General features: G+C 55.6%; 5 protein-coding genes across 13 annotated transcripts; 1 reads left to right on the forward strand and 4 right to left on the reverse strand.

Moving 5' to 3' along the window:
- Positions 1 to 3,831: 3,831 nt before the first annotated feature.
- Positions 3,832 to 22,300, reverse strand: PDCD6 (programmed cell death 6). Of its 2 annotated transcripts, none has more exons than XM_082723455.1 (6): positions 22,126 to 22,300; positions 21,388 to 21,449; positions 13,364 to 13,408; positions 12,073 to 12,225; positions 7,201 to 7,310; positions 3,832 to 4,407 (listed from the first exon to the last, which is right to left on the reverse strand). In XM_082723455.1, exons 1-6 carry the CDS (start codon positions 22,218 to 22,220, stop codon positions 4,309 to 4,311), a joined length of 564 nt encoding a protein of 187 aa, XP_082579581.1. In that variant the 5' UTR covers positions 22,221 to 22,300; the 3' UTR covers positions 3,832 to 4,308. The 2 variants fall into 2 exon arrangements, with proteins under 2 accessions (XP_082579581.1, XP_082579580.1); XM_082723454.1 differs by having other exon boundaries at positions 12,067 to 12,225; positions 22,126 to 22,297.
- A 6,089-nt stretch (positions 22,301 to 28,389) lies between these two features.
- On the reverse strand, positions 28,390 to 63,410 carry SDHA (succinate dehydrogenase complex flavoprotein subunit A). 2 transcript variants are annotated; one of them, XM_082724609.1, is made up of 15 exons: positions 63,260 to 63,410; positions 50,346 to 50,435; positions 48,812 to 48,973; positions 46,788 to 46,931; positions 46,342 to 46,506; positions 45,307 to 45,455; positions 44,533 to 44,657; positions 42,554 to 42,722; positions 41,592 to 41,787; positions 40,658 to 40,829; positions 37,442 to 37,560; positions 32,578 to 32,689; positions 32,276 to 32,406; positions 30,026 to 30,139; positions 28,390 to 28,734 (listed from the first exon to the last, which is right to left on the reverse strand). In XM_082724609.1, the coding sequence occupies exons 1-15, from the start codon at positions 63,320 to 63,322 to the stop codon at positions 28,648 to 28,650; spliced, it is 1,998 nt and encodes a 665-aa protein (XP_082580735.1). In that variant the 5' UTR covers positions 63,323 to 63,410; the 3' UTR covers positions 28,390 to 28,647. The 2 variants fall into 2 exon arrangements, with proteins under 2 accessions (XP_082580735.1, XP_082580736.1); XM_082724610.1 differs by having other exon boundaries at positions 50,346 to 50,432; positions 63,260 to 63,383.
- A 29-nt stretch (positions 63,411 to 63,439) lies between these two features.
- Positions 63,440 to 72,197, forward strand: CCDC127 (coiled-coil domain containing 127). 3 transcript variants are annotated; one of them, XM_082724613.1, is made up of 3 exons: positions 63,440 to 63,521; positions 65,096 to 65,227; positions 70,929 to 72,197. In XM_082724613.1, the coding sequence occupies exons 2-3, from the start codon at positions 65,107 to 65,109 to the stop codon at positions 71,621 to 71,623; spliced, it is 816 nt and encodes a 271-aa protein (XP_082580739.1). In that variant the 5' UTR covers positions 63,440 to 63,521; positions 65,096 to 65,106; the 3' UTR covers positions 71,624 to 72,197. The 3 variants fall into 3 exon arrangements, with proteins under 3 accessions (XP_082580739.1, XP_082580738.1, XP_082580737.1); XM_082724612.1 differs by lacking the exon at positions 63,440 to 63,521 and adding an exon at positions 63,558 to 63,647 and having other exon boundaries at positions 65,097 to 65,227; XM_082724611.1 differs by lacking the exon at positions 63,440 to 63,521 and adding an exon at positions 64,180 to 64,639 and having other exon boundaries at positions 65,097 to 65,227.
- A 1,203-nt stretch (positions 72,198 to 73,400) lies between these two features.
- Positions 73,401 to 76,706, reverse strand: LRRC14B (leucine rich repeat containing 14B). The gene is made up of 2 exons (XM_082724619.1): positions 75,694 to 76,706; positions 73,401 to 74,669 (listed from the first exon to the last, which is right to left on the reverse strand). Exons 1-2 carry the CDS (start codon positions 76,581 to 76,583, stop codon positions 74,024 to 74,026), a joined length of 1,536 nt encoding a protein of 511 aa, XP_082580745.1. The 5' UTR covers positions 76,584 to 76,706; the 3' UTR covers positions 73,401 to 74,023.
- Positions 76,707 to 77,105: 399 nt separating this feature from the next.
- PLEKHG4B (pleckstrin homology and RhoGEF domain containing G4B) lies at positions 77,106 to 160,098 on the reverse strand. Of its 5 annotated transcripts, XM_082724615.1 has the most exons (22): positions 160,020 to 160,098; positions 159,598 to 159,658; positions 140,913 to 141,110; positions 124,596 to 125,769; positions 120,475 to 120,669; positions 119,809 to 119,932; positions 115,976 to 116,069; positions 110,705 to 110,791; positions 96,213 to 96,329; positions 95,865 to 95,963; positions 95,121 to 95,263; positions 94,528 to 94,666; positions 91,054 to 91,814; positions 88,443 to 88,695; positions 87,315 to 87,404; positions 87,010 to 87,240; positions 85,163 to 85,333; positions 84,374 to 84,554; positions 82,833 to 82,940; positions 82,355 to 82,597; positions 79,224 to 79,336; positions 77,106 to 77,947 (listed from the first exon to the last, which is right to left on the reverse strand). In XM_082724615.1, exons 2-22 carry the CDS (start codon positions 159,634 to 159,636, stop codon positions 77,942 to 77,944), a joined length of 4,566 nt encoding a protein of 1,521 aa, XP_082580741.1. In that variant the 5' UTR covers positions 159,637 to 159,658; positions 160,020 to 160,098; the 3' UTR covers positions 77,106 to 77,941. The 5 variants fall into 5 exon arrangements, with proteins under 5 accessions (XP_082580741.1, XP_082580742.1, XP_082580740.1 ...); XM_082724616.1 differs by lacking the exon at positions 160,020 to 160,098 and having other exon boundaries at positions 88,443 to 88,692; positions 159,598 to 159,809; XM_082724614.1 differs by lacking the exon at positions 160,020 to 160,098 and having other exon boundaries at positions 159,598 to 159,809.
- Between the last annotated feature and the right edge of the window lie 117,818 nt (positions 160,099 to 277,916).

The following is a 277,916-nucleotide window of genomic DNA, read 5'->3' on the forward strand; positions in this document are numbered from 1 at the left end:
CTTCCCTTGAGTTTTCTCTGTTCTTTAGCTTTTCTCCCATCTAGATATTCTGTTTTTAATTTCCAAGAATTGTTTCTTATTCTGGATTCTTACAGAATTGGGTCTTTTTTAAACAGATGCAGTACTTTTGGTGGCCTCTGAGTTACTGGCTGGAAGTCGTTCGGGCTCTAAGACGTTTTTCTGGTTCCTGAGTCGCTATTTCACAACCGTGACGTGAGCTTAGCTGCACCCACCCTAGAATGAGGCACTGCCCTCAATGGACCTGTTCTCGGGGGGTGGGTTTCTCTGGCTTCCTGCCCGGGAGGTGGGGGGCCTGCCTACAGGAAGCCCTCCCTTACCCCCTGTCCATGTCCTCCTGCACCACCCTGCACTCTGGCAGCTTCTCCCTGGAACCTGGGGCCAGGTGTCTCCTGAGCCACGTGACCCTGAAGCTTTGTTTCCCTCTCTGGTTCTTTTTATCATTTGAAGGCAATTTCAAGAGGAACTTTGCTCTCTGAATTGTGAGCAGCGAGTTTGATCCTTTTTTAAACAAGGTGAGGCCCAGTCGGCCTGGCCTAGAGCATCACCCAGTGGGAAGGCTGGATGGGTCAGATGTGCCCTCTGGGCTCCCTTGCTCCTGCATGAACGGGGTGAGGTCCAGGGTGCCCTGTGTCCGAACTGAAGCCCAACCACCACTGATCATGCAACCTTGGCCAAATTATGGGCCCTCTATAGGTCTTCATTTTCTTACCCAGAAAACAGAGAACTACAGACAAATGGAACAGAGAGCCCAGAAATTAACCCTCAGCTATGTTATGTAACAATATATATAAGTCATAAAACAGCCTCGTGGCTAACGATGTCTGACAAAGGTGCCAAGACCATTCCATGCGGGAAAGACAGTCTTGCCAGCAAAAGGTGGTGGGAAAAACGGATACGCACATGCAGGAGAAGAACGCTGAACCTAACACCATGCGCAAAAATTAAATGATCACAGACTGGAAATGAGAGAGAACGCTGAGAACACCACACAGGGGAAAAGCCTCGGGACACTGACATTTTTCCGAGGACGACAAGCGAATGAATGGTCAGTAGCATCTGAAAAGGGGCTTCATGTCATCAGGGATATGGAAGCCAAAGCCACGGTGAGATCCCACCTCGCGCCCAGGATGATTACGCCCCAGACAGTGGCTTCTGGCACGGACGTGGGGCAGACGTGCTGTGGTGAGGAACGGCACGCGGGGACAGGGCACGAGGGACCAGGTACTGTGGGCTGCCAGGGCAGCCGGCCTGCCTTCCCTCACGAGGCCAGCTTCCCGAGGTGCTCTGCCTGCTCCATCCCAAAAGCCTGTGTCTAAGCGGACCCAGGGCTCGGCTTGAGCAAGTGACCAACGGAGAGCCGCCCAAGTCAGCCTTCGCTCCTTTCCTGCCCTCAGACTGTAGGCTGCCTGCTCTGGTTTCTCTCTGTACCTGTAACACACGCCTGAGTGCACCGTGTCCGTTCCATACCGGTGTGCCCCTGGAGTCAGGCGCTGGGGGAGGCACCCAGGGCAGGTGTCCCTCCACGGTGTGACTGCACTGCCCCCTAGTGGCCGAACGAAGGCTCGCGGGGCTGCATGTGGCTCCCAGAGCAGACATCCAGGTGGGAAGGTTTTCTCCCAAACTTCAAGTGGCCTGGCTCCCCACTGGAGCCCCCAGACCTCTTAAGCCCACCTGCCTCCCGGGCCTTCCAGAAACACAGCCACATGCCCACCACCGCAAGACACCACAGCCGTGACTTGCCGCCCAGGTTCCCCACTGACCACCACCTCCCAAACTACCCACTCCTCACGGTACCTCCACTGACCAGACCCTTGGCTCCCACGGGGAGAGCTGGTGCCACAGACCTGAGTGCACCTGTACCACACGAGTGTATCTGTACCACACCTGAGTGCACCTATATAACACACCCGAGTACACCCGTGACACACACGGACTGCACCCGAACCACACACCTGAGTGTGTCTACACCACACACGTGGGGCACCTGGGTGGCGCAGCTGGTTAGGATCCAGATGTGATCTCAGGGTTATGGGATTAAGCCCTGCTCCAGTGGTGCTGAGCGTGAGGCTGCATAAGCCTCTCTCCCTCTGCCCCTCCCCCCGTGTTCTCTTTCTCCCATAATCTAATATGTAAATACTACAAATGGATACTGATAAACCCTAATAAAATAACTCTAAATATTTAGAATTCTAATAAAATATATTGCAGTAAGATGTATCTTAAAAAGTACATACACACACACATACACGTCCCACACCTGAGCACCTGTGCCCGCAGCACACACCTGAGTGCATCCTGGTCACAAACCTGAGCGTGTCTGTACTGCACACCAGAGAATGTCAGTAGTGTACCTGACTGTCTACACCACGTGCCTGAGCGCACCTACCGTGCACTTGGGTTTCTCTTCCCCATGCTGTGAGGTACTAAGAAGCCCACACTTTCTTTAGAGGAACAGCCCCTCCTTCCTAACCAGAGAACATGAGACCCTTACCCATCCCTACTCACACCATTTCTTTGCTAAAATTCTGCTTTTCCTTCCCTGCCCGGACCCAGGAGCGCAGGGCTCATCACACATTTACACAGTTCCCTCTCCGTGGCTGACACAGCGAGGGAAGAGGTCTCTCGGAGTCCACTGTGCGGCCTCCATGGAGCTTAAACACAGCCGTGCAATGGGGGCAGGTGCCTCGCCAAGGCCGAGAGCTGCTCTACGGCCAGCCTGAGACGGGGTCTGGGTGCAGAGAGAAAGGAGGGGCTCCCGCGTGCACAGGGTGGAACTCGGCAAGACTGATGGAAGGCCCTACAGGCCGTCCTCACTCCAAGCCTGAGGTCTTTGCAGGCCTGGGTCAAGGGAAAAAGGAGTGCAGCATCTTCCAAAGGCACCTCTTGTAGTCACGACGTAGGGAAAGGGAGTGGGCGGGCAGCGGAGGGATGCATGTCTCGGGGATGAGGACATTAGCTGGGAGACACTGAGCCCAAGATGTCTAGGGGAACCCAGAGAGAAGCCACCTGAGCGCCTGAATGTGTGCACCTTGGGTCTGACAGCCTCTTGGGAGTCAGCATTTGGGATGTGGTGTCAGATGGTGTTCACTGAAGTGGAGCTTGGGGTCACATGCTGGTGCTGTGGCAGGAGCACGCTGATGCCTGGAGACGCACCAAATGGAGGCAGAAATCCCCAAAGACACCTCCCCGTGGGCCATCCCCCGCTGAGCTCGAAAAGCTGCCCACGAGCCTCACAGATTCAGAGTCTTTACCCCCACCCTACATACTGTCGTCAGTGGTGTCCTGACCTCTCTAATCAGATCCCAGGTAAACCCAAACGTGGCCGCCTCCTAACCAGCACAGGCCCCCAACGAGACCCCTGTGGGCCAATGATTTCAGATGTCCCAGACCCACTTATAATCCCTCAACACCCATCCGAATGTCTTCACAACTGCTGCCCCCAATTCTGGTTTAGGGAAGCACACTTAGGAGAGGGAAGAGGCAGAAAACAGCTGAAAGTGATGCCCATGAGGGAGAGGGTGAAGCGGCTGGCTGTGTGCGACAGGCGAAGCGGAGGACCCCTCCAGCTGCCCGCACCCCACCTTCACGCTGGGAAACCACAACTGACAGGTCATCGCAGGACAGGCCTCAATCATCGTAAATGGCAGAAACCCACCTACTTCCAAACCTAATCTGGGTTTCTACGTTCAAAGAAGTCTTCATGAAATTTAATCTAACTCCTGTGACAAAGGACACAGTACCCTTGGGTTTCCCTTCAGAGGAGTCAGGTGGGCACCTAGAGGACTCCCACGTGTGCGCGTCTGAGACAGATTGGGACAGGAGTGCATCTGCTTTATTGCTTATGCTGCATATTCAAACAAATACAATAAACCCCGTCTTAAAAATGTAAGGCACATGAAAGCCTTTGTGCAATTCCGGATTAGTTTTAAATCCCTATTGGCTAATGACAGTATTTCCCCTATAGACCTGGAGCCATCTGGAAATGACCGTGATGAAGTTTTCGCATGCAGAATACCTGAAACATGATCGCATCTTACCTCATGGCACAGCTGAACAGCCTCAAATCAAATGTCTGTATGTGAATAATGATTACAACCATGGTTACATTTGCAAAAACCTTCCCAGCTTATCCACATATGTACAGTTGGGTCCCCAAATGTTAATTATATAAAATCTAAAGGAAGAAGAACAGTATCTTGCTGCATCTGTGTCCTGTTTCCTTCAAGGGAGATTTGGCATTTTTAGTCTTCCTTCCACAAGTCCCGCCGCTATCTGCAAAGGCCAGTGTTATACGATGCTGAAGACCATGGACAGATACTGCTCATAGGACACCTGAATCCAGCCGTCCTGATCCGTATCGTAGCGCCGGAATATATCGGTCAGCCTCTGGGAGAGAGACGACAGGCAGTTAGACCGCGATATGTATGAAACAGAACGAATGAAATGCACCTAGCAAGAAGATGTTTAGGAACGAAAGTCACCCATGTCTCCCAACCCCCCAAGCCCCGATGGAGAGCTGGGCAGGGAGACACGAGTGGGTAACCCTGAGCACCCTCAGGCCTGTCCATCACGGAGGGCGCTGCGACCTGGTGGGACAGCAGGGGAGGGAGGATGAACGTGGGAAGCTGGGTAAGAGGTCAGGGGGTGGGCTGTAGCCCCACCTCAATGATACGCCACAGCCCCAGTCCTGTCTCCCAAGTGGTCCAGGGCTGAGCCGCGGTCCTCCCTTCCTCCTCTAAGACCAAGCTCATGGGGGCTCTTCCTCGAATGCTCACCACCGCTCTGGCCACTTGCCACCGAGGACACAGGGAAACCAGCCCGGACTTGGGCCCCTCCCTTACACGCAGCAGGTAGAGGCCCAGACACAGACCGTGGGAGGTGGGTCTCCTAGTACCGGCCTCAGGGTCCGTCCTGGCCACCCCACCCATCCAGAAGGCTCTGCTTTAGTCTGTTCACAAGCTCCATCCCCCCACAGCAGGTCAGGGGCAGAGGGAAGAACCCTGCACCCAGCAGCAGGGACAGCCAGTTGAGGGCCGCCCCAGGTGAGGGGCACCAGACAAGCACAGCAGGCCTGAGACTCCTCGCGACAAAAGGCAGCAGAATACAATTCCTCAGGACAGGAGCGGAAAACAGTGCCCAGTTCACGGTGAGAGCAGGCTGGAGCCCGGCCCTCCGGCAGGTAAGACAGGGTACCTGACCCAGCCGACTGTTTGCTTGGGCGTTAGCTGGGCCCCCCCAGCGCACATGAGATACTCCAGCTGCACCAACTACAAAAACACCGGCGGCAGGGAACTCCCCGGCGGTGGCAGCGGCAGGGAACTCTGGCTGAAAGAGCGTCGGGCAATTCTTCTTCGCACTTTAGTTGTATTTTCTACAGATTTTCATGTTCTTTTGCAAAAAATCATTTCTTTTTGTAGAAAAAGACAGATGAAGGAAAATATTTTGGGGGGTGTTTTATTGTGGCCTGCAGCTTTTCTCTGTCCTGTGTTGAGGGTCACTCGGGAAGGGTGGGTGGACCAGGGACCGGCAGGCAGGCCTCCGGCTCAGCACGGAACCCCACGGCCGTGGCTGCTGCCTGACAGACACCCGCCTGGAGGGGCCGATCCCCAGCCTTGAGGTGTGCGCAGGCACCAGGCAAACTTCTCCTGGGACTCGGATCGCCTTACCTCGGTTACCGAAAGTCTACACTCCATGACCTCGGCTGGAGAAGAAATGTAAGGATCAGGTGTTTCCTCACGGGACACAACCTCAAATGAAAACTCTAACCCAAGAGCACCTCCGACGCAGGCAACGCGACCTCCATACTGCAGCGCTCCGCAAGTGTTCAGACACCACTGCCAGTGGGGTGGGGTGGGGTGGGACGGGCAAGGCTCTCCCCATTTCGGGAGCCGAAGCTCGGATGTCAACAGAGCTGGCTCTCTGGCGAGGCCTCAACAGCAGGGCTGGGCCGATCCCAGACTCACAGTACTTAGCCGGCCACAGAAAGTTCACTTTCACTCTCATGGGAAAAAAATCCCGAGGAAGTTTCTCAGAATTCCAAATTATATTAAAAAATCTCAGGCTATTCACATTTCTCTGGGACTCGAAAGCTGACAAGATGGAATCTGTGGGACAGTAAGGGCCTGGGGTGTTCGGGTCACAGAGGGAGGACATCAAACTGTCTGCCGGCACGTAGCTGCGGAGTCTGAGGGACGGGCACACCAGTCCGTCCTACTTCAGTCTGTTTTTTAAAAAATCTGTCACAATGAAAATCTGTCATAATAAAAACTTGGAAAGCCAGCTAAGAGCTTATCAGTTCACTGCATTTCTAAGCCTAACTCTGTGGAACCCGGATCCCGACCTCGACACAGGAGCGGGGGCCTGCGTGGGCCCAGCGGCGCAGGTTCTATCACCCTGCCCTCGACTCTGGAGGGCACTCGTGCCAGCAAGTGCACCAAGCTCCCGCAGGTACAGAAGCAAGACTGCGGGAGGGAAATGGTGGTGCTGGGGTCCCTGGGACCTGCGACCTCCCGTCCTTGGAGCTCCCCTCACACAAAAAGGCAGGGCACAGTCAACATCGCGACGGAAAACTGACCCATTTCCTCGGAATGAAAACACAGCAAAGATAGCAGAGTATACATGCAAGTAACCCACTCGATTTAGAAAATGTGACCTCATTGGAAGGGACCTTGGACCCAGGGATGGGAGATGATCCCTGAGCAGTTGAGACCCACGTAACTACTAACAGCTTTCCGCTGACTGGGAGCCTTACCAATAATGGACTAACAGTCAATTAACACTTGTTTTGTACGTTATGTGTATTATGCACGTATTCTCACAATAAAGTAAGCTAGAGAAAAGAAAATGTTATTCAGAAAATTGTAAGGAAAACACATTTTCGGCACTATGCCATACTTATCAGAGAAAGTCTGCCTATGAACGAATGTGTGCCTGGGCCGTACGTCGTTCAAGGGTCAGCGGCACTTCCACCGGGAGGAAGAACACGACTGGCCACAGCCCCCTGAACAGACTAACAGCTCCTCGGCCGCCAAGACTAACCTGCATACCCTCGGGCAGCAGACACCAGTCCCTCCAACTGCTGACTGCAGAGCGGCACTCTGCCCCCTCCCTCTGCTTCCGCAGCTGTGCCCGCCTGCTGCACTGGCCAGCGCACAGTGAGCCCCCACGGAGCCCCGTTACCTGCAAGACGATGCAGCCCTGGATGAAGTCGTCGAAGGCGATCTGCCCCCGTCCTTGTCTGTCAAACTTTCGAATGAGGATGTCGTGAAACTGGTCGGACAGCCGGTACCCTTGAAGAGGAGGAGGAGGATGAATGGAGGGCCAGGAGAGGGGCCGCTCCCATCAGCCCCCACGTCCTCCTTCCGACAGGCCCCACAGCCTCTGACATCAGCAGACGACAAACGACAGAGGCAGGGGTGGGAGACGCGAGGCGCAAACTCGTTCACATGCCCTCTGGGACCACACCCCCATCCGCAGTCCCATGAGCGGCCGGCGCGAAGACACCCCCTCTTCCTGCAAGGGGAGTGCTCCCTGGGGGCCGGCGCTCGCAGGCACCGCAGGTCACAGCTGGGAGCTCACTCGTTTGCATCACGTACACTCACCCCACAGCGCTGCACCCCAAAAACCATCCCGCAGGGCAGCGCGGTTTCCTTGCGAAGTTTTCGTTTTACAGATAGTTTCATTTTACATGGGAAAGAATGTATCACTGGAGGCTTCCAAATAAACACAATGTAAACTCAGGGAAGGAGCTGACCCACTGGCCCACACGCCCCTCTGGGCATCAGCAGGGACATCCAGGAGGGAAATACCAGGAGCCAGGCAGCCTCCCGGAGTTCACAACCACTCAAGGGCCATCGAACGTTATGACAAAGTCACTGATTCCACCTTCAACTTACTGAGTGTCTTGAAAAGGTCTCCAGCAGGGAGGTGGTTCTGAAGACACAGGGACACAGTGGCCACTCGCCTGTGGGACACCCCTCGAGGCCACTCTAAATAAGGACACCTACTTCCTTCCCTCCTAATCCCACTACCTGTGTGACTGTGGTGTCCTTACTATTCAGGAGACAAGATCCAGGGGCCAAAATATTTTTACTGCTTTTCCATCCTGTTGGAATCTTTGCGAGGACACATGTACACCTATTATCTGAGTGAATTACACAGTTAATGATTGCAGAAATACTTACTTTTCTAAGAAAGACTCAAACATGCACACACAGGACAGTCCCTTCCGGAGTGGTCAGCATACCCTGTGCATCTGTGACTTAAATCCATCCCCCCTGCCAGTGAGAAGACAGGATCCCTGACTCAAAAAAAAGAAAGGCAGCAGGTCTGGGACAGGGGTCCCCTGTGGACAGGTGAGGAAGCGGCCCAGGCTGGTAAGAGCGGAGCTCATCCAGGTGGAGAGAGCAGACACCAGCCATCGCTGTGGCGTTTCCGGCCCAGACCTAACCCTACAGGACGGACCTCCACAATTCCTGCAGACCACGGAAGCAACTTCTATCATCCCTGGGATCAGCTTCCGAGTCCCCTGGTCCTCAGCGTCACTGCAGCGAGAACCAGACCAACACAAGTCAGACTAGAAAAGTGAAAGAGGAAGAGAGACATTTACATGAGAAGCAAAATCTTCTCTACGAGTTTCCATCAGTGAAAGTGAAACATCAGCCTCATCAATTAAGAGGAGGTGCCCTCTGGAAATGTACATCAGAGCCCTGAGAAGGTGGCTCACACGTGTCGGAATGGTTGTGATCGGAAAGGCTGAAACCCCACATGCTGGCCAGAGTGTGGAGAAGAGAGAGCCCCAGGCCCGGTGGGAACCCAGATGGGCACAGCCACCCCGGGACACAGTATGGGCACTCTTCAGAAAGCTAGCAACAGAGCCAGCACGTGATCCAGTAATCCCGCTACTGGGATTTACCCCAAGAAAACGAACACACTGATTCGAAAAGGCATCTGCGCCCCTCGTTCACCGCAGCACTGCCTCCAGCAGCCAGGGCACAGAAGCAGCCCGCGGGACGACGGACTGAGGGACTGAGACCTTGCCGCTGGCAGCAGTGTGGACGGACCTGAGTGCATTAGCTCAATGAAATAAGAGAGACAAATACCAGATGATCTCACTTCTGTGTGGAATCTAAAAATAAACCGAGCACACGAAACAGAACCAGACTCCTAAGTGCAGAGAACAGGCGGTGGCCAGAGAGGAGGGCTGGGGCAGGTGAAGCAGCTGAAGGGGACTGAGAAGTGCCAGTTTCAGATTGTGAAATAAGTCCGGAAGTAAAGCACAGCACAGGGGACACACGTGTAACACTGTGGGAGCACTGTACCGTGACAGGCGGCACCTGCACAAGCCGCAGCCAGGGCTGAGACTAACTAACTTACGTCAACTGCGCTTCAGTTAAATGCAAAAAAAAAAAAAAAAAAACGCAGTGCCCCTGTACGCTGCTCCCCCAGCCTGTGACCCCGGTTGGGACTGGCCCTGTCAGCCTGGACATGCAGGCACAGGGCCACACCCTGAGCTTAGAAGAGCAAGGTTCTCTCCTGACAACTAACAAGCACAGGAAGGGGAGACATCAGAGCCGCCCGGATGATCCCACGAGTCACCCACCACCTGCTCCCAGCACCCCGAAATGACAACACACCTTCCCAAGCCTAGATGCTAACCAGTGACCTCTCTGCAGGGCACAGAGACTGCAGCAAGGGGCAGACCTGGAACGGGGCATCAGCCCACGTCTATAACCAGCCGATGGCATGAAAAGGCTGGGGGCTGCCCGTGGACCTGCTGGGACCCTGGTGCAAACGGACTGCTCATTTTTAAGGTGGGTCCGAGGCATTGATGTGGTGAGCAAACGACCACACACGGCAGGGACGCGAGTAAAGCGTGTTGGGGGGACACCACACGGGCGTCGCACTCCTTGGCCCGCGACGGAGGACAAAGCAAATGTAGCACCGAGCCGCTAACGGCTGCGAGGCGGGGCGACTGGAGGGAGGGCCATCCACTCTGGTAACGTTTCCATCAGAACACACCGAGCTGGCCTGGCGAGGGGGGCTGCCCGTGCCTCACCTTCCCTACAGCAGGGACTGTGCTGCGTGGGGGCAAACTCCTCACGCGCTTCCTTCCTTCGGCTCTCTGCACCTGGCGCACGGTGCCTCCGCGCCCCGAGTTTAGAGAAGGGATACGGGAGCTCCCGCAGCCGCGTGTGGCCTGGGAGAGTCACCCGGTGCGGCCAGGGTTGAGCAGGAATCTTCACTTCAGTTCCTACTGAAAATCTGCTCCCATTACTAACATGGAAAGGGTAACAATGTCCCTTCTTGGTCTCAGAGACCAAGAACCAGTCCCAGGAAGAAACTGGTTAGAACGGGTGGAATGCGATAGCAGAGTATTTACTTTCTCCAGAAAACATCTGGAAGTCAGGGAAGAGCCCGCGTCAACCAGTCCAGGGAGGCTGGCCATCTCCTGACCACAAGGGACTGACCCATGACCTCCACGACCCTGAAGCCGCAGCAGGGACTCAGGAAGCCAGAGAGGCCGGGGCACTGCCCACCTCACAGCTCCCGCCATGAGCTCTAAGGACCCAGAGGGCCACTGGCACAAAGGAAAGAGAGGCCTCTGGGCCTGACAACGCTAGTGCTATCCGTGTTCCCTGAAACCTGAGGTCACTTATCTGGTGTAATTCACAGGACCCAGGTTCCTCCCAAGCTGTCCTCAGCCCGGCCAGGCCTCCAGCTCCTTCCGGCCCTTCGGTACAGCCTATTGTCCCCCAGCCTAAGGGCAGAGCAAAGTCAGCTGTGTTCCCAGTCCCAGCGCAGAGAACCTGAGGTCAAGTCCTGCCCTAACCCTGACCCCCAGCTAGTGTGTGATGTGGGAACACAAGCTTCCTATGGAGCGCCAGAGCGGCTCCCTGAACACCAGAGGATTCCTGAGGCAGGAAAGGAAGAGAAAGAGAGTGCGTGCCCCACGGAGAAATGGGAGAAGGGCAGAAGTTACAACGCATTAACAGAAGAACCAAGACGTACTTCGTATTATTAAAACTCAAAATACCTAGAAGTTCATTAGTACATTATAATAACAATGTAGTATGTTATAGAAAAAAATAGGACCCTATAAACTAATTTGCCTGGTTTTTTCTAAAAGGTATTCCTAAGCAGTCTTTAAACAAAATGTAGCAGGAGTTTTGTAACAGGGCCCCGGTAAAGGGGGCTGAGTGAGATCATCCCAAACATGCCAGAATTGGGGTGTAATTCCCACGAGCCTTGGACAAGTCCTCCAAGTCCGCTTCCTCTCCACACAGAGAACCCCAGCCTCCTCTCAGACCCCTGCACCAGCATCAGAGGCCAGCTGACACACTCAGGAAAGGCTGTGCAGACACTGCTGGTGACACGGCACACGCGGGGGCACACGCACTTGAGAACGGGAGCTGGCACGCCCATCAACGCCCGAGGCAGCAGCTGGCACTGCGGCTTACAGAAGCATGTCTCACACGTACAGACGGTCTTGCCGTGTCTCGTGACGTGTCACAAATAAGCTGCCTGAGTTCACTGTCACTTATTAACGTGAAACTGTGTCCAAAGCCACCGCATTCTCAATGTACGTGTCCCATCACACCACTGCACAAGCGACAGATGATTGCATAGCCCGTATCTCATTTTGGATGGGGAAAAAGCACATACGGTCTCCATGTCAAATATAAGCCTTCATGATAAAAACAATATCAAAGTATAAATCTGAATGTCAACAAAAATTTCCTAGTTAAAAAAACCAGTAAATCAAGGGGTGCCTGGGTGGCTCAGTGGGTTGAGCATCCGACTCTGGATTTCAGCTCTGGTCAGGATCTCAGGGTGGTGGGCCGGATCCCCGGGTGGTGGGCCGGATCCCCAAGTCAGTCTCCGCACTGGGCATGGAGCCTGCATTAGAGTTTCTTTCTCCCTCGCCCTCTGCCCCCGCCCCACTTTAAAAAAAAAATCAGTAAACTGAACAAGGTACAAAACCAGTAATGGCACCAAGTGACCTCCAAAATGAAATCTGCTACACAATCAAGATAAGTGAATTACCAAAACCTGAGAGCGCTTGCTTGAGCTCGTTCTTGTCGATCATCCCGGAGTTGTCCCTGTCATAGGTGCGGAAGACGTTCTGCCAATCTGTGATGTACTTCCAGACGCCCGTGAACTCAGTGAAGTTCACGCCGGCCTTGTTCTCCCGGTCAAACATGGCTGAGACAGAAAGGAACGTGAGTGGTTCGCAGCAGCCGGCCTCTCCAGGTTGGTGGGCAGGGGCTCAGTGCCCACACGGCCTCCCCCGCGCTTCCGTGGAGCCAGCCCGTGCTCAGCCAGCGGATGCCCGCGTGCTGCTCAGAACACTCCCCGGCCCAACGGGAGGGCTGGGCCTCCTCTGCCAGGTGGTTATCCAGCCGCAGCCCCAGCTCGCGTCGCATAGCGGCGAGGCAGACGGTCAAGAGGAACATAGTGGAGGAGCCCCGAGACACCAAATGCTGGACAGGGAAGTAGCCTCCCCCGACACGCGATGCGGAGGGCGCTCTTGCTTTGTCAGAGGGACTGGAGGTCCGGAGCCAAGCGGGAGGCTCTGCCCTCCCAGCATCTTGCTCAGCTCCTTCCCTCTCCAAGAGGACCTACCACCGCCCGTGCAGGCCCACGCCACCGAGAAAAAGACTCCACTGGCTTTACATTCTTGGTTTTTTTCAGTAGGACCCCCTTTTCATTAAAAAGATCACCCTAGGGGCGCCTGGACGGCTCAGTCGGTTAAGCCTCTGACTCCAGACTTCAGGCCGGGTCACGATCTCAGGGCCGTGGGATCCGGCCGTGCTGGGCTCCGCGCCTGGCAGGGAGTCTCCGTCTCTCCTTCTCACTCTCTCCCAAACACATACACGTACACGTACACGTACAGAAATAAAAACATTTTGAAAAATAAAAAAAAAAATGAGCCTAAACCAGGTCCAAATATGAAAGAACCCGTAGCGGCATTGACATATAATGGCAAAATGGCTTAAACATATGTAAAAATTCCATCCGTACTCCTGTGACCAAGAAAATGACAAATCACTTGGTCTCTCTGCACACGTGGGGAGCAGAAGAACGAAACAGGAGTGGCTCGGCTGCTCAGAAGCACACCGTGACTCAGCGGAGGCTCACATAAGGGAAAGCTCCGGTCGGAAACTGAGCACCGCTGTTTCCGCCAGTCAACCACCGTGCCAGACAGGGACAGCGTGTGACGTGCGCTGATGCTGCGTGAACACGGACCCTTCAGACCCGGGAGCTCCAGCTCAAGTGCTCTGCTGGGAGGGCAGGACAAGGGGCCATGGCAGGACAGGGGTCTGCCTGCACCTTTACTTACAGATGATTGACCGGACAGTCACAGGGTTAAACGGAGTCCACGTGCCTGAAAATAAATGACAGGAAAGACAGTCAGCGAAAACCGTTTTCCCAGCAATCTCTAAGATCCCCATCTGGAACAGCAGCAGCTACCGACAGTCACCCGCTACTCAGGGAGACCTGGGCACCACGGTTCTCAGCAGGGACACTGTCCCACGGGACGTTTCTGGTCGCTGTGACCACTGGGGGCTGTGAGCATGTTGTCGCCGGCGTCCCGTCCGGCGCTGTGCAGGTGTGCCTCAGGCCCCAGCAGACGTACACGCAGCGCTGCTGGTAAGGCTGTGAGGCCAGAGGCTCGCTCTTGTTCGCTACATAAACAAGACCCGGTTGTACAGTATTTTTTTTTTCCAGCGTGGATCCCAACAAGGGGCCTGAACTCGCGGCCCTGAAGATCAAGACTGGAGCTGAGCTCAAGCGTCGGACACAACCGACCGAGCCCCCCAGGCGCCCCGGTTTTACTGCACTTGAACACGCGCTCTGTCTTCCAGGACCGCGACCGGCAGGTAGGTGAGCAGCTTTCTCAAAACCTCACCATAAAACAAGGCCTTAAAAACGGTCTCCTGAACTACAGCCCGAGCACGTGGCATCCGCCGACAGTGGGACAGCGGAGACGTCGCCGGGTGCCTGTTGCGAGGGGCCTGCTGCGTCTGACAGGACCGCGTGCCGACGGACGATGAAATGTTCAGCAGATGCCTTTATGCCCCCAAACCTGTTTTCTGAGCGATTCATACCATCAATTTCCAGACCCACAAGAAACAAAGTACAGAAGTATTTTTAACGTGGAGGGCAAGCAGCGTCTCTCCCCACACCCACCCGTGGACGCTCCTGTTTCCTTCTACGTCTGACCCGTCTTCACGCGCCCTCCCCGCGCCCCGACACAGACGCATCCCCTGGCCGCACGGAGTCCGGCCTCCCCGGGAGCAGGCGGGCGGGTCTGTGGGGCGCCCCGGGCTGAGCCCGCTCCCCTCAGGGCTTCTCTGCTCCTCGAATGTGCCTCCCGGAGCGCGCGCACCCCTCGGCTCCCCGCCAGCTGCAGGAGCGCCGTGGCCCCCGGACCTTCCCCGAGCGCCCCCGCTGAATCCGGCGGCTCTGCCGGTGCCGGAGACACAGGCACCTAGTGAGGACGGCTGTCCCCGAGGGCAGGGCCAGCCCCGCGCCGCGCCCGGCACACCCTCAGGGAGCAGCAGCGTCCGCAGGCTCACGCGGGCTGTGCAGCTCGCGGGGGCGCCGGCCCGCATGTGAGGCTCCGGGGACAGCCGCCACCATGACACAACCCGACGGGCAGGAAATGTGGAGCACGGAGGGGCCCCTTCTTCGCCGTTGTTTGCTCCTTCGCACCGGGCCCTGCGAGCACCGAACCCGGACTCCGCAGGACACAGCCCGGGGCACCCGCTGGAGGCTCTCCCTGGCCCTGCACCCCGGTCTCCCCTCCGCCCGACACAGGCTGCCGAGCCCTCCGCGAGGGGAAGTGAGGGACGCCCCGCAGCCCGCCCGACCGCGAGCAGAGGCCTCCGGGGCCGTGTCTGCGAACGCCGTGGCCAGACACGTTTGAAACAAAAGTGACACAAGCGCCCCAGTCCAGTACCGCGCAGACCTGAGTGCGTGGTGCTGAGGGCCCGGTGCCACCTCCACAGCCTGCGGGAGCGCCCAGAGAGGGGGCGTCCCTGAGGTGACCCAGGGCAGCCGGCGCCCGCGCCGGAGGATTCCGAGGACGGCAGGGGTCCCGGGCTCAGGAGAGCAGCAGGTCATCCCGCGCCGCGTCAGGACGCCGAGAGGCTGCCCACAGGTGTGCTGCAGGGCTGCCGGGTGAGGCTCGTGGAGGCCGGCTCCTCCGCGCACCCTTCCTGTCACCCACCAGGGCTGGACTCTCCAGGGAAACCAGGGGGTGACAAGAGCCAACAGTTAAGGACTGGCTATCACGCGCAGGTCCTGCGGCCCGTTCTCATGGGAGCCCGACGACTCGCAGTGACGCGGAAGTACCGCAGCGTGGGGACATGTCGTGTCCCGTGCAGTGCGCCTCAGACGCGCCTGAGTCAGCCGGGGAACCCGAGTCGTTGGGAGAAGAGTCTTCTGGAAGAAAGCACGGCTCCCTGAGAACAGGGCACACTACACAGGGAGACGTTCTCCACGATCCCGACACCCCCAGTGACCCTCCAGCCTGGGTTTTCTGGACCACCCTTGGTTTCAAACATTCCTGTCTGCTCTTCCCTGACACAAACATGGCTGGATGTCAGAACCGCTCGTTTGGAGAAGGTTCTCGTCAGATTTCTACTCAGCAATACGTGATCGCTGTACCTACAAGTCCTGCTTTAATTTCATCTCAGAGAGCTAAAGCAAACAGGCCTGACTGTCCGTGGAAACCTCGTGCACGGTTTTCGCCCACGCCCTGAGAACGGTGCCGCGGCTCTCCGGGGCGACCCTAAGCGAATGGCGACCGCCGGGGGAACCACCCGTAGCTGCTGAGGAGGAGACCGTCCCCACAGAGAGCACGACCGCTTCCCCTCTTAACCCTCAAGCACACAAACGACTCCGGACTCCCCACTCTCCAGGGAAAAGCCCATTCCGCTCTGTGATGACGCAGTCTTTCCACCCTCCAAAGAGCTTTTCTTGAAATTATGTCCTGTTAACCACAAGCGTAAACAGTGGGTTCCGTGAGTGGCTGAGGGTTACGACTCCTGACACCCAACATTTCCACAACCGAGATACTGAACTACGTGAAATCTTTCGAGACAAATAAATAAGCAAGTAAGTAAATAAAATTTTAAAATAAATAAAAAATAAAGATCAGACTTTTTTAAAACGTCATCACTGGTGATGTCTTTCCACTTCACTTCATCAGACCAGGAACTCCCAGCCTTGCTGGGCTTTTCTGCCAAGAGCTGAGGCAAGGGCTGCAGGCTTGGGCACTGGCACTGGCACTTGGTGCACAGAATCTGCAAGACTCTGGTTCAGCAAAACTCCACACTTCTCCAGTTTTCTTCAACTACAGCTTCAAAGAGCACAACCAGAAATACGGCCTTTCCGAAAAGCAATCTAAATCCTGACCATCAGCATTAAAGATGCCCATACCCTTGATACGATACACGTTAGCTCTAGAAACTGGCTCTATGAAATCTGGGGTCAAATCACTCCAGTATTTACATTAATGAAAACGAGACACAATCTAAGGGACGATTAGTGAAACACCGTAAGCTCAGTCCGGGCGGACACACTGCCTCCCGGTTCTGTACCAGGCAGATGCGGGATCCGGTGGACTGGAGCTTGGCTCAAGGGGGAAAAGGATCTAGACTTCCAGTCTTCCGGTCTTTACACCCAAAGAAACTGGGGCCAGAAGTGCAATGCACCCAAGGTTACAGAGTAACCTGTCAGCAAAGCCAAGTCCACCAAATCCTAACTCTCTTTGTTTCCATCTAGAAGTCCGGCAGGGCGTGTTTCCGGAGACAGCAGACAGGTCAGGCTGTCCTCGGCGTCGAGAACGCCCTCAGCTCCATGACTCACGAAGACTTCAGTGCTCAGGCTGCCACAGAGAAAGGACAGTCAACCCCACAGGGAAAAGGCACCAGGAGTCCCGTGGTCACCAGTGCTGTCCAGGATGTGCTTCCTCTGCCAGCTCCGAGTTTTAAGGACAAACACCCAGTCACGGCCACCAGAGAAGCTCCCGCGTCTGTGGAGTCCAGGCTCTCTCATGGGAGTCTCTCGTGGAAGCTCCAGAGACCCAGAGGGAAAGCAGGTGTTTGCCGTGAGTCAGACTGTCAGTCCCGACTCCCGGGCAAGTGGCTGTCTGTCGCACAGCTCCAGGCCGCGGGTGGACAGAACACGCTTCTCAGCCTGCGTGTCCAGCACGCAGCCAGCCCTCCCAGTGCCTCCTGGGGAGCAGCAGGCTGTGAACAACGGGGGCCTGCTGAGCGGCCCTTCCCCACGCGCAGGCAGAAGGGAGCTGAGCGGGCATCCTTAACCACCCCAGCAGCACGCGCAGCAGCGAACACCCTCGGCCGCAACACCGGGCTTGTGGGGCGGGAGCGGTGACGGGACCGGAAGGCCGGTCTGCCGGGAACCGTCGGCTTATATGGTCTGATTTCCCTTCATTTCTTAATACAGAATCCCCAGGACAGCTGGAACTCTATTCTGATAAAAATATCTTAACAACAATATATGAACTATTATCTTTTAAAGTACAGGTATAAAAAATGTCTCCACAAAAGTACCTACATAGGTTATATGAGGGCAAACCTGCAGAAGGACAAAAAAAGAAGCTTTAGCAAAATTAAATTCCTGCAATTCCAAAAAAGAGCATGCAAGGTTTAAAAACAAAAAAAAGGACCAAACTGAGATAGTTTATGTCCTTCCAACAGAAGGCAAGAGAACAGTCTTCTTCTGTCTTTCTTCATACCCGTTAACCACACACCCCCGAGAGCAGTTTCAGAAGCTTTCCTATGAAACAAGTCTTATAAAGGACTCCGTGTATGGGACCCACAAGGACCCTTTCGGAGCGGTTTCACCTACATTTCAGCAGAGAGCACACAAGCACAGACTTAATTCAAGTGAGAAACCATGCAAGTCTGAACTTCAGTTTTGCCACCAGTAACACGCTAAGTAAAGCAACGTCCTGGAATAGCCTAGTATTCCAGGGCTAATACGAAAACAGAAGCCCATTCCTGGGAGAAAAATCCGAAGTCAAAATACCGTCAGCTGCATCAGCCCCCAGCGTGAAGAGGACAAAGACGGGCCCACCTGGCGGCCGGCTGGTTTCTGCGCACAGACCACGCCTGCACACAGGACCCCGGCCTGGCCTTCCATCAGGAAGCGGACAGGCTAGTGGCCAGAGGCAGCTACAGCGGTGGCCGCACGGAGCAGACCGCAGAGTGTCAAGGACAAGGCACAATGCCGCAGCGGTTCAGCAGCAGGGGCAGGCACATGCCTCCGGGCAGAAAATCTGGAACTCAGGACAGACACGGCTCCAGTTCACAGCAACAAAAGGCAGGCCCTCTGCGCGGAGGGAGTACAGAACCCACGCAAGGGGTAGACACCCCATGGACACAGGTGGGAAGACACTGGGGCTCAGCGCGCTCAGAGCCTGGGAGAAGCCAGCCCCAGCCCGACGCGAGCGGAAGGGCCGAGGGTGCCAGCAACACACGTCTGCGTCTAGATCTCGAGAGCCAGAAGGGGTAACGGGGCCAACAACACTACCACCTGCTCCGCGAATCGGCAGCACTGGTAACTCGCTTTACTGCAGAAAGAACATGATGAAATTTATAAAGTAGAGCGAAATGAAGGAAACTGTAATTACGCTGGACGGGGAGAGAGAAGGAGGAGGGTAAGAAGCGAAGAGCTCCAAGACCAGGTCGGTAAAACTGACCTCTCAAACCTCTACACAGTGGCAAGCCACCAGTTTCAGTTTTTCAGCAGCTAATCTGAAGAGGAAAATGTAATTGGTTAAAGGACTCAGGGTCGGTAAGATATAGAAACAAAACACGTCAAAACGGCCACCATGATGCCTGGAACAGGAGAGGCCTCTGCTCCCCGGCAGAAGCGAGACGGCGGCGTCCCGGGCAGAGGGCGTGCTGGCTGCGGTGCGGCCTCCCGCTCAGGTTAGCGCGGCCACCTGCTTCCGGCCAGCTCTCACACGCCTCCAGCAACAGCCGAGGGAGTCCCACCGGGCCCCTCGACACAGGCGTCTGCAGAGCCCACTGAGACAGTCCGACCCACTTGCCGGTGGCGTTAACCAGGCGCTGCCTGCCAAGTATCTCAGCACCGGTGAACGAAACATCCTCTTGGCAACTGTTACCATTCCCTCCTTCAAACAGGTTCCTGGTGGATATTTAGTAGGAGCCGAGCTCAAGATGACGTTCTGATGGTGATCCATCCGCTTTCTCCACCAGCTGAAGAACTAAGGGCAGCACCGACACGCTCGAGTGAAAACCCAGGAACCTGACCCGACAGGTCAGACTCCACACCCCAGGGCTCCAACAGCAATGCTGACCCGAGACGAGGTCTGTCCAGTGCCCAGCAAAGGGCCCACCTCAATGGGCGCTTAGTAAGTGGAACTACCGTCACCACCACCCCTGGAGCTGGCTTCCTGCGGTCACAGGCCAGTCAGTACTGCATGCTTAGCTGACCACACTGAACCCTGCTACGTGCCAGGCGCTGTACCAAGGGCTCTGCGCGCGTTTTCTCCATCCCCCACCCAGAAAGGTCAAGTCCTTGCCCAAGGTCATATTCCTAGAACTGGCAGAGCCAGGACTGAAATCCAGACAGGAACCCCCGGGGTGGACACATCAGGCCAATGAGGTCAGAGTGTGACCATCACCCCAGTGGAGGTTTCACACAACCCCAAAGCCGGTGGTGCTCTCAGAACTTCAAGGGGACAGACAAAAGAATGTCCAAATGGGTCATGGAGAAGAACTCAGTGACGCATGACCCTGAGGGCACTCTCAGTGCAGGGTCCGCCCTCTGTAATGTAGGACGTGAAGACATCCGTTTGGTCAACGATTCGAGTATTTTTTTGTTTTCTGAGAGAGAAAGAGAGAGCGCGCACACTTGTGGGGGTGGGGGGGCTCGACCTCACCGCTCTGAGATCATGACCTCCGCCGAAATCAAGAGTCAGACATTTAGCCGACTGACACACCCAGGCACCCACACTTAGAAAATTTTTATTTTTAAGATTTTATTTATTTACTTGACAAGGAGCGAGCGAGAGAGAAACACACACACACATACACACACACACGAACAGAAGCAGGGGGAATGGGAGAGAGAGAAGCAGGTTCCCACAGAGCAGGGAGCCCCACGCAAGGGCTCGATCGCAGGACCCTGGGATCCTGACCTGAGCCAAGGGCAGACGCTCAACGACTGAGCCACGGAGGCGCCCCAACACTTAGAAAGTTTTAAGCCACATTTGCCAGGTCGTAGCCTGCTGGGTTCCAGCTTGTTTTGACATCTTTCTAGTAACCCTGCCTTCTACTCCTCTGAGTGTAGCTGAAGCCCTGGAGACACAAAGATGGAGACTAGAGAAGGCAGTCATCAAAGCAAGAGTGAAGAGATTTCTCAGCTTCCTGAGCGCGGCTACATAAACATGTGTGAAGTCACACGCCAGGTACCTGCGGCCGCGGGTGAGACCCCGGGAGCGGAAGGCAGGAGCACCCGCCACTCTTCACCCTTAGGAACCTGCGGATGCAAATCCTGCACTTCCCGCAAATCGCGAGGCAACAGAGGCCGAGCCCAGGGGCCCGGAGTGGGCCTGCAACGGTGTGTGTCCTCCTTGAGCCCCGTGTCCAGCACCGGGAGGCCCCGCCGGCGTGCTCACTCTCCCTACAACATCCACCTGCCTCCCGCTCGCAGAAATGACTCTTACCGACACCTCAGAACCAATCCCCTTTCTACCCTCAACGGCCTCTGGAACGACAAGCTACAAATCCAGGACCCAGAAAAGACAGTGGCACCGGAGGGATCAAGAAGGGCACCCCGCGGGTATCGGATGAAGTCCAAGTTCTCAGACAGGGCCTGCGGGGCAACCGGGGAAGCCAGCGCCCACCACGGGACCCCAGAGCTACGGTCGGGATCCCCGTCTGGACACCTCGTTTCCCCCAGGGAGGAGACCAGCTTCCCACCATCCCACTGCCAGCGCCACGCCTCCAGCGACCCATGTCTTCCCCATGGTGCCCCAGCAGCCTGATGAGCCTCTCCAGAGGGGTCACGAAGACGGACCGCTGAGAACCACCACGAAGACGGACCGCTGAGAACCGCCGGGGTCTTCCAGGCACCAGAGGTGGGTCCGCGGTACAGAGCCGAGCGCCGTCCTTGCCTGAAACCCGCGCCCGAAGTGCTTCCCGCACGAGTCCCAGCGCAGCAAAGCAGCTGGACGCGGAGGCGCCGGGGGCACAGGCCGGAATCACTGCCCGCACTCGGAGAAGAAGGGACTCGCTCGGGCGCTCAGGCCCGCGCTCAGGCCCCGCGCTCGGCAGAAGCCCGGCCCGCGGCCCCACTCACCGTTGGAGAGCGCCTGCTGCAGCTCGCTGTCCGAGATGACCCCGCTCCGGTCCTTGTCGACCCTGCAAAGCCGAGGCCGGTTAGCCGGGGGCCGAGGGCGCAGGGCCGGCGCCCGCACTCAACCGCGTCAACCCCGCTCGGCCGAGGCAGCTCCTTCCCGCGGACCGTGCCCCGGGCTCACCCCCGCCTTCTGCTGGGGAACCACGGAAGGTCGGGCGCCTGCTCCGTCCCGGGCCGTCCGCGGCCACGGGTGTCCCGGCCACGGGTGTCCCGGCCACGGTGTCCCGGCCACGGTGCCCCGGCCCCGGCCCCGCGTCTCCCCAGGGGAACCATCGTCTCCTCCTCACACTTCCGGGCCTCGCTCCTCGGGGGTCCGCGGCGGCCCGGCGTCCGCCCACGCCGGCTTCTCTCCCGCCCCCGACGAGCCCTCCCCGGCCGCGAGTCGACCCCGGACGAAGGCGCCGCCGAACCCGTCTCCGCCCGCCTCCCGCCTCCCGCCGGCGTCCCCGAGACCCTCCCGGAGCCGCCGCTCAGCCGCGGGCTCCTGGCTGCGAGGGGCGGGGGGCGGAGGCCGCGACCCCCGCGCGACGGAGGCGCCTCCGCAGGCCCCGGCGGGAGGGAGGCGCGGGGGTGGGCGCGGGAGGCCGGGAGAGGTCCCCGGGGGCCGGGAAGGAGGCCGGGGGAGGCCGGGGACGGACGCGCGCAGGCCCGGGAGCCCCGTAAGCGCCCGGGCCTCACCTCTGGAAGACGTTCCACAGGAAGCTCTGGTCCGGCAGCGCCGCGCCCGCAGGCGGGCCGGCCCCGGGGCCCGCGCGGTAGGAGTAGGCGGCCATGCAGCCAGGCGCTCCGCTGGGCTGAGGCTCCCCGCGCGCGCAGGCAGGCCCGGGGCGGCTCCACTTCCGCCTCCGCGGGGCGGGGCCCGGCGCTTGCGTCACTTCCGGGGGCACCGGAAGGCGGTGTCTCCCCACGGGCGCCTCCGGCCGGTTGCTCGGCGACGCCGGGGCCGCGGCTGTGCGCGTGCGCGCGGCGGCCGCCTCCCGACTCGCGGACTCCCGGGCCTGAGTGCCGAGGGCGCTGCCCTCCGCCGGGTTTAGTTCTTGCACCGGGAAGCCCTGGGGGCGAGCGTGGCCGGAGGGAAGGACGCGCGGCCCCTCACCGGCGGCCCGGCCCTCTGGGGAGCCCCTGCGGCGTCCGAGCGGCCCTCGGGGCCGGGGTACGGCGGCGGAGGGTCCCGCGGGGGGCGCCCCCGAGCACGCGCCGGCCGCCCGCTGGCCGCCGTCGGGGAGACGAGGGCCCCAGGCCCGCGAGGACTCGGGGTGTTTCGGAGTCCCTCCTCCGCAAGGAGTCCCCGAGCAGTGTCTCTGGAACTTTCCGCAGCTGCGCTGGGGGCCTCCGGGCCCGTCCGCGGACCGTCTCCCGCCCCCGGCCCCGCCGCTGCCCCGGCCCCGCCGCTGCCCCGGCCCCGCCGCTGCCCCGGCCCCGCCGCTGCCCCGGCCCCGCGGCACCAACAGGCGCTCGCGACGCTGCTTGCAGGGACAAGACTCGTCCCCGGCCGCGCGCTCCCGCCGCTGTGCCCCCTGGACGGTGCCCCTGGACGGTCACGGCCACCCGCGCGGCCCAGGAGCAGCTGCCGGCCCGGGGCGCCGGGCGTGCCCGCGGGGGGCACGGGGTGTGACCGCGCGTGGTCTCAGGCCGGGCTCGCGGCCGGCTGCAGAGGTCACGGCTTCCTGATGGGCGAGCTGGGCGCCCGAGGCCACACGGGCCGGGACGCGCCGGCCCAGGCCGACCTGGACTGCCCTTCCCTTCAGACTCCTCGAAGGAACCGTGTCGCGCGGAAACACGGGCTGGAGAAGGTCCTGCCCCTCCCCCGGCAGCGTCTGTCCGCGGACGTGCGGACCGTCCAGACGGCTCCGCCGGCCACTCGGGCCGGGGCCGGCCCTCCCTCCCCCCCGGCCCTCCTTTCTGGCGGTCCGGCGGGAGCGCGGCAGGTGGGTCCCAGCCCCCGCGCCTCTGCGTCAGGGCAGGACTGAGCCTTGGAGGCCGGCCCGGAGCCGCTGCCAGGGGAGGGGAGGGGAGGCCAGTCGCCTGGACGGCCTGGACAGCCTCCGGGGAGACCGCCTGCTTCCACCGGAAAGAGGCAGATCGCGCCTGCCGAGTTCTGCGGCCTCGGTCGCTGGCCGCTGTCCCCTCGCCTGCCTTGGGACTCAGCTCCCTCTCCCCAGGTCTGTCGCTCCAGGCGGATGGCGCGCCCGGCCGGGAGGCGAACGACAGCGCTGCGCTCTTCCTGCCGTGAATATGGGCACGGGATGTGTCTGGTGTCGGGCCAGGTGGAAGATGCCTTTTATTACCCGTAGGATGGCTCTAGACGGTGGCTCTTCCTGGGCGCTGGTATCCGCGCACTTCGCAGCCCACCCTCTTGTTCATCTCGTCTTTGGCATTTGGGAAACCCGCAGTAATCGTCAGATGGACGACCGGCGGAAGTTCTGTGTCCACACACACACACACACACACACACCCCTTGTATGTACCCACACTAACAGCTTTCCCTCTGAAGCCACTTGGATTCGGTATTTGTGCCTTGGGTTGTCATCAGGACCACCAGTGGCTTGCACTGGGACACTACATGCTCGACACCTTCACTGTCACTTTCCCTCCTATGCACTCGGGTGCAGAGGTCGAGGAGACAGACCCAGCTGTGCCCAGGCCTTCCCCTCCTTTCCAACCATTGTTTTGTCAGACTTCAGTAGGAAAAAGAATGACTTGCCACTTTTTATTTAACTCAGGTGTCCTTTGAGTACTGCCCAACTTACCCTATGTGCTGCTTAATAGGATACCAGCGAGGGTCTTCACTGGTGTCAGCCAACCAAATTTCTGCAACGATGCAACTGCTCTGCTGTCTAGTGTGAGAGCCGCTTGCCACATGTGCCCACTGAGCACATGAAATGGATCAAGATGACTGGGGAGTGTAATCTTGAGCTTTATGTGATTTTAGTGAACTTGAATAGCTATGTGGTTATGGCTAATGCCAGGGACTGTTTTAAGAATATTGTACTGTATCTTTTCTGGTCCATATTAAAAATCATCCACATTTCTCTGGTCAGTATCCTAGTTTTTTACCTTGATGCACATTAAAAAAAAAAATTACCTGGTCTGTCAATTATTCTAATACATGGGTTCTCTTAGAAACCTTGAACATTGTATACAAATTTCCAGTATGAAATACTCTGTCCCATAGAAACTTGCATCTCCAGACCACCTACTCCCCAGTGGTTTTCTTGGTTTCAGCATGTTCATGAACAGGTCTGCAGGTTGATTTTTGAGACGTAGCAGACGTAAGGCCACTGCCCTCAGTTACTTCTTTGAAACCAGTCAGCCCCTCTGTCATCTTACATGCTTCACATACCTGCCTTTGCCAGCTTTTCATTCATTGTCCTAACACTTAAGTGATGCTCTAATGCCCGTATTTATCCTCCCACTTCTGTAACATTCTTTGGCCAACCTTTGTTTCATCTGCTGGTCCGGATGGAGGTCTGAGGTTGTCATCTGTCCGCAGCCTGTTATTTTCTTCTGGAAATCCTCTCCTTCAGGTTTGTTGAACCACAGCATCCCCTGCAGGTGGTTTTCCAACGGTGGTCCCTGAACACACTACAAATGCAGATTCTCAGGACCGCTCCCAGGACCTACTGAACCGGAAGTCCTGGGTGGGGTCAGGAATTATTCAACAATCCCTCCAGGTGACACTGATCCACATGCAAGTTCCAGAACTGCCGCTTCCAGTCGCTTCCAGTCGGCGACAGGAGAGGAATTAGGCACAAACAAGTCAGAGGCAGAAGACTGGGAGCAGCCGACAACAGTCGAAGAGGACGGCTGCCCCGAGCAACTCCACAGTCTCCCTTTTATTGGATAGAAAACAGTAGCCAACAGAAGGACCGATGAAGGTCACACGTGAGTCACGTCTTGCAGGCCAGCAAGGAGCAGGATCAAGTTTACAGTTAAACAAGCACATGCAAAGGACTCATCTAACAACGGGCGATTCTGGGAAGGGAAAGGAGCGAGAACGGAAAAGGGAAGCAGGCGGTTTTCTTTCCACCCTGAGCTGACCGGGCCTTCCCGGCTTCTGTGAAGGGGCGGCCTTCGGCCCTGAGCGAGCCGGGCATCCCCAGCTGCCCAGCTTCACAGTGGTATATCGTCCTCCCCCATGACCTGTTGCCAGCATATGTATTTAAGGCCGTATCTAAATGTGCTTGGTAACTAGTAAAATCCTCCAGGGGTTACAGTGTAAGTAACACATTGTTCCGAGGGGCAGCAGCACAGAACCACCTTAGGGAGAGCAAAAAGGGGGTCTCTAAATTCTGTCATTCCTTAGTCATTTATCTGAAGGGATTCCTCTGTGAAATTTTCTCCAACCACTGAAGTTACCCTGAATTACAATTTGTGGATAAAGGGGAGGGTAACCATTTCATTCTCCTTTAATTATGCATTTTCAATGTTAGTAGTTAGTACCCTCGTTACTTCCAAGAATGACTGCCCATGTTTTTGTTCAGTGTTGGCTGAGTTTTAACTATCATTCTAAATTAACGTACTGACGTTTTTAAGAGTGAATCCATGGCTATCATGGCTGGGGGGAGGGGAGTGGTAAGCAGACACCACAATCCAGGTGCTTAGAACCTACTGGTATTGGGACAGAGCTGGAAAATGTGTGTGTGTGTATGTGTCCCCTAAAGAAAAAAGAAAAGGGGTGCTTGGGAGGCTCAGTCGGTGTGGTTAAGTGTGGCTAAGTCTCTGCCTTTGGCTCAGGTCATGCTCCCAGGGTCCTTGGCTAGAGCCCCAAGTCAAGCTCCCAGCTCAGCGGAGAATCTGCTTCCCCCTCTCCTAGCTATTCCTCCTGCTAGTGCTGACAAATAAATGAGTAAACCTTAAAAAAGAACAAAGGGGTGCCTCTGGGTGGCTTAGTTGGTTGGTCATCTGCTTTCGCTCAGGTCACAATCTCAGGGTTCTGGGGCCAAGCCGCTGCTTGGGGGGGAGTCTGCTTCTCCCTCTCCCTCTGCCCCTCTCTCCCTCCACTCATGATCTCTTTTTCTCAAATATATAAATAAAATCTTTTAAAAATGATTTTAAAAAGAACAAAGAAAAGAATTTACACTTACATTTCTATTCCAAATTTAGTATTGCAGGATTACTTCTATTTCTCTTTCTCAGAAAAAATCTGTTTTAGCATTGACATAATCAGTTACTAGCTTTAACTAGTTTAATACTACACAATTTTGAAGTGTGAACACCAATATTCCCATTAACAGGGGTTAATGGGATGCTGATGAAGCACAGGGTTTCTTAGTGGGTCCATTTATCCTTAAAGTTCACTGAAACTGTAAACTCCAAAGTTCTATGTTCTGATGCCACTTGAAATGACACTTTGCTCTTAGGACAGTCATAGCAGCTGGACAGTCATTTGCAGTCGGTTGCAGACACTCCATGCTGTGTGGCCCCGCACCTCCCCAGGACCCACCAGACCTGCAGCTTCTTGCCTCAAGCACCTGCGACTCGGCCTGGGGTCTTTCTCTGGTGGTACTAGTGTGGCAGGGAATGGGGCCAGGAGCTGATACTTGGATGTAGCCCTCAAGCCACGAAACACATCCGTCCCCTTGCTTGTGCAGCAGTGTGAACGAACCACAAGTCATGGTGCTGACTAAGAGAAACCCAATAAAAAGAGTGCATCTGTATGGTCCCATTCGTATGTAGTTCTGGAGCATGCAAGCCCATCTCTTGGGACGGCACCACTGGAGATAAGGGGGGGGGATTACCAAGGGGCAAGAAGAAACCTGGGCTGGTGAACGTTTATTGACTTCTGCCAATCATACCTCAAAAGAACTGTTAAAAATGCTAACCCCCCCAGGGTGCCTGGGTGGCTCAGTGGGTTAAAGCCTCTGCCTTCGGCTTAGATCATGATCTCAGGGTCCTGGGATCGAGCCCCGCATCAGGCTCTTTGCTCAGCAGGGAGCCTGCTTCCGGGTCTCTCTGTCTACTTGTGATTCCTCTCTCTCCGTCAAATAATAATAATAATTATTAATAATCAGTAAATAAATAAAAACGCTAACCCCCACCAAAGAAAGAAAGAAAAAGAAAAATGCTATATTTAAGGTAAAACTTCTCATTATATGATTGCCAAACATCTCCAAACACTTGCTATCATTCTTTTTTTGCAAAGCTATAGGGACTCTTTTCACAGAGAATTTGGGGAAGAGAATCTGAGATCATCTAAAAGAACATGTGCATTTACCCTTGGACCCAGAATTCTACTTCTAGGATTCCACCTCAAAGAAAAGAACTTCACACATGAAGCTACTCACGGTGGCACCCGTGATACTGGAAAGAACACAGACGTCTACCACTGGAGGGTAAGGTACATTCATGCAGCCGAAAGAAGGAAGACTCGCTGATGACAAGAATGATCTCCAGATATGCAGACAAGGTGTGCACAATAATGCAAATACAGGGTTGCTTTCTTTTTCTCTTAAAACACTAAGAAGAGAACTGAAGTGGCTGCTGTGGGGGAGACAGGGAGAGGATTTGGGGACAACTGAGGTCAGCTCTGAAAACGCGAATGTTTTACGGAATTCCCAGACAATCCGTACAACTGAGAATCAGTGAAATCAATGACGCTGACTGTCTTGGCCCGATCGTAAGGAAGCCGGCCCCGCACAAGCACGAAGGAGCAAAGGACCCTGACCGGCACCTGAAAGCAAGCCAGGCAGGAAGAAGCCCACTGACTTCTGTTTCCTTTAGTATCTGGCTACTGAATACCTCAGGACACATGGCCACCCATTAAAGAATTTGCTTACGAAGAACAAGAAGGAAATGAAATGTTTGTTTTCTTCATGTGCTGTCAACACCAAAATTCATTTTTACTTAATATATATAAGATTTCTGGATTTCGGTATTTTAGGTCAACAAACATGCCTCAAATTAAACAGTATAAGCTTTAAATGGACGTGGAGATAGAAGTTTGCAATTTATTTATGATTTATTGAAGAATCAGGCCCAGTTTTATTATTTCACAAGAATGAAGCAAAGGAGAAAGGCAGGCTTCACTCACACTTCTGGCTGCTGATTCCCGGAAAGTTTCCGGCCACCGGGGAGATGATCCCTAGTCCAACGGCATTCCTTACTCGCTTGAGTACGGATTTTAAAAAGGTGATCAGGAAATGAGGACAGGCCCGAGCTATTATACATAATTACAAAAGCTGGTCAACTCTGGTCTCGTCAGTAGGAGCGAATGGCTGGAGGGACCGTGGCACAGTCAGCCTCGTTTAAAGTTCTGTCGATCACTGGTCTGTATTCCAATGAAACCTTAAAAAGAAGAATCGACAATAAAACAAAAACCATACAAATAGCATTCTCTTGTGCCTTTTTTGAAAAATCAGCTATAAAAGTTATTTGCAGACATATTTCAGGAACTTAAAAACACAAGGACTCACTGGAGTATTTTTCAGTAACAAAGTAAAAAATGATCTAAATGCACAACAGGGGACCAGCCCCATAACTTATGGTAAATCCATGTAATGAGCAATTAAAACAAATGTATTAAATTCTTGATGCTTTACACAAATGGACAAGAAGTGAAACCCTGCTTACAACTATCATTCTTTAATTATGTTTAAACTATGTATTTACAAATCGTTTTTCCTACTTGTATTTATATACATACACGTAAGGAAACGCGTACGCACATACATGCAAAACCTGCAGGAAATATTTCAGAACGGCAGTGAAGGCTACCTCTGACTGGGCAGCTTACAAAAATTAATTCTATTTTTGTACTTTCTATACTTCCTTTGGTAACTGTGAAAAGCCTTGAACATTACTAAAAACAGGACTGTCCCGAGAGGGAAGTCTGATTTCTTTCTCTAACACTGTCAGAAAAGAGCCTTCATGCAAAGTTAAGGAAGTCACTGCCTACCTGAAAACAACGGACACCTGAGGCTCTCCGTATTAAGTGATGGCAAGAGAGCACAACATTGTTTCTGCAGACTCACATAAACGATCAAGACTATCCCTTCCAAGTCGGAAGGGCACGAAGGTAAACACTTTATGTCTTATTTCTGATTCTTAATGCCCAGCAGAAATGCCAAATGGGTGAACTATGCTTTGCTGCAGTAAGACTAGGAGCCTCCACTGTACTGACACTGGCTGTTCCTAGGACTCTGCCCACCTCACCCCCTCTTCTGCCTGCTCTGCGCCCAGGCCAATGCTACCGGCTGCACAGAATACCCCCGGGCGACCGGAGGCTGCTCCCAGGTGGTCCGGCCAATGGGAAAAAAGGAGTCTTTTCCTGTCCCACTCCTATCCCCTGTCCTCACTCAAGGGGCTCCAGAATCATCATCACTTCCCTTCACACCAAGGCTTGGGTGCTCACTCCCTGCTGGGGGCTAAAGCTGTGGAAGGCCAGCCCTTAAACCACCCCTACACCGGATTCTGTTTCCAGGCAGAAGCCCGAGTGTCCTTTCCAGGAGTGTCTCAATTCTGTCACTCGTCAACTAAAACCCCATTGGTTCTCCCAGCCCATCGTATGCTGAACTGCAGCACGTGTGGGACTGCACACGATCAGTGCACACGTGAGCACAACACGCCCCCCTCATACCTTCCCAGTCTTGACATCAACGTAGGAAAGGGTGTGCTTCCTCCAGTGCGCCTCAAACGGCTTCTTCTGCTGCCCCTGGATGGGCTTGGAGTAGTCATACTCGTCAATCCGCTCCTGAGGCCCAAGAAAGGAACTTGATTTCAGCAAACGCCCGTAACAATTACACTTCAAATTTCTTAGTTCTCTAACAGGGCAATATAAGTGGAAACCAGGGCAAACTCATTAAAATGATACACGGGAGACTGGTCTGATATGAATCCCCCTAGATCCCACTCAACAAGGAGGTATCCACTGTCCCAAGCAGACCTGGGTCACAGAGAGCAGGACATCCCCAGCCCATCTTTCAACCCATGCCCCTTCCCTTCTACGATTCCTAGTGAAAACCCATTTTGCGTGTACCTGACCGAGAAGAACACAGAGTATGAAAGAAGTGCAATTAAGTCCCAACTCCAAGTGGGACGGAGAGAGACGACTGTCACACGTTTGCCGGCGGCCAGCCTCCCGGAGCACCCGTCTATCCCGCAGCGTGCGGGCAAACCGTTCGCTCACCCCAGTGCCTCCTCAGCACAAATTAGCCTGACGTTTCATGCAATTAAAAGTTCACCAAATACTTTGTTTTTTTGCTCATATACAATTTCTTCTTTTAGCTTTTTTCATTTAAATGTTTCACTTTAAGCAATTACATTAAAATTTTATTCAAAAACTCTTAAAAAGAAGCTGAATACTATTAAGGGATAGCCTACACATGGTAATGGAGAAGACATACAAGAGCTGCTTTAAATAAAAACCAGGGGCACCGCTGACCCAGCCAATGGAGCACGGGTTGTGAGTTTCAGCGCCGTGCTGGGGTACAGATTACTTAAAAGTAAGATTTAGAAATTGTACCGAACTGAGGGCTGACAGGGGAGGTGGGTGGGGGATGGGGATCAGGAGGACGTCTGCTGTGATGAGCCCTGAGTGTGGTATAGAAGTGAGGAGTCAGTGAGTTCTAATCCAGAAACCAACACCGCACGTGTGTCAACTACCTAAAATTCAAATTTAAAAAAAGTCAAGAGAATAAAAATTAAAACACAGAAGTGTACCAAAAGCAGCTTTCTATAAAAATAAACGAATGAATAAAACACAAACCCGGGAGCAAGCGGGGCTGCAGCACCCTCCCTTCTTTCTAAACACACAGCAGGGGTGAGTTCTCCGGGGCCAGCAGCCTCCACCTGCCCGACTGCTGTGACTGAACAGAAACTCGTTCACCGCGGCCACACGAACTGCCAACAGACCCACAGCTGGGGAGGCGTCTACTTCTCAGTACAGGTGACGAATGTGCCTAATCAGGCTGAATCTAATCCAGCTGCAGTGGCTGGCAGGTAAATTAGTAAAATTTCACAGTGACTCAGAATGTCAGCCTCTTGCTGGGGCCAATCTTCCCACTCGCCTGTGCCCAGCTGACTGGTGTGGCTGCTCCCAGCTCCACCACACTGTCCCGGACCAAAGCCTATCTGTCTGGAAGGCGGTGTCTGCCCTCAAATGCCCATGTCCTCAATGTTTTCCCATCATATGCTGAGCGCTCTGTCTGGAAGAATCTGAACTGCACTCTGCATAAAGATCAGGTCATTCAGGGGCATCTGGGTGTCTCAGCTGGTTAAGCATCCCCCTCTGGCTCAGGTCATGGTCTCAACGCTCCGAGTCTCCGGGCTCCAGCCCCGCACCGGGCTCCAGCCCCGCACCGGGCTCCAGCCCCGCACCGGGCTCCAGCCCCGCACCGGGCTCCAGCCCCGCCTCGGGCTCCCTGCTTGGCAAGGAGTCTGCTTCTCTCTCTCACTCTTCCCCTCACCCCCCGCCCGCCTGCTTCTGTTCGTGCGTGTGCACTCTCTCTCCAATAAATAAAATCCAAAAAAAAAAAAGAAAAAGAAATCAGACCAAGATGAGGTCAGGCCTCAGTCATTTACTCATTGTTAACATTTTCTGGCCGCAGTACACAGACTGCAGGCTAATCTCGGACCTAGGAAAAGTCGGGTAGGCTCCCAGCAACGCCACTGCCAGGAGCAGAGGCCGATCTGAGGCAAGAAAAAGTCATGCTGGTACCAGACACAGTGACACTGAAGTATGAGAGTTATCAGAGGGGCAAAAAAAGCATTTTTTCAATTTACTTTTGGGAACATGGAGTGAAATGTACAGAAGTGCACGGTGAGGGACTGAGCAGTGCCAGCGGACAAAGGACATGACGTGCCCCTGGGATGTGCTGTGAGGACCCACCTTGTAATCTTCCCGGGCGTGAGCGCCCCGCGACTCCTTGCGGGCCTCTGCTCCATAAATGGTCTGAAGCGCACAGAGCATCAGGTTCTGTAGCTCCAGGGTCTCCACCAGGTCGGTGTTCCAGACCATTCCTGGGGACACACAAGGCACCCACTAGAGACAGCATCCAGTCACATGTGTCCTCAGGGCTGCCGCTACGGGCTTGCCCGCATCCCCTCACACAGCAGGGACACACAGGACTCTGAGGCAGCCTCGCAGATACCCGCGCCCCAAGTACACCCAGGGCCCCACGAATGGCTCACCTCGGTCAAAGGTCTTCAGATGTTTCAGGTCTCCATAGAGCTGGCTGATCTTCTCACAGCCTTCCTGTAGCACACTTCCCACACGGAACACTGCAGCGTGATTCTGCATCGACTGTAACACAAAATATCATCTGTAAATCTTCAGTTGGTGTGCAGCCAGGTCTAAACCCTTCAGACTTTTTCTTGTGCGTTTCATTTTCACTTTTAAAGATTTTATTTTGAAATACTCTCTAAACCCAATGTGGGACTCAAACTCACAACCCCATATGCGTACATGCATACACAGCACATACACACCCATCTTAGTAACCATCAGACACCGCTTTTCTTGGCTATTGTAAACAACACTGAAATAGACATGGGGCACAGACATCTTCTGGAATCGTGTTTTCATTCCCTCTGAATACATACAGAGCTAGGATTGCTGGATCACACAGTTCTATTTTTAACTGGGGGGGGGGGCATCCACACTGCTCTCCACAGCGGCTGCACCAGCCTGCATTCCCACCAACAGCGCATGAGGGCTCCCCTCTCTCCGAATCCTCGCCAACATTCCTGTTTCTGGTCTTTCTGATACTAACCATTTCTGACAGGTGTGATGAAATGTGATTCTGATTAGCATTTCCCCCACGATGAGTGATGCTGAGCATCTTTTCATGTCTGTTTGCCAACTGCATGTTTTCTTTGGAAAACTGTCTGTTCCGATCCTCTGCCCATTTCTTAGGTTGTTTTTATTCTACCGTGTTTAGGAGTACTTTGTGTGTTTTGGGATAGGAGTCCCTTATCAGATACATGACTTGCAAGTATTTCCTCCCATTCTACAGGCTGCCTTTTCCTTTTGTTGGTCTCCTCTGCTGTGCTGAAGCTTAAGTCTGCTGTGGTCCCAACAGTTTATTTTTACTTTTCTTGCCTCTGCTCTTGATGTCAAATCCAAAAATTCACCACCAAGACCGCCATTCAGAAGCTTAATGCTTGTGTTTTCTTCTAGGAGTTTTATGGTCTCGGGTCTTACATTCAAGCCTTTAATCTTTAATCCATTTTGAGTCCTTTTTTTGCACGTGGCTGTTCAGTTTTTCCAGCACCATTAAAGAGACCGTTCTTTTCCCAGTGGATATTCTTGGCTCTTCTGTTGTAAATTATTAGCCATATACACTGGTTTATTAATGAGCCTGCTTCTATTCCATTGATCTACAGAGGTCTGTTTTTAGGCCAATACCTTACTGTTTTGATTACTATTCCTTTGTAACATAGTTTGAAATCCGGGAGAGATATGCCTCCAGCTTTTTTTTCTCTGATTGCTTTGGCTATTCAGGCTCTTTTGTGGCTCCATATACATTTTAGGTTTGTTCTATTTTTGTAAAAAATGCCATTGGAATTCTAATAAGACTGTACCAAGTCTGTGAACAGCTTTGGGTAATACGGAAATTTTATAATATTACTTCTTCCAGTCCATGAGACAGAAATCTTCCCACTTATTTATGTCCTCAACTATATTCATTAATACTTTATACAATTTTCAGTGTACAGATTTTTCCCCGTCCTTGGTCAAAATCATTCTTTCTGATGCAACTGTAAACAGAATTATTTCCTTAATTTCTCTTTCTGAATGTTCATTATTTGTTTAACAGAAACAACAGATTTTTATGTATTGATTTTGTATCTGTCAACTTTATTGAATTGACTTACTAGTTCTAAGTTTTTTGGTAGAGTCTGTGTCATGTGATCTGATATGCCTGTAAACAGGCACTTTTACTTCCTCCTTTCCATTTTAGATGCCTTGGTTTCTTTCCTGCCTGACTTCTCCAGCCAGGACTTCCAGGGCTGTGCTGAATCAAGTGGTGACAGTGAACCTCTCTGTCGTGTCTCCAGGATGAGAAAAGCTTTCGGCTTTTCACCCCTGAGTCTGACACTAGCTGTGGACTCGTCATACACGGCCTTTGCTACACTGGGGTACACTCCCTCTATACTTGCCTCATTGACAGTTTTATCATAAATTGAAGTTAAAATGCAGTTTTGATGAAAGCTTTTAAAAAATGCTTCTACGTTCCCATTAAGTATATGTCTTTAAATCCACATACATTAAAGCCGAACAGTTTGCATTTCGGGGAGGTAGTCTGTGGACTCGGCCAGGATCTGTGATCGCAAGCAGACGGACTTCGGAGGCACACGGCACTGAAGGGTGGCACAAAGGCATAAGGGCTCTACCTTCAAAGTCCCGAGGAGACACTATCTCCACTCTCGAGATCTGGTGGCAGCTGTTCTAGGAGCCAGCAGACGGCCCGTTGGAGACACAAACTAAGGAGTGCTGAGGCTGAGGTGGTCAGCAGAGAGCATGGGGTGGGCGGTCATGAAGAAGAGTGGGAAGTCAGAGCCTTGGGGATCCTCCTGCCCATCTTCTGGTTCATCTTGCAGAAAACCACTCATGTATCAAATTCTTGTATGGCTTTATGGCTTATGCTCTTAAGAAATATGACATGAAATAAACCTGACATTTATTTTTGGATCTACCCTTGTTTCCGATCACCTAATCAATGGCCTTTCATCACTCTTGAAAAACCCCTTTACCCCGTGCTCAATCACAGTGTGCCTGGGCCCACTTCTAGACTCCACTTTGTGCACTCACCTCTACCACAAGCTAATAAAGCTTGCTGATTTAGTTCTATTTAACAGGCATGTCATCTCTTTCTTTAGAATGACACATATTTTTATTTTTATTTTTATTTTTTTTTTAATTTTATTGAGAGACCAAGACCACAAGTGAGGGCGAAGAACCGCATACCTGCCGCGGGGCTCGATCCCAGGACCCTGAGGTTGTGACCCGAGCCCAAGTCAGATGCTTAACTCACTGAGCCCCTCAGAAGCCCCAGAACAATACATCATTTCAAAATTTTAACGCCCACCATCAAATGTCCTGGCTTCTCGGGACAAGCAAATGGAGAAAACTATCTTAGAATCTAGCAGGTGTTAGTTAAAACATTCTTTTATGTCCTTCAGTGCTCACATTTTCATCCTCTTCAGGGTTAGGACGTTGTAAACTTCTGGTTGTGCTGTGAACGGGGTAATTTTCAAGTGGATTATTGCAAGCATCCTTGAAAGCTACTGACATCTTAGTTCATTCTTGTTTTTACTAGTCTTTTTACTTATTGTCTTGAGATTTTTAGCTGTATCTGTAAATGACGATACTTTCATCTGCTCCTTTTCAATATACACCTTGCTTCTTTTCTCTTACTGTAATCAGCTGAACTCAGCAGAACAATCAGTCCTCCAACGCAAGTGTGCACTCCAAGGGAGGATTTTGTTCAGACAACTGGAGCCTGGCCCAGCAGGTAACAATTCCAAAGGTCCCTAACCCATGACGGCTTGACTTCCTGTTCCTCACCCTCACAGCGGTGCAGAAGCGGTCTGCATTCACAGAAACCGTAGTCTGGAGCCTCTTCTTTGCCCAGGCTAGCCACGTGCCTTCGGCGTCCCTGGGCACTGGCTGCAGCTGCAGCCCCCACTCGGCCCCATGACCCCGAGGGTGAACAACCGTCCACACACATACAGCCGTTTTTCCACTTTCAGTATTCAGTAAGTTACACGAGGCAGTCGACAACACTATGAAACAGGCTTTGTGGCAGATGAGTTTTCCCTACTGCCGGCTCACAACTGAGGTCGGTAAAGCAGAAGTTCAGTAAGTTAGAGGTGTTTTAAATGCATTTATGACTTAGAACCTTTTCAACTGTCACAGGCACGTAACACCATCGCAAGTCAAAGATCTGTATGTGTCTTATTTGGTGGGAATGCCCCCAGGACTTCCTATTTCAAAATACCTTATGAATTTACCACTTCCACCCCCAAGCAGAGGTTCCTAAGACCCAGGGCAATGGTTACATCTGCCGTAGCTGGCCTCCAACTCCTGGGTCAGTACCCTGTGGAAGTCCTGCACAGCACCTCTTGTCTGCTTTTCCTCAACATCCTTCTGTCCTTCACTGACGCCATCTGCCTCACCTTCCCTGGAAGCCTCCCTGGAGCCCAGCCTCCCCACACACAGAACCACAGTCCTATAAAAGTAGCAGTATGCAACATTTTTCTTTTGATAGTGACCCCAAAAGACCCCTCAGCATATGACTAAAAGCAAGGGGCTTCTTTTCAAAATGCACCTCCACAAAGAAACCCTTGAACATGATTTTAAGTGGACAGAGATCCCATTCATGGACCAGGAATCCCTGTATTTGAAGACTCTGGTGGACGTCTAGCAGTCTTATGGGCTGTGTTTATCTAACCCCACATTATCCAATGCAGCAGCCACAAGTAGTGCTTTAGGGTAAACTGAAGCTGAATAAAATTAGGATTCAGTTCTTTAGTCAGACAACAGGCTCCAAGGTCACAGGGGGAACCCAGAGAAGATCCCATCAGACTTGCTGATCTAGAAGGTAAATGCCCTGACGACCACCAGTGTGCAGATCAGATCACCGCCCCCCCAGCCTGAAGTCCGCTCTCCTCCTGCTGTTATTTAGCGGCTTCATGGGCCCAGTTCAGAGACTCTCGCAGAGCTGCTGGAGGCTGGGTGTGACGGGGCATTAACCTCTTGGCAATGAGACGTGTAGGGCTTTAAGGAGCTCCCAGCTGGGAACGGAGCTCCTCAGACCTTGCACTGCCCCTCCCCTTTAGGCTCTGACACATCCGACAGCAGAGAGGGTCTGAGGAGGGGACAGCCACATGCGAGCAGCTGGGGCGCACGACAGGACTGCGTCTCTGCCCTGCGCGGCTATCTCCAGCCTTCAGGGTGGAACGTGTCCCTTTGCTGTTGGCCCCAAGCCTGGCACAGGGCTGTGGGCACACAGTCTGCCCCTGGAGCGTGTGGAGTGTGTGTGGCACTCACCTTCTGCATGCTCAGCCGCAGTTCTGACGTTCTTATGCTTCCGTCAGCGAACCTCAGCTTGTCAAGATTCATGACAGACTCTTCCCCGGCATTGGGTTTGATCGGGGGAACTTTATCTCCTAAGGAACACAGACAAAATGCTAGAATTTAATGGAGTTTGGAAGATGTACACATAATCTGAGCTGATATTCCGCCTGGACCACCGGAGACCTAAGGCACCACATACTGACCTGGAGCCAAAGGGTAAACATAGAGTCAAAGCTCTGGCAAGGAGTAGGTATCCAGTAAGAAATCTCTGAACAAAACAGACACCATTCCTAAGTTTAAAAATTAGATTTACACATTATCACTCTATTGAATGGAAAACTGGCACCTTCACAATAGCAAGCACCTTCCGAAAATTCTGCCAACGTGCCCCACCCCCACCAATGACAGTCCTCACTCAGGGCTGAGGGCGGGCCTGGCCAGGCATGTTTAAAAAACTCTCCTGCTGGGACACCTGGGTGGCTCAGTTGGTTAAGCCGCTGCCTTCGGCTCAGGTCACGATCCCGGGGTCATGGGATCAAGTCCCACATCGGGCTCCTTGCTAGGCAGGGAGCCTGCTTCTCTCGCTGCCTCTGCCTGCCACTCTGTCTGCTTGTGTGTACTCTCTCTCTCTGACAAATAAATAAAATCTTAAAAAAAACCCAAAACAATTCTCCTGCTGATTCGGACCTTTGCATCTGCTTACCTAAACCTCACGATATGTTTCTCTGACTTTTCTAAAAAGATAAATGTTTTGAAAATGTAAAATATTTTAAAGATTTTTTTTTTTTCTTGACACAGAGAGAGAGAGTTCAAGTGGACAGAGAGGCAGGCAGAAGGAGAGAGAGAAGCAGGCTTCCCACCGAGCAGGGAGCCCTATGTGGGGCTCGATCTCAGGACCCTGGAATCATGCCCTGAGCTGAAGGCAGCCGCTCAACCGACTGAGCCACCCAGGTGCCCCCGAAAATTTAAAATATTTAAAAATTTTTAAAAGCTTTTTCTTCTTTAAATGACATTTGGAAATGTTATTTTCTTCAGTGGGTAATATGGGAGAGGGTATGAAATGAGGAAGCAAAGTCTGCGGGTGCAGCAGGGTTGCTCACAGCGACGCTCCGCAAGGGGCAGCAGTCTCTCGAGTGACCCGCCCCAGCTCTTCCAGGCCAACTGCGGTCTCCACTTTGGTTTGTAATGTTTTTTTTTAAAAAGGTGATCATCTGGGGCTCCAGGTGGCTCAGACAGTTAAGCACCTGACTCTTGGTCTCAGCTCAGGTCTGATCTCAGGGTTGTGAGTTCAAGCCCTGTGCTGGGTTCCACAGTGGCCATGGAGCCCACTTAAAAATAAATATATTAAAAAATTAAAATTAAAAAAAAAAATTGAAAAGTGATCATTTACCAAAGTTACTTTTCTCTAAGTGCACAATTCTACAAATTTCGACACAGGTATGGGTTCCCGTAACCATCACAATTCAGGTACCGAATAGGATACATAATTAGGGTACAGAATGTTTAAAATTCTCATGTTTGGGAGGATGTAGCAACGTTTTTCCTTCCCTTTCTGGTTTTAAAAGTTGTAAAGTATGGGGCGCCTGGCTGGCTCAGCTGCTGGGCGTCTGCCTTTGGCTCAGGTCGTGATCCCAGGATACTGGGAAGGAGCCCCGCGTCAGGCTCCCTGCTTAGCAAGAAGCCTGCTTCTCCCTCTCCCACTCCCCTGGTTGTGTTCTCTCTCTCCATGTCTGTCAAATAAATGAAATCTTAAAAAAAAAAAAAAAGTGTAATTAAGGTGCAGGATCATTTTTGGTGTGGTTTTGCGTATTTTGCCAAACAGAGCTGCGCAAGGCCCACCGGGATTAGAACGGCAGCCACTGAACCATCTTATTCCCAATTTTGTCTCTTCCATTATGTTACACAAGTATAACCTGATGTGTGCAGCCTCGTGAGCCCGCATCATATGACCCAATACGTCTGGGGTCCCTTTGTGCTACTGCACGGATGAGCACCGTACTCCATTTTTAATCACTAACTTAAAAAACTTTTTTTGAAGTGTGTATCGATCCTTCAGATATTAAAGTACAAGATATTTTAATAAAACTTCCTTTTTGTCATTTTCAAACAAAGGGAAGCTCAAACTTTCTGCTTTGCTCGGAGATCGGATTTCAGGCCTCACCGCTGCAGTGCAGTGGGCTGTGGATTCTCTACCAGACTACGGGATCTGACTCTTGCCTTTACAGCAAAGACAGGGACAGGGCCCCACCTCTGCCCATCAGCGACTTGGTCGGAAAGGGAGATGGCGTCTGAAAGTGTAACCGTCTGTCACACATACCTGCTAACTGCAGGCAGGAAGGCGAGTGTGGCCCGTGATGTTGGGGGCTGTGTTCAACTAGCAGGACAGTAAGACTTTCCCCAACTTGATTTCGTAAAGAGCTTTTGTTCCATAGAAACGGCAGAACTGAGACTGCACGGGCACCACCAGTGAAGCCTACTGGGCAGAGCAGAGCCCAGGGATCCCACCGTCCCACCCTCGGGAACAGTGTCTTCATGTCACCCGCAGTCCTGAGCGAACGGGCCACGGGAACCTGCACGGAGACCTCTGGGAGCTCACTGGGACAGCACATGTCCTGCCCCCCGCGGGACTCACGCTTTCAGCACGGGGCGCTATTCCCTCAGGTTATTAAGTGACCAGAGGAACACAGTCACGGACTGAAAACCGCTGTGACGCCACAGGGACACCTGTGCCCGATCCTTTGTGTGCATTACGTTGTGCTTTAACAGATCATTTACCTTTTTTTTCTTTTTTTTAGAAAAACCAAAGTTACTTTTCCGTAAGTACTGAGAACTTACATATAGTCACATGTACTGTCTGAAATATTTCCTTGCTAGTCGTGATTGGTAACAAGCAAGCAACATGTGGCACACTTCCTCTCGAAACAACTCCCTCACAGGGACTTTTCTAAAGAGAACATTAACGACCACAAAACAAGATCTGACCAAAACCAGGTTATCCTCTAAATTGTTAAGACACCCAGCCTGTGTCCAGTCTCGTCTGTCACAATATAAATCTCTGAATCACGGTCCCTTCACTTAAGGCAGAAAACCAGACCACCCCCCATGATCACTCCGCAGATTTCCAACAAATCAAGACACGGTAACCTATCACTTCCCGAAACAGCCGGAGTCCCTGAGGAAAACACGTACCGGGTCTGCAGGACTCTGCGATACTCAGGGCACACGCCCTGCCGAAGACAACCAGGTCCAAGAGTGAGTTCGCCCCGAGGCGGTTGGCACCGTGCACGGAGGCGCAGGCGGCCTCCCCACAGGCATACAGGCCGGGCACGATCTGATCCTGGCCGTTCACATGCCTGAGGACCTGTGGAAGGAAGACTTCAGGCTTCAGGAGCCCGGTCTGCACAGCCCTCCTTCCCAGGACGGGGGCGTCTGCCTGCAGGCCCGGAGGAGGGACAGCAGGTAAGGACCCGACCTGCTGTTGTCGACAGGGAGCCCCGAGTCTGCACCCGGACGCTCAGCCACCCCAGGCAGACTCAGGTCGAAGGACCCCCCTGGCAACACCTGTCACTTCACTCCCACATCTACTGCTCATTCCAAACCTCCTTCCCCACCCGACTACCCCCCCCCCAACCCACTCCAGCTCTGGATTCCAAGGAAGGGAAGGGAGTATGGCGCATGGCTTGTCTGCAAAGTGTGGAGGAGCGCCCCAGCCACCTCATCTGAGGAGAGGCAAAAAAAGGTCACAAACCAAAAAGCCCTGGGTGGTCTGCAAGCCACCACAAGTATGTGCTGTGAGGAGATATGATTTACAAGGTCCCAGTAAAAGTAACAGGAGGTCATCCGGGAAAATAAACTATAAACTGGGAAAAGCTGCAAATGATACTGTGTCCATAACCGTGTGCTCTGGAGGGGTCGCTGTCACCGGTGACTGCTGGGGGTCCTTGCAGAGCGAGGGTGAACGCTAGCGTGTGCCCGGGCCCTGCTCTGCCCTCCAGCGGCGACTGTGCTGAGGGAAACATCTGTGTTTCTGTGTTCTCTGGGTCCAGAGGGACAACTGTGAGGATGGGCCTGTCGTTCCTGCCCTGCTCCACCCCCCCCCGTGGAAGGGTCCCGGCTTGGTCACCTGCCCCTTGTAGTTGGTGGGAATGCCACCCATGTTATAATGCACAGTGGGAAGGACGGGGATCGGCTCCTTAGTGACATCCACGCCCGCGAAGATCATGGCCGTCTCCGAGATGCCGGGCAGACGTATGGCCAGCTGCTCCGGGGGCAGGTGATGCAGCTGCAGGTACACGTGGTCCTTCTCCGGGCCGCAGCCTCTGGCGGAGGAGGACGTCATGGGGGAGAGAGAAGAGAGGATGTGAGACCGCAAAGTCACTGAAGCACATCAGGTCGCACTTTTCTCAGGCTGTACGGAATGTCCCCTCACTTGTGGTCATCCATTCTTCACGTCTTTTCCGAGCACCTACCCTGGCCGGGGGGAACTCCACGTGCTGGGACACAGCCAGAACGTGGACAGACACTCGGCCCTCACCGGCTCACACTCCGGTCTTGGGAAGTCACAGTGTGTTTTCCTTGATAAATGAGTCCTTCTAATGCAAATACTGCAAATATAACGTGTCTAGAGGCCATAACCCCTGAACTTTGACAAGAAGCACCGCAGTAAGGCAGTGCGGACACTGAAGAGCCGACGCTCCCTCAGGGAACGCCACGGGCTCGTGCTCAGCAGGTCCCCGAGCCGCACCCGCGGCCCACATGCTAACTTCAGACTGCCAGCTTGTCTGTCTCTGTCACAACACTCACTCACACGCATACAGACGATGTTGCACAGACTTGAGATTTAGGTCAGACCAGCCCAACTCCCCAGAAGCTGGTCTCTAGGGCGACATGACAGTGACAGTCAGTCAGAGGGCAGCAGGCAGCTGCACGCAACCTACCCAGTTGGGAGGAGGTGCCGAAACTCATACACAGTCACACCAGCTCATGTTAAGATGCAGACACAAACAGCAGCCACCAAAAGAGAAAGCAGGGGTGTGCGTGTGCGTGTGCGTGCGCTCAGACACCTTTGCAGATAAGCACACAGACCTTCCTTCCCGAATTTCCAGGGTCATGGACCGAGATACAACGTCTCTGGACGCCAAATCCTTTGCCACCGGGGCATAGCGCTCCATGAACCTCTCGCCTTGACTGTTAATGAGAATGCCTCCCTCTCCACGACACCCTTCCGTAATGAGACAACCAGCGCCATAGATACCTGCAAAAAACCCAATTAATTAGCTCTAACCGAACAACTGCTAGGTCTAGATTTCAAACGCATTTTTTTTTCCCCAAGATATTTTTGGGGAAAGGAAAAGGGCACGCAAAGGGCATTGTGCCCTCAGGAGAGTAAGACAAAAGAAAGATTAGGAAGAGTAGATAAGATTCTAGTAGATACAGTAGATAAGATGAAGTCCCCATGAGGAAAAGCACAAAGCCGCACAACTGCTCTGCCAACTCAGAATTCCCGTGACAACTGCTGAAACTTTCAACACAAGCAAGCGCACGTTAAATTCATGTTTTCTGTTCTTTTTTTTTTTTTCTAAGATCTTATTTATTTACTTGACAGAGACGTACTAAGAGAGAAAACACCAACAGAGGGACTGGGAGAGGGAGAAGCAGGCTCCCCGAGCAGGGAGCCCGATGTGAGGCTCGATCCCAGGGCCCGGGAGCATGACCCAAGCAGAAGGCAGAGGCTGAACAACTGAGCCACCCAGGTGCCCCTGTTTTCATTTTAGAGCTTCTCCTTGTGCCACGGAATTGTGACAAGGTAGGACAAACCAGCTCGGAAAGTTCCTATCTAAAGTCACTGGTAACGGGGCGCTTCATGCTTACAAGTGGAATTCAGAATCTTCAGACATTTTTTGAGTTAAAAACAGTAATTAAAAAAACTACCTCAAGTGGCTCAGTTGGCTGACGTCTGAGTGTTGGTAGAGCCCCCACTCTTGCTCTGTGCGCTCATCGAGGAGAGGGCTTGAGAGTCTCCCTCCTCCTCAGCCCCTCCCCCCACTCGTGCACTCTGTCACCCTCAGATAAATAAATAAATCTTAAACAAAACAAAACAAAACAAAACCAAGCCTCAGAGGCTCAGCAAGTTAAGCCTCTGCCTTCAGCTCAGGTCAGGATCTCAGGGTTGGGATCGGGCCTGCCTCAGGCTCTCTGCCTGGCGGGGAGCCTGCTTCCCCCCTGCCTGCCTCTCTGCCTGCTTGTGATCTCTCTGTCAAATAAATAAATAAAATCTTTAAAATAAATAAATAAATAAATAAATATTTTTAAAAATTTTAAAAACAAAACTAAACTACCTGAAACATTTTATTTTTCATCCCTGCCAGGGATCGGAAAAAACAGAGCAAAGAGAAAAACACCAGATCAGGTTCTTTAGCAAGGTGGGGAGCTACATGTCGTGCCCCCTCAACTGACAGGCTAGAAAAGCAACAAGAAACCAAGTCCAGAATGAGACTCGTCTCTCTCAAGAGGCGGTCACTTCTGGGTAAGGGGCTCTCTCAAGCCTGCAGCCCCTGCACAGACCTCCCTTCTGAACCCCACATTCACACACTCAACTGTCTGAGGACCCGAGACGGCTCAGTCTGCCAGGACTGGGCAGTCTGTCCCCACCACCTCAGGGGTCCCGTCTGCCACAGCTCGTCCCGACTTGACACTCCTGCTGTGACAGCTGTTCTCCTACAACCCTGAAATCTGCCCACGCCACAACTCTGGTCACCAGCGTCCCCCCTGGCTATCAGGACACCCACTCAGTAAACACTGCCAAGGTCCTACTGTGTGCCAGGCACCTGCCCAGGCCTTTACGGCTTTAGGACTGAAGCAGGTACCATCAAGGCAAGAGTCAGAGTTAATCAAGCTGGTGCCCTAAACTGCCTTGGGGGAAGCAGGAAAAAACCTCCTTGAGCAAAGGACGAGCTGTGCTCTGGGAACCTGTCCACGCAGGGCACTGCAGAGGAGCAGCAAGAGGCGTGGGGGGCTCAGAAGACACGAAGCGCCTGGGCCGCACTGACGTGGCCCCGTCCTACCTGTGGGGTGGAACTGCACGAACTCCAAGTCCTGGCAGGGAAGGCCTGCCCTGGTGACCATGGCTGTGCCGTCACCGGTGCTGGTGTGGGCAGACGTGCAGCTGAAGTAGGTGCGGCCGTAGCCTCTGGGAAACAGACGGGCAGCAGAGAGAGAACTGTGATGCACAGGGAACCTTCGGGTCTGCCCTTCTCCCTTCTGATGGCGCCAGAGTGGCCCAGCAGCAGCTGCAGGTGCTGTGGTCTGTGCCCCGCTGGGCAACCGAGCGACAGGGAAGGCACTCTCATTTGTACCTCAGCGCTCTTTGGTGCCGAGCGACTTCCTGATAAGCACGTGCTACGTTAACACTAAAATGTTTAATGTCTACGGATCCACACTTTTAAAGGTTTAAAATAACAAACTGATGGTGTATGAAATGGAATTAACTTATTTTCCTCATGTGAACAAACTACCCCAGAAAATCAGTACAAACACAGCACCCACGAAAGAAAAAGTAGTTAGTCCAGAAGATGTCATGTGCCTCCCCGGACGGGTTTCTTCAAGGGTCCTCCCAGGTGTGAATGGAGGATACGTCCCTGCCCACCTGAGGCAGCTGCCGTGACTGTCCCCTTCAAAGATACAGACCGGAGGCTGGCGAAGCTTACTGTGCTGCTGGGTTAGGTCACTACCTGTGATACCGATGATTAAACCACTATTCCATAGTGCCTCCATCTTTATTTGAAGAAACTGAGACCCAACTTCCCTCCAGAGAAGTTAAATACAAGTCAGACTCCTACCCGGTAGCCACAACAGTGTTCTTGGCTCTTATGCGATGGATGGACCCATCTTCTATGCACAGCGCAATAACACCACGACATTCCCCATTCTCCATCAGGAGATCCAAGGCAAAGTACTCTACAAAATAGCTGGTATCATATCGCAGAGACTAAAAAACACGAGAGAAAAACAAGGTTCCCACAGTTTCAATTGCATTTACGCCGCTGACATTTCAGCAATACTGCTCACGTGAACAGGTCCGAGGCCCTGATCCGGTGTGTACCGAGTGGACAGCGTAAACTCTAGGAGAGCACCGGGTCGCGTCACATCAACCACAGCACGGATGCTGTTGTGTAACCACCCACAGGTAGCCTGCTCTCAGCTGTATGACCAGCACGTAAGGACACACGTGTCACGCACACCACAGACCACGCAGCTGCTCCGTGAGAGGGCCCTCACGAAACTGTCGGCTCCCCCGTGTGACCCACAATTCCGCCGGACGGGCAGATCTGGTCACACATCTGTCAGTGCGCTCCGCCAGAGAAGCCACTGCTGCCCTAACATTTGTGTCAATACTCTGTCCCCATCTGGAAGCAACACTTCAGAAAACGGATTCTTCTCAGTGTTCTGATACTTCAGAATGCTGATCATCTGGCTATGCCAAAGTAGGCCCCGATTATCCAGTAACTACGGCCCCCAAATCTTTGTCCAGTCTGAGAAGGTAAGTATGCAAACACCCAGTTCAGGAACTCAGAGGTGCTGAGGCAGAAAGTACTCACTTGCTTCCTACAGCTCAAGTGTGGCAGGCCGCAGGCCGCCAGTTCAAACCCAGCAGGTAACAATGAACAGTCCCGTTTTCTGAAGCAGAAACCTCATTAACCACCACACAATTACTACACACATGGGCCATGCTCCTCTGATGTTCAGGAAGTAACCCCGGGCCTGACACTCTGACAAACGACCTGTCCCCAGAGTGGCCTGTTTCCGGCTCATCCCCACACGCCCGGCCTAACTAGACTGTATCCCGTCAACCCGCGCACCCAAGGCAGCCTCACCCTCCCATACAACGTGTGCAGCAGGGAGTGGCCCGTGCGGTCAGCCACGCAGCAGCACCGGTGGGCCTGCCCGCCTTTCCCAAACTTGAGGCTCTGTCCGCCAAAAGCGCGCTGATAAATCCTCCCGTCTTCAGTTCTGCTAAACGGCATGCCGTAGTTCTCCAGCTGGAAAACATAAAACAGACACCTCGTACCTTGTAGGAATCAGGACCTTCACGGCTACTTTACACTGAACAATTGCAACATAAACCTGCCAACCCCCAACCAATACATTCTATGAAAGCTTCAACAGTTTGGAAAAGAGAAAAACTTCGTTATAAAATGAACTGAATGGTTGACGACAGGGAAGATTTCCCTAGTTCATCCACTCGTTACCCTTCTTTGGGCGGACCCCATCGGCCTCAAATTCTCTTCTGTATTAGGAACAGACCCCGTGAGGACACTACCTCTACCACAGAAGCAGGGGCCTGCTCTGTCATGTAGTGGATGGCGTCCTGGTCCCCCAGCCAGTCGGAGCCCTTCACAGTGTCATAGAAGTGCCACCTCCAGTTGTCCTCCTCCATGTTCCCCAGGGCAGCATTGATCCCTCCCTGCAAACAGAGAGCACTCTTACAAGCTACAAGAAGGAGCGCCGGTGGCATTTTCCAGGCTCGTCCTTTGCCTCCTGCTCCAGATCTGGGTTCAGAGAAAGCCACCCGCTTTGGCTTAACAGCCTGTAAGGGTCCTGAGTGCAGTCCGGTCACAGGACCTCCCTCCGCCTCAGTCTCCTCACTTACAGGCTGTGTGGAGGGTCAAGTGAGGCTCCGTGTGCGACTCACCACTTCCCAACCTGGCACACAGAAGGTACTCAACGAATCTATCTGGGGTAATTTTATGACGAAATGTTCGCAGTGGTGTTGATGGGCGTACGGTAAAGGAGTGTTTACCGTCAGGTCCGAGTCCGAGAAAACGGCAGCGCAGCACAAACCTCACGCTTGCACTTTCCCTCTCCAACTGGAAACTGCAGTACCCCTCTCTTTCACAACAAAGACACAAAGAACCTCCCCCTGTTTCCCAACTGTTCCTCAGTCCAGGCTTCTGAGTCAAGCAACCCATGCTTGAACCCTTTCCCCACTTGGCGCTACTGGGCCTTGATTTCCCATTACGTTTAGTTCCCAGGAAAACAGTCCCGAGCACAGACCCAGAAATCCTGTAAGACATGCCGCACAAGTTACTCCATTACTTCCTCCTCCTCCTCCACCCCCTTCAATAACGGTTAGAAATGTGAAGTACCAGAGTAGCAGAACGGAGAAAACCTAGTTCAAAATAACACAGAAGTACTCGGCCCGGTGCACGCACAGAGGCTGTCATTTTACGGCTACTACGAGGAACAATCAGGGCCACAGACAGCTAGTCTTCCTGGAATCCCAGCTGCACAATTTTGTTTTCTTAACGTGGGGCTCAAAGTCTCAAGTCCAGCACCAGGAGCTGTGCACTCCGGCCAAAGCCACCCAGGCGCCCTGCGGGAGTGCACTCCAGACTCTCCAGGCCACCGACCTCACTCTAACCCCAGTTACACCTACTTTCTCCAGAACCACTATCCAAGGTATCCGCTTCTTACTCTTTTTATTATATTAATATTGCATTATCAGAACCCCCTATTATTTTGCATTATTTATGTTTACATCCATTTTTCCCTTTTAGGTAATATATTCTCCAAAGCTGTATGTTATTTATTTTTCAGTTTATAAAACATCACTTCAGGACAAAGTTACTTGAGCAGTTAAGGGCCTGAAGAATGTTGCTGGACACTGGATACAGGCTACAACAGTACTTAGGGCAGCTTTTATTGGCTCCTGGGAAGTCACTATATACTCTGCTATCTCTATAAGGAAATGTGTTTCAAATACTGGAAAAAACAGTCCAGTATGATTTTGGAACACTCAACTGGGATACTACCCAGTGTGCCAAGAAAGAAAATGAAATTACACAATCAATGTGTAACAGTTCACCTTGCTTTTATCCTCCGCCCTAAATTCCGAGCATTTAAAGGCCAATGCTCTTCCGCCCTACGCATCTGTGCCATCCCCAGAGCTCCTCACCATCGTATTTAACGGGGCCTGCACCAAGGCTGCGGCAATAAACACAAGACTCAGGGCCAACGGCAGCAAGACTGGAGACGAGCTCATTTCAGATGGAGAGTGCAGTGAAGACAAACCGTGATGTGGGGAGGGGTCCAGGCGGGTGCTCGAAGGAGACCTGAGTGTAACTGGAGCAGGAAAGAGTGCAAGAGGCCCCAGAAGCAGCTCCGGCCAGAGGTGAAGGCAGTGTGAGCAGTGTGAGCACAGACCCTCGGAGGTGAGTGAGCCAGATGGGTGCAGGGAGCAGGGAGAGACCAACGGGGCCGGAGCGTGGCAGGAAGGAGGGCTGTGGCCGGAGACTGTGCTTGGCTGTGGGTGCCCCAACCGTGAATGGAACCCCCTCCTCTTACCTGGGCTGCCACGGTGTGTGATCTAGTAGGAAAAAGCTTTGTGACGCAGGCCGTGTTAAACCCAGCCTCGGAAAGGCCAAACGCAGCTCGCAAGCCTGCCCCTCCAGCACCAACCACCACTGCATCAAATTCATGGTCCACCACTGGATACTGCGTAGAAATCTGGGAAGGAACAATTCACCTATCAACCAAGGACCATGGGTGCAGCACAAGAGCTTGGAGAAAACAGAACGAGCAATGAGAACAGCTTCGGCGAAGAGGGACCTCCACCCTGTGGGGCCGGACAGAGTGTGTGACGGGAGCGGCCCAAGCAACAGGGCCGACACACAGAGTTGCCAAAAGGACAGCGCTCATCCCAGCTCCCGGGAAGCTTAGAGGGACAGCCTCAGGGCGCCTGGCGGCTCAGTGGGTTCAAGCCTCTGCTTTCTGCTCAGGTCATGATCTCAGGGTCCTGGGATCGAGCCTCGAATTGGGCTCTCTGCTCAGCGGGGAGCCTGCTTCCCCCTCTCTCTGCCTGCCTCTCGGCCTACTTGAGATCTCTGTCAAATAAACAAATAAAATTAAAAAAAAAAAAAAAAAAAGGGACAGCCTCAGCAAGGAACTGTAGATACAAAGAACACCACAAATCAAAGTATTAGTTCTAAATATGGCTTTTCTTTTCTTTTTTTTTTAAATATTTACTTATTTATTTGACAAACAGATCACAAGCAGGCAGAGAGGCAGGCAGAGGGAGGGAAGAAGGCTCCCCACTGAGCAGAGAGCCCGATGTGGGACTCGATCCCAGGACCCCGAGATCATGACCTGAGCCGAAGGCAGAGGCCTAACCCACTGAGCCACCCAGGCGCCCCTAAATATGGCTTTTCTATTCAATTATCTTTTCATGTTTGTAGCAAGATATACACACGTATGTTTATGTGACTCTAAGCTCACAGTGCAGTGTAGACCATGATTTCCCACCTGCAATCAGCAAGATTCCCGTGAGAATGTGAATATGGTGTTTCCCTTAGGTAAGCACACTTCCAGTCCATCTGCGCAACTGCCTCAGCACTGCGGACCAGAACCCTGTCTCAGGACCATGCTTGTGCTTGCTTGAGAAGGTGCCCACTAGCAGTCAGTAACTACTGGGAGCTAATGAGAAAAGACCTGTGAACAAAATGTGTCCTCAGCAGAGAACGAACAGGACCAGTAAACTCAAAGAGGCTGCATGCAAGTGGCTTCACGGTCCTGTGTCAACTGTCACAGTAAAAAGGGCTCATCTATTATTTGTATTTTATTACTCTGCTGCTGTGACTTAAGTTTTACTCTGGCTTACAGATGCCTATGAGCATCTATAGCAGAAAGTGTCGGGGACTGTTCCTACATCTGTACCACAACTAGGTACTGTACACTAACAATAATTTGAGCACCACTGCAATGAGAATATTTTCCTTTAAACAGAACTGTGTATTATTTCAATATACTGAAAACTGGTACAGATCGTCACTGTTCCAAACCAAGGATGTCATTTTTAAGGGAACAAAAGTTGTAAACTTACTGAATCGGAAACCTTAGCAGAAGACCTTTTATTCCCGTCAACAGTGAAGTGAAAACCGCGGGTGTCCGTCCGCCATGTCGCCGGCCACTGCTGAGACACAGATGGAGAGCATTCAGGGTCTTCAACAAGAAGGATCAGCCATCAAAATCTCCCCTGAAGTCATTAACTCTTTCAGCACCCAGGTGCTCCCTCTTCACCGAGACAGCTTAGCTGGGGTCCTCTACTTAATTAACGCTGATGGGTAAGGAAGGACTAAGGACCCAGGGCAGGCCTACCTAACTGGCACGGACTTGGCACCCCAGGAAAAGCCCTCCTAAATGAAGTTTGTTTCCAAAGAGGACACTCACAGACTCAGAGAGGAAAAGGAACAACTTCACGTTAATTTCTTAATTTAGGGTTCTCACAGAGAATGGGAAAGGTATCTATTTTTGCTCAAGTGGCAGTTTGCAAACAGTGAAGCACTTTTACTAGATGCATCGGTGACTCTCTTCACCCGAGAGCACTGCACAGCTGCAAGGCCACGCAGCTCACCGGCACAGGCGCTGGACAGCTGTGGGAAGCGCCTTTTCTAGAAGACGATGTCCGGTTGTGCGACACCTGGGCACCAGTGGGATCAGCCCTTCACTGTTAACGCCAGGACCCCACGCCTAGAGACGCTCACAGTCTTGCTTCCCCACTCACCACACCCGTGCTGGGCTCGAGGGACGTCCCCTCCTGTCTGTCCCAACTCCATGGTGGTATCCCTCTGTCTTCGACACGTGTCTCTGGCCTTTCCCTGGGTAAACCCTACAACTCTCCAAGTTTGGGCTTAAAGCCCCACCCTATAAACACTCACTCAAGAAAAGTGGTATGAATGAAATCAAAACCCAGCACGAGGCCCTGTTCCACATACATGAACCAATTTATGAGTCATAATGAAAGACCCCTCCCCTGGAAGATAGATAGGATAACTAACCGCTTGTTTGCTTTTCTGTGAACCGCTGGCTTTTAGGCGTAGATTGGGTTATTAATTGCGTGATTAATTGCTCTTTTGCCCTTCTGTAACTGTTTGGCTTATAGAAATAATAGAAGACGCCATGATGGCATTCCTACCTTCCCCCTTCTTGTTCCCCCTCCCTGCCTCTCTCCTCCCGCGCACAGGCCCTCAGAACCAATCAGCTTGTTCCCCCTTCCCGCCTCTCTCTTCCGCGCGAGTGGGTCCCCAAAGCCAATCAGCAAACTCCACGAATGCCTTTTTCAAAAGTTCAAACTGTCCACCAACCAGTTGCGTCCCACCCAAAACTTGTTTGTACCTGTCTATAAAAATCCTGCACCACCCCAGCCAGGTGTGCTCAGCTAGCAGGAGCTGCTGACCACCCGCAGGCGCGCGCTGACCACCCGCAGGCGCCTGCGTAACAATAAAGAACCTCTTGCTGATTGCATCCAGTGGCAGTGTTGGATTCTTGGGTAAGGGGATCCGCGGGTCTTTCATTTGGAGGTTCCACCGAGATCATCGGACTCCTGCCCAAGGATCCAACCGACTCCCACTGGGAGGTAAGCTGGCCAGCATTTAAATTTTAATAACTATGTGTTTTTTGTCTCCTGTCTCGTGCTCTTGTTTGTCTCTCGTCTTGTGAGGCCTCTGTTCTGCCTGTTCTGCGGGTAGCAGAATAGGACTGTACAACAGCGCGCGTTGTTGCTCTGTATTCTGTAGGCAGCTTGAGAAGGAGTTGACGAACTCGGACTTCTCCCCTGCCACCCTGGGGGACGCCCCAGGGATCTGTCCGCCGCAGAGGAGCCTTTTGGTTCCCCTGGGCTGGTTCTGTCCGCCACAGAGGAGCCTTTTGGTTCCCCTGGGCTGGTTCTGTCCGCCACAGAGGAGCCTTTTGGTTCCCCTGGGCTGGTTCTGTCCGCCGCAGAGGAGCCTTTTGGTTCCCCTGGGCTGGTTCTGTCCGCCGCAGAGGAGCCTTTTGGTTCCCCTGGGCTGGTTCTGTCCGCCACAGAGGAGACCTCGTGGTTCCCCTGGGCCGGTTGAATTTGTAATTGTTTTGTGTGTCTTGCTTATTGTCCTTGGTGTTTTCTTTGACTCCGAATGGAGGCCAACAATGTATGTCTTCATGCATGTCTCCATGTTATGTCTTTAAATGTGGATATATGTTCCTTGTACTGGTCATGAAGGTTACATTCTGTTTAAGGGGACTCTGGCTTTATTTCTCTCTGTTTCTCCTAATAGATGTGGGGGGCTTCTCCCTCACTCACTTCCCATGTAAATGGCTATTACTGGAGCCAACTGGGGTTGGTCTAACTCGAGACAGAGACTATAAGGAATATTCCCAAGCAGCTGCCGAAACTCTTTTTGTTTCGGGGAAGTTTCCTTGTGTTCTCTGGCCTGACTTGGACTGCCTAACCCCTCCCCCCTTGCTGGTGGGAAAGCATGGCCTCTGCTCCTCTGTTGGGGCTTATGAGCTCTGAAACCGGGAATCTTTTCTCTGCCTCCTGGCAGCACTTTGTTTCCTCTGTTTTCCCCTTCTCTTTCTGTACCGTACCAACGTGTGTGCAGCCTGCATGACTGGCCTCTAGATCATGCACCACGGCTCCTTCTCTTTTCACTGTCAAGGAGCAAGAAGAGCCCCCCCCTGGACCTAACACCCCCACTCCAGATCTTCCCACGCATGTCTCAGGTAAACATTCAAAGTGGAGTGGGCCCAGGTGGAACGTAAATCACTATTGGAACTAAGTTAAGTTTGTTGGTTTAATTAAGACCTGTCTTTTAAGTTAGCAGTAAATGTGAAACTTCAAAATTTACTGAAGGTCAAATAAGCTCAGGTTATTTATTAAAATTTGTTAGCAAAGAAATGACTAAACTGATGGTTAATTGTCTATCTCAAAGTTCTAATGGGTAATTGCTGAAGTAGCTTTCAAAGTCTTTGGTAACCTGAAAGTTTTAAAGTTTTGCTTGAAGGGAAACAAATGGAATTAAATTGTGGACATCTAGGTCTTAACCAAACAGGATAAAATGCTAAGTCATAAATTACTGGATGTAGGTTTGTGCTTTTGACTTCTTACTGCAAAGAAACTAAGAGTATTTAAATCTGCTGGTAAACTTGTTTTCCACTTAACTGATTCATAAATTTGCCACCTGAAGAATTCTGTTGTAACAGTTCACAATTGGTTAATAACTAAAGGTGTTTCTAAGAATACAAAGTTCTGCTTAGTGTAACTAAGATTCATGGAAATAAAAGGAAACTCTGTATGTAGGAAAATAGGAGATATGTAGGAAAGATTTAAGGAATGGGAATACATTTTGTTGAAGGTAAAGAAAGATAATTTTGTCCTAAATGAAATGGTTGTTTAGAAGGAAGTGGCTTGGGACAAAACCTGAATGCAAAGGAAAGTTGTAGAAGGTTTGTGAAGGGAAATCTTCAGAAAAGGAATTTTATCTATGGTCAAGAATGGATTAAGATTGAAATGAATGGGTTTTAAAGGTACATTGGTACAAGACTGAAATTCTCTGTTCAAAAGGACAATGTTTTCTTAGATCAATCTATCTGCTGTTAAGAAAATGTAAATGGTTTTTTCTTTGCCTGCCCAGAAAAACGAGTTTCTATGTTCAGTTTTATCAGGTGTTTAACATCCCTAATTATATTTAGGCATGTGCTTTAAAACTTTCTAAGATTTTAGCAAATGTTGACAAGATTTAAATCGTAAATCTATTTAACTCAGGCTTTTCCTTGGTATGTGAAGTTGCTCATGAAGTACTACTGAACCAATGATAAACCTTGGGTTACATTTGGGAAAATGCTATAACTATTCTAGAGATTCTACGCACTTCCTAAAGTTTAACGTTTTGAGAGATCATCGCTTGATACTGTAATTATGGAAATGCTATGTATCACAGAAATAACCTGATTTCCTTGCAGCTAAATTGTAAACTCCTGTGTCTCTTTAGCTCTAACCATATCCATTCTGAGTTTTCGTCATTTATAATTGTTTTAATTCTCTGGTAAAATGAGTTTTATCTTCAAGGAGATTCCTATAAAGGACTTCTACAGATATTTGATAGCTTGAAAATCCTAAAACTGAAATGGGTAAGAATTTCCAAAACTGACTAAAGCCGCATTCACCAGATTTAGTAACATGGGACTAAATGAACTAAAAGATGATAATGTTATGTCTCTTACTGTTTTATCTTTGAACATTGCTGGTTCTCTCTACTGTTTGCTCTTACAGACTAGGGATACTCCCTCCTAGTTATCTGTAACTTATAGAGATGTAAAAGTGCTCATTTGTAAAAGTGTTCAAGGCATTCAAATTTTCTCTCTATCTGAACCCTCTGAAACCAAAAGGTCTCAGTAAGTATTCTTTCTTTCATGACAATCAGTCATTTGCATAAGTTCAATAAGAATCTGTTCTCCTTGTAACAGGAAGAATTGGAAACTGGTTATTTTACCAAGGCTTTGACTGGGATGTCATATTTGAAAAGACTCAGATATGACCAGACAGCTTTAAGGAACTAAGGTTGACTTTATGAAACCTGGAGCCATAAAGCCCCTCGGGACTGTTGGCCTGATACCTTGCTTAAGAGTTCCCAGCAGCCCCACCAGGTGAGTAAAGAATGTCACTCCTTGGTAGGTGCAGTCTCGGGAAGAGGAATTCGCCCAAAGGCATTGCAGGCATGCCTCATGGCAAGTACAGGGCTTGGCTTCTGGCCTGGAGAGGCTACTAAAAGTTCAACCTAGAGATTCCTTATACAAAGTTCCAGCAAAGCAGATTCTAAAAGATCTATTGATCACAGTCACTGTTCTTGCTGAGCTTATGTAAATAATTAGGCCAAGTTTGTTAAAACTGGACTTGTTTCACAAGTGAATTAGTCCTGATTTGGCTATCTCTGGAAATGAGGGTTATTTTAGAGAGAAAAATTGTTTTAGTAACACACCTTTATGAATGTTAAATTCTAGATTTGATTGTCTTTAAATGTTTACCTAAGCTAAACAATTTGAGATAAACTTCAGAGAAGTTGCACAATAGCTTCTTTAGTCGATCTTATTATTTTGTGGGGATATTAGCAGACCCCACGGCACATGATTAAACAACTGGAAAATGGGATTGACTCCCCTACAATTGTATAACTTAACTAACACCTTATGTGTGGCTGAGATAATGAAATTGTCTAAAAGCCAGCATACCGCCCTCCATAGGATTAACTATGGACTTGTGGAAATAATGGATGACCCCACTTTCTTTATGAATGGATTGAATGCTCCATGAGGGACTCCCCTTATCTTTTGACAAGTTTTCTCACTTGCCAGTGATCCTCTGTAATCAGGATATTGTTAAGGCTGGACCACTCAAAGGTCGTCTTATTGGTTTCATCCCTTAGTCATATTTATCTTAGAAGTCACCTCTGTTGAGGTGCAATTGCAAACAGATGCTTTAGCTAAGCATGGAACAGCCCTCCTCATAAAAAGAGCCTCAAAGCTCACTATAAAACAGTCCCTGACTGTAATGACTTCACATCAGGTCCAGATTTGTCTTAGAAGCCAAAGGCCACCAATGGATGATGGAGGCCGACATTAAATATTGGACTATACTTATAGATATGCCATAAATAATACTTAAAACTTGTCAGACTTTAAACCTAGTTACCTGTATGCCTGAACCTGACCACTGTACTTCTTTCTCTATAGAGCAAAAATGTTCAAAAGTTATTGATCTTGCTTACTCTATTTGTCCAGATTTAAGATGCCCCTGTTAAAAATACGAATGACAGTTGGTTTTCTGATGACAGTAGTTTTCATAGAAAAAAATAAGAAAAGCTAGGTGTGCCATAGTGCTCACTAGCACTTTGCAATTGCCAAAGCCTAAGAATTAACATTTATACTGACTCCAAATATGCTTTCCTGGTACTACATGCCCATGGAGCTATTTGGAAAGAAAGGGGATTGCTATCAAGCCATAACTCCCCAATCCAATAGGGGCCTAAGTTCCAAAACCCTCCTCATCGCTATACTAAGGATGGCATATATCAAATCTGGGATACACATCTGTGTCTTACACCCATGATTGGACAGCTCAGTCAGAAGGCAGTTTTATGCTGGGAACAAGAATCATATGAGTGGTACTTGGGCAAATAACACATGATGTCTAGGATGGCTCACTAGAAATGTGTTCCCAAGTAATAGTACTCCAGGCTACTAACCGGTTTGCTACTGATTGGGCAAGGTGACCTGGCATCAGATGGCCAGCTCCAAACGGAACCCACTGGATATGTGGAACCAACCTGCGGCCCTGGCTTCCTCCCGGGTGGATAGGTCGCTGTACTTTAGGATTTGCCTGGATTCATGGGCGCATTACTAAAACCATCACAACTCCAGCTAATCTCCCCAACTTGAAACAAAGATAGACACAATCTGTTTTTAAATGGTGTGATCACTTAGCATCCATCTTTGTTCCATCTGCGGGACTAGGGAATGTCATGTGGCATGTAGAAGCCCTTAATAAATATACTACAGAGGCACTCAGTGATTCACTAAATGGCATCTCCCTACTTAATACTGAAGTGTCACAGACACGCAGGGAAGTCCTACAAAATAGGATGGCTTTAGATGTCCTTACAGCAGCCCAGGGTGGCACATGTGCAATCATCAAAACAGAATGTTGCGTATACATCCCAGACTATCACAAAAATGTCACAGGAATAATAAAGGATATGAACACCCAGATTAAGGCCCTACAAGATCCTTCTCTCTCAGTAAATGGTTAAGTTCCTAATTTGAAGGAGGACTATGGCCGAATCTCTTTTTCGGGCTTTTCATTCTTATCGCCTTATTAATCTTAATATGTTGCTTTGTTCCATGTTTCTCTACTTGGAGACTCCATTGCTACAATGACTTTGCCACGACAGACGATCCTTGTCGCGCAAGGACGCCTCTCCACTGTCAGCGCTGGATTCAGCTGCCTCCACCTTTGTAACTCCCTTATACGTTCCTTCCCTGATCAATATTGACCCGAGCAGGTAGGGACAGCTCTACGCCCCTATTCAGCATGAAGAAGTTATAGAAGATGAGACCTTCCACCTTCAACCCCCTTAAAGATTTCAGGGTCAAGATTGTTCAGGGGGAAATGAAGGAGCAGGAGGCTGGCTGAGGAGAAAACAGAAGCTGGCGCCTTGCACCCCACTTAGAGCAGGAACAAGACGAATGGATAGAAGATTCTATCCATGATAAAGAAAAAGGGGGGAATGAAAGACCCCTCCCCTGGAAGATAGATAGGATAACTAACCGCTTGTTTGCTTTTCTGTGAACCGCTGGCTTTTAGGCGTAGATTGGGTTATTAATTGCGTGATTAATTGCTCTTTTGCCCTTCTGTAACTGTTTGGCTTATAGAAATAATAGAAGACGCCATGATGGCATTCCTACCTTCCCCCTTCTTGTTCCCCCTCCCTGCCTCTCTCCTCCCGCGCACAGGCCCTCAGAACCAATCAGCTTGTTCCCCCTTCCCGCCTCTCTCTTCCGCGCGAGTGGGTCCCCAAAGCCAATCAGCAAACTCCACGAATGCCTTTTTCAAAAGTTCAAACTGTCCACCAACCAGTTGCGTCCCACCCAAAACTTGTTTGTACCTGTCTATAAAAATCCTGCACCACCCCAGCCAGGTGTGCTCAGCTAGCAGGAGCTGCTGACCACCCGCAGGCGCGCGCTGACCACCCGCAGGCGCCTGCGTAACAATAAAGAACCTCTTGCTGATTGCATCCAGTGGCAGTGTTGGATTCTTGGGTAAGGGGATCCGCGGGTCTTTCACATGTCTTTCCACTCTGCTGACTGCATCTTAGAAAACTACGAATAAACTAAAATTTTAGCAATCTCATAAAGAACAGTTTTAGGAATTAAGTACATTTAACAGCGACAGAAGGGATGAGAGAGATGTTTTAAGTATTCTGCCATTTGGAAGAGATGGTATTTATTCTGTGGGGTAAAAAAAATATAATAAAAATTATTCCATAGGACAAACACGTGGGGAATACATGGAGGAGAACACGGCAGAATGCAAAACGAACCCTAACTGAGCAGTTTTGAACTCAAAGCCTTCCTTCCGAGATGAAGGGACTGAGGCCAAGGCTGGAGGGCTGGGCCACGTGCAAAGTGCGGGTGCCTCCAACCTCTAGGCTTCTTCCAGCTCTGAGCAAAATGACTGACACAAATAGCTGACTTAATGCTAGCACTCCATTACAAAGAATCTGTTGGATTTCTAAATAGATCTGAACGGATAGAAGCAGTATTCTTGAATTCCCCAATTTCAACTTTAAATACATTTGCTTTTATTGACATAAGCCAATTTTTTCTTTCAGAAAATTTAAAAAGTAAAAAGAATATTCTTGTTTTAGAATAATTTTAAAATTGGTAAAATCACATCTTATAGAAGTCAAAGAATTTTAATACAAATGTTCTTGAAAATTTTTTTCAAGTACAATATAAAGGTAACAGTTCCAGAAAGAACAGTACCTTTTGCAATACCAAACTAAAATTAAAACAGAAACAGTGAGCACCCCCCACTAGCTGAGGGGGAGGTGAGGCCATGAACGCGGCACACCTGTCCCCCCTCATCTTCTTCAGGAGACCCACCGGCTCTAACCCCAAGTAATGAAGACAACTTGAAACTGTCTGGGAACTGCAACGATCCCAACGATCCGAATGGCCACGGGCACAAGAACAAAGCCGCAACGGTCCCGGGAGAGACCGATCCTGCTACAGGAATGATCACGAATCTGGCCAGTCTCCAAGTGTGTATGGCGGAGGCAATTATGAGGACCTATGGTCATAAGAATCTGCACGTGGACAGGCCATAGTTCGCAGCTGTTGTAAGCACAGCGGAAAACGTAGCCGTATGTATCTGGGAAAACCGCCAGAAATTTCTTCCTCTGGGCGTTCTTTATCCGGTAAAAGTATACAAAACTAACAATAATACGGTCACCTATAAAAGAGAATAGCTTTTAGGGGTTAATACTGTAGAAAGAGTATTTTCTTTCCATATTTGAAAAAGGTTGGTGGGTGGGTAGGTAGGTTGGTTTATTTACTTATTTATTTTAGAGAGGGAGAGAGTGTGCACGAGTGCGGAGCCTCATGGGGGGCTTGATCCCAGGACCCTGAGACCAGGACCCAAGCTGAAACCAAGAGTCAGAGGCTTAACTGACTAAGCCACCCAGGCGCCCCTTGAAAAAGGTCTTTTATCCTCTTGGACTATCAAGAAGTCTTCATGTAACTTCCACACTGTATTCCGGAGTGCCTGATGGATTGAAATCACTGTACGTAAGTCCTGTTGTGAGTTCAAATCTATAAAACCAAACCTGTGAAACATCCTGAGCGTCATTTAGAGTCTTTTATCAACAGATTAAAAATCATTTCATTTCCAGTAAAATGTAGTACGGAATTTAAAGGCAAAATAAATCAATTTTTGTCCTTCCATTCTCTCATTTGTAGTATTATGTTTTTCTTGGTACAATATGAAAAGCAAACACGTTTGTGAGACTTACAACAGATAAAACTTAAATACATATACACGTGATGACACAGTCTGGAGACAAGGACAACATTCACTTCTTCCTTGATGATGTTTCAAGGATTCACTCGGGGAAACACGAGACACACCAATCGCCCAGGCCATGTGCTGGAGGCGGATGGACAAGGACTAAGGGACACAGCACTCCTGGGCACATCGCTCGGTGCACTTCTGCACAGCCTGCTAGTCAGGAACAGCACAATCACTGAACCCGTACCATCTTAATTCCGAAAACTGAAGAATACGCGTATGTATCAAATCCCATGACGATAACCAGCACGGAAGGATGTGTTATCCTGTAAAGCATCTCTTACATACAGGTTTTCCTAATCGACCCCATTTTGGTCTACCATTAAACTTCCCTGCTTCAGCTGAACTATAAAATAAACAGCAACGGTGAGATTCTCTAAGGATTTCTTCTTTCTAGAAGGTTCACGCTGAGTAAGGACAGACATACACACACACGTGGCTAGCTGAAACACTGGCAGTTACTACAATGAAATCTTTAACAAATTATCATACCATCTCTCTGTGGAAAACAGAGTACTAGCTTTTCATCTGAATCAGATTTGAGGAGCAATTTTACAATTTCGAGAGTGCAATATTAACCCAATTTGTCTTTAAACTTTTTCTGTGCCACTTATTAACATTTTTTGAAGTAAAACTATCAGACAGGACAACACAGGGACGAGTAAGAACTGTCCCTCAGGGGTAGAAAAGCAGGAAAGCACAGGTGAATCAATGAGACAGTGAGGGAAGAAAAAAGTGAAAAGTGTGGAGTCCAGCAAAGTGGGGTGTCGTCACCTAGTAGCATACACCTGCAATCACGAACAAGAAACTCATCTCTACAGTCAGAAAAGCAGCCCGTAAAGGGCCTGAAAGTGGTTGCTTGACCACACTGGAAGGACGGAGAATGTGGGAAGCTGGTTTGTGTGACCTGAATCCTCATTTTAGGTACAGTGTGTCTTACGTCTAGGACATAAGTCTATGTCCGAAATGGATAAAAGTACACCTGCGTGTTTGCTAGAACAAATGGAGGTAAACACCAGGAGCCACTAACAAATAATTCAGAGCTGCCTCCACCGGGGAACAAGTCTGCGGAAGGTGACGGGTCTTACTCCTTTAGCCTTCTGGACTCCTTCTCGACTCCCCCCGACACGCACACAACTAAGTGTAATTCTTTTTATCAAAAAAAATAAAAGTCTCTAAAACAGGGACGCTTAAAACACAGTTCCCAAGATGAGCACGCACTGGCTGCCGGCTGCAGGCTGGGGCTCGGAAGGGCATCACACGAGGGTTTCACGGGTCATCTCACAGAATCCTCCAAGCCCACAGGAAAGGGAGTCTGTCTCCCCGGCGGGCACCGGGGTTGTACATCCCCCAGATAAGGAGCCTTTGGAAAAATCCCTGCGACTCCAAAATCAGATGCATAACCTGATCCCGTATCAACACCACGCCACGATTTTTCAAGCAAACCAGGAAAAACTCACAGAATGCGAACGGACCGCCACTGCAGTATAATTACCCAGAAGCAAAATGAAGGCTACGACCAAGGCCTAAATATGTAATTCTAGACACAATTCAAGCGAAGTCAGAACAGTACGTTCAAAGAAAAGAAACGGACTCACTCTGGACCCGCCCTCTGGATTTCCAGAGCCCGAGAAATCTCCCCCGCAGCAGCGGTTAACCAGCTGCGCTTCTCCCCTGCGCGGGCTGCACCGGTCTGCCCTGGGGCAACCACAAGTCCAAGGAAGGCAAAGCAGCTCTGCAAAGGCGGCCGCGGGCAAGCGACGTGGAAACGAGACTTGAACTAAATGAGATGAGGAAAAACCCCCGTGGATTTTGTTCAAACTGTCTTCAGCGAGTCCTGCCCGGCACGGCGGTCCGTCGGCGGTCCGTCGGCGGTCCGCCCGCGGTCTCTCTTCTGCCCATCCTAACGGCCACGGAGCGGACCGGCTGGGCCGGGAAAACCTCTCCGCACCACGAGGAAGACTTTCGCGGCGCCCGGGAGGCCCAGCGGGTTAAGCCTCTGCCTTCGGCTCAGGTCAGGATCCCGGGGTCCCGCATCGAGCCCCGCGTCGCCCTGCCCACCCCCCGCCTCTCTGCCGACTCGCGATCTGTCAGATAAATACATAAGTGAACTTTAAACAATTTAAGAAAGATAAAGACTTTCGACGCCCGAGACCGGCTTCCAGCAGGCCCCGGGGGCTCCGTCCTGCGGTCGGTCTTGCCCTCAGGGGCACACGTCCCCCCGCCAAGGGCTGCGGCGCAGATGCGGGCACTGGCCGGGAAGGGAGCGGCCGCAGCGAACGGCGGCCCGAGCCCACGGGAAGGGCGACGACCCGGGGCGACGAGCCGGGCGGGCGACGACTCGGGCTGCAGCCAGGCCGGGCGGCTCGACTGCACCGCGCCCGGCAGGCGCCGCTCGGAGCAGGGAGCCCCGCGGCCTCACGGCCCGCCCGCCGGCGCCCTCCGCGCGATCCCGCGAGCACGACGGGCCGACCCCCGCTCAGGGCGCAGCCGGCACAGCCCCGCGCACCCGCAGCAGCCCGGCCCGCAGCGCCGGCGGCCTCCGCCCCGCACCCCCCGAGACCAAGCGCTCCGCGTCCCCCTGCGCTGCCGCAGCCCCGCGGGGCGGGCTCTGAGCGCGTGACCCGGGCCCCAGCCCCGGAGGGCGCGGTCCCCAGCGCGCCCCGCGGTCCCCAGCGCACCCGCGTCCTCAGCTCCCCCCGCGGTCCCCAGCGCGCCCCCCGTGCCCCAGCGCGCCCCCCGTGCCCCAGCGCCCCCCGCGTCCCCCGCGGTCGCCAGCGCACCCGCGGCCCCAGCGCGCCCCCCGTGCCCCAGCGCACCCGCGCGAAGCCGGCTCCCCGCGCGCTCGCCCCGGCGCGGCCCCGCCACAGCCCGAGCCGGGCCCCGTCCGCGCCGTCCACGCGCCCCCCGAGCCGCCGCCTCCGCCGACAGCCCCGCCGCGGGGACCACGCGCCGCCCGCCGACCCGCCCCAGGTCCGAGGGCGCTTCCGGAGCCCGAGGCCCGGGCACCCGCGGCCGCTGCGCGTCCCAGTGACCTTGACCTACAGGCCTCCCCGCGCGCGGAAGGCTCGGGCGGGCGACGCCAACCCCGGAGCCCCCGGACCTCAGGCGGGGGAAGCGGCCCCGGGGCGGCAGGCGGGGTCGCGACCTTCACGGCGACGCAGCCCCGCGGGCCTCCGAAAACGTCCGGCCGCCCTCGGGGCGGGCCCCACCCGCCGACCTCCGCGCCGGCCCGCAGACCCGCCTCAGGCCGTGCCGGGGCCCGGGGCACTCGGCGACCGCTCCGGCCCTCGGGCTCCGTCCGGCCCCGGGCACCTCGGCCCCGCGCCCGCCGCCCCGCGGCGCTAACTCACCGCCCTGCACAGTGCCAGGCGCCGGGCGCCCAGCAGCCGAGACACCGCCCGGGCCCCCGACATGTCCGTCCTGCAGCGCGCGCTCCCACCGGCCCCCGCGCCGACTGCGCCTGCGCATCTAGCCGCGCCCGGGCCGGGACGAGGGGACACTGCGCCTGCGCACCACGCCGCGACCGCGGGCCGGAAGGCGGGCGGGGGCATTGCGCCTGCGCACAGGACCCGCGGACGGTGGCGCTGAGCGGGTCGGGCGCTCCCCGCCCGGGGGTAGGTGGCGGGCCGGGCGGTGCTCGGGAGGGGCCGGGGGTGGGTCTGGGGGCCCGGCGTAGGTCGGCGGCCCAGGGAGAAGTCGGGGGCAGTGGGTGCCGTTCGGGGTCGGGAGAGCCCCGGGGTGGGTCGGGGGGCGGAGCAGGTCAGGGCGCCGGGCCGTGTTGAGGGGCTCCGGGGGTGGGCGGGGGCCGCGGGGGCTGCGGGTGGCTCTGGGAGAGGTCGGGCGGGGGCCGGGGGCCGGGGTGGGGGCGCGCGCCCGGCCTCCGCCGTGGGGCCGGGTGGGAGGTGGACCGTCCTCCGGCCCGTGTTTGGCTCTGCGTCGCGAGGACCCTGCACGGCGGGGCCCGTGCGCTCCTGCTTCCCCGGCTTCTCCCGGATCCGACGGAAGGAGCGCCGCGGGGGCGCGGGGGCGGCCCGCGCGGGACCGGGTCGTGACCTGAGCTGAGGGCCGAGCTTGCCCGCCGAGCCCTCCAGGCGCCCCCTTTCCCTTTCATTCCCTTTTAGGTTGTGTCCAGGCTCTCCGTCTTACTCAGGGTCCGGTTGCTTTCGCCAGACTCCGCGTTCGCTCAGGCCCTGGGCCCCGAAGGCGGACCTGTGGGCCCGCAGGGAACGAGGCCGAGCCTGCGTGGACCGGGTGGGGGGTGCGCGCTGTGTCCTGCCCGACATCGGGTTCCGTGCAGAGTTGCCGGATTTGGCATTTCTTTACTGCCAGGTAGAGTTTTATCTTGTCGGGTGTTAAGTCTTTGTTGAAAACCCTCTTAGGGGCGTCTGGTGGCTCAGGGGGTTACAGCCTCTGCCTTCGGCTCAGGTCCTGATCCCGGGGTCCTGGCAGCGGGGAGCCTGCTCCCTCCTCTCTCTCTCTCTGCCTGCCTCTCTGCCTGCTTGTGATCTCTGTCAAATAAGTAAATATATAAATAAAAAATCTTAGAGGAAAAAAAAGAAAACTCTCCAAATTTTCCAGGATGGAATTGGGTTCCTTTTTTGTTACATAAGCCTCCATCGTGTCTTTCCTAATCTGTGTGTTGTTCGTCGCGGTCACGTAGGAGTGAGTCGAACGTCTCCTCGCTCTGTTTTGCGGGAGTGTCCGACCTAGTGTGGGTTCTTAGTCGGTAAGTCCGTGTTAGCCTGAGACCCCAGCCCGGTTACTGAGAGGCAGCAGAGCTTCAAGCAGAAACATCGGTCCTTACGGTGAAAAATGCCCCCCGAGCCAGGAGGCATGAGAGCCTTCCCAGCACTGTCCCCACCCCGGCCACACACCTCTCCGTGGCCTCGTGGCCATCACTTTCTGAAGCGGCCACTGTCTGCTTTCACACCTTCCTGCTGACGTGTCCTGGGCACAGCCGCGCTGCGAAGCTCTGTGTCGCAGAGAGCTTCCCTCACGGGCCTCGTGGTTCACTTGAGACCTCTCCCGCCTCTGTACCCCGGTACTGTCCAAGGCCTTGTGTTTTCCTCTTTCATCCTGGAAGGCTCAGTGCTACGCAGCTTGTGGGCGGACCTGAGCCAAGTACATGGTTGTGACAGATGTGTCCTACCGTGTTATGTGGTTAATGGTCTTATTATTTACTTCAAGGTACATCTCCATGAATAACTTAAATGACCCCCCAAATTGGAATATCCGACCTAATTCCAGGGCTGACGGGGGCGATGGAAGCAGATGGAATTATGCCCTGTTGGTTCCAATGCTGGGATTGGCTGCTTTTCGTAAGTCATGGTTTTCCTTACATTTGCATTTGGAGGGGGGGCTGGAGCTGTGGATCCCAAAGACCTTGGGCTTTGGACCCTGACAGATGCAAGTGTACGTCCTAGTGTTATCCCGTGTGGTGAGTCTGAAGCAAATTACTTAATCCCCTGAGCCTCAGTGTCCTCGTCCACTGAAGCACTGTGAGTGCTAAACAAAACCAGGGGCTTGCTGGGGTGGGCTTTCGTGACTGGCCCCGGCTCCATTCCAGACTTCCCACTCGGGAGGGGGCTCGGTTCCGTCGTCCTCATCGGGACCGACAAGGAAGAATAAAATAGGTGTCAACAAACCAGTTTGGTCCTCTGTTTCACGTGCAGGGAGTCTGTCTTAAAACCTCTGCTCAGCCTGGCCAGCTTCTCTCCGGTCTGCAGACCACTGTGGGGGCGTCACCCGTTTCGGGTCAGTTACAGTTATTCCAGCCCTGAGCTTTCATTGTCCACTTCCTGATAGTTTTCTGACGTCCGGGAATTGGTTTTATGTTTTGTCTTCTCCCAGTTTTGGGTGCCCCAAAGAGTGTGAGAAACTGAGTAAGTGAATGGAAGAAAAGCCCAGCTGCCCTCAGTTTGCAGCGATACTTTTATGGAGACTTTTCATGTGCTTGGATTTCTCAGGTCAGCAGACTGCCCGGAGAGGCGGTGAACGCTGGGGAGGAGAGCGTTTATCAGCTGTTGGTTTATCCGCGTTTACTGGCGGCTGGGCCGGGAGGCTGGCTTACACCCATGTTTGGCACTATAATTTCTGTTTGTTTATTTACTTATTTACTGGAGGGGTGACATGTGGGGAGGGGCTGAGGGAGAGAGAGAATCTCAAGCAGACTGGCCAGTGAGTGCGGAGCCTGAGGCAGGGCTCGATCTCACAACTTCAGGATCATGACCCGAGCCAAAGCCAAGAGCCATCCAGGTGCCACTTGGCAATGTAATTTCTAAACTGTGTAGTAAAACGTTTTTGGAGAATCCTTACAAGAACGCAAGGATTCAAGTTTCTGTGATCATGCTAGCTAAGCAAGACAACCAAGAGGACGATACAAAATATTCACTGATTCTTCTCAGGGACAGAAAGCCACATTTTAGAAGTCCAAGAAGGCAAGAACTTCAAAAGTCAAGGTTGTGAGGAAAGGCTATAAAAGATAGTCTGGAAACAAATGGAACGTGGGAGTCGCCCCAGGGCCTATCCCAGCCTCGCGACTAATTAGTCATTGTTAGTCCTGTTAAGCCTCCCAGTTCCCCACCCTGGCCACAGGCCTCGGGGCAGCCGAGGGTAGGGCTGCTGAGCTCCTAGGTGGCTGGACCCGTGCAGCTGGGTTTGCATCTGCCCCGTCTCTGACTTAGGAGCAGGCACCGTGCACATCACGGAATCGTGAAAAGCACCCGCTCTTCTCAGCCTCCATGGGAGTCGGCGTTTAGCTTCGTTAAGAACGGGCCAAAACGCTTTCCCAAGTGCTGGGACCCTTTTGCAGCCTCGTCCGCTCCGCGCGAGCTCGCTGTATTCTCGGAATTAGGCCCATTCTGGTTTCTGTTCCGTTTCCCTGAGCGCGGCTGGCGTAGACCGTCTTCCACGTTCCCGTTTGCTGTTGGTACCGCCTCCTCCACGGCGGGTCTGTGCCTGTCTTCCGGCCATTGCCTAACTGCTTTGTGGTTTTGGGTTGAGTTTTGAGAGAATTTTATTAGATTCTAGTAATTTTTTGGCTATCTAGTTTGCCAGTATCTTTTTCCACTCTGTAGATTGTTTTTTGTTCGTTTTGTTGTGTTTTGTTTTGTTCTCTAAATGGAGGCTTTCACAGAGCAAAGGTTTTAATTTTGATGAAGTCCAGTCTTGGTTTTTTCTTTCATGGGTCATGCTTTTCCTCCTGAGAGCGTTTGGCCTCGCCCTAGACCCTGAACGTTCTGTCCCACATTGTTTCTTGAAGTTGAGTTTTATGTTTTACACGTAAGTCCATGATCCATTTTGAGGTTTTTGGTTTTCGGCTTTTTTTTTTCTTAATGTAACATGGGACTTGGGTTTTCTTTATTCCTTTCCGGGCTGTTTGCCTTCTATTTCCTCTTCCGTTACTTGTACCGGCTCCCGCCTCCAGGCCTCCACTGAGAAGTTCCCGTCAGATGGAGGAACATTCTGTTTTCACCATTAAGGGTGGTGGTAGCCGTGGGTTTTCATAGCTGTTCTTTGAAGGCACGGAAGCTCACCTCCGTGTTATTATATTTTTTTGAGTTTTTTCCCCTGTGGGTGCTGAATTTTATCACACATTTTTCTGTATCCGTTGACGGGATTGTGTCATTTTTCTTCTTCAGACTATACATATGTCGATTGATTTTTGACTGTTGAACCAGTCTTACGTTTTTGGAATAATCTCCACTTTGTGGGGGTGGGGAGCTTAGGTCGTGCATGATCTCATGGGTTGTGGGGTCCTGCCCCATCTTTGGCTTTGCGCTCAGCAAGGAGTCTCCTGGGAGATTGTCACCCTCTGCCCCTCTCCCGCTCCCATGCGCTTGGTCTCGCTCCTTTCTCTCTAATATAAATAAATCTTTAAAACAAATCTTCAGGAGCGCCTGGGTGGCTCAGCGGGTTAAGCCTCTGCCTTAGGCTCAGATCTTGATCTCAGGGTCCTGGGATTGAGGCCCATATTGGGCTCTCTGCTCCGCGGGGAGCCTGCTTCCTCCTCTCTCTGCCTGCCTCTCTGCCTGCCTGTGATCTCTCTCTCTCTGTCAAATGAATAAATTAAAAAAAAACTTAATAAAAAAATAAAAATAAAATCTGATCTCCATGGCATATAACCCTTGTTCCATGTTGTGGAACTCCTGAGCCCGTCGCCCGCCCAGGGGGTTAGGTCTGCTCGCGTGGGGTTGTTACTCCAGCCCTTCCGCAGGGTTCGCTCATCTCCACACTAACCTCGGCATCACCTTTTCTACGTCAGTCACTGTATTTTTCAGCTCGACCTTCATTTGCTTGTTCTTGTATCTCCTCCTCCTGTGCTCAGGCTTTGTGTTATCACGTCTGCTCTTCACTCCTTGCCGGGCGCCTGGGTGGACGGCTGCCCTTGGCTCCGGTCATGATCCTGGGGTCACGCCTGCTCTTCACTCCTTGCCGGGCGCCTGGGTGGACGGCTGCCCTTGGCTCCGGTCATGATCCTGGGGTCACGTCTGCTTTTCACTCCTTGCCGGGCACCTGGGTGGACGGCTGCCCTTGGCTCCGGTCATGATCCTGGAGTCACGTCTGCTCTTCACTCCTTGCCGGGCGCCTGGGTGGACGGCTGCCCTTGGCTCCGGTCATGATCCTGGGGTCACGCCTGCTCTTCACTCCTTGCCGGGCGCCTGGGTGGACGGCTGCCCTTGGCTCCGGTCATGATCCTGGGGTCACGTCTGCTTTTCACTCCTTGCCGGGCACCTGGGTGGACGGCTGCCCTTGGCTCCGGTCATGATCCTGGAGTCACGTCTGCTTTTCACTCCTTGCCGGGCGCCTGGGTGGACGGCTGCCCTTGGCTCCGGTCATGATCCTGGGGTCACGTCTGCTTTTCACTCCTTGCCGGGCGCCTGGGTGGACGGCTGCCCTTGGCTCCGGTCATGATCCTGGAGTCACGTCTGCTTTTCACTCCTTGCCGGGCACCTGGGTGGACGGCTGCCCTTGGCTCCGGTCATGATCCTGGAGTCACGTCTGCTTTTCACTCCTTGCCGGGCGCCTGGGTGGACGGCTGCCCTTGGCTCCGGTCATGATCCTGGGGTCACGTCTGCTTTTCACTCCTTGCCGGGCGCCTGGGTGGACGGCTGCCCTTGGCTCCGGTCATGATCCTGGAGTCACGCCTGCTCTTCACTCCTTGCCGGGCGCCTGGGTGGACGGCTGCCCTTGGCTCCGGTCATGATCCTGCGGTCCTGAGTCTGCTCAGCGGAGAGTCTGCTGCTCCCTCTGACCCTCCCCGCCTCACTCTCTCTCTCTCCTCCTCTCTCTCAAATAATAAAATCTTTAAGGAAAAAAAAATAAACTCTTTGTTAGGTAACACTAACATCTCTGTTCCCTCAGTATTGGCATCTACTGATTATCTTTTTAACTTCTGTTTGTGATCTTTCTATGACGAGTGATCTTCGACTGAAGTCTCTGTGTTTGGGGCATTATGTTATGAGACTGACCTTTATTGGGACATTCTGCAACTAGCTTCGTGGCTGGGGCTCTGGCAGGGAAGGGTGGTGTTGAGGCCTCACTCCCAGGTGGGGATGGAAGCCCAGGCCCCCCAGTCAGCCTCTGGTCCCCAGACACCAAGAGGAAGGGTCCCGTGGTAATCTCCCCTGTGTGTGTCCCACCTCTTCCTGGAGGCCTTCCTGATTCGGTGGACTTCCCGTAAACACAGCCTGGGCTGTGTGGTCTGGCGTGCAGCTCTTTGTGTCCTGTATCGGTCGCCACGTGTTCCGTGTGTCGGCGTGGCACCTCCTTTAGATCATCCCTGGGGTACAGTGGGAGTGGCCTCCTCTGCCCCTGCCGGCCCCTGCCCCCAACCTCTGACTGTCCACTTCCTCCCAGAGCCGATGAGGACTTCTGCTGTTCCGCACCGGCTCACTTCCAGGATGTGCCCCCGCTGCTCGCTGGAAGCCCTGCGCCGAGTCCAGGAAGCAGTCTACTCAGGACACATGATGTCCACTCCTGTCCCTGTTCCTTCTGCCAGGAGGGACCTTTCCTACCAGCTGCTGCTTGTTTTGCCGGACTGGTTCCCATTTCCCTCTTTCGGGAACCCCCACCGACCGCACCCAGACCGAATTCGTTCTTCTCTCCTCCGCTTCTCACAGACCTCTCTGTGCTTAGCAAGTGCTAGTGCGACAGCTGCCCGCGTGGCCCGTTCCCCTGTCTGTGCGCTTCGGTGAGGGAAGGAGTTGGAGACGCTTTCGAGTCACCATTACCCGTAGGACTAGATGCTGTTTTCCGTTGCCGAAGGGATGCGTTTGTCTTAGCTTACGGAGTTGGGGCGGTCCCGGCACGCAAGTGGGAAGGACCTTCAGGCACACGCAGATCCGCCTCGGAGGGCGGCTCCCGGGGCCGGGGAGCCCGGATGGCTAGGACTCCACCTGGAGCGTTGGGGCGGGAAAAGGAGCCTCCCCGGCACTGGACTTCTCCGTGTAGCAGAGGACAGAGGCGCAGCTGCTCCTCAGTCCGTCCCACGTTTCCGAGACTCGGGTGTCCCTGGTTTGGGGATCGGGAGCCTGACCGTGTCTGGAGCTCGAACATCTCCTCCCCGGATTTTATGTGCCCTTGTCAGACTGGAAGCGGGAGGAGCCGGCAGGTCGACATGCGCTTTGCAATCACTCAGTTCTGTAATCACCAGCCGACTGCCAGAAGCACGGCAGGTGGCCCTTTAGACCTTGACCCAAGGACGTGGGCACTGTGGCCAGAGCAGGTGAGTTTGAGAGCAGAAGAAAGCGGTGCTGGATTATTTCAGCCGTAGAAGAAGAGTCTGGAAGGGGAAATGCCAGCAGCCCTGCTGTCCTCTGGGAGCGCTTATCTGGTTTTCAGCTAAGAAATTTGTTTAATACATGGTTTCCTACAAAATGTTATCCGTACCTTTCAGGGCTTAAGATTTTATTGAAATGCTGTTCTTAGCTGCTTTATATTTTTTCAAAATCAGGATTAAAAACCTCACCTCTGACTTTCCCATTAAGTGTGTTTTCTTCCCCGATTTATTCCTGTCAGGTTGGATTTGGTCCAGGGAGTCCCAGAAAGAAATAGAAAAAGAAAGAGAAGCGTACCGTCAGAGAACAGCCGCTTTCCAGCGGGATCTCGAAGCCAAGTACCACGCCGTGATCTCAGAAAACCGGCGCGCCGTGGCTCACTTGTCTTTGGAACTCGAGAAGGAACAAAACAGAACGACTAGTTACCGAGAAGCCCTTATCTCTCAGGGGCGCAAGTTGGTAGAAGAAAGGAAGCTTCTGGAACAAGAGCGGGCTCAGGTCATGCAAGAAAAGAGACAGTTGCAGCCTCTGAGAAGTGCGTATCTGAGCTTCCTGGAGAAGGAGGGCGACTGGCAGAGGAGGGCCAGGCTTGTGCTGAAGGAGTTCGAGGACGCTCTCACGGAAAGACAGAACATCTACTGCAGCCTGGTCCTCCCCCGCGGCAGGCGGCTGGAAATCGAGAAGAACTTACTGGTCCGAGCGTCCACGGACCCGGTCGCCGCAGAGCTGCAGGTGGCGGCCGGCCTGACTGACATATTCCAGCACGACACCCACTGTGGCGCTGTCTGGAACACCAGCCGGCGTCGGAACGGCAGACTCATGTGGCTGTATCTCAGGTACTGGGAGCTGAGCGCCGAGCTGAGGAAGCGTCAGCGGGTTGAGGCCGCCATCCTGGGGGACTGGCCGGAGCCCCATGCGCCATCGGCGACGCCCTGAGGCCCCCGGAGCTGCCGCGCTGCCTCCTCCTGGCACGGGCGCCTGCGGCCGCCTTGGCACAGGAACTGCGTCCTCTCTTGCCCTGTCTGCGCGGGGCGCCGGGTCTCCTCCTTGGCCCTCTTCAGCCACTGAGGATGCAGGTTCCCGGAGGACTTTTTTGAAGCTGTGCCGTTGTATGAGGCTGAACAGAATCGCACACCCTCCTGCCTTTGCTGTAGGTACGACTATTGGAGAAAGTCAGATACAGTATCGACCCTCCCTGTAAGCAGTTTCCGGTCTGTTTTTGTCACTCCCTAAATAAATTCTGTTTTCTCCTCCAGTGACTTCTCTCTCTCCTAGAATTATAAATAGACGTCAGGTAGTGGCTGCAACTGCCTAAGGACACAGAAAATAGAAACATTATCAAGGTTTCCTGCGGGCGTGAGCATCTCTCCCACCCGCGGCCGAGAAAGTGCTGCTGGTAGCCTGTCGGCACCTGGGACATGTTTGGGATTTGGCTTGTGTCTGTATTTAGTCAACATATACTATTTATCAGCAATGATCTGTAATAAAAAATTCCTGAATTTAAAAGCAATAGTGCCACCTCTGTGTGCAATTTACTTTACTCTTTATAAAATGTTTTTACTTAGATTATCTCCATTTTAGCCCAAACTGATCAAAGGTAGGCACTTGCCCATTTTTTACAAAGCCGAGGTGAATCAGCCTCTCACATATCACCCCTGCAGGCCCCGTGGGGAGAATGTGCAGCAAAATCAGCAGAGAACGGGACACCTGGGTGGCTCTGACTTTGGTTCAGTTCATGATCTCAGGGTCCTGGGATCGAGCCCCCTGGGGAGCTCTGCTCTTGGCAGAAAGTCTTGTTCCTCTGCCCCTGTTATGCTCGCTCGCTCCCAAATAAATCAGTAAAATCTTCAAAGGGAAAATCAGCGGAGGGAAAGGCATGCGGGACCGAGAGAGGACCCTGTGCATCTTCCAGAATCCTCTCGCAGGGGTCGTGGGACTGGAGTGCTCCCTCCCACCGACGTGCCCACCTGCTGCCCCAGTCCCTGCAGCGTCCCCAGCCCTTCGCCACGGCTGCCCGGCTCAGCCACGCACCCGTTAGGGGCCCACCCTGCTGGGCACAGACGTGAGCAGTTGAAATGACTCCACTCTAGAGTTAGATCCAAATCATCGCAAAACTTTGCCCTGTGCCCACTCTACTCTCTTGTCAGAGCTTCTCGCAAACTCCACGTGCCTGTAATAGGGTTCAGAGACTTTGCCAGCAGGACGGCAGAGGGCAAGAGCGCAGTCCGAGGGGTGGCCCGGAAAGCAGATCTGAGGGGCACAGAGACAAAGTCATCTCTTTCCCCGTCCACTTTCTGGGAATCCTTTCCTGAGACGTAGGAGGAACGTTGCTGCCTTCAGTGAGGCAAGCAGACTCCTGTCACTCTGCCACTGCGGGAGCCTGTGCCTTGGGCAACCCCACTTGGTTGTGGGAAGAAAGGCATGGGACATACCTGTCAGGGGCAGCGTGGGGTTACCTGGGTGGGGACTTGCCTAGAGCAGGGCCCGGAGCCGGACGGAGGGCGGGGCCTGCTCACACAGGTTTCAAAACCACATCAAGAACTTGGGGGTTCTAGTGTGAGGAGGTTGGGCCCCTCAAGCACTAGCCTCTGTCTTAAGAAAATGTTTCACTTTCATACTCTTGGGTACTTTAAAAATCCGGAACTGCATTGAAATGAAAGCCACATGTGAAGAAGGCACACCACTGTTTTATTGGTATCTAATGATCCTAACACTGGGCCCTTTGCAGGAATCAGATCCAGGTAGAAACCAGGTCCAAATGTTGTCAGTAAACCCTTACACGCCTGGATTCAGCTGCACAGAGGAGTTCTCTTCCGCCTGAGCAGAGGGTCTTCTGGGGTCAGGGTCCAAAGGGAGGCAGGAAACAGGGGTAGGGATGTGTCATCACCGGTGGGGCTTTCTTGCAGAGGCCTTCCGGGAAGCCTTCTATGTCCTCAGGCTCAAGCACGTAACAACAAATCGCATATTCCACGCCAGGCAGGGGTCTGTGAGTGCACAAGCCCGAGTCAGCACGGCAGAGAACCCGGACGCGGCACAGGGAGTGCTGAGTTCTGTGACAGTTCCCACGTTCTTTTGGCCCTGGCCGGACGTCTGGCCTCCCCTTCCTCCCTCCTGTGCAGTCCAGAACCAACCTCCGGTCCGTCACCAACATGGCCTCGTCCACTCTTCTGGAGCCAGGGCACCGGCCCATGCAGCGCCTAACTGATGCCACGTGCGGGTGTCCCTCAGAGATGCTTCAGCTGGAGGTGGCCAGGGGCGTGGATGCCCAAGCCTGCTGACTCAGGACGTCCAGGCTCCTGTCCGGTCGAACCACACCCCCCTGGTCTGCTCGAGGGCCTACTGCATTTGCTCCAGGGCTCTGGAGAAGTTTTCTAGAGCAGCTTTGAAAGCTCGCAGCAAAAAAGCTCCAAGCTCGTTGCTTGTCTCTTGGATGTCTGGGTCGAAACTTCCGAAGAGAGGCGTGCAGACCTGGACGTCACCCCGGCCGGCCCTAAGCAGCACCGCACGGAGATCCTCGGCGATTGCATCATACTTCTGCTGGTCGAACTTGGACATGGCCAGCTCGTCCTGGGGGTAGGCCGTGCCCTCGGGGTAGCAGTCTTTGGGCACCGGGAACTCGACAGTCCGGAGCCTGCCCAGCTCGCAGAGAGCCACGAAGAGGCGCCTCAGGGCCCGGGCCGACAGCGGGTTCCCCAGGAAGCGGAGCTCACGGAGCCCGTGGCAAGGGCTCAGGGCCAGGATCAGCATGCCCACGTGCCGGTCTTCGATGCCGCACTCCTCCACGGTGAGCACCCTCAGCGTCCGGGCCGCCCGGTTCAGCAGCCTGGAGAAGGTGGAAGGGAACAGGCTGAACAGGTTGTGGCCGCTGAGGTCCAGCACCTCCAGGCATGTGGCATGGGCACAGTCTGCCAAGAAGGCCATGTCTGTGTGGTTCAGGGAGCAGTTGGCCAGGTCCAGAGTCCTCAGGGGCGTCCGCAGGGGCCTAGAGCAGGGCAGAAAACAGCACCAGTGAGGGGCGGTCGCGGCGAGGACCTCTGGGAGGAACTGAGATGAATTCTCTCCCAAGGGCCGGCCGACTGCCGCCCCACGGCCGAATCCATGGCTGCTTGGTCTGACGCAGCCTTGACAGTGAAATGGTTTTTACATCTTTAAACAGTAGAACAATCAAAAGAAGGATGATACTTGTGGCATGTGGAAATAACACGAAATTCCATTTTTTAGTGTCCAGTGAGAATCAGGCTCACTCCTTTGCCTGTGGCCGCTTCGGGGCTGTGACGTCAGAGCGGGGTCAGCCTTCCCTGGTCCCCCAGCCCTCCTCGGCCCCCTGGTCCCGCTGGTGCTCCCACCCCTGTGTGGGGTCCTCCCCTCACGCGGGTGAACCCGCTGACTGGCTGCACACCGACACGGTCCACAGAAGCAGGTCAGGTCCGTCTCAAGAGCAGGCTGGGGCTTCTACCCTGGGGTCTCTGGTTTTCGGCTCAGCTGTGAGAACGCCCTACCCGCCAACGGCCACACGCTGAACTTGGAAGCTGATTGCCTCCCCCTCGCAGCCCACCCAGCCCTCAGGGAGCCCACCGCCAGCAGACCAAGCTGAGCCCGCTCTCGTCGGGCTTGTCGCTGTGCGCCCAGCGTCAGGAGGATCTGTCGCAAGAACACGATTAGTCACTCCCACACCGTCTGCTTCACTAATTAGCAGTGCTCCCATCTGTTCACCAACAGAAACCAGTCCTCCTCGAGCTCCCCACTGGGCTCCCCACAGCCCCGCTGCCTGGGGCCTCCTGCTGCCCTAGGCCCTCCCGGGGTGAAGGCAGAGGATACTGGGGACCCCGTGGCCTTGTAGGCAGCCGGGTCCCCCCCCCCCCCATGATCCCTCACGTGTCTTCGGCTTGGCCCCTGGGGGCCCCCTGTCGGCAGACCTGCGCCACGAGGCTGGGAGACGGCCCCCCCCCCTCCCCTCCACCCTTGCCCTGGCCCGGCCCGGCCCTCTGGGCCATCGTGCGACCTACCCGAGCAGTTTCGGGATCTTCCCAGTCAGCGTGGAGAAGGCCACGCTCAGCTCCGTGAGCTGGCTCATCTGGCTGAGCTCCCAGGCGATGGAGGAAAGGAGGGGGTCCTCGCCGTGGGGGCTGCGGGTGCCGGCGGGGGGCGCATCGAAGGCCCTGGCCGGCAGGGTGAGCGAGGCCAGCTGGGGGAAGCGCACCTCGGCCAGCAGCTCCTGCACGTGGCCGGCGTGTAACCGCACGTTGTGCACCACCTCCAGCCGGCGCAACTCCCCCGGCCCGGCCAGACGCAGCACCTGCAAGAGCTGGCTGGGGCCCAGGCTGTCCGCCCGGAAGGACACGCAGTGCACACGCAGTGGGGCAGGGCCCTCTGGCCTCAGGGCCTGAACCACCACCTCGAAGTTTCCATCGGTGACAAAGAGATCGGCGACGACCCGGATGGGGCGCTGGGCCGCGGGGGCCTCCCCCTGCAGCTGGCAGCATGTCCTGGCCAGCAGCTCGGTGCGGCCCCACCTGCCCAGCGCCGTCCCACACGGGCACCGCTGCACCTGCACGTCTCGGACGCCTGTGAGGTCAGCCACGCGCAGGCGCCGGGGCCCCCCAGCCCGGAGCACGTGGTCTGCGAGGCCTTGCACACAGGCCTCCAGGCAGGCCCTGCAGGTGCGGTCCCGCAGGTCCTCCGCGGCTTCCGAGCCCGGCCCCAGCAGCGCACTCAGCCGGAACTCCTCCAGGGGCCAGCGCTCCAGCAGGACGCGGATCAGCGCCGCCTGCTCCAGCAAGTAGCTGGCTTTGAAGAGGAGAGGGTAGAGGTTGTGGGCCACACCGTCCAGGCTCTGCTGGGCCACCTGGGGGTGAGACACCAGGGCCTTGGCAGAAATGAAGCGGAGCGATCTCATTGTGCCGGCCCGTGGGGGCCCAGAAGCGAGGCCGAGCTCTCCCCTTGGGGTTCTCCCGAAGATGGAAGCCCTTCCTGCTTATTTTTAGCTGCAGCTGCTGTGAGCGCTTTGCCTTTGGGCAGAAGGCGGTAAGCAGGCCCTCTGGTCACCTGATGGCTATTTTGGTCGTGGGTGCTTCTTGGGCTCTGGCCGTGGAGGCGTGGACAGTGGCCAGCCTGTCCTTGTGCTTAACTGCTGAAAACAGAGCTGTCCGAGGGCACGGCTCAGGGCCCCTAGGCCCCTGACAAGGGCCGCTCCCGCCCACTGCAGGGACGGCCTGTGGTTGGGAGTTGCCGTGGGCTGCACGGGCCTGAGCACGTGGGAGACCCCCGATGAAGGCCTGAGCACGTGGGAGACCCCAGATGAAGGCCCCTCTGACCAGGGCCGCGTCGCCTCAAAGTCACGGGAGTCAGGCTCCCTGGGTGAGGCCTGCCGGTGACATCCCCAGATACGACAGAACCAAGTAAGAGAATCGAGACCATGTCTTAGAAAGACATTTATTTATGTTCTTAAAGTTTGGAACGAGGCAGCACTGGAGCAGAGAAACAAAGAAACCGGCTTACAGCAGCTGGAAATCACCAAGGCTGCCACCTGGGGGACAGGTTCGTGGGGAAGACCTCCCGGCAGGAGCCTCACTCAGGGCCTGGCGTGTACCTGGGCTTTCCCTGCATGTCACCACTCTGTACCTCCATTTGGCGAGGGGTGGTCCTCTTGGGGCACTGTCCACACCCCAGACCTCAGGCCCGGCAGCTGTACCCTTGCCCCAACCGGGGTCCCGGCCCACAGGTGGTGACCGGTTCCCACTATCTACACAGGCCTTGTTAAAAACAAAAAACCCCAGAGATTCCCTCAGAGGCACCCCTGCACCTGGGACATACCACAGCGGGTGCCGCTCTGGGGGAACCACTGACCATGGGCCTGCGTTGCCTGGAAGGACCGTGAGACGTGTTCCCCGAGGGTTCGCCCTGCTCTGAGACACCCCGAGTCTGCCTGGACCACCCCCGGGAGCCAGGGTTCCACCCCAATCTCACTGCAGCCTTCAGAGCACGGGGAAGCTCCGGGTGTGGAGGTTGGAGCCGCCCGGGCCTCTGGGCCCCAGAGCTGGGGTGGAGGAGCTGTGTAGACGGCTGGAGGTGGCGCCCGGGCAGGCGGGGCCCGTGGCGCGCTGCCTGTGTGGCCGGCGGCTGGAGTAGGGGTACGTCAGGAGCCCCCAGCAGGAGTGCCTCCTTTCCAGACCGCGGGCACAGGTCCGGGTGGAGGCTCCTGTGGTCCCTGTGCCGGAGATTCTCCCTGGAGGGGCTGAGCCTCTTCCCCACACGTCAGAGCTGTGAAAGGAATGAGGTCGTTACTCACGGACACCCGGCGCCCTGGGCGTGCACAGCACAGGGTCCTTGTCTGGGAGGCCCTGGGAAGGCCTCGCTCCCTGCAAGGTGCCCTCGGACTCATGGACACGCAGGTTTGCAAGAAGCACTTGGGGCCAGTGCAGACAAGGTCAGGGCAGCAGAGACCAGAGTGTTCTCCGCAAGGCTGGGGGCTCTCAAGGCGGGCCTGCCCCCGGCTCTAGGCCCAGAGGAGCCTGCAGCATGGCCCCCTGGCCTGGTATCCCAGTACTTCTGGGGGTAAAAAACATTCTGGCCCCGAAGTGATCGGTTCTGTGTTTGCCGTTCTGATCCTAGAACACAAGTGCGCACGCACCTCCCAGCAACTCTGGTGGGGCCCAGGGAGTGGGCTAGGAGTCCGTGTCGGGGAGGTCCCTGTTCTCAGGACAGGTGGAGGTGGTCCCCACTGGCTCCTGTGGCCAGGCCTCTGGGGAGTGACTATACCACGGGCCAAGGGCCCCCTCGTGTTGCGGGAAAACCCGAGCTCTCAGAAATCACTGCACACCACTTTCTTGGATGTGCAGTTTCCGGGGGGTTTAGGCAGCAAGATCCAGGGGAGGTTGATCTGGGCACTGGAGAACAGGGGACAGCCTTGCTGGCCAGGGTGCCCCTCCTGGGGGGGCTGTTCACGTCTAGCCGCGTGACTGTGCGTGGGAAGCATCGGCCCGCACGCCCAGCACCTTAGGGTGGCAGTGGATATGAGAACCCTCCTGTTATTTCAGGGGAGCAGGGACGGCCTTCCAGGCAGACCACTGTCCAGAAGCCTTTGCTCTGGCAGAAGGAGAGGAGATCCCTGATTGGAGACCATGTCACTGGTCTTCGTCCGTGACGGACTGAAGACCTGTCCCGCACACTGGACGCTCAGCATGCCCTCAGACCCAGCCCTTCCCTCTGATGCATCCCAGAAGATGGACGTGAGTGTCTGCCTGGAACTGGGGGGAATGGGGGTGCCTCCCCACAGCCAGGACTGTGTTTGCCAAAGCGGATACGGGTGTGACCCGAGGCTGGGGGCTTCCTCCTCGGGGGCCCCTTTTCCTGGTCGCCCCATCCCTCCGTTGGGGAGGACATGTCTGTGTGTACATGCAAGGTTGTGTGGGGCTCTCTCCTGCGGACTGTGGACAGGGAACGGCCGGTTTTCAGGTAGGAAGACCCGCCAGGATCCTTGAGCGGGTCCCGAGCCTCTCTTGGGATGGCGAGGGGTGTCTCAGGAGTGGGGACTCACCATCGTGGTGTGCTGGCTGAGCGTGGGCACCTGTGCGCCCCTCCTGGGGCCCTCCTCAGAGAACAGCTCTGGGAGCCCAAGGCCACTGTCCCCTGATGGCGTGCCCTCGGTCACTGCAAAGAGGGGCTGGGTCAGGGCTGGCCATCCCGCCATCTCCGTGCTCAGCACTCAAGGCCCCCCGAAGCGTGTAAGCAGAGAACAAGGCGTGTCCCACGCATGCAGACTTGTCGCAGGACAACTGTGAGGCTGGGTCTACGCAGGCGACGCTGCTGGGGGCCAGGCACCCTTAGGAGCAAGTGTCTCCAGATGCGGCTTTTCTGGAATCAGAGGATGGGGGACGGGGCTCTCTCCTCCCGCGGGATGCCTCGGGCTCACGCCTGGCAACTCCAAGGGAAACACGGAAAATGAGGCCAAAGAAAGGCTGCGTGGCTTCAAGGCCGAGCGGGAAGGGAGGGGGACGAGGTCTCAGCCCCAAGGGCTGCGGGGGGCCTGTTCGCGTCCCCACAGGCGAAGCTGTACATTGCCACACGTTCTGCACATACAGCCCGTGGCCCTGTGGCGTGGGCATGACCTCCTGGTGGCCGTGGGGGCTTTGCCGCAAGCTTCTGTGCGGGGATCACGATGCTGGGATCACCGGGCAGTTTCTGCGCGGGGCTGAGCCAGGCTGAGCAGAGCCCTCCCGCAGGGAGCCTCGCCCTCCATGGGAGAAGGGGCAGCCGCACTGGCAGACTCAGGGCGCGGGGGGCTGCTCTGGCCCACGTGGGGTCTTGGGAGGCCGCCGGGAAGGGGGGTGGACCGGCAGCCACGCCCCCCGCGTGGGCTGGCACAGGACAAGCCCAACTGAGGCGCCCTGCTCTGGGCACCCAGGCACCCCAGCAGGGCTCCGGCGCGACGCCTCCATCTGCGCAGAGATGCGCTTGTGGTCGGAGGTGCCCTCCGAGCCGCTGTCCTGTCACGGCAGCGGAGGAACATGGGGGCTTGGAAGGACGTGGGTCCCTCGGGCAGTGCTGCCCTGAGCAGGGGCCCCCCTAGGGCTGTGGTACCGTGGGAGGACTTGTTCTGGGAACCCAGAGGCCTGTGGGGCCCCCCAGGCAGGAGGCGGAGGAAACCAACGACCGGGGTGCTGCCGCACACCTGTTGCCTCGGTGCGGAGCCGAGGGCAGACCGGCACGGGGTCTGGCCCTGCCCGGTCGTTGGTGTGTGGCTGGCTAGGGTGTAGGTAGAGCCTGGCCGCGGGCCCTGGCCCAGGGACTCAGTCCACACGGGCACACACGGGTCGCGCAGGAAGGGCTCCTCCTCCTCCCTGCGGTCACTGTGTGCTCAGCCTTCGCCTCGTTAGTCCTTCTGCCTTCTCTAGACTGAGCTGTTCCTACACTCCCTTCTAGCTCCCCTGCTGGCGTATTAGCTCTAAGTGCTTTGTTATTTGAGGGGTCGTTTGGGGTTTAAAATATCTAATGAATCAGGTGCCTCCCGTGATACTATACACCTTGGCCATGGCACAGAATGGCCACATTTCCAGACGTCCTGCACATGCACGTCCCATCAGCCTCAAGGATGTTCTGCCGTGTTCCCTTTCCTCTGTGCTGTCCTCACAGATATTTCTCTAGAGTCTTCATTCTGCTTCTCCGAGCGTCCCTGCCCTTCTCCCCGCAGACCATCCTTGGATGCTTCGGGTCTGTCTGCTGGTGAGCCGTCTCGGCTCCCGCAGGCATGAACTCGTCCTGGTCTCACCGTTTCTGAAAGGCGTATCTGTCACACTGAACTTTAGTTTCATGGTTTTCTCTTTCAGAGTGTTTGGATGGTCCCTCCCTTGTGCTGTCTTCAGTGAGAACCCTGCCGCCACCGACCCTGTCCCCGGCGCAGCGCAGGCCACTCTCCAGCTACTCTCAGGGTGTCCATGTGTCCCTGGCTTCCCCGCGGACGACGTGCGCTCACAGGTGCTGGGGCTCATTGGGCTTCCTACCTGCGGGTTCACACCTTCACCAAATCAGGGAGATATCCGTTCCTTCAAAGTTTTGTTGTCCCTCCATTTTGGGGCTTTTAGGTGTTTATGAAGCCTCTTGAAGTTGTCCCACAAGTCATCGATGTTCTGCCTTGATTCTCTGTGTGTCATTTGGGACAGTGTCTACCGATTTGTCTCCACTAAGTGGTGCTTTCTGTTACCCCACCTGGGGACACGTCCACCCTAAGTACTGTGGCCCGTGTTCGGGCCAAGTTTAGTCCATCCTATCTTCCCGGTTGTGACCCAGCATTTTGGACATCGGGGACATGGAGCGCTGGTGTGAGTGCCAGGACTGGGAATTCTAGCGACCACCTCGGTTCTGCCTAATTGGCCACGGCCCTTGTTCTGGTCTGTTTCCTGCCTCCCTGCATGCCTGGTACCAGCCAGTGTACCTACACTGTTGGCTGCTGGGGATTTTTGTGACTCCATAAATCTCCTTAAACTTTGCTCCAGGACATGGCTGGATTCCCTGCAAATGCCCTGTGTTCACGACATGGTGGCAGGTCAGCAGGGACACTCAGTCCAATACCCTCCTCCCCCCTTGCAGGCCCTGCTCAGGACCCATCACCTCCCTGGGGACGGGATACGGCCATCAGCTGCTGGGAACAGGTGTGTGTGTGTGGAGGATACTCTCTCATGGTCCAGGGATCTGGCCTGGACAGCCTTCCCGGGTGCGGTGCTCTCTGCTGCACCCAGACCCTGGAGGCCTGTCCCAGTGTGGTACTCCCCCCGCTCGGTCCTCCACCGGGGGTCTGCAGGCTCTCTGGCCCACACCTGGGGGCTCTCAAGGCAGAAATCAGAGCAGTCACCGAGCCCCCATCACAGTCCTGTCTCTCACGGCACTACCTTTGGAGCTGGACATCCTAGGTTTTGAAACTGCCTTTCACGTATTTCATCTGTTCATGTTTGCTTGTGCCTGGTTCTGGTTGTTTTAAACCTATTCCCTGTTCTCTCGTCTTAGGTGGAAGTGACCGTTTCTGTTGTTTTCTTAAAGAAAAACTGTAATGTGTTTGAAGACTCTTGGAAGTCTGTAAGAGCAAGTGAGTTAGAAGACCGAGCGAAGCCCCCCACCCCTGGAACCAGCTGTTGCAGGCTGGAGTGGGCACGGTCCGTGCCTGGGTGCACTCACGCAGGGAAGGCGGGCTGCCGGGCTCCTGTTCCAGCTCCTCCTCCTCCTGGAAGCAGGCCTGCAAGTCAGCCGGCCAGGGGCAGTGGGTGGAGCTCAGCAGGGCTGGGCTCAGTGGCCCCAGGGCTGAGGATGACTGGCTGCCCGAGGAGGAGGTACTGCTGTCCGAGATGGTGGAGTGTGGTCTCTTAAAGGAAGCGGCATGGTCACAGAGGGGCACAGCCACGGATGCTCGGGTTCGTAACTCTGGAACGGGACAGAAAGCAGGTCAGCTTGGCACTTGCTCTCCAAGTGCTGCCCAGATCCGAAAATGGAGTAGCCATCTAGGAAACCGACCAGGTCCCTCCCCTCAGTCCTGTCAGGCGTGGCGTGACCACCCCTCAGCCAGCCTGCTGTGCTGCCTCTTGGGGTCCAAAGTGAGTACCAGGGGCCTGAGTCTGAGTCCGTGGACAGAACAGGGGGAGGGCTGAAGCCACATTACCTGCTCCCTTCTTGACAGACCGGTCACTTATGGCCGCATCGCTGGGCTGGATGTCCGTGAACGGCTTGTTGCCTAACCCCATGGACACCATTTCTTGCATTCTGAGTTCTAAAACAGAGTAATGCAGGACAATTCTCCAAGCAACTGCTTGGCTTTGATACCACTGCTGATGATGCTCTGTACCCAACCATCCAGACCAGAAGCCCGTAGGGGCCTGGCCCAGCACCCTCCCCGAGTGTTGCAGGGCCCCCGAGGGGCTGGGGCTCCCGTGCTGGTACGTGCTTCTGGTCTGGCCTCACAGTGGCCTTTCTCGGGGAGCTCAAGGAGCAAACCAGAAAAAGGGGGACACGGGACTCAGGGACTGGTGTCTGACTAGGCAGAGAAGTGAGGGGTCCCCTCTCAGCATAAAGGACAGTGGGTCACTCGGCAAGCCAAGCCTGCAGGGGGGCACATGGCTATAAGACAGACAAGCTGACAGACATTTACATGGCTTTGACTACAGAGCATAGCGTGAAGGTCTGAGAATGAGTTACTCCTTGGTAAAACCAAGCAAAGAAAACCAAAGATATTATTCCAGTTGGGGGCAATGGAGGGGGAGGGGCGGGAAGAGAGGGGACTGCGGAGGCCAGTGGGGGTCAGGCCGGGGGGGTTCCCGCTCCGTGGAAGGGCCAGGTCTACTCTATGGGGACTGGGAGCCAGTGAGTGTCTGAGCAGAGTTGCAGGGCACACGTACGTATGTGCGAGTGTGGACGTGCGTGTGTGCGCGTGTGCATGGGGCGCTCTGCCCTCTGGAGGAAGCTGCTGGGGGAGGCCGTGCTGCGTCTCTGATGAAGGTCAGGACACTGGCCAGGTGGCCGCCGAGAAAGGGTCAGGAGGTCGTGCTTCCATGTTAGGACACTAGGGCCCTTAGGGTTTCTCCCGCCTGGGGAGTCGGAGCAGACAAAGGGCCGGCTTGGAGGGGCGACCATGCAGACGGCATCTGTAGCAGCCGGCCCGGGTGAAACGCCGCCCGGCGGGTGTGAACAGGAGGGGCTCCAGGGATGAAATCGGGGGGGCAGAGGAGAAGACCAACCAAGGGGACCAACTTCCAGGAGCAGGAAACCTAGGTAAGTCCTGGCCCAAGGAGCATGGCACCTGATGGAGATGGCCCTCTCCTCCAGGGAGGCCACAAGCGGACCATCAGCTCCATGTCCAGAGGGGCAGGACACTTTGATGAAGGGTGGGGCAGAGAGCAGTAGGCCTAAGCTGTCCGGAGCAGATTATGACAACGCCTCTGGAGTGGCCTGTGGGGATGGAGGTCTTGTAAAGGGTAGGTTTATCTGTGCAGTGATGGCAGGGTCACCATTTCCACATGGATACAGGAGCTCTCCAAGGGCCACCTGCCCCGTACTGGCCCCAAACACCTACCCAGGTCCAAGCCCCCCACCCCTGACCCCAACCCCCTGCCCTGAACTCAGCCCCTCACCCCTGGCCCTAAATCTCTACCCCGAGGCTGGCCCCCTAAACACAGAGCTGGCCCTGGGTGGCCCTCTTCCGCCCACCTCTGTTCCGCAGAGCCTGCCGCCATAGGATCTGCCCTATCACATGGGTCCAGGCCGACTTGACCTCTGCAGAGCTGGCCTGGAGAATGTAGGTGTCTTGGGACTTTCGCCGCCTGCGGAACCAGATCTCAAACCTCAAGCCGCTGTCTCCAACGTTCTCCGTCATCCCAATCTCCGCCGTCTGCACCAGAAGCCGCGAGGGCAGCAGCGTCAGCAAACACCGATCCGACTTGAGCCCACAACCCCTCCAGCAGACAGCTGACCGCAGCACCTCAGGGATGGAGCTCCTTCACCCGACCCTGAACGGTGCGGGGTGATCGGGGGTCCCGCCCATGTGCACTGGCTCCGTCTTGGAGCCGCAGTGTCCCCACTGGAGAAAGGGAGGCGGGACTGGCGGGCTCTATGGTGCTCTGAGGTTGTGGCACGGGACGGGGCCACAGGACCCCTCTGGTGTTTTCCTCTGCGTTGGCAGGTAAGGGGTTACAGGGGTGGGCTCCTCCTGGGGGCTCAGGAGCTCAGAACCTCCAGAGGGTGGGGGCCACACTTGGCCCAGGGGAAGGCCATCTCCAGCGTCTGCCTTCACCAAAATCGGAAATTAAGTTACCAGTTGAGACACTGAGATTTTCAGCCACTGAAACAGCCCCGGGAACCGCAAAGGACAAATGTCTCCCTGCAGCTTTCAGAGCTCAGACACAGAAGCCCAGAAAATAAGTGTCACCCATCCCTGCTCGTGCCCAGAGGACCAGGACCTGACACCCCACCGCATCAGGTGTGAGGCAGCCACGTTACCTTGAAGGACTGCTTGTACGTGTAGGTGTCGTAACCCCCTTCCACCTTCCTGGTCTTGCTAAACAGGATGAGGTCTTCGAAGAGGAACACGTGCCTCAGGTGCTTCCTCCTCCCACAGCTCACGATGAACTCGTCCTGGCATCTCAGCGGCCCCTGCTCCTTCAGACTCACCTGCACACGGAGCAAGCCTCCCTCAGGGACACTTGGACCTGCCCTGACCCCACCCTGAGCCCCACGGAGAGGCCAGGGCCTGGGGGTAAACTGACCGCCAATGGCTGGTGCCTCCCCCAGTGATGCCCGTGTAAGGAACCTCCGTCAGACCCAAAGGACACAGCTCAGGAGCTTCTGGGATGAACGAGTGTGGCTTCCTGGGGCGAGGCACGGTCCTCTCCCCACACCGGGCTCTGTGCCTCTATTCCGGCTGCCTGTTCCGAGAAAGGCCCCTTACAACAAGCCAGGGATGCTGGAACTCAGCTGTTTCTCTGGGCTGTGGTTGTCACGACGTACGGGTATGGTGTGTCGGGGGCGTCTCGTAGGATGGAGCCCCTCCCCGGGGGGTCTTGCCCTATGTCTAGGCAGATGGTAGCAGGATTGAGCTGAGTTATCGGAAGCCCAGCTGGTGCTGAGAAGTGCTCGGAGGTACGGGGACAGCCCCACACATTGGAAATGGGGCCGAAGCCAGAGGCCAGGAAGGGCTGCGCTCGTCTGCACGACAGTCGCAGCTCAGTTTTACCGCACCTTCCACTCAAAAGCCCTGGTGTCCATTGGAACGGAAGCCCCGTTGCTGACACGGAGCTAGTCTCTCTCGTTACCATGTAAACACCCTACAGGGACCCCGTCACGAATTCCGTACCCGAGTGACCCAGACGCCCCCCGAGCTGCAGTCCGGGTTGGTGGCTGTGTGGGAAGACGTGGGCTCCACACCCCGGCGAAGCCGCCGCTCCCTTTGTGCTGTGCTTTTCAAACCACAGAAACCCCTGCAAGCTCTCTTGTGACCTCCCAGCCCTGGGCAACCCTGTCCCCAGTAGCTGGCTGGGCCTGCTGAATGAAGGGGTCCTGGGGGTGACCACACTTGGGGTGCCCTGCGTCCTCCATGGCCGTTCACGGAGAACTACACTCCATGCTGGACTCTACCTGTGGCAGCTGCCGCAGCCACGGCTCTACCTTTCCTAGCTGGTGCCGGGGGTCCCCCGTCCAGCCCGGGTGGGGTCAGAGGCCAGGGTGTCAGCACAGCTCCAACCATACCCACACATCGGCCAGTCCTCCTTGTAAGGCTCACAGGGTCGGTCAGCAGGAGGACAGTCCACGTGGGGCAGTGGCCCGGAAGCCGGGCCGCATCACGGCAACCAGAGCCTGCGCTCAGACCTGCTGCTCATGAAACTCTTACTGTTTGCAGCGGGGCACACGCAGTTTCATTTTGTGCTGGGAATTCTGTGACTGTCCCTCCAGCTGTCCGAGGCACGGGGCTCTGCTGGAGAAAGGGCTCTTCTTCTGTCTATGCCAGTCCCGTCATGCCACCGTGTGGGGGGCACAGGCGCCGGGCCTCGGCACCCCAGCAGAGAGGCTGACGGCATGGGGTGAGCCGACGCTGGTTGGCCCCAAGCCTGACGGCCAGCTCATCTTTTCACGCATCGCATTGTTCTGAAGTTGCCCCAACAAGCGGACGGTTAGCCATTTAGAGCCAGGCGCAGTTGCCCGGACACGAAAGCCATCCCTACCGCCCTGGTCTGCTGGACCCTCGGGAGGCCTCAAGCTTCAGGAGACCCCCAGAGGAGAGCACGTGCTCTGACCCCAGGCCTCATCTTTCCCGATCTCAGGAGAGCCCGTCTGGGCCTCGGGGCACTTACATCACAGCCTCGGACGGCGTCCATGGCCAGCAGGTCGTTGCCGTGACGCAGCTGGAAACGGACCATGTCTGCGGCAGCCTGGAGCTCGCGCAGCTCCTGCTCCCCGGCGGGGCAGCCGCCAGCCTCCCGCACCAGGTCCTGCAGCAGCAGCAAGTACTTGCCCATACGCTGCACGGGCTTCAGCAAGTAGGAGGCCAAGTCCATCTTGTCACCCAGCTGCTGCTGCTTGTCCTGCAAGGGCCGGGGCGAGAGGGTCAGCCTGGGCCAGGACGGGGGCAGCGCGGCTTGCGGGGTAGGGAGGTGACCTTGAAGAAGGCGTTGCCGTGGCTGCAGAGCAGGGCGTCCGACTGGGGCTTGTTCTTGCTGTAGAGCGCGTACATGCCGAACTCTTCCTCCTGCAACAGGGGAGGGCGCCGTGCACCTGAGCTGGGGCCGGGGCAGTGTCTGTGCCTCTGCCCCACCTCTGTGTGCAGAGCCCCATGGGCACGCGACGAGGAGCTCTAGGCTGCATTAAAACCCTCTGGGCTTCCCAGCATGTGGGGGCAACTTGGGTGGATGCCAGAGTTCCAGAATCTATCTTTACAATACAGGGTTTGGGGAAGAGGCGGAGGCTGGCCTGGGAAGAAGCATGGGGAGGGTTTGCCCCTTCACAACCAAAGTTTAAAATTCTCACCATTATTATCAATGTAAAGCAACACAGAGTTTGCCTTATGGCTAAAAGCACCTTCTTAGAAATAGCTGAAAAGACGCAACATGGGCTTTCTTTGACATGTCTGTTGCAGTAAACTATATTTCATAACGCTGGGCCCAGAGCCGCGTCTGCCCGCAGCCCAGAGGCCACTGCGTCCCCACTGCCTGAGCACAGACTTGGTGAGAGCACGGTCTCTGCAAACTGAATTCAGAATTTCGTGAAGACCCAGGAGGGAGAGGCTCATGTCCGCAGCTGAGAAGACACTCACTCACCAAGGAGAGAGCAGCCCTCGAGCTGGTGCATCCTCCATGAGCCTCCGTCGAGACCCCGACGGGGCTGCACGCCAAAGGACTGTGGAGGGCACCAGGTGGGCTCCCAGAGACAGGGAGCAAACTGAATTGGGGAGCTGCTTTGGGCCGATTACCTCGAGTGGTGAGGAGAGAGATGTGGGGCTGTGCAGTGAACCCCAGGGGAAGGCGGCTCTGGGGAGCCAAGGGTGCCTTCGGCCGGCACCGAGTGACACGGCCAGGGTGATAAGACCCACCGGCTTCTCGTCTATTTTGGTGTCTGTTGATTGACCAGTCTTGCGTCCTGTTAGGGACACATCTCCTAGGCCTGGTCTTCAGTGATCCAAATTCCCTGCCAGAGCCAGCCTCTCCGAGGGCACCCTGGGCTGATGTCCCCTCAGCGGACCACAGAGCCAGCTGCCATGCAGCCCAGCGCCCAGGAGGGAGGGACTCACGTGTCTCAGGAACCCGCGGCCCGCTGCCAGTGGGCAGGCCTGGCAGTGCTCCAGCTCTGCCAGGAAACGCTGGCCGTGGAAGTCATAGAGCTTCTCCAGGTTCCCAAAAACAACGCTGCGCTTCCCTCGGAGGGCCTGGGGCAGGTCTGTTCTTTCCATTTCTGGAAAGTAGTTGTCGATGACGTACCCTAGGGACCTCACATACTCCCTCTCCGTGGAGACCATCTCGGCCAGTATGTGCTGCCGGCGGCTGCTGGAAGACAGAGGGGCGGGTGGACCCTGAGGCGGCTGCGGGCCTGGCCTCACTCCGGGCCTCGGAGACCCTCGGCCAGCGTCATTCCTGCCTCACACGGAGACGAGATGCTCTGCAGGCCTGGGGAGTGCGTGTGATTAGACGTGGGCCTCAGGGGCACAGAACGTAAGAAATTCCTACGGGATCTGTCAGCGGCAAATGCCGTCACGTGGGGTCCTTTGCATAAAGGAGTAAGAAGAGAAATACGGGGAGGAAGGCGTCGTAGAAAGAAACTGGTTATGTGAAATGTCTCTATCCTATTGGTCGCAGCTGTTCAGGGTAAAAGATTCTTCCGGAAAGCGAGCAAGAGAGACTCCCAGGACCCCGAACTTGAACCCGGGCCCTGCGGTCTCATCTCCAGATGGCTTGATGCCGGCACCCTCCGCAGGGCCGGCTCTGGCAGTGGCAAGATTTAAACACAGCAAAGAAGCCTGTGCTGGGGACGTACAGGGAGAGGCTTTCCGACGCGCGTGGACAGCTGACCTATGGGAAGGCGCTTCTGGAAACCCAGCTTTCCGCGGCCGAGACGTCCGACCTGGAGACTGAGGAGCAGCAGCCGGGGCTGAAGCGGCAGAGCGGGGCCTCGGGGCCCAGGACGGAGCCGACGTGGGGAGCAGGGGGGGGAGGCAGCTCCTTCCTGCCACGCAGAGGGCTCCCTGGGCCCCTGCTGGTGTGGCGTCCAGGCCGGGATGAGTCTGCGGCAGAAGGCACTTCTGGAGGCACCGAGGAGAGCCCAACCTGCTCGCTGGGGGCGCATCCCCTCCCGTGGGACAGCGCTCGGCCAGCAACACTCCAAATTAATCCGGAGCACAGCGGGGCTCGCGGACATTTTCCTGCCATTCCTTGTGTTTGCCTTGCTCAGCCCGAAAGCGGTCAGAAGCGACCAGTGACAGGAAGTACACTTGTGGCCAGAAAGGCCGCTGCCCACTTACAGCCGGAGAGCTGGTTCCTTTCCGCACTACCACAGCAGACTTAACAAATACCTGTGGCTCCTGTGGCGGCAGCGCTCCCGGCAGTGCTGGCACAGGAGGCCTGGACATTCCCCCAGTAAACCCGGGGTCCCCCTCCTATCAACAGTTGCTGAAAGCAGGCAGCCTTAAATATTTAAAAACAAAACTAGGATGGTCTGGCCATTGGGAAATGGACACTTGACATAATGGCTAGAAATGTGTGTGGCAACGGCTGCTGGCCGAGTGACAGGGACTCTCTCCGGGCAACCGGCAGAAGGCCTGGGTTTTCACGGAAGACCGGGTTAGTTTAACGCTCTTGACTCCGGGCTCCGGCACCTGAGCAGGACGTGCTCCCTCTCTGGTGTGCTGTGGGGTCCCACTACCAGACCCTGGGTTGACAGGTCCCCGGGGACAAAGGCAGGTCGCCTTCCCACACCTGCTTGCTCCAGACTGCGGACGCCCACGGTGGAGCACTAGGGGCTCCCGGCAAGCAGAGGGTCCCCATCCCTGTGGTCCGTGCCTCTGAAACTTTCCGGAGGAGCTTGGGGGGCTGGGAGAGTGGTTCCTTCCAGAGCCTCCCGAGGAATTCCAAACCCCAGGAAAAGCCACCCAGGGACTCCCCAATGAACCCTTCCTGTTCCACCTCAGGGTTCCACCCCAAACAAGCTACACCATAACTGCCTAGAACCCGAAACATGAAGGTGTGTTTCAGGGGAGTATGGTCTCTGTATGAGGAGGAAACGTGTCCACCACCAAATGAGCAAAGAAAGCTAGGACGACGCCCTGCCGGCAGCCGGCCCAGCTCACTCTACAGATGGCCCAACGGCCCACAGGCCAGGCGGGGCTCCAGCTGCCTGCGCTCCCTCTCGTTAGGGCTGGGCACAGTTCCTGCCCACTTTTCACCCCAACAGTCTATAAAATATATCTTCTTACACGTATCTTCTTACAGATTAAGCAAATTCATACGGATATCTCCATTCGGGAAACACACACACTTCTCACCTCAGGGCTGAGAGACTTTTTTTTTAAAGTAATTTTTAAATTACTTTAAATTACTTCTTCATATCCTAGGTGTGACTTGCTTATTGTGAACGTCTATAAATGGGCCTCAAACGAGAGCTGGTTGTTCAGCCGCAGAGCGGGTGAGCCAGGTGCCCCCAAGCCATGGGAAAGGAAGCAGTTTGCAGGGAGCCTGCCGAACGCGGGAGGCCGGCAGCTTCTCGCCTGAGCTCACACGAGAGTGTGCTGCCTGGACCGGACACCGTGGAGCTGGAGGGAAGTTTGTGGGTTTTCTACTGGGTGCAAGGCTTTGACTCTCTGGCACCACAGGGACCACCAGGCCCAAGGGCTGGAGGGGGGCGCACCTCACCTTCCTGCTCGCCTCCTTCCGTCCTCCTCGGAGAGGTGGGTCTTGGAGCGAGAGGACAGACTCTGGTTCCGAGTGACCAGGGGGCTCTCAGCATGTGGCCTCGGTGGGGGCTTCTTCTCAGAGGCCATGGTGCTGGTCACCTCTAGGCCCCTGATGAAGACCCCGGTGTGGCCTGGCCAGGGGGCGTCCCTGGGCCCACTGTCAAGCTGTGCGATCTCAAAGCTTCGTGTTTTCCTCATCATTTTCTTCAGGGGCTGTTTCCTGGGGTGGGTGGTGGGTGTCTGGATGCGCTCAGGGAAGCAGGGGGTGCTGTCCTGTGGGGAAGGCACAGCTGGGGCCAGGGGCTCAGTCTCCTGCCTGCACGGAGGGGCTCGTCTAGGGAGGCCAGGTAGCAGCTGGGCCTGCTTCCCAGTGCGACCCTCCGGGTCAGTGGGTGGGGCCCAGGACAGCTCACGTTGCCTCCTCTCGGCTCCAGGGGCCAGCTCAGGCTCCAGGGCTCTCTGGTCTAGAGGCGGAGTGCCAGGGTCTGGGCCAACCCCAGACAGGGCCTCTTGGAAGCAGGGTTGGGTCTGCAGCTCTAAGGGGTGCTGCTGCCGCAGCACCCGTGGGCCACCCAGGGCCACTGTCGCCGTGCTGGCCTCGGGGAAGCTCTGCACCATCAGCTCTGTGGCCTCCTGCGGACAGCTCTGCACACATTCCATGCCCGGCTCTGGGCCCCGGAGCTCCAGGCACTCATGGCTCCGCTGCCTCCACCCATCCACCTGCATGGCAAAGGACGGTGCCCGTCAGGGCCGTGGAGGGCTGTCACGGCCACCACGGCCTTGGCACCCCATCCCACCTCAAGAAGTCACACCGCAGCTCAAGTAAACTGGGTCATGTTCCTCCTGCTCTCTAGGTGCCCTGCATCAAGGACCAGGGTGAGCCAGGTGGCCAGAGCCAGAGGAGGACTCCTCTGCCCACAGGGGCAGCAGCCAGCCAGACTTGCACTGAGGGCAGTGAGATGAGGTTGCGCCTGAGCCCCGTGAGGTCTGACTCCTCCACGGCCCCCAAGAACAGGACGTGGGGCTGTCCCAGGGCCGTGGGATGGATGCCAGGCTGTTAGGACAGGTCCCACCCCTGCCCTGGTCTTCCCCGACCCCCTGGGTCCCATCAGGAGGAGCTGTGCTGCTGGGGGCTCTGGGGCACAGACAATTCTGGGATGCTGGTGAGTTCGCATGTGCCATAGTGACTGTCCTGGGGTCTGACCACAAGCGGACTCAGAGCTGAGCTGGTAAAAAACAGGAAAGTTCATGTGTTCCTTTTGCTTGTCCATTTAGGACAATGAGTACCTTCCTTACACGGTGGCTGGGGGGCCCAGGGCGTGGTGTCGGGGGTGCTGGCCAGCTGTCCCAGGGCTCAGCTCTCTCGGGCCCATGGGGACTGGGCTCCCTAAATGTCCACAGCACATGAAGGTCTCTGGAGGCCATTCCACGGGGTTTCTCACTGCCTCATGGAAGTCAGACGGCTGAGGCCCCTGGCCAGCGCCCCCTCCCTCCACTCAGCTTGGCGGCCATGGTGCTCAGGCACCGTATAAAGTCCCAGACCGTGTCCTCGGGACCCTCGGAGCTGCTCTCCTCCGTCAGCTGAGGAGATGCTGCAGTCCAAGGAGCAAAGGGCTGGTACAAGCCTGGCGCCTGCTCTGTTTCTCTGTGTGAGTCTGCCCGTGTGGACACGTCGTGGAAGGTCCGGGACCCTGCTGTTGCTACCGCATGTTCTCAAGACACAGCAGCTCCAGGGGGCCAGGAACTTCTCTTTCCAACCACAACATGATCTACGTCGGAAAGGAAGGCTTTATTTTCAAACGTGTCAAGGAGTCTGGTTCTATGCTCGTGGGGACAAAGGAAGCCGCAGACACTGCTGAGGGGCCGGCTCAGCTGGTTGCAACCGTCTGCACAGCTGCCCGAGCCCAGCAAGCTGCGGCTGGCAAACACCCTGACGGCCACACCGCCTAGAGGTTTTAACCGCCGTCTCCACCATCAGGCCCCTTTCAGCCTGTGGCATCTCCAGGCCTCAAGTGCGCACGTGGACAGGCTGTTCACAGAACTTTCCATTTTGAAACTTGTTACTAAGCTGAAAGTACCCAGACGTCTTCTCTGGAGGAGACACTAGGGTACTTGGGGGCTGTCTGGGAGAGCGGGAGGGGCCGGCGGCAGCCCCCGCCTGCACCACATGGGGGACAGCAGTCCTTCACAGCGCACGCATCGGGGGTCAGGACGTCACGTCCGCACGTGTTCCCGTGGGCTAGCGATGCCAGCGACGCTGGTTGTGAGGGGCCCAGGGAGAGGTTTCCAGCAGTGCGGCGATGGGCCTGGAGCTACGGCCGCAGAGCTGTGCTGGGTGGCCCCGCGCTCAGACAGAGGGGAGCTGAGCACGCGCTCTCCGTGGACGGGGCCATGGAGGAGAATGTCACGTCTGGGTTTTCACAAACACCAGCAGCCTGAGAGCAGAAGAGCAGGAGCCAGTTAAGGAGCAGAGACCCTCAGACGTGCAGCTTCACTGCCAACCTCCTGGAGAAGTCCTGGTTGGCTTCAAGAGTGAATGGAACAATCCTGACCGTACAAGCCTTAGGACGGACTACGTCAGTTGTTCTGAAACCTTCAGGTAGGAAAGGTCATTTCCATCATAGCAAAGGATGGTGACACACTGGGGCAAGTATCTGTCGCATGACCAGAGTGTCCGCGTGAGTCGTGCCCGTAAGTGTGAAGCTTCGAGCTGGGGAAGCGGCTGCTGGGTTTTTGTAGAGAAGAAAATCACCCACAGAGAGAGGAAGATCGATCGACTATGGCATAAGGGATGAGGGCCTGTTTCCCCATCGGTGAGGAAGGGATGCTGCCAAGGCAGCTGAACCAGGCAGGCTGCCTGCAGGCCCATTTGGCAAACGTGTCAAAACCTGGAAGACAGCAGGCCTCACCCCGGCCACCGCAAGCCTAGGCGCCCGTTCAAAGCAAACAATCAGAGAGTGTGAACGATGCAGGTGCAGTGACGTGTACGGGGCGGGGTGGGGGGGGACGGGAGAGCCAGGGACCTGGGCTGGAACCGAACAAGCGCACGAAGGTCCAGGCTTCCACCCGGCCCTGCGCGTGCTGGCCATCCTGGGGACTCAGCCTTGGGATGCCCTGGCTGTGGCCATCCTCCACCCTGACTGCCCCAATGGACACATAGGCCTCCAGAGAAGCCCTCCAGCCACACTTGACCTTGCTCTACAATGACTGCTGGGTGTGCCGGGGCTCCTGCTTCACTCACTCTCACGGGAATAGTGATTGATAAAAGCATAAGGATTTAACTAGAAATACGTGCAAGCTTTTGAAAAGCTCTTCCATGCATACGTTCCCGGAGGAAAGTGGATGATAATGTAGTACATGGTGACAGCCGTTATTTCAGGAGCAGAGTCTCAAAATGTTTTCCTCTTCCGGCTTCTTTGACCGGAGCGCTTACCTGGCCTTGTCGCTCCTGGAGCGCCCTCACTCCCTGTAGCCTCTCCAGCTCCTGCAGACACCTGTTGGAGGCGAGGACAAGCCGATGTACCTCTTCATCCACTTGGTCGTACAGCCTGGAGGCAGCCTCGATGGCATCCCTGGGAAAGAAAGGGTTAGAAAGCCAAGTTGTTCAGAGACATATGCTTTTGGCGACAACCTAGCGAAGAAAGCACAGCTGGGCTCTTGGCCTCCCTTCCGTCGGACACAGATGGAACGCTCCAAGGAGGTCCACAGCCAGAGCTGGAACAGGACGTGCTGGGAGTGACAGGTGCAGGGGTGTGGGCATGTGAGTGGGCGGGCATGGCTCCCCAGGACAGAAATAGACAAAGAAGCTTTCCACCGGGACCTTTGCTGAATTCCGTGGTGATGAGTTTTGCCTTCTACTTGAGCAGTCCCAGGAAGCTGCTCCTTTTGTTTGGAAGATACAAATGTCCATAGGCTCCGGTCCAAAGTGTGCCCGTTAGCAAGAGCAGAGGTTTGGACCCCTGGGCGATGCTGCAGGTGACAGGAATGGACATTATTCTGGATGGGCGGCCCCAGCATGGCACTCACCGGCAGTCTTGGCTGGTGCCCAGCTGCTCTGTCCTCAGCCGTGCCAGCACAGCACCACCCTCTAGTCGGAGGGCCACCAGGAGGGCATCTTCTAGCACACACTTCATCATTGCTTTGTGCTTGCCAATTAGGTCTGTGACCTCCTACATGGGGTGGGAGAAGTGTGCCTAGAACCCTGTCCTCCACGGGGAGTGCCAGGTGTGTTCCTGTGCTTGTCAACAAGCTGAAAGTTGGGTGGGGTGGTGGGACGCACACTCGACCCCCACCCCAGCAGGGAGGCCGTGAGTCCCAGAGGTGCTCACCCGAGGGGCAGGCGAGACTAAGGAGAGGAGAAAGGAGGGAAGTGGGACACTTGGCAGCAGGAGGAGAGCCTGGCATTTGGTGGTCTGTGTGGACCTGCCCACAGACCCTGTACCCTGAGGTGCCTCCATCCCGGGTCTCTAGGCTGCTGATTTTCCTCCAGCCAGTCTGCCTCCGTGTCCCAGTGGTACGTACTCAGGCCTCAGTGGCACACCAGCACACGAGGTGGCTGAGTGGGTATTTCTTGTCTGGGCATGGGGGGATTTTTTTTTTTTTTTTTTTGGTGACGGGAAAAAGTGGTCTTTTGGAAGTCCTTTGCAAATTGAAAGGAATTTACAAGTTTAAAAAGGCTTGAAAATCCCTGCTCTGGATAATAGATTTGGCTAAATCTTGATGGTCCCACCCACCTGCCTGTGAAATAAAATAAAATCCAGGAGAACTTACCTGTACTGTGCTCAGGGTCCGGGGGGTATTCAGGGAGAGGACTGAATTCTGTAGGAAAACAATGGCATCCTTGCAATTTGTGGTGAAGGGCTCCAGCTTCTATTCTCCAGGTGGGAGAGGCAGGAGAGGACAGACACAGTGTTAGCGTCCACAGAAGCACTGGGGGTAACACCCTCCCTGCCCAGTGCGGGACTTCCAAGCCCCCCACCGCGTGGCTCTCCACAGCCCGTGAGTGCAGCGTGGTGGGCACAACACCTGGGGTGGGGCCACCTGTTTCAGGTGTGAGTGAAAACATCTGCATGAGGAGAAGTCCCAGGACACTTGCAGGTGCTGTGGCTGTGACCTTACCCTACGGAAGCAGATCCAGGCACTGTGGCTGTAGGGAAAGGAGCCATCAAGGTCTGCGGTCAGCTGCGAGCTGTCAACCAGCTTGTGCAAGGCCTTCAGGGAGCCCACTACCTCACACTGCCAAGGAGAAGCAGTCACTGGTTATGGCCACAGATGCATTCATGAAGGACCACTATGATAGCTCACTCCGGGGAAGACTACCACCAACAGGGTTGGGAGGCAGGTTTAGGGTCCAGTGACCCTGCTTTGCTGGTGGCATTAATGGGCTGAATGTAGTTGGGTCCAGGAATGAAGGTGCAGAGGGGTGAAAGGAAAAGGTAGCAAAGAGAAATGACAGAAAGATTCCAAATAAGACCAAAGGAAAAAAAAAAAAGGAAAACTTGAAAAGTAAGAGAAGGCAAGAAGGCAAGATGATGGGGGAAGGGAAGGAGAAGAATGAACGAAGCGATTCTGAGACGGCAGAGCTGGTCCTTCTCAGACAACCTGAGATGCTGCGGAGCGGCAAACAAGGTCCGGCTCACTGAGGGGGGCTGCTGAGAGATGGAGGAAGGGGGCGGCGGGGTGAGCTCTCCATTTGCATGGCTTTGGCTCGAAGGCAGGATGCCAACATGGGGCACTGGATTGACTGAGGCTCTGACAGAAACAGGCATCTTTCTGGCCTGAAGAACCAGAAAACAGAGCTGGGTTGGAATGCAGACATTAAATCCTACAAGGGAGAAAGGGAGCTCAAGTTGTGTGTAAACTGTGCCCAGGACTCCCACTGACCGTGAACCATGTATTCACGGGAAGACTCTGGGTAGCTAAAGGCAAAAAGAACTGAACTAGACCTACACAGGGGACAGTTTTCAGTTTGAGTCCAACCAAGTTACATGCATTTCAAAACAGTCCGCCATGGACGCCTGTGACAGAATCCACAGTCAGCAAGTTCAACATTATTTGACAGAATGTTCACATGTCCAGAATACAATCCAAAATTACCAGGCATGTGAGGAATCAGGAACATGTGATGCATTCTCAAGGGACATGACAGTCAACAGAGGTCAACCCAGAAAAGACCCGGATGTTGCAATTATTAGACAAGGACTTTAAAGTAGTGGTCATAACTATGCTCGATGATGTAAAGGAAAAATGCTTGCAATTATTGACAGAACAGGAAATCTTAGCAGAGACAGAGAAAATATGTTTAAACCTACTGGATGTTTATAGCCAAAAAATATAATGTCTGAACTAAACAATGTCACTAGAAGGGCTTCAAAGCTTAATGGAGGGGCGCCTGGGTGGCTCAGTGGGTTAAGCCGCTGCCTTCGGCTCAGGTCATGATCTCAAGGTCCTGGGATCGAGTCCCACATCGGGCTCTCTGCTCAGCGGGGAGCCTGCTTCCTCCTCTCTCTCTCTCTGCCTACTTGTGATCTCTGTCTGTCAAATAAATAAATAAAATCTTTAAAAAAAAAAAAAAAAAAAAAAAAAAAAAAAAGCTTAATGGAAAGGAATCGAGTATGGAGTCAGTAACCTTGAAGGTAGAGTGCTAGAAACAATCCGATCTGAAGAAGAGGGAGAAAATAAGTAGGAAAAAAAGTGCTTCTCAAAGACCTCTGGGGCAAGATCACTTGGGGAGGAGTTAAGATGGTGAAGGAATGGGATGACCTTATGCTTACCTCATCCCTCGAACACAGCTAGATAATTATCAAATCATTTTGAAAACCCAGGATATCAACCTGAGGACTGAGAGAACAAACCACACAACTAGCAGGACAGACCGTACTATGTAAAATGCAGAAATAAAGAAGGAAAGAACCCTGAGAGCAGCAAGAGAAAAGAAGTCCCTAAGTTACAAGGGAAGACAAATCATGTTAGCAGCAGGTCTATCCAAAGAAACTTGGCAGGACAGGAAAAAAGTGGCATGAGGTATATCACACGCTGAATGGGAAAATTATGCAGCCAAGAGTACTTTATCCAGCAAGGCTGTCATTCAGAATAGAAGGAGAGAGAAAAAAATTTCTCAGGCAAACAAAAACTAAAGGAGATCATGACCACTAAACCGGTCCCACAAGAAATATTAAAGGGGACTCTGAGTGGGAGGGACCAAAGGCAACAAAGACAAGAAAGGAAAGAGAAAATCTCTAGATCCAGCAACTTTACAAGTGATACAATAGTTCTAAATTCATACTTATCAATAATCAATCAATAATACCGTCTGAATGTAAATGGACTAAATGCTCCAACTGAAAAATGTAGGGTGTCAGAATGGATAAAAAAACCCCACACAAACAAGACCTATCTATATATTGTCTAGAAGAAACTCATTTTAGGCCTAAAGACATCTCCAGGTTGAAAGTGAGGGGGTGGAGAATCATCTAGCACGTTAATGGACATAAAAAAAAAATCCAGAGTAGCCACACTTAAATTGGACAAACTAGATTTTAAACTAGAGACTGTAACACGAGATGAAGAAGGGTGCTGTATCTTAATAAAGGGGACAATGCAACCAGAAGATCAGAAGACCCAACACTGTAAATATTTATATCCCCAACTTGGAAGCAGCTAAACATATACAATAATTAACAACAAACATAAAGGAACTCATTGATAATGACCCAATAATAGTAGGGGGACTTTAGTACCCCACTGACAGCAACAGACAGCTCCTCTAAGCAGAAATCAACAAGGAACAACAAATGGCTTGAATGACACACGGGAACAGATGGGCTTAAGAGATATATTTAGAACATTTCATCCTAAAGCAGCATAATGCACATACTTTTTGAGTACACATAGGGTATTCTCCAGAAAAGATCACATACTGGGTCACAAATCAGTCCTCAACAAGTACCAAAAGATTGATGTCACACTATGTGTATTTTCTGCCACAACATTATGAAACGGGAAGACTCTGGGTAGCTAAAGGCAAAAAGAACTGAACTAGACCTACACAGGGGACAGTTTTCAGTTTGAGTCCAACCAAGTTACATGCATTTCAAAACAGTCCGCCATGGACGCCTGTGACAGAATCCACAGTCAGCAAGTTCAACATTATTTGACAGAATGTTCACATGTCCAGAATACAAGAATACAAGAATACAGAATACACGAGAAAAAGTCTGGAAAGACCACAAATATATGGACATTAAGGAACATTCTACTAAGCAATGAATGGGTAAATTAGGAAATCAAAGAAGAAATTAAAACAATACTTAGAAACAAATGAAAATGAAAACATGATGGTCCAAAACCTTTGGGATGCAGCAAAAGTGGTTCTAAGAGGGAAGTATATAGCTATACAGGCCTCCTCAAGAAGCAAAAAATGTCTCAAATATATGACCTAAGCTTATACCTGAAAAAGCTAGAAAAGGAACAACAAACAGAGCCTAAAGCCAGCGGAGAATGACAATGATAAAGACACAGGAAAAATAAATGATACAGAAACAAACCAAATAGTGAAACAGGTCAAGGAAACCAGGATCTGGTTCTTTGGAAAAAAAAATCAATAAAATTGATAAATCCCTAGTCAGACTCATAAAAAAAGAGAGAAAAAGGAAACCAAAAAATAAAAGCACAAGCGAGAGAGGAAAAATAACAACAAACCACACAAAACCACAAACAATTATAAGAGAATATTATGAAAAACTATATGGCAACAAATTAACAACCGAGAAGAAATGGATAAATTCTTAAAAACCTACCAAACCTACCAAAACGGAAACAGGAAGAAATAGAAAATTTGAACAGACCCATAACCAGCAAAGAAATTGAACCAGTAACAAAAATCTCCCAACAAACAAAAGTCCAGGACCACATGGCTACACAGGTGAATTCTACAGGCATTTAAAGAAGAGTTAATACCTATTCTTTCCAAACTATTTCAAAAATTTAAAAAAGGGCAGAAAACTTCCAAATCCATTCTGAAAGGCCAGTATTACCCTGATACTAAAACCAGATATAGACCCCACTAAAAAAGAGCACTAAGGGGCCAATATCCCTGATGAACATGGATGCAATAATTCTTAAAAAAATACTAGCAAACCGAACCCAACAATACATTAAAAAAATCGTTCACCAGGACGCCTGGGGAGCTCAGTTGGTTGAGCGGCTGCCTTCGGCTCAGGTTGTGATCCCAGAGTCCTGGGATTGAGTCCCACATCAGGCTCCTGGCTCAGCAGGGAGTCTGCTTCTCCCTCTGCCTCTGCCTGCCTCTCTGTCTGCCTGTGCTCGCTCTCTCTGACAAATAAATAAATAAATAAAATCTTAAAAAAAAATCATTCACCATGATCAAGTGAGATTTATTCAATGAAAAGAATGGTTCATTATTTGCAAATCAATCAGCATGAGATAGCACATCAATAAGAGAAAGGATAGGAACTATGTGATCAATAGAAGCAGAAAAAGCATCTGACAAAGTACAACATCCACTCATGAAAAAATCTTCCACAGAGTAGATTTAGAGGGAACACACCTCAATATAATAAAGGCCATATATGAGAAACCCACAGTTAACATCATCCTCAATGGGGAAGAACTGAGAGCTTTTCCTCTACAGTGAGGAAGAAGACAGGGATGTCCCGTCTCGTCACTGTAATTCAACATCACCTGGACGTCCTTGCCACAGCAGTCAGACAACAGAAAGTGATGAAAGGCATCCAAATCAGCAAGGAAGGAGTCAAACTGTCAGTATTTGCAGATGACATGATACTCTATACAGAAAACCCAAAAGACTCCACCAAAAAACTCTAGAACTGATAAACAAGTTCAGTAAAGTCACAGGATACAAAATCAATGTACTGAAATCTTGTATCTCTATACATAAATAATGAAGTAGCAGAAGGAGAAATGAAGGAATCAATCCCATTCACAATTGCATCGAAAGTAATAAGACACTTAAGGATAAACTTAACCAAGGAGGTAAAAGACCTGTACTCTGAAAACTATAAAACACGGATGAAAGAAACCAAAGATGACACAAAGAAATGGAAAGACATTCTTTGCTCATGGATTGGGAAAACAAATATCATTAAAATGTCCCAGCTACCCAAAGCAAATTACATATTTAATACAATCTCTATCCAGACAGCACCAGCATTCTTCATGGAACTAGAACACAGAATCATAAAATCGTATGGAACTGGGAGGAGTCAAGATGGCAGAGGAGTAGCAGGTTGAGATGACATCAGGTCCCAGGAGTTCAGCTAGATAGTGTATCAAACCATCGCGAACACCTAGAAACCCAACAGGAGATCGAAGAGAATAAGAACAGCAATTCTAGAAACAGAAAATCTTCTCCTGGCGGAGAAGAGAATCCAAAGCAACAGGAAGACAGACCACGGGGGTAGGGGCTGGCTCCCGGCAAGCAGTGGAGCAACGGAGCCCAAAATCAGAACTTTTAAAAGTCTGCTCCACTGAGGGACGTTGCTCCAGAGGTTAGCCGGGGTGAAGCCCACACGGGGACAGCGTGGTCTATGGTCCCATGGGGTCACAGAAGGATCAGGGGTGTTTGAGTGTGGCATGGCTCACAGGTATCAGAGCGGGGAAGCTGGCTACAGAGACAGAGCTGAGCAGTGAGCTCTCAGGTCAGGGTTACCTTAAACTGTAATCTGCGGGCCAATGCTCTTTGAGCAGGGACCCCGCAAGTGGCAGATCCTGGGAGACCCCCTTGGAAGAGTGGCAGGGATCTGCTGGGCTTGGAGATTCCAGGCGGGGCCGTGAGCCAGAGACAGAGACGCTTGGTCACAGGCCGGGTGAGCTCGGCACGAAGCTGGAGGCCAGGGAGACAGGCGGGATTGATGGCTTTTCTCCGAGGGCGCCCTGAGGAGTGGGCCCCCGAGCTCTTGGCTCCTCCAGGCCGGAGCTTGGGAGGCCGCCATCTTCATTCCCGTCCTCCGGAACTCTACGGAAAGCGCTCAGGGAACAAAAGCTACCGAAAGCGAACCTGAGCAGATTACTCAGCCCGGCCCCTGGTAAGGGCAGTGCAATTCCGCCTGGGGCAAAGACACTTGAGAATCACTACACCAGGCCCCTCCCCCAGAAGATCAACAAGAAACCCAGCCAAGACCAAGTTCACTTACCAAGGAGAACAGCGAACAGCGGAATTCCAGAGGAGGAGAAAGCAAAGCATGGAATTCAAGGATTTCTCCCCAAGATTCTTTAGTCTTGCAAAGTTAATTTGTTTTAATTTTATTTTTTTCTTATTCTAATTTTTTAAACTTTTACTCTTTCCTCTTTTAATGCTTTTTAACTAGTTTATCTTAACAATACTTTCATTAAAAAAATCTTTTAGACCTTTCTTTATTAGAGTCATATTTTATCCTTCATTGTATCTAACTTTATTTTTTGTATACACATAGGGTTTTTTCTTCTAAAAAATTTTGGGATACAAACTTCTAATAGATCAAAATATACCCTAATTCTAGCACAGGGCTTTGTTCTAGTCTCCAGCCTGAGCAAATTCTTTCCACTTTCTTTTTCCAACCAACTTATCAACTCCTTTTTAAGAAATTTTAAAAAATTTCATCTTTACAGCCATATTCCATCCCTTCATTGTGTTAACCTTATTTGTGTATACACACACACACACACACACACACACACATATGTATAAAGGTTTTTCTTTCCTTAAAATTTTGGGAGAGACCAAAATACTCCCAAAATTAAGTGGTTGGCTCTGTTCTATTCACCAGTCTAATATATATATTTTCTTTTTTTTTCTTTAATTTTTTTTGAACTTCTTTTTACCCCCTTTCTTTACCCCACAATTTGGGGTCTCTTCTAATTTTGTTAATACACACTTTTTTCTGGGGTCTTTGCCACCTGTTTGGTATTTTATTCTCTCCTTCATATATTCCTATCTGGATAAAATGACAAGACAGAAAAACTCATCACAAAAAAAAAAAAAAAGAATAAGAAGCAGTACTGAAGGCTAGGGACCTAATCAATACAGACATTGGTAATATGTCAGATCTAGAATTCAGAATGATGATTCACAAGGTGCTAGCTGGGCTTGAAAAAGGCATGGAAGATATTAGAGAAATGCTGCCTGGAGAAATAAAAGCCCTTTCTGGAGAAATAAAAGAACTAAAGTCTAACCAAGCTGAAATAAAAAAAAGCTATTAATGAAGTGCAATAAAAAAAAAATGGAGGCTCTTATTTCTAGGATAAATGAGGCAGAAGAGAGAATTAGTGATATAGAAGACCAAATGATGGAGAATAAAGAAACTGAGCAAAAGAAAGACAAACAATTATTGGACCACGAGGGGAGAATTCGAGACGTAAGTGATACCATAAGACAAAACAACATTAGAATAAATGGGATTCCGGAAGAAGAAGAAAGAGAGAGGGGAGCAGAAAGTATATTGAAGTGAATTATTACAGAGAATTCCCCTAATATGGCAAAGGGAACAAGCATCAAAATCCAGGAGGCACAGAGAACCCCTCAAAATCAATAAGAATAGGCCCACACCCCATCATCTAATAGTAAAACTGACAAGTCTTAGTGACAAAGAGAAAACCCTGAAAGCAGCCCGGGACAAGAAGTCTACAACATACAATGGTGAAAATATTAGATTGGCAGCAGACTTATCCACAGAGACCTAGCAAGCCACAAAGAACTGGCATGATATATTCAGAGCACTAACTGAGAAAAACATGCAGCCAAGAATACTACATCCAGCTAAGCTATCATTGAAAATAGAAGGAGAGATGAAAAACTTCCAGGACAAATAAAAACTAAAAGAATTTGTAAACACCAAACCAGCTCTACAGGAAATATTGAAAGGGGTCCTCTAAGCAAAGAGAGAGCCTAAAAGTAGTAGACCAGAAAGGACCAGAGACAACATACAGTAACAGTCACCTTACAGGCAATACAATGACACTGAATTCATATCTCTCAATAGTTACCCTGAATGTAAATGGGCTAAATGCCTCAATCAAAAGACACAGGTTATCAGATTAAAAAACCAAAACCCATCAAAATGCTGTCTACAAGAAACTCATTTTAGACCCAAAGACACCTCCAGATTTAGAGTGAGGGGGTGGAAAACAATTTACCATGCTAATGGACAGCAAAAGAAAGCTGGAGTGGCAATCCTTATATCAGATAAATTATATTTTAAGACAAAGACTATAATAAGAGATGAGGAAGGACACTATATCATACTCAAGGGGTCTGTCCAACAAGAAGATCTAACAATTTTAAATATCTATGTCCCTAACATATGAGCAAACAACTATATAAACCAATTAATAACACAATCAAAGAAGCACATCAACAATAATACAAAAATAGTAGGGGACTTTAACACTCCCCTCACTGAAATGGACAGGTCATCCAAGCAAAAGATCAACAAGGAAATAAAGGCCTTAAACGACACACTGGACCAGATGGACATCACAGATCTATTCAGAACATTCCATCCCAAAGCAACAGAATACACATTCTTCTCTAGTGCCCATGGAACATTCTCCAGAATAGATCACATCCTGGGTCACAAATCAGGTCTCAACTGGTACCAAAAGATTGGGATCATTCCCTGCATATTTTCAGACCACAATGCTCTGAAGAGCATTCACAAGAAGAAATTTGGAAATAACCCAATACATGGAGGCTAAAGATCATCCTTCTAAAGAATGAATGGGTCATTCAGGAAACTGACGAAGAATTGAAAAAATTCATGGAGACAAATGATAATGAAAACACAATGGTTTAAAACCTGGGGACACCACAAAGGCGGTCCTGAGAGGAAAGTATATAGCAATACAAGCCTTTCTCAAGAAACAAGAAAGGTCTCAAACACACAACCTAACCCTACACCTAAAGAAGCTGGAGAAAGAACAACAAAGAAAGCCTAAACCCAGCAGGAGAAGAGAAATAATAAAGATCAGAGCAGAAATCAATGAAATAGAAACAAACAAACAAAAATAGAACAAATCAATGAAACTAGGAGCTGGTTCCTTGAGAGAATTAATAAGGTTGATAAACCCCTGGCCAGACTTATCCAAAAGAAAAGAGAAAGGACCCAAATAAACAAATCATGAAAGAAAGAGGAGAGACCACAACCAACACCAAAGAAATACAAACAATTATAAGAATGTATTATGAGCAACTATACACAAGCAAATTTGACAATCTGGAAGAAATGGATGCATTCCTAGAGACCTATAAACACCACAACTGAACCAGGAAGAAATAGAAAACCAGTAAGGAGATTGAAGCAGTCATCAAAAATCTGCCAACAAACAAAAGCCCAGGGGCAGATGCCTTCCCAGGGGAATTCTACCAAACATTTAAAGAAGAATTAATTTCTATTCTCCTGAAACTGTTCCAAAAAATAGAAATGGAAGGAAAACCTGCAAACTCATTTGATGAGGCCAGTATTACCTTGATCCCAAAACCAGAAAAAGATCCCATCAAAAAAGAGAATTACAGACCAATACCCTTGATGAACACAGATGCGAAAATTCTCACTAAAATACTAGCCAATAGGATCCAACAGTACTTTAAAAGGATTATTCACCACGACCAAGTGGGATTTATTCCAGGGCTGCAAGTTTGGTTCAACAACCACAAATCAATCAATGTGACACAAAACATTAATAAAAGAAAGAACAAGAACCATATGATACTCTCAATAGATGCTGAAAAACCATTTGACAAAGTACAGCACCCTTTCTTTTTTTTTTTTAAATAAATTTTTTTTTTAAAAAAGATTTTATTTATTTATTTGCCAGAGAGAGAGATTACAAGTAGGCAGAGAGGCAGGCAGAGAGAGAGAGGAAGGGAAGCAGGCTCCCCGCTGAGCAGAGAGCCCGATGTGGGACTTGATCCCAGGACCCTGAGATCATGACCTGAGCTGAAGGCAGTGGCTTAACCCACTGAGCCACCCAGGTGCCCCTATAGCACCCTTTCTTGATCAAAACTCTTCAAAGTGTAGGGATAGAGGGCACATAACTCAATATCATCAAAGCCATCTATGAAAAACCCACCATGAATATCATTCTCAATGGAGAAAAACTGAGAGCTTTTCCACTAAGGTCAGGAACACGGCAGGTATGTCCATTATCACCACTGCTATTCAACATAGTACTAGAAGTCCTAGCCTCAGCAATCAGACAACAAAAAGAAATTAAAGGCATCCAAATCAGCAAAGAAGAAGTCAAACTATTCCTCTTTGCAGATGATATGATACTTTATGTGGAAACCCAAAAGACTCCACTCCAAATCTGCTAGAATTTGTATAGGAATTCAGTAAAGTGTCAGGATATAAAATCAATGCACAGAAATCAGTTGCATTTCTATCCACCAAAAACAAGAAAGAAGAAAGAGAAATTAAGGAGTCAACCCTACTTATAATTGCACCCCAAACCATAAGATAACCTAGGAATAAACCTAACCAAAGCAGCAAAGAATCTATACTCAGTAAACTATAAAGTACTCATGAAAGAAATTGAGGAAGACACAAAGAAATGGAAAAACATTCCATGCTCCTGTATTGGAAGAACAAATATTTTGAAAATGTCTATGCTACCTAAAGCAATCTACACGTTTAATGCAATACCTATCAAAATCCCATCCATTTTTTTCAAAGAAATGGAATAAATAACCCTAAAATTTATATGGAACAAGAAAAGACCTCGAATAGCCAGAGGAATGTTGAAAAAGAAAGCCAACGTTGGTGGCATCAAAATTCCGGACTTCAAGCTCTATTACAGAGCTGTCATCATCAAGACAGCATGGTACTGGCACAAAAACAGACACACAGATCAGTGGAACAGAATAGAGAGCCCAGGAATGGACTCTCAACTCTATGGTCAACTAATCTTCGACAAAGCAGAAAAGAATGCTCAGTGGAAAAAAGACAGCCTCTTCAACAAATGGTGTTGGGAAAATTGGACAGCCACACGTAGAAAAATGAAACTGGACCATTTCCTTACACCACACAGAAAATAGACTCAAAATGGATGAAGGACCTCTGAGACCAATGTGAGAAAGGACTCCATTAAAATCCTTGAGAAGAACACAGGCAGCAACCTTTTTGACCTCAGCCGTGGCAATTTCTTCCTAGAAACATCGCCAAAGGCAAGGGAAGCAAGGGCAAAAGTGAACTACTGGGATTTCATCAAGATCAAAAGCTTTTGCACAGCAAAGGAAATAGTTAACAAAACCAAAAGACAACTGACAGAATGGGAGAAGATACTTGCAAACAATATATCAGATGAAGGGCTAGTATCCAAAATCTATAATGAATTTAGCAAATTCAACACCCAAAGAACAAATAATCCAATCAAGAAATGGGCAGAGGACATGAACAGACATTTCTGCAAAGAAGACATCCAGATGGCCAACAGACATATGAGAAAATGCTCCACATCACTCGGCATCAGGAAAATACAAATCAAAGCCACAATGAGATCCCACCTCACACCAGTCAGAATGGCTAAAATCAACAAGTCAGGAAATGACAGATGCTGGCGAGGATGCGGAGAAAGGGGAATCCTCCTACACTGTTGGTGGGAATGCAAGCTGGTGCAGCCACTCTGGAAAACAGCATGGAGGTTCCTCAAAATGTTGAAAATAGAGCTGCCCTATGACCCAGCAATTGCACTACTGGGTATTTACCCTGAAGATACAAACGTAGTGATCCAAAGGGGCACGTGCACCCAAATGTTTATAGCAGCAATGTCCACAATAGCCAAACTATGGAAAGAACCTAGATGTCCATCAACAGATGAATGGATCAAGAAGATGTGGTATATATACACAATGGAATACTATGCAGCCATCAAAAGAAATGAAATCTTGCCATTTGCGATGACATGGATGGAACTAGAGGGTATCATGCTGAGTGAAATAAGTCCATCAGAGAAAGACAATTATCATATGAGGAATATGATATGAGGAAGTTGAGATGCAATGTGGGGGACTTGGGGGGTAGGAAAGGAATCAATGAAACAAGATGGGATCGGGAGGGAGACAAACCATAAGAGACTCTTAATCTCAGGAAACAAGCTGAGGGTTGTTGGGGGGACGGGGGTAGGGAGAGGGTGGTGGGGTGACGGACATTGGGGAGGGTGTGTGCTATGGTAAGTGCTGTGAAGCCTGTAAGCCTGATGGTTCACAGACCTGTACCCCTGGGGCTAATAATACATTATATATTAATAAAAAAATAAAAAATTAGAAAATTTTTTTAAAAAACATCATATGGAACCACAGAAGACCCCTAATAGCCAAAGCAATTTTGAAAAAGAAAAACAAAGCTGGAAGCGTCATAATTCTGGACTTCAAGTTATGTTACAAGGCTGTAGTAATCAAAACAGTATGGTACTGCATAAAAATGAAAACATGGGCTAATTGGAACAGAATAGAAAACCCAGAAATGGACCCACAACTATAAGGTCAACTAATCTTCCTCAGAGCAGGAAAGAATGTTAATGGAAAAAAGACGGTCTCTTCAACAAACGGTGCTGGGAAAACTGGACAGCCACATGCAGAAGAATGAACTGGACCACTTTCTTTCACCACACACAAACCTAGCCTCAAAAACAAAGACCTAAATGTGAGACCTAAAACCATAAAAATCCTAGAAGAGAGCACGGGGGATAATTTCTCTGACATCGGCCGTCACAACCTGTTTCTAGATCTGTCTCCTGAGGCAAGGGAAACAAAACCCAAAATAAATTATCAAGTGTTCATCAAAACAAAAGCTTCTGCACAGGGAAGGGAAGGGAACAGCCAACACAACTAAAAGGCAGCTATGGAGTAGAAGATATTTGCAAATAACATCCTTGCTTAAAGGGTTCGTATTATCCAAAATATTTAAAGAACTTCTAAAACTCAACATCCTCCCCCCAAGAAAAATCCAATTGCAAAGTGGGCAGAAGTGACAAGCAGACATTTTTTCAAAGAAGACATCCCAGCGGCTACGAGACACATGCACAGATGCTCGACATCACCTCCGACCCACGGGCCCCGTCGCACCTGACAGAGCGGCCGACACCACCAGGGACGATGCATGCTGGTGAGCACGTGGAGAAGGGCAGCCCTCTTGGACCGTGGGTGGGGGTGCGGCCACTCTGGAGAACCCGGCAGAGGTTCCTCAGTTGGTTAAAAGTACAACTGCCCTCCGGCCCAGCCACTGCACTACTGGGTATTTACCCAACGGGACACGAAAACCCTGATTCAAAGGGATACGTACACCTTGGGTGCTTGTAGCGGTGTTATCAACAGCAAGCTGTGGAGAGAGCCCCAGCGTCCACCAACAGAAGGACGCAGCAAGAAGGCAGGCTGCTTACGTGCAGTGGAATCCTGTGCAGCCGTCAGAAGTAGAGTTTAGTGATTCATCACTTACGAACAACACCCAAAACCATGAGACCTTGCAATGAGATCCGGCCAACTGCCATTTGCAGTCGTGTGGATGAAGCACAATAAATCAGAGAAAGACAAAAACCACGTGATTTCACTCATTTCTGGAATTTAAGATGAACACAGGGCAAGTGGGAAAAACAGAGGGAGGGACCCAAACCATAAGAGACTCTTAGCAACAGAGAACACACTGAGGGTCGCTGGCGCAGGGTGGGTGGACGGTGGGCCAGATGGGGGATGGTTAGGGCACTTGGGAGGAGCACTGGGAAAAACTAAAAATAGGTAAAATTAGATTGTGGGATGAGTTGCATCATTCCATGCATATACTAAAAATCATTGACACGGTTTGATAAATGATTTGTATGGGACATGAACTATGTCTCAGTAAAGTTGCCTTTGAAAAGAAAGAAAGAGAAAGAAAATATCTAGACTATCACTTCTCGAAATTCCAAAAAGTAAAAGTGCAATAAAGAGTGAAAAACAAAAAAAAGACCTATGGGGCAACATCAGTGTGTGTAATCAAAATCCTAGAACAAGGGGAGAGAATGAAGCAGAATAAAACATTTCAAGAAATGATGAATGAAACTTTCCTGAATTTGGTGATAGACATAAATTTAAACATTCAAGTTCAGCCCAACCTAAGAGGATAAAGATAAAGAAAACCACGTCACGTTCTAGTCAATTTGGTGAAAAGAAAGAGAACATCTTGGAAGTAACCAAAGGAAAATGACACATTTTCGATAGATGAGCAATCACGTGAACTACAACAAACTTTTCGTCAGAAACTGTGGAGGCCAGAAGACACCAGGAGACCCCTTTAAAGGGCTGGAAAACACACGAAGGCCTTCTACAAGCCAGAACTCTGTGTCCAGCCCCAAAACCTTTAAGAATGAAGGCAAACTAGTTTTTAGATAAAAGAGAAAGAAGCAAGAAGAGGTAGAGAAGAAAAATCCGATTTTTAAGTCTTCTGTTGCCGCACTCTTGAGGGTCCCGCAGAAACTGAAAGGATCGGGGATGGGCTTTCAGGCTCTTACTTAGACGGATGAAGCACGGATTCACACCGAGTTTTTAGGATGTTTTATCTCATCTACTTCAGTTTGTGTATCACCCAGAGTCATACCTACTCCTGAGGGTCTAAAGCCACTACCTGAACTGTTCCATCCTTGTCAGGCCTAAATCCCGATTCTTTATTCACCAACAGCACAATAGTATGAATTATGGGAGGAGGCGTGTTCTGAAATAAGAAAGAAATACTGATTAGCTTTCTAATATTTAACGGATTTCATGAAATTGTCTAACTTGACGGATGCTACTTCTGCTTTGATATTTTCCCCAAGTACCTCAAAGGTATAACTGCCTTTGCTCTAAATGGACATTATTGGACCTTATAATTTGACCAATAATTGACATTATTTGACCTTTTGCATGTAAATTTTTAGTGATAAGTTTGTTGGTTATAATTTATGGATAATAAAATGCACCCTCTCAAATATAGAGTTCTCTAAATTTTGACAGAACTTATAGTCCTGGAATCACCATCACAGTCAAGACATATACAACGGTTCAGCAGCCCCCAATTTCCCGAAGCTGCTCTGGCAAGCCCCCCGGCCTCTGGCAGTTACTGATCTGTCTCCTGCGTCCATAAATTTGCCTGGTCCAGATATCTACACACGGCCTCCCGCAGCACAGGCTGCTTTCACTTAGCACAGAGCACCTGCCACTCGGCCGAGCCGTGGAGGCTCCTGGTTCGTTCCTTTCTACGGAAGAAGTCCCCGGCCCGCAGGCGTTACAGCTCCCCCACCGCTCACCCTACCGCTAGAGGACATCTGGCTTGTCTCCAGTTTGTGGCAACCGTAGGCAAAGCCCCTCTAAACTGCATGTGAAGGTAAACATCTAGCGGTAGGATTGCGGGGTCTCGTGGCAAGTGTGTTCTAACTTCTGAAGAAACTGGAGTGGTTGCGCCACTTGCATTTCCAGGAGCAACACTGAGCCCTCGCTACGGGCAGGTTTGGTGTGCTACCTCATTTTGGTTACAAGTCGTGTTTCTCCAGTGATTGCTGGTGTTGAACGCACGTTTCCGTGCTTCTCTGCCCTTCGTATATCTTCTTGGGTCAAACGTGTTCAAATCTCAGCCGTATTTCCTTGGGCTGTTCACCTTGTTGCCGAGTTCTGGGATTTCGTGTATTTTAGACACAAGTTCTTTATCAGATCTGTGTTTTGCACACATTGTCTCCCAACTCCTGGCTTGTATTTTCATGTTAGTGACAGTGTCTTTTGAAGAAAAGGTTTCAAAATTTTGATGAGGTCTACCTTCTCATGGTTTCTTCACGGGTCGCGGTGCCGCTGTCACAGCTGAGGCGCCTCAGCCCGACGAAGGTCCTGAAGACCTTCTGTTTCCTCCTGGTGGTTCTTAGTAGCGCACACAGGGCTGGGACCCACTTGTGATTTTTGTGCACAGTATGAGGCATGTGTTCCGTATTGGGGTTCCAACCCTGTTTTGTTTGGTTTTGTTTGGACATGTTTTTAAACTTTAAACAAACCTCCTTGACTTCTGTTTGCTAGATTACATTGAGGTCAGATCACTCAACAATAAAATTATTTTATTTTCATAGTGCTTGCTTCTTCACTCATATTTTCTAAAGCTTTAATTTTTAAGTTTCTTGTAGGAATAAGCAGACTTTAGGCTTTTGGTAATCCCCAATACCGATCCCCTATTTGACTGGATAGGCCTCCAAAATAACCAGTACTTAATTTGTATTAAATTAATCTTATCTATTTACATTTTTGTTATGTGGCTTCTTATGAATGACATTCCACAAACATTCATTTCATGAGTCATAAACATTCATTCGATGAGTAAAAGCCATAGAAAACCATAGAAAAAACATTCCTGCTTTTTATTTGAGTCATTTTCTATTTCTCTCACTCAGTTTAGGTCAACTCTTCGGTTATTATGAATTAAGACTACACGGTTTTGTGAAGTGTTTCGTATTTCTCATATATCCCTACTTGAGTGATTTTTACTGGTAGGACTTGTTGCTACTGCGGAGGAGACGGGAGTGAATTTTCAGACAAGTGAGAACACAGTTTGTGCCTCAGGACGAGCGTTGTATCAGCGTGCAGAAGTTACGTGCTGTAGGTGGGGGAGGGATAAGTAATCCTCAGCATTTTCTTCCACCATGAAATGAAAAAACCATCATTTCCTTTTCAAGATGTAAATCTTATGTATTGGAACTTTAATGATTCAATAAATTTGAAGTATCGTCACTGGAGGCAGTTAGGAGATTCTATTGCTTGCCCTGTACAGAAAAATTTCACGACTTCCGTGTATTCCTCAGAAATAAAACTGAAAATGGAAGCATGACCCTTAAATTCGGCTTATTTCCAGGTACCTGGCTCGGGTTACAGCTCCTGTATTGCCTGAGCCAAACCCGGGGTGGTGGGAAGCCTCCCCCTGAAGGAGGCCCCAGACCTCTGGGCAGTCTGGACATCGCACGCGGAGGAGGGAGAAGACTGGATTCCCGGCGTTCCGTCGAAGATCCACTTGCAACAGAAACTGAAAGATGCAGCGGCGCCTCTCCCGCTTCTGCTCTGGGAGAGGTGTGGGCAGAGAGGGACTGTCCTACTCAGGGCTCATTCCACCGCGTGGGACCCGAGTGGCCCAGGGCTTAAGGAAGCCCAAACAAACAGAGGGGCTAGGTGTTCTCACCCAGGAAAAAGGTAGGTGGTTCCGTGGGCAGCTGCAGGGCTCAGAGGCCACGCGTGCGGTGGGCCGGGGTCTCGCACACAAGGGCATGGGTGGCTGCTAAGCTTGTGCATCAACAAGGAGGGCTCGGGCGTCGGTCTTTGGGGCTGGACACTCAATTTTCAAGTTTTTATGAGATGCCCAAGAAGTCAAGGCCACCCCAGTCCTCTGGCTCCTGGGAATTCCTGCAAAGCCGCAGACGTGCCTCAGTGTCCCAGGTCTGTGACCTGTTTGCACATGACACACAGAGCACGGCACAGTGAGGAGCCCGCAGGCAGCTGCAGGCTCGGCGCTCTTCCTGGCCCCCACGTGACCTCGCACGAGGCCAGGGCCACACGGGGCCCTCGTCAGGGGGTGGCGGTGGTCACCCTGACCTCCACACCAGCCCCACGTGGGACATTGTCGTGCGTCTGCCTGGGTGTCTGCCCGAGGTCCTCGAGCCCTGCACGGCGAGAGCGGCCCCAGCCCGGCCTCCGTGGCCTCCCTGCGCCAGGGCCATGCAGCGCAGACCACAGACCGGAGGGGTCTGGTGAGGAGCCCGTGGAGCCCAAGGCACCAGCGCCACCTGCTAACCCGGGAGCACCTCGTCCTGGGCGCAGCAGCGAGTCCTTGCATTCCCGGCTTCCCCCCTCATCTGAAACTTGTCCAGGGTGGCCACGGCCATTGTGGCCACGGTGACCAGCAGGAGCGCCATCCAGGGCTGGCAAAGGGTCTGGGGAGAAGCGAGTGCAGGGGGCCTGCCCACCACCGGCCGCCCCCGGGGCTGAAGGCATAAGGAGTGAGGAGAGCAGAGCAGCGGGGAGGCCGGGGGAAGCCGAGGAGGGGCTGCTCCTGAAGGCAGGGTCCGTGTGGCGCGCCCGGAGGGTCAGGAGCTGTGGATGCTCGAGCCCGGCTGACGGCCACACGCTGCTCCCAGCGGACACGTAAGGCAGATGGAATGGTTTCCAGAATCTGGTCACAAGTTCTGCTTGCAGCTTCAAAGCCACTTAAGCAACAGCAACAATTTAGTTCAGCTTCAAAGGCAGAAACAAGTTTTTTTTCTCTGTATTGCCACAAGCTGCTATTTCTAGGGAGCCGTGTGGACCGGTGTGCGATGACCGGGTTAAACACCCGCTCCCGAGCAGTGTGCGTCTGAGGCCCTAACAGCCCTGCGCCTCTGTCCCCCGAGGACGCCGCGACCAGGCTCCAGATGGAAGACCTTCCTCCCGCAGTCACAGGACTCTGAGGAGCCCTGCCATCGCCCAGCAGCCCTTCCTCCTTGGAGCAGAGCGTCCTTCAGAATCCGTTTGAAAATCCATCATCCTTACTTTCCCAGAAGGCTTCCGGTAACTTCTCTTTGCTGCTCTATGAAACTGCACGTGGCTAAGAGAAACCAGAATCTCAACAGGCGCTCAGAGGAGCATGAACATGAACATCAAGGAGCGGAACATGAACATCAAACCGGACGACCTCCTGCTTGCCGACATCCGAGCCCAGCGGCTGGTCGAGAGCAGGGGAGGAGCTTAAGGGGTCTATGCACCTTCCAGGTGTTCCGTGGAAACCGAGTTTCGGCAGGTCAAACCTGTCGTGCCGTGTTCGAGGCGCTAACTCAGGCTTTCCTCCTGCTGAGAGCCTGGCTCGGCCTCTGAAACGCGGACTTGCGCACGGAGGGCCGCTCCGAGGGCCGCGACGGCACCGCTGGGTCGGCCCCTCCTCCTCGGAGTCTGCTCCTTCGCCTCTGTGTCCGACAGGAGCTGCCCCCCTGCCAAGTGCCCTGACCGGGATGCCTGCTCCTGCCAGCCCGTCCCGCCGCCGCGCCCCCACCTCCGCCTGCCCCCCAGCCCCGGCCCCGTGCACCGCCTGCCTGCCTGCCGGGGCTCTTCTCTCCCCACATGCCGCTCTCCGGTGCACTGACCGCACTACCATCCGGATGGGCCTCGACCTCCACCTCAGAGTCCTTCCTCGAAAGAACTTCCACGTGGCGTCCCTATACATAGGAGCCTGGACGGAGCCTGACGGACGCCTACACCTTTAGCAGAGACTCAACAGAGGGAACAGACGTTCACTGACGGGGACGGAGGACCTCGGACTCCAGCACAGCGCTTGGCCCATGAAGGCCCCTGTGTACACACGTCTGAGGGAGCGAGAACCCTCTCGGGCGCCCACCTGGCCCTGGGGGTGCCTTCCTCCCTGTTCCAGGGACTTCCACTTCCCTCTTGGTTTTACTCACATCCCCAAATCCAGGTCAGGTCTTCCCAGGGTGACGCAAACCTGCCACACCCTCCCTGGACCTCACCGCAGAGGTGGGCAGGTCCGTACCTGCCCCACGGCACCCACAGCTCCATCCCTGTCTGAGGAGGCGCGGCGTGAACCCCTGCATGCTGATTTCCTTGGGCACCAGATAAGGACTGCTGTGGAGGGGAGAGGTCCTGCCGGCACAGCCTGGTCCTGGCTGACCCGGAAGGTCTGCAGTGACCACGCAGGAGAGGACGTGCCCGGCCTGGGGTGGGTGCCCACGGTGGACGGGTGAGAGCCCAGCTCTTCCTCTGCTACCTTCCACGGCCATGCTTGGGACCCTCAGCTCAGCCCGAGAGTCACACTGGGGGTGAGTCCTGGCACGGCTGCGCTCAGCTGCTCCTGTCATGAGGGAGCCCCATGCTCGGTGTCCTGAGGACAGGAGTCACCCAGACTCACCTGCAGCGCTGCCAGAGCCTGGAAGAGGGCAGGGGCAGCTGGACCCTCACGAGCGTCCACCACGACGACCAGCCCCAGCTCCCGCACCTCCTTCCTGGGGGGAGAGACGGTCAGCGTTAGCCACTGCGGGTAAAATCCCTTCCACGATGGGGGTCTTCATCTCTGGGTGAGACGCAGCCTCGCCCACATGCCCTTGGCTCCCCCAGTCCCCAGACACACATTAGTCTGCTGCTTGCCGAGGCGCCGAGCTGCATACCGGGTGCGGACAGGGCAGCTGGGGTCATGCTGGGGGCAGTCATGTCTGACGGCCGCTCCAGCAGGGGGGCTGCTGCTGTCCTTCCCACACGGCCCCGTCGCGCGCGGAGGCCCTGGTGCTGTCCTGGGCTGGGCTGCTTGTTCGGGCCGGAGCACCATGGGGACCCTAATCTGATGGACCAGCACCACACGTGGCCAGTGGGTCTCAGGACTGCGGCCCAGACCCGGCCTTCGGCTCCCCACGTGTCCGGAGCAGGCGTGGGAGAGCAGAACATCCTCTAAAGGGCAGAAGTCCGCCAGGTTCTTGCGACACCGCCGCGTACCAGCTCTGGCCCTACTGTGATCACGACCGTATGCTTCCATTCTAACTGCGGCACGGTGACCAGCTGGGGCGAGGTGGCCTTTCCAGCCCCACCTTCCCGGAGGGACGGATGCGCCGCCTCGGCCGTGTGCGTGGGGGCCGGGCTCGGACAGATAGGCCCACGCGCTCTGGCCCGCTCGCACAAAGTGAACGGAGCCGCGGGTCAGACCAAAGCCCCATCCTGACCGGGAGGGTGGCTGTGCCCCCCAGCGACCGTTCAGGGCTGCCCCGGAAGGGGGGTTCGTTTCGGGGAAGCTAGCGTCGTAAGGACGGCGAGGAGGCTGCTGTTCGGACGTCAAAGCCAGACCAGAAAAGGCTGGGAAACGCCCCCACTCTCCCCCACAGCTGGCCAGCGGTGTGTCCACGCCTCCCTGCCACGGAGGCTGTTCTGAGACTCGCGTGGCCCGGAGCAGGCCCGGCCGGTGCTGTCAGGACCTCGGCACGATTTGCGACTTCCTCCGAGGGTCCCGTGTCCCTCCCCCCCACCGTGACCTCCCCCTTCTAACTCTCCTCCCACTGCTCCCCCGTGGTCTCACGGCCACCCTGGCTGGTTCAGCTTGGGACGTGACCCCCGGTGCTCCAGACCCGCACATCCTCCTCCACCGGCCCATCCACTTGGTGGCTTTGCTGAAGGGGATGGCCACAGAGTGAACGAGGCCCCCCTCCGTGAGGGCTGCTTCCCAAGTTCAGAGACAGTGGACACCCCCCACCCCCTATGCCGGGCGGGTGGAGGGGAAGCCCAGGACTCGGAGTTCAGCTAGCATAGGATCAGACAGGAGGAGATGCCCCAGCATGGCCCCCCCAGACCAAATTTGCTTCTCTCCACCTGTCGCCTGTGGGGGATGGAGCTGGCTGGCCTCCCCGGGCTCCGCTGGGGCCCCTGGACACGGTCATATCTGCCCTAGACTCCCCGGGCCCGCATTTCTGCAAGAGAGCCACGCCGTGTCCCTGGGTCACCTTGGCTTCACCACCGGAGGTCTGCGTGGCCTTCAAGCCCGGGGCCCCCCACCGGCTTGGCCCCGTCCCTCTTGCCTCCTGCCTCAGGAAGTGACCGGCTGCGGCTCTGTGTGTGCTCTTCCTCCTGCTCAGAATGTCCTTCCTGTCTTGTCTGCAATCATGTGTGTCCCCCAGGACACAGAGTACCCCCGGAGGCCCCACCCCTGCCCGAGGCTGCAGCCCCTACCAGCGCTGGGGGCTTGTCTTATGCTGGGAGACCCAACAACCTGGGTTCCCATGTGCGTCCCCTGGAGGGCAGGAGCCACAGCCTGTTCTTTGCTGTTCCCTCCTACAAGTGCTGGATGGACGGATGGATGTCAGCCAAGACCCATCTGACTTCAAGATTCCGAGTATCTGAGAGTTTGACGGCAGCCCGTGTACTAGGCAGGCTCCCAGGAGCACATGGCTCCCTGTGACGCAGCGGGCATCACCGGCGACCAGACGTGGCTGGGCATGCCCCCTTGTAATTAATGACGACTCCTGGGGGACTTTGTTCTGGCAGCCGAAGGCCGGTGTCCCGTCCCAAGAGGAGCCGCGGTCAGTCAGGGCGCTAACAAAACCCCCGTGTTTCGGGGGGGAATAAGCAGCTGACCAGGAGGCTCCTCTGTGAGGTGCCCAAGTGCCTGAGGGCGGGCCAGGCTCCTGCTCTGGGCGGGGTGGGCGATGGGCTGAATTTTCTGTGGGAAAGGCAGAGGGCTCCAGATCCAGGGTCAAGTCTTGGTCTCCAACCCCACAGATTAACGCCACTGCTGGTGTTCGGCTGTGGAGTGCAGAGGACAGCACTCAGTCCGGCAGGCCGGCCAGGCCGAGCAGGCAGAACCTCTACAGACGACAGACAGCTGCCGTCCTCTCCATCAGGGCTGCTCTGCACGTCTGCCCTGAGGTCATTCTAGAGCCTCCTGTGAACGGAAGCCGTTGATAAACCGAAAACGCCTTTATCTTAGAGCTTTGGCATTTACTTGAGGCTTATAAGCTGAGACAAGGATCAATCTGTATTTTTTTTCAGGGTATTTCTTTATATTTTGAAGTCTGTGCTGAAAGGCAAGTTTGAAGCCCCAGGCTCACCCAAGGCAGTGAAACGAGAGCCCTCAGAGAACAGGGAACCGAGCTCTGGGAGAGGGTGTCGGGGAGCACACTTTCTTTCCCTCCCTAATTGTTCCCACATGGAATCTGCCTACGCTATTTCGGAGGAAATCCCAGCAGCAAGTTCACGTGCCGCAGGGAGCACAAGGTTGCGTGCGATGAGGCATCACTAACGTGTTCCCACGTGAGCCCTTCGTGTCGCTGAGGGCACCATGGGCTGCACCGTGAGGACGGCGCTCCGGACGTCCGTCTTCAGGCTTTACGCAGACGATCTCCGATCCCTCTGACACAGCTTTGGGACAGCGGCTACATCTGGTTCTGCGGAGGACACGGGGACGGGGGAGCACCAGCTACCCGCCAGGAAGGGTACAGCTGGGCTCTGGAGCCAGGCGTGTGACTCTGGAACCGAGCTCAGCAGCTGGCAATGCTCCCTCCGCTAAGGGCTGTCTCCATCCAGCACCTCGGGGACTCTTGGTCTGGTGGCCACGAGGGCCGTCCCAAGCATGCCTGCGTCGGATGGGTAAGTAGTATGAAAGAGCTCACTGCAGCCGCCCTCGACTCCTGCTCTCCTTGCTCTGTCCTCGGCCCACGAGGGGGATCTGAGGCCCTGCTCTGGTGCACACTTGTTCCACACGTTGTCAGGCACGAGCCAGGTGGTGTGCCTTCCTAGAATCCCACGTCAGGGAGGACAGCCCCTCGTAAGGGGCTGGCATGCGTTCTTCCTGGCCCGCGGCATCGCCTAGCTAAATGTGAGAGTCACTTAGCATCAGTCAGTCTTTGCTGCTTCTGTGTGATTTCTTGACCCACTGATTCCATCCGTTAGGTCTTTATCCAGAGAGAGGCAGAGCATTAAAGATGTACAAACGTAAGACTTACAGCAAGTGCTAACCAATGCAGAGCAACACGCACAAAGGCTAGAGTGTGTGTGACCTCGATTCAGTGGGAGAGGTCAAGGTGAGCAGGAGGAGAGGAAGGCATGCAGGGAAAAGACAGCAGGAGCCCGAGAGGCAGGTGGAAGCCTGCTGACCGTGCCACGGGGGGCCCCCAAGGCTGCAGACAGAGACCCTCGCGTGAGGACATGAGCTCGCACAGGGTTACCCCCAAAGGTCTGAAAGGTGGGAATCTGGCCCAGTCCCACCTGGGGATGCCATGGAAGTACAGCAGCAGGCGGGTCAGCTCGGCGCTGGAGGCGTGTCTGCTGGACCAGAGCGGGCCCTTCGTGCAGACCTGCACCACGGCCCTCCCTTGGTGGTCTCGGGTCCCTGCAGAAACAGAGGGCGTCATTAAGGGGCAGCCCCCATGGGGATGTGCATGGCTCCAAGCTTGAGAAGTACTGAGCGAGGGTCTGCAGACTGCTGAGGTCTGGTCTTAGATGTGAGATCTGCCAGGAGAGAGGGCCTGGCACTCACCTGGGCAGGCGACAGCTATGTTCTCCTCAAAGGGCGATTGTGCACTGCTATGGCCTGAATATTTGTGTTTCCCCCAAATCCTTACGTTGAACCCTACCCCGCAGTGTGGTCATACGAGGAGCTGGGCCCCTGGGAGGTGCTTACGTTACGGGGGAGGAGCCCCACGAACGGGACCCACTCCTCTTACAAAAAGACCCCAGAAGGCCCCCCCCACTCCTCCCACCACGTGAGGACACAGTGTAAAGGTGTCAACAGTGAACCAGGAGGAGGGGCCCTTGCTAGAACCCGACTGTGCTGTCCCTTTGAACTTGGACGTCCAGCTTCCCGAACTGGAGAAACACACGTCTGCTGTCTAGACGGTGCCTCTGGCCCCTTGTCACTCCTGCCGTGCTCACCGGGGAGGGCGAGGAGCCCCGACTGCAGGAGCTCCCGGCTGACCTCCAGCACCTGCCTGGGCATCTGGCTGGGCACGTCTCCCGTGCTGGGTGGCTGTCCTCCTCCCTCGGGGCACAGTGGCTCAGGCACATCTGGAATCCAGCCAGGATCGGGCCGACGGAAGGGGCCGCTGTCTGCGTCGGCACCAGCAAGACCTAGTCGAAGACAAAGGGTTTCTCTGGTTTGAAGGCAGCTACTCAGCTTGCCACAAACACCAGGAGGAAATCGTGTGTGAAGATACTGGGTCCCATGAGAACTAGTCCCATCTCTGGTGGAAAACACCTGTAGGACGGGCGCATTCCTGAGCAGTCGGGCAAGAATGAACACATAAAGATGGAACATTCCAGCGGCACCAAGACTGCTCCCTACGTAAACACTCTTCAGGGAGAAAATTTTTATACTGAATAATGTCATCCTAATTTATTTTCTCACACAGATTTCCCAAAGAGTGTCACAAAATATATCCATAGGGGGTGAGAGCACCCTGAGGGCAGGCAGCGGTTGGGGTTGTGTCGCCCTCACCCAGGGTGGGGGGACCGGGATCTCCTGCGCCACCCTGAAGAGGAGGGCTCGTGTGTGTGCACCAGCTTGGGGGAGACAGCAGAGGCCCAGGCTTGTGGTCGGCCGCTCCGCCGTGCGTCTGCGCTGCACTCACAGGGGATGAGCCACACGGCACAAGAAGCGGCAGAATCAACCCCAGCCTTGCAACGCCCAGGGCCTGTGTCACCCCAGTGAGGGGAGGGGTGGTCTTGGCCAGAACTGGCGGGCACCTAAGACCCTGTGGGTCCCCTGAACCCATCCGGCTTTGCTTTCCTGTCCTTAGCCTCTTCCTGAACTTACAGGCCTCAGGTCTTTCAACTCTGTCAAGGGCTTTCTCATTCTAGCTGGAAACGCCAGAAAAGCCCCCAGCATTCTGTATAGTTATAATCTATCTATATCTATATGTCTATTTTAAAAACAACTTTGGGGTGTCTGGGTGGCTCAGCCAGTTACGAATCTGACTCTTGATCTCAACTCAGGTCTTGATCTCAGGGTCATGAGTTCGAGTCCCACCTTGGGCTCCACACTCGGCGTGGAGCCTGCTTTAAAAAAAATAATTTTAAAAAAGATTTTGTTTATTTGAGAGAGAGAGAATGAGAGTGAGAGAGAGCATGAGTAGAGAGGTCAGAGGGAGAAGCAGACTCCCCCGATGAGCAGGGAGCCCGATGCGGGACTTGATCCCGGGGCTCCAGGATCATGACCTGAGCCAAAGGCAGTTGTTTAACCCACTGAGCCACCCAGGTGCTCCCCCAAAATAATTTAAAAAATAAAGTAAAATAACTTTATTTCATATATTTTACGTATAATTAAAGTCACTCATTTCAAGTATATAATTAAGAGGATTTTAGCAACTTTACCCAGTGGTGCAACTATTACCGCAGGTCAGTTTTCGAACATTTCTATCCATCTAGAAGGGCCCCGCCCACCCCTGGTGACCACCTGTGCTCTTTCTGTCCTGGACCATTCACACAAACGGAAGCAGACAGGACGGGGGTCTCTCGCGTCTGAGGTCTTTCTCTCAGCACAACTGCTTTGGAGGCTCACCCCTGATGTCCCCGGGTGAGTGCCATTCCGAGGGTCACCCCTGATGTCCCCGGGTGATGTCCCCGGGGTGAGTGCCATTCCTCTCGTGGGTCTCAGCCCACGGTCCCTTCACCAGTGGATTGGTTATGCCGCACAGTATCCTTGAGAATGAATATCTTCATGTATGTTCACGTAGTTTCTAGAATACATCAGCACCACTGGTAAAATTTTGGGGTGCCCAAGTGTTCTACAGTTTTAATTCTGCACCGACCTCAAGCTTCCTCACATGGACGCGGGAGCAAACAACACATTCATGCGGACTTTTCTTATTAGACGGCTTCCTAGCTGGGGAGGTGATTCATGGGGCTCTTCCTGGATTCAGCTCGCAGACCCTGGGACAGGACAGGAGCGCTCTGAGGTCCCTCGGGCTACAGCATTGACGTGGCCGGGAGGAACAGCAGTGCCTCCTGTGGCTCATCGAGAAACAGCTGTCCAGTCGCCACGGGATGAATGAATATGATATCCTTGAAATGAACTGAAATGTCACATATAGTGTTTTGAAATTACATTGATTTTATGTCAAAGAAGAGACAAGGCAAAGCCTCGGGAGCTGGAGCAAATCGGAGTAGAGGGAAGTGAGTCGGAGCAGGAAAGAAGCATCTGGAACGGGGAGAACCCGCCGGGACCAGAACCAGACGGATCAGCAGCCGCCGCAGGAACAGGGGCCGGCGTCTGTGCTGCGGGGGAGCGAGGAGCGAGCAGCTGCCGCTCTGCCGTGGCTTCGGCAGGATGCGCCAGCTCAGGCATTTCCTCAAGTTGACGAAGACAGGAGTTCTGGGGCCGCGCCACAGACTGCACTCCAGGGACACGCGTGTGTCCGGGCAGCCAGGATGAAGGGGAAGGTCTGTATCCACAAGCCCCTGGCTACCCACTGGGTGACCCATCTGCCGAGGCCTCTGGGGCTGCCGCCCAGCTTCTCAGGGGTGAAAGCACTGTCCTGGTATCCACAGGACCCCTTCTTCCATGGCTCCGGGGAACCCGCAGGAGGGGCCAGGAGGGGCCGGTGGGGGAAGAATGGGTCTCCCAGGAGGGGGACCCCCACGCCAGGAGAGGGAGATGAGGCTTCGCGCCCACCAGCCCGCAGGGCTCACTCATGCGTGGCTTCTGGAGCTGAGGCGCAGCTCCTCGGGCCCCCAGAGAAATGACTACTTGAGAATGCCACGTCTCAGACGACAAGACCCCCTGACACACAGGGAGCCGGCAGGCCGAACCTGGCTTCCCCACGGTGACGCTGGTTTGTACGAGAGAAACCCACCGCCGCCTGACGCCAGGCACCTTGGGCACCGTCCGACCGCGTGTTCCGTGCTGCTGCCCTGTCCGGAGACACGGAGCCTGCATGTCCACGGACAGCGCCTGCACGGCGGGCACCGCTCACTACAGAGACTTGTACTCGACTGCGTTTCCGAGTGAGGCTCACGGTGAAGACACAGGCTGTCTCCTCACTGACACAAGCTGCGGACGTGAGTTTCCCCGGTGTCGTCCGGCGTTTTCTCCCCAGTACAAACAGGAAAGCTTCGGCCTTGGAACAATGTTCAGGGAGTCACCGCTTCAACTCCAGCTGCAGGGGTGAGTGTTCTCAGAAAGTGCCAACCCCAAGCCGACAGCTTCACGGCAGAACTTCTGTGGTGTTTCCGTGCTGCTCTGCGCCGTTCGGATCCCATCAGAATTTCAGGCGGGGGCTGGCACCCTCGGGAGCAGCAGGCCCATCCCGGGCTGTGAGCCAGGGCCCCGCGGGCCCGGACGGGCAGGCCGGATGTCGCCCACCGGCCCCGCCCCTCCCGGTGCCAGGAGCAAGGCTCACCCCCCCGAGGCCTGTTCTTTCCGCCCCTGAAGTCCCTGCAGAAGTCCCTAACCCTCCAGAGCGACACGGGAGAGACCTCCAGCAGGAAGGGGACAGTCCGGCAGGCTGTGCGGGCCGCCAGGGTCTGTGCAACTCGGGGCTGGTGCTGGTGACCACAAGCATCCAACGTACTCAGAAAAGGAGCGGCCACGCAATGTGGCAGGGGGAGCGGTGACCCCAAAAGGCCGGGTCTGCCCAGAACCTGTGAGTATCACCTTACTTGGAAAAGGGTCTTTGCAGGTGTGCATGATGAAGTGGACGGCGGACGCTGAACCCAAAGCTGGGTGTCCTTGTGAGAGAAAGGAGGGGAAGGCTCGGTGGAGAGACACGTGGGCCGAAGACGTTTGGGTCGGGGGAGCCCTGCGGCTGGAAGGACCCTTCCCTAGAGCCTCTGGAGGGAGAATGGCCCTGCCAGGGCCTTGGTTTCATCCTGCTGGCCCCAGAACCAACGGGAAAGGTGTCTGAAGTCACCTGGTCTGCGGTATTTGCTGTGGCAGCTACAGACACGGAGCACGTGTGGACGCCCTTTCCAGTGGTCCGTGTGGTTGGGGACATGGGGGGGGAGGGGTGCGGGAGCAGGGGTGGGGGGAGTGGGAAGGGCCAGGGGCTGGACCTTACCTGGACTCTGGGCCCCGGAGCGGGGTGAGCGGCCGGAGCGTGCGCCTCTGGTCTCCTCGGCCTGTCCCCCTGGGAGCTCTCCCAGCCCGCTGCCGACTGAGTGGTGAGAGGCCCGCCGGGCGTCGCCTCGCCGGCTCCTGAGGGCCCTGTCCCAGGACCGAGACCTCTGGGGAAGGGTGCTCCTTGTGGCTCCTGGACGTTTTTCCTGACTTGGGATCCCCGTGGAGTCTCCCCAGGGGCTGGGCGTTTCCTTTGGGGCTGGGCCGGCTGCTGTCCCGGCCCGCGTGGTCTGGGAGCCGCAGGCCTCGTCTCCAAGGGACTCTTCAGAACTGGAACCCAGGGGCATGGGGTTCTGCAGCGCCTCCATGTAGGATGTTCTGAACCAACGTTTGCTCTCCACGCTGGCTGTGTCCCTGGGCAACCGCCTTCTGGAGCTTGGGCTGCCCATGTCCTCACAGACAGTGAGGGACTGGGGGTTGTCACTTTTGTCTGTGGCGTCCAGGCTCCTGCTTGGACCTTCCCGGGGGCCCAGCTCTGAGGGCCCAACCCCTACGAGGCCTCCATTGGAGCTCCCACACGGGCTCCGAGGGCCTTCACACCCAGCTCTTCCTGGAGAATGTTGGAGGCTGGGCTGGTCACTGCCAGGGTGTCTTTGGCAGTGGGGCAGGGCTGCGGTGCTACTGGGAGGGGTGGCCTCCCGGGGACGGGTGTTGGCCACTGCGGACGCCGGGGCCAGAGCCGTGGAGGGGCTTTGTGGGGGCGGCCACTCAGGCCCAGGACAGCTGCAGGGGGGCGGGACAGCTCTGAATGTAGGTAGAAAGATGGGGTCTGTGACGCTGCTCCACGGGGTGCGGAAGACGGCGGAGCCTGAGGTCAGCAAGCAGTTTTGTAAGGGGACACTGGTCCGCTCCCCGTTCAGCCATTCCAGGAACTCTCCTGTGAAGACGCAGCCGTACATGGCCTCCGGGACAGTGACTTCCTCTGAGCCCCGTCCAAGCTGGGAGAGGCATTTTAAAACCAGCCTGGCTGACCGCTTCCGCCCTGATGTGACCTGCAGGTAGAAGTCCCCGGGCCTGAGCCTGACTCCGTGGAGGGACGCGAGCTGCACCACCACCTTCTCACGGATGCACAGCGGCCAGCCTTCGTGCACGAAGATGAGGCCTGTGTACCTGGCCTGGGACGAGAGAGGGAAGGTTAGACCTCTGTTTTGGAGCTCCCTGTGGGAGGCTGGGGGGACGTGGGCTGCGGGACAGGAGAGAGAGAGCCGTGGGGGACCGTCCAGGCGGTCCCAGCACAGGCAGCTGGGGGCTCTGGTGAATCTCTCCTGGGAGCTGTCCCCACCCGGGGGAGGGCTGGGCCTCGCATTCTTTCCTCACCAGCCTCAGGCTGAGCTCCACGGCCCTTCTGGCTTTCCCAGGCACCCACAGGCAGGCCCCCGGGAGGAGGGCTACTTCTGGAATCGCAGGGTCGGGGGGCACCATGAGAGGATGGTGGGACCCGTGTGGACACCAACGATATTGGCTGTAGGCTCCTGCCCAATGCGATGGGGTCCTTCCCCTAGTGCGACGGGGCCCGGGAACTTTGCAGCTCGGCTGTGGATTGTGTGGGGCAGCTGTGAAGCACATCTTGGAAAAGAACCTGCTGTGGAAGAGGTTCAGGCTGCAGGACTAAGGCAGACACAGGCAGCGTCTGACAGGGGCGTGAGAACGTCCAGCAGCCTGGGGAACAAGGTGCGGGACCCCTGACGTGTCAGGGACCGCACCTGCAGGTCCCAACCTGGGACCACCTTCTCCCGCACCAACTCAGTCACCACACACCCTGCTTCTCCCCACTCCAGCACTCTTACTGCACAAACATTATTATTATAATAGAGGAGATGAAAAAAAGTAGCCTCATTCTGATCCATCTCAAGCTCTGTGGCTTCCCTTTCCCTTGTGCATGCACGACACACTCCTCTAACCCGCGGGAACGACCCACACATGGCCCCGCAGCCCGCCCTCACCGCCGCGGGCCTGCTGGGGCTCGCCTGTCCTCTGTGGTTGGGGATCTACCGTGCTGCTAGCTCTGTCTACCCTAAACACTAAATGCAGGCAATGTCCCCTGATACCATCTCTTTTTCCTTTGAATTATTGTTTTAGGAAACATTTCTGGGATTAGGGTTAAGGATAAAAGATCACTAATGTCTCTCCTGCTTCTCGGCAGTATGACTACTCTGCCACCCAAAGACCCGCTGCCGGCAGTGACGAGCCAATGTGACGGCGTCACCAGGGCTCCTTGGCCTGAGGCTTGCCACCGAGGAGTCTCATTCTAAATCAGTATATAGACTGTGGATACTGTTGTTTTAATTTGCATTTTGATATGTTTCTTTTCCGTAAAGCTTCTGTATGTATTTCTGTTCCTTTTATGGACTGTGGGCTTGTTTTTGCCCTCTTTGTGTTGTGAGGTTTTTAAAAAAATTTAACAAAACAATAATTTTTTTGTCCTCACCATTAGCAAAAGTTTGCCTGTGTTATGCATTTACTTGTTTTGTAGTCATGTTCCTTTCCTTTCTATAGAAGCTTACGTTTTACACAGTTGAATTTCTTGAATTCTGTGATATCTTTTCTTTCCTTACAACTTAAGTGTTTAAAATCTTACCAAAGGTTGCCTCTTGCATTTATTTTATATGAGTTTGCCTCAGAGTCGAGGTCTAGAAAACAGTGTTTTCATCCATCTGGAGTTGGAAACCATGCCATGAATAACTGTATGTCCCCAAGAGCCAAGGCCTCGTCACCGGGGTTCCTGCCCCGCGCGCCCTAGGCCTTACTAAGGGGTCACCGTCCAGCCTTCTGGGAGCCCACGGCGGGGGCGGGGGCAGGGTCCGGCAAGGATGCAGCTTGTACTTGCCAGGCACCTGGAGCCATACAAGTACATCTTCTGTGCCATCCAGAATGTTCAATGAAATATATTTTTGAATCCAAAATGGTATGCTCTAGTGGTGAGTTTCCTAACACTAAGTTAAAAACTGAGAAAACACGTGATACATGTCATGTAGACACTTCCGAATATGTATAACCTTATCAAAAAATAAAAAAAAACTTATTCTTTCAAAAAAATTCCAATTTTCAAACTGCAAAATAATACCTGTGTATTGCAAAACCTGGAGGGCTCAGAAACAATCCCCACATCAACCCCCAGAGGTCAGTGTTGGTGACATTTATGTGTGTTTCGTGTCATTATTTTCCCCGTGTATTTCTTTTTTTTTTTTTTTTTTTTTTTTAACTTTTTATTTTTTATAAACATATATTTTTATCCCCAGGGGTACAGGTCTGTGAATCACCAGGTTTACACACTTCACAGCACTCACCAAAGCACATACCCTCCCCAATGTCCATAATCCCACCCCCTTCTCCCAAACCCCCTCCCCCCAGCAACCCTCAGTTTGTTTTGTGAGATTAAGAGTCACTTATGGTTTGTCTCCCTCCCAATCCCATCTTGTTTCATTTATTCTTCTCCTACCCACTTAAGCCTCCATGTTGCATCACCACTTCCTCATATCAGGGAGATCATATGATAGTTGTCTTTCTCTGCTTGACTTATTTCGCTAAGCATGATACGTTCTAGTTCCATCCATGTTGTCGCAAATGGCAAGATTTCATTTCTTTTGATGGCTGCATAGTATTCCATTGTGTATATATACCACATCTTCTTGATCCATTCATCTGTTGATGGACATCTAGGTTCTTTCCATAGTTTGGCTATTGTGGACATTGCTGCTATAAACATTCGGGTGCACGTGCCCCTTTGGATCACTACATTTGTATCTTTAGGGTAAATACCCAATAGTGCAATTGCTGGGTCATAGGGCAGTTCTATTTTCAACATTCTGAGGAACCTCCATGCTGTTTTCCAGAGTGGCTGCACCAGCTTGCATTCCCACCAACAGTGTAGGAGGGTTCCCCTTTCTCCACATCCTCGCCAGCATCTGTCATTTCCTGACTTGTTGATTTTAGCCATTCTGACTGGTGTGAGGTGATATCTCATTGTGGTTTTGATTTGTATTTCCCTGATGCCGAGTGATAGGGAGCACTTTTTCATGTGTCTGTTGGCCATCTGGATGTCTTCTTTGCAGAAATGTCTGTTCATGTCCTCTGCCCATTTCTTGATTGGATTATTTGTTCTTTGGGTGTTGAGTTTGCTAAGTTCTTTATAGATTCTGGACACTAGTCCTTTATCTGATATGTCGTTTGCAAATATCTTCTCCCATTCTGTCAGTTGTCTTTTGATTTTGTTAACTATTTCCTTTGCTGTGCAAAAGCTTTTGATCTTGATGAGATCCCAATAGTTCATTTTTTCCCTTGCTTCCCTTGCCTTTTGCGTTGTTCCTAAGAAGATGTTGCTGCGGCAGAGGTCGAAGAGGTTGCTGCCTGTGTTCTCCTCAAGGATTTTGATGGATTCCTTTCGCACATTGAGGTCCTTCATCCATTTTGAGTCTATTTTTGTGTGTGGTGTAAGGAAATGGTCTAATTTCATTTTTCTGCATGTGGCTGTCCAATTTTCCCAGCACCATTTATTGAAGAGGCTGTCTTTTTTCCATTGGACATTCTTTCCTGCTTTGTCGAAGATGAGTTGACCATAGATTTGAGGGTCTATTTCTGGGCTCTCTATTCTGTTCCATTGATCTATGTGTCTGTTTTTGTGCCAGTACCATGCTGTCTTGATGATGACAGCTTTGTAATAGAGCTTGAAGTCCGGAATTGTGATGCCACCAACGTTGGCTTTCTTTTTCAATATCCCTTTGGCTATTCGAGGTCTTTTCTGGTTCCATATAAATTTTAGCATTATTTGTTCCATTTCTTTGAAAAAGATGGATGGTACTTTGATAGGAATTGCATTAAATGTGTAGATTGCTTTAGGTAGCATAGACATTTTCACAATATTTATTCTTCCAATCCAGGAGCATGGAACATTTTTCCATTTCTTTGTGTCTTCCTCAATTTCTTTCATGAGTACTTTATAGTTTTCTGAGTATAAATTCTGTGTCTCTTTGGTTAGGTTTATTCCTAGGTATCTTATGGTTTTATTTCTAACGGTCGCAAGCCCATCACACACGTACGACAGTGCATGGTAGCAGCATTTCCTGTGCTGTGAGAAACTCTTCACACAGACCATTGTTAGATACATACTCCCCCCTCCCCAGCGTTTTGCTCGAATTAAAACACCAAGCCCATCGCTGGGACTGGAGCCCCACCTGGGGGTCACATACTTCTGCAGGATCTGAGGCCACAGAAGTTGAAGGGTGTGGCCATGTGGGGCACCTGGGAGGCCCCCTGGGGCACACAAGTATGGCCAGTGTCCTTGCTGTGTGACCAGAGCCCGCCCCATCCTGGACACGAAGGTCCCGGAATCGTCCATTCCTGGGTCTAGCAGCAATGAGAATCCCAAGGGCCACCATGGAGAGAAGTTCAACTTGGGCTGTGGTCTAAAGGAATGCAGGGGCCCAGGAACGAGCTTCATGACAAAAAGTTCTGGAAGCAGAGGGGCCAAGGCCAACGGTCACTGGCAGGGGCCCCCTTCTTGGAGGTTCTGCGTGGACTCAGCGTGGAGAGTGTGGCAGGGCTGTGTAGCTCTGGCACGCCCCATCCCGGCCTCTCTTCTGTCCAGATCCCACAAGGCATGGCTGGAAGAAGCCTTGTGGCGGGGGTGGTGCCGCCAGGCCGCTTGGCTCTGCTCCTTGCCCGCTGCCAGCTGCGACCACGCCGGAGTGGAGCTTCAGCCCCGGCAGCAGAGGTTCCATTAGGCGGCAAGGTGCCCAGTGTCTGTTGCCGGCACCGCCAGTCCCCGCTGTGGGATGCAGACGCCGTGCCGCGGCCTTGAGCAGCTGACTGGGACAACGCGACCGTTTTCCACCAGCACGCCGCACGCATCATGGCATCGAACCTGACCCCACGAGATCCTCTGGGCCTCAGGTCACAAGATGCCCGGTGACAGCGATGGAGAGGATGAACCCGCCCAGCGAAACGGGAAGGAGACAGGTCCCACGGCCGGAGCAGAGGCTCAGCAGCGGCTCAGCGACCCCTTCAAGAACCAGGTGCTCTTGTTTCAGAGCCGCTGTGTACCCGTGTTTCATCCTGGTGCTGGTCACTGTACCCGAGCAGGGCGAAGTGGCTTCATGTGTGCTTCCTTTCGAGGGGACACGCTTTCATAAGCATCTCAGCCCAGCAGACATCTCCTTATCTGTCGCTGGCAATAAGGGAGCCAGTGATCGCCCCCGGTTACAGGGCATGCTGGGAAGGTGGAGGTCTCTGCCGTGGGAGGCAGCAAGAGATGTGGGTCGGAGTGACCATAAGCTGCCTGCCGATATGCGTCTGCACAGACGAACAAAATCAAGCATCAGAGCGATGACTGCTCTGGGTCTCATAGAACTTGAGACCCTGCATCGTCCTCCCCCAGAGCCTGTGGTCTTTACCCCTGTCCAGGACTGCTGAGCACGGCCACCCCGACAGTCCCAGTGCAGGCTGATGAGTGGTGAGCGCCGACTACTGCGGGGTCGCAGAGCACAGAGATTCTGCACAGGCTCGGTCAGGGGCGGGAGCTGGAGAGCAGAGCCGTGGCTCTCCTGGCCTGTGAGAGGTAGCAGGACTTCAGCCAGGTGCCAGGGGACCGGAACGGGGAGGGCGGGCCCAGGGACGAGTGACCGTGGGCATGGTGCACGGATGGATCAAAGCTCTCTGGGTTTTAAGATGAGTTTGTCTCCAATTGCTGGGAAGTCTGGAGGAGAGAAGCTTCAGACCTGGTCCAAGTAGGGGCCCCAAAGCTGTCCCTGGCGCTCTGTTTCTCTCCCTTGTCCCACTTGGCTTCGCTGGGCAGACAGGCCGGGTCAAGGTGCAAATCCTCCTGTCACAGGAAGAGAGTAGCAGGAGGATTTCTTGTTCTCGGCATCTTGACAAGAGCCCGCGAGCACTAACTGGGTGTCTCGGGCCGTTCAAGCTGCTGTAACAAAAATACCATAGATGGGGTAACTTTAAAAACAGAAATTTCTTTCTCACTGTCCTGGAGCCTGGGAGTCCAGGATCAAGGTGTTGGCAGGTGTGTTGTCTGGCCAGGGCCAGCTTCCTGGTTCAAAGATGACCAGATTTTGCCATGTCCTCGCATGCGGCAGAAGGAGCAAGGGTGCTCTCTGGACAAGCATGAACGTGGTTGACTGAGTCGCTTCCCAGAGGTCCCACTTGGTAACGCCATCGCTGTGGAAGGGAGGTTTCACCAGACACGTTTCGTGGGGGACACAAACATTCAGTCGTAGCGCGTAGACCCTGTGCCTCACAGACATCATGTGACCCTATAAGTAACCGTCTCCTTCTGGGCTCCCTCTCCGTCCCACTGGCTACTTGGACTCTCGTGAGATTCCGCAGGAATTTTAGGATAGAGTTTTCTATTTCTGCAAAAGACATTGCTGTGGGCGCCTGGGTGGCTCAGTGGTTAAGCCGCTGCCTTTGGCTCAGGTCATGATCTCAGGGTCCTGGGATCGAGTCCCGCATCGGGCTCTCTGCTTGGCAGGGAGCCTGCTTCCTCCTCTCTCTCTCTGCCTGCCTCTCTGCCTGCTTGTGATCTCTCTCTGTCAAATAAATAAATAAAATCTTTAAAAAAAAAAAAAAAAAAAAGACATTGCTGTGACTTTGAGAGAGATGGCAAACAGTGTTGCCTAACGCTGTTGAACAGTGTTGAACCCTCCAGCCCATGAACACAGGGTCTTTCTATGTCTCAAGCCTTCCTGTATTTTCCTTCAGCCACATTCTGCAGTTGTCTGGATACAAGTCTTTCATATCTTTGTTTAAATTTATTCCTAGGTATCTTACTCATTTGGAAGCTATGATAAATTATTTTTAGTTTATTTTTGAAAGAGTTTATGTATTTATGAGAGAGAGAGAGCGTGCGCGTGCACGTGAGCACAGGGAGGCAAAAGGGACACGCAGACTGTGCTAAGGGGGGTGCCTGACCTCACAACCTTGAGATCATGACTTGAGGTGAAACGAAGAACCAGAGGCTTAAATGACGAGGCATCCTACTTTTTTTAAAGAAAGATTTTATTGATTGATCGATCGATTGATTGATTTAGAGAGTACCTGTGCATGAGCAAGGGGAGGGGCAGAGGGAGAGGGAGAGAGAGTATCTCCAGTAGACTCTGAGCCGACTTGTCTGACAGTAAGACCACCACCGAACTTCCCATGTGTAATGGAGTATCTTTTCCCGTCAGCCTTTGCATGTCTTCATAGCTAAAGGGCATTCCTTATAACCAGCATTTAGGTGGTCTTGCCTTTTCCTTTGAGTCTCACAATATCGGCCTTTCAGTTGGAACTTTAGTTCCTTTAACTACATTTACTATAATTACAAATACGGTTGGATTAAATCTGTCACCTTTGCATGGACTCTCTATTAGCCCGTCGTTCCTTCATTCTCCTTTTATTCTCTCTTCTATGTTTTGGATCCATTTCTCTCCTCTGCTGATTTTTTATTGTTTTCAGTAGTCGCTGTCAAGATTACCACATGCGTCTCTAACTCATCACGATACTATTCAAGTTACACTTTGTTACTTTAATCAATGTAAAGGGGCGCCTGGGTGGCTCAGTGGGTTAAGCCTCTGCCTTCAGCTCAGGTCATGATCTCAGGGTCCTGGGATCGAGTCCCGCATCGGGCTCTCTGCTCAGCGAGGAGCCTGCTTCCTCCTCTCTCCCTGCCTGCCTCTCTGCCTGCTTGTGATCTCTGTCTGTCAAATAAATAAATAAAATATTTAAAAAGAAAACAAAAAACAAAAAACAAACAAAACAAAAAAACAATGTAAGAACATATAGTTCAGTTTACTTCCTTCCATACTTTGTGTTTCTGTTGTCATATTCTTAAAAATTTTATTTTCATTCCAGTTTGTTAACATACAGCGTAATACCAGCTTCAGGGTTACGGTTTAGTACCTACCGCGCTGCTGCCCGTCCCACGCTCACCCCGTCCCATCGCCGCCTCACTCACGCTCCCACTGTCTCCTTTCTGGAAGCCATCAGCATATTCTCCAACGTTCGGAACCTGTTTCTTGGTTGGTCTCTCTTGTTTTCTTCTTTGCTCATTTGTTTTGTTTCTTAACTGCCACACGTGAGTGAGATCACAAGGTATTTGTCTTTCTCAGACTGATTTTGCTCAGCGTGATACTGTCTAGCTCCACTGATGCTGTTGGAAATGGCAAGATTTCATTTTGTTTTATGGCTGAGTGATATCCTGGCGTGTGTGCGCGCACGCGTGTGTGTGTGCACATGCGTGTGTGCGTGTGTGCATGTGTGCACGCGTGCGCGTGTGCGCTCTACATCTTCTTTATCCGTTCTTCTATCAGTGGACCCTTGGGCTGCTTCCATAGTTGGGCTATTATAAATAATGCGATAAACATAAGGGTGCATGTATGTCTCTGAATTAATGTTTTCATGTTCTTTGGATAAATACTGAACCATCGATTACGGAGTCGTAGGGCAGCTCTATTTTCAGCTTTCTGAGGAACCTCCACGCTGTTTTCCAGAGTGGCTGCACCAGCTTGCATTCCCACCACCAGTGTAAGAGGGTCCCCTTTCTCCACATCCTCACCAATATGTGTTCTTGTGTTGCTGATTTTCGCCGTTCTGACTGGTGTGAGGTGGTGTCTCACTGTGGTTTTGATTTGTATTTCTCTGATGCCGAGTGATGCTGAGTATCTTTTCTATATCTATATCTGTCTGTTGCCTGTCTGCATGTCTTTGGAGAAATGTCTGTTTATGAATTCTGCCTATTTTAATCAGATTATTTGTTTTTTGGGGGGGGTGCAGCATTGTATAACTTCTATATATACCAATATTTTGGCTATTAAGCTCCTAATGGATATGATTCCTAAACGCCCTCGCCCATCAGCAGGTTCCCTTTTCGTTTTGTCAGTTGTTCGCTTCCCTGTGCAGATAGCTTCTTATTTTGATGAAGTCCCAATAGTTTATTTTTGCTTTTATTTCCCTTGACTTAGGAGACATTCCTAGGAAAATGTTCCTATAACCTGTGTTAGAGAGATTACTGCCTGTGCTCTTTTCTAGGATTTTCCCAGTTTCAGGTCTCACATTTAGGGTTAGGGCCACAGAGCTTCACAGGCAAACTCTACCAAACCCTTAAAGAAGCGTTAATCCCTATTGTTCTCAAATTAGTCCAAGTAGAGAAGAGGAAGGAAAATCCCCAAATTCATTGCTTGAGGCTGGCTTTACGCTGACTCCCAAACCAGATAAAGGCACAACAGAAAGAGAGCTACAGGCCAATGTCTTGGATATTGGATGTAAAAATCCTCAAGAAAACACTAGCAAACCAAATCCTACAATACATTAAAAAATACCTTTCACCATGATCTAGTGGATCTATTTCTGGTTGCAAGGGTGGTTCAATATTTGCAAATCAACCAACATGCTACACTGCACCAGTGAGACAAAGGATAAGACCATACAATCGTTTCAGTAGATGCAGAGGAAGCATCAGAGTAAGTACAACATCTGTTCATGATAAAACCCTCCAGGGAGTAGGTGTAGAGGGAACAGAGCTAACATTACTGGTGACAGATTGAGAGCTTTCCCCCTAAAGTCAGGAACAAGACAGGGAAAATCCAGTCTCGCCACTGTAATTCAAGGTAGCACTGGAAGTCCTGGCCACAGCAGTCAGACAACGAAAAGTAATAAAAGACATCCAAATCCATGAGGTAGAAGTAAAGCTTCCACTATCTGCAGACGACATGACACTACATATAGAAAACCTGAAAGACTCCACCAAAAGATGACTAGAACTGATAAATGAATTCAGTGAGGGTGAGGGATATGAAATCAATGTACAGAAATCTGTTGCATTTATATGCACTAATGATAAAGCAGCAGAAAGTTAAGAAAACAATTCTATTTACAATTGCACCAAAAACAATATCTAGGGATGAACCTAACCAAGAGGTGGAAGACCTCTACCCCAAGAACTACAGAACGCTGACAAGAGAAGTGGAAGACGACACAAGGAGCTGGAGACATCCACGCTCATGGTTTGGAGGAACAAGTATTGTAAAATGTCCACACTACCCAAAGGGACCTACACATTCAACACCGTCCCTACCAAAACACCAGCAGCATCTTTCATGGGGCTGGAACAGTCCTAAAGTGTGTGTGGAACCACAAAGACCCCGAATAGCCAGAGCAACCTTGAAAAAGAAAAACAAAGCCCAGGTAATACAGTTGAGACTTCAAGCTCTATTACAAAGCTGTCATAACCAAAACAGTGTGGTTCTGGCACAGAAGCAGATACATAGATTAAGGGGACAAACGGAAAACGGACCACTGCCATTCACCATACACGCACATCGACTCCAGATGGCTGAGGACCTACATGTAAGGCTAGACTGAAATGTCTTACGTTCGGTTTCTTCCCGTCTGAGCACGCATGGTCCTTCCCCGTTACGGCTGCTCTTCCTTTGCTCTCCCCGTGGTCTCGGTAACTGGCCCTGGGCGTTCTCATGCAGAGCTTAGGAAGTCGTTGTCTCTCCACGATTTAGTTAGGTCTTTGTGTATCAACAGCTGTCAGATGGCTTTAAAGGAAAGGATAACTTTTCTTTTATGTAGGATTTTTCTGGTTGGTTTTAGCAGCAGGAAAATTCTCACACACTTCTATACCTACCTAGAAACAGGGCTCACCCGCTGACCAGCCAATTTCCTTTGTTATCCTCTGACCCTTCCTCTACTCAGGAGTACACGTACAATTTTCCAAATGTCAGGGTGGTGTTGTTATCACTGATCTGCAGTTTTATCGCACCGGTCTTCCCACAGCCGTCCTCTGGATTTATTGCCATCTACGACTAATGGCCAGTTCTGGTCAATTTCAGTAAATGCACAGAATAAAAGTGCAAGTTCTCTAATATTCTCTAGTTTTATACACTCTTGAAGTACATGTACATCCCCTAATTGTAAAATTTGACCGGAATTTTATCAAATTTTGGAAACCATTCCATGTGTACTTGGAAGATGTATACTCTAAGATTTAATTTTATTTTCCTTATTGTGGTCCCCTGCCCCTGCTTCCCTGTGTCATGCAAACATTCTATTTTTATAACTTTCTGACTACTTTTAACTTCCCCAGACATTTTTTGAGCCAAACTGTAATGAAATAAAGTTACAAATAAGCTAATGAGTGACTCTAAAGTGACTGTATATCTATAAAGTAACTATATAGTAACTATAAAGTTACTATAAAGTAACAAGTGACTCTATATCTATAAAGGGAAGGAAGAATGGTAGTTGTTGGAATATTAGGTTAACATGACAACTTACCTTAAAATTAATATGATTAGTTTGCTCTCTAAGCTACATACTCTGACAATAGCAGGTGAACAGATAAAAACTGCCTTGATTTATATTAACTAAAATATGTTTACATTCATAGTTGTTGAGATAAGTTCATTTTCTCCTATGTCATACACAGGATCAAATTTTAATTTCTTTATTAAAGAGAAAAAAGCACTATAACTATACAAACGGTGAAGATAACACTAAGTTTCATTTTGTGCTATTTGTACTTGGAAGTATGCACTTATATTAAATAGTAGTATTATTCATACGGGCTTTTCAGAAATCAGCAATTTTGTAAGTGGGAAGGGGGATGACTAATGATTAAAATGAAAGGAAAAAGAAACTTAACAGAAGAAAGAAGGCAAAACATTAGGTCAAAATAGGTTTCAAAACACAACTTTGAAAGGGGACAGGCATTTTTGTTCCCTGTGCTGTGGGTGATCTCTGTTTCTTATCAATCAATACCCTTTAAATTTGCAAAAGGTACATAATCTCAAAGGAAAATATCCTCTGCATAGACTACTTCATACAAAGAAACAAATCTAGGACATCCTTGGTCATTTCTCGACCATGGTCATTCTAGGTTAAAGACTTTCTAAGAAGACGCCCAGGTGTTTCTTTCAGTTGGTTAAGCAACTGCCTCCAGGTTAGGTCATGATCTCAGGGTCCTGGGATTGAGCCCCGCTTCGGGCTCCCTGCTCAGCCGGGAGTCTGCTTCTCCCTCTGCGGCTCCCTCTGCTTGCATGCTCTTTCTCTGTCTCTCTGTTAAATAACATAAATAAAACCTTTAAAAAATTCCAAAGAATTTAATAAATCAAAGTAGTCCAGTGATAGTTTTTTTCAAAGCCCTACTTCAGTATCAACGGAGTAATAAAAGGTATTGATTAATAAAGATCTTACACCTTTTTTGAAATTAAATACTACTTATTTAATTTAGGGAAGCTCTTTTATCTGAGCTGTACAAAGACCTACTAACCCTATGGAAAGTCCTCATACTTGGTGCCTAACACCGTCTGCACTCTTACCACTGTGGTATAGGAGGTAAAGGAATCCTTTTCTCCCTGAAAGCGTAGGGGGTAACTCTGTATACATTTCAAATGAGATAATTAATAAACTGTGCTACATTTAAAGTTTCCCATATTACAACGGGGCACACAGGGCTGTTTCAGATTGCAGCTGTTTTCCAGAACGCTGTAATCAGTGAATATTGTCAGAGCTGCAGCACGGAGCAGGAGGCCTCCCGAAGACTTGGTATCGGGGGAAGCCCACGTTGCTGGACCCACTGAGAGAGCTCCTGGGTCTTCTCAGGTGTGGACAGCTGGGCACAGGCGTCTTGCAAGTGTCATTCACAAGCACATGATCAAAACACTAGCCAAACCGTGTCTCCATTTCTTGAGCTAAATCCTCCATGTTTTGTAGATCTTCACCCTTGAACTTCAGGTCCACGAAGTAGCCTGCGATGGTCTTGGCATTTTTCCCAAGATGGCTTCCTACAACTCATGTTCGACGGCTTTATAACTAGGATGCAGGGCTCAGTTTGTGGGTTCGAGTTACCTATGTCCCTGACACAGATCGTTCCTTCCTGGAGGACTGTTCGGGCAGCACCCACAAGGCTGACCCACGGGTGGCCTCCGTACTCACCACACAGGGGCATACTGTGACCAGACATGAGCACTTCTGGCGCTTCCTTTGACACACAGTGACCCTTATGTCCACTGCACTTGATGACTCTTTTTAGAACACAGAGTATGTGGCGCAGGACTTTGGAAATAGTTAGGCTTAAGTTCCATGAATTACCTTCTCAGTTCATTTACTCCAACACCAGAAAGTCTCACAGGTGCCATGAAGCAATGCTTGTCTGAAGGGTGCGGTGGGTACCGGACCCCTGCTCGTTTGGGGAGCCCAGCGCACTGCAGCAGCCGCTGACCCGCACACCCCAGTGCACAGCTCAAGATCTCGCTTCCCAGCAGCTCACCGCACTATACCTACCACTTGGCTGGCAGTGGTTTTAAGACTGCCTTGAAAACAACCAACAGAAAAGATATCCCAAGACCTTTTTCCTCCAAACAAATCTATGGCTTTAAAGCAATCTTAGTCAAAACTCCTAAAAAGTTTTGCATAAATCAACGGATTCTCAATTTTATATAGATATGCAAAGAAACTAGAATAACTAAACAATTTTAAAAAGGAAGAACAAAGTGTTTGGCCTTGGAGACCTTACAGCGGCTGATTTCAGGACTCACTATAAAGGGTCAGTAATCAAAACCATGGTACTGGAGGAAAGAGGAAAGGTCAGTGGAACAGAACAGAGTCTCAGAACAGATGCACACTTGTACTGACAGTTCATGTTCAACAAAGTTGCCTGGGTGCCAACGGAGAAAAGATGGCCCTTTCAACAAATGGTGTTGAAGCAGGATAGACATAGGCAAAAACAAACTTGATGCTTACCTCACACCATATATAAAAAGTAACTCAAAATGGATCTTAGGCCTAAAAGAAAGTTTTTAGACAGGACACAGAAAGCAAAAAAAAAAAAAAAAAAAAATAGAGAACTTCATCACCATTAAACACTTTGACTCTTCCAAAAACAATACTAAGGAAATTAAAAGGTAAGCCACAGATTGGGAGAAAATATTTGCAAACTATATATATGATAAAGAACTTGTATCCAAAATATGTAAAGAACTCTGAGAACTCACTGAGAAGATGCTGCAGACGCCTGTCAGTGAGTGCTCTCCTTAGGTTTCATGCCGTGTACTTTGTTTGCCTAACCCCAGTCCTGGCCCTTCCAGACAAAAATCTGCTTTTGTGACCTTATATATTTGGAATTATCTGATTGGATATTAAAAAAATACATCAAGTTATTTTAATGAAGAAAAAGAATAAATGACAATCCAGTGTTTAAGATGGATAAAAGATTAGAATCGACACGTCACAAGGAGGGTATACGAAAGAAGTCCAGGAAGAGAGACATCACGTCTGCAGCTGTCACCGAGTTGCAGACCATACCACGACGTTGCATGGGACACCCCTGCACATGTGACGGGGCGGGTGGAACTGAAGAGGCTGACAACAGCAGGTTTGGGTGAGGGTGCCACGCACCGGAAGCTCTCCACAGCCCCTGATGGGAGTGCACGATGGTGTGGCCAGTTGGAAAAGAGTTTTGAAGTGGCCCAGCAATCACACTTTCTGCTATTTACCCCAGAAGACAAGCTCACGCAGATTCCTGTACGCAAAGGGTTATGGTGATTTTATACATAATATTCTAAAACTAGAAGCCACCTAAATGTCTATCAATCCATGAATTGGTAAACAAATTGTGGTACAGTCTGTACAATGGGAAACCACTCAGGAGAAAAAAACCCAGAAACAAACTAAGCACCTAAGAAGTGTGTTAGGCTGGGTGTAAAGACTCCGGTGAAAGTTCACTGGAGGAACCAGAACGGACACCTGTGGACGGAACGGGCTGTACCGCCGGGGGCCCGAAGTCCCGTTTGTGGAACACGGAGCCTTACTTCCTCATCATTTGGGACCAAGAAAAAAGGAGCCAGACTCCAGAGGAAAAGAGTTGAGCCAGTACCCTTACGGACCTCAAAACTGGAGTGGACTGGGCAGATCTCTCCATTTGTGGAATTAAACTCTAAGAAAAGTGGCTGAGGTTAACTTCACAACTTCCTTTCAGAAAGAAAACAACAAATCCTCACTTGAACGATCTCTGCTTTGATTACTGGTTTAATTTCCTGTTCTCTGCCTCCGTCACTGGTGTCCTTCCCTGTGCTCAGCTTAAATATTTTCTGGTACCAAGCAACACGTTGCCTGTCTCTTCCCTACAGTCAAGGGCAGGAAGGTGTCACCTGCGGGGGACGGTCTCACAGGTCTCCTTCTGCAGGGAAAACCATCACATAGGCTCTGTCCCCTGAGAGGAGGGTCCCACGCAGGTTCTGGCCCCTGCAGGGCCCCTGCAGGTACTCACACAGGCTTCCTGCTGCAGGTGCTGAAGAGCCCTCTTGGCTGGGATGAGGAAGTCAGTGAGGCAGCGCAGCCCATCCCCACCGTGGAGTCTCTCCGCCACGCTGAAGAGCTGCCAGAGAACCGTGGCTGCCGTGGCCTCAAAAGGTGGGTAGAGGGCAGACAGTGTGTTCTGGATATAGGTGTCAAGGGATTCCAGACCCTGAAATGCAAGAGAGGACCAGGTACTTTAAGACAGTGATGAAGACGGGTGCGGAGGACACTCCCCCCAGGCTGGCCACGGAAGCCTCCACTTTTCGGGCTCTGTCTTCTCTCTGGATATTTTAGCAGTCTCTGTGGGACAGGAAGGTACCAGCAAACCCATAGCATAGTAGGGGTTCCTCTTGGAGCAAGCTCCTGGTCCTCCGGTCGTCGCACAGCAGCAGCGTACTGTGGATCTGCCCCGGCCCGCGAGGGGACCCTACATAACACTGTCGGTGGGGGCGCTGCTGCTGTCACAGGAGGCACAATCAAGGTCCACCCCATCAGATTCTGAAATGTGCACCTGAAATGCTGTATTTTAGGGTTATCCGTGGAGCATGTGGGATTTCTCAGGGGGCACTCCTGGGTCTGCAGGGAATGGGGGAGGTCCCCATGTCAAGGACAGAGCTGGTCCACATGTAACTTAATAAGAAAACGTCATCCACAGCAAAGACATTTTGACTGTATTGATAATTTTTTTTAAAAACCATTAGGGCATCGCTTATCAAAACCACAGAATTGTACCCATTTGGTCATTCTGAAAGCAGTTTCCTTGGTACCTGATTTGCTCTTCATGTTTTCATGCAACAAAGTCTTATGTAAAGACAGAATGCTTTTAGTATAAAAGATGTTTAATGCTGTTTTTAGATGTAACATTTCCTGAGGAAATACCACAGGGTTCATTTGTTTAGGGAAAAAAACCCACAAGGCTACAATAACAGTTAAAAGTCAAAAAGGTTAAAATTGTGAAATCGATTTTTAATGGGACAACGGTTACATCTGAGACTCCTCCGGACAGCTCAGGGCACAGATGATTTTCTAAAGAGCCTGAAAACAAGACAGCGACTCCCCTGGGCCTGAGTGGGTGAGGCCTCCGGCCATCGGTCCTGTCCTGCGGGCGAGGCCGGGCCACACGGCGGCCGGGAGGGTGCTCAGCGGTGAGCCTCCCCGTGGGCACTCCGGCCGCGCTGTCAGTGCCAGGAGGCGTTGGTCAGATCCCGCTCGGGAGCTCCCGCGCCCACGAGGGCTTCCGCACATCTGTCTGTCCCCTCCCTCCATACGCCTGGGTCTCCCCACCAGACAGAGCCGCTCACTCATCAGGAATGATCTAAATACCGATTTTGTCTAGAAAATGCCACGGTGCTCTGATGTCTAACACTCAAACGCCACCCGAGCCACCAGCAGACGTCTAGCCCCGGAGAAGAGCCAAGGCCTTGAGCCAAGGGAGGGTCTGGAGCAAACAGTCCTGACACAGGGGACCGGCAGACCTGAAAGGGCATGTCTTTTTTTTTTTTTTTTTTAAAGATTTTATTTATCTGACAGAGAGAGGTCACAAGCAGGCAGAGAGGCAGGCAGAGGAGGGGGGCAGCAGGCTCCCTGCTGAGCAGAGAGCCCGATGCGGGGCTCGATCCCAGGACCCTGAGATCATGACCTGAGCCGAAGGCAGTGGCTGAACCCACTGAGCCACCCAGGCGCCCCAGGGCATGTCTTTAATGACCAGTTTCGGAGGAAGTGAAAAGCAAACTGTGGGTCCCCCCAGGGAGAGATGCCCCCCTGCGGCGCAGACACCCAGTCTGGACGGGCTCCTCCTCCAGACCCACGCGAGGGCCCTGATTCTCCCGTCCAGCTGGGCCAGCGGTCTCCCGGCAGGTCTCCTGGCCTCCACCTCCCCCATTCACCTTCTGAAAACTGCCCGACGAGATCACTGGGGTCTTCCCCAGCCCTTTCTGTGCCCTTTGATTCCTACTGTGACTGACAGAGCCTCCGGCGCTTGGCCAGGCGTCCCCGCACCAGCTCCTACTCCCTGGGCTCCTTCCCCAGATCCTGGGCCGGGCGCGAGTCATCTAAGCGGCGCTGTCTGCGGGCCCGGGGCCGCCTCCCAGGTCAGGGAAGTGAGGAAGCCTTGGGCAAGCCGGAGAGACGTGTTCTCTGGCCTCTTCCACAGTGATGTTCCCTTAGGCACCGTCAGCACAGCCCCTCTGGCCCGTCCCCTGCTTCTCCGGGCACTTCGTGACCGGGCACCGCAGAGCAGAACCGTCGCTCGGGGCGGCCGCCGCGCCAGCTCCCCAACCCCTCCACACGTGCTGCCGCGCTCGCTCTGGGGAAGAGGGTCCGGCGGACTCGCAGACGGTGCCCAGGGCCGGGCGCGGCTTGAAGGGCCACCCCAGGCTCGGCGCTGCGGCAGATGCATGGTGCAGGCCGAACGCTGCCACTCGCACAGCTTGAGCACTTCGGTCTTTTGAAGAGACACAAATTACAAGAGGGGGAGGCGGATGTGTCTGATTCTGGGATTGTGAGGCAGAATTAGGACAAAATCAAGTTACCTGAATATATTCAGGTCAGCTTAAGAAAAGAGATAAGAATATAGTGTATTTCAGAAAGATTTGCCGAAGAAATGCTTAAAAAGAGAACATTATCTTGGTATCTTAAAGGGTAAAGTTCGATCATCTTGAACGTTTACTCCGTGTAACATTTTCTTCCCTGACGTTTCCTGGGATGAATGTGTACGTGTTACCGCTTGTGCGTGGGGAGGAAAAGGTGTGCGCAGAGCAGGGTGTCCGTGCGAGGGCAGGCACGCATGTGAGCGAAAGCGTGTGGGAGAGGGAAAGTGTGAGAGAGAGCAAGTGTGTGTGCGAGGCGAGGTGTGCGTATGTGAGAAAGTGTGTGTGTCAGGGAGAGCACGAGCCAGGGAAAGTGTGTGTGTGACACAAAGTGTGTGTGAGGGAAGGGTCGTGTGAAGAACGGTAGGGACGTGAGCGAAAAAGGATGTCGAATGCCAGTGCGTGAAGGCGTCCGAAGGTGTGTGCGGGGCCGGTTGGCTGTGAGCCCGGAGAAGTACTTTAAATCACTCAAAACAGTTCCTGGGCCTCGGGTTGCCCAGGGGGAGAAGGGAGTGGCCACAGCGCGAGCGAGAATGTCCGTGTGGGCAGCCCCGGCTGCTGCTCTCCGTAAGGTGCGACATCAGGACGCGCGGAGCCAGGAGGGACGCGAGCAAAGGCGATGCCATCACCGCGTCCACGGTCAAGGCCCGAGTTCTCCTCCTCACCCGATTCAGGGCTCTCGTCTCAACCACGGGCGCTCACGCGTGGCTTGGCCTGACGTCGAACCGGAACCCTCGCCTGTCCGCGGGGCCCTGACTTGTCCGGTGGCTTGGAACGCGGGTCCCTGCAGACGGACCTCGGGCGGATGGGGGACGCGGTCCCCTGCGGAGCGCTGGTGCCCGCGCGGCTGAGCTGAGTCGGCGCGTCGCCCCTCGGCCACCGCAAGACTGCGTCTGCATTTAACGGCGGGAAATTCTTCCGTCCGGAGAAATGTTTTAGGGCTCTTCTCTTCCGTGAAGGATTTACTTTCCCAATTAACTGCAGGGAAACCGCTACTGAAAGGTGGGTGAATCCTGAAGTCCAGACCCTTGTCTCTCACAACGCCTGCACCGTCCGCGAGTAATCATGTCCCTCCTGGCACCTACGGGAGCTGACCCGGCCTCGGTGCGGGCCCTACGTGCAGCCTGCCGGGCCTCACACACGCCGGAGGTGAGAAGACAGAGGCTAGGGGTCCACAGGCCCTTCTGTGCCCGTCCTGCGGGGGGCCGGCCTCAGGGACAAAGACAACGGAAAGCTTGTTTCTAAAACACGCATCAGCTGGAAACGGCCTGCTCCCTCCTCCCAGGGGACAGGTAACATGTGACACGTCAGAGCAAGGGGGACTTCTGGCTTCAAGGAAGGAGAAGAGTGGCTAATGCCGACAAGGGAACAGCAGGGGCCCTGCCCTGAGCCCAGCAGCCTGGAGGGGCTGGGCCACAGGAGGCCTAGGCGAAGACCCACCATCCACGCTCACTCACATCTTCCCTCAAGTACAACATCCCAAAAGATGGTGGGAGGCAGAGCCACAGAACGGTTGGGGCGACTGCTGGCGGGGGTGGGGGGCTGGATATCAGGGTCCTTCTACCCGCCCGGAAGGTGTGCATGGGCTTACTGCAGGTACCACCCTGCTTCCTGGGGGGGCACCCCAAGATGAGGCCCTGCGAGACGGCGAGATCCCCCAGCAGGCCGTGCACAGTCGGGACTCCGAGACCCTTGCCCCACCCTCGCACAGCCGCGAGCTGGTGGCTGACCCCTCCTGTGGCAGCAGGGGCGGAACCTGCAGGAACATCGAAGGCTTCAGCATGGCCACGCCAGAGACAGCCGCCCTGCAATTACTCCCAATGGCCCAAGGGCCCACGGCACAACCCTGTGGGTGACCCCTCTCCATCTGGGCCCCTGCACCCCGGGGATGGGGGGGTCATGTGTCGGAGGACGAGACTGCAGAGTCCTGGGATGAGGCCTCAGTTGGGGTCGAAGACTGAGCAGCTGTGGTAAGACAGCACCGTCCTCTCTGCCCACCCCTGGCCAGGCCCGGGGCTTCTCTGGGACCCCGTCACGCCATATCATTCTGAAGACTGACGGGTCACCGGTGCCGTTGCAAGGAGGCCAAAGGCTCGGACATCACCCGGGAGGCAGAGCTCGGGGGGGCTGGCAGGGGCTGTGGTCCTCAGGACCCCTCATCTCGTCTGGGAACTCCTCTCATCCTGCAGCCCTGCGACCAGCCCCCAGCGATGCCCCAGACGCAGCAGCCGGGGTGGGACCCCACAGAGGAGGGGAGGCAGGGGTGCTCCCCACCCAGAATGTCAGGGTGGCCTTCATACTCACCACTGTGGCCTTTGCCATATTTTATCGATGAAAGTCGGGATGCACAATGGGCAGTGGGCACCCAGTGTGGACACCGGAGCTGTTCCTACAGCCCCTCCAAACTGAGGCCCCGGGACAGGAAGGGCACCCATGTCGGGCCTGTCCCTGCCCCACTTTCCATCAATAGCTGCTTTCTCAGCCTTGTGGGGGCTGGGTGTGAAACCCACACTTCCCAGGAGGTTTGCTCTCAGCAGCGGCCTGGTTACAGCCACTCAGTCCCTGTTAATCGGGGCCTCCTTCCTGCAGGTGCCGATGGCTATCTCCCGTTTCCTGTGTGCACAGACCCAGGAACCACCTTTCAATCAAAGAAATCCCATCCAGAAAGCCTAAGCCTCTGCTGAGCTGCTGTGCCCGCCGGCCTGCGTCCAGCCCGACTCACCCGGTCTGCACATACCTCCATATGGTCAGCACCTCCAGGGAACCTCTGCCTGGCCCCGCGGGGGACCCTGGCCAGCCCTGTGGGCCGTTCCTGGGCCCAGGTGGCTACTTCCACCCCCTGAGGGCTGGGGCTGCTCTCCTGGACCAGCACTCCCCAGGCTCCGAGCCCCAGGCCGTTGCAGCTCAGCTCACACCTTCCACAGACACTCCTTGGCCTTCCTGTCCCCGTGAGCCTTCTTTCAGCTTAGAACTGCTCGTTGGCACGTCACTGCCCTCTGCGGTGTGTCTCCAGCACTGGGGTCTGCCTCTGGCCTGTGCACCATGTGGTCCGCCCGAGTGCACTCATGGACTCGAGTCACACCATGAAACGTGTACAGGATCTTCAGAAGAGAGAGGCAGGAAAACACACATCTGGGCTCTAAAATCATGCTTCGTTTATGGGGAAAAGATCCCCGTGAGGAACACCTGTTCTCCACGATGCTGGGCAGAGGAAACACCAGCCTGCTTCCCGGTCGGGTGCTGAGTTGACCTCAAACAGAGTAACCCTTGCATGGGGCTGCTATTCACGGAGTCCTGGCCTCCCGGAGCGGAAGGGCACATCCCCGTCCGTTGGCCTCAGGCCACGTGACAAAGAAATACGGTGGCAGTGGCAGAAATGGGTTCTGACGGAGGCTCTGTGAGCCAGCATGTGCTCCAACCCACGACCTTTCCCTCTGGCCCAAGTTGGGGAGCGCCCCCCCCCAGAAGATGTTCCACAAGCCTGGACCCCCAGTAAAATGGACAGGAGGACCGTGACGGGCACGTGGCACAAGCGGGTCATCACTGTGCCGACCACTGAGACGTGGCAGGCCGCTGTTTATGCGGCATGACCTGCACAACCTGACTGACACATGGACCCAGGGTTGCCCCGACTCAGGGTCCCTGCCCCCCAAGCCTGCCCACGGCAGCCATAGCACACACTCTGGGGCATGGGCTACGGCCTCTCTCCAGGCGCCCCCGACAGACAGCCTGTAAGGCGCTTGGAGGGTCGGAGCTGCCTGCAGACAGCTGTGCCCCCTGAGCAGGAGCCCGTTCTCCGAGGCCTCCCGGGGAGACCCGGCCCCACCGGTGCGGATGGAGCGGAAACCTGGGGCTCCGTCTCTGCGGCTGCGGAGTGGGGCGTGCGTGTGGTGCATCTCAACGTCAGCCGTCTCTCCGGGCTGCTGCAAACACAACCCTGAAAACGTTTTCTTTGAAGTGACACACAAGGTACCGAAGAACTGTGAAGTGCACAGTTTTCCGACTTCTGTTCTGAAGCTGCTGTTCGCGCCCCAGGGGCCTGCGGGTGCGAGCGCTCGAGGCAGTGGAAGTCCCTGAAGGGCGCGGAGCACCGGCCCGGCCCCGTCTCCGCAGGCGGCGCGCGGGGACGGCTCCGCTGGAGCTCGGTGCTCAGAGCCCCGCTGGGGTCGCTGCCGGCACAGCTTCCCCGACTTAGGAGGGGACCGAGCCGCTTTCCCTCCTTTCCTCCCCCGCGGACGCCCCTCGGAAGCCAGACCTTCCTGGGCAGCGCACGCTGACGCACGTCCTTTCAAAACGGATTCTGGGCTCTTCCTGCCCGTCCCAGCTGCCCAGGCTAACGCGGCGGGTGCCAGAACCTGCTGGCTGGGAACTGGCAGGTGCGCCGTGAAAGGCTGCTCTGAGGGGAGAGCCTAGAGCCTCCCTCCTGCCACTGCCCACTGAGTGCCCAGCAGGGGCGGCTGCGCTCGCCAGGTGGGCCCAGGCCTCCCGCTCCTCGGGCCACCGTCTCCTCAGGCCTCACGCGGGAGGGGCTCTCAGGGGCTGTGAGGACGGCGCGGAGGGACCCCAGGAGGGGACCCGGGCCCACGGCCAGCACGTGTCCGCAGGGCCTGCGGGGCTCTTCCGCAGGGCCTGCGGGGCCCTTCAGCCCTCGGGCGGGAACGCGCCCACCTCAGGAGCTCCAGTCCCTTGGTCCGCGGGACCGTCTTCCCTTCCGGCAGGACCTCATCCTCCCGCTGTGTTCCTGCTGTTCTGTCTGGGCCTCGCGAGAAACAATCACAAGAAAACCAACCCTGTGCGAAAACATAACTTCTCCAGTGTGTCTAAACCCAATCCTCCCAGAGCGGCAGAGACAACACGAACATCAAGGCGCCTTCCTCTTGACGGGAGGAGACCGAGTTTGCCTCAGGACCAGGGCCGTCGTGGCCCCCGGCGGCTGGGGCTGAACGCCGGCCGGGCCGTTTCTCAGCAGGGCCCGGACATCGCTGCCTGCCCTGTGCCCCTGAGGCCACAACAGCCACCGCGGTGGTGACTGCGGTCACAGTGGTGGTGACGGAGACGGCACCCCATGGTCTACGCTGCGTGTGCCTGCGTGACCCCTGCAACAGGCACAACCCCCCAGCCCGTGCGCTCGCGTCACCAGCCGTTCTGGCCAATCTGTGGGGGTCTGAGCTCAGAACCGGCCTAGAGCTGATGGGGTTTTATCTTCTGGTGGCTCTCCCTCCACCAGACACACCCAGGATCTTCCACTGGGTGTTCCTGGGACAAGCTGCCTCTTCAGCCTCAAAGCACCAAGAGGGAACCCCCTGGGTTTCACCTGGGGGTGTGCGGGCATGCTGGTGTCGTGCGGGCATGCTGGTGTCGCCCCAGCTCCTCTGTCCCTCCTCGTCTCCACGCGGTACCAGGCGACCACAAACCATGACCCCAGTGGTTGGAGAAACACACAGAAGAGGAGCTCTGGGTCAGACATGCAGAATTAAATGAAATTCACGTTTCAGTGCCATAAATAAAGTTTCACTGGACCACAACCACCCCCGTTCTGAGTTGCCTGTGGCAGCTTTCGTGCCACGAAAGTATCGACTGAAACCGGATGGTCCTTCAAAGCCTCTAGGCCTACTGTCTGCTTACCCCTCCCTCGAGGAAGGAAGCCCTGCAAAGCGGCCGAGGGGTGTGAGGGTGGGCCGAGGCAGCCCCTTCCCTGCACACTGTCCCCAAGACGCACAGACCCCGGCTCTGGCACAGCTATGTTTCTGGGTGAAGGGTCCACTGACACCAGCATTTTCTGATTCAACACTCAGGTTCCAGCTAACTGCCCACGGTTTTGCTCAGGAATAGCATTATTCCATGTGTGCTTCGGGGCCCGCAGTCAAGGCCTGTGACGGAGGGTGGCCCCCAGCGTCTCTGTGTTGGGGGGCTGGGGAGAGGTAATGAATGTCTCCCCGTGGTTAAGTGCTTAGAACACGTAAAAGCAATCATTTCTAGTTCTTGTTACACTTTTCTGCATTTAATAGCCTGATACACCACCAGGGAACCCCCTAACTTGAGCTGTGCAAGTCTGGGAAGGCACATTTCGCGCCAGCCTCCGTTAGGTGATGGTGGGGGTGCATGGGAGGCTGAGGGCAGGGCCTTCAGGTTTGCAGGAGCTCTGGCAGGAAAGGCTCTGGAGGGACACTGATGGGGCTGTGCTGGAGTGCAGGAAGGCAGTTTGGTTAAGCACAATTTAAGGTATTTTAGGGGAAAATGCAAACTCTGTGTACATGATAAGAACAACAAAAGAGTTACTAACGAGAAAGCTGTGACAAATATGCTTGGAGTGCCTCATTGTGCTTTTCACAGTCTCCGGCCTCAGAAAGTCCCGGCTGAGCTGGTCCACAAAGCACAGTGGCCCGAGGCACAGGCAGGCCAGCGTGTACAGCTCTGCATGATGTGAGCAGGTCCCTGTGGTTTCCAGCGTGGGCCCAAGAGAGTGGCCGAGAAAGGTGCACTAGACAAGACACTAGTGGATCTTGGGTCTGAGGAGGAGGCCGGAGCCCACACCACACTCAGATGGGCCCAGCGGGCGGCTCACCGACTCCTGGGAATCCAGACGAAGGAGCCCTTGGAGCACAAAGCACAAATGCAGAACGAGGGAAGGAGGAGCACTGGGAACCCACTGACAAGCGCTGTGACGCCCTGTGGTTAAGGCCCAGCTCGGTGCACAGGCGCCTGGACCAGGCAAAGCCCTAGAAAGTGGGTTGGCGCTCCGTGGCCCTGCTGGGCTTCACAGGGCACTGTGTAGCATGCCCACCCAGTCTGGCTCGAAAGTTCCCCCAGTGGGAATCAGAGCACCCTGTCTCCTCCATTCCCAGTGAAGACCTAACCCTGTCGTCTAAACTACGGTTTCCAGGAGGCAGTGATGGCCACGTTTGGCTGGTGATCCTGTCCAGGGCTTCCCAGACAATGGAGTTTTCACCTGTGGTCCTGGCATTACCTCTCTTTTCTCCCTCAAAGTGTTCCAACTGGACAATATGATAGGGCCAGCCAGCGGTGCTGATGAATCGATCCCTTGTTTCTGCTCTCTCCTCCCTAGGGGAGGTGTGCTCCTTCTCGTTAGAAGCTGTGCACAGAGGCACCCACTGGTCTTCCACACCAAGCACCAAAAAGCACTCATCCAAAAACCTACTGTGTTCTAGGCACTGTGACAGGTAAAAAGATTGGTGTCCTGGCTGCCAGCCCGGCACAGGCTGTAAGACAAGAAAACCGTAATGCTGAGGGGGAACGACATTACAGGAGGGAAGACAGCACCTCTTGGGTGCTTAAGTCTACAGCCCGCAAGCACAGTGTGATGGACACTGACAGGCGGGCTCTAGCGTCGGCACCACGGCAACACCGTACGTGGGTTAACCTCACACAGACCTTCCACTGACCGTTCTCTGGCCTGTTACATTCTGAAGTCGTAAAAATTAGCTTTAAATTTCTGATTTCCTACGAATTTGTATTTTTGCCTTTGATACAAACTGTTTCCTTTCATTTCAAAACTTATGTTCTTAAAATGTATTTTTACACAGTATAACGACGTTTGAAAGCAGAGTTATAAAACTCATTCTAAAACCTCAAAAAAATCCTCAGAAACCAAATCTCATGGCAGTATTCAAAGGACAATTCACCATGACCAAGCGGAATTCATCGCAGGAATGCAAGGGTGGTTCAACAATTAATCATTATACAACACCACATTAATAAAACAAAGGAAAAGGCCCATGATTATCTCAAATGATACAGAAAAAACACTGGACAATACACTTTCATGACCAAAACATCCAGAAAACGGAGATTCGAGAGGACCTTTCTCAACATGATCAAAGGCACTTATAAAAACCCATAGCTAAACTCAGACGCAATGATGAAAGACTAAAAACTTTTCCCTTAAGATCAAAATCAAGGCAAGGATATCCCCTTCCCCACAGCTATACGACACTGCCCTGGAAGTTCTAGCCAGAGCAGTTAGGCAAGAAAAAGAAATTAAAGGAATGCAAATTAGGAATAAAGAAGTAAAATGATCTCTATTTATCAATGAAAAAGCTACCTAGAGCTAATAAACGGGTTCAGCAATGTTGCAGGGCACAAGAGCAGCAGATAAAAATCAGTTGCGTTTCTGTATCTTAGCAATGAGCAATCCCAAAAGGAAACAAATAGTAACATAATTAAAAATAACATAATAGCATTCCAAAGAAATAAAGTACCTCGGATACATTGTTTTCATTTCATTTTACTATTATTTTTCTTCACGATGTGTGTTCTTCAGTCCCTAATCCCTGCTTGCCTCACCTCTGCACCCACCGCCCCTTGGCTCTTTTTTCCTTTGCTCATTTGTTTTGTTCCTTAAATTCCACACCAGTGAGATCACCTGGTTTTTGTCTTTCTCTGACTGACTTATTCCACTTAGCATTATTCTCTCTAGCTCCCTCCATGTCATTGTAAATGCAGGACTGCATTCTTCTCTACTGCCGAATACTACTCCCCACAGATACCTCCTCTTCTGTAGCCATTCCTGAGCGGATGGACGCGTGGGCTGCTCCCACAGTCTGGCAACTTTACGATGGGGCAACAAACACTGGGGTGCACGTATCCCTTTGAATCAATGTTTTCATTTTGGGGAGGTAAATACCAAATACTGCACTTACTGGACTGTAGGGTAGCTCTATTCTTATTTCATTTAAAAATTTTTTTTAAAAGATTTAATCTGTTTTTTCAACAGAGAGACACAGCAAGAGAGGGAATACAAGCAGGGGTGTGGGAGAGGGAGAAGCAGGTGTCCTGCCCAGCAGACAGCTTGATGCGGGGCTCTATCCCGGGACCCTGGGATCATGACCTGAGCTGAAGGCAGATGCTTAATGACTGAGCCACCCGGGTGCCCCAGGTTAGCTCTGTTTTTGATTAGGGGAACCTCCATATGGTTTTCCACAGTGGCCACACCAGTTTGCATTCCTACCAATAGTGCAAGAGGGTTCCTCTTTCTCTGCATCCTTGCCAACACTTGTTTCTTATGTTATTGATTTTAGCCATTCTGACAAGTGTGAGGTGGCATCTCACTGTGGTTTTGATCTGCATTTCCCTGATGAGGAGTGATACTGAGCATCTTTTCATGTGTCTGTTGGCATCTGGATGTCTTCTTCAGAGAAATATCTGTTCATCCCACTGTCATCAGAGTACTTGTTTTTTTGTTTTGTTTTTGGGTGTTGAGTTGTATAAGTTCTTTCTATATTTTGGATACTAATCCTTTATTGGATATAACATTTGCAAGTATCTTCTTCCATTCAGTTGCTTGCCTTTCAGTTTTGCTATTTCTTTCTCTGTGCAGAAACTTCTTATTTTGAGGTAATTCCAATAGTTTATTTTTGGTTTTGTTTCCCTTGCCTCAGGAGACAGATCTAGAAAAATGTTGCTAAGGCCAGTGTCAGAGACATTACTGCCCGTGCTCTCTTCTAGGACTTCTATGGTTTCAGGTCTCACATGCAGACTTTAATCCATTTTGAGTTTCTGTTTGTGTGTGGTGACAGAAGGTGGTCCTGTTGATTCTTCTGCAAGCTGCCACCCAGTTCTCCCAACGCCAGTTGTTGAAGAAACTGTCTTTTTCCCATTGTGTATTCATTCCTCCTTTGTTGAAGATTAGTTGACCATATAGTTGTGGGCTTATCTCTGGGTTTTCCGTTCCATTCCACTGACCTATGTGTTTGTTTTTATGCCAGTACTATTCAGCTTTAATTATTACAACTTTGTAATATAGCTTGAAATCCAGAATTGTGATATCTCCAGATTTGTTTTTCTTTTTTCAACGTTGCCTTGGCTATTCAGGGTCTTTGTGGTTCCATACAAATTTAGGGCTGTTTGTTCTAGTTCTGTGAAAAATGCTGTTCATGTTTCGATAGGGATTGCATTCAATCTGTAGATTGTTTTGGCTAGTAAAGACATTGCACAGTATTTGTTTTTCTGATCCATGAGCATAGAATGTCTTTCTATTTTTTCCTGTTGTCTTCAATTCCTTTCATCCGTGTTTTATAGTTTCCAGAGTACATGTCTTTTACCTCTTTGGTTAACTTTATTCCTAGGTATTTTATTAATTTTGGTGCAACTGTAAATGGAATTGTTTTCTTAATTTCACTTTTTGCTGCTTCAGTATTAGTGTATAGAAATGCAACAGATTTCTGTACCTTGCTTTCGTGTCCTGTGACTTTACTGAATTCATTTATCGGCTATAGTCATTTTTTGGTGGAGTCTTTAGAGTTTCTACATATAATATCAAGTGAGCAAATAATGAGAGTTTTTCATATTCCTTACCAATTTGGAAGACTTTTATTTCTTTATGTTCTCTGAGTGCTGTGGCTAAGACTTTTAGTACTACGTTGAATAACAGTGGTTGAGTGTTAGGATTCATTTAATCAAGGGAGTGAAAGATTTGAACACTGAAAACTACAAAACAGTGCTGGGACAAATTAAAGACACGTTAATAAGTGGAAAAACATCCCAGGTTTACAGATTGGAAGACCTAATATTAAAAATATGTCAATACTATTCTAAAACCATCTACGAATTCAGTGCAATCTCTCCCCAAATTATCATGGCCTCCCCCCTCCCTGAAATGGAAGAGACAACCCTCATATGAAATCGCAGGGGGCCCTAGGTGGCCAGAGCAATCCGGAACAAGAACAAAGTCGGAGGGCTCAAACTCCCTGATTTCAAAACCCACTACAAAGCTACAGTAATCGAAACAGTGTGATTCTGGTAGAAAGACAGACATACAGACCAACAGACAAGGACTGAAGATCTGGAAATAAACCTATACAACCACAGCCAATTGGCTTCCAACCCAGGTTCCAAGACTAGTCAATAAGGAAAAAATGATTTCTTCAACAAATGGTGTTGGAAAAAGTGGATATCCCCATACAAAAAAATAAAGGTTTTTGCTCCCTATCTCACACCATACACAAAAATGAACTACAATGGATCAATGAGCTAAAGCACTAAAATAATAAAACTCCTAGTAGAAAACATAGAGTTAAATCTTCATGAGCTTGCAGATGGCAGTGATTTCTTAGATCTGAACTTAGATATGAACATGAGCAACAGAAGAAAAAATATATGTTTGACTTCATCAAAAATAAAAATTTTGTGCATCAAAGGACACTAGAAAGAAAGTAAAAGGACAGCCAACAGATGGAACAAAATATCTGCAAATCATGTATCTGATATCCAGAATATATAGCAACATTGTTTCTGCAACAGTGGGAAACGCCACTTCATTATTTGCTCTGAAGCTGTTTACTGATTGTGGATCTCACCTCAGAATATTATTTTTAAAAATTAGTTCCAGGGGCGCCTGGGTGGCACAGATGGTTGAGCATTGACTTTTGGTTTCAGCTTTGGTCATGGTCTTGGGGTTGTGGGTTGGAGCCGAGTCCCGTGTCGGGCTCCATGCCCCAGGTGGAGTCTGCCGGAGATTCTCTCCCTCTGTCCCTCCCTCTGCTTGTGCTCTTGTGTTCTTTCTCTCTCCAAAAAAGAGAATAAATCTTAAAAGTTAGTTCCAGAACTTTTCAGAAACTGTGCTAGTATCTGATTTCCTCATACATTCCTGTTGCCCTAGCCCTACCAACTCTTCCATACGCTTTCCTACTTAAACATTGTGCTTTGAGAGGAGGTTACATTCTCTCCATATCACTGGTCACTGAGATCCTCTGGGTCGGGATCTCAGGAGGTCAGTCTTTAGACACACAAGTATTAGTGTGAGAACTAAATGCTCACTCTGTTACCCAGTGTGGCTGAATCCCAATGACATTTTCTTTCACCTCTGAATAATCCATAAGGAAAGCTATGGGATCCTTGAACTCAAGTTGAGTTCATGGCCTATTGATTTGATATAAAAACCATTTCTTTAAGAAAAGCCACAGGGGTTGCCTGGGTGGCTCAATGGGTTAAGGCCTCTGCCTTCAGCTCAGGTCATGATCTCAGGGTCCTGAGATCGGGCTCTCTGCTCAGCGGGGAGCCTGTTCCCCCTCTCTCTCTGTCTGCCTCTCTGTCTACTTGTGATCTCTGTCTGTCAAATAAATAAATAAATCTTTGAAAAGAAATAAAAGAAAATCCACAATTGTATTGGTAAAATAGTACATATTATAATTGTAATTCCTCTTCCCGGTGATGTCTTTGAGTGCCAAAATACCCTGAAGATAACTTTATTGGACGTTTTTCCTTAAATGATTAGAAAGAAACCCTAAAACTCAATCCTTTTTATCTCTTACTTGTAGGAAAATCTTTCTTCCTGTCATTGAATCACAGAATGATAGCTAACATTTATTGAGCCCTTACTATATACCAGAAACTTTTTTTTTAAGACTTTGTTTACTTGAGAGAGAGCAAGCGTACAGTGGGGTGTGTGGGGGGAGGGGCAGAGGCAGAGGGGGAAGCTGACTCCCTGTTGAGCAGGGAGCCTGATGTGGGGCTCCATCCCAGGACCCTGAGATCATGACCTGAGCCAAAGGCAGACGCTTCAGCGAGTGAGCCACCCAGGTGCCCATATTAGACACTGTTTTAAGAACATGATAATACTATTATCATCCCCACCCTAAAGAGGGCATGGTGGAGGGGCTCGTCTGCCCACTCAGTCAGTGGGGAAACCAGGGTTGGGGCCCGGGCTGCGCAGCATGCCTCCCAACCACAGAGCCCTCGGCCACGGTGCCACACTGCCCTATGTCTCATCCTGGCAAGAGAAAGAGCCAAAGGGATCCCAGAGTCATTCTAGGCCCTCCACTCCGCAGGCAAATGCACGGCCTGGGTCAGAGCCACCCACCAAACCATGATTCCTCCACTTGACAGTGAAGGGACGGGCCTTCCTTCTGCCTGTCCTTTCCATCCACTGACAATGACTTCAGGCCTTTCTTCTCTTCTACTCTGTGCACTGTCGTCCCCACCCCAAAGCACACACACAGCACATGCAGCACCTCACCCGGGGTCATATCAAGCTTCCCTCTACAGCCGTTTCAGACCTGCTTGGACGGTTTCCTTATACAAACAAGGTTTCCCAGACTCAGCTGTAATCCAGCTGCTTCTTTCAGAGGATGTCGTTTTTATTCTTACAAGCCGCAGGCGGTGATGTTAGCTTGGGTCGGGTGGGAAGCAGTACACGGGCATCCCACAGGACACGCAGGACGTCTGTGAGGCCCACAGACGGTTGGGGCTGGGCAGGGGAGGAAAAGTGGGCTTTAGAAGAGGAGGAGGGTGACCAGCACGTGACAAGTCCTTGTTGAGCACCTACTTTGTGTGATGCAGTATGATAAGCACCAGAGTTCCAGGGAGAAAAAGCAAAGCCATTACTGTCGGGGGAGACAGTCCACAAAGACCAGGCACACGAAGAGGTCAGCTCAGACTCACGGAAGCCCTCCGAAGGCGAGGCCAAGCAGGAAAGGGGCTCAGGGTGGGGGTGGGGTGTGTGTGGCTGTGGACTGGGTACAGACAGGATGACCGGGGGAGCTTTCCAAGGGCGATGCCTACCAGGGCGGGGGGCCTCTGGGTCTGCGAGCCGCAGACAGGTGATATTTCTTTGGGGGAAGTACACATACTTGCTACCTTGCTGACCTGAACAACTTAAAATTAATACATGTCCCAAACTGCTGTACGTATTAAATTTTAATCCCTGTCTCAGGTCTTAGAAATGTCCCCTAAGAGAAATCTGCCATAAAGTATCTTTTGCAGAATCTGATTTTCTCCATACTGGGGAAAATTCTGTAAGGTCAGACAGTCTCTGAGAGCTGAGGACTTGGGCCCAGGCTTGAACTGGGGTGCCTAGAAACACCAGGAAGAGCACCCCGGTTCTCGGGACGGAAGAAGCCTTCAATTTGGGAGTGATGGCAATTACCTCTCAAGAAGCAGCTACACTTCGTCTTTAAAGTGAACCCAGAGGGTGCTCTGAGGTGGGTGGGCCATCATTGCCCTGACCCTAACCCCGGTGAGGAACAGACTGGAGCTCAGAGAGGCGGAACTACAAACCCAAAGGGCGACAGCGAGAGAGGGTGGGTGTTTGCACATCCGATCTCCAAGATCCCAGGCCCATTCTCCAGGCACCAGGTCAGGGTCCGGAGCCCCTTCCCCCGCCGCAGGGTGGGTGGCAATGGCAGGACGCCTTCTGCTCCCAGGACCGCAGGTTCTCAAGACACGCTGGGATCCACGTGTGTAGGACAGGGCTTGCCCCCGCTCAGCCCACCTGTCTGTCCCCCACCGCCATCACCCCAGCCTCCTCCTCTTCATTCCCTACCCCCTCAGAAGTGTGCTGGGCTCTTCAGCTGGACCAACCCTCTCCCCGGGCCACTCTTCTCTGCTGGTTGATCAGGGAGCACACCTGCCGAGTTGGGGGCCCTGACAGGGCTGGAGGGACAGCGGAAGGGAGGAAGCCCAGAGCCCACGGGGCAGGGGGGCATATCCCGAACAGGGGCTCACTGCTTCAGGACACAGGTGTGTGGAGAGGAAACCACTGCTTCAGGGCTGCCCCTTGGCTGCACAACAGGTAACGAGCAGGTTTTCAGTTCAAACACCGAGAAAGAGAGAGAGAGAGAGAGAGAGAGAGAGAGAGCGTGCACATTAGCTCTGTTGGAAGGAGGGAGGTGCTGGTGTGTGAACTGGGCTTAAATTATTCTCACCAAAAATGCTGAGATCTGGGGCTTTGGGGTTTCCTGTGTTTGCTTAGACGATACAACCAGTGAACACACATCTCAGAGAGCCTCAGGACAAATTCAGGGCCGGCTTTATTTCCTTAGTCTGGCCTTTTTGGGCTGCTTCACAAGGAATACAGTACACCCGGGAGACCACCCAAGGATGTTACAGACACACAGGCCCACGATCCACAGAGGCCATTTCAGACCAGGCCCGCCTGATGGGGATAAAACCGGGAGGCCTGTCCTGCTTGTCACAGGTCAGCAGGGACCCAGGCCCACCGGCCCACTGGGAAGCTCAGGGCTGTCCTCTCCAGGCCTACCTGGACCGCCCACTTGTCCCCCAGAGCACAGTGAGATCAAAACTCAGAGTCAGGAGTGGTATTGCTACCTGGGTGTCGGACGCCCAGCACCGCCAGTGCAGACGCGACTCTGCCAGGAACGGAAACCTGGTGCTGCTGTTTAACGCCTCAGAACCCGAGTGCGCTTTCACTGAGAGCAGAGTGACGGTTCAGGTCCTCCTCACTCGGAAGCCCTGTGAATCCGAAGCAGGTTCAGGGAAACGGGAAGCTGACCTCAGAAGGGCCCCTGGGAAATCTCTCCTGACCTGCCAAGCCCAGTCTCCTCTGAGCACCCACAGCCCTGCCTAAAGGTCCGCTAATGTCGGAGCAGATTCCTAAGCTACTCATTACGCAGAGTTTCAGCTACATTTAACTACATTTAACTTAATTTCTTAATTATATGTTTTAATTTTTAATTAGACACCTGAAAGTACCAGCTACACTTTTTAAGTAGAAGCGCTGCTGGTAACAGGAGTGGAGGGTCATTACCACCCCGAACCGTCTGCAATCCTGCTTCCCGGGGAGAGCGGGGGCAAACCCGGCGCTGGCGCACTCCGCACGCAGGGACACAAAGCCGCGTCCGGGCCCCTGGGTCTGGCCCCCTGTTCCATACCGGGAAGGACGATCTCGCTTCCCCGGGCGACGCCCCCGGTTGAAATCAGGCGATTCCAACATAAAAGTCCATCTTTGTGGAGAACCGCGAGGACAAGCTCTTTGTCTTGGGAGCGCCGGGGGACGGGGTTCGTCCTCCCGCTTCCTAGCTAATGAGTAACCGGAGAACCGCGCGAAGCCTCCACAAGTGCTTGAGTTCCGCACTCCGCCCCCCTCAGTCCCTTCCGACCCCAGCAACGCAAATCGGTCTGGAAACCCCATTTCCTCCGGAGGACTCCCGAAGTGGACGCCAGTTTGCTAAACGGTCTCTAAGCGCCTGGAAAGCCCAAGCTCCCTTCCGCAGCGCCGCGGCGGCCCCTCGGTGCCCCTCCCGGTCCCCACCCGCCGGACCCCACCTCGGTGCCCGCCCCCCCCGGCCCCCGTCCCCATCCGCCAGACCCTACCTCGGTCCCGGAGACTTTGTCCGCCGCGCTGCGAGCCATGGTGGCGCCGCCTTTGTCCGACCTTGGAGGAAAACGTTCCCATAAAGGCCACTGTCCCGCGCGCCCCGCTCCCGGCGCGAGCGGGACCCGTAGGCGGCCCGGGACCCTCCCCGGCGGGGCGGACCTCCTGCCCGGGAAAACGCCCCTCCTCCGTGGAGGGCCCCTCCCCCCGCAGAGCGCTCCTCGCAGGGCAGACCCCCTCCCCCCTCCCCCCGCAGAGCGCTCCCCGCAGGGCAGACCCCCTCCCCCCCAGAGCGCTCCTCGCAGGGCAGACCCCCTTCCCCCCCCCCCCCCCGCAGAGCGCTCCCCGCAGGGCAGACCCCCTCCACTGGGCGGGGGGCGGAGGGTCTGGGGAGACTGCGGGGAGGGCGCGCCGCTCTCACCTCCCGCAGGCGCACCCAGCGCGCAGGTGCCCTCACCTGGGCGGTCAAGGGGGCGGGGGCGCAGGGCTCCTCCCTCCGGAGCGAGGCCGGGTGGTGGCCGGGCCTTTGCTTTTACTTTTGTTCTCAGGAAGCCTGGGAACCTGGGATTGTGTTCTCAGACCAGTGGCTGGGGCGCTGCGTCGGATTTCTGCCAGTGTAGACCCATCAGATCCTGATTTCTGCTCCGGAAGACCATCAGCCACTGGTTTCCCCCAGTGCGAACAGACTGGTACCTGGTTTACACTGGCGAGTAGCCGGACTCGCTTTCTCTTCCGTCCAAGTGAGCCCCTTGGCTGACGGGGTGCCCGAGAGCCTCCTTGTTGGGGGTGGGAGGGTCTTCCAGAAGGCCCCGCTGATCTCGCACCCTGCACGGGGTCTTGACCAGAAACATAGGCACTGGTTCATCCCACCCAATGCAGGACAAACGGGCTCATTTAGGGAAGAGCTTCAGTTGTACAGAGAAATAAGCCACGCTGGAACCGGAAGGCTCCTGGCCACAGGTCCCAGAAAGACTAAAGCTGAGGGAGGCACAGAGGAGTTGCCTCCTCACCCATCACGCTGGCTCTTTTCAATTCCTCTGACTGCTCCCTGCCTCTCTCATCAGCTCGGCTTCTTGGAACCTCCAGGCCTGTCTCAGTGCTTGGGAACCTGGCTGTCCTGCAGTCCCCGGAGCCCTCCCATCAGTCCCTGCCCCATCCTCCGGCTCCTCTACTCTCCCTGTGGGAGTCCTGCCCACGGTGCCCCAGGAAAGGAGCCATTCTTTACAAGCCTGTGTGGTCCCAAAGCACCTGCCAGGACAGAACTTGGGAAAGTTGGCACACCTCCAGAGGAGACGACTTTGTCCCTGAGGTCAGCTTCTCCAGGGTCCAGGAGCTGACCTCATGGGAGGCCAACCGTTCCCCTGATGGCTGGTCAGGGTGCAGCCCTGGAATCTCACTCTTACTGGAGATTTTGGGACCTACAGGTGAAACCCACTTGCCACAGTCATTGTGCAGAGGGAAAGCAGAGCCTGCACAGGGACAGCCAAAGTTTTTAAGAATCTGGGTCCTTCTTTGTTGTGTATCCATAGAGTCAGAAGTGTTTTCTAAGAAGTTTCCCCCAAAATTTGGACTACTGAAATGGCTTGATTTATTCCAGAAGTACTTATGAGTCACCGACTTTGGGTCAGTGGGTCAGACACCTGGGGGTCCGACGTTCCAATGGAGGGAGACAAATAAACCAAGGGACAGAGAATAAAGCACAATAAAGCAGGGGGTCCTGACAGAGAAGACTATGCAGGGACCAGAAGAGAGTGTGGAAGCGATCTGCTTGCTACCTCATGTGTGCAAAGGCCTGCCCTGGGGTGGGAATGGTTCTGGTGTGCCCGAGGAAGGCTGGGAGCATGGTGACAAGGGCAGATGCAGAGCAATCAGGACTGAAAATGCAGCAGGGATAAGTAGGTCATGGCAATGAACTTTGTTTTATTCTGAGTGTCGTGAGAAAGCACTATGGAGAGAGTTTGGGAAGGAAGTGACATTATCTGATTTACATTCCAAACATGTCCCCCTGGCTGCAGTTTAGAGCCCACAGCTGGTCTGGGCAGGGAGACCCATCAGGAAGCAACTGCCACAGTCTCAGTGAGAATGATGGGCTGGGTTGAGGTGGGAGTGACAGAGGTTATGAGAAGCAGCCCAGGAAAGTCAGAGAGATTTGAGAGAAGCAGTTGACAGCTGCATCCCTGGAGAATCAGGGAAAGCATAGCTGATCGGGAGAGTGGCTTGTGCCAGCCCCAGTAACATACTCCCTGTAGGTCGAAGCTGGAGACCACAAAGCCACGTGTCTCAGATCCTAGAGGTCAGAGCAGACATGCCTGGCTTTGGTAACACGTGCACCACGTGAAATGTGGAAGGAACCACAGGAAGTAGTGACTCCTCTAGCAGATTGACAATGAAGGGGTTTGGTTCATTTGGGGCAGTTTGGGTCTCATCCCTGACAGCTGTGGTTCTGAGTGGAAGGAAATAGGACTGTGGGGAGGTTGCCTAAAACAAACTTCGAGTACGGTTGGGTGTTTCTCCAACATTTCTGGATGTTCCTGTTTACCTGAACCTCACACAGATGCTATAATCTCCCTAATATCTTATAGTACATCCCATCCTGCTGAAATTAGCTACAGTAGATTCTGGTGTCTGTAGTTAAGAATCAGCACCAAAACAGCAACTCAAGGATTTGGGTCCTGATCAGCAGGTCAGAGGGTTGGCCCCCTTTACTGCAGTGGGAGAGATTCAGAAGAAGCAGATTGCGGAGGAGAAGGCATGTTGACACTGAGACATCTGTTAACTGTGTTGGGCCGAGAGCAGAGGTCAGAGGTCCGGCTGGAAACACAGAGCTGGAAATGCCCACACATGGGTGTGTTTAGAGAGGAGAGACCGGACGTGCAGACAGAAGGGAAGAGGGGCCACGACTGAGATGGGAATATGCCACCTTTAGAGGTTGTAAGAGTAGATGTGCTTCCTCAAATTCTTCCAAAAAACTGAAGAGGAGGGAATAGTTTCTAATTCATTCTATGAGAGCAGCATCTCTGATCCCAAAGCCAGATAAAGACATCACAAGAAAACTACAGGCCAACATCCCTGATAAATATCTGAAGATGGAAACAATTTCAACAAAATTTTAGCAAATAGAATCCAAGAGCACATTAGAGGGTTACAGGAATAAGTGAGATTGATCCCAGGAATGCAAAGGTGGCTTCACAGGAAAAAAATGGTGGAGTACATCACTATAACCGAACAATGTGGGGCAGGAAGTTTATCTTGATTGACACAGGAAAGATATTTTTAAAAATCCAACACCATCTCAAGAAAAAGGCTCTCAGAAAATGATAATTAGAGAGAAAATTCTTTGACATGAGAAACAGTATTTGTGGAAAACCCAATTAACACCATTCACAATGGTGAAAGACTGTAAACTTTCTCTCTAAGAACCAGAAGAGAACCTAAATTGCTAAGGAAATGTTGAAAAAGAAAAACAAAACTGGGGGAATCACATTGCCTGATTTCAAGCTTTGCTATAAAGCTGTGATCACCAAGACAGCATGATACTGGAACAAAAACAGACATATAGACCAGTGGAACAGAGTAGAGAGCCCAGATATGGACCCTCAACTTTATGGTCAAATAATCTTCGACAAAGCAGGAAAAAATATCCAGTGGAAAAAAGACAGTCTCTTCAATAAATGGTGCTGGGAAAAGTGGACAGCTATATGTAGAAGAATGAAACTCAACCATTGTCTTACACCATACACAAAGATAAACTCAAAATGGATAAAAGACTTCAACATGAGGCAGGAATCCATCAGAATCCTAGAGGAGAACATAGGCAGTAACCTCTTCGACACTGGCCACAGCAACTTCTTTCAAGATATGTCTCCAAAGGCAAAGGAAACAAAAGCAAAAATGGTCTTTTGGGACTTCATCAAGATCAAAAGCTTTTGCACAGCAAAGGAAACAGTCAACAAAACAAAAAGGCAACCCATGGAATGGAAGAAGATGTTTGCAAACAGACAAAGGGCTGACATCCAAGATCTATAAAGAACTTCTCAAATTCAACACACACAAAACAGATAATCATGTCAAAAAATGGGCAGAAGACATGAATAAACACTTCTCCAATGAAGACATACAAATGGCTAACAGATACATGAAAAAATGTTCATTGTCACTGGCCATCAGGGAGATTCAAATCAAAACCACATTGAGATACCATCTTACACCAGTTAGAATGGCCACAACCAACAAGACTGTAAACAACATGTGTTGGAGAGGATGTGGAGAAAGGGTAACCCTCTTACATTGTTGGTGGGAATGCAAGTTGGTGCAGCCACTCTGGAAACCAGTGTGGAGATTCCTTAAGAAATGAAAAATAGAGCTACCCTCTGACACTGCAGTTGCATTATTGGGTATTTACCCAATTGTTTTTGCTATTAGGGGACACTTGCAGTTTCATATGAATTTAAGGATCAGTTTTCCATCTTTAAAAAAACAAAAAACAAAACAAAACGCTGTTGATGTTTGATAGGAATCATGTTGAATCTGTAGATCACTTTGGGTAGCACTGACATTTGGATGTAGTTAGTTCTTCCTATCCATGGACATGCTATGTCTTTCCATTTATTAGGTTATCTCTACTTTCTTTCAACAATCTGTTGTAGTTTCTGGCATGCGAGTCTTTTACTTCCTTAATTAGATTTAGTCCTAAGTAATTCTACTAGATGCTATTCTAAATAGAATTATTTTCTTAATTTCACTTTTAAGTTATTCATTGCTGGTGTATAGAAGCACAATTGATTTGTGTGTATTGGTCTTGTACTTTGCAACTTCGCTGACTTATGTCACTCAGCATAATCTCTTCCAATCCTGTCCATGTTGATACAAATTTGGGTATTCATCCTTTCTGATGGAGGCATGGTACTTCATAGTACATATGGACCATATCTTCTTTATCCATTCGCCTGTTGAAGGGCATCTTGGTTCTTTCCACTGTTTGGTGACTGTGGCCATTGCTGCAATTTTGGAAAAAAAGTTGGAAGCACAACAAAGTTGGGGGACTCACATTACCTGCAAAGCTACAGTAATGAAAACTCCCATAGCTTGGTTCTGATATAAAGACAGACAGAGATGAATGGAACAGAATAGAGAGCCCAGAAACAAACATTTACATATATGATTAAATGATTTTTTAACAAATATGACAAGAACATTCAATGGGAAAAGACAGTATTTTCAACAAATGGTGGTGGTAAAACTGGACATCCACATATTGAAGAATGAAATTGGACCCTTACTTCATGCCATATTAAAAACTAACCCAAATAGATAAAGGACCTAAATGCAAGAACTAAGGCTATGAAATTTTTAGAATAAAATTGGGATAAATCTTCATGACCTTGGATTTGGCAGTGGTTTCTTAGCCATGACTCCAAAGAACACAAGCTACATAAGAAAAAATACATAAATTGGACTTCATAAAAATTTGAAACTTTTGTACATCAAAGCACACATCAAGAAAGTGAAGAAAGACAACACACAGAATGGGAGAAAATATTTGGGAGTCTTATTTTCAATAAGGGATTAGTATCCAGAGTATATAAAGAGTTCCTTAGCTCAACAACCGAGACAACAATCCAGGTAAACAACAGACAGAGGACTTAAATAGACCTTTTTCCAAAGAAGATAAACAGAGGGTCAAGAAGCACATGAAAAGGTGCTCGGCATTGTTAATCACTAGGGATGTGTAAATCAAAAGCACAGTGAGATACCTCGCCAGGACTGTTTTAAAAAAAAGGGGAGGATGAATAAAAAGTATATGTGAGGGTAGAGAAATTAGAACACTTGTACATTGTTCTTGGAAATGTAGCATTCTTCAGCCTCTGTGGGAAAGTTGGGCATTTACTAAATAGTTAAACATAGATTTCCCTGTGACTGAGGATCCATTCCTGGGTACATACCCAAGAGAAATGAAAATATAAATTAGCAGAAATACTTGTACATAAGTGTTTGTAGCAACACTCTTCACAATTTCCAAAAAGTAGAAACAATCCAATTTCTATCCACAGATGAATCAATAAAGAAAGCGTGATAGATCCACACAGTGGAATATCTTTCAGTCACAGAAAGAAAGCACATTTCGATTCATGCTACAACATGGATGAGCGTTAAAAACATTTTACGAGTGGAAGGAAACCAGACACAAAGGCCACATACTTACTGTATGGTTCCGTGTATGTGATATATCTAGAGTGGACAACCCATAGAGATGGGGTTGGGGGGTTAATGCTCCAGGAATAGGATTTGTCTCGTATGGGCAGTGCTCTGGAGCCAGATGGTGGGGTTGGTTGCATCACACGTAAATTTACGGAATATCATTGAACTGTACACTTTCAGATGGCTGAAATGGTGAATTCTATGTTATGTGAGTATTACCTCACGAAAAATAAATTGCAGGGGCGCCTGCATGGCTCAGCGGGTTAAGCCTCTGCCTCTGGCTCAGGTCATGATCTCAGGGTCCTGGGATGAAGCCCCGCATCAGGCTCTCTGCTCCGCGGGGCCTACTTCCCTCTCTCTCTCGGCAGCTCCCCCTGTTTGTGCTCTCTCTCTGTGTCAAATAAATAAATAAAATCTTAAAAAAATAAAAAAACCCACAAAAATAAATTGCAAATAGAAGAACAGATTATGAGAAGCAAAACCTTAAAACTGAAAAAAAGCGAAGATTGTGGTGAAATTGGGATAGGGAAGTATTTGATAATTTGATAAATGCACAAAGCACGGACTGTGACTAAAACGCTGACATACTTGACTACGTTAAGATTAAATTAATTTAAATTCCTATCCATGGACATGAGGAGGATGAATTTAAAAGATAATCCACAAAATGGGTATGTTTCAATCTGTTGTAGTCACGTAGTGATCAAGACCCAGAACACAAAAAGAGTTCTTAAAAACTAAAAAAGAAAAAAAAAAAAAGTGAGACAGAGAGAGACAGTCTCATGGGAAATTAGGCAAAGGTTAAGAGCTGGCATTTCAAAACACTAAACTATAATGATTAATAAACAAAAAAATGTTCATTCTTTCTAGCAATTAGGAAAATGTAAGTGTAGACAGACTCTCTTATCTGTCACTTACCCAAGTAGGTAAAGCCTAAAAATATTTAAAGTTAAAAAGTTTTTTTTTGAAGATTTTATTTATCTGACAGAGAGAGATCATAAGTAGGCAGAGAGGCAGGCAGAGAGAGAGGGGGAAGCAGACTCCCCACTGAGCAGAGAGCCCAATGCGACACTTGATCCCAGGACACTGGGATCAGGACCTGAGCCAAAGGCAGAGGCTTTAACCCACTGAACCACCCAGGCACCCAAAAATAGTTTTTATAAAATACAATATCAAGCTAAAACATTTCGTATTTTTAAATAGTGTGGCCTAAAAATCTCCAGGGTTTGGTGTCTGCTGAGAGTTGATGGAAGTGGCCAAGAAACTTCACGGTCAGCAAATCCCGAGAAGGCGGGCACACACCAGAGAGGAACACTGGCAGTTTCTAGTGGTTCCCAAGCCCTCACTCTGGCACTGTCAGGCCAGCCCTGAGTGTCCAACAACTGGGGGAACAGCGGAGCGCATCGCTCACTTACAGAAAGGAGCACAGCAGATGAAACGAATGAACACGGAGAAGCCTCAAAGGCCGTGCTGAGTAGGAAAGACGGCACATTACAAAAGGATCAGAATGGTGAGATGGTGTGGTGTCACTTCAGTAGATCCAGAGGGCTCCGGACTGTTTCCCGGCACATGCCCAGGCTGTGAAAGCATAGAATCGTGTGTGCGAGGTCACACACAGTCTAATGTCTGGTCAGATCTCCCTGTGGGCACTCAGAGCCTGTGCTGCCTTTTCTCTGTGTGGTCTTGCACACAGTGACCCGAGACACTGGCAGCAAGCTGTGCTGCCCACTCCGGAGGCTGCCAGAGGCTGGGTTCACGGCAGAAGCCGGTTTCAGTTCTCAGCTTGTGTTCTACCTTTGCTGCTGCTTCCAGTCAAAGTCTTAATCGGAGATTATCTTGGGAAATAGGCTGGTCCCAGGCAAGAATCACATGTGAAACCTCTGGGTGGGCATCCCGGTGACCGGATGGATGGAGCACGTATCCGAGGAGAACCCCATAAAGTAGCGGCCTGCACTGCCGGCCTCCATGCAGGGACCGTGCTCAGGGAGCCCCCCTCGTGGCAGAACACTGTGCACCCTGGGGGTGGTGGAAATTCTCTGAGTGAGAGTTCTGTTCGCTCCCCAGAGGGAAGCCTGCGTGGGGCTGGCTGGGGCGTGCTTGCGGACCATCTGTGTGCCCTGGGGCAGGGCCAGGCTCTGGGAGGGTCCCCTCTGGTTCAGCCCTTGGTGCCTCCGCCTGGTCTCCTTTCTCTTGCAGGCTCTCTCACCCTGCTGGCCTTCCTCCCCCACCTTAGATGTCTTGTGCGCTGAACCAGCTTGCCTCATCAGTCCTTGGAATTTTTAACCTTTCTCTCCCAAGATAAAGGACATGCAGACAGCAGCAGGCAGAAGGACGTGTGTTTGTGGAGTGGGTGTGAGTGCTGCTCGTTCATTAGCCCACACGGGGCGGCCCTGAGGTCGGCCTCGCAGGGAAGCAGCAGAGAGAGGAGGGAGGCGCCTCTTCTGCGCACCTGATGCGCTCCGGACGCTGAGCAGACGCTGAGCTGGACACGCCTGGAGGCGAGCCCCCGAGCCCTCGCATCCCAGTGACCGAGATGCCAACCAAACAAAAGACAGAGTAAGGGTTTTTTATTGATACAAAATGTATTATTTGCCCCGGGGTGCAGGTCTGTGAACCCCCAGTCTTACCCGAGTCACAGCACTCACCACGGCACACGCGCTCCCCAGCGTACATCCCCACCACCCTCTCCCTGCCCCCCCAGCCCCAGCCCCTCTCATTTGTTTCCTGAAGGACAGACTGACTTTTGAGAGTCACCAAGAGGGGGCAAGATAGGGAAGGGCAGGGCTGGGACCCAGCTGTAGACATGTCAGGCTAAAGGACAGGCTCGCTGCCCAGTTGTTAGTGGTCAGGCCCACCCCACAGAGGGAGCAGCAGGCACAGCAGGCCTGAGGTCAGACGAACGCAGTGCATTCTGGGACTACAAAGGGGTGGTGTGGGGGCTGGGGTCATGGCCTGTGTGGCTTTGGGGTGTCCTTGGGGAGATGATCTATGGCTCTACATGGGCCTTCTATGGCAGGAAGAGGAAGTGTCTGGTGAGTGGGCTGCGTCTCCCCTGCTGACAGCACCCGAGACTCCACCACTAAGGGTCAGGGCCTTGGGGTCTCTGGGCCACAGCTGCGGTTTGGCCTTTACTTTGTGAGCATTTAGGTTCTGTTGTTTGACTATTAAGAAGTCTCAAATAAAGAGAGATTTCTGAGCATGCTCTAAGATCCAAGCTGGTTGTGAATTCTGCCCTTCTTCATTCGCTTGTCTGTAGAAGACTGTAACTTTTCATATTTTCTATTTTGTAGACACCACTTAAATTTAACATCTGCATAGTTCATCTCTTTTTATCTCAACCCCTTGTTTTTCTGATAAGTTATAGTAAAGGAACATAGTAACAGAAAATATTAACTTTCCAGGTTTCCACAGTCCCTAAACATCAGAAAGTGGCCAAATGGCTGTGGCCACCCTCAGGACACAGCAGCACAGAGAGGCAGGGAGCTCACGCCCAGAGCAGGACTTCTGCCGCGAGGCTGTCCCCGCTCTCCAGGCGGTGCTGGCTGGCTGACCCCAGGCACAGGTCACGGAGCAGGCTGGGCACCAGCTCTCGTATCCCGGACAGCCCCTTTGCAGCTCACATGGGACCCTGAGCAGAAACCCGTATGTCCTGGCCCTCCACAGTCTGCTTTTCGGAAAACTCTCCACTATTTGCTCATTGAGGACAAAGCAGGAAAACAAAGATGAAAGAGTCTCTTCTGTTGAAGGTTTTGCTGTTTTTTCTCAACCAGCATTTCATATTTAAGTAAATACCATTGAGATAAAAATCTTTGACATGTAGGAAGTTTCTAATGTGTTAATTTGCTAATTTTTCTGAGAAACCCAGAGGAACTATATATCCTTCTATCACAGCAGAACAATGACGGAGCACAGGAATTAAGATTGTTTCCAGTTCAGGGCGCCTGGGTGGCTCAGTTGGTTTAGCACCTGCTCAGGTCGTGATCCGCGGGGTCCTGGGATCCCGCAGCAGCATCACAGCCCGCTCAGCAGGGAGGCTGCTTCTCCTACTCCCTCTGCCTTTGCCCCTTCCCCTGCTTGTACTCTCCCTCTCGCTCGCTCTCTGTCAAATAACATACACATAAATACATAAATAAATAAAGAATAAAATCTTAAAAAATAAAAAATAAAAATAAATTGTTTCCAGTTCAGAAGTAGTGAAAACCAAATATAATGAAAGGGTTTAGAAAATCCACCTGTTTCGACCCTGCAAACCCTTTGCCCCTCCAGGGAACTCAGTGGCAGATGTGGGCAACTGTCTGCTCACACACATTTCATTGTTCTCAGGATTTTACTCTGACTCAGGCCCTCCCCTCCCATGAAGGCAAACATCCAGTCAGCCTTGGAATGCGAGCTATCTCAGAGCAGGACCTCCTGTGTGTTATGGCACACTGTGGTGGTGGTGGGGGGTGGGGACTGCTGCTGAGGACATGGAGAGCCCCTGAGAAAGCAAACCCTGGTGTGGGCTCAGACCCTTCAGTGCTGGCCACCAAATGTCAGCCAGGTCTGGGCTTCAAGAACATTGTTGAGGGCTGACCCATCTCCCACTCCTACAGAAGTTGTCCACCACCCCTAAGTCAGGTCTGAGCTGGTTTGGGCTGCCTTTAGTGGTGTGGGGGGCTGGAGACAAGTGAAAGGCTCCTAGAGCCACAGATCAGTCATATTCTGTACCCACAGGGACTTTGCACTCCTGGCCACCCCTCGCCCGACTCCTGCTCATCTGCAGATCTCACCTGAAACCGTCCCTCTGCCAAGCACGCCTCACCCCACCTCTCTAGCTAATCTGGGGCCCTTTCAAAGGCTCTCCCTGCCATCACAGGTAGCTTTGTCCTGTGCAGCTCTGCATGTCATTCCTGTGGCTGTCGCGGTAACGTCTGCCTTCCCCACGAGGCTTTGGCTTCAGGAGGGCTGCAACCATCCTCTGTCCCCTATGAGCACCTACAGCGCGGGACGTGTGGCAGAAATGGAGTCTCTGCCAGGTGTTCCAAGCATTACCTCAGTTTAGTGGGACCAACATACACTGTCTGCTGAGCTCAGCCTAGGCAGGAGGCCAGCTGATGCCGTCTCTGACAGAGAGACTTGAGCAAGTGAAGCGAGGTCCCGATAGCAGGTGGAAATGCCATGTCCCAGAAGGACGGCTGTGGGTGTCAGGGCCTCCTCAGGCCCTCCGTGTTCCCCGGGCCTGGCCTCTGGATGGCAGGTGCAGGGGCAGAGTGGTGTGGCAAGAGGCCTCTGCAGCCCGGCCTGGGTGGGTGGTCCAGCAGAAGAAGTGGATTCTATCCTGAAGAAACACAAGGAGAGCTCAAGTCCCGACTATGCAGACTCAGCTCCCAGGGTTCAAGCTGAGGGTCCTGTTTTCTTTCCTCTTAGTTATTTTTTTGTCTTCTATTGTGACCTGTCATAGGATCGAAGGAAAATATAGATCACTGCATAATCTCCTCTGTTCAGCATCACTCACGTTAGGGTGCTGAGTGTCTGAAATGCCTCTGAAGCTCTTTTTTTCCCTCATGCCGTTCCCACTCTGAGACTGTCTTTGCCCTGATGGGGGATGTCCCCGTGCCACCCACATGCACAGCTGCACGGTAGTCTGGGTCTCCTGGCCTCGAGAGCTCCTACGTCGTGTTTGTGAGATTCACAGATGGATGAGGTTCTGAGTTCGCACATGTCTGTGAACACACAGCACTGCTGTCCCTTCCTCCTGTCATTCTGTGCAGGTCTCCATGGTGAGAAACTCCACACCTGGTCACTGTCCTCTGGCACACACCTGTGTCATCTGCATTTCTTGGTCACTGAGAATAGTGTTGCCATGAACGTTCTGGTACCCAGGAGCATGTCCCGGAGCAGATCTGGCGGGTACGCGCACCTCCAACTCTAGTGCAAGGCCGAAGTCTTCGCTAAGATGACCGATTCCAAATGCTTTTTCTGCTGCCATGGAGATGCACTTAGGGCTTTTTTCCCCTCCTTTAATCTGTTGATATGTGGAGTATAGTACTGATTTTATAATGTTAAACTAGCCCTGCGTTCTGGGATAAACCCTACTGATCACGATATATTGGCATTGTTCCACGTTCCCTGCCCGGGTTTACCGAGAATTTCTGTGCCTGTGCTCGTGCACGACCCATACTATTCTTTCCTTGTTCTAGTCTCTCATTGTCAACTTTTAATATCAATATTTATGCTTATCTTACAAAATAAGTTAAGATCTATTCTTTCATTTTCTGTTCCTTAGAAGAATTTATGTAACATTGGAATGTTTTTCCCTTAGGTGTTTGATGAACTTCTCAGGGGAGCATCTGAGCCTTGGAGTCTTTCTAGACAAATGACTTTTGATGATTGATTTAGTTGTTGTTTTGTTTTTTAGGGTTATAAGACTTTTTGATTTGCTATTTGTATTTGAGTTATTTTATTTTTTCTTTTCTTTTTTTGTTTTAAACTCTTTAGGATTTTTAAAAAATTTTAATTTTATTTTTCAGTGTTCCAGAATTCACTGTTTATGCACCATACCCAGTGCCCCATGCAATATGTGCCCTCCATAAAACCCACCACCAGGCTCACCTAACTCCCCACCCCCTCCTCTCCAAAACCCTCAGATTGTTTCTCAGAGTCCACAGTCTCTCATGGTTAGTCTTCCCCTCCGATTTCCTCAAATTCACTTTTCCTCTCCATCTCCCAATGTCCTCCATGTTATTTCTTATGCTCCACAAATAAGTGAAACCATATGATAATTGACTCTCTCTGCTTGACTTATTTCACTCAGCATAATCTCTTCCAGTCCCGTCCATGTTGCTACAAAAGTTGGGGATTCATCCTTTCTGATGGAGGCATCATACACCATAGTGTATATGGACCACATCTTCCTTATCCATTCATCTGTTGAAGGGCATCTTGGCTCTTTCCACTGTTTGGCGACTGTGACCATTGCTGCTATAAACATTGGGGTACAGATGGCCCTTCTTTTCACTACATCTGTATCTTTGGTGTAAAAACCCAGTAGTGCAATTGCAGGGTCAGAGGGAAGCTCTATTTTTAATTTCTTAAGGAATCTCCACACTGTTTTCCAGAGTGGCTGCATTCCCACCAACTTGCATTCCCACCAACAGTGTAAGAGGGTTCCCCTTTCTCCACATCCCCTCCAACACATGTTGTTTACTGTCTTGTTGGTTGTGGCCATTCTAACTGGTGTAAGGTGGTATCTCAATGTGGTTTTGATTTGAATCTCCCTGACTGCTATGAACATTTTCTCATGTGTCTGATAGCCATTTGTATGTCTTCATTGGAGAAGTGTTTATTCATGTCTTCTGCCCATTTTTTGACATGATTATCTATTTTGTGTGTGTTGAGTTTGAGGAGTTCTTTATAGATCTTGGATACCAGCCCTTTGTCCATAGTGTCATTTGCGAATATCTTCTCCCATTCCATGGGTTACCTCTTTGTTTTGTTGACTGTTTCCTTTGCTGTGCAGAAGCTTTTGATCTTGATGAAGTCCCAAAAGATCATTTTCCTTTTTCTTTGGAGACATATCTTGAAAGAAGTTGCTGTGGCCGATGTTGAAGAGGTTACTGCCTGTGTTCTCCTCAGGATTTTGATAGATTCCAGCCTCATGTTGAGGTCTTTAATCGATTTTGAGTTTATCTTTGTGTATGCTGTAGGAGAACGGTCAGGCTTCATTCTTCTACACATAGCTGTCCAATATTCCCAGCACCATTTATTGAAGAGACTGTCTTTTTTCCACTGTATATTCTTTCCTGCTTTGTTGAAGATTATTTGACCATAGAGTTGTGGGTCCATATCTGGGCTCTCTACTCTGTTCCACTGGTCTATGTGTCTGTTTTTGGGCCAGTACCATGCTGTTTTGGTGATGACAACTTTGTAGTAAAGTTTGAAATTGGGCAATGTGATGTCCTCAGTTTTGTTTTTCTTTTTCAACATATCCCTAGCAATTCAGGGTCTCTTCTGGTTCCATACAAATTTTGGGATTATTTGTTCCAACACTTTGAAAAATGCTCGTGGAATTTTGATTGGGATGGCATTGAAAGTATAGATTGCTCTGGGCAGTACAGACATTTAAACAATGTTTTTTCTTCCACTCCATGAGCATGGAATGGTCTTCCATCTTTTTTTTTTTTTTTTGTCTTCTTCAATCTCTTTCATGGGTGTTCTGTAGTTCCTCGAGTACAGATCCTTTACCTCTTTGGTTAGGTTTATTCCCAGGTATCTTATGGTTTCTGGTGCTATAAGTAAATGGAATCAATTCTCTAATTTCCCTTTCTATATTTTCATTGTTAGTGTATAAGAAAGCAACTGATTTCTGTACATTGATTTTGTATCCTGCCAGATTACTGAATTGCTGTATGAGTTCTTGTAATTTAGGGGTGGAGTCTTTCAGATTTTTCATATAAGATATTATGTCATCTGCAAAGAGAGAGTTATTTTATTTTTTCTAAGAATTTGTCTACCCCATTTAAAAGTTTTAATTTATTAGCATAGAATTATTTAAAAATACCCTCATATTTTAAAATGCCTGCAATATTGGTAGTTAAGTCTCTTTTTAAAATTCTTTACCAAAATTGGGATGATTTGACCATAATCTAATCAATTTTTTTTTCCTGCCCCATTTTCTCTCTCCTCTCCTTCAAGAAATCTAGTTGTCCATATATTAGAGCTCTTGATAATATACCATAGGTTCTTTAGGTTCTATTATTTTTTATTTTCCCTTCAATTGTCCTCTGTATTCTTAATATTGGATATTTCTACTTCTCTGTATTCCATGAATCTATATCCCATGAATTTGGCCTTGGCCACAAGAGCCATATAGCTGACTGGACTTGTAGTCCTTTGGCTTCCCGAATGTAATGTAAACCTTTGATACACATATTCATTAAGAAGCAAGGATGTAGGAGCAACTGTATCTTCCAGTGGGCAGTTTCTCATTGAGGTTGCATTGTCTTGGAGACCCACGAGCATGACCTAGAGACCGTGGCCTGCCCACTGTGGACTCTGTGTTGTGGAAAAATCCTTGAGTCTCCCACAGCTTCACTGAACAATAATTTCCTGACCATCCTCACGTTTGGTCTCTGCTCTTTGTAAAGGAGAGAAGAGAGACTGGAAATGAGCCAGTTTGTTCTCTGGGGTTGGGTGATTAATGCGTGTGGGGGGCGGTGGGAGTGACTCCTGGGGTCCCTCCTCTCAGGGACCTGAGTGAGGTCTGTGTGTCTTCTAGTCTCTGAGATGTGAGGACCCAGTGCCCAAGGCAGGAGTCTTGAGTTTCCCACCAACAGCAAAGTTGCTTTTTCAGCCATTGAAAGAGTGTCCAGCCGTCGTGGAAGGACAGGAAAAGCACTGGATGGGCGGTTAAGCTGCTGACTCTCAGTGCACCCCTTCATTCCTTGGGCTTCAGATTCCACAGCCGTGTAGTCACCGGCCAGTGAAGTGGGATCTGCAGCTTTCCCAGCTCAGCATCTGTTCTTACACCCAACTCCAGCACCCAAGCTTCCCTTTGGCAACCACATTATCTCACCTGCCTCCTCCCAAACAGTTCCAGAGGGCAGACCCCACCTTCCCCCCACCCTGAAGATGGACGTATGATCCAAGTCTACGCAACCCCATGCTCTGTCCTCTGGGTGCTCTGATGGCGTCAAGGATGACAGCGTGACCCAAGCCAGGCTAAAGACACTTAAATCCATGACTTCATGGAACCCGAGAGAGAGAAACCTTTTCCAGTAGAATGGATGGTGAGTGGATGTCAGCCCGGAGTTGTGGGAGGCCCCAGATGCCGTGAGAGAAACTTCCTGGGAATGGGACCTCCCCAGAGCACTTAGCAGGATGGAGGGTTGGAGAGGGTCCAGGTCACACTGTGAGAGTGTGAGGCCTTGGGCCTGCCAGGTCGAAACCCAGTCTTGACTTGCCTCTTGCAAGTGTTAATCTATTTCTATCACTAAAAGATGTTAATTTAGGGGCACCTGGGTGGCTCAGTGGGTTAAAGCCTCTGCCTTTGGCTCAGGTCATGATCCCAGAGTCTTGGGATCAGGCCCCACATCGGGCTTTCTTCTCCTTGAGGAGCCTGCTTCCCCCCTCTCTGCCTGCCTCTCTGCCTACTTGTGATCTCTGTCTGTCAAATAAATAAAAATCTTAAAAAAAAAAGATGTTAGTTTATTTTACTTCAGTGAGTGTGTCCAGGCCCTTGCTATCCAGAGTGCTAGGTGACACCTCAGGATTGACAACCCCTGAGACTTCCCATGCACACTTTACTCACAGGAGGGCCATGGCTGGGGGAGACAAGATGGTAGAATCTGGTCTCAGGGGAACTCCAGAACAGTTCTGTCCCTGTTCCTTCTCTGTCCCAGGAGAGGAAAGCCCCAGAACAGTGAAGGGAGAGCCAGCAAGAGGAAGAGGCCCCTGGATGGTTAATTGGTCTGCTTGTTTTTTCCTTAGTTTAGGGTCCATTTTGTCAAAGTGTATTTTTACTAGGAAATCACCCATTTCCTCTGGTTTCCAATCTGATGCAATAGGTTTTTCTTATTTGACCTTTAATTTCTACTCTCTGTTTTCCCTCAGAATTTTCGCAATTACTGAACAAATATTGATATGTTATTATTTAGTAAAGTCCATACTTTATTCAGGTTCCTTCTGTTGTACCTTTCCCTGATCCAGGATCCCAAAACAATGTGCCATATGACATGTGGTCCTCATGTCTCTTTAGTCTCTTCTGGGCTGTGACAGTCTCTCAGACTTGTCTTGTTTTGATGGCCTTGGCAGTATTGAGGAGACCTGGTCAGGTATTTGGTAGAAAGTTCTGCATTCAGATTTATGGCGTTTTCCTCATGACTAGACTGAAGTGCTCTTTCATCACTTTATATCAAGGGAATGTGCTCTGGAGGTCACTTGTCGCTGCCCTTGTTAACATTGGTCACCTGGCTGAGGCAGTGTTGGTCGCACTTCCCCACTATGAGTTCCTCTTTCCCATGTGCACACAGTGTGTCTTCTTGAGCAGGAAGACACTATGTGGAAGCCACACGGTGGGAGAGGGAGTTAGTCCTCCCCCTTGATGGATAGCAGAATATCTGGATATGTTGTTGGGAATTCTATTAAGAGAAGTCTATTCAACCCATTTGTAAAAACAAAACAAAACAAAACAATGTAATCTGTTAATAAGCCAAGTAATTTAAAAGGCAGAGAAGGCATTGAAAAAGGAAAGTATTAGCAAAGGATGCATTGTCTTTGCCAAGGTCACTGTTCTAAGGGGACCAGAAGGGACCATTTTTCAGGTTGAGTGGTTAGAGGTTACATGGAGTGTGTATGTGTGAAACTGCAGTTAGGTTAGGTAGTCAGTCTTGGTTTGCTGATCTGGGTCTGTTAACATGAGTGACTCCACTTTGCGACCTGTAGATTCCTTTTTAACTAATCACTGATTTTTAGTAGTGTGGACACCAGAGCAGTCATTTGAGGCTCTGTGGTTATACTCTAGCACTACAGTATTTGGCTGCTTGTTCATTCGGCTTGACTACTTGGCTTTCCATTAGCTCCACTTTCCCTTTGATATCATTCTATCTTTGTGGGGGTTTTTGTTGGTATTTCCTTCCTTTCTGATACTTCAAGATTATCCCTGCTTCTATATTTACTTAGTCCTAGTGTCAGCAATTTCTTCAAAGACCCCTGGTTCCTCTTATTAGAGAATGGTATCAAAGTCTCACCTGTGGGAACTGAATGTGCTCAGTGGACGATGCAAGGCAGCATATGCATGTATTTCAACCTTAGTAAACACACCTAATTAAAGATTTCTATGTGGAACTGTCTGTGTCCATATTAAGCTCAAGATGAGTTTATACTGATATCTCCAACCTGGCCCATCATCACGTGGATATTACGATCTTCTCCCTTTGCTGATCTGTAACTTCCTACTCCAACAGCGACAAACTTGGCTCTCCCCACCTGCCATTTATTTAATTCATTGCTCTGTTCCAGAATACAGATGTGGTGTTTTCAGAACTGTTAGCTACCACTCTTATGGGGAAGAACTTTATCAAATAGGGTCCACTGTGTATATACGTATATTTCTCCTTAATCAAAATATTCCATTTATTTCCAAAATTACTTAGGTTAGCATCTTTTGTCATACAACATAAAGTGCAGTTTTTCTTATATATACATTTCTAATACAGTGAGGATATGTGTCGCATTCTGTATTCCACTGAAGGGGAGGAAGATATTTTCCTTGGTCCAAGGTTCTAACCTCGGGGCTAAGAATGAAACTGACATGAGAGAGAATAACAGGAGGAAAAAACCCAAAGTGTAGTGATGTGCACATGGAGACCCAATAATGAAAACTGATGTCTACAGAAATGACCAAGGAAGCCAGGTTTTAAACCTTTTAGACAAAGAAAATAAAACCGTGTGAAATCACAGGACAAAGAAAACTTAACCTTGGGAGCTTCAATAAGTAAGGATTTCTAAATAGAATAGAATAGACCCTCCCTTCTGTGGGCACCCAGCAGTGTGGTTTCCCACAGGTGCCTCAGGCTGGAACCCAAGCCTTTGCATATATGCTGTGCCTCTGCCAGGGGCACCGTTCCCTCCTCCTGCTGCCCGTCCGGCTTGTTTCCCCATTGGCTGAGCCTCGATTTGCCCCCGATGACCTGCCTCATGCCTGCTGGGTGTGTGTGAGCTTTTCCTCAACTTAAATGTTGGGCTGCATGGGTTTCCAACCTTCTAAGCCTTATGGTCTGCTTTGTAAGATGGGGTGCTGATGGCCCCCATCTCTGGGAGCAGGAGGCAGGGAGGCCCCAGGGGTAGACTCACTCAGGACAGGCTGGGAGAGTGACTGTCGCTTAAAACAGCCTAGAGCCTGCCCCCTTGAGGAAGGTGTACATGTTCACGGCCCCCAGCTCTGGGGTCCTGCTGCCAGCCTCTGGCAGTGAACCTCCTCACACCCTCTCTCCTGTCCCTATAGCTTCCTGGACCTGTTCTTGCAGACAGTGGAGAAGCGCTTCATGGTGGGACACAGGGTCACCTACTACATCTTCACTGACCCGGTGCCCCTCCAGGAGGGCTGAAAGATAGTGGTCCTCATGGTGGGACACAGGGTCACATGCTACATCTTCACCAATCAAATGGCTGCTGGGCCCATGTGCCCCCCTGGGAGAGCCAGATGTTGGTGGTCCTCACGGTGGCCACAGGGTTACCTACTATGTCTTCATTGACCAGCTGGCTGCCAGGCCCATGTGCTTGTCCAGGAGGGCTGAAAGATAGTGGTCTTCATGGCGAGACACCTGCTATATCTTCACTGACCAGCTGGCTGCCAGGCCCTTGTGTCCTCACCGAGAGGGCTGGAGGGTGGTGGTCCTCCAGGTCTGTGGTTCCCCGCACTGGCAGGATGTGTCCATGCAGCACATGGTGATGGTCAGCTGCTTCTGCGAGCAGCACTTCCTCTTCAAGTTGGGCGACTCGGTGTGCAGGCATAGACCTGAAGTTCTGTGACCACATGGGTGTGGAGATCCTGTCTCCCTTCTTTGGCACCCTGTACCCCAGTTTATACTGGGCAGCCTGCAAGGACTTCAGCTACGAGTGCCAGCCGTAGTCCCAGGCCCACATCCCCAGGGATCAGGGCAGCATTTACTACCTGGGGGCCTTTTTTAGGGTATTGGTGGTGGAGGTTCACTGACTGACCTTGGCCCGTCACCATGCGATGGGGGTTGACCTGGCCAATGAGATGGAGGCCATATGGCATGACAAGAGCCACCTGAGCAGGTACCTGCTGGATCACAAACTCACCAAGATGCTATCTCTGGAGGACCTGTGGTACCCACAGCTGCCGGGCTGTCCCTTGGAGGACCTGTGGGACCTGCAGATGCTAGACTGTCCCTGGAGGATCTGTGGGATCCGCAGCTGCTGGGCTACCCACCACCCCCTACCCCCATCATGGAGAAGCTGAGATACATGGCTGTGCCCAAGAATCACCAGGACACCAGGAACACGTGAGGGGCTGCCCCCAGTTTCCATCAGGGGATGCTGCCAGTGGAGCCATCAGAGCAGGTTCCTTCTTCTGTCCCCTTGAGGGAGACTGTGAGGTCCAGATGTCCAGGGTCCCTGCACATCTGGGGCTGCACCTCCATGAGGGAGGCCTGCTTGGGGGCAAAAGTTCCTGTCATGTGGTCACTGCATTTTGATAACTTCTGGCTCATTTGCAGCTATGAATGGCTCCAGTTTTATGTCAGATGTTTTTCTGTGTCAATGCTGAGCAATCATCTTTAAAAAGAATAGTCGAGAGAAAAGGTTTCCTCCCTGGTTCTAAACAGACACATCTTGGTGGGGCTGGGAGTGGCCCTGCAGCCGCCGTGGAGCCAGAATGGGCCCTGGCTGGGTCTTCCCTCCCAGTCCCATGGGGCTTCAGGGTCGAGGGTGTGCCGAGCCACCTGCCAGACCCCCAGTCCCCTGACTGTCAGAGGCCTTGGCTGTGGCCGCTAGCTCAGCCTCCAGGAGAATGGAACCCTCTGGGTTATATGTGGTTCCTGCCTTGGTTTTAAGTGGCTATTTCTGTGCTGGTATTTGTAATGGCTCCGCCGGGATGTGCATCCTGTTGGGACTCCTCAGTGCCCACCGGTGGGTTTGCACTTGTGCCCCCATCTGACTGCGCCATGTCTTAGTAAGCATTCACTAGGTGCCTGCAGTGAGCTCAGTCAGAGTGTGAGAGTGAGAACTAAGATACAGGATCTCCGCTCAGGGCCCTCCTGGGACTCACGATGGTCCTGAACTCCTGACTCACTTCTTTCCTATTGTGGCATATCAGACATATAACCGACTCTGTTAAGCACATTTCAGGGTCAGTTCAGTGGCAGTAAGTACATTCGCTCTTCTGGACCTGCCACCGCCATCCACTGCCACAACTTTGTCCTCACCCCAAACTGAACTTGACTCACCCTCACCCTAACCCTCCATCTCCCCTCCCCAGTCCTGGCACCCACTAGCTCTTCCATCTCTATGAACCGGTGCTCTCCGTCCCTCACAAGTGGGGCCCTTCAGTATCAGTCCTTTGGGGACTGGCTTATTTCATGTAGCATAATGGCCTCAAGGCCTGTCCCCATGAGCCTGGAGCTGACCCACTTTTCCCCCAAAGGCGTGGCTCAGCCCTTTCCTGTCTACGCCGAGCCTCCTCAGTCCCCTCTGTCCCCCTCATCTTCCTTCTCAGCCTGAAGATGATCCCAACCGATCTGCAGCTTTGAAGAGCTGCAGAAAGTGAGGGTACCACTGAGGGCATGTTTCAGAAAGCTTTCCATTTTCAGTTTTTGATTCAAAGCCCCAAGAACTTTAAAATGCCAGCAGTGTTACAGTGTGGGCCAGAAAATCACACGCCTCTCTGCACTCAACACCACCTAAACTATTGGCCCTTTCTTGTCACTTGAGCTGAATACAAAGGATTGGGAGTAGGAGCTTGAGAACAGGTCCTGAGTCAGCCTTTGTGTTTGGGGGACAAAGGCCATGGAGACAAGCTTGTGCCGAGCCTGAGGAGGGGGTCTGTGTGGAGACCCCAGCTGCAGACACTGCTATCTCATGATGCCCCTCAGCCCACCCCAGTGCCCCTGTGCTGGGAGAGCCCCGGCTCCCACCTCTCTGCAGAGGGCTCTCTCCTGCTCCGGTGGTGCCTCCTCCCCTGCCAGTCACTGCCAGCCTGCAGCATGGGAGGGTAGATACCCCGACGACCTCCAGCCCTGGGGACAGAGCCAGTGCGGGTGGGGTGTGGTCTTCCAGCTGGCTTGAGCGCCAGGCCCCCACCGTGCTCACTCTCCTGTGGCTTAGTGGACTATGTCTTCCCTTAGGCTCCTTAGGCCCAAGCCATCCCCTGCTCAGGGACCATTCTTGGCCCAGGCTCCACACGCTGGGATTGGGAGCAGGTCATCTGGACCTTCTGGACTCGTGCTTCCATGCCCATGACATGGGCATAGGCTGGCCTCACAGATTCGTCAGAGGAGACCCAGTGCAGGAAGATGCAGGCCACTGCATGGGAGATGCCAAGTGACCCCAGAAGGAGCACCCAGGGCTTGCACAAAGCACCAGGCTCAAAGGACCCAGTGCAGGACCTGGGCACCAGGCCACAGGGCATGGGGAGTCCTGGTGGGGGAGGCCCTGGTGAGGGGTAGGAGTCCATGGAAGTGACCCAGAAGAGGCAGGAGACAAGGAAGGCAACAGGACGGAGCTTCCCCGGAGGTTAATGGGAAGAGTCAGAGGCTCACACAGACCTTTGGGTAAACTCAGAGGCCCTGGAGATGTTGACTGAAATGCTGTCATTTGGTCGGAAAAGTTGTGTCACAAACCCTCAGTTAACATTGAATGAGTTACTCTTTGTTGCTTCTAGGAATCAGTGTGTATGAGCCATTAGAACTCACTGCATGAGGTCTAGGATACTTTTCATCATTTTTCAGGACTAGATTTTTCTTGAGGAAATGCTAAGCATGTGTCTTTCCATTCTTTTCTTTGTGGAATGGGCCTCTGTTTTCAGGGGCAGATTCCTGGTGCTCATCACCGCTGCGAGTCCTGAGGATGACCCTGTCACCTGCCACAGTGGATGTGACCACATGGGTGAGGGGGGCGCACTGATGAAGCCCCAGTGCTCAGTACAGAGCAGGGACCCTAGGTCCTCCGCTGAATGAGGGGGAGCATGAAGGAGGATGGGGGGAGGGAAAGATAGGGAGGGAGGAGTGGAGAGGGGGAGGGGTGAGAGGGATACAGGGAAGGAGTCCGGGATGAACGACAGAGCGAATAAATGAAGTAGGGGAGGAGGGAATGAAATTGCAGAAACAGGTCCACACATCAGGAGCCATTATTTTAGGTGAGGTCTCAAGAAATCACAGCTCAGGCCCTGCATGGTGGCTTGGGGCCGGTCCATCTGTCCTCCCAGTGCTCACCTTCCTTCCCCTTGGCCCGCTGTCATTCTGGATCCTCTCTACGTCCTCCTTAAACTATTATGAATGTCCCCAGGAGCAGGGTGGCAGGATGGGGTCTCAGAGGGGCTGCCTCGATCCTGTGCCTCAGACAACACTGAGAAAGGAGCCCCAGGACATTGTGTCAGGAGGACGGGGATGAGGATCCCCTCCAACTCCTTGGGCATGAACACTGTTCCATTCCCTGCTGTCTCACCACTGCTATGCCCAATCCTACTGAAAACACATCCGTGGCCAATCGAGCCAGAGTTTCTGGGGGTGAGTCCCAGGCTGAGCCCTCCTAGGTGATAGGTGGACCTGTGGCCTGGGATGGGTGCCGCTCACGGTTGTCTCAGAAAGGGGTGCCTGTCCGCCTTCTCTCCAGGGGCCCTGCATCGGACCTCTGCTTCCTCACGTTCTCCCCAGGGCTGCTGGTCCCCAGACCAGACACCTGCCAGTCTGAGGGTGACCAGCACTGCCTCCCCAGGGTTTCCTTTGCCCGAGTCCTTCCCCGGGAGCTCCTGCATCTCCTGACACATACTCCCTGTGTGCCTCTCCTCCCCCTTGAACTTGCACGTGTCTAGTCTCTGTCCCTGTGGGACCCAGTGACTTGGAGCATGGAGTGGAGCAGACCCATGGGAGACCTTTCTCTGGCCTAGGGTTGTGAGCGATGCTTTTGCGCTCCGCGGAGTGTCTTCCAGCTTTCTGCATTTCCCTGGTTTCTGTGTGGGCCACAGGAGGAAACAGCCATGTCCTGTCCGGGGCCCGACTGTGGTGTCCCAGCAGGAACAGGGGCCTTGTCCCCGAGATTGTGCCCAGAATTCCTAAAGGGGTCCCTAGGATGACATCTCCTCTGTAGTCCATTGGGCGTCTCAACAACCAAGAGGGGAAATTCTATGTCAAACAGAGAGAAGAAACAAAAACCAAACCAAACCAAACCAAACCAAACCAAACCAAACCCCAAACAAGGGCCCTTTGAAAATAGGTGCAGACACAAAGGCACCTATTGAGGGATTCCACTTCCAGAAACCTCCAGAACACGTGCAGGAACAGCTTAGGGCTTGCGAGGGACCAGGCTGGGGGGAACAATGGTCAGGAGGGCTTGGGCTCAGGGTCTCCTCCTTTGGGGAAGGAGATAGCCTGCAACGATGTTCTGGGGCGTGGTGGCACAGCGTTGGGAATGCTCTTGATGCTCATGACGTGTTCCAGGGAAAACAAGAACTTTTATTTAAAATAAATAATACACAGCATAGAGGAGATGGACGGCGACGAGAACGGTGACTCCATACAGGAGAGGAAGAACACAAGGAGGGGGGATGAAACATTCTGGGGGGAAGTCGGGGTCAGGGGATGGAACTGACGGCATTTTTCTGGGGAGATCTCCCCGCAGAGTTGTGGGCTCTGGATGCGGGTCTGGGAGTCCCGTAGGAGAAGGTGTAGGGCCAGGGGTTGGGCTAGAGGCGGGGACAGGGTCAGCAGTAGTGGCCGGTGCAGGATCCAGAGCAGGAGCTGGGTCAGAGGCAGGAACAGGAGCCCAGGCAAGGTCAGGGAAAGGAGCAGGAGCAAATGAGAAGGACTGGGTCAGGGGCGGGAACAGGGGCCTAGGCAGGGGCAGGGGAAGGGGCAGTGGTCCTGGCATGGCCAGGGGAAGGGATGGCGGCAGTTGAAGGGGAAGAAGCAGGGGCAGGAGCTGGGTCTGGGGCAGGAAGAGGGGTCCAGGCAGGGAAAGGGGAGGCCATCTTGGCAGGGCCAGGGGCAGGGGCAGGGCCAGCGGCAAGTCAAAGGGTAGGACCTGGGTCTGGGGCAGGTGCAAGGGCAGTGGCCCTGGCAGGGAAAGGAGAAAGGACAGGGGCAGGGGCAGGGGCAAGGGCAGGAGAAGGAGCAGGAGCAGGAGCAGGAGCAGGAACTGAGGCAAGTGCCTTGGTGATGACTGGTGCAGGGTCAAGGGCAGGAGCTGGGTCTGGGGCAGGAACAGGGGCACTGGCAGGGAAAGTGGAGGCCTTCTTGGCAGGGGCAGGGTCAAGAACAGGGTTAGGATTTGGGTCTGGGGCAGGTGTAGGGGCAGGTGCAGGGGCAGGACCTGGGTCTGGGGCACGAGCCGGGGCAGGTGCAGGGGCAGTGACCCTGTCAGGGAAAGAAGGGTTCGGAGCAGGGGAAGGGGCACGGGCAGGAGCTGGGGCAAGTGCAGGGGTGATGGCCGGTGCAGGGTCAAGGGCAAGAGCGGGGCATTGGGCAGGAACAGGGGCACAGGCAGGGGAAGGGGAAGGGGGAGTGTTCCTGGCAGGGCCAGGCGAAGGGATGGTCGCAGATGAATGGGAAGACGCAGGGACAGGGCCTGGGTCTGGGGCAGGAACAGGGGCACTGGCAGGGAAAGTGGAGGCCTTCCTGGCAGGGGCAGGGGCAGGGGCAGGGGCAGGGGCAGGGCCAGCGGCAAGTCCAGGGGTAGGACCTGGGTCTGGGGCAGGTGCAGGGGCAGTGGCCCTGGCAGGGAAAGGAGAAAGGACAGGGGCAGGGGCAGGGGAAAGGGCAGGAGAAGGAGCAGGAGCAGGAGCAGGAGCAGGAACTGAGGCAAGTGCCTTGGTGATGACTGGTGCAGGGTCAAGGGCAGGAGCTGGGTCTGGGGCAGGAACAGGGGCACTGGCAGGGAAAGTGGAGGCCTTCCTGGCAGGGGCAGTGGCAAGAACAGGGTTAGGATTTGGGTCTGGGGCAGGTGTAGGGGCAGGTGCAGGGGCAGTGACCCTGTCAGGGAAAGAAGGGTTAGGAGCAGGGGAAGGGGCACGGGCAGGAGCTGGGGCAAGTGCAGGGGTGATGGCCGGTGCAGAGTCAAGGGCAAGAGCGGGGCATTGGGCAGGAACAGGGGCACCGGCAGGGGAAGGGGAAGGGGGAGTGTTCCTGGCAGGGCCAGGCGAAGGGATGGTCGCAGATGAAGGGGAAGACGCAGGGACAGGGCCTGGGTCTGCGGCAGGAACAGGGGCACTGGCAGGGAAAGTGGAGGTCTTCCTGGCAGGGGCAGGGGCCGGGGCAGGGGCAGGGGCAGGGCCAGCGACAAGTCCAGGGGTAGGACCTGGGTCTGGGGCAGGTGCAGGGGCAGTGGCCCTGGCAGGGAAAGGAGAAAGGACAGGGGCAGGGGCAGGGGCAAGGGCAGGAGAAGGAGCAGGAGCAGGAGCAGGAGCAGGAGCAGGAACTGAGGCAAGGGCCTTGGTGATGACTGGTGCAGGGTCAAGGGCAGGAGCTGGGTCTGGGGCAGGAACAGGGGCACTGGCAGGGAAAGTGGAGGCCTTCCTGGCAGGGGCAGGGGCAAGAACAGGGTTAGGATTTGGGTCTGGGGCAGGTGTAGGGGCAGGTGCAGGGGCAGGACCTGGTTCTGGGGCACGAGCCGGGGCAGGTGCAGGGGCAGTGACCCTGTCAGGGAAAGAAGGGTTAGGAGCAGGGGAAGGGGCATGGGCAGGAGCTGGGGCAAGTGCAGGGGTGATGGCTGGTGCAGGGTCAAAGGCAAGAGCGGGGCATTGGGTAGGAACAGGGGCACAGGCAGGGGAAGGGGAGGTTGTCCTGGCAGTGGCACGGGAAGTGGCAAGGCAAGGGGCAGGAACAGGCGAAGGACCTGTGTCTGGGGCCGGTGGAAGGGCACGACCTGGGTCTGGGGCAGGTGCAGGGCCAGGTGCAGGGGCCTTGGCCCTGTCAGGGAAAGGAGAAGGGATAGGAGCAGGGGAATGGGCACGGGCAGGAGCTGGGGCAAGGGCAGGGGTGATGGCCTGGGCCTGGTCAAGGGCAGGAGCTGGGTCTGGGGCAGGAACAGGGGCACTGGCAGGGAAAGTGGAGGCCTTCCTGGCAGCGGCAGGGGCAGGGGCAGGGGCAGGGGCAGATGCAGGGGCCGGGGCAGGGCCAGAGGCAAGACCAGGGGTAGGACCTGGGTTTGGGTCAGTTGCAGGTGCAGGAGCCGTAGCCCTGGCAGGGAAAAGAGAAAGGACAGGGGCAGGGGCAGGCCCAGGGGCAGGGGAAGGGGCAGGAGAAGGAGCAGGAGCAGCAGCAGGAGCAGGAGCAGGAACTGAGGCAAGTGCCTTGGTGATGACTGGTGCAGGGTCAAGGGCAGGAGCTGGGTCTGGGGCAGGAACAGGGGCACTGGCAGGGAAAGTGGAGGCCTTCCTGGCAGGGGCAGGGGCAGGGACAGGGTCAGGGTCAGGGGCAGGGGCAAGAACAGGGTTAGGATTTGGGTCTGGGGCAGGTGTAGGGGCAGGTGCAGGGGCAGGACCTGGGTCTGGGGCACGAGCCGGGGCAGGTGCAGGGGCAGTGACCCTGTCAGGGAAAGAAGGGTTAGGAGCAGGGGAAGGGGCACGGGCAGGAGCTGGGGCAAGTGCAGGGGTGATGGCCGGTGCAGGGTCAAGGGCAAGAGCGGGGCATTGGGTAGGAACAGGGGCACAGGCAGGGGAAGGGGAGGCTGTCCTGGCAGGGGCACGGGAAGGGGCAAGGCAAGGGGCAGGAACAGGCGAAGGACCTGTGTCTGGGGCCGGTGGAAGGGCACGACCTGGGTCTGGGGCAGGTGCAGGGCCAGGTGCAGGGGCCTTGGCCCTGTCAGGGAAAGGAGAAGGGATAGGAGCAGGGGAATGGGCACGGGCAGGAGCTGGAGCAAGGGCAGGGGTGATGGCCTGGACCAGGTCAAGGGCAGGAGCTGGGTCTGGGGCGGGAACAGGGGCCTAGGCAGGGCTAGGGGAAGGGGGAGTGTTCCTGGCAGGGCCAGGCGAAGGGATGGTTGCAGATGAAGGGGAAGACGCAGGGACATGGCCTGGGTCTGGGGCAGGAACAGGGGCACTGGCAGGGAAAGTGGAGGCCTTCCTGGCAGGGGCAGGGGCAGATGCAGGGGCAGGGGCAGGGCCAGCGGCAAGTCCAGGGGTAGGACCTGGGTCTGGGGCAGGTGCAGGGGCAGTGGCCCTGCCAGGGAAAGGAGAAAGGAGAGGGGCAGGGGCAGGGGAAAGGGCAGGAGAAGGAGCAGGAGCAGGAGCAGGAGCAGGAGCAGGAACTGAGGCAAGTGCCTTGGTGATGACTGGTGCAGGATCAAGGGCAGGAGCTGGGTCTGGGGCAGGAACAGGGGCACAGGCAGGGAAAGTAGAGGCCTTCCTGGCAGGGGCAGGGGCAAGAACAGGGTTAGGATTTGGGTCTGGGGCAGGTGTAGGGGCAGGTGCAGGGGCAGGACCTGGGTCTGGGGCACGAGCCGGGGCAGGTGCAGGGGCAGTGACCCTGTCAGGGAAAGAAGGGTTAGGAGCAGGGGAAGGGGCACGGGCAGGAGCTGGGGCAAGTGCAGGGGTGATGGCCGGTGCAGGGTCAAGGGCAAGAGCGGGGCATTGGGCAGGAACAGGGGCACAGGCAGGGGAAGGGGAGGCTGTCCTGGCAGGGGCACGGGAAGGGGCAAGGCAAGGGGCAGGAACAGGCGAAGGACCTGTGTCTGGGGCCGGTGGAAGGGCACGACCTGGGTCTGGGGCAGGTGCAGGGCCAGGTGCAGGGGCCTTGGCCCTGTCAGGGAAAGGAGAAGGGATAGGAGCAGGGGAATGGGCACGGGCAGGAGCTGGGGCAAGGGCAGGGGTGATGGCCTGGGCCAGCTCAAGGGCAGGAGCTGGGTCTGGGGCGGGAACAGGGGCCTAGGCAGGGCTAGGGGAAGGGGGAGTGTTCCTGGCAGGGCCAGGCGAAGGGATGGTCGCAGTTGAAGGGGAAGACGCAGGGACAGGGCCTGGGTCTGGGGCAGGAACAGGGGCACTGGCAGGGAAAGTGGAGGCCTTCCTGGCAGGGGCAGGGGCAGGGGCAGGGGCAGATGCAGGGGCAGGGGCAGGGCCAGGGGCAAGAACAGGGGTAGGACCTGGGTCTGGGGCAAGTGCAGGGGCAGTGGCCCTGGCAGGGAAAAGAGAAAGGACAGGGGTAGGGGCAGGCGCAGGGGCAGGGGAAGGGGAAGGAGCAGGAGCAGGAACTGAGGCAAGTGCCTTGGTGATGACTGGTGCAGGGTCAAGGGCAGGAGCTGGTTCTGGGGCAGGAACAGGGGCACTGGCAGGGAAAGTGGAGGCCTTCCAGGCTGGGGCACAGGAAGGGGCAAGGGAAAGGGTAGGAACAGGGTGAGGACCTGGGTCTGGGGCCGGTGCAGGGGCAGGTGCCTGGACAGTGGCCCTGGCAGGGAAAGGCGAAGGGATAGGGGCGGGGGAAGTGGCAGGGGCAGGAGCTGGGGCAAGGGCAGGGGTGATGGCCTGGGCGAGGTCAAGGGCAGGAGCTGGGTCTGGGGCAGGAACAGCGGCCCAGGGAGGGGTCGGGGAAGGGGTGGGACCAAGGGAGGATCTGGGTCAAGGGCCAGAACAGGAGCACAGGCAGGGGCAGGGGAAGTGGGAGTCGCTCTGGCAGGGGCAGGGGCAGGGGGAGCAGCAGGAGCAGGGGTGGGGGCAGGAGCAGGAGCCAGCTCTCCCCGGACAGCATCAGCATCTTCGTGGGCAGGCGCCCCGGCACTTGTGGGCTCCCGGTCTCCCGCCGAAGGGACTCCAGACACCATGTGCCCCTCCGGAGTGGCTGAAGTTGGGAGTGGGTCTAGCTCCTTGGCTGGAGAAGCTGGGAGAGGAGAGAAGGTCACCCACGGGCCTGCCTCTCCCTGTGGCTTTGCAGAGACAGAGCCCAGCCCGGGGCCTCCCGCAGAAGCCGCAGCCACGAAGGAACCCTCCCCGGGACGTCTCCCCGACTGCAGTCCACCCCCTGGGTGCTCCGAGCCAAGTCGAGGCTCCTGGCCCCACACCGGCCTGTGGGGGCTTCTCCCTGTGGGGCCCAGCACCGACTCCTCCCCACACAGCCACAGGCACCCCACCCCAGCCTTCTCACCCTCGGACTTGGCCTCCGTGGGCTCCGTGTCCAGGACCGCAGTGCAGTGGAGTACCGCGGGCAGTGGTCTGGGAGGTAGCGAGGGCCTTCCCAGGACCGGGGACTCCGGGGTCGGGGAGGGGTGCGTGTCTTCCCGCCTCCTTCCTAGTTCATCCGTGGCCTGCCAAGGCAGAGACGGGGAGTGTGCAAGAGGCGTCAGAGCCCTGCCCGGCCATACCCACTGTGCTCCTGCCCAGTGCCCCTGCTTCTCCCAGATCCCACGCAGACCTGTGCGTGCACAGCCCCGCACCTGGGTCAGTGACCCGTCCCTGCAGGGTCTCAGGATCAACCCTGGGCAGAAGGGTGCAGCGCCCACACTCCTTCCCACCTAGCCAGCCTTCACCTGGGGTGTGAACATGACCTGCCCACCAGGCATCTGACCCCTCATCAGCCTGCTCCTGCTCCTGGGGGCGTCTCCACCCCCCATGAGCTCTCTTTACACACACACACACACACACACACACATCCACACACGGGGAGGAGACGTAGGCCTACACGGGTCGGTCAGAAGGTGTGGGGCTGTCTGACTTGAGCCTCCCGGTGTCACCTTTTGATTCTTTTTGCCAAAGGGCCAGAGTCGTCGGGGAAGCCTGACACGACCTGCCCAGTGGGGGGACGTGTTTGGCGGGCGAGCTCTCCTCTGCCTGCATCCTCTGGGCTTCGGTAGGCAGCAGCAGAACATGTCGCTTCCTTCAGGATCTGCCCAGAAATGAGCTGGGCCGGGGGGTTTTGTCTGGAATGTGGGTGCCTGGATACGTGGGTTCCAATTCCGTTGGGCTGTGTCGTCAGGGAAGTGAGGTCACCACTGCCTGGGGGCTCCTTACCCGACTTCCTGCTCCCACCAGAGCTCCCTGAGGGCGCCCCTCCCCCAGCTGCTCAAGGCTCCCCCTCCACCCCATGCCCTGTCCATCCAGTGACCCCCACACAGCCTCCCCACAGCCTGTGTGCAGCAGGAGGCCTGGGTGCAGCAGTTGTCCCCGCTGGGAGGGCCCAGAGCTGGGTTCAGAAGGGGCTCCTGCTCCTCCTGCCCAGGACTGTGTGCCCGCACACACCCTGTGGCTCTCAGGGCCTCCCCAGTCTCCCCGTCTGCACACTGGGGGTGTCCTGGCTTCTCCTTCTCGGGATGCCATCAGGGGTAGGACCCCTGCATACGTTCCATCCCCGCTCTCCCAGGAGGCTGGTGCACACACTTGGCCGGGCACGGGTGAGCCCGGGGCTGGGCGGGGGCATGGAACACGGCCCAGAGGGGCCTGGATCTGCTCTGGGATCCAGGCAAAGCCACCGTCCTCCTGCCTGTGTCCCATCCCCCGTGGCAAGGTTGCAGTGCATGGCTTCTGACCTTGGTGACACAGACTTCCCGGGGCTCCCATTAGGTGGAGGTCCAAGGGCCTCGTCTGCGCCCATGTGCCGGCCAGCCCCCACAGGGCACCCCGGGCATTCCCGAATCCGTCCTCCCAGCGTGGATGGCCCGTGGGACTGAGAAGGGGACACAATGTTTGGCTGTCCTTTCCCAGCCGATGGAGGAAAGTCTGGGACTTCTCCTGGTTCCCTCTCTCCTGGGTTCAGTGTCTGTGTCTGTCTCTGTCTTTGTCTCTGTGCCTGCGTCTGTCTCTGTTCGTGGGTGTCTCCTAGGAGCCGGATCTGGGGGCTCCAGGGGTGATGAGAGAAACCTCCAAAGTCTCCCTTGTCCCTGTTTCCCTCTCCTGGGCTGGTGCTCGGTTCCTTGCTAAGTAAAGCCTTCTCACCCCGAGCAGAGCTCTGACTCTGGAACCTCTTCCCAGTGGGGACCCTGAGGCTGCAACAAGGAGGGTCCTGCCCTGGGTCCCCAGACCAGGGGTCCAGTGCTCTGCCACATGCTTCAAGCCCACAAGGTCAGCCCCCCGAGCCCCCAGGTTGTCTTCTGCTCAGAAGGACCTCGAGGGAGTCCAAAGCATTTTCCCAAGACTGGGAGCACAGTGGGTCAGGGAGAGAGATTCAAGGCCAACAGGCTCTTCTACAAGCCTGTGGGAGACTAGGGACACCCTGTCTCTATGGCCCCACTGATAGAAGAGGAAGGGGAGGCCTTCGGTGCTGTAGCCCTGTCCACACTGGGGGGTACCTCTTTCTACTTCCAGTAGTCCAGGGTGGTGATGGACACCAGGCCCCAGACCCTGTCCCCACCCAGTGCCCTGGCAAAGCCCCTGGGCCCCTTGGGGACCCCTTGACCATCAGCCTGTCCTGTCTCCTCTCCCCATGCTTTGGATCTCGGCCCTTGCCAGGAGTCCTGATGCCCCTGACCCCATGGCCCAGCTGTTTCCAACCTCTTTCTTCTTTCCCCCTAGTTACCCACCATTTTCCCAGGGTGTCTCCCCCTCTGACCCCTAGCTGGGCAGAGTGGTGTATGTGTATGTGTGTGTGTGTGTGTGTGTGTGTGTGTGTGTGTACGCTCAAACACATATGCCTCTAGCTGTCTGGGGATGCCCGAGGTCATGTCCCCTCATGGGATGGGGTGGGTAGCTCTCCCCAAGGATCTGAGGAGCTCTCACCCTCAAAGCAAACCTCATGGGAGGGTCAGGAATTGCCCAGGACTGGAGGGAAGCTCTGCTCCTTGGACTCTGTACCCGATTTTTGTCCTGGGCCAGTCGCTGCCTCTCTTGAGCCCAGGTTCCCAACTGTCCCTGAGGGTTGGACATGGAAATGCTTGAACCTGGCCGATCCTCCAGGGGTAGGTGGAGGAAAGGTGCACCAGGCACACAGACCTCCATTCCGAGAGGGCCAGGTGTGCCCAGGAGACCTGCACACAGCACCTGTCCCATGACCCAGCCTTGTGGTGGATGCGGACCCACCATGGCGCTGTCCCTGACTGGTCCCCCATGTTCCCTCACCACTGCCAAGTGCTCTGTGGGCCCAAAGTCTGCTGAGCACCGGAACCGTGCCTATCCTGGGAAGCAAGGCTCAGGGTGCAAGGCCAGGCGGGTTGGACATCTGGGGATGCAAAGGTCATCGAGTACCCCCAACCCAGCTGGCCTGGAATTCAGAATCCATCCCAGGGTCCTGCTCAATGAGGGCTTGGGCCAGAGGACTTGGAGTCATCAGTGGAGGCCAAGTCAGGGCAGGGAGATCAGTGGGCCCCTTCCACTTCTCTCTCCCTCTGCTTGGTCTTCCTGGTTGTTCCCTGGGACAGAGGTCCAGCCTGTCCTTGGATAGAGCCCTGGCTTGAGTCGGTGGGTGGGAAGGAGGACAGGGAAAGTTCGGGGTTGAGTTAGGGTTTTGGGTTAGGGTGAGGGTTATAAGTTAGGGTTAGGGTTAGGGTCAGGTTCAGAGTCAGGCTCAGGGTCAGGGTCAGGGTAAGTTTTAGGGTTACGGTCAGAGTTAGGCTCAGGGTCAGGGCCAGGGTTAGGGATAGGGTCAGGGTTAGCTTTAGGGACGGGCTCAAGTTCAGGGTCAGGGTCAGGGTTCAGGTCAGGGCCAGGGTTAGGGTAAGGGTCAAAGTCAGGGTTCAGTTTAGGTGCCAGTTTAGGGTAAGGTCAGGGTTAGGGTTAGGTTCAGGGTCAGGGTAGGGTCAGGGTTAGGGTTTGGGGTTAGGGTTAGGGTTAGTGTTAGGGTTGTGGTTAGGATAGGGTTAGACAGGTTTAGGGTCAGGCTTAGGGTTAGGGTTTGGGGATGGGGTTAGGGTTAGAATCAGAGTTAGGTTTAGGGTCAGGGTCCTTGTTAGGGTCAGGGTCAGGTTTAGGGTTAGGGTTAGGGTCAGAGTCGTGGTCTGTGGTCTGTGTTACGGTCAGGGTAAGGGTGAGGGTCAGTGTTTTTGTTAGCGTCTGGGCCAGTTTCAAGGTTAGGGTAAGTTTTAGGGTTAGGGTTAAGGTTAGGTTTAGTGTTAGGGTCAGGGCCAAGGTCAGGGTTATGGTACGTTTTAGGGTTAGGGTCAGGGTCAGGGTTAGGACCGGGGTTAGGGTTTGGCTCAGGCTTAGGTTTAGGGACAGTGTCATGGTCAGGGTCAGTGTTCTGGTCAGGGCCAGGGTTAGGTTTTTGGTCAGAGTCAGGGTTCAGTGTAGGTTCCATCTTAGGGTCAGGGTTAGGGTTAGGTTCAGGGTCAGGCTTAGGGTCAGGGTTAGGGCTTGGGGTTAGGGTTAAGGTTAGTGTTAGGGGTGGGGTTAGGGTAGGGTTAGACAGGGTTAGGGTCTGGGATAGGGTTAGTGTAGGGGTTAGGGTTAGGTTTAGAATCAGGGTTATGTTTAGGGTCAGGGTCCGTGTTAGGGTCAGGGTCAGGGTTAGGTTTAGGGTCAGCGTCATCGGTGTTACGGACAGGGTTAGGGTCAGGCTCACCGTCAGGGTCAGGGTCAGTTTTAGGGAGAGGGTTTGTTTCTTAGTTAGGGTCAGGGTCAGCTTCAGGGTATGGTTAGGGTTAGGCTCAGGCTCACAGTCAGGGTCCGGGTCAGGGTTAGGCGTTAGGGTTAGGGTTACAGTTAGGGTTAGGATTTAGGGTTAGGGTTAGGGTCAGTGTCAGGGTCAGGGTCACGGTCACGGTCAGGGTCAAGCTTAGGGTCAGAGTCAGGGTTTAGTTAGGTTCCAGTATAGGGTCAGGTCAGGTTTAGGGTTAGGTTCAGGGTCAGGGTTAGGGTCAGGGTTAGGGCTTGGGGTTAGGGTTAGGGTTAGTGTTAGGGTTGGCGTTAGGTTAGGGTAAGACAGTGTTAGCGTCAGGGTTAGGGCTAGTGTAGGGGTTTGTGTTAGGTTTAGAATCAGGTTTAGGTTTAGGGTCAGGGTCCTTGTTAGGGTCAGGGTCAGGGTTAGGTTTAGGGTCAGCGTCATCAGTGTTACGGTCAGGGTTATGTCCGGCCCACCGTCAGGGTCAGGGTCATTGTTCGGGTCAGGGTTTGTTTTTTGGTTAGGGTCACGGTCAGCTTCAGGGTATGGTTAGGGTTAGGGTCCGGCTCACAGTCAGGGTCATGGTCAGGGTTAGGAGTTAGGGTTAGGTTCAGGGTTAGGGTTAGGGTCCGGGTTAGGGCTTGTGGTTAGGATTGAGGTTAGTGTTAGGTTGGGGTTAGGGTAGGGTAGGACAGGGTTAGGGGCAGGGTTAGGGCTAGTGTAGGGGTTAGGGAGATTTAGAATCAGGGTTAGGTTTAGGGTCAGGGTCCGTGTTAGGGTCAGGGTTAGGGTTAGGTTTAGGGTCAGCGTCATTTGTGTTACGGTCAGGGTTAGGGTCAGGCTCACGTCAGGGTCAGGGTCAGTGTTAGGGTCAGGGTCAGCTTCATGGTATGGTTAGGTTTAGGGTCAGGCTCACAGTCAGGGTCTTGGTCAGGGTTAGGCGTTCCTATTTGGGTTAGGGTTAGGGTTCGGGTTCGGGTTCAGGTTTAGGATTTGAGGTTAGGGTTTGGGTTCGCGTTGAGGTTCGGTGTTAGGGTTATGGTTTAGGGTTCGGGTTCCGGTTCAGATTCGGCTTAGTATTAGGGTTCTGGTTCGGGTTAGGATTAGGCCCTGCATGGTGGCTTGGGGCCGGTCCATCTGTCCTCCCAGTGCTCACCTTCCTTCCCCTTGGCCCTCTGTCATCCTGGATCCTCTCTACGTCCTCCTTAAACTATTATGAATGTCCCCAGGAGCGGGGTGGCAGGAGTGGGGTCTCAGAGGGGCTGCCTCGATCCTGTGCCTCAGACAACACTGAGAAAGGAGCCCCAGGACATTGTGTCATGAGGACGGGGATGAGGATCCCCTCCAACTCCTTGGGCATGAACACTGTTCCATTCCCTGCTGTCTCACCACTGCTGTGCCCAATCCTACTGAAAACACATCCGTGGCCAATCGAGCCAGAGTTTCTGGGGGTGAGTCCCAGGCTGAGCCCTCCTAGGTGATAGGTGGACCTGTGGCCTGGGATGGGTGCCGCTCACTGTTGTCTCAGAAAGGGGTGCCTGTCCACCTTCTCTCCAGGGGCCCTGCATCGGACCTCTGCTTCCTCACGTTCTCCCCAGGGCTGCTGGTCCCCAGACCAGACACCTGCCAGTCTGAGGGTGACCAGCACTGCCTCCCCAGGGTTTCCTTTGCCCGAGTCCTTCCCCGGGAGCTCCTGCATCTCCTGACACATACTCCCTGTGTGCCTCTCCTCCCCCTTGAACTTGCACGTGTCTAGTCTCTGTCCCTGTGGGACCCAGTGACTTGGAGCATGGAGTGGAGCAGACCCATGGGAGACCTTTCTCTGGCCTAGGGTTGTGAGCGATGCTTTTGCCCTCCGCGGTGTGTCTTCCAGCTTTCTGCATTTCCCTGGTTTCTGTGTGGGCCACAGGAGGAAACAGCCGTGTCCTGTCTGGGGACCGACTGTGGTGTCCCAGCAGGAACAGGGGCCTTGTCCCCGAGATTGTGCCCAGAATTCCTAAAGGGGTCCCTAGGATGACATCTCCTCTGTAGTCCATTGGGCGTCTCAACAACCAAGAGGGGAAATTCTATGTCAAACAGAGAGAAGAAACAAAAACCAAACCAAACCAAACCAAACCAAACCAAACCCCAAACAAGGGCCCTTTGAAAATAGGTGCAGACACAAAGGCACCTATTGAGGGATTCCACTTCCAGAAACCTCCAGAACACGTGCAGGAACAGCTTAGGGCTTGCGAGGGGCCAGGCTGGGGGGAACAATGGTCAGGAGGGCTTGGGCTCAGGGTCTCCTCCTTTGGGGAAGGAGGAAGCCTGCAACGATGTTCTGGGGCGTGGTGGCACAGCGTTGGGAATGCTCTTGATGCTCATGACGTGTTCCAGGGAAAACAAGAACTTTTATTTAAAATAAATAATACACAGCATAGAGGAGATGGACGGCGACGAGAACGGTGACTCCATACAGGAGAGGAAGAACACAAGGAGGGGGGATGAAACATTCTGGGGGGAAGTCGGGGTCAGGGGATGGAACTGACGGCATTTTTCTGGGGAGATCTCCCCGCAGAGTTGTGGGCTCTGGATGCGGGTCTGGGAGTCCCGTAGGAGAAGGTGTAGGGCCAGGGGTTGGGCTAGAGGCGGGGACAGGGTCAGCAGTAGTGGCCGGTGCAGGATCCAGAGCAGGAGCTGGGTCAGAGGCAGGAACAGGAGCCCAGGCAAGGTCAGGGAAAGGAGCAGGAGCAAATGAGAAGGACTGGGTCAGGGGCGGGAACAGGGGCCTAGGCAGGGGCAGGGGAAGGGGCAGTGGTCCTGGCATGGCCAGGGGAAGGGATGGCAGCAGTTGAAGGGGAAGAAGCAGGGGCAGGAGCTGGGTCTGGGGCAGGAAGAGGGGTCCAGGCAGGGAAAGTGGAGGCCATCGTGGCAGAGCCAGGGGCAGGGGCAGGGCCAGCGGCAAGTCCAAGGGTAGGACCTGGGTCTGGGGCAGGTGCAGGGGCAGTGGCCCTGGCAGGGAAAGGAGAAAGGACAGGGGCAGGGGCAGGGGAAAGGGCAGGAGAAGGAGCAGGAGCAGGAGCAGGAACTGAGGCAAGTGCCTTGGTGATGACTGGTGCAGGTTCAAGGGCAGGAGCTGGGTCTGGGGCAGGAACAGGGGCACTGGCAGGGAAAGTGGAGGCCTTCCTGGCAGGGGCAGGGGCAGGGACAGGGTTAGGATTTGGGTCTGGGGCAGGTGTAGGGGCAGGTGCAGGGGCAGGACCTGGGTCTGGGGCACGAGCCGGGGCAGGTGCAGGGGCAGTAACCCTGTCAGGGAAAGAAGGGTTAGGAGCAGGGGAAGGGGCACGGGCAGGAGCTGGGGCAAGTGCAGGGGTGATGGCCGGTGCAGGGTCAAGGGCAAGAGCGGGGCATTGGGCAGGAACAGGGGCACAGGCAGGGGAAGGGGAAGGGGGAGTGTTCCTGGCAGGGCCAGGCGAAGGGATGGTCGCAGATGAAGGGGAAGACGCAGGGACAGGGCCTGGGTCTGGGGCAGGAACAGGGGCACTGGCAGGGAAAGTGGAGGCCTTCCTGGCAGGGGCAGGGGCAGGGGCAGGGCCAGCGGCAAGTCCAGGGGTAGGACCTGGGTCTGGGGCAAGTTCAGGGGCAGTGGCCCTGGCAGGGAAAGGAGAAAGGACAGGGGCAGGGGCAGGGGCAAGGGCAGGAGCAGGAGCAGGAGCAGGAGCAGGAGCAGGAGCAGGAACTGAGGCAAGTGCCTTGGTGATGACTGGTGCAGGGTCAAGGGCAGGAGCTGGGTCTGGGGCAGGAACAGGGGCACTGGCAGGGAAAGTGGAGGCCTTCCTGGCAGGGGCAGTGGCAAGAACAGGGTTAGGATTTGGGTCTGGGGCAGGTGTAGGGGCAGGTGCAGGGGCAGTGACCCTGTCAGGGAAAGAAGGGTTAGGAGCAGGGGAAGGGGCACGGGCAGGAGCTGGGGCAAGTGCAGGGGTGATGGCCGGTGCAGAGTCAAGGGCAAGAGCGGGGCATTGGGCAGGAACAGGGGCACCGGCAGGGGAAGGGGAAGGGGGAGTGTTCCTGGCAGGGCCAGGCGAAGGGATGGTCGCAGATGAAGGGGAAGACGCAGGGACAGGGCCTGGGTCTGCGGCAGGAACAGGGGCACTGGCAGGGAAAGTGGAGGTCTTCCTGGCAGGGGCAGGGGCCGGGGCAGGGGCAGGGGCAGGGCCAGCGACAAGTCCAGGGGTAGGACCTGGGTCTGGGGCAGGTGCAGGGGCAGTGGCCCTGGCAGGGAAAGGAGAAAGGACAGGGGCAGGGGCAGGAGCAAGGGCAGGAGAAGGAGCAGGAGCAGGAGCAGGAGCAGGAGCAGGAACTGAGGCAAGGGCCTTGGTGATGACTGGTGCAGGGTCAAGGGCAGGAGCTGGGTCTGGGGCAGGAACAGGGGCACTGGCAGGGAAAGTGGAGGCCTTCCTGGCAGGGGCAGGGGCAAGAACAGGGTTAGGATTTGGGTCTGGGGCAGGTGTAGGGGCAGGTGCAGGGGCAGGACCTGGGTCTGGGGCACGAGCCGGGGCAGGTGCAGGGGCAGTGACCCTGTCAGGGAAAGAAGGGTTAGGAGCAGGGGAAGGGGCACGGGCAGGAGCTGGGGCAAGTGCAGGGGTGATGGCCGGTGCAGGGTCAAGGGCAAGAGCGGGGCATTGAGCAGGAACAGGGGCACAGGCAGGGGAAGGGGAGGCTGTCCTGGCAGGGGCACGGGAAGGGGCAAGGCAAGGGGCAGGAACAGGCGAAGGACCTGTGTCTGGGGCCGGTGGAAGGGCACGACCTGGGTCTGGGGCAGGTGCAGGGCCAGGTGCAGGGGCCTTGGCCCTGTCAGGGAAAGGAGAAGGGATAGGAGCAGGGGAATGGGCACGGGCAGGAGCTGGGGCAAGGGCAGGGGTGATGGCCTGGGCCAGCTCAAGGGCAGGAGCTGGGTCTGGGGCGGGAACAGGGGCCTAGGCAGGGCTAGGGGAAGGGGGAGTGTTCCTGGCAGGGCCAGGCGAAGGGATGGTCGCAGTTGAAGGGGAAGACGCAGGGACAGGGCCTGGGTCTGGGGCAGGAACAGGGGCACTGGCAGGGAAAGTGGAGGCCTTCCTGGCAGGGGCAGGGGCAGGGGCAGGGGCAGATGCAGGGGCAGGGGCAGGGCCAGGGGCAAGAACAGGGGTAGGACCTGGGTCTGGGGCAAGTGCAGGGGCAGTGGCCCTGGCAGGGAAAAGAGAAAGGACAGGGGTAGGGGCAGGCGCAGGGGCAGGGGAAGGGGAAGGAGCAGGAGCAGGAACTGAGGCAAGTGCCTTGGTGATGACTGGTGCAGGGTCAAGGGCAGGAGCTGGTTCTGGGGCAGGAACAGGGGCACTGGCAGGGAAAGTGGAGGCCTTCCAGGCTGGGGCACAGGAAGGGGCAAGGGAAAGGGTAGGAACAGGGTGAGGACCTGGGTCTGGGGCCGGTGCAGGGGCAGGTGCCTGGACAGTGGCCCTGGCAGGGAAAGGCGAAGGGATAGGGGCGGGGGAAGTGGCAGGGGCAGGAGCTGGGGCAAGGGCAGGGGTGATGGCCTGGGCGAGGTCAAGGGCAGGAGCTGGGTCTGGGGCAGGAACAGCGGCCCAGGGAGGGGTCGGGGAAGGGGTGGGACCAAGGGAGGATCTGGGTCAAGGGCCAGAACAGGAGCACAGGCAGGGGCAGGGGAAGTGGGAGTCGCTCTGGCAGGGGCAGGGGCAGGGGGAGCAGCAGGAGCAGGGGTGGGGGCAGGAGCAGGAGCCAGCTCTCCCCGGACAGCATCAGCATCTTCGTGGGCAGGCGCCCCGGCACTTGTGGGCTCCCGGTCTCCCGCCGAAGGGACTCCAGACACCATGTGCCCCTCCGGAGTGGCTGAAGTTGGGAGTGGGTCTAGCTCCTTGGCTGGAGAAGCTGGGAGAGGAGAGAAGGTCACCCACGGGCCTGCCTCTCCCTGTGGCTTTGCAGAGACAGAGCCCAGCCCGGGGCCTCCCGCAGAAGCCGCAGCCACGAAGGAACCCTCCCCGGGACGTCTCCCCGACTGCAGTCCACCCCCTGGGTGCTCCGAGCCAAGTCGAGGCTCCTGGCCCCACACCGGCCTGTGGGGGCTTCTCCCTGTGGGGCCCAGCACCGACTCCTCCCCACACAGCCACAGGCACCCCACCCCAGCCTTCTCACCCTCGGACTTGGCCTCCGTGGGCTCCGTGTCCAGGACCGCAGTGCAGTGGAGTACCGCGGGCAGTGGTCTGGGAGGTAGCGAGGGCCTTCCCAGGACCGGGGACTCCGGGGTCGGGGAGGGGTGCGTGTCTTCCCGCCTCCTTCCTAGTTCATCCGTGGCCTGCCAAGGCAGAGACGGGGAGTGTGCAAGAGGCGTCAGAGCCCTGCCCGGCCATACCCACTGTGCTCCTGCCCAGTGCCCCTGCTTCTCCCAGATCCCACGCAGACCTGTGCGTGCACAGCCCCGCACCTGGGTCAGTGACCCGTCCCTGCAGGGTCTCAGGATCAACCCTGGGCAGAAGGGTGCAGCGCCCACACTCCTTCCCACCTAGCCAGCCTTCACCTGGGGTGTGAACATGACCTGCCCACCAGGCATCTGACCCCTCATCAGCCTGCTCCTGCTCCTGGGGGCGTCTCCACCCCCCATGAGCTCTCTTTACACACACACACACACACACACACACATCCACACACGGGGAGGAGACGTAGGCCTACACGGGTCGGTCAGAAGGTGTGGGGCTGTCTGACTTGAGCCTCCCGGTGTCACCTTTTGATTCTTTTTGCCAAAGGGCCAGAGTCGTCGGGGAAGCCTGACACGACCTGCCCAGTGGGGGGACGTGTTTGGCGGGCGAGCTCTCCTCTGCCTGCATCCTCTGGGCTTCGGTAGGCAGCAGCAGAACATGTCGCTTCCTTCAGGATCTGCCCAGAAATGAGCTGGGCCGGGGGGTTTTGTCTGGAATGTGGGTGCCTGGATACGTGGGTTCCAATTCCGTTGGGCTGTGTCGTCAGGGAAGTGAGGTCACCACTGCCTGGGGGCTCCTTACCCGACTTCCTGCTCCCACCAGAGCTCCCTGAGGGCGCCCCTCCCCCAGCTGCTCAAGGCTCCCCCTCCACCCCATGCCCTGTCCATCCAGTGACCCCCACACAGCCTCCCCACAGCCTGTGTGCAGCAGGAGGCCTGGGTGCAGCAGTTGTCCCCGCTGGGAGGGCCCAGAGCTGGGTTCAGAAGGGGCTCCTGCTCCTCCTGCCCAGGACTGTGTGCCCGCACACACCCTGTGGCTCTCAGGGCCTCCCCAGTCTCCCCGTCTGCACACTGGGGGTGTCCTGGCTTCTCCTTCTCGGGATGCCATCAGGGGTAGGACCCCTGCATACGTTCCATCCCCGCTCTCCCAGGAGGCTGGTGCACACACTTGGCCGGGCACGGGTGAGCCCGGGGCTGGGCGGGGGCATGGAACACGGCCCAGAGGGGCCTGGATCTGCTCTGGGATCCAGGCAAAGCCACCGTCCTCCTGCCTGTGTCCCATCCCCCGTGGCAAGGTTGCAGTGCATGGCTTCTGACCTTGGTGACACAGACTTCCCGGGGCTCCCATTAGGTGGAGGTCCAAGGGCCTCGTCTGCGCCCATGTGCCGGCCAGCCCCCACAGGGCACCCCGGGCATTCCCGAATCCGTCCTCCCAGCGTGGATGGCCCGTGGGACTGAGAAGGGGACACAATGTTTGGCTGTCCTTTCCCAGCCGATGGAGGAAAGTCTGGGACTTCTCCTGGTTCCCTCTCTCCTGGGTTCAGTGTCTGTGTCTGTCTCTGTCTTTGTCTCTGTGCCTGCGTCTGTCTCTGTTCGTGGGTGTCTCCCAGGAGCCGGATCTGGGGGCTCCAGGGGTGATGAGAGAAACCTCCAAAGTCTCCCTTGTCCCTGTTTCCCTCTCCTGGGCTGGTGCTCGGTTCCTTGCTAAGTAAAGCCTTCTCACCCCGAGCAGAGCTCTGACTCTGGAACCTCTTCCCAGTGGGGACCCTGAGGCTGCAACAAGGAGGGTCCTGCCCTGGGTCCCCAGACCAGGGGTCCAGTGCTCTGCCACATGCTTCAAGCCCACAAGGTCAGCCCCCTGAGCCCCCAGGTTGTCTTCTGCTCAGAAGGACCTCGAGGGAGTCCAAAGCATTTTCCCAAGACTGGGAGCACAGTGGGTCAGGGAGAGAGATTCAAGGCCAACAGGCTCTTCTACAAGCCTGTGGGAGACTAGGGACACCCTGTCTCTATGGCCCCACTGATAGAAGAGGAAGGGGAGGCCTTCGGTGCTGTAGCCCTGTCCACACTGGGGGGTACCTCTTTCTACTTCCAGTAGTCCAGGGTGGTGATGGACACCAGGCCCCAGACCCTGTCCCCACCCAGTGCCCTGGCAAAGCCCCTGGGCCCCTTGGGGACCCCTTGACCATCAGCCTGTCCTGTCTCCTCTCCCCATGCTTTGGATCTCGGCCCTTGCCAGGAGTCCTGATGCCCCTGACCCCATATGGCCCAGCTGTTTCCAACCTCTTTCTTCTTTCCCCCTAGTTACCCACCATTTTCCCAGGGTGTCTCCCCCTCTGACCCCTAGCTGGGCAGAGTGGTGTATGTGTATGTGTGTGTGTGTGTGTGTGTGTGTGTGTGTGTGTGTACGCTCAAACACATATGCCTCTAGCTGTCTGGGGATGCCCGAGGTCATGTCCCCTCATGGGATGGGGTGGGTAGCTCTCCCCAAGGATCTGAGGAGCTCTCACCCTCAAAGCAAACCTCATGGGAGGGTCAGGAATTGCCCAGGACTGGAGGGAAGCTCTGCTCCTTGGACTCTGTACCCGATTTTTGTCCTGGGCCAGTCGCTGCCTCTCTTGAGCCCAGGTTCCCAACTGTCCCTGAGGGTTGGACATGGAAATGCTTGAACCTGGCCGATCCTCCAGGGGTAGGTGGAGGAAAGGTGCACCAGGCACACAGACCTCCATTCCGAGAGGGCCAGGTGTGCCCAGGAGACCTGCACACAGCACCTGTCCCATGACCCAGCCTTGTGGTGGATGCGGACCCACCATGGCGCTGTCCCTGACTGGTCCCCCATGTTCCCTCACCACTGCCAAGTGCTCTGTGGGCCCAAAGTCTGCTGAGCACCGGAACCGTGCCTATCCTGGGAAGCAAGGCTCAGGGTGCAAGGCCAGGCGGGTTGGACATCTGGGGATGCAAAGGTCATCGAGTACCCCCAACCCAGCTGGCCTGGAATTCAGAATCCATCCCAGGGTCCTGCTCAATGAGGGCTTGGGCCAGAGGACTTGGAGTCATCAGTGGAGGCCAAGTCAGGGCAGGGAGATCAGTGGGCCCCTTCCACTTCTCTCTCCCTCTGCTTGGTCTTCCTGGTTGTTCCCTGGGACAGAGGTCCAGCCTGTCCTTGGATAGAGCCCTGGCTTGAGTCGGTGGGTGGGAAGGAGGACAGGGAAAGTTCGGGGTTGAGTTAGGGTTTTGGGTTAGGGTGAGGGTTATAAGTTAGGGTTAGGGTTAGGGTCAGGTTCAGAGTCAGGCTCAGGGTCAGGGTCAGGGTAAGTTTTAGGGTTACGGTCAGAGTTAGGCTCAGGGTCAGGGCCAGGGTTAGGGATAGGGTCAGGGTTAGCTTTAGGGACGGGCTCAAGTTCAGGGTCAGGGTCAGGGTTCAGGTCAGGGCCAGGGTTAGGGTAAGGGTCAAAGTCAGGGTTCAGTTTAGGTGCCAGTTTAGGGTAAGGTCAGGGTTAGGGTTAGGTTCAGGGTCAGGGTAGGGTCAGGGTTAGGGTTTGGGGTTAGGGTTAGGGTTAGTGTTAGGGTTGTGGTTAGGATAGGGTTAGACAGGTTTAGGGTCAGGCTTAGGGTTAGGGTTTGGGGATGGGGTTAGGGTTAGAATCAGAGTTAGGTTTAGGGTCAGGGTCCTTGTTAGGGTCAGGGTCAGGTTTAGGGTTAGGGTTAGGGTCAGAGTCGTGGTCTGTGGTCTGTGTTACGGTCAGGGTAAGGGTGAGGGTCAGTGTTTTTGTTAGCGTCTGGGCCAGTTTCAAGGTTAGGGTAAGTTTTAGGGTTAGGGTTAAGGTTAGGTTTAGTGTTAGGGTCAGGGCCAAGGTCAGGGTTATGGTACGTTTTAGGGTTAGGGTCAGGGTCAGGGTTAGGACCGGGGTTAGGGTTTGGCTCAGGCTTAGGTTTAGGGACAGTGTCATGGTCAGGGTCAGTGTTCTGGTCAGGGCCAGGGTTAGGTTTTTGGTCAGAGTCAGGGTTCAGTGTAGGTTCCATCTTAGGGTCAGGGTTAGGGTTAGGTTCAGGGTCAGGCTTAGGGTCAGGGTTAGGGCTTGGGGTTAGGGTTAAGGTTAGTGTTAGGGGTGGGGTTAGGGTAGGGTTAGACAGGGTTAGGGTCTGGGATAGGGTTAGTGTAGGGGTTAGGGTTAGGTTTAGAATCAGGGTTATGTTTAGGGTCAGGGTCCGTGTTAGGGTCAGGGTCAGGGTTAGGTTTAGGGTCAGCGTCATCGGTGTTACGGACAGGGTTAGGGTCAGGCTCACCGTCAGGGTCAGGGTCAGTTTTAGGGAGAGGGTTTGTTTCTTAGTTAGGGTCAGGGTCAGCTTCAGGGTATGGTTAGGGTTAGGCTCAGGCTCACAGTCAGGGTCCGGGTCAGGGTTAGGCGTTAGGGTTAGGGTTACAGTTAGGGTTAGGATTTAGGGTTAGGGTTAGGGTCAGTGTCAGGGTCAGGGTCACGGTCACGGTCAGGGTCAAGCTTAGGGTCAGAGTCAGGGTTTAGTTAGGTTCCAGTATAGGGTCAGGTCAGGTTTAGGGTTAGGTTCAGGGTCAGGGTTAGGGTCAGGGTTAGGGCTTGGGGTTAGGGTTAGGGTTAGTGTTAGGGTTGGCGTTAGGTTAGGGTAAGACAGTGTTAGCGTCAGGGTTAGGGCTAGTGTAGGGGTTTGTGTTAGGTTTAGAATCAGGTTTAGGTTTAGGGTCAGGGTCCTTGTTAGGGTCAGGGTCAGGGTTAGGTTTAGGGTCAGCGTCATCAGTGTTACGGTCAGGGTTATGTCCGGCCCACCGTCAGGGTCAGGGTCATTGTTCGGGTCAGGGTTTGTTTTTTGGTTAGGGTCACGGTCAGCTTCAGGGTATGGTTAGGGTTAGGGTCCGGCTCACAGTCAGGGTCATGGTCAGGGTTAGGAGTTAGGGTTAGGTTCAGGGTTAGGGTTAGGGTCCGGGTTAGGGCTTGTGGTTAGGATTGAGGTTAGTGTTAGGTTGGGGTTAGGGTAGGGTAGGACAGGGTTAGGGGCAGGGTTAGGGCTAGTGTAGGGGTTAGGGAGATTTAGAATCAGGGTTAGGTTTAGGGTCAGGGTCCGTGTTAGGGTCAGGGTTAGGGTTAGGTTTAGGGTCAGCGTCATTTGTGTTACGGTCAGGGTTAGGGTCAGGCTCACGTCAGGGTCAGGGTCAGTGTTAGGGTCAGGGTCAGCTTCATGGTATGGTTAGGTTTAGGGTCAGGCTCACAGTCAGGGTCTTGGTCAGGGTTAGGCGTTCCTATTTGGGTTAGGGTTAGGGTTCGGGTTCGGGTTCAGGTTTAGGATTTGAGGTTAGGGTTTGGGTTCGCGTTGAGGTTCGGTGTTAGGGTTATGGTTTAGGGTTCGGGTTCCGGTTCAGATTCGGCTTAGTATTAGGGTTCTGGTTCGGGTTAGGATTAGGCCCTGCATGGTGGCTTGGGGCCGGTCCATCTGTCCTCCCAGTGCTCACCTTCCTTCCCCTTGGCCCTCTGTCATCCTGGATCCTCTCTACGTCCTCCTTAAACTATTATGAATGTCCCCAGGAGCGGGGTGGCAGGAGTGGGGTCTCAGAGGGGCTGCCTCGATCCTGTGCCTCAGACAACACTGAGAAAGGAGCCCCAGGACATTGTGTCATGAGGACGGGGATGAGGATCCCCTCCAACTCCTTGGGCATGAACACTGTTCCATTCCCTGCTGTCTCACCACTGCTGTGCCCAATCCTACTGAAAACACATCCGTGGCCAATCGAGCCAGAGTTTCTGGGGGTGAGTCCCAGGCTGAGCCCTCCTAGGTGATAGGTGGACCTGTGGCCTGGGATGGGTGCCGCTCACTGTTGTCTCAGAAAGGGGTGCCTGTCCACCTTCTCTCCAGGGGCCCTGCATCGGACCTCTGCTTCCTCACGTTCTCCCCAGGGCTGCTGGTCCCCAGACCAGACACCTGCCAGTCTGAGGGTGACCAGCACTGCCTCCCCAGGGTTTCCTTTGCCCGAGTCCTTCCCCGGGAGCTCCTGCATCTCCTGACACATACTCCCTGTGTGCCTCTCCTCCCCCTTGAACTTGCACGTGTCTAGTCTCTGTCCCTGTGGGACCCAGTGACTTGGAGCATGGAGTGGAGCAGACCCATGGGAGACCTTTCTCTGGCCTAGGGTTGTGAGCGATGCTTTTGCCCTCCGCGGTGTGTCTTCCAGCTTTCTGCATTTCCCTGGTTTCTGTGTGGGCCACAGGAGGAAACAGCCGTGTCCTGTCTGGGGACCGACTGTGGTGTCCCAGCAGGAACAGGGGCCTTGTCCCCGAGATTGTGCCCAGAATTCCTAAAGGGGTCCCTAGGATGACATCTCCTCTGTAGTCCATTGGGCGTCTCAACAACCAAGAGGGGAAATTCTATGTCAAACAGAGAGAAGAAACAAAAACCAAACTAAACCAAACCAAACCAAACCAAACCAAACCCCAAACAAGGGCCCTTTGAAAATAGGTGCAGACACAAAGGCACCTATTGAGGGATTCCACTTCCAGAAACCTCCAGAACACGTGCAGGAACAGCTTAGGGCTTGCGAGGGGCCAGGCTGGGGGGAACAATGGTCAGGAGGGCTTGGGCTCAGGGTCTCCTCCTTTGGGGAAGGAGGTAGCCTGCAACGATGTTCTGGGGCGTGGTGGCACAGCGTTGGGAATGCTCTTGATGCTCATGACGTGTTCCAGGGAAAACAAGAACTTTTATTTAAAATAAATAATACACAGCATAGAGGAGATGGACGGCGACGAGAACGGTGACTCCATACAGGAGAGGAAGAACACAAGGAGGGGGGATGAAACATTCTGGGGGGAAGTCGGGGTCAGGGGATGGAACTGACGGCATTTTTCTGGGGAGATCTCCCCGCAGAGTTGTGGGCTCTGGATGCGGGTCTGGGAGTCCCGTAGGAGAAGGTGTAGGGCCAGGGGTTGGGCTAGAGGCGGGGACAGGGTCAGCAGTAGTGGCCGGTGCAGGATCCAGAGCAGGAGCTGGGTCAGAGGCAGGAACAGGAGCCCAGGCAAGGTCAGGGAAAGGAGCAGGAGCAAATGAGAAGGACTGGGTCAGGGGCGGGAACAGGGGCCTAGGCAGGGGCAGGGGAAGGGGCAGTGGTCCTGGCATGGCCAGGGGAAGGGATGGCGGCAGTTGAAGGGGAAGAAGCAGGGGCAGGAGCTGGGTCTGGGGCAGGAAGAGGGGTCCAGGCAGGGAAAGTGGAGGCCATCGTGGCAGAGCCAGGGGCAGGGGCAGGGCCAGCGGCAAGTCCAAGGGTAGGACCTGGGTCTGGGGCAGGTGCAGGGGCAGTGGCCCTGGCAGGGAAAGGAGAAAGGACAGGGGCAGGGGCAGGGGAAAGGGCAGGAGAAGGAGCAGGAGCAGGAGCAGGAACTGAGGCAAGTGCCTTGGTGATGACTGGTGCAGGTTCAAGGGCAGGAGCTGGGTCTGGGGCAGGAACAGGGGCACTGGCAGGGAAAGTGGAGGCCTTCCTGGCAGGGGCAGGGGCAGGGACAGGGTTAGGATTTGGGTCTGGGGCAGGTGTAGGGGCAGGTGCAGGGGCAGGACCTGGGTCTGGGGCACGAGCCGGGGCAGGTGCAGGGGCAGTAACCCTGTCAGGGAAAGAAGGGTTAGGAGCAGGGGAAGGGGCACGGGCAGGAGCTGGGGCAAGTGCAGGGGTGATGGCCGGTGCAGGGTCAAGGGCAAGAGCGGGGCATTGGGCAGGAACAGGGGCACAGGCAGGGGAAGGGGAAGGGGGAGTGTTCCTGGCAGGGCCAGGCGAAGGGATGGTCGCAGATGAAGGGGAAGACGCAGGGACAGGGCCTGGGTCTGGGGCAGGAACAGGGGCACTGGCAGGGAAAGTGGAGGCCTTCCTGGCAGGGGCAGGGGCAGGGGCAGGGCCAGCGGCAAGTCCAGGGGTAGGACCTGGGTCTGGGGCAAGTTCAGGGGCAGTGGCCCTGGCAGGGAAAGGAGAAAGGACAGGGGCAGGGGCAGGGGCAAGGGCAGGAGCAGGAGCAGGAGCAGGAACAGGAGCAGGAGCAGGAACTGAGGCAAGTGCCTTGGTGATGACTGGTGCAGGGTCAAGGGCAGGAGCTGGGTCTGGGGCAGGAACAGGGGCACTGGCAGGGAAAGTGGAGGCCTTCCTGGCAGGGGCAGTGGCAAGAACAGGGTTAGGATTTGGGTCTGGGGCAGGTGTAGGGGCAGGTGCAGGGGCAGTGACCCTGTCAGGGAAAGAAGGGTTAGGAGCAGGGGAAGGGGCACGGGCAGGAGCTGGGGCAAGTGCAGGGGTGATGGCCGGTGCAGAGTCAAGGGCAAGAGCGGGGCATTGGGCAGGAACAGGGGCACCGGCAGGGGAAGGGGAAGGGGGAGTGTTCCTGGCAGGGCCAGGCGAAGGGATGGTCGCAGATGAAGGGGAAGACGCAGGGACAGGGCCTGGGTCTGCGGCAGGAACAGGGGCACTGGCAGGGAAAGTGGAGGTCTTCCTGGCAGGGGCAGGGGCCGGGGCAGGGGCAGGGGCAGGGCCAGCGACAAGTCCAGGGGTACAACCTGGGTCTGGGGCAGGTGCAGGGGCAGTGGCCCTGGCAGGGAAAGGAGAAAGGACAGGGGCAGGGGCAGGGGCAAGGGCAGGAGAAGGAGCAGGAGCAGGAGCAGGAGCAGGAGCAGGAACTGAGGCAAGGGCCTTGGTGATGACTGGTGCAGGGTCAAGGGCAGGAGCTGGGTCTGGGGCAGGAACAGGGGCACTGGCAGGGAAAGTGGAGGCCTTCCTGGCAGGGGCAGGGGCAAGAACAGGGTTAGGATTTGGGTCTGGGGCAGGTGTAGGGGCAGGTGCAGGGGCAGGACCTGGTTCTGGGGCACGAGCCGGGGCAGGTGCAGGGGCAGTGACCCTGTCAGGGAAAGAAGGGTTAGGAGCAGGGGAAGGGGCATGGGCAGGAGCTGGGGCAAGTGCAGGGGTGATGGCTGGTGCAGGGTCAAAGGCAAGAGCGGGGCATTGGGTAGGAAGAGGGGCACAGGCAGGGGAAGGGGAGGTTGTCCTGGCAGTGGCACGGGAAGTGGCAAGGCAAGGGGCAGGAACAGGCGAAGGACCTGTGTCTGGGGCCGGTGGAAGGGCACGACCTGGGTCTGGGGCAGGTGCAGGGCCAGGTGCAGGGGCCTTGGCCCTGTCAGGGAAAGGAGAAGGGATAGGAGCAGGGGAATGGGCACGGGCAGGAGCTGGGGTAAGGGCAGGGGTGATGGCCTGGGCCTGGTCAAGGGCAGGAGCTGGGTCTGGGGCAGGAACAGGGGCACTGGCAGGGAAAGTGGAGGCCTTCCTGGCAGCGGCAGGGGCAGGGGCAGGGGCAGGGGCAGATGCAGGGGCCGGGGCAGGGCCAGAGGCAAGACCAGGGGTAGGACCTGGGTTTGGGTCAGTTGCAGGTGCAGGAGCCGTAGCCCTGGCAGGGAAAAGAGAAAGGACAGGGGCAGGGGCAGGCCCAGGGGCAGGGGAAGGGGCAGGAGAAGGAGCAGGAGCAGCAGCAGGAGCAGGAGCAGGAACTGAGGCAAGTGCCTTGGTGATGACTGGTGCAGGGTCAAGGGCAGGAGCTGGGTCTGGGGCAGGAACAGGGGCACTGGCAGGGGAAGTGGAGGCCTTCCTGGCAGGGGCAGGGGCAGGGACAGGGTCAGGGTCAGGGTCAGGGGCAAGAACAGGGTTAGGATTTGGGTCTGGGGCAGGTGTAGGGGCAGGTGCAGGGGCAGGACCTGGGTCTGGGGCACGAGCCGGGGCAGGTGCAGGGGCAGTGACCCTGTCAGGGAAAGAAGGGTTAGGAGCAGGGGAAGGGGCACGGGCAGGAGCTGGGGCAAGTGCAGGGGTGATGGCCGGTGCAGGGTCAAGGGCAAGAGCGGGGCATTGGGTAGGAACAGGGGCACAGGCAGGGGAAGGGGAGGCTGTCCTGGCAGGGGCACGGGAAGGGGCAAGGCAAGGGGCAGGAACAGGCGAAGGACCTGTGTCTGGGGCCGGTGGAAGGGCACGACCTGGGTCTGGGGCAGGTGCAGGGCCAGGTGCAGGGGCCTTGGCCCTGTCAGGGAAAGGAGAAGGGATAGGAGCAGGGGAATGGGCACGGGCAGGAGCTGGAGCAAGGGCAGGGGTGATGGCCTGGACCAGGTCAAGGGCAGGAGCTGGGTCTGGGGCGGGAACAGGGGCCTAGGCAGGGCTAGGGGAAGGGGGAGTGTTCCTGGCAGGGCCAGGTGAAGGGATGGTTGCAGATGAAGGGGAAGACGCAGGGACATGGCCTGGGTCTGGGGCAGGAACAGGGGCACTGGCAGGGAAAGTGGAGGCCTTCCTGGCAGGGGCAGGGGCAGATGCAGGGGCAGGGGCAGGGCCAGCGGCAAGTCCAGGGGTAGGACCTGGGTCTGGGGCAGGTGCAGGGGCAGTGGCCCTGCCAGGGAAAGGAGAAAGGAGAGGGGCAGGGGCAGGGGAAAGGGCAGGAGAAGGAGCAGGAGCAGGAGCAGGAGCAGGAGCAGGAACTGAGGCAAGTGCCTTGGTGATGACTGGTGCAGGATCAAGGGCAGGAGCTGGGTCTGGGGCAGGAACAGGGGCACAGGCAGGGAAAGTAGAGGCCTTCCTGGCAGGGGCAGGGGCAAGAACAGGGTTAGGATTTGGGTCTGGGGCAGGTGTAGGGGCAGGTGCAGGGGCAGGACCTGGGTCTGGGGCACGAGCCGGGGCAGGTGCAGGGGCAGTGACCCTGTCAGGGAAAGAAGGGTTAGGAGCAGGGGAAGGGGCACGGGCAGGAGCTGGGGCAAGTGCAGGGGTGATGGCCGGTGTAGGGTCAAGGGCAAGAGCGGGGCATTGGGCAGGAACAGGGGCACAGGCAGGGGAAGGGGAGGCTGTCCTGGCAGGGGCACGGGAAGGGGCAAGGCAAGGGGCAGGAACAGGCGAAGGACCTGTGTCTGGGGCCGGTGGAAGGGCACGACCTGGGTCTGGGGCAGGTGCAGGGCCAGGTGCAGGGGCCTTGGCCCTGTCAGGGAAAGGAGAAGGGATAGGAGCAGGGGAATGGGCACGGGCAGGAGCTGGGGCAAGGGCAGGGGTGATGGCCTGGGCCAGCTCAAGGGCAGGAGCTGGGTCTGGGGCGGGAACAGGGGCCTAGGCAGGGCTAGGGGAAGGGGGAGTGTTCCTGGCAGGGCCAGGCGAAGGGATGGTCGCAGTTGAAGGGGAAGACGCAGGGACAGGGCCTGGGTCTGGGGCAGGAACAGGGGCACTGGCAGGGAAAGTGGAGGCCTTCCTGGCAGGGGCAGGGGCAGGGGCAGGGGCAGATGCAGGGGCAGGGGCAGGGCCAGAGGCAAGAACAGGGGTAGGACCTGGGTCTGGGGCAAGTGCAGGGGCAGTGGCCCTGGCAGGGAAAAGAGAAAGGACAGGGGTAGGGGCAGGCGCAGGGGCAGGGGAAGGGGAAGGAGCAGGAGCAGGAACTGAGGCAAGTGCCTTGGTGATGACTGGTGCAGGGTCAAGGGCAGGAGCTGGTTCTGGGGCAGGAACAGGGGCACTGGCAGGGAAAGTGGAGGCCTTCCAGGCTGTGGCACAGGAAGGGGCAAGGGAAAGGGTAGGAACAGGGTGAGGACCTGGGTCTGGGGCCGGTGCAGGGGCAGGTGCCTGGACAGTGGCCCTGGCAGGGAAAGGCGAAGGGATAGGGGCGGGGGAAGTGGCAGGGGCAGGAGCTGGGGCAAGGGCAGGGGTGATGGCCTGGGCGAGGTCAAGGGCAGGAGCTGGGTCTGGGGCAGGAACAGCGGCCCAGGGAGGGGTCGGGGAAGGGGTGGGACCAAGGGAGGATCTGGGTCAAGGGCCAGAACAGGAGCACAGGCAGGGGCAGGGGAAGTGGGAGTCGCTCTGGCAGGGGCAGGGGCAGGGGGAGCAGCAGGAGCAGGGGTGGGGGCAGGAGCAGGAGCCAGCTCTCCCCGGACAGCATCAGCATCTTCGTGGGCAGGCGCCCCGGCACTTGTGGGCTCCCGGTCTCCCGCCGAAGGGACTCCAGACACCATGTGCCCCTCCGGAGTGGCTGAAGTTGGGAGTGGGTCTAGCTCCTTGGCTGGAGAAGCTGGGAGAGGAGAGAAGGTCACCCGCGGGCCTGCCTCTCCCTGTGGCTTTGCAGAGACAGAGCCCAGCCCGGGGCCTCCCGCAGAAGCCGCAGCCACGAAGGAACCCTCCCCGGGACGTCTCCCCGACTGCAGTCCACCCCCTGGGTGCTCCGAGCCAAGTCGAGGCTCCTGGCCCCACACCGGCCTGTGGGGGCTTCTCCCTGTGGGGCCCAGCACCGACTCCTCCCCACACAGCCACAGGCACCCCACCCCAGCCTTCTCACCCTCGGACTTGGCCTCCGTGGGCTCCGTGTCCAGGACCGCAGTGCAGTGGAGTACCGCGGGCAGTGGTCTGGGAGGTAGCGAGGGCCTTCCCAGGACCGGGGACTCCGGGGTCGGGGAGGGGTGCGTGTCTTCCCGCCTCCTTCCTAGTTCATCCGTGGCCTGCCAAGGCAGAGACGGGGAGTGTGCAAGAGGCGTCAGAGCCCTGCCCGGCCATACCCACTGTGCTCCTGCCCAGTGCCCCTGCTTCTCCCAGATCCCACGCAGACCTGTGCGTGCACAGCCCCGCACCTGGGTCAGTGACCCGTCCCTGCAGGGTCTCAGGATCAACCCTGGGCAGAAGGGTGCAGCGCCCACACTCCTTCCCACCTAGCCAGCCTTCACCTGGGGTGTGAACATGACCTGCCCACCAGGCATCTGACCCCTCATCAGCCTGCTCCTGCTCCTGGGGGCGTCTCCACCCCCCATGAGCTCTCTTTACACACACACACACACACACACACACATCCACACACGGGGAGGAGACGTAGGCCTACACGGGTCGGTCAGAAGGTGTGGGGCTGTCTGACTTGAGCCTCCCGGTGTCACCTTTTGATTCTTTTTGCCAAAGGGCCAGAGTCGTCGGGGAAGCCTGACACGACCTGCCCAGTGGGGGGACGTGTTTGGCGGGCGAGCTCTCCTCTGCCTGCATCCTCTGGGCTTCGGTAGGCAGCAGCAGAACATGTCGCTTCCTTCAGGATCTGCCCAGAAATGAGCTGGGCCGGGGGGTTTTGTCTGGAATGTGGGTGCCTGGATACGTGGGTTCCAATTCCGTTGGGCTGTGTCGTCAGGGAAGTGAGGTCACCACTGCCTGGGGGCTCCTTACCCGACTTCCTGCTCCCACCAGAGCTCCCTGAGGGCGCCCCTCCCCCAGCTGCTCAAGGCTCCCCCTCCACCCCATGCCCTGTCCATCCAGTGACCCCCACACAGCCTCCCCACAGCCTGTGTGCAGCAGGAGGCCTGGGTGCAGCAGTTGTCCCCGCTGGGAGGGCCCAGAGCTGGGTTCAGAAGGGGCTCCTGCTCCTCCTGCCCAGGACTGTGTGCCCGCACACACCCTGTGGCTCTCAGGGCCTCCCCAGTCTCCCCGTCTGCACACTGGGGGTGTCCTGGCTTCTCCTTCTCGGGATGCCATCAGGGGTAGGACCCCTGCATACGTTCCATCCCCGCTCTCCCAGGAGGCTGGTGCACACACTTGGCCGGGCACGGGTGAGCCCGGGGCTGGGCGGGGGCATGGAACACGGCCCAGAGGGGCCTGGATCTGCTCTGGGATCCAGGCAAAGCCACCGTCCTCCTGCCTGTGTCCCATCCCCCGTGGCAAGGTTGCAGTGCATGGCTTCTGACCTTGGTGACACAGACTTCCCGGGGCTCCCATTAGGTGGAGGTCCAAGGGCCTCGTCTGCGCCCATGTGCCGGCCAGCCCCCACAGGGCACCCCGGGCATTCCCGAATCCGTCCTCCCAGGGTGGATGGCCCGTGGGACTGAGAAGGGGACACAATGTTTGGCTGTCCTTTCCCAGCCGATGGAGGAAAGTCTGGGACTTCTCCTGGTTCCCTCTCTCCTGGGTTCAGTGTCTGTGTCTGTCTCTGTCTTTGTCTCTGTGCCTGCGTCTGTCTCTGTTCGTGGGTGTCTCCCAGGAGCCGGATCTGGGGGCTCCAGGGGTGATGAGAGAAACCTCCAAAGTCTCCCTTGTCCCTGTTTCCCTCTCCTGGGCTGGTGCTCGGTTCCTTGCTAAGTAAAGCCTTCTCACCCCGAGCAGAGCTCTGACTCTGGAACCTCTTCCCAGTGGGGACCCTGAGGCTGCAACAAGGAGGGTCCTGCCCTGGGTCCCCAGACCAGGGGTCCAGTGCTCTGCCACATGCTTCAAGCCCACAAGGTCAGCCCCCCGAGCCCCCAGGTTGTCTTCTGCTCAGAAGGACCTCGAGGGAGTCCAAAGCATTTTCCCAAGACTGGGAGCACAGTGGGTCAGGGAGAGAGATTCAAGGCCAACAGGCTCTTCTACAAGCCTGTGGGAGACTAGGGACACCCTGTCTCTATGGCCCCACTGATAGAAGAGGAAGGGGAGGCCTTCGGTGCTGTAGCCCTGTCCACACTGGGGGGTACCTCTTTCTACTTCCAGTAGTCCAGGGTGGTGATGGACACCAGGCCCCAGACCCTGTCCCCACCCAGTGCCCTGGCAAAGCCCCTGGGCCCCTTGGGGACCCCTTGACCATCAGCCTGTCCTGTCTCCTCTCCCCATGCTTTGGATCTCGGCCCTTGCCAGGAGTCCTGATGCCCCTGACCCCATGGCCCAGCTGTTTCCAACCTCTTTCTTCTTTCCCCCTAGTTACCCACCATTTTCCCAGGGTGTCTCCCCCTCTGACCCCTAGCTGGGCAGAGTGGTGTATGTGTATGTGTGTGTGTGTGTGTGTGTGTGTGTGTGTGTGTACGCTCAAACACATATGCCTCTAGCTGTCTGGGGATGCCCGAGGTCATGTCCCCTCATGGGATGGGGTGGGTAGCTCTCCCCAAGGATCTGAGGAGCTCTCACCCTCAAAGCAAACCTCATGGGAGGGTCAGGAATTGCCCAGGACTGGAGGGAAGCTCTGCTCCTTGGACTCTGTACCCGATTTTTGTCCTGGGCCAGTCGCTGCCTCTCTTGAGCCCAGGTTCCCAACTGTCCCTGAGGGTTGGACATGGAAATGCTTGAACCTGGCCGATCCTCCAGGGGTAGGTGGAGGAAAGGTGCACCAGGCACACAGACCTCCATTCCGAGAGGGCCAGGTGTGCCCAGGAGACCTGCACACAGCACCTGTCCCATGACCCAGCCTTGTGGTGGATGCGGACCCACCATGGCGCTGTCCCTGACTGGTCCCCCATGTTCCCTCACCACTGCCAAGTGCTCTGTGGGCCCAAAGTCTGCTGAGCACCGGAACCGTGCCTATCCTGGGAAGCAAGGCTCAGGGTGCAAGGCCAGGCGGGTTGGACATCTGGGGATGCAAAGGTCATCGAGTACCCCCAACCCAGCTGGCCTGGAATTCAGAATCCATCCCAGGGTCCTGCTCAATGAGGGCTTGGGCCAGAGGACTTGGAGTCATCAGTGGAGGCCAAGTCAGGGCAGGGAGATCAGTGGGCCCCTTCCACTTCTCTCTCCCTCTGCTTGGTCTTCCTGGTTGTTCCCTGGGACAGAGGTCCAGCCTGTCCTTGGATAGAGCCCTGGCTTGAGTCGGTGGGTGGGAAGGAGGACAGGGAAAGTTCGGGGTTGAGTTAGGGTTTTGGGTTAGGGTGAGGGTTATAAGTTAGGGTTAGGGTTAGGGTCAGGTTCAGAGTCAGGCTCAGGGTCAGGGTCAGGGTAAGTTTTAGGGTTACGGTCAGAGTTAGGCTCAGGGTCAGGGCCAGGGTTAGGGATAGGGTCAGGGTTAGCTTTAGGGACGGGCTCAAGTTCAGGGTCAGGGTCAGGGTTCAGGTCAGGGCCAGGGTTAGGGTAAGGGTCAAAGTCAGGGTTCAGTTTAGGTGCCAGTTTAGGGTAAGGTCAGGGTTAGGGTTAGGTTCAGGGTCAGGGTAGGGTCAGGGTTAGGGTTTGGGGTTAGGGTTAGGGTTAGTGTTAGGGTTGTGGTTAGGATAGGGTTAGACAGGTTTAGGGTCAGGCTTAGGGTTAGGGTTTGGGGATGGGGTTAGGGTTAGAATCAGAGTTAGGTTTAGGGTCAGGGTCCTTGTTAGGGTCAGGGTCAGGTTTAGGGTTAGGGTTAGGGTCAGAGTCGTGGTCTGTGGTCTGTGTTACGGTCAGGGTAAGGGTGAGGGTCAGTGTTTTTGTTAGCGTCTGGGCCAGTTTCAAGGTTAGGGTAAGTTTTAGGGTTAGGGTTAAGGTTAGGTTTAGTGTTAGGGTCAGGGCCAAGGTCAGGGTTATGGTACGTTTTAGCGTTAGGGTCAGGGTCAGGGTTAGGACCGGGGTTAGGGTTTGGCTCAGGCTTAGGTTTAGGGACAGTGTCATGGTCAGGGTCAGTGTTCTGGTCAGGGCCAGGGTTAGGTTTTTGGTCAGAGTCAGGGTTCAGTGTAGGTTCCATCTTAGGGTCAGGGTTAGGGTTAGGTTCAGGGTCAGGCTTAGGGTCAGGGTTAGGGCTTGGGGTTAGGGTTAAGGTTAGTGTTAGGGGTGGGGTTAGGGTAGGGTTAGACAGGGTTAGGGTCTGGGATAGGGTTAGTGTAGGGGTTAGGGTTAGGTTTAGAATCAGGGTTATGTTTAGGGTCAGGGTCCGTGTTAGGGTCAGGGTCAGGGTTAGGTTTAGGGTCAGCGTCATCGGTGTTACGGACAGGGTTAGGGTCAGGCTCACCGTCAGGGTCAGGGTCAGTTTTAGGGAGAGGGTTTGTTTCTTAGTTAGGGTCAGGGTCAGCTTCAGGGTATGGTTAGGGTTAGGCTCAGGCTCACAGTCAGGGTCCGGGTCAGGGTTAGGCGTTAGGGTTAGGGTTACAGTTAGGGTTAGGATTTAGGGTTAGGGTTAGGGTCAGTGTCAGGGTCAGGGTCACGGTCACGGTCAGGGTCAAGCTTAGGGTCAGAGTCAGGGTTTAGTTAGGTTCCAGTATAGGGTCAGGTCAGGTTTAGGGTTAGGTTCAGGGTCAGGGTTAGGGTCAGGGTTAGGGCTTGGGGTTAGGGTTAGGGTTAGTGTTAGGGTTGGCGTTAGGTTAGGGTAAGACAGTGTTAGCGTCAGGGTTAGGGCTAGTGTAGGGGTTTGTGTTAGGTTTAGAATCAGGTTTAGGTTTAGGGTCAGGGTCCTTGTTAGGGTCAGGGTCAGGGTTAGGTTTAGGGTCAGCGTCATCAGTGTTACGGTCAGGGTTATGTCCGGCCCACCGTCAGGGTCAGGGTCATTGTTCGGGTCAGGGTTTGTTTTTTGGTTAGGGTCACGGTCAGCTTCAGGGTATGGTTAGGGTTAGGGTCCGGCTCACAGTCAGGGTCATGGTCAGGGTTAGGAGTTAGGGTTAGGTTCAGGGTTAGGGTTAGGGTCCGGGTTAGGGCTTGTGGTTAGGATTGAGGTTAGTGTTAGGTTGGGGTTAGGGTAGGGTAGGACAGGGTTAGGGTCAGGGTTAGGGCTAGTGTAGGGGTTAGGGAGATTTAGAATCAGGGTTAGGTTTAGGGTCAGGGTCCGTGTTAGGGTCAGGGTTAGGGTTAGGTTTAGGGTCAGCGTCATTTGTGTTACGGTCAGGGTTAGGGTCAGGCTCACGTCAGGGTCAGGGTCAGTGTTAGGGTCAGGGTCAGCTTCATGGTATGGTTAGGTTTAGGGTCAGGCTCACAGTCAGGGTCTTGGTCAGGGTTAGGCGTTCCTATTTGGGTTAGGGTTAGGGTTCGGGTTCGGGTTCAGGTTTAGGATTTGAGGTTAGGGTTTGGGTTCGCGTTGAGGTTCGGTGTTAGGGTTATGGTTTAGGGTTCGGGTTCCGGTTCAGATTCGGCTTAGTATTAGGGTTCTGGTTCGGGTTAGGATTAGGCCCTGCATGGTGGCTTGGGGCCGGTCCATCTGTCCTCCCAGTGCTCACCTTCCTTCCCCTTGGCCCTCTGTCATCCTGGATCCTCTCTACGTCCTCCTTAAACTATTATGAATGTCCCCAGGAGCGGGGTGGCAGGAGTGGGGTCTCAGAGGGGCTGCCTCGATCCTGTGCCTCAGACAACACTGAGAAAGGAGCCCCAGGACATTGTGTCATGAGGACGGGGATGAGGATCCCCTCCAACTCCTTGGGCATGAACACTGTTCCATTCCCTGCTGTCTCACCACTGCTGTGCCCAATCCTACTGAAAACACATCCGTGGCCAATCGAGCCAGAGTTTCTGGGGGTGAGTCCCAGGCTGAGCCCTCCTAGGTGATAGGTGGACCTGTGGCCTGGGATGGGTGCCGCTCACTGTTGTCTCAGAAAGGGGTGCCTGTCCACCTTCTCTCCAGGGGCCCTGCATCGGACCTCTGCTTCCTCACGTTCTCCCCAGGGCTGCTGGTCCCCAGACCAGACACCTGCCAGTCTGAGGGTGACCAGCACTGCCTCCCCAGGGTTTCCTTTGCCCGAGTCCTTCCCCGGGAGCTCCTGCATCTCCTGACACATACTCCCTGTGTGCCTCTCCTCCCCCTTGAACTTGCACGTGTCTAGTCTCTGTCCCTGTGGGACCCAGTGACTTGGAGCATGGAGTGGAGCAGACCCATGGGAGACCTTTCTCTGGCCTAGGGTTGTGAGCGATGCTTTTGCCCTCCGCGGTGTGTCTTCCAGCTTTCTGCATTTCCCTGGTTTCTGTGTGGGCCACAGGAGGAAACAGCCGTGTCCTGTCTGGGGACCGACTGTGGTGTCCCAGCAGGAACAGGGGCCTTGTCCCCGAGATTGTGCCCAGAATTCCTAAAGGGGTCCCTAGGATGACATCTCCTCTGTAGTCCATTGGGCGTCTCAACAACCAAGAGGGGAAATTCTATGTCAAACAGAGAGAAGAAACAAAAACCAAACCAAACCAAACCAAACCAAACCAAACCCCAAACAAGGGCCCTTTGAAAATAGGTGCAGACACAAAGGCACCTATTGAGGGATTCCACTTCCAGAAACCTCCAGAACACGTGCAGGAACAGCTTAGGGCTTGCGAGGGGCCAGGCTGGGGGGAACAATGGTCAGGAGGGCTTGGGCTCAGGGTCTCCTCCTTTGGGGAAGGAGGAAGCCTGCAACGATGTTCTGGGGCGTGGTGGCACAGCGTTGGGAATGCTCTTGATGCTCATGACGTGTTCCAGGGAAAACAAGAACTTTTATTTAAAATAAATAATACACAGCATAGAGGAGATGGACGGCGACGAGAACGGTGACTCCATACAGGAGAGGAAGAACACAAGGAGGGGGGATGAAACATTCTGGGGGGAAGTCGGGGTCAGGGGATGGAACTGACGGCATTTTTCTGGGGAGATCTCCCCGCAGAGTTGTGGGCTCTGGATGCGGGTCTGGGAGTCCCGTAGGAGAAGGTGTAGGGCCAGGGGTTGGGCTAGAGGCGGGGACAGGGTCAGCAGTAGTGGCCGGTGCAGGATCCAGAGCAGGAGCTGGGTCAGAGGCAGGAACAGGAGCCCAGGCAAGGTCAGGGAAAGGAGCAGGAGCAAATGAGAAGGACTGGGTCAGGGGCGGGAACAGGGGCCTAGGCAGGGGCAGGGGAAGGGGCAGTGGTCCTGGCATGGCCAGGGGAAGGGATGGCAGCAGTTGAAGGGGAAGAAGCAGGGGCAGGAGCTGGGTCTGGGGCAGGAAGAGGGGTCCAGGCAGGGAAAGTGGAGGCCATCGTGGCAGAGCCAGGGGCAGGGGCAGGGCCAGCGGCAAGTCCAAGGGTAGGACCTGGGTCTGGGGCAGGTGCAGGGGCAGTGGCCCTGGCAGGGAAAGGAGAAAGGACAGGGGCAGGGGCAGGGGAAAGGGCAGGAGAAGGAGCAGGAGCAGGAGCAGGAACTGAGGCAAGTGCCTTGGTGATGACTGGTGCAGGTTCAAGGGCAGGAGCTGGGTCTGGGGCAGGAACAGGGGCACTGGCAGGGAAAGTGGAGGCCTTCCTGGCAGGGGCAGGGGCAGGGACAGGGTTAGGATTTGGGTCTGGGGCAGGTGTAGGGGCAGGTGCAGGGGCAGGACCTGGGTCTGGGGCACGAGCCGGGGCAGGTGCAGGGGCAGTAACCCTGTCAGGGAAAGAAGGGTTAGGAGCAGGGGAAGGGGCACGGGCAGGAGCTGGGGCAAGTGCAGGGGTGATGGCCGGTGCAGGGTCAAGGGCAAGAGCGGGGCATTGGGCAGGAACAGGGGCACAGGCAGGGGAAGGGGAAGGGGGAGTGTTCCTGGCAGGGCCAGGCGAAGGGATGGTCGCAGATGAAGGGGAAGACGCAGGGACAGGGCCTGGGTCTGGGGCAGGAACAGGGGCACTGGCAGGGAAAGTGGAGGCCTTCCTGGCAGGGGCAGGGGCAGGGGCCGGGCCAGCGGCAAGTCCAGGGGTAGGACCTGGGTCTGGGGCAAGTTCAGGGGCAGTGGCCCTGGCAGGGAAAGGAGAAAGGACAGGGGCAGGGGCAGGGGCAAGGGCAGGAGAAGGAGCAGGAGCAGGAGCAGGAGCAGGAGCAGGAACTGAGGCAAGTGCCTTGGTGATGACTGGTGCAGGGTCAAGGGCAGGAGCTGGGTCTGGGGCAGGAACAGGGGCACTGGCAGGGAAAGTGGAGGCCTTCCTGGCAGGGGCAGTGGCAAGAACAGGGTTAGGATTTGGGTCTGGGGCAGGTGTAGGGGCAGGTGCAGGGGCAGTGACCCTGTCAGGGAAAGAAGGGTTAGGAGCAGGGGAAGGGGCACGGGCAGGAGCTGGGGCAAGTGCAGGGGTGATGGCCGGTGCAGAGTCAAGGGCAAGAGCGGGGCATTGGGCAGGAACAGGGGCACCGGCAGGGGAAGGGGAAGGGGGAGTGTTCCTGGCAGGGCCAGGCGAAGGGATGGTCGCAGATGAAGGGGAAGACGCAGGGACAGGGCCTGGGTCTGCGGCAGGAACAGGGGCACTGGCAGGGAAAGTGGAGGTCTTCCTGGCAGGGGCAGGGGCCGGGGCAGGGGCAGGGGCAGGGCCAGCGACAAGTCCAGGGGTAGGACCTGGGTCTGGGGCAGGTGCAGGGGCAGTGGCCCTGGCAGGGAAAGGAGAAAGGACAGGGGCAGGGGCAGGGGCAAGGGCAGGAGAAGGAGCAGGAGCAGGAGCAGGAGCAGGAACTGAGGCAAGGGCCTTGGTGATGACTGGTGCAGGGTCAAGGGCAGGAGCTGGGTCTGGGGCAGGAACAGGGGCACTGGCAGGGAAAGTGGAGGCCTTCCTGGCAGGGGCAGGGGCAAGAACAGGGTTAGGATTTGGGTCTGGGGCAGGTGTAGGGGCAGGTGCAGGGGCAGGACCTGGGTCTGGGGCACGAGCCGGGGCAGGTGCAGGGGCAGTGACCCTGTCAGGGAAAGAAGGGTTAGGAGCAGGGGAAGGGGCACGGGCAGGAGCTGGGGCAAGTGCAGGGGTGATGGCCGGTGCAGGGTCAAGGGCAAGAGCGGGGCATTGGGCAGGAACAGGGGCACAGGCAGGGGAAGGGGAGGCTGTCCTGGCAGGGGCACGGGAAGGGGCAAGGCAAGGGGCAGGAACAGGCGAAGGACCTGTGTCTGGGGCCGGTGGAAGGGCACGACCTGGGTCTGGGGCAGGTGCAGGGCCAGGTGCAGGGGCCTTGGCCCTGTCAGGGAAAGGAGAAGGGATAGGAGCAGGGGAATGGGCACGGGCAGGAGCTGGGGCAAGGGCAGGGGTGATGGCCTGGGCCAGCTCAAGGGCAGGAGCTGGGTCTGGGGCGGGAACAGGGGCCTAGGCAGGGCTAGGGGAAGGGGGAGTGTTCCTGGCAGGGCCAGGCGAAGGGATGGTCGCAGTTGAAGGGGAAGACGCAGGGACAGGGCCTGGGTCTGGGGCAGGAACAGGGGCACTGGCAGGGAAAGTGGAGGCCTTCCTGGCAGGGGCAGGGGCAGGGGCAGGGGCAGATGCAGGGGCAGGGGCAGGGCCAGGGGCAAGAACAGGGGTAGGACCTGGGTCTGGGGCAAGTGCAGGGGCAGTGGCCCTGGCAGGGAAAAGAGAAAGGACAGGGGTAGGGGCAGGCGCAGGGGCAGGGGAAGGGGAAGGAGCAGGAGCAGGAACTGAGGCAAGTGCCTTGGTGATGACTGGTGCAGGGTCAAGGGCAGGAGCTGGTTCTGGGGCAGGAACAGGGGCACTGGCAGGGAAAGTGGAGGCCTTCCAGGCTGGGGCACAGGAAGGGGCAAGGGAAAGGGTAGGAACAGGGTGAGGACCTGGGTCTGGGGCCGGTGCAGGGGCAGGTGCCTGGACAGTGGCCCTGGCAGGGAAAGGCGAAGGGATAGGGGCGGGGGAAGTGGCAGGGGCAGGAGCTGGGGCAAGGGCAGGGGTGATGGCCTGGGCGAGGTCAAGGGCAGGAGCTGGGTCTGGGGCAGGAACAGCGGCCCAGGGAGGGGTCGGGGAAGGGGTGGGACCAAGGGAGGATCTGGGTCAAGGGCCAGAACAGGAGCACAGGCAGGGGCAGGGGAAGTGGGAGTCGCTCTGGCAGGGGCAGGGGCAGGGGGAGCAGCAGGAGCAGGGGTGGGGGCAGGAGCAGGAGCCAGCTCTCCCCGGACAGCATCAGCATCTTCGTGGGCAGGCGCCCCGGCACTTGTGGGCTCCCGGTCTCCCGCCGAAGGGACTCCAGACAACATGTGCCCCTCCGGAGTGGCTGAAGTTGGGAGTGGGTCTAGCTCCTTGGCTGGAGAAGCTGGGAGAGGAGAGAAGGTCACCCACGGGCCTGCCTCTCCCTGTGGCTTTGCAGAGACAGAGCCCAGCCCGGGGCCTCCCGCAGAAGCCGCAGCCACGAAGGAACCCTCCCCGGGACGTCTCCCCGACTGCAGTCCACCCCCTGGGTGCTCCGAGCCAAGTCGAGGCTCCTGGCCCCACACCGGCCTGTGGGGGCTTCTCCCTGTGGGGCCCAGCACCGACTCCTCCCCACACAGCCACAGGCACCCCACCCCAGCCTTCTCACCCTCGGACTTGGCCTCCGTGGGCTCCGTGTCCAGGACCGCAGTGCAGTGGAGTACCGCGGGCAGTGGTCTGGGAGGTAGCGAGGGCCTTCCCAGGACCGGGGACTCCGGGGTCGGGGAGGGGTGCGTGTCTTCCCGCCTCCTTCCTAGTTCATCCGTGGCCTGCCAAGGCAGAGACGGGGAGTGTGCAAGAGGCGTCAGAGCCCTGCCCGGCCATACCCACTGTGCTCCTGCCCAGTGCCCCTGCTTCTCCCAGATCCCACGCAGACCTGTGCGTGCACAGCCCCGCACCTGGGTCAGTGACCCGTCCCTGCAGGGTCTCAGGATCAACCCTGGGCAGAAGGGTGCAGCGCCCACACTCCTTCCCACCTAGCCAGCCTTCACCTGGGGTGTGAACATGACCTGCCCACCAGGCATCTGACCCCTCATCAGCCTGCTCCTGCTCCTGGGGGCGTCTCCACCCCCCATGAGCTCTCTTTACACACACACACACACACACACACACATCCACACACGGGGAGGAGACGTAGGCCTACACGGGTCGGTCAGAAGGTGTGGGGCTGTCTGACTTGAGCCTCCCGGTGTCACCTTTTGATTCTTTTTGCCAAAGGGCCAGAGTCGTCGGGGAAGCCTGACACGACCTGCCCAGTGGGGGGACGTGTTTGGCGGGCGAGCTCTCCTCTGCCTGCATCCTCTGGGCTTCGGTAGGCAGCAGCAGAACATTCGCTTCCTTCAGGATCTGCCCAGAAATGAGCTGGGCCGGGGGGTTTTGTCTGGAATGTGGGTGCCTGGATACGTGGGTTCCAATTCCGTTGGGCTGTGTCGTCAGGGAAGTGAGGTCACCACTGCCTGGGGGCTCCTTACCCGACTTCCTGCTCCCACCAGAGCTCCCTGAGGGCGCCCCTCCCCCAGCTGCTCAAGGCTCCCCCTCCACCCCATGCCCTGTCCATCCAGTGACCCCCACACAGCCTCCCCACAGCCTGTGTGCAGCAGGAGGCCTGGGTGCAGCAGTTGTCCCCGCTGGGAGGGCCCAGAGCTGGGTTCAGAAGGGGCTCCTGCTCCTCCTGCCCAGGACTGTGTGCCCGCACACACCCTGTGGCTCTCAGGGCCTCCCCAGTCTCCCCGTCTGCACACTGGGGGTGTCCTGGCTTCTCCTTCTCGGGATGCCATCAGGGGTAGGACCCCTGCATACGTTCCATCCCCGCTCTCCCAGGAGGCTGGTGCACACACTTGGCCGGGCACGGGTGAGCCCGGGGCTGGGCGGGGGCATGGAACACGGCCCAGAGGGGCCTGGATCTGCTCTGGGATCCAGGCAAAGCCACCGTCCTCCTGCCTGTGTCCCATCCCCCGTGGCAAGGTTGCAGTGCATGGCTTCTGACCTTGGTGACACAGACTTCCCGGGGCTCCCATTAGGTGGAGGTCCAAGGGCCTCGTCTGCGCCCATGTGCCGGCCAGCCCCCACAGGGCACCCCGGGCATTCCCGAATCCGTCCTCCCAGCGTGGATGGCCCGTGGGACTGAGAAGGGGACACAATGTTTGGCTGTCCTTTCCCAGCCGATGGAGGAAAGTCTGGGACTTCTCCTGGTTCCCTCTCTCCTGGGTTCAGTGTCTGTGTCTGTCTCTGTCTTTGTCTCTGTGCCTGCGTCTGTCTCTGTTCGTGGGTGTCTCCCAGGAGCCGGATCTGGGGGCTCCAGGGGTGATGAGAGAAACCTCCAAAGTCTCCCTTGTCCCTGTTTCCCTCTCCTGGGCTGGTGCTCGGTTCCTTGCTAAGTAAAGCCTTCTCACCCCGAGCAGAGCTCTGACTCTGGAACCTCTTCCCAGTGGGGACCCTGAGGCTGCAACAAGGAGGGTCCTGCCCTGGGTCCCCAGACCAGGGGTCCAGTGCTCTGCCACATGCTTCAAGCCCACAAGGTCAGCCCCCTGAGCCCCCAGGTTGTCTTCTGCTCAGAAGGACCTCGAGGGAGTCCAAAGCATTTTCCCAAGACTGGGAGCACAGTGGGTCAGGGAGAGAGATTCAAGGCCAACAGGCTCTTCTACAAGCCTGTGGGAGACTAGGGACACCCTGTCTCTATGGCCCCACTGATAGAAGAGGAAGGGGAGGCCTTCGGTGCTGTAGCCCTGTCCACACTGGGGGGTACCTCTTTCTACTTCCAGTAGTCCAGGGTGGTGATGGACACCAGGCCCCAGACCCTGTCCCCACCCAGTGCCCTGGCAAAGCCCCTGGGCCCCTTGGGGACCCCTTGACCATCAGCCTGTCCTGTCTCCTCTCCCCATGCTTTGGATCTCGGCCCTTGCCAGGAGTCCTGATGCCCCTGACCCCATGGCCCAGCTGTTTCCAACCTCTTTCTTCTTTCCCCCTAGTTACCCACCATTTTCCCAGGGTGTCTCCCCCTCTGACCCCTAGCTGGGCAGAGTGGTGTATGTGTATGTGTGTGTGTGTGTGTGTGTGTGTGTGTGTGTGTGTGTGTGTACGCTCAAACACATATGCCTCTAGCTGTCTGGGGATGCCCGAGGTCATGTCCCCTCATGGGATGGGGTGGGTAGCTCTCCCCAAGGATCTGAGGAGCTCTCACCCTCAAAGCAAACCTCATGGGAGGGTCAGGAATTGCCCAGGACTGGAGGGAAGCTCTGCTCCTTGGACTCTGTACCCGATTTTTGTCCTGGGCCAGTCGCTGCCTCTCTTGAGCCCAGGTTCCCAACTGTCCCTGAGGGTTGGACATGGAAATGCTTGAACCTGGCCGATCCTCCAGGGGTAGGTGGAGGAAAGGTGCACCAGGCACACAGACCTCCATTCCGAGAGGGCCAGGTGTGCCCAGGAGACCTGCACACAGCACCTGTCCCATGACCCAGCCTTGTGGTGGATGCGGACCCACCATGGCGCTGTCCCTGACTGGTCCCCCATGTTCCCTCACCACTGCCAAGTGCTCTGTGGGCCCAAAGTCTGCTGAGCACCGGAACCGTGCCTATCCTGGGAAGCAAGGCTCAGGGTGCAAGGCCAGGCGGGTTGGACATCTGGGGATGCAAAGGTCATCGAGTACCCCCAACCCAGCTGGCCTGGAATTCAGAATCCATCCCAGGGTCCTGCTCAATGAGGGCTTGGGCCAGAGGACTTGGAGTCATCAGTGGAGGCCAAGTCAGGGCAGGGAGATCAGTGGGCCCCTTCCACTTCTCTCTCCCTCTGCTTGGTCTTCCTGGTTGTTCCCTGGGACAGAGGTCCAGCCTGTCCTTGGATAGAGCCCTGGCTTGAGTCGGTGGGTGGGAAGGAGGACAGGGAAAGTTCGGGGTTGAGTTAGGGTTTTGGGTTAGGGTGAGGGTTATAAGTTAGGGTTAGGGTTAGGGTCAGGTTCAGAGTCAGGCTCAGGGTCAGGGTCAGGGTAAGTTTTAGGGTTACGGTCAGAGTTAGGCTCAGGGTCAGGGCCAGGGTTAGGGATAGGGTCAGGGTTAGCTTTAGGGACGGGCTCAAGTTCAGGGTCAGGGTCAGGGTTCAGGTCAGGGCCAGGGTTAGGGTAAGGGTCAAAGTCAGGGTTCAGTTTAGGTGCCAGTTTAGGGTAAGGTCAGGGTTAGGGTTAGGTTCAGGGTCAGGGTAGGGTCAGGGTTAGGGTTTGGGGTTAGGGTTAGGGTTAGTGTTAGGGTTGTGGTTAGGATAGGGTTAGACAGGTTTAGGGTCAGGCTTAGGGTTAGGGTTTGGGGATGGGGTTAGGGTTAGAATCAGAGTTAGGTTTAGGGTCAGGGTCCTTGTTAGGGTCAGGGTCAGGTTTAGGGTTAGGGTTAGGGTCAGAGTCGTGGTCTGTGGTCTGTGTTACGGTCAGGGTAAGGGTGAGGGTCAGTGTTTTTGTTAGCGTCTGGGCCAGTTTCAAGGTTAGGGTAAGTTTTAGGGTTAGGGTTAAGGTTAGGTTTAGTGTTAGGGTCAGGGCCAAGGTCAGGGTTATGGTACGTTTTAGGGTTAGGGTCAGGGTCAGGGTTAGGACCGGGGTTAGGGTTTGGCTCAGGCTTAGGTTTAGGGACAGTGTCATGGTCAGGGTCAGTGTTCTGGTCAGGGCCAGGGTTAGGTTTTTGTTCAGAGTCAGGGTTCAGTGTAGGTTCCATCTTAGGGTCAGGGTTAGGGTTAGGTTCAGGGTCAGGCTTAGGGTCAGGGTTAGGGCTTGGGGTTAGGGTTAAGGTTAGTGTTAGGGGTGGGGTTAGGGTAGGGTTAGACAGGGTTAGGGTCTGGGATAGGGTTAGTGTAGGGGTTAGGGTTAGGTTTAGAATCAGGGTTATGTTTAGGGTCAGGGTCCGTGTTAGGGTCAGGGTCAGGGTTAGGTTTAGGGTCAGCGTCATCGGTGTTACGGACAGGGTTAGGGTCAGGCTCACCGTCAGGGTCAGGGTCAGTTTTAGGGAGAGGGTTTGTTTCTTAGTTAGGGTCAGGGTCAGCTTCAGGGTATGGTTAGGGTTAGGCTCAGGCTCACAGTCAGGGTCCGGGTCAGGGTTAGGCGTTAGGGTTAGGGTTACAGTTAGGGTTAGGATTTAGGGTTAGGGTTAGGGTCAGTGTCAGGGTCAGGGTCACGGTCACGGTCAGGGTCAAGCTTAGGGTCAGAGTCAGGGTTTAGTTAGGTTCCAGTATAGGGTCAGGTCAGGTTTAGGGTTAGGTTCAGGGTCAGGGTTAGGGTCAGGGTTAGGGCTTGGGGTTAGGGTTAGGGTTAGTGTTAGGGTTGGCGTTAGGTTAGGGTAAGACAGTGTTAGCGTCAGGGTTAGGGCTAGTGTAGGGGTTTGTGTTAGGTTTAGAATCAGGTTTAGGTTTAGGGTCAGGGTCCTTGTTAGGGTCAGGGTCAGGGTTAGGTTTAGGGTCAGCGTCATCAGTGTTACGGTCAGGGTTATGTCCGGCCCACCGTCAGGGTCAGGGTCATTGTTCGGGTCAGGGTTTGTTTTTTGGTTAGGGTCACGGTCAGCTTCAGGGTATGGTTAGGGTTAGGGTCCGGCTCACAGTCAGGGTCATGGTCAGGGTTAGGAGTTAGGGTTAGGTTCAGGGTTAGGGTTAGGGTCCGGGTTAGGGCTTGTGGTTAGGATTGAGGTTAGTGTTAGGTTGGGGTTAGGGTAGGGTAGGACAGGGTTAGGGGCAGGGTTAGGGCTAGTGTAGGGGTTAGGGAGATTTAGAATCAGGGTTAGGTTTAGGGTCAGGGTCCGTGTTAGGGTCAGGGTTAGGGTTAGGTTTAGGGTCAGCGTCATTTGTGTTACGGTCAGGGTTAGGGTCAGGCTCACGTCAGGGTCAGGGTCAGTGTTAGGGTCAGGGTCAGCTTCATGGTATGGTTAGGTTTAGGGTCAGGCTCACAGTCAGGGTCTTGGTCAGGGTTAGGCGTTCCTATTTGGGTTATGGTTAGGGTTCGGGTTCGGGTTCAGGTTTAGGATTTGAGGTTAGGGTTTGGGTTCGCGTTGAGGTTCGGTGTTAGGGTTATGGTTTAGGGTTCGGGTTCCGGTTCAGATTCGGCTTAGTATTAGGGTTCTGGTTCGGGTTAGGATTAGGCCCTGCATGGTGGCTTGGGGCCGGTCCATCTGTCCTCCCAGTGCTCACCTTCCTTCCCCTTGGCCCTCTGTCATCCTGGATCCTCTCTACGTCCTCCTTAAACTATTATGAATGTCCCCAGGAGCGGGGTGGCAGGAGTGGGGTCTCAGAGGGGCTGCCTCGATCCTGTGCCTCAGACAACACTGAGAAAGGAGCCCCAGGACATTGTGTCATGAGGACGGGGATGAGGATCCCCTCCAACTCCTTGGGCATGAACACTGTTCCATTCCCTGCTGTCTCACCACTGCTGTGCCCAATCCTACTGAAAACACATCCGTGGCCAATCGAGCCAGAGTTTCTGGGGGTGAGTCCCAGGCTGAGCCCTCCTAGGTGATAGGTGGACCTGTGGCCTGGGATGGGTGCCGCTCACTGTTGTCTCAGAAAGGGGTGCCTGTCCACCTTCTCTCCAGGGGCCCTGCATCGGACCTCTGCTTCCTCACGTTCTCCCCAGGGCTGCTGGTCCCCAGACCAGACACCTGCCAGTCTGAGGGTGACCAGCACTGCCTCCCCAGGGTTTCCTTTGCCCGAGTCCTTCCCCGGGAGCTCCTGCATCTCCTGACACATACTCCCTGTGTGCCTCTCCTCCCCCTTGAACTTGCACGTGTCTAGTCTCTGTCCCTGTGGGACCCAGTGACTTGGAGCATGGAGTGGAGCAGACCCATGGGAGACCTTTCTCTGGCCTAGGGTTGTGAGCGATGCTTTTGCCCTCCGCGGTGTGTCTTCCAGCTTTCTGCATTTCCCTGGTTTCTGTGTGGGCCACAGGAGGAAACAGCCGTGTCCTGTCTGGGGACCGACTGTGGTGTCCCAGCAGGAACAGGGGCCTTGTCCCCGAGATTGTGCCCAGAATTCCTAAAGGGGTCCCTAGGATGACATCTCCTCTGTAGTCCATTGGGCGTCTCAACAACCAAGAGGGGAAATTCTATGTCAAACAGAGAGAAGAAACAAAAACCAAACTAAACCAAACCAAACCAAACCAAACCAAACCCCAAACAAGGGCCCTTTGAAAATAGGTGCAGACACAAAGGCACCTATTGAGGGATTCCACTTCCAGAAACCTCCAGAACACGTGCAGGAACAGCTTAGGGCTTGCGAGGGGCCAGGCTGGGGGGAACAATGGTCAGGAGGGCTTGGGCTCAGGGTCTCCTCCTTTGGGGAAGGAGGTAGCCTGCAACGATGTTCTGGGGCGTGGTGGCACAGCGTTGGGAATGCTCTTGATGCTCATGACGTGTTCCAGGGAAAACAAGAACTTTTATTTAAAATAAATAATACACAGCATAGAGGAGATGGACGGCGACGAGAACGGTGACTCCATACAGGAGAGGAAGAACACAAGGAGGGGGGATGAAACATTCTGGGGGGAAGTCGGGGTCAGGGGATGGAACTGACGGCATTTTTCTGGGGAGATCTCCCCGCAGAGTTGTGGGCTCTGGATGCGGGTCTGGGAGTCCCGTAGGAGAAGGTGTAGGGCCAGGGGTTGGGCTAGAGGCGGGGACAGGGTCAGCAGTAGTGGCCGGTGCAGGATCCAGAGCAGGAGCTGGGTCAGAGGCAGGAACAGGAGCCCAGGCAAGGTCAGGGAAAGGAGCAGGAGCAAATGAGAAGGACTGGGTCAGGGGCGGGAACAGGGGCCTAGGCAGGGGCAGGGGAAGGGGCAGTGGTCCTGGCATGGCCAGGGGAAGGGATGGCGGCAGTTGAAGGGGAAGAAGCAGGGGCAGGAGCTGGGTCTGGGGCAGGAAGAGGGGTCCAGGCAGGGAAAGTGGAGGCCATCGTGGCAGAGCCAGGGGCAGGGTCAGGGCCAGCGGCAAGTCCAAGGGTAGGACCTGGGTCTGGGGCAGGTGCAGGGGCAGTGGCCCTGGCAGGGAAAGGAGAAAGGACAGGGGCAGGGGCAGGGGAAAGGGCAGGAGAAGGAGCAGGAGCAGGAGCAGGAACTGAGGCAAGTGCCTTGGTGATGACTGGTGCAGGTTCAAGGGCAGGAGCTGGGTCTGGGGCAGGAACAGGGGCACTGGCAGGGAAAGTGGAGGCCTTCCTGGCAGGGGCAGGGGCAGGGACAGGGTTAGGATTTGGGTCTGGGGCAGGTGTAGGGGCAGGTGCAGGGGCAGGACCTGGGTCTGGGGCACGAGCCGGGGCAGGTGCTGGGGCAGTGACCCTGTCAGGGAAAGAAGGGTTAGGAGCAGGGGAAGGGGCACGGGCAGGAGCTGGGGCAAGTGCAGGGGTGATGGCCGGTGCAGGGTCAAGGGCAAGAGCGGGGCATTGGGCAGGAACAGGGGCACAGGCAGGGGAAGGGGAAGGGGGAGTGTTCCTGGCAGGGCCAGGCGAAGGGATGGTCGCAGATGAAGGGGAAGACGCAGGGACAGGGCCTGGGTCTGGGGCAGGAACAGGGGCACTGGCAGGGAAAGTGGAGGCCTTCCTGGCAGGGGCAGGGGCAGGGGCAGGGCCAGCGGCAAGTCCAGGGGTAGGACCTGGGTCTGGGGCAGGTGCAGGGGCAGTGGCCCTGCCAGGGAAAGGAGAAATGAGAGGGGCAGGGGCAGGGGCAAGGGCAGGAGAAGGAGCAGGAGCAGGAGCAGGAGCAGGAACTGAGGCAAGTGCCTTGGTGATGACTGGTGCAGGGTCAAGGGCAGGAGCTGGGTCTGGGGCAGGAACAGGGGCACTGGCAGGGAAAGTGGAGGCCTTCCTGGCAGGGGCAGTGGCAAGAACAGGGTTAGGATTTGGGTCTGGGGCAGGTGTAGGGGCAGGTGCAGGGGCAGTGACCCTGTCAGGGAAAGAAGGGTTAGGAGCAGGGGAAGGGGCACGGGCAGGAGCTGGGGCAAGTGCAGGGGTGATGGCCGGTGCAGAGTCAAGGGCAAGAGCGGGGCATTGGGCAGGAACAGGGGCACCGGCAGGGGAAGGGGAAGGGGGAGTGTTCCTGGCAGGGCCAGGCGAAGGGATGGTCGCAGATGAAGGGGAAGACGCAGGGACAGGGCCTGGGTCTGCGGCAGGAACAGGGGCACTGGCAGGGAAAGTGGAGGTCTTCCTGGCAGGGGCAGGGGCCGGGGCAGGGGCAGGGGCAGGGCCAGCGACAAGTCCAGGGGTAGGACCTGGGTCTGGGGCAGGTGCAGGGGCAGTGGCCCTGGCAGGGAAAGGAGAAAGGACAGGGGCAGGGGCAGGGGCAAGGGCAGGAGAAGGAGAAGGAGCAGGAGCAGGAGCAGGAGCAGGAGCAGGAACTGAGGCAAGGGCCTTGGTGATGACTGTTGCAGGGTCAAGGGCAGGAGCTGGGTCTGGGGCAGGAACAGGGGCACTGGCAGGGAAAGTGGAGGCCTTCCTGGCAGGGGCAGGGGCAAGAACAGGGTTAGGATTTGGGTCTGGGGCAGGTGTAGGGGCAGGTGCAGGGGCAGGATCTGGTTCTGGGGCACGAGCCGGGGCAGGTGCAGGGGCAGTGACCCTGTCAGGGAAAGAAGGGTTAGGAGCAGGGGAAGGGGCATGGGCAGGAGCTGGGGCAAGTGCAGGGGTGATGGCTGGTGCAGGGTCAAAGGCAAGAGCGGGGCATTGGGTAGGAACAGGGGCACAGGCAGGGGAAGGGGAGGTTGTCCTGGCAGTGGCACGGGAAGTGGCAAGGCAAGGGGCAGGAACAGGCGAAGGACCTGTGTCTGGGGCCGGTGGAAGGGCACGACCTGGGTCTGGGGCAGGTGCAGGGCCAGGTGCAGGGGCCTTGGCCCTGTCAGGGAAAGGAGAAGGGATAGGAGCAGGGGAATGGGCACGGGCAGGAGCTGGGGCAAGGGCAGGGGTGATGGCCTGGGCCTGGTCAAGGGCAGGAGCTGGGTCTGGGGCAGGAACAGGGGCACTGGCAGGGAAAGTGGAGGCCTTCCTGGCAGGGGCAGGGGCAGGGGCAGGGGCAGGGGCAGATGCAGGGGCCGGGGCAGGGCCAGAGGCAAGACCAGGGGTAGGACCTGGGTTTGGGTCAGTTGCAGGTGCAGGAGCCGTAGCCCTGGCAGGGAAAAGAGAAAGGACAGGGGCAGGGGCAGGCCCAGGGGCAGGGGAAGGGGCAGGAGAAGGAGCAGGAGCAGCAGCAGGAGCAGGAGCAGGAACTGAGGCAAGGGCCTTGGTGATGACTGGTGCAGGGTCAAGGGCAGGAGCTGGGTCTGGGGCAGGAACAGGGGCACTGGCAGGGAAAGTGGAGGCCTTCCTGGCAGGGGCAGGGGCAGGGACAGGGTCAGGGTCAGGGGCAGGGGCAAGAACAGGGTTAGGATTTGGGTCTGGGGCAGGTGTAGGGGCAGGTGCAGGGGCAGGACCTGGGTCTGGGGCACGAGCCGGGGCAGTTGCAGGGGCAGTGACCCTGTCAGGGAAAGAAGGGTTAGGAGCAGGGGAAGGGGCACGGGCAGGAGCTGGGGCAAGTGCAGGGGTGATGGCCGGTGCAGGGTCAAGGGCAAGAGCGGGGCATTGGGCAGGAACAGGGGCACAGGCAGGGGAAGGGGAGGCTGTCCTGGCAGGGGCACGGGAAGGGGCAAGGCAAGGGGCAGGAACAGGCGAAGGACCTGTGTCTGGGGCCGGTGGAAGGGCACGACCTGGGTCTGGGGCAGGTGCAGGGCCAGGTGCAGGGGCCTTGGCCCTGTCAGGGAAAGGAGAAGGGATAGGAGCAGGGGAATGGGCACGGGCAGGAGCTGGAGCAAGGGCAGGGGTGATGGCCTGGACCAGGTCAAGGGCAGGAGCTGGGTCTGGGGCGGGAACAGGGGCCTAGGCAGGGCTAGGGGAAGGGGGAGTGTTCCTGGCAGGGCCAGGCGAAGGGATGGTTGCAGATGAAGGGGAAGACGCAGGGACATGGCCTGGGTCTGGGGCAGGAACAGGGGCACTGGCAGGGAAAGTGGAGGCCTTCCTGGCAGGGGCAGGGGCAGATGCAGGGGCAGGGGCAGGGCCAGCGGCAAGTCCAGGGGTAGGACCTGGGTCTGGGGCAGGTGCAGGGGCAGTGGCCCTGCCAGGGAAAGGAGAAAGGAGAGGGGCAGGGGCAGGGGAAAGGGCAGGAGAAGGAGCAGGAGCAGGAGCAGGAGCAGGAGCAGGAACTGAGGCAAGTGCCTTGGTGATGACTGGTGCAGGATCAAGGGCAGGAGCTGGGTCTGGGGCAGGAACAGGGGCACAGGCAGGGAAAGTAGAGGCCTTCCTGGCAGGGGCAGGGGCAAGAACAGGGTTAGGATTTGGGTCTGGGGCAGGTGTAGGGGCAGGTGCAGGGGCAGGACCTGGGTCTGGGGCACGAGCCGGGGCAGGTGCAGGGGCAGTGACCCTGTCAGGGAAAGAAGGGTTAGGAGCAGGGGAAGGGGCACGGGCAGGAGCTGGGGCAAGTGCAGGGGTGATGGCCGGTGCAGGGTCAAGGGCAAGAGCGGGGCATTGGGCAGGAACAGGGGCACAGGCAGGGGAAGGGGAGGCTGTCCTGGCAGGGGCACGGGAAGGGGCAAGGCAAGGGGCAGGAACAGGCGAAGGACCTGTGTCTGGGGCCGGTGGAAGGGCACGACCTGGGTCTGGGGCAGGTGCAGGGCCAGGTGCAGGGGCCTTGGCCCTGTCAGGGAAAGGAGAAGGGATAGGAGCAGGGGAATGGGCACGGGCAGGAGCTGGGGCAAGGGCAGGGGTGATGGCCTGGGCCAGCTCAAGGGCAGGAGCTGGGTCTGGGGCGGGAACAGGGGCCTAGGCAGGGCTAGGGGAAGGGGGAGTGTTCCTGGCAGGGCCAGGCGAAGGGATGGTCGCAGTTGAAGGGGAAGACGCAGGGACAGGGCCTGGGTCTGGGGCAGGAACAGGGGCACTGGCAGGGAAAGTGGAGGCCTTCCTGGCAGGGGCAGGGGCAGGGGCAGGGGCAGATGCAGGGGCAGGGGCAGGGCCAGGGGCAAGAACAGGGGTAGGACCTGGGTCTGGGGCAAGTGCAGGGGCAGTGGCCCTGGCAGGGAAAAGAGAAAGGACAGGGGTAGGGGCAGGCGCAGGGGCAGGGGAAGGGGAAGGAGCAGGAGCAGGAACTGAGGCAAGTGCCTTGGTGATGACTGGTGCAGGGTCAAGGGCAGGAGCTGGTTCTGGGGCAGGAACAGGGGCACTGGCAGGGAAAGTGGAGGCCTTCCAGGCTGGGGCACAGGAAGGGGCAAGGGAAAGGGTAGGAACAGGGTGAGGACCTGGGTCTGGGGCCGGTGCAGGGGCAGGTGCCTGGACAGTGGCCCTGGCAGGGAAAGGCGAAGGGATAGGGGCGGGGGAAGTGGCAGGGGCAGGAGCTGGGGCAAGGGCAGGGGTGATGGCCTGGGCGAGGTCAAGGGCAGGAGCTGGGTCTGGGGCAGGAACAGCGGCCCAGGGAGGGGTCGGGGAAGGGGTGGGACCAAGGGAGGATCTGGGTCAAGGGCCAGAACAGGAGCACAGGCAGGGGCAGGGGAAGTGGGAGTCGCTCTGGCAGGGGCAGGGGCAGGGGGAGCAGCAGGAGCAGGGGTGGGGGCAGGAGCAGGAGCCAGCTCTCCCCGGACAGCATCAGCATCTTCGTGGGCAGGCGCCCCGGCACTTGTGGGCTCCCGGTCTCCCGCCGAAGGGACTCCAGACACCATGTGCCCCTCCGGAGTGGCTGAAGTTGGGAGTGGGTCTAGCTCCTTGGCTGGAGAAGCTGGGAGAGGAGAGGTCACCCACGGGCCTGCCTCTCCCTGTGGCTTTGCAGAGACAGAGCCCAGCCCGGGGCCTCCCGCAGAAGCCGCAGCCACGAAGGAACCCTCCCCGGGACGTCTCCCCGACTGCAGTCCACCCCCTGGGTGCTCCGAGCCAAGTCGAGGCTCCTGGCCCCACACCGGCCTGTGGGGGCTTCTCCCTGTGGGGCCCAGCACCGACTCCTCCCCACACAGCCACAGGCACCCCACCCCAGCCTTCTCACCCTCGGACTTGGCCTCCGTGGGCTCCGTGTCCAGGACCGCAGTGCAGTGGAGTACCGCGGGCAGTGGTCTGGGAGGTAGCGAGGGCCTTCCCAGGACCGGGGACTCCGGGGTCGGGGAGGGGTGCGTGTCTTCCCGCCTCCTTCCTAGTTCATCCGTGGCCTGCCAAGGCAGAGACGGGGAGTGTGCAAGAGGCGTCAGAGCCCTGCCCGGCCATACCCACTGTGCTCCTGCCCAGTGCCCCTGCTTCTCCCAGATCCCACGCAGACCTGTGCGTGCACAGCCCCGCACCTGGGTCAGTGACCCGTCCCTGCAGGGTCTCAGGATCAACCCTGGGCAGAAGGGTGCAGCGCCCACACTCCTTCCCACCTAGCCAGCCTTCACCTGGGGTGTGAACATGACCTGCCCACCAGGCATCTGACCCCTCATCAGCCTGCTCCTGCTCCTGGGGGCGTCTCCACCCCCCATGAGCTCTCTTTACACACACACACACACACACACACACATCCACACACGGGGAGGAGACGTAGGCCTACACGGGTCGGTCAGAAGGTGTGGGGCTGTCTGACTTGAGCCTCCCGGTGTCACCTTTTGATTCTTTTTGCCAAAGGGCCAGAGTCGTCGGGGAAGCCTGACACGACCTGCCCAGTGGGGGGACGTGTTTGGCGGGCGAGCTCTCCTCTGCCTGCATCCTCTGGGCTTCGGTAGGCAGCAGCAGAACATGTCGCTTCCTTCAGGATCTGCCCAGAAATGAGCTGGGCCGGGGGGTTTTGTCTGGAATGTGGGTGCCTGGATACGTGGGTTCCAATTCCGTTGGGCTGTGTCGTCAGGGAAGTGAGGTCACCACTGCCTGGGGGCTCCTTACCCGACTTCCTGCTCCCACCAGAGCTCCCTGAGGGCGCCCCTCCCCCAGCTGCTCAAGGCTCCCCCTCCACCCCATGCCCTGTCCATCCAGTGACCCCCACACAGCCTCCCCACAGCCTGTGTGCAGCAGGAGGCCTGGGTGCAGCAGTTGTCCCCGCTGGGAGGGCCCAGAGCTGGGTTCAGACGGGGCTCCTGCTCCTCCTGCCCAGGACTGTGTGCCCGCACACACCCTGTGGCTCTCAGGGCCTCCCCAGTCTCCCCGTCTGCACACTGGGGGTGTCCTGGCTTCTCCTTCTCGGGATGCCATCAGGGGTAGGACCCCTGCATACGTTCCATCCCCGCTCTCCCAGGAGGCTGGTGCACACACTTGGCCGGGCACGGGTGAGCCCGGGGCTGGGCGGGGGCATGGAACACGGCCCAGAGGGGCCTGGATCTGCTCTGGGATCCAGGCAAAGCCACCGTCCTCCTGCCTGTGTCCCATCCCCCGTGGCAAGGTTGCAGTGCATGGCTTCTGACCTTGGTGACACAGACTTCCCGGGGCTCCCATTAGGTGGAGGTCCAAGGGCCTCGTCTGCGCCCATGTGCCGGCCAGCCCCCACAGGGCACCCCGGGCATTCCCGAATCCGTCCTCCCAGGGTGGATGGCCCGTGGGACTGAGAAGGGGACACAATGTTTGGCTGTCCTTTCCCAGCCGATGGAGGAAAGTCTGGGACTTCTCCTGGTTCCCTCTCTCCTGGGTTCAGTGTCTGTGTCTGTCTCTGTCTTTGTCTCTGTGCCTGCGTCTGTCTCTGTTCGTGGGTGTCTCCTAGGAGCCGGATCTGGGGGCTCCAGGGGTGATGAGAGAAACCTCCAAAGTCTCCCTTGTCCCTGTTTCCCTCTCCTGGGCTGGTGCTCGGTTCCTTGCTAAGTAAAGCCTTCTCACCCCGAGCAGAGCTCTGACTCTGGAACCTCTTCCCAGTGGGGACCCTGAGGCTGCAACAAGGAGGGTCCTGCCCTGGGTCCCCAGACCAGGGGTCCAGTGCTCTGCTACATGCTTCAAGCCCACAAGGTCAGCCCCCCGAGCCCCCAGGTTGTCTTCTGCTCAGAAGGACCTCGAGGGAGTCCAAAGCATTTTCCCAAGACTGGGAGCACAGTGGGTCAGGGAGAGAGATTCAAGGCCAACAGGCTCTTCTACAAGCCTGTGGGAGACTAGGGACACCCTGTCTCTATGGCCCCACTGATAGAAGAGGAAGGGGAGGCCTTCGGTGCTGTAGCCCTGTCCACACTGGGGGGTACCTCTTTCTACTTCCAGTAGTCCAGGGTGGTGATGGACACCAGGCCCCAGACCCTGTCCCCACCCAGTGCCCTGGCAAAGCCCCTGGGCCCCTTGGGGACCCCTTGACCATCAGCCTGTCCTGTCTCCTCTCCCCATGCTTTGGATCTCGGCCCTTGCCAGGAGTCCTGATGCCCCTGACCCCATGGCCCAGCTGTTTCCAACCTCTTTCTTCTTTCCCCCTAGTTACCCACCATTTTCCCAGGGTGTCTCCCCCTCTGACCCCTAGCTGGGCAGAGTGGTGTATGTGTATGTGTGTGTGTGTGTGTGTGTGTGTGTGTGTGTGTACGCTCAAACACATATGCCTCTAGCTGTCTGGGGATGCCCGAGGTCATGTCCCCTCATGGGATGGGGTGGGTAGCTCTCCCCAAGGATCTGAGGAGCTCTCACCCTCAAAGCAAACCTCATGGGAGGGTCAGGAATTGCCCAGGACTGGAGGGAAGCTCTGCTCCTTGGACTCTGTACCCGATTTTTGTCCTGGGCCAGTCGCTGCCTCTCTTGAGCCCAGGTTCCCAACTGTCCCTGAGGGTTGGACATGGAAATGCTTGAACCTGGCCGATCCTCCAGGGGTAGGTGGAGGAAAGGTGCACCAGGCACACAGACCTCCATTCCGAGAGGGCCAGGTGTGCCCAGGAGACCTGCACACAGCACCTGTCCCATGACCCAGCCTTGTGGTGGATGCGGACCCACCATGGCGCTGTCCCTGACTGGTCCCCCATGTTCCCTCACCACTGCCAAGTGCTCTGTGGGCCCAAAGTCTGCTGAGCACCGGAACCGTGCCTATCCTGGGAAGCAAGGCTCAGGGTGCAAGGCCAGGCGGGTTGGACATCTGGGGATGCAAAGGTCATCGAGTACCCCCAACCCAGCTGGCCTGGAATTCAGAATCCATCCCAGGGTCCTGCTCAATGAGGGCTTGGGCCAGAGGACTTGGAGTCATCAGTGGAGGCCAAGTCAGGGCAGGGAGATCAGTGGGCCCCTTCCACTTCTCTCTCCCTCTGCTTGGTCTTCCTGGTTGTTCCCTGGGACAGAGGTCCAGCCTGTCCTTGGATAGAGCCCTGGCTTGAGTCGGTGGGTGGGAAGGAGGACAGGGAAAGTTCGGGGTTGAGTTAGGGTTTTGGGTTAGGGTGAGGGTTATAAGTTAGGGTTAGGGTTAGGGTCAGGTTCAGAGTCAGGCTCAGGGTCAGGGTCAGGGTAAGTTTTAGGGTTACGGTCAGAGTTAGGCTCAGGGTCAGGGCCAGGGTTAGGGATAGGGTCAGGGTTAGCTTTAGGGACGGGCTCAAGTTCAGGGTCAGGGTCAGGGTTCAGGTCAGGGCCAGGGTTAGGGTAAGGGTCAAAGTCAGGGTTCAGTTTAGGTGCCAGTTTAGGGTAAGGTCAGGGTTAGGGTTAGGTTCAGGGTCAGGGTAGGGTCAGGGTTAGGGTTTGGGGTTAGGGTTAGGGTTAGTGTTAGGGTTGTGGTTAGGATAGGGTTAGACAGGTTTAGGGTCAGGCTTAGGGTTAGGGTTTGGGGATGGGGTTAGGGTTAGAATCAGAGTTAGGTTTAGGGTCAGGGTCCTTGTTAGGGTCAGGGTCAGGTTTAGGGTTAGGGTTAGGGTCAGAGTCGTGGTCTGTGGTCTGTGTTACGGTCAGGGTAAGGGTGAGGGTCAGTGTTTTTGTTAGCGTCTGGGCCAGTTTCAAGGTTAGGGTAAGTTTTAGGGTTAGGGTTAAGGTTAGGTTTAGTGTTAGGGTCAGGGCCAAGGTCAGGGTTATGGTACGTTTTAGGGTTAGGGTCAGGGTCAGGGTTAGGACCGGGGTTAGGGTTTGGCTCAGGCTTAGGTTTAGGGACAGTGTCATGGTCAGGGTCAGTGTTCTGGTCAGGGCCAGGGTTAGGTTTTTGGTCAGAGTCAGGGTTCAGTGTAGGTTCCATCTTAGGGTCAGGGTTAGGGTTAGGTTCAGGGTCAGGCTTAGGGTCAGGGTTAGGGCTTGGGGTTAGGGTTAAGGTTAGTGTTAGGGGTGGGGTTAGGGTAGGGTTAGACAGGGTTAGGGTCTGGGATAGGGTTAGTGTAGGGGTTAGGGTTAGGTTTAGAATCAGGGTTCTGTTTAGGGTCAGGGTCCGTGTTAGGGTCAGGGTCAGGGTTAGGTTTAGGGTCAGCGTCATCGGTGTTACGGACAGGGTTAGGGTCAGGCTCACCGTCAGGGTCAGGGTCAGTTTTAGGGAGAGGGTTTGTTTCTTAGTTAGGGTCAGGGTCAGCTTCAGGGTATGGTTAGGGTTAGGCTCAGGCTCACAGTCAGGGTCCGGGTCAGGGTTAGGCGTTAGGGTTAGGGTTACAGTTAGGGTTAGGATTTAGGGTTAGGGTTAGGGTCAGTGTCAGGGTCAGGGTCACGGTCACGGTCAGGGTCAAGCTTAGGGTCAGAGTCAGGGTTTAGTTAGGTTCCAGTATAGGGTCAGGTCAGGTTTAGGGTTAGGTTCAGGGTCAGGGTTTGGGTCAGGGTTAGGGCTTGGGGTTAGGGTTAGGGTTAGTGTTAGGGTTGGCGTTAGGTTAGGGTAAGACAGTGTTAGCGTCAGGGTTAGGGCTAGTGTAGGGGTTTGTGTTAGGTTTAGAATCAGGTTTAGGTTTAGGGTCAGGGTCCTTGTTAGGGTCAGGGTCAGGGTTAGGTTTAGGGTCAGCGTCATCAGTGTTACGGTCAGGGTTATGTCCGGCCCACCGTCAGGGTCAGGGTCATTGTTCGGGTCAGGGTTTGTTTTTTGGTTAGGGTCACGGTCAGCTTCAGGGTATGGTTAGGGTTAGGGTCCGGCTCACAGTCAGGGTCATGGTCAGGGTTAGGAGTTAGGGTTAGGTTCAGGGTTAGGGTTAGGGTCCGGGTTAGGGCTTGTGGTTAGGATTGAGGTTAGTGTTAGGTTGGGGTTAGGGTAGGGTAGGACAGGGTTAGGGTCAGGGTTAGGGCTAGTGTAGGGGTTAGGGAGATTTAGAATCAGGGTTAGGTTTAGGGTCAGGGTCCGTGTTAGGGTCAGGGTTAGGGTTAGGTTTAGGGTCAGCGTCATTTGTGTTACGGTCAGGGTTAGGGTCAGGCTCACGTCAGGGTCAGGGTCAGTGTTAGGGTCAGGGTCAGCTTCATGGTATGGTTAGGTTTAGGGTCAGGCTCACAGTCAGGGTCTTGGTCAGGGTTAGGCGTTCCTATTTGGGTTAGGGTTAGGGTTCGGGTTCGGGTTCAGGTTTAGGATTTGAGGTTAGGGTTTGGGTTCGCGTTGAGGTTCGGTGTTAGGGTTATGGTTTAGGGTTCGGGTTCCGGTTCAGATTCGGCTTAGTATTAGGGTTCTGGTTCGGGTTAGGATTAGGCCCTGCATGGTGGCTTGGGGCCGGTCCATCTGTCCTCCCAGTGCTCACCTTCCTTCCCCTTGGCCCTCTGTCATCCTGGATCCTCTCTACGTCCTCCTTAAACTATTATGAATGTCCCCAGGAGCGGGGTGGCAGGAGTGGGGTCTCAGAGGGGCTGCCTCGATCCTGTGCCTCAGACAACACTGAGAAAGGAGCCCCAGGACATTGTGTCATGAGGACGGGGATGAGGATCCCCTCCAACTCCTTGGGCATGAACACTGTTCCATTCCCTGCTGTCTCACCACTGCTGTGCCCAATCCTACTGAAAACACATCCGTGGCCAATCGAGCCAGAGTTTCTGGGGGTGAGTCCCAGGCTGAGCCCTCCTAGGTGATAGGTGGACCTGTGGCCTGGGATGGGTGCCGCTCACTGTTGTCTCAGAAAGGGGTGCCTGTCCACCTTCTCTCCAGGGGCCCTGCATCGGACCTCTGCTTCCTCACGTTCTCCCCAGGGCTGCTGGTCCCCAGACCAGACACCTGCCAGTCTGAGGGTGACCAGCACTGCCTCCCCAGGGTTTCCTTTGCCCGAGTCCTTCCCCGGGAGCTCCTGCATCTCCTGACACATACTCCCTGTGTGCCTCTCCTCCCCCTTGAACTTGCACGTGTCTAGTCTCTGTCCCTGTGGGACCCAGTGACTTGGAGCATGGAGTGGAGCAGACCCATGGGAGACCTTTCTCTGGCCTAGGGTTGTGAGCGATGCTTTTGCCCTCCGCGGTGTGTCTTCCAGCTTTCTGCATTTCCCTGGTTTCTGTGTGGGCCACAGGAGGAAACAGCCGTGTCCTGTCTGGGGACCGACTGTGGTGTCCCAGCAGGAACAGGGGCCTTGTCCCCGAGATTGTGCCCAGAATTCCTAAAGGGGTCCCTAGGATGACATCTCCTCTGTAGTCCATTGGGCGTCTCAACAACCAAGAGGGGAAATTCTATGTCAAACAGAGAGAAGAAACAAAAACCAAACCAAACCAAACCAAACCAAACCAAACCCCAAACAAGGGCCCTTTGAAAATAGGTGCAGACACAAAGGCACCTATTGAGGGATTCCACTTCCAGAAACCTCCAGAACACGTGCAGGAACAGCTTAGGGCTTGCGAGGGGCCAGGCTGGGGGGAACAATGGTCAGGAGGGCTTGGGCTCAGGGTCTCCTCCTTTGGGGAAGGAGGTAGCCTGCAACGATGTTCTGGGGCGTGGTGGCACAGCGTTGGGAATGCTCTTGATGCTCATGACGTGTTCCAGGGAAAACAAGAACTTTTATTTAAAATAAATAATACACGGCATAGAGGAGATGGACGGCGACGAGAACGGTGACTCCATACAGGAGAGGAAGGACACAAGGAGGGGGGATGAAACATTCTGGGGGGAAGTCGGGGTCAGGGGATGGAACTGACGGCATTTTTATGGGGAGATCTCCCCGCAGAGTTGTGGGCTCTGGATGCGGGTCTGGGAGTCCCGTAGGAGAAGGTGTAGGGCCAGGGGTTGGGCTAGAGGCGGGGACAGGGTCAGCAGTAGTGGCCGGTGCAGGATCCAGAGCAGGAGCTGGGTCAGAGGCAGGAACAGGAGCCCAGGCAAGGTCAGGGAAAGGAGCAGGAGCAAATGAGAAGGACTGGGTCAGGGGCGGGAACAGGGGCCTAGGCAGGGGCAGGGGAAGGGGCAGTGGTCCTGGCATGGCCAGGGGAAGGGATGGCGGCAGTTGAAGGGGAAGAAGCAGGGGCAGGAGCTGGGTCTGGGGCAGGAAGAGGGGTCCAGGCAGGGAAAGTGGAGGCCATCGTGGCAGAGCCAGGGGCAGGGGCAGGGCCAGCGGCAAGTCCAAGGGTAGGACCTGGGGCTGGGGCAGGTGCAGGGGCAGTGGCCCTGGCAGGGAAAGGAGAAAGGACAGGGGCAGGGGCAGGGGAAAGGGCAGGAGAAGGAGCAGGAGCAGGAGCAGGAACTGAGGCAAGTGCCTTGGTGATGACTGGTGCAGGTTCAAGGGCAGGAGCTGGGTCTGGGGCAGGAACAGGGGCACTGGCAGGGAAAGTGGAGGCCTTCCTGGCAGGGGCAGGGGCAGGGACAGGGTTAGGATTTGGGTCTGGGGCAGGTGTAGGGGCAGGTGCAGGGGCAGGACCTGGGTCTGGGGCACGAGCCGGGGCAGGTGCAGGGGCAGTAACCCTGTCAGGGAAAGAAGGGTTAGGAGCAGGGGAAGGGGCACGGGCAGGAGCTGGGGCAAGTGCAGGGGTGATGGCCGGTGCAGGGTCAAGGGCAAGAGCGGGGCATTGGGCAGGAACAGGGGCACAGGCAGGGGAAGGGGAAGGGGGAGTGTTCCTGGCAGGGCCAGGCGAAGGGATGGTCGCAGATGAGGGGAAGACGCAGGGACAGGGCCTGGGTCTGGGGCAGGAACAGGGGCACTGGCAGGGAAAGTGGAGGCCTTCCTGGCAGGGGCAGGGGCAGGGGCAGGGCCAGCGGCAAGTCCAGGGGTAGGACCTGGGTCTGGGGCAAGTTCAGGGGCAGTGGCCCTGGCAGGGAAAGGAGAAAGGACAGGGGCAGGGGCAGGGGCAAGGGCAGGAGAAGGAGCAGGAGCAGGAGCAGGAGCAGGAGCAGGAACTGAGGCAAGTGCCTTGGTGATGACTGGTGCAGGGTCAAGGGCAGGAGCTGGGTCTGGGGCAGGAACAGGGGCACTGGCAGGGAAAGTGGAGGCCTTCCTGGCAGGGGCAGTGGCAAGAACAGGGTTAGGATTTGGGTCTGGGGCAGGTGTAGGGGCAGGTGCAGGGGCAGTGACCCTGTCAGGGAAAGAAGGGTTAGGAGCAGGGGAAGGGGCACGGGCAGGAGCTGGGGCAAGTGCAGGGGTGATGGCCGGTGCAGAGTCAAGGGCAAGAGCGGGGCATTGGGCAGGAACAGGGGCACCGGCAGGGGAAGGGGAAGGGGGAGTGTTCCTGGCAGGGCCAGGCGAAGGGATGGTCGCAGATGAAGGGGAAGACGCAGGGACAGGGCCTGGGTCTGCGGCAGGAACAGGGGCACTGGTAGGGAAAGTGGAGGTCTTCCTGGCAGGGGCAGGGGCCGGGGCAGGGGCAGGGGCAGGGCCAGCGACAAGTCCAGGGGTAGGACCTGGGTCTGGGGCAGGTGCAGGGGCAGTGGCCCTGGCAGGGAAAGGAGAAAGGACAGGGGCAGGGGCAGGGGCAAGGGCAGGAGAAGGAGCAGGAGCAGGAGCAGGAGCAGGAGCAGGAACTAAGGCAAGGGCCTTGGTGATGACTGGTGCAGGGTCAAGGGCAGGAGCTGGGTCTGGGGCAGGAACAGGGGCACTGGCAGGGAAAGTGGAGGCCTTCCTGGCAGGGGCAGGGGCAAGAACAGGGTTAGGATTTGGGTCTGGGGCAGGTGTAGGGGCAGGTGCAGGGGCAGGACCTGGTTCTGGGGCACGAGCTGGGGCAGGTGCAGGGGCAGTGACCCTGTCAGGGAAAGAAGGGTTAGGAGCAGGGGAAGGGGCATGGGCAGGAGCTGGGGCAAGTGCAGGGGTGATGGCTGGTGCAGGGTCAAAGGCAAGAGCGGGGCATTGGGTAGGAACAGGGGCACAGGCAGGGGAAGGGGAGGTTGTCCTGGCAGTGGCACGGGAAGTGGCAAGGCAAGGGGCAGGAACAGGCGAAGGACCTGTGTCTGGGGCCGGTGGAAGGGCACGACCTGGGTCTGGGGCAGGTGCAGGGCCAGGTGCAGGGGCCTTGGCCCTGTCAGGGAAAGGAGAAGGGATAGGAGCAGGGGAATGGGCACGGGCAGGAGCTGGGGCAAGGGCAGGGGTGATGGCCTGGGCCTGGTCAAGGGCAGGAGCTGGGTCTGGGGCAGGAACAGGGGCACTGGCAGGGAAAGTGGAGGCCTTCCTGGCAGCGGCAGGGGCAGGGGCAGGGGCAGGGGCAGATGCAGGGGCCGGGGCAGGGCCAGAGGCAAGACCAGGGGTAGGACCTGGGTTTGGTTCAGTTGCAGGTGCAGGAGCCGTAGCCCTGGCAGGGAAAAGAGAAAGGACAGGGGCAGGGGCAGGCCCAGGGGCAGGGGAAGGGGCAGGAGAAGGAGCAGGAGCAGCAGCAGGAGCAGGAGCAGGAACTGAGGCAAGGGCCTTGGTGATGACTGGTGCAGGGTCAAGGGCAGGAGCTGGGTCTGGGGCAGGAACAGGGGCACTGGCAGGGAAAGTGGAGGCCTTCCTGGCAGGGGCAGGGGCAGGGACAGGGTCAGGGTCAGGGGCAGGGGCAAGAACAGGGTTAGGATTTGGGTCTGGGGCAGGTGTAGGGGCAGGTGCAGGGGCAGGACCTGGGTCTGGGGCGCGAGCCGGGGCAGGTGCAGGGGCAGTGACCCTGTCAGGGAAAGAAGGGTTAGGAGCAGGGGAAGGGGCACGGGCAGGAGCTGGGGCAAGTGCAGGGGTGATGGCCGGTGCAGGGTCAAGGGCAAGAGCGGGGCATTGGGCAGGAACAGGGGCACAGGCAGGGGAAGGGGAGGCTGTCCTGGCAGGGGCACGGGAAGGGGCAAGGCAAGGGGCAGGAACAGGCGAAGGACCTGTGTCTGGGGCCGGTGGAAGGGCACGACCTGGGTCTGGGGCAGGTGCAGGGCCAGGTGCAGGGGCCTTGGCCCTGTCAGGGAAAGGAGAAGGGATAGGAGCAGGGGAATGGGCACGGGCAGGAGCTGGAGCAAGGGCAGGGGTGATGGCCTGGACCAGGTCAAGGGCAGGAGCTGGGTCTGGGGCGGGAACAGGGGCCTAGGCAGGGCTAGGGGAAGGGGGAGTGTTCCTGGCAGGGCCAGGCGAAGGGATGGTTGCAGATGAAGGGGAAGACGCAGGGACATGGCCTGGGTCTGGGGCAGGAACAGGGGCACTGGCAGGGAAAGTGGAGGCCTTCCTGGCAGGGGCAGGGGCAGATGCAGGGGCAGGGGCAGGGCCAGCGGCAAGTCCAGGGGTAGGACCTGGGTCTGGGGCAGGTGCAGGGGCAGTGGCCCTGCCAGGGAAAGGAGAAAGGAGAGGGGCAGGGGCAGGGGAAAGGGCAGGAGAAGGAGCAGGAGCAGGAGCAGGAGCAGGAGCAGGAACTGAGGCAAGTGCCTTGGTGATGACTGGTGCAGGATCAAGGGCAGGAGCTGGGTCTGGGGCAGGAACAGGGGCACAGGCAGGGAAAGTAGAGGCCTTCCTGGCAGGGGCAGGGGCAAGAACAGGGTTAGGATTTGGGTCTGGGGCAGGTGTAGGGGCAGGTGCAGGGGCAGGACCTGGGTCTGGGGCACGAGCCGGGGCAGGTGCAGGGGCAGTGACCCTGTCAGGGAAAGAAGGGTTAGGAGCAGGGGAAGGGGCACGGGCAGGAGCTGGGGCAAGTGCAGGGGTGATGGCCGGTGCAGGGTCAAGCGCAAGAGCGGGGCATTGGGCAGGAACAGGGGCACAGGCAGGGGAAGGGGAGGCTGTCCTGGCAGGGGCACGGGAAGGGGCAAGGCAAGGGGCAGGAACAGGCGAAGGACCTGTGTCTGGGGCCGGTGGAAGGGCACGACCTGGGTCTGGGGCAGGTGCAGGGCCAGGTGCAGGGGCCTTGGCCCTGTCAGGGAAAGGAGAAGGGATAGGAGCAGGGGAATGGGCACGGGCAGGAGCTGGGGCAAGGGCAGGGGTGATGGCCTGGGCCAGCTCAAGGGCAGGAGCTGGGTCTGGGGCGGGAACAGGGGCCTAGGCAGGGCTAGGGGAAGGGGGAGTGTTCCTGGCAGGGCCAGGCGAAGGGATGGTCGCAGTTGAAGGGGAAGACGCAGGGACAGGGCCTGGGTCTGGGGCAGGAACAGGGGCACTGGCAGGGAAAGTGGAGGCCTTCCTGGCAGGGGCAGGGGCAGGGGCAGGGGCAGATGCAGGGGCAGGGGCAGGGCCAGGGGCAAGAACAGGGGTAGGACCTGGGTCTGGGGCAAGTGCAGGGGCAGTGGCCCTGGCAGGGAAAAGAGAAAGGACAGGGGTAGGGGCAGGCGCAGGGGCAGGGGAAGGGGAAGGAGCAGGAGCAGGAACTGAGGCAAGTGCCTTGGTGATGACTGGTGCAGGGTCAGGGCAGGAGCTGGTCAAGGGTCAAGGGCAGGAGCTGGTTCTGGGGCAGTAACAGGGGCACTGGCAGGGAAAGTGGAGGCCTTCCAGGCTGGGGCACAGGAAGGGGCAAGGGAAAGGGTAGGAACAGGGTGAGGACCTGGGTCTGGGGCCGGTGCAGGGGCAGGTGCCTGGACAGTGGCCCTGGCAGGGAAAGGCGAAGGGATAGGGGCGGGGGAAGTGGCAGGGGCAGGAGCTGGGGCAAGGGCAGGGGTGATGGCCTGGGCGAGGTCAAGGGCAGGAGCTGGGTCTGGGGCAGGAACAGCGGCCCAGGGAGGGGTCGGGGAAGGGGTGGGACCAAGGGAGGATCTGGGTCAAGGGCCAGAACAGGAGCACAGGCAGGGGCAGGGGAAGTGGGAGTCGCTCTGGCAGGGGCAGGGGCAGGGGGAGCAGCAGGAGCAGGGGTGGGGGCAGGAGCAGGAGCCAGCTCTCCCCGGACAGCATCAGCATCTTCGTGGGCAGGCGCCCCGGCACTTGTGGGCTCCCGGTCTCCCGCCGAAGGGACTCCAGACACCATGTGCCCCTCCGGAGTGGCTGAAGTTGGGAGTGGGTCTAGCTCCTTGGCTGGAGAAGCTGGGAGAGGAGAGAAGGTCACCCACGGGCCTGCCTCTCCCTGTGGCTTTGCAGAGACAGAGCCCAGCCCGGGGCCTCCCGCAGAAGCCGCAGCCACGAAGGAACCCTCCCCGGGACGTCTCCCCGACTGCAGTCCACCCCCTGGGTGCTCCGAGCCAAGTCGAGGCTCCTGGCCCCACACCGGCCTGTGGGGGCTTCTCCCTGTGGGGCCCAGCACCGACTCCTCCCCACACAGCCACAGGCACCCCACTCCAGCCTTCTCACCCTCGGACTTGGCCTCCGTGGGCTCCGTGTCCAGGACCGCAGTGCAGTGGAGTACCGCGGGCAGTGGTCTGGGAGGTAGCGAGGGCCTTCCCAGGACCGGGGACTCCGGGGTCGGGGAGGGGTGCGTGTCTTCCCGCCTCCTTCCTAGTTCATCCGTGGCCTGCCAAGGCAGAGACGGGGAGTGTGCAAGAGGCGTCAGAGCCCTGCCCGGCCATACCCACTGTGCTCCTGCCCAGTGCCCCTGCTTCTCCCAGATCCCACGCAGACCTGTGCGTGCACAGCCCCGCACCTGGGTCAGTGACCCGTCCCTGCAGGGTCTCAGGATCAACCCTGGGCAGAAGGGTGCAGCGCCCACACTCCTTCCCACCTAGCCAGCCTTCACCTGGGGTGTGAACATGACCTGCCCACCAGGCATCTGACCCCTCATCAGCCTGCTCCTGCTCCTGGGGGCGTCTCCACCCCCCATGAGCTCTCTTTACACACACACACACACACACACACACATCCACACACGGGGAGGAGACGTAGGCCTACACGGGTCGGTCAGAAGGTGTGGGGCTGTCTGACTTGAGCCTCCCGGTGTCACCTTTTGATTCTTTTTGCCAAAGGGCCAGAGTCGTCGGGGAAGCCTGACACGACCTGCCCAGTGGGGGGACGTGTTTGGCGGGCGAGCTCTCCTCTGCCTGCATCCTCTGGGCTTCGGTAGGCAGCAGCAGAACATGTCGCTTCCTTCAGGATCTGCCCAGAAATGAGCTGGGCCGGGGGGTTTTGTCTGGAATGTGGGTGCCTGGATACGTGGGTTCCAATTCCGTTGGGCTGTGTCGTCAGGGAAGTGAGGTCACCACTGCCTGGGGGCTCCTTACCCGACTTCCTGCTCCCACCAGAGCTCCCTGAGGGCGCCCCTCCCCCAGCTGCTCAAGGCTCCCCCTCCACCCCATGCCCTGTCCATCCAGTGACCCCCACACAGCCTCCCCACAGCCTGTGTGCAGCAGGAGGCCTGGGTGCAGCAGTTGTCCCCGCTGGGAGGGCCCAGAGCTGGGTTCAGAAGGGGCTCCTGCTCCTCCTGCCCAGGACTGTGTGCCCGCACACACCCTGTGGCTCTCAGGGCCTCCCCAGTCTCCCCGTCTGCACACTGGGGGTGTCCTGGCTTCTCCTTCTCGGGATGCCATCAGGGGTAGGACCCCTGCATACGTTCCATCCCCGCTCTCCCAGGAGGCTGGTGCACACACTTGGCCGGGCACGGGTGAGCCCGGGGCTGGGCGGGGGCATGGAACACGGCCCAGAGGGGCCTGGATCTGCTCTGGGATCCAGGCAAAGCCACCGTCCTCCTGCCTGTGTCCCATCCCCCGTGGCAAGGTTGCAGTGCATGGCTTCTGACCTTGGTGACACAGACTTCCCGGGGCTCCCATTAGGTGGAGGTCCAAGGGCCTCGTCTGCGCCCATGTGCCGGCCAGCCCCCACAGGGCACCCCGGGCATTCCCGAATCCGTCCTCCCAGGGTGGATGGCCCGTGGGACTGAGAAGGGGACACAATGTTTGGCTGTCCTTTCCCAGCCGATGGAGGAAAGTCTGGGACTTCTCCTGGTTCCCTCTCTCCTGGGTTCAGTGTCTGTGTCTGTCTCTGTCTTTGTCTCTGTGCCTGCGTCTGTCTCTGTTCGTGGGTGTCTCCCAGGAGCCGGATCTGGGGGCTCCAGGGGTGATGAGAGAAACCTCCAAAGTCTCCCTTGTCCCTGTTTCCCTCTCCTGGGCTGGTGCTCGGTTCCTTGCTAAGTAAAGCCTTCTCACCCCGAGCAGAGCTCTGACTCTGGAACCTCTTCCCAGTGGGGACCCTGAGGCTGCAACAAGGAGGGTCCTGCCCTGGGTCCCCAGACCAGGGGTCCAGTGCTCTGCCACATGCTTCAAGCCCACAAGGTCAGCCCCCCGAGCCCCCAGGTTGTCTTCTGCTCAGAAGGACCTCGAGGGAGTCCAAAGCATTTTCCCAAGACTGGGAGCACAGTGGGTCAGGGAGAGAGATTCAAGGCCAACAGGCTCTTCTACAAGCCTGTGGGAGACTAGGGACACCCTGTCTCTATGGCCCCACTGATAGAAGAGGAAGGGGAGGCCTTCGGTGCTGTAGCCCTGTCCACACTGGGGGGTACCTCTTTCTACTTCCAGTAGTCCAGGGTGGTGATGGACACCAGGCCCCAGACCCTGTCCCCACCCAGTGCCCTGGCAAAGCCCCTGGGCCCCTTGGGGACCCCTTGACCATCAGCCTGTCCTGTCTCCTCTACCCATGCTTTGGATCTCGGCCCTTGCCAGGAGTCCTGATGCCCCTGACCCCATGGCCCAGCTGTTTCCAACCTCTTTCTTCTTTCCCCCTAGTTACCCACCATTTTCCCAGGGTGTCTCCCCCTCTGACCCCTAGCTGGGCAGAGTGGTGTATGTGTATGTGTGTGTGTGTGTGTGTGTGTGTGTGTGTGTGTACGCTCAAACACATATGCCTCTAGCTGTCTGGGGATGCCCGAGGTCATGTCCCCTCATGGGATGGGGTGGGTAGCTCTCCCCAAGGATCTGAGGAGCTCTCACCCTCAAAGCAAACCTCATGGGAGGGTCAGGAATTGCCCAGGACTGGAGGGAAGCTCTGCTCCTTGGACTCTGTACCCGATTTTTGTCCTGGGCCAGTCGCTGCCTCTCTTGAGCCCAGGTTCCCAACTGTCCCTGAGGGTTGGACATGGAAATGCTTGAACCTGGCCGATCCTCCAGGGGTAGGTGGAGGAAAGGTGCACCAGGCACACAGACCTCCATTCCGAGAGGGCCAGGTGTGCCCAGGAGACCTGCACACAGCACCTGTCCCATGACCCAGCCTTGTGGTGGATGCGGACCCACCATGGCGCTGTCCCTGACTGGTCCCCCATGTTCCCTCACCACTGCCAAGTGCTCTGTGGGCCCAAAGTCTGCTGAGCACCGGAACCGTGCCTATCCTGGGAAGCAAGGCTCAGGGTGCAAGGCCAGGCGGGTTGGACATCTGGGGATGCAAAGGTCATCGAGTACCCCCAACCCAGCTGGCCTGGAATTCAGAATCCATCCCAGGGTCCTGCTCAATGAGGGCTTGGGCCAGAGGACTTGGAGTCATCAGTGGAGGCCAAGTCAGGGCAGGGAGATCAGTGGGCCCCTTCCACTTCTCTCTCCCTCTGCTTGGTCTTCCTGGTTGTTCCCTGGGACAGAGGTCCAGCCTGTCCTTGGATAGAGCCCTGGCTTGAGTCGGTGGGTGGGAAGGAGGACAGGGAAAGTTCGGGGTTGAGTTAGGGTTTTGGGTTAGGGTGAGGGTTATAAGTTAGGGTTAGGGTTAGGGTCAGGTTCAGAGTCAGGCTCAGGGTCAGGGTCAGGGTAAGTTTTAGGGTTACGGTCAGAGTTAGGCTCAGGGTCAGGGCCAGGGTTAGGGATAGGGTCAGGGTTAGCTTTAGGGACGGGCTCAAGTTCAGGGTCAGGGTCAGGGTTCAGGTCAGGGCCAGGGTTAGGGTAAGGGTCAAAGTCAGGGTTCAGTTTAGGTGCCAGTTTAGGGTAAGGTCAGGGTTAGGGTTAGGTTCAGGGTCAGGGTAGGGTCAGGGTTAGGGTTTGGGGTTAGGGTTAGGGTTAGTGTTAGGGTTGTGGTTAGGATAGGGTTAGACAGGTTTAGGGTCAGGCTTAGGGTTAGGGTTTGGGGATGGGGTTAGGGTTAGAATCAGAGTTAGGTTTAGGGTCAGGGTCCTTGTTAGGGTCAGGGTCAGGTTTAGGGTTAGGGTTAGGGTCAGAGTCGTGGTCTGTGGTCTGTGTTACGGTCAGGGTAAGGGTGAGGGTCAGTGTTTTTGTTAGCGTCTGGGCCAGTTTCAAGGTTAGGGTAAGTTTTAGGGTTAGGGTTAAGGTTAGGTTTAGTGTTAGGGTCAGGGCCAAGGTCAGGGTTATGGTACGTTTTAGGGTTAGGGTCAGGGTCAGGGTTAGGACCGGGGTTAGGGTTTGGCTCAGGCTTAGGTTTAGGGACAGTGTCATGGTCAGGGTCAGTGTTCTGGTCAGGGCCAGGGTTAGGTTTTTGGTCAGAGTCAGGGTTCAGTGTAGGTTCCATCTTAGGGTCAGGGTTAGGGTTAGGTTCAGGGTCAGGCTTAGGGTCAGGGTTAGGGCTTGGGGTTAGGGTTAAGGTTAGTGTTAGGGGTGGGGTTAGGGTAGGGTTAGACAGGGTTAGGGTCTGGGATAGGGTTAGTGTAGGGGTTAGGGTTAGGTTTAGAATCAGGGTTCTGTTTAGGGTCAGGGTCCGTGTTAGGGTCAGGGTCAGGGTTAGGTTTAGGGTCAGCGTCATCGGTGTTACGGACAGGGTTAGGGTCAGGCTCACCGTCAGGGTCAGGGTCAGTTTTAGGGAGAGGGTTTGTTTCTTAGTTAGGGTCAGGGTCAGCTTCAGGGTATGGTTAGGGTTAGGCTCAGGCTCACAGTCAGGGTCCGGGTCAGGGTTAGGCGTTAGGGTTAGGGTTACAGTTAGGGTTAGGATTTAGGGTTAGGGTTAGGGTCAGTGTCAGGGTCAGGGTCACGGTCACGGTCAGGGTCAAGCTTAGGGTCAGAGTCAGGGTTTAGTTAGGTTCCAGTATAGGGTCAGGTCAGGTTTAGGGTTAGGTTCAGGGTCAGGGTTAGGGTCAGGGTTAGGGCTTGGGGTTAGGGTTAGGGTTAGTGTTAGGGTTTGGCGTTAGGTTAGGGTAAGACAGTGTTAGCGTCAGGGTTAGGGCTAGTGTAGGGGTTTGTGTTAGGTTTAGAATCAGGTTTAGGTTTAGGGTCAGGGTCCTTGTTAGGGTCAGGGTCAGGGTTAGGTTTAGGGTCAGCGTCATCAGTGTTACGGTCAGGGTTATGTCCGGCCCACCGTCAGGGTCAGGGTCATTGTTCGGGTCAGGGTTTGTTTTTTGGTTAGGGTCACGGTCAGCTTCAGGGTATGGTTAGGGTTAGGGTCCGGCTCACAGTCAGGGTCATGGTCAGGGTTAGGAGTTAGGGTTAGGTTCAGGGTTAGGGTTAGGGTCCGGGTTAGGGCTTGTGGTTAGGATTGAGGTTAGTGTTAGGTTGGGGTTAGGGTAGGGTAGGACAGGGTTAGGGTCAGGGTTAGGGCTAGTGTAGGGGTTAGGGAGATTTAGAATCAGGGTTAGGTTTAGGGTCAGGGTCCGTGTTAGGGTCAGGGTTAGGGTTAGGTTTAGGGTCAGCGTCATTTGTGTTACGGTCAGGGTTAGGGTCAGGCTCACGTCAGGGTCAGGGTCAGTGTTAGGGTCAGGGTCAGCTTCATGGTATGGTTAGGTTTAGGGTCAGGCTCACAGTCAGGGTCTTGGTCAGGGTTAGGCGTTCCTATTTGGGTTAGGGTTAGGGTTCGGGTTCGGGTTCAGGTTTAGGATTTGAGGTTAGGGTTTGGGTTCGCGTTGAGGTTCGGTGTTAGGGTTATGGTTTAGGGTTCGGGTTCCGGTTCAGATTCAGCTTAGTATTAGGGTTCTGGTTCGGGTTAGGATTAGGCCCTGCATGGTGGCTTGGGGCCGGTCCATCTGTCCTCCCAGTGCTCACCTTCCTTCCCCTTGGCCCTCTGTCATCCTGGATCCTCTCTACGTCCTCCTTAAACTATTATGAATGTCCCCAGGAGCGGGGTGGCAGGAGTGGGGTCTCAGAGGGGCTGCCTCGATCCTGTGCCTCAGACAACACTGAGAAAGGAGCCCCAGGACATTGTGTCATGAGGACGGGGATGAGGATCCCCTCCAACTCCTTGGGCATGAACACTGTTCCATTCCCTGCTGTCTCACCACTGCTGTGCCCAATCCTACTGAAAACACATCCGTGGCCAATCGAGCCAGAGTTTCTGGGGGTGAGTCCCAGGCTGAGCCCTCCTAGGTGATAGGTGGACCTGTGGCCTGGGATGGGTGCCGCTCACTGTTGTCTCAGAAAGGGGTGCCTGTTCACCTTCTCTCCAGGGGCCCTGCATCGGACCTCTGCTTCCTCACGTTCTCCCCAGGGCTGCTGGTCCCCAGACCAGACACCTGCCAGTCTGAGGGTGACCAGCACTGCCTCCCCAGGGTTTCCTTTGCCCGAGTCCTTCCCCGGGAGCTCCTGCATCTCCTGACACATACTCCCTGTGTGCCTCTCCTCCCCCTTGAACTTGCACGTGTCTAGTCTCTGTCCCTGTGGGACCCAGTGACTTGGAGCATGGAGTGGAGCAGACCCATGGGAGACCTTTCTCTGGCCTAGGGTTGTGAGCGATGCTTTTGCCCTCCGCGGTGTGTCTTCCAGCTTTCTGCATTTCCCAGGTTTCTGTGTGGGCCACAGGAGGAAACAGCCGTGTCCTGTCTGGGGACCGACTGTGGTGTCCCAGCAGGAACAGGGGCCTTGTCCCCGAGATTGTGCCCAGAATTCCTAAAGGGGTCCCTAGGATGACATCTCCTCTGTAGTCCATTGGGCGTCTCAACAACCAAGAGGGGAAATTCTATGTCAAACAGAGAGAAGAAACAAAAACCAAACCAAACCAAACCAAACCAAACCAAACCCCAAACAAGGGCCCTTTGAAAATAGGTGCAGACACAAAGGCACCTATTGAGGGATTCCACTTCCAGAAACCTCCAGAACACGTGCAGGAACAGCTTAGGGCTTGCGAGGGGCCAGGCTGGGGGGAACAATGGTCAGGAGGGCTTGGGCTCAGGGTCTCCTCCTTTGGGGAAGGAGATAGCCTGCAACGATGTTCTGGGGCGTGGTGGCACAGCGTTGGGAATGCTCTTGATGCTCATGACGTGTTCCAGGGAAAACAAGAACTTTTATTTAAAATAAATAATACACAGCATAGAGGAGATGGACGGCGACGAGAACGGTGACTCCATACAGGAGAGGAAGAACACAAGGAGGGGGGATGAAACATTCTGGGGGGAAGTCGGGGTCAGGGGATGGAACTGACGGCATTTTTCTGGGGAGATCTCCCCGCAGAGTTGTGGGCTCTGGATGCGGGTCTGGGAGTCCCGTAGGAGAAGGTGTAGGGCCAGGGGTTGGGCTAGAGGCGGGGACAGGGTCAGCAGTAGTGGCCAGTGCAGGATCCAGAGCAGGAGCTGGGTCAGAGGCAGGAACAGGAGCCCAGGCAAGGTCAGGGAAAGGAGCAGGAGCAAATGAGAAGGACTGGGTCAGGGGCGGGAACAGGGGCCTAGGCAGGGGCAGGGGAAGGGGCAGTGGTCCTGGCATGGCCAGGGGAAGGGATGGCGGCAGTTGAAGGGGAAGAAGCAGGGGCAGGAGCTGGGTCTGGGGCAGGAAGAGGGGTCCAGGCAGGGAAAGTGGAGGCCATCGTGGCAGAGCCAGGGGCAGGGGCAGGGCCAGCGGCAAGTCCAAGGGTAGGACCTGGGTCTGGGGCAGGTGCAGGGGCAGTGGCCCTGGCAGGGAAAGGAGAAAGGACAGGGGCAGGGGCAGGGGAAAGGGCAGGAGAAGGAGCAGGAGCAGGAGCAGGAACTGAGGCAAGTGCCTTGGTGATGACTGGTGCAGGTTCAAGGGCAGGAGCTGGGTCTGGGGCAGGAACAGGGGCACTGGCAGGGAAAGTGGAGGCCTTCCTGGCAGGGGCAGGGGCAGGGACAGGGTTAGGATTTGGGTCTGGGGCAGGTGTAGGGGCAGGTGCAGGGGCAGGACCTGGGTCTGGGGCACGAGCCGGGGCAGGTGCAGGGGCAGTAACCCTGTCAGGGAAAGAAGGGTTAGGAGCAGGGGAAGGGGCACGGGCAGGAGCTGGGGCAAGTGCAGGGGTGATGGCCGGTGCAGGGTCAAGGGCAAGAGCGGGGCATTGGGCAGGAACAGGGGCACAGGCAGGGGAAGGGGAAGGGGGAGTGTTCCTGGCAGGGCCAGGTGAAGGGATGGTCGCAGATGAAGGGGAAGACGCAGGGACAGGGCCTGGGTCTGGGGCAGGAACAGGGGCACTGGCAGGGAAAGTGGAGGCCTTCCTGGCAGGGGCAGGGGCAGGGGCAGGGCCAGCGGCAAGTCCAGGGGTAGGACCTGGGTCTGGGGCAAGTTCAGGGGCAGTGGCCCTGGCAGGGAAAGGAGAAAGGACAGGGGCAGGGGCAGGGGCAAGGGCAGGAGAAGGAGCAGGAGCAGGAGCAGGAGCAGGAGCAGGAACTGAGGCAAGGGCCTTGGTGATGACTGGTGCAGGGTCAAGGGCAGGAGCTGGGTCTGGGGCAGGAACAGGGGCACTGGCAGGGAAAGTGGAGGCCTTCCTGGCAGGGGCAGGGGCAAGAACAGGGTTAGGATTTGGGTCTGGGGCAGGTGTAGGGGCAGGTGCAGGGGCAGGACCTGGTTCTGGGGCACGAGCCGGGGCAGGTGCAGGGGCAGTGACCCTGTCAGGGAAAGAAGGGTTAGGAGCAGGGGAAGGGGCATGGGCAGGAGCTGGGGCAAGTGCAGGGGTGATGGCTGGTGCAGGGTCAAAGGCAAGAGCGGGGCATTGGGTAGGAACAGGGGCACAGGCAGGGGAAGGGGAGGTTGTCCTGGCAGTGGCACGGGAATTGGCAAGGCAAGGGGCAGGAACAGGCGAAGGACCTGTGTCTGGGGCCGGTGGAAGGGCACGACCTGGGTCTGGGGCAGGTGCAGGGCCAGGTGCAGGGGCCTTGGCCCTGTCAGGGAAAGGAGAAGGGATAGGAGCAGGGGAATGGGCACGGGCAGGAGCTGGGGCAAGGGCAGGGGTGATGGCCTGGGCCTGGTCAAGGGCAGGAGCTGGGTCTGGGGCAGGAACAGGGGCACTGGCAGGGAAAGTGGAGGCCTTCCTGGCAGGGGCAGGGGCAGGGGCAGGGGCAGGGGCAGGGGCAGATGCAGGGGCCGGGGCAGGGCCAGAGGCAAGACCAGGGGTAGGACCTGGGTTTGGTTCAGTTGCAGGTGCAGGAGCCGTAGCCCTGGCAGGGAAAAGAGAAAGGACAGGGGCAGGGGCAGGCCCAGGGGCAGGGGAAGGGGCAGGAGAAGGAGCAGGAGCAGCAGCAGGAGCAGGAGCAGGAACTGAGGCAAGGGCCTTGGTGATGACTGGTGCAGGGTCAAGGGCAGGAGCTGGGTCTGGGGCAGGAACAGGGGCACTGGCAGGGAAAGTGGAGGCCTTCCTGGCAGGGGCAGGGGCAGGGACAGGGTCAGGGTCAGGGGCAGGGGCAAGAACAGGGTTAGGATTTGGGTCTGGGGCAGGTGTAGGGGCAGGTGCAGGGGCAGGACCTGGGTCTGGGGCACGAGCCGGGGCAGGTGCAGGGGCAGTGACCCTGTCAGGGAAAGAAGGGTTAGGAGCAGGGGAAGGGGCACGGGCAGGAGCTGGGGCAAGTGCAGGGGTGATGGCCGGTGCAGGGTCAAGGGCAAGAGCGGGGCATTGGGCAGGAACAGGGGCACAGGCAGGGGAAGGGGAGGCTGTCCTGGCAGGGGCACGGGAAGGGGCAAGGCAAGGGGCAGGAAGAGGCGAAGGACCTGTGTCTGGGGCCGGTGGAAGGGCACGACCTGGGTCTGGGGCAGGTGCAGGGCCAGGTGCAGGGGCCTTGGCCCTGTCAGGGAAAGGAGAAGGGATAGGAGCAGGGGAATGGGCACGGGCAGGAGCTGGAGCAAGGGCAGGGGTGATGGCCTGGACCAGGTCAAGGGCAGGAGCTGGGTCTGGGGCGGGAACAGGGGCCTAGGCAGGGCTAGGGGAAGGGGGAGTGTTCCTGGCAGGGCCAGGCGAAGGGATGGTTGCAGATGAAGGGGAAGACGCAGGGACATGGCCTGGGTCTGGGGCAGGAACAGGGGCACTGGCAGGGAAAGTGGAGGCCTTCCTGGCAGGGGCAGGGGCAGATGCAGGGGCAGGGGCAGGGCCAGCGGCAAGTCCAGGGGTAGGACCTGGGTCTGGGGCAGGTGCAGGGGCAGTGGCCCTGCCAGGGAAAGGAGAAAGGAGAGGGGCAGGGGCAGGGGAAAGGGCAGGAGAAGGAGCAGGAGCAGGAGCAGGAGCAGGAGCAGGAACTGAGGCAAGTGCCTTGGTGATGACTGGTGCAGGATCAAGGGCAGGAGCTGGGTCTGGGGCAGGAACAGGGGCACAGGCAGGGAAAGTAGAGGCCTTCCTGGCAGGGGCAGGGGCAAGAACAGGGTTAGGATTTGGGTCTGGGGCAGGTGTAGGGGCAGGTGCAGGGGCAGGACCTGGGTCTGGGGCACGAGCCGGGGCAGGTGCAGGGGCAGTGACCCTGTCAGGGAAAGAAGGGTTAGGAGCAGGGGAAGGGGCACGGGCAGGAGCTGGGGCAAGTGCAGGGGTGATGGCCGGTGCAGGGTCAAGGGCAAGAGCGGGGCATTGGGCAGGAACAGGGGCACAGGCAGGGGAAGGGGAGGCTGTCCTGGCAGGGGCACGGGAAGGGGCAAGGCAAGGGGCAGGAACAGGCGAAGGACCTGTGTCTGGGGCCGGTGGAAGGGCACGACCTGGGTCTGGGGCAGGTGCAGGGCCAGGTGCAGGGGCCTTGGCCCTGTCAGGGAAAGGAGAAGGGATAGGAGCAGGGGAATGGGCACGGGCAGGAGCTGGGGCAAGGGCAGGGGTGATGGCCTGGGCCAGCTCAAGGGCAGGAGCTGGGTCTGGGGCGGGAACAGGGGCCTAGGCAGGGCTAGGGGAAGGGGGAGTGTTCCTGGCAGGGCCAGGCGAAGGGATGGTCGCAGTTGAAGGGGAAGACGCAGGGACAGGGCCTGGGTCTGGGGCAGGAACAGGGGCACTGGCAGGGAAAGTGGAGGCCTTCCTGGCAGGGGCAGGGGCAGGGGCAGGGGCAGATGCAGGGGCAGGGGCAGGGCCAGGGGCAAGAACAGGGGTAGGACCTGGGTCTGGGGCAAGTGCAGGGGCAGTGGCCCTGGCAGGGAAAAGAGAAAGGACAGGGGTAGGGGCAGGCGCAGGGGCAGGGGAAGGGGAAGGAGCAGGAGCAGGAACTGAGGCAAGTGCCTTGGTGATGACTGGTGCAGGGTCAAGGGCAGGAGCTGGTTCTGGGGCAGGAACAGGGGCACTGGCAGGGAAAGTGGAGGCCTTCCAGGCTGGGGCACAGGAAGGGGCAAGGGAAAGGGTAGGAACAGGGTGAGGACCTGGGTCTGGGGCCGGTGCAGGGGCAGGTGCCTGGACAGTGGCCCTGGCAGGGAAAGGCGAAGGGATAGGGGCGGGGGAAGTGGCAGGGGCAGGAGCTGGGGCAAGGGCAGGGGTGATGGCCTGGGCGAGGTCAAGGGCAGGAGCTGGGTCTGGGGCAGGAACAGTGGCCCAGGGAGGGGTCGGGGAAGGGGTGGGACCAAGGGAGGATCTGGGTCAAGGGCCAGAACAGGAGCACAGGCAGGGGCAGGGGAAGTGGGAGTCGCTCTGGCAGGGGCAGGGGCAGGGGGAGCAGCAGGAGCAGGGGTGGGGGCAGGAGCAGGAGCCAGCTCTCCCCGGACAGCATCAGCATCTTCGTGGGCAGGCGCCCCGGCACTTGTGGGCTCCCGGTCTCCCGCCGAAGGGACTCCAGACACCATGTGCCCCTCCGGAGTGGCTGAAGTTGGGAGTGGGTCTAGCTCCTTGGCTGGAGAAGCTGGGAGAGGAGAGAAGGTCACCCACGGGCCTGCCTCTCCCTGTGGCTTTGCAGAGACAGAGCCCAGCCCGGGGCCTCCCGCAGAAGCCGCAGCCACGAAGGAACCCTCCCCGGGACGTCTCCCCGACTGCAGTCCACCCCCTGGGTGCTCCGAGCCAAGTCGAGGCTCCTGGCCCCACACCGGCCTGTGGGGGCTTCTCCCTGTGGGGCCCAGCACCGACTCCTCCCCACACAGCCACAGGCACCCCACCCCAGCCTTCTCACCCTCGGACTTGGCCTCCGTGGGCTCCGTGTCCAGGACCGCAGTGCAGTGGAGTACCGCGGGCAGTGGTCTGGGAGGTAGCGAGGGCCTTCCCAGGACCGGGGACTCCGGGGTCGGGGAGGGGTGCGTGTCTTCCCGCCTCCTTCCTAGTTCATCCGTGGCCTGCCAAGGCAGAGACGGGGAGTGTGCAAGAGGCGTCAGAGCCCTGCCCGGCCATACCCACTGTGCTCCTGCCCAGTGCCCCTGCTTCTCCCAGATCCCACGCAGACCTGTGCGTGCACAGCCCCGCACCTGGGTCAGTGACCCGTCCCTGCAGGGTCTCAGGATCAACCCTGGGCAGAAGGGTGCAGCACCCACACTCCTTCCCACCTAGCCAGCCTTCACCTGGGGTGTGAACATGACCTGCCCACCAGGCATCTGACCCCTCATCAGCCTGCTCCTGCTCCTGGGGGCGTCTCCACCCCCCATGAGCTCTCTTTACACACACACACACACACACACACACATCCACACACGGGGAGGAGACGTAGGCCTACACGGGTCGGTCAGAAGGTGTGGGGCTGTCTGACTTGAGCCTCCCGGTGTCACCTTTTGATTCTTTTTGCCAAAGGGCCAGAGTCGTCGGGGAAGCCTGACACGACCTGCCCAGTGGGGGGACGTGTTTGGCGGGCGAGCTCTCCTCTGCCTGCATCCTCTGGGCTTCGGTAGGCAGCAGCAGAACATGTCGCTTCCTTCAGGATCTGCCCAGAAATGAGCTGGGCCGGGGGGTTTTGTCTGGAATGTGGGTGCCTGGATACGTGGGTTCCAATTCCGTTGGGCTGTGTCGTCAGGGAAGTGAGGTCACCACTGCCTGGGGGCTCCTTACCCGACTTCCTGCTCCCACCAGAGCTCCCTGAGGGCGCCCCTCCCCCAGCTGCTCAAGGCTCCCCCTCCACCCCATGCCCTGTCCATCCAGTGACCCCCACACAGCCTCCCCACAGCCTGTGTGCAGCAGGAGGCCTGGGTGCAGCAGTTGTCCCCGCTGGGAGGGCCCAGAGCTGGGTTCAGAAGGGGCTCCTGCTCCTCCTGCCCAGGACTGTGTGCCCGCACACACCCTGTGGCTCTCAGGGCCTCCCCAGTCTCCCCGTCTGCACACTGGGGGTGTCCTGGCTTCTCCTTCTCGGGATGCCATCAGGGGTAGGACCCCTGCATACGTTCCATCCCCGCTCTCCCAGGAGGCTGGTGCACACACTTGGCCGGGCACGGGTGAGCCCGGGGCTGGGCGGGGGCATGGAACACGGCCCAGAGGGGCCTGGATCTGCTCTGGGATCCAGGCAAAGCCACCGTCCTCCTGCCTGTGTCCCATCCCCCGTGGCAAGGTTGCAGTGCATGGCTTCTGACCTTGGTGACACAGACTTCCCGGGGCTCCCATTAGGTGGAGGTCCAAGGGCCTCGTCTGCGCCCATGTGCCGGCCAGCCCCCACAGGGCACCCCGGGCATTCCCGAATCCGTCCTCCCAGGGTGGATGGCCCGTGGGACTGAGAAGGGGACACAATGTTTGGCTGTCCTTTCCCAGCCGATGGAGGAAAGTCTGGGACTTCTCCTGGTTCCCTCTCTCCTGGGTTCAGTGTCTGTGTCTGTCTCTGTCTTTGTCTCTGTGCCTGCGTCTGTCTCTGTTCGTGGGTGTCTCCCAGGAGCCGGATCTGGGGGCTCCAGGGGTGATGAGAGAAACCTCCAAAGTCTCCCTTGTCCCTGTTTCCCTCTCCTGGGCTGGTGCTCGGTTCCTTGCTAAGTAAAGCCTTCTCACCCCGAGCAGAGCTCTGACTCTGGAACCTCTTCCCAGTGGGGACCCTGAGGCTGCAACAAGGAGGGTCCTGCCCTGGGTCCCCAGACCAGGGGTCCAGTGCTCTGCCACATGCTTCAAGCCCACAAGGTCAGCCCCCCGAGCCCCCAGGTTGTCTTCTGCTCAGAAGGACCTCGAGGGAGTCCAAAGCATTTTCCCAAGACTGGGAGCACAGTGGGTCAGGGAGAGAGATTCAAGGCCAACAGGCTCTTCTACAAGCCTGTGGGAGACTAGGGACACCCTGTCTCTATGGCCCCACTGATAGAAGAGGAAGGGGAGGCCTTCGGTGCTGTAGCCCTGTCCACACTGGGGGGTACCTCTTTCTACTTCCAGTAGTCCAGGGTGGTGATGGACACCAGGCCCCAGACCCTGTCCCCACCCAGTGCCCTGGCAAAGCCCCTGGGCCCCTTGGGGACCCCTTGACCATCAGCCTGTCCTGTCTCCTCTACCCATGCTTTGGATCTCGGCCCTTGCCAGGAGTCCTGATGCCCCTGACCCCATGGCCCAGCTGTTTCCAACCTCTTTCTTCTTTCCCCCTAGTTACCCACCATTTTCCCAGGGTGTCTCCCCCTCTGACCCCTAGCTGGGCAGAGTGGTGTATGTGTATGTGTGTGTGTGTGTGTGTGTGTGTGTGTGTGTACGCTCAAACACATATGCCTCTAGCTGTCTGGGGATGCCCGAGGTCATGTCCCCTCATGGGATGGGGTGGGTAGCTCTCCCCAAGGATCTGAGGAGCTCTCACCCTCAAAGCAAACCTCATGGGAGGGTCAGGAATTGCCCAGGACTGGAGGGAAGCTCTGCTCCTTGGACTCTGTACCCGATTTTTGTCCTGGGCCAGTCGCTGCCTCTCTTGAGCCCAGGTTCCCAACTGTCCCTGAGGGTTGGACATGGAAATGCTTGAACCTGGCCGATCCTCCAGGGGTAGGTGGAGGAAAGGTGCACCAGGCACACAGACCTCCATTCCGAGAGGGCCAGGTGTGCCCAGGAGACCTGCACACAGCACCTGTCCCATGACCCAGCCTTGTGGTGGATGCGGACCCACCATGGCGCTGTCCCTGACTGGTCCCCCATGTTCCCTCACCACTGCCAAGTGCTCTGTGGGCCCAAAGTCTGCTGAGCACCGGAACCGTGCCTATCCTGGGAAGCAAGGCTCAGGGTGCAAGGCCAGGCGGGTTGGACATCTGGGGATGCAAAGGTCATCGAGTACCCCCAACCCAGCTGGCCTGGAATTCAGAATCCATCCCAGGGTCCTGCTCAATGAGGGCTTGGGCCAGAGGACTTGGAGTCATCAGTGGAGGCCAAGTCAGGGCAGGGAGATCAGTGGGCCCCTTCCACTTCTCTCTCCCTCTGCTTGGTCTTCCTGGTTGTTCCCTGGGACAGAGGTCCAGCCTGTCCTTGGATAGAGCCCTGGCTTGAGTCGGTGGGTGGGAAGGAGGACAGGGAAAGTTCGGGGTTGAGTTAGGGTTTTGGGTTAGGGTGAGGGTTATAAGTTAGGGTTAGGGTTAGGGTCAGGTTCAGAGTCAGGCTCAGGGTCAGGGTCAGGGTAAGTTTTAGGGTTACGGTCAGAGTTAGGCTCAGGGTCAGGGCCAGGGTTAGGGATAGGGTCAGGGTTAGCTTTAGGGACGGGCTCAAGTTCAGGGTCAGGGTCAGGGTTCAGGTCAGGGCCAGGGTTAGGGTAAGGGTCAAAGTCAGGGTTCAGTTTAGGTGCCAGTTTAGGGTAAGGTCAGGGTTAGGGTTAGGTTCAGGGTCAGGGTAGGGTCAGGGTTAGGGTTTGGGGTTAGGGTTAGGGTTAGTGTTAGGGTTGTGGTTAGGATAGGGTTAGACAGGTTTAGGGTCAGGCTTAGGGTTAGGGTTTGGGGATGGGGTTAGGGTTAGAATCAGAGTTAGGTTTAGGGTCAGGGTCCTTGTTAGGGTCAGGGTCAGGTTTAGGGTTAGGGTTAGGGTCAGAGTCGTGGTCTGTGGTCTGTGTTACGGTCAGGGTAAGGGTGAGGGTCAGTGTTTTTGTTAGCGTCTGGGCCAGTTTCAAGGTTAGGGTAAGTTTTAGGGTTAGGGTTAAGGTTAGGTTTAGTGTTAGGGTCAGGGCCAAGGTCAGGGTTATGGTACGTTTTAGGGTTAGGGTCAGGGTCAGGGTTAGGACCGGGGTTAGGGTTTTGCTCAGGCTTAGGTTTAGGGACAGTGTCATGGTCAGGGTCAGTGTTCTGGTCAGGGCCAGGGTTAGGTTTTTGGTCAGAGTCAGGGTTCAGTGTAGGTTCCATCTTAGGGTCAGGGTTAGGGTTAGGTTCAGGGTCAGGCTTAGGGTCAGGGTTAGGGCTTGGGGTTAGGGTTAAGGTTAGTGTTAGGGGTGGGGTTAGGGTAGGGTTAGACAGGGTTAGGGTCTGGGATAGGGTTAGTGTAGGGGTTAGGGTTAGGTTTAGAATCAGGGTTCTGTTTAGGGTCAGGGTCCGTGTTAGGGTCAGGGTCAGGGTTAGGTTTAGGGTCAGCGTCATCGGTGTTACGGACAGGGTTAGGGTCAGGCTCACCGTCAGGGTCAGGGTCAGTTTTAGGGAGAGGGTTTGTTTCTTAGTTAGGGTCAGGGTCAGCTTCAGGGTATGGTTAGGGTTAGGCTCAGGCTCACAGTCAGGGTCCGGGTCAGGGTTAGGCGTTAGGGTTAGGGTTACAGTTAGGGTTAGGATTTAGGGTTAGGGTTAGGGTCAGTGTCAGGGTCAGGGTCACGGTCACGGTCAGGGTCAAGCTTAGGGTCAGAGTCAGGGTTTAGTTAGGTTCCAGTATAGGGTCAGGTCAGGTTTAGGGTTAGGTTCAGGGTCAGGGTTAGGGTCAGGGTTAGGGCTTGGGGTTAGGGTTAGGGTTAGTGTTAGGGTTGGCGTTAGGTTAGGGTAAGACAGTGTTAGCGTCAGGGTTAGGGCTAGTGTAGGGGTTTGTGTTAGGTTTAGAATCAGGTTTAGGTTTAGGGTCAGGGTCCTTGTTAGGGTCAGGGTCAGGGTTAGGTTTAGGGTCAGCGTCATCAGTGTTACGGTCAGGGTTATGTCCGGCCCACCGTCAGGGTCAGGGTCATTGTTCGGGTCAGGGTTTGTTTTTTGGTTAGGGTCACGGTCAGCTTCAGGGTATGGTTAGGGTTAGGGTCCGGCTCACAGTCAGGGTCATGGTCAGGGTTAGGAGTTAGGGTTAGGTTCAGGGTTAGGGTTAGGGTCCGGGTTAGGGCTTGTGGTTAGGATTGAGGTTAGTGTTAGGTTGGGGTTAGGGTAGGGTAGGACAGGGTTAGGGTCAGGGTTAGGGCTAGTGTAGGGGTTAGGGAGATTTAGAATCAGGGTTAGGTTTAGGGTCAGGGTCCGTGTTAGGGTCAGGGTTAGGGTTAGGTTTAGGGTCAGCGTCATTTGTGTTACGGTCAGGGTTAGGGTCAGGCTCACGTCAGGGTCAGGGTCAGTGTTAGGGTCAGGGTCAGCTTCATGGTATGGTTAGGTTTAGGGTCAGGCTCACAGTCAGGGTCTTGGTCAGGGTTAGGCGTTCCTATTTGGGTTAGGGTTAGGGTTCGGGTTCGGGTTCAGGTTTAGGATTTGAGGTTAGGGTTTGGGTTCGCGTTGAGGTTCGGTGTTAGGGTTATGGTTTAGGGTTCGGGTTCCGGTTCAGATTCGGCTTAGTATTAGGGTTCTGGTTCGGGTTAGGATTAGGCCCTGCATGGTGGCTTGGGGCCGGTCCATCTGTCCTCCCAGTGCTCACCTTCCTTCCCCTTGGCCCTCTGTCATCCTGGATCCTCTCTACGTCCTCCTTAAACTATTATGAATGTCCCCAGGAGCGGGGTGGCAGGAGTGGGGTCTCAGAGGGGCTGCCTCGATCCTGTGCCTCAGACAACACTGAGAAAGGAGCCCCAGGACATTGTGTCATGAGGACGGGGATGAGGATCCCCTCCAACTCCTTGGGCATGAACACTGTTCCATTCCCTGCTGTCTCACCACTGCTGTGCCCAATCCTACTGAAAACACATCCGTGGCCAATCGAGCCAGAGTTTCTGGGGGTGAGTCCCAGGCTGAGCCCTCCTAGGTGATAGGTGGACCTGTGGCCTGGGATGGGTGCCGCTCACTGTTGTCTCAGAAAGGGGTGCCTGTCCACCTTCTCTCCAGGGGCCCTGCATCGGACCTCTGCTTCCTCACGTTCTCCCCAGGGCTGCTGGTCCCCAGACCAGACACCTGCCAGTCTGAGGGTGACCAGCACTGCCTCCCCAGGGTTTCCTTTGCCCGAGTCCTTCCCCGGGAGCTCCTGCATCTCCTGACACATACTCCCTGTGTGCCTCTCCTCCCCCTTGAACTTGCACGTGTCTAGTCTCTGTCCCTGTGGGACCCAGTGACTTGGAGCATGGAGTGGAGCAGACCCATGGGAGACCTTTCTCTGGCCTAGGGTTGTGAGCGATGCTTTTGCCCTCCGCGGTGTGTCTTCCAGCTTTCTGCATTTCCCTGGTTTCTGTGTGGGCCACAGGAGGAAACAGCCGTGTCCTGTCTGGGGACCGACTGTGGTGTCCCAGCAGGAACAGGGGCCTTGTCCCCGAGATTGTGCCCAGAATTCCTAAAGGGGTCCCTAGGATGACATCTCCTCTGTAGTCCATTGGGCGTCTCAACAACCAAGAGGGGAAATTCTATGTCAAACAGAGAGAAGAAACAAAAACCAAACCAAACCAAACCAAACCAAACCAAACCCCAAACAAGGGCCCTTTGAAAATAGGTGCAGACACAAAGGCACCTATTGAGGGATTCCACTTCCAGAAACCTCCAGAACACGTGCAGGAACAGCTTAGGGCTTGCGAGGGGCCAGGCTGGGGGGAACAATGGTCAGGAGGGCTTGGGCTCAGGGTCTCCTCCTTTGGGGAAGGAGGTAGCCTGCAACGATGTTCTGGGGCGTGGTGGCACAGCGTTGGGAATGCTCTTGATGCTCATGACGTGTTCCAGGGAAAACAAGAACTTTTATTTAAAATAAATAATACACAGCATAGAGGAGATGGACGGCGACGAGAACGGTGACTCCATACAGGAGAGGAAGAACACAAGGAGGGGGGATGAAACATTCTGGGGGGAAGTCGGGGTCAGGGGATGGAACTGACGGCATTTTTCTGGGGAGATCTCCCCGCAGAGTTGTGGGCTCTGGATGCGGGTCTGGGAGTCCCGTAGGAGAAGGTGTAGGGCCAGGGGTTGGGCTAGAGGCGGGGACAGGGTCAGCAGTAGTGGCCGGTGCAGGATCCAGAGCAGGAGCTGGGTCAGAGGCAGGAACAGGAGCCCAGGCAAGGTCAGGGAAAGGAGCAGGAGCAAATGAGAAGGACTGGGTCAGGGGCGGGAACAGGGGCCTAGGCAGGGGCAGGGGAAGGGGCAGTGGTCCTGGCATGGCCAGGGGAAGGGATGGCGGCAGTTGAAGGGGAAGAAGCAGGGGCAGGAGCTGGGTCTGGGGCAGGAAGAGGGGTCCAGGCAGGGAAAGTGGAGGCCATCGTGGCAGAGCCAGGGGCAGGGGCAGGGCCAGCGGCAAGTCCAAGGGTAGGACCTGGGTCTGGGGCAGGTGCAGGGGCAGTGGCCCTGGCAGGGAAAGGAGAAAGGACAGGGGCAGGGGCAGGGGAAAGGGCAGGAGAAGGAGCAGGAGCAGGAGCAGGAACTGAGGCAAGTGCCTTGGTGATGACTGGTGCAGGTTCAAGGGCAGGAGCTGGGTCTGGGGCAGGAACAGGGGCACTGGCAGGGAAAGTGGAGGCCTTCCTGGCAGGGGCAGGGGCAGGGACAGGGTTAGGATTTGGGTCTGGGGCAGGTGTAGGGGCAGGTGCAGGGGCAGGACCTGGGTCTGGGGCACGAGCCGGGGCAGGTGCAGGGGCAGTAACCCTGTCAGGGAAAGAAGGGTTAGGAGCAGGGGAAGGGGCACGGGCAGGAGCTGGGGCAAGTGCAGGGGTGATGGCCGGTGCAGGGTCAAGGGCAAGAGCGGGGCATTGGGCAGGAACAGGGGCACAGGCAGGGGAAGGGGAAGGGGGAGTGTTCCTGGCAGGGCCAGGCGAAGGGATGGTCGCAGATGAAGGGGAAGACGCAGGGACAGGGCCTGGGTCTGGGGCAGGAACAGGGGCACTGGCAGGGAAAGTGGAGGCCTTCCTGGCAGGGGCAGGGGCAGGGGCAGGGCCAGCGGCAAGTCCAGGGGTAGGACCTGGGTCTGGGGCAAGTTCAGGGGCAGTGGCCCTGGCAGGGAAAGGAGAAAGGACAGGGGCAGGGGCAGGGGCAAGGGCAGGAGCAGGAGCAGGAGCAGGAGCAGGAGCAGGAGCAGGAACTGAGGCAAGTGCCTTGGTGATGACTGGTGCAGGGTCAAGGGCAGGAGCTGGGTCTGGGGCAGGAACAGGGGCACTGGCAGGGAAAGTGGAGGCCTTCCTGGCAGGGGCAGGGGCAAGAACAGGGTTAGGATTTGGGTCTGGGGCAGGTGTAGGGGCAGGTGCAGGGGCAGTGGCCCTGTCAGGGAAAGAAGGGTTAGGAGCAGGGGAAGGGGCACGGGCAGGAGCTGGGGCAAGTGCAGGGGTGATGGCCGGTGCAGAGTCAAGGGCAAGAGCGGGGCATTGGGCAGGAACAGGGGCACCGGCAGGGGAAGGGGAAGGGGGAGTGTTCCTGGCAGGGCCAGGCGAAGGGATGGTCGCAGATGAAGGGGAAGACGCAGGGACAGGGCCTGGGTCTGCGGCAGGAACAGGGGCACTGGTAGGGAAAGTGGAGGTCTTCCTGGCAGGGGCAGGGGCCGGGGCAGGGGCAGGGGCAGGGGCAGGGCCAGCGACAAGTCCAGGGGTAGGACCTGGGTCTGGGGCAGGTGCAGGGGCAGTGGCCCTGGCAGGGAAAGGAGAAAGGACAGGGGCAGGGGCAGGAGCAAGGGCAGGAGAAGGAGCAGGAGCAGGAGCAGGAGCAGGAGCAGGAACTGAGGCAAGGGCCTTGGTGATGACTGGTGCAGGGTCAAGGGCAGGAGCTGGGTCTGGGGCAGGAACAGGGGCACTGGCAGGGAAAGTGGAGGCCTTCCTGGCAGGGGCAGTGGCAAGAACAGGGTTAGGATTTGGGTCTGGGGCAGGTGTAGGGGCAGGTGCAGGGGCAGTGACCCTGTCAGGGAAAGAAGGGTTAGGAGCAGGGGAAGGGGCACGGGCAGGAGCTGGGGCAAGTGCAGGGGTGATGGCCGGTGCAGAGTCAAGGGCAAGAGCGGGGCATTGGGCAGGAACAGGGGCACCGGCAGGGGAAGGGGAAGGGGGAGTGTTCCTGGCAGGGCCAGGCGAAGGGATGGTCGCAGATGAAGGGGAAGACGCAGGGACAGGGCCTGGGTCTGCGGCAGGAACAGGGGCACTGGTAGGGAAAGTGGAGGTCTTCCTGGCAGGGGCAGGGGCCGGGGCAGGGGCAGGGGCAGGGCCAGCGACAAGTCCAGGGGTAGGACCTGGGTCTGGGGCAGGTGCAGGGGCAGTGGCCCTGGCAGGGAAAGGAGAAAGGACAGGGGCAGGGGCAGGGGCAAGGGCAGGAGAAGGAGCAGGAGCAGGAGCAGGAGCAGGAGCAGGAACTGAGGCAAGGGCCTTGGTGATGACTGGTGCAGGGTCAAGGGCAGGAGCTGGGTCTGGGGCAGGAACAGGGGCACTGGCAGGGAAAGTGGAGGCCTTCCTGGCAGGGGCAGTGGCAAGAACAGGGTTAGGATTTGGGTCTGGGGCAGGTGTAGGGGCAGGTGCAGGGGCAGTGACCCTGTCAGGGAAAGAAGGGTTAGGAGCAGGGGAAGGGGCACGGGCAGGAGCTGGGGCAAGTGCAGGGGTGATGGCCGGTGCAGAGTCAAGGGCAAGAGCGGGGCATGGGCAGGAACAGGGGCACCGGCAGGGGAAGGGGAAGGGGGAGTGTTGCTGGCAGGGCCAGGCGAAGGGATGGTCGCAGATGAAGGGGAAGACGCAGGGACAGGGCCTGGGTCTGCGGCAGGAACAGGGGCACTGGTAGGGAAAGTGGAGGTCTTCCTGGCAGGGGCAGGGGCCGGGGCAGGGGCAGGGGCAGGGCCAGCGACAAGTCCAGGGGTAGGACCTGGGTCTGGGGCAGGTGCAGGGGCAGTGGCCCTGGCAGGGAAAGGAGAAAGGACAGGGGCAGGGGCAGGGGCAAGGGCAGGAGAAGGAGCAGGAGCAGGAGCAGGAGCAGGAGCAGGAACTGAGGCAAGGGCCTTGGTGATGACTGGTGCAGGGTCAAGGGCAGGAGCTGGGTCTGGGGCAGGAACAGGGGCACTGGCAGGGAAAGTGGAGGCCTTCCTGGCAGGGGCAGGGGCAAGAACAGGGTTAGGATTTGGGTCTGGGGCAGGTGTAGGGGCAGGTGCAGGGGCAGGACCTGGTTCTGGGGCACGAGCCGGGGCAGGTGCAGGGGCAGTGACCCTGTCAGGGAAAGAAGGGTTAGGAGCAGGGGAAGGGGCATGGGCAGGAGCTGGGGCAAGTGCAGGGGTGATGGCTGGTGCAGGGTCAAAGGCAAGAGCGGGGCATTGGGTAGGAACAGGGGCACAGGCAGGGGAAGGGGAGGTTGTCCTGGCAGTGGCACGGGAAGTGGCAAGGCAAGGGTCAGGAACAGGCGAAGGACCTGTGTCTGGGGCCGGTGGAAGGGCACGACCTGGGTCTGGGGCAGGTGCAGGGCCAGGTGCAGGGGCCTTGGCCCTGTCAGGGAAAGGAGAAGGGATAGGAGCAGGGGAATGGGCACGGGCAGGAGCTGGGGCAAGGGCAGGGGTGATGGCCTGGGCCTGGTCAAGGGCAGGAGCTGGGTCTGGGGCAGGAACAGGGGCACTGGCAGGGAAAGTGGAGGCCTTCCTGGCAGCGGCAGGGGCAGGGGCAGGGGCAGGGGCAGATGCAGGGGCCGGGGCAGGGCCAGAGGCAAGACCAGGGGTAGGACCTGGGTTTGGGTCAGTTGCAGGTGCCGGAGCCGTAGCCCTGGCAGGGAAAAGAGAAAGGACAGGGGCAGGGGCAGGCCCAGGGGCAGGGGAAGGGGCAGGAGAAGGAGCAGGAGCAGCAGCAGGAGCAGGAGCAGGAACTGAGGCAAGGGCCTTGGTGATGACTGGTGCAGGGTCAAGGGCAGGAGCTGGGTCTGGGGCAGGAACAGGGGCACTGGCAGGGAAAGTGGAGGCCTTCCTGGCAGGGGCAGGGGCAGGGACAGGGTCAGGGTCAGGGGCAGGGGCAAGAACAGGGTTAGGATTTGTGTCTGGGGCAGGTGTAGGGGCAGGTGCAGGGGCAGGACCTGGGTCTGGGGCACGAGCCGGGGCAGGTGCAGGGGCAGTGACCCTGTCAGGGAAAGAAGGGTTAGGAGCAGGGGAAGGGGCACGGGCAGGAGCTGGGGCAAGTGCAGGGGTGATGGCCGGTGCAGGGTCAAGGGCAAGAGCGGGGCATTGGGCAGGAACAGGGGCACAGGCAGGGGAAGGGGAGGCTGTCCTGGCAGGGGCACGGGAAGGGGCAAGGCAAGGGGCAGGAACAGGCGAAGGACCTGTGTCTGGGGCCGGTGGAAGGGCACGACCTGGGTCTGGGGCAGGTGCAGGGCCAGGTGCAGGGGCCTTGGCCCTGTCAGGGAAAGGAGAAGGGATAGGAGCAGGGGAATGGGCACGGGCAGGAGCTGGAGCAAGGGCAGGGGTGATGGCCTGGACCAGGTCAAGGGCAGGAGCTGGGTCTGGGGCGGGAACAGGGGCCTAGGCAGGGCTAGGGGAAGGGGGAGTGTTCCTGGCAGGGCCAGGCGAAGGGATGGTTGCAGATGAAGGGGAAGACGCAGGGACATGGCCTGGGTCTGGGGCAGGAACAGGGGCACTGGCAGGGAAAGTGGAGGCCTTCCTGGCAGGGGCAGGGGCAGATGCAGGGGCAGGGGCAGGGCCAGCGGCAAGTCCAGGGGTAGGACCTGGGTCTGGGGCAGGTGCAGGGGCAGTGGCCCTGCCAGGGAAAGGAGAAAGGAGAGGGGCAGGGGCAGGGGAAAGGGCAGGAGAAGGAGCAGGAGCAGGAGCAGGAGCAGGAGCAGGAACTGAGGCAAGTGCCTTGGTGATGACTGGTGCAGGATCAAGGGCAGGAGCTGGGTCTGGGGCAGGAACAGGGGCACAGGCAGGGAAAGTAGAGGCCTTCCTGGCAGGGGCAGGGGCAAGAACAGGGTTAGGATTTGGGTCTGGGGCAGGTGTAGGGGCAGGTGCAGGGGCAGGACCTGGGTCTGGGGCACGAGCCGGGGCAGGTGCAGGGGCAGTGACCCTGTCAGGGAAAGAAGGGTTAGGAGCAGGGGAAGGGGCACGGGCAGGAGCTGGGGCAAGTGCAGGGGTGATGGCCGGTGCATGGTCAAGGGCAAGAGCGGGGCATTGGGCAGGAACAGGGGCACAGTCAGGGGAAGGGGAGGCTGTCCTGGCAGGGGCACGGGAAGGGGCAAGGCAAGGGGCAGGAACAGGCGAAGGACCTGTGTCTGGGGCCGGTGGAAGGGCACGACCTGGGTCTGGGGCAGGTGCAGGGCCAGGTGCAGGGGCCTTGGCCCTGTCAGGGAAAGGAGAAGGGATAGGAGCAGGGGAATGGGCACGGGCAGGAGCTGGGGCAAGGGCAGGGGTGATGGCCTGGGCCAGCTCAAGGGCAGGAGCTGGGTCTGGGGCGGGAACAGGGGCCTAGGCAGGGCTAGGGGAAGGGGGAGTGTTCCTGGCAGGGCCAGGCGAAGGGATGGTCGCAGTTGAAGGGGAAGACGCAGGGACAGGGCCTGGGTCTGGGGCAGGAACAGGGGCACTGGCAGGGAAAGTGGAGGCCTTCCTGGCAGGGGCAGGGGCAGGGGCAGGGGCAGGGGCAGGGGCAGATGCAGGGGCAGGGGCAGGGCCAGGGGCAAGAACAGGGGTAGGACCTGGGTCTGGGGCAAGTGCAGGGGCAGTGGCCCTGGCAGGGAAAAGAGAAAGGACAGGGGTAGGGGCAGGCGCAGGGGCAGGGGAAGGGGAAGGAGCAGGAGCAGGAACTGAGGCAAGTGCCTTGGTGATGACTGGTGCAGGGTCAAGGGCAGGAGCTGGTTCTGGGGCAGGAACAGGGGCACTGGCAGGGAAAGTGGAGGCCTTCCAGGCTGGGGCACAGGAAGGGGCAAGGGAAAGGGTAGGAACAGGGTGAGGACCTGGGTCTGGGGCCGGTGCAGGGGCAGGTGCCTGGACAGTGGCCCTGGCAGGGAAAGGCGAAGGGATAGGGGCGGGGGAAGTGGCAGGGGCAGGAGCTGGGGCAAGGGCAGGGGTGATGGCCTGGGCGAGGTCAAGGGCAGGAGCTGGGTCTGGGGCAGGAACAGCGGCCCAGGGAGGGGTCGGGGAAGGGGTGGGACCAAGGGAGGATCTGGGTCAAGGGCCAGAACAGGAGCACAGGCAGGGGCAGGGGAAGTGGGAGTCGCTCTGGCAGGGGCAGGGGCAGGGGGAGCAGCAGGAGCAGGGGTGGGGGCAGGAGCAGGAGCCAGCTCTCCCCGGACAGCATCAGCATCTTCGTGGGCAGGCGCCCCGGCACTTGTGGGCTCCCGGTCTCCCGCCGAAGGGACTCCAGACACCATGTGCCCCTCCGGAGTGGCTGAAGTTGGGAGTGGGTCTAGCTCCTTGGCTGGAGAAGCTGGGAGAGGAGAGAAGGTCACCCGCGGGCCTGCCTCTCCCTGTGGCTTTGCAGAGACAGAGCCCAGCCCGGGGCCTCCCGCAGAAGCCGCAGCCACGAAGGAACCCTCCCCGGGACGTCTCCCCGACTGCAGTCCACCCCCTGGGTGCTCCGAGCCAAGTCGAGGCTCCTGGCCCCACACCGGCCTGTGGGGGCTTCTCCCTGTGGGGCCCAGCACCGACTCCTCCCCACACAGCCACAGGCACCCCACCCCAGCCTTCTCACCCTCGGACTTGGCCTCCGTGGGCTCCGTGTCCAGGACCGCAGTGCAGTGGAGTACCGCGGGCAGTGGTCTGGGAGGTAGCGAGGGCCTTCCCAGGACCGGGGACTCCGGGGTCGGGGAGGGGTGCGTGTCTTCCCGCCTCCTTCCTAGTTCATCCGTGGCCTGCCAAGGCAGAGACGGGGAGTGTGCAAGAGGCGTCAGAGCCCTGCCCGGCCATACCCACTGTGCTCCTGCCCAGTGCCCCTGCTTCTCCCAGATCCCACGCAGACCTGTGCGTGCACAGCCCCGCACCTGGGTCAGTGACCCGTCCCTGCAGGGTCTCAGGATCAACCCTGGGCAGAAGGGTGCAGCACCCACACTCCTTCCCACCTAGCCAGCCTTCACCTGGGGTGTGAACATGACCTGCCCACCAGGCATCTGACCCCTCATCAGCCTGCTCCTGCTCCTGGGGGCGTCTCCACCCCCCATGAGCTCTCTTTACACACACACACACACACACACACACATCCACACACGGGGAGGAGACGTAGGCCTACACGGGTCGGTCAGAAGGTGTGGGGCTGTCTGACTTGAGCCTCCCGGTGTCACCTTTTGATTCTTTTTGCCAAAGGGCCAGAGTCGTCGGGGAAGCCTGACACGACCTGCCCAGTGGGGGGACGTGTTTGGCGGGCGAGCTCTCCTCTGCCTGCATCCTCTGGGCTTCGGTAGGCAGCAGCAGAACATGTTGCTTCCTTCAGGATCTGCCCAGAAATGAGCTGGGCCGGGGGGTTTTGTCTGGAATGTGGGTGCCTGGATACGTGGGTTCCAATTCCGTTGGGCTGTGTCGTCAGGGAAGTGAGGTCACCACTGCCTGGGGGCTCCTTACCCGACTTCCTGCTCCCACCAGAGCTCCCTGAGGGCGCCCCTCCCCCAGCTGCTCAAGGCTCCCCCTCCACCCCATGCCCTGTCCATCCAGTGACCCCCACACAGCCTCCCCACAGCCTGTGTGCAGCAGGAGGCCTGGGTGCAGCAGTTGTCCCCGCTGGGAGGGCCCAGAGCTGGGTTCAGAAGGGGCTCCTGCTCCTCCTGCCCAGGACTGTGTGCCCGCACACACCCTGTGGCTCTCAGGGCCTCCCCAGTCTCCCCGTCTGCACACTGGGGGTGTCCTGGCTTCTCCTTCTCGGGATGCCATCAGGGGTAGGACCCCTGCATACGTTCCATCCCCGCTCTCCCAGGAGGCTGGTGCACACACTTGGCCGGGCACGGGTGAGCCCGGGGCTGGGCGGGGGCATGGAACACGGCCCAGAGGGGCCTGGATCTGCTCTGGGATCCAGGCAAAGCCACCGTCCTCCTGCCTGTGTCCCATCCCCCGTGGCAAGGTTGCAGTGCATGGCTTCTGACCTTGGTGACACAGACTTCCCGGGGCTCCCATTAGGTGGAGGTCCAAGGGCCTCGTCTGCGCCCATGTGCCGGCCAGCCCCCACAGGGCACCCCGGGCATTCCCGAATCCGTCCTCCCAGGGTGGATGGCCCGTGGGACTGAGAAGGGGACACAATGTTTGGCTGTCCTTTCCCAGCCGATGGAGGAAAGTCTGGGACTTCTCCTGGTTCCCTCTCTCCTGGGTTCAGTGTCTGTGTCTGTCTCTGTCTTTGTCTCTGTGCCTGCGTCTGTCTCTGTTCGTGGGTGTCTCCCAGGAGCCGGATCTGGGGGCTCCAGGGGTGATGAGAGAAACCTCCAAAGTCTCCCTTGTCCCTGTTTCCCTCTCCTGGGCTGGTGCTCGGTTCCTTGCTAAGTAAAGCCTTCTCACCCCGAGCAGAGCTCTGACTCTGGAACCTCTTCCCAGTGGGGACCCTGAGGCTGCAACAAGGAGGGTCCTGCCCTGGGTCCCCAGACCAGGGGTCCAGTGCTCTGCCACATGCTTCAAGCCCACAAGGTCAGCCCCCCGAGCCCCCAGGTTGTCTTCTGCTCAGAAGGACCTCGAGGGAGTCCAAAGCATTTTCCCAAGACTGGGAGCACAGTGGGTCAGGGAGAGAGATTCAAGGCCAACAGGCTCTTCTACAAGCCTGTGGGAGACTAGGGACACCCTGTCTCTATGGCCCCACTGATAGAAGAGGAAGGGGAGGCCTTCGGTGCTGTAGCCCTGTCCACACTGGGGGGTACCTCTTTCTACTTCCAGTAGTCCAGGGTGGTGATGGACACCAGGCCCCAGACCCTGTCCCCACCCAGTGCCCTGGCAAAGCCCCTGGGCCCCTTGGGGACCCCTTGACCATCAGCCTGTCCTGTCTCCTCTACCCATGCTTTGGATCTCGGCCCTTGCCAGGAGTCCTGATGCCCCTGACCCCATGGCCCAGCTGTTTCCAACCTCTTTCTTCTTTCCCCCTAGTTACCCACCATTTTCCCAGGGTGTCTCCCCCTCTGACCCCTAGCTGGGCAGAGTGGTGTATGTGTATGTGTGTGTGTGTGTGTGTGTGTGTGTGTGTGTGTGTACGCTCAAACACATATGCCTCTAGCTGTCTGGGGATGCCCGAGGTCATGTCCCCTCATGGGATGGGGTGGGTAGCTCTCCCCAAGGATCTGAGGAGCTCTCACCCTCAAAGCAAACCTCATGGGAGGGTCAGGAATTGCCCAGGACTGGAGGGAAGCTCTGCTCCTTGGACTCTGTACCCGATTTTTGTCCTGGGCCAGTCGCTGCCTCTCTTGAGCCCAGGTTCCCAACTGTCCCTGAGGGTTGGACATGGAAATGCTTGAACCTGGCCGATCCTCCAGGGGTAGGTGGAGGAAAGGTGCACCAGGCACACAGACCTCCATTCCGAGAGGGCCAGGTGTGCCCAGGAGACCTGCACACAGCACCTGTCCCATGACCCAGCCTTGTGGTGGATGCGGACCCACCATGGCGCTGTCCCTGACTGGTCCCCCATGTTCCCTCACCACTGCCAAGTGCTCTGTGGGCCCAAAGTCTGCTGAGCACCGGAACCGTGCCTATCCTGGGAAGCAAGGCTCAGGGTGCAAGGCCAGGCGGGTTGGACATCTGGGGATGCAAAGGTCATCGAGTACCCCCAACCCAGCTGGCCTGGAATTCAGAATCCATCCCAGGGTCCTGCTCAATGAGGGCTTGGGCCAGAGGACTTGGAGTCATCAGTGGAGGCCAAGTCAGGGCAGGGAGATCAGTGGGCCCCTTCCACTTCTCTCTCCCTCTGCTTGGTCTTCCTGGTTGTTCCCTGGGACAGAGGTCCAGCCTGTCCTTGGATAGAGCCCTGGCTTGAGTCGGTGGGTGGGAAGGAGGACAGGGAAAGTTCGGGGTTGAGTTAGGGTTTTGGGTTAGGGTGAGGGTTATAAGTTAGGGTTAGGGTTAGGGTCAGGTTCAGAGTCAGGCTCAGGGTCAGGGTCAGGGTAAGTTTTAGGGTTACGGTCAGAGTTAGGCTCAGGGTCAGGGCCAGGGTTAGGGATAGGGTCAGGGTTAGCTTTAGGGACGGGCTCAAGTTCAGGGTCAGGGTCAGGGTTCAGGTCAGGGCCAGGGTTAGGGTAAGGGTCAAAGTCAGGGTTCAGTTTAGGTGCCAGTTTAGGGTAAGGTCAGGGTTAGGGTTAGGTTCAGGGTCAGGGTAGGGTCAGGGTTAGGGTTTGGGGTTAGGGTTAGGGTTAGTGTTAGGGTTGTGGTTAGGATAGGGTTAGACAGGTTTAGGGTCAGGCTTAGGGTTAGGGTTTGGGGATGGGGTTAGGGTTAGAATCAGAGTTAGGTTTAGGGTCAGGGTCCTTTTTAGGGTCAGGGTCAGGTTTAGGGTTAGGGTTAGGGTCAGAGTCGTGGTCTGTGGTCTGTGTTACGGTCAGGGTAAGGGTGAGGGTCAGTGTTTTTGTTAGCGTCTGGGCCAGTTTCAAGGTTAGGGTAAGTTTTAGGGTTAGGGTTAAGGTTAGGTTTAGTGTTAGGGTCAGGGCCAAGGTCAGGGTTATGGTACGTTTTAGGGTTAGGGTCAGGGTCAGGGTTAGGACCGGGGTTAGGGTTTTGCTCAGGCTTAGGTTTAGGGACAGTGTCATGGTCAGGGTCAGTGTTCTGGTCAGGGCCAGGGTTAGGTTTTTGGTCAGAGTCAGGGTTCAGTGTAGGTTCCATCTTAGGGTCAGGGTTAGGGTTAGGTTCAGGGTCAGGCTTAGGGTCAGGGTTAGGGCTTGGGGTTAGGGTTAAGGTTAGTGTTAGGGGTGGGGTTAGGGTAGGGTTAGACAGGGTTAGGGTCTGGGATAGGGTTAGTGTAGGGGTTAGGGTTAGGTTTAGAATCAGGGTTCTGTTTAGGGTCAGGGTCCGTGTTAGGGTCAGGGTCAGGGTTAGGTTTAGGGTCAGCGTCATCGGTGTTACGGACAGGGTTAGGGTCAGGCTCACCGTCAGGGTCAGGGTCAGTTTTAGGGAGAGGGTTTGTTTCTTAGTTAGGGTCAGGGTCAGCTTCAGGGTATGGTTAGGGTTAGGCTCAGGCTCACAGTCAGGGTCCGGGTCAGGGTTAGGCGTTAGGGTTAGGGTTACAGTTAGGGTTAGGATTTAGGGTTAGGGTTAGGGTCAGTGTCAGGGTCAGGGTCACGGTCACGGTCAGGGTCAAGCTTAGGGTCAGAGTCAGGGTTTAGTTAGGTTCCAGTATAGGGTCAGGTCAGGTTTAGGGTTAGGTTCAGGGTCAGGGTTAGGGTCAGGGTTAGGGCTTGGGGTTAGGGTTAGGGTTAGTGTTAGGGTTGGCGTTAGG

The sequence above is a fragment of the Mustela nivalis genome, assembly GCF_964662115.1.
Source record: "Mustela nivalis genome assembly, chromosome: 3".
In the NCBI taxonomy this organism is placed as follows: Eukaryota; Metazoa; Chordata; class Mammalia; order Carnivora; family Mustelidae; genus Mustela; species Mustela nivalis.

What these genes read in the sequence shown, in the direction of transcription:
- PDCD6 (XM_082723454.1), bottom strand. Translation starts at nt 22,220, where the DNA reads ATGGCCGCCTACTCCTACCGCGCGGGCCCCGGGGCCGGCCCGCCTGCG. An exon ending in CTGTGGAACGTCTTCCAGAG is followed by an intron (nt 21,450 to 22,125) that starts GTGAGGCCCGGG and finishes TCGGCTTTGCAG; the next exon opens with GGTCGACAAGGACCGGAGCG. An exon ending in GCAAGCGCTCTCAGGTTTTG is followed by an intron (nt 7,311 to 12,066) that starts GTAATTCACTTA and finishes CTCCTCTTCAAG; the next exon opens with GGTACCGGCTGTCCGACCAG.
- SDHA (XM_082724609.1), bottom strand. Translation starts at nt 63,322, where the DNA reads ATGTCGGGGGCCCGGGCGGTGTCTCGGCTGCTGGGCGCCCGGCGCCTG. An exon ending in CACACACCGTGGCAGCCCAG is followed by an intron (nt 46,932 to 48,811) that starts GTAAGAGGAGGG and finishes CTCTGTTTGCAG; the next exon opens with GGAGGGATCAATGCTGCCCT. An exon ending in ACGCCCGGGAAGATTACAAG is followed by an intron (nt 30,140 to 32,275) that starts GTGGGTCCTCAC and finishes CTTGGGCCTCAG; the next exon opens with GAGCGGATTGACGAGTATGA.
- CCDC127 (XM_082724613.1), top strand. Translation starts at nt 65,107, where the DNA reads ATGAATAACTTAAATGACCCCCCAAATTGGAATATCCGACCTAATTCC. An exon ending in GCTGGGATTGGCTGCTTTTC is followed by an intron (nt 65,228 to 70,928) that starts GTAAGTCATGGT and finishes TATTCCTGTCAG; the next exon opens with GTTGGATTTGGTCCAGGGAG.
- LRRC14B (XM_082724619.1), bottom strand. Translation starts at nt 76,583, where the DNA reads ATGAGATCGCTCCGCTTCATTTCTGCCAAGGCCCTGGTGTCTCACCCC. An exon ending in AAGATCCCGAAACTGCTCGG is followed by an intron (nt 74,670 to 75,693) that starts GTAGGTCGCACG and finishes GCCCTGCTCTAG; the next exon opens with GCCCCTGCGGACGCCCCTGA.
- PLEKHG4B (XM_082724615.1), bottom strand. Translation starts at nt 159,636, where the DNA reads ATGGCTCGCAGCGCGGCGGACAAAGTCTCCGGGACCGAG. An exon ending in TCCAGGAGCGACAAGGCCAG is followed by an intron (nt 91,815 to 94,527) that starts GTAAGCGCTCCG and finishes TTTGCCATGCAG; the next exon opens with GTGGATGGGTGGAGGCAGCG. An exon ending in GGAAGGAGGCGAGCAGGAAG is followed by an intron (nt 88,696 to 91,053) that starts GTGAGGTGCGCC and finishes TCTGTCTTCCAG; the next exon opens with CAGCCGCCGGCAGCACATAC.